We start from the raw sequence: 288358 nt of genomic DNA on the forward strand, positions 1-288358 counted from the left end.
AGCAGAAACTCTGCAAGCCAGAAGGGACTGACAGGACATATTTAAAATGATGAAGGAGAAAAACCTACAACCAAGATTACCCTACCCAGCAAGGATCTCATTCAGATTTGATGGAGAAATTAAAATCTTCAGACAAGCAAAAGCTGAGAGAGTTCAGCACCACCAAACCAGCTTTACGACAAATGCTAAAGGATCTTCTCTAGGCAAGAAACACAAGAGAAGGAAAACACCTATAATAACAAACCCAAAATAATTAAGAAAATGGGAATAGGAACATACATATCGATAATTACCTTAAATGTAAATGGATTAAATGCTCCCATCAAAAGACACAGACTGGCTGAATGGATACAAAAACAAGACCCATATATATGCTGTCTACAAGAGACCCACTTCAGACCTAGAGACACATACAGACTGAAAGTGCGGAGATGGAAAAAAATATTCCATGCAAATGGAAACCAAAAGAGAGCTGGGGTAGCAATTCTCATATCAGACAAAATAGACTTTAAAATAAAGAATGTTACAAGAGACAAAGAAGGACACTACATAATGATCAAGGGATCAATCCAAGAAGAAGATAAAACAATTGTAAATATTTATGAACCCAACATAGGAGCACCTCAATACATAAGGCAAATACTAACAGCCATAAAAGGGGAAATCGACAGTAACACATTCATAGTACGGGACTTTAACACCCCACTTTCACCAATGGACAGATCACCCAAAATGAAAATAAATAAGGAAACACAAGCTTTAAATGATACATTAAACAAGATGGACTTAATTGATATTTATAGGACATTCCATTCAAAAACAACAGAATACACATTTTTCTCAAGTGCTCATGGAACATTCTCCAGGATAGATCATACCTTGGGTCACAAATCAAGCCTTGGTAAATTTAAGAAAATTGAAATTGTATCAAGTATCTTTCCCGACCAGAATGCTATAAGACTAGATGTCAATTACAGGAAAAGATCTATAAAAAATACCAACACATGGAGGCTAAACAATACACTACTTAATAACGAAGTGATCACTAAAGAAATCAAAGAGGAAATCAAAAAATACCTAGAAACAAATGACAATGGAGACACAACAATCCAAAACCTATGGATGCAGCAAAAGCAGTTCTAAGAGGGAAGTTTATAGCAATACAATCCTACCTTAAGAAACAGGAAACATCTCGAATAAACAACCTAACCTTGCACCTAAAGCAATTAGAGAAAGAAGAACAAAAAAACCCCAAAGTTAGCAGAAGGAAAGAAATCATAAAGATCACATCAGAAATAAATGAAAAAGAAATGAAGGAAACGATAGCAAAGATCAATAAAACTAAAAGCTGGTTCTTTGAAAAGATAAACAAAATTGATAAACCATTAGCCAGACTTACGAAGAAAAAGAGGGAGAAGACTCAAATCAATAGAATTAGAAATGAAAAAGGAGAAGTAACAACAGACACTGCAGAAATACAAAAGATCATGAAAGATTACTACAAGTAACTCTATGCCAATAAAATGGACAACCTGGAAGAAATGGACAAATTCTTAAAAATGCACAACCTGCCAAGACTGAATCAGGAAAAAATAGAAAATATGAACAGACCAATCATAAGCACTGAAATTGAAACTGTGATTAAAAATCTTCCAACAAACAAAAGCCCAGGACCAGATGGCTTCACAGGCCAATTCTTTCAGACATTTAGAGAAGAGCTAACACCTATCCTTTTCAAGCTCTTCCAAAATATAGCAGAGGGAGGAACACTCCCAAACTCATTCTACAAGACCACCATCACCCTGATACCAAAACCAGACAAGGATGTCACAAAGAAAGAAAACTACAGGCCAATATCACTGATGAACATAGATGCAAAAATCCTCAACAAAATACTAGCAAACAGAATCCAACAGCACATTAAAAGGATCATACACCATGATCAAGTGGGGTTTAATCCAGGAATGCAAGGATTCTTCAATATAGGCAAATCAATCAATGTGATACACCATATTAACAAGTTGAAGGAGAAAAACCGTATGGTCATCTCAATAGATGCAGAGAAAGCTTTTGACAATATTCAACACCAATTTATGATAAAAACCCTGCAGAAAGTAGGCATAGAGGGAACTTTCCTCAACATAAGAGGAAACATTGAGAACAAAAAATGGAGCTGGAGGAATACAAAGCTACAGTACAAAGCTACAGTAATCAAGACAGTGTGGTACTGGCACAAAAACAGAAATATAGATCAATGGAACAGAATAGAAAGTCCAGAGATAAACCCACGCACATACGGTCACCTTATCTTTGATAAAGGAGGCAGGAATATACAGTGGAGAAAGGACAGCCTCTTCAGTAAGTGGTGCTGGGAAAACTGGACAGGTACATGTAAAAGTATGAGATTAGAACACTCCCTAACACCATACACAAAAATAAGCTCAAAATGGATTAAAGATCTAAATGTAAGGCCAGAAACTATCAAACTCTTAGAGGAAAACATAGGCAGAACACTCTATGACATAAATCACAACAAGATCCTTTTTGACCCACCTTCTAGAGAAATGGAAATAAAAACAAAAATAAACAAATTGTACCTAATGAAACTTCAAAGCTTTTGCACAGCAAAGGAAACCATAAAAAAGACCAAATGACAACCCTCAGAATGGGAGAAAATATTTGCAAATGAAGCAACTGACAAAGGATTAATCTCCAAAATTTACAAGCAGCTCATGCAGCTCAATAACAAAAAAACAAACAACCCAATCCAAAAATGGGCAGAAGACCTAAATAGACATTTCTCCAAAGAGGATATATAGATTGCCAACAAACACATGAAAGAATGCTCAACATCATTAATCATTAGAGAAATGCAAATCAAAACTACAATGAGATATCATCTCATACCAGTCATAATAGCCATCATCAAAAAATCTAGAAACAATAAATGCTGGAAAGAGTGTGGAGAAAAGGGAACACTCTTGCACTGCTGGTGGGAATGTGAATTGGTACAGCCACTATTGAGAACAGTATGGAGGTTCCTTAAAAAACTGCAAATAGAACTATCATATGACCCAGCAATCCCATTAATGGGCATATACCCTGAGAAAACCATAATTCAAGAAGAGTCATGTAACAAAATGTTCATTTCAGCTCTATTTACAATAGCCAGGAGATGGAAACAACCTAAGTTGTCCATCATCAGATGAATGGATAAAGATGTTGCACATATATACAATGGAATATTACTCAGCCATAAAAAGAAACAAAATTGAGTTATTTGTAATGAGGTGGATGGACCTAGAGTATGTCATACAGAGTGAAGTAAGTCAGAAAGAGAAAGACAAATACCATATGCTAACACATATATATGGAATTTAAGAAAAAAAAATGTCATGAAGAACCTAGAGGTAAGAAAGGAATAAAGACACAGACCTACTAGAGAATGGACTTGAGCATATGGGGAGGGGGAAGGGTAAGTTGTTAGAAAGTGAGAGAGTGGCATGGATATATATACACTACCAAACGTAAAATAGATAGTTAGTGGGAAGCAGCCACATAGCACAGGGAGATCATTTCAGTGCTTTGTGACCACCTAGAGGGGTGGGATAGGGAGGGTGGGAGGCAGGGAGACGCAAGAGGGAAGAGATATGGGAACATATGTATATGTATAACTGATTCACTTTGTTATAAAGCAGAAACTAACACACCATTGTAAAGCAATTATACTCCAATAAAGATGTAAAAAAAATTAAAAATAAATAAATAAAAATAAATAAAAGAGAAAAAATATATTTTTTTCTAAAATCCAAAAAAAAAAAAAAAACCTATTGAGAGTTGTCCTCTCATGGTAGTACACATGAAAGATTTAGTGTTGGGTTAAGTCAACTCCTGGGGGACTAAGGGAGCTAACCCGTTGCAAAGAATGATAGCCCAAGCCAAGGGCACCAGAGAGCCACCTATACTGATACGGAAGAGAAACAGAATTAGAAAGGGAAGAATATTGAACTTTAACTTTGTTGAACTTAAGTTTACCAACTGAAGGAGACTTTAACTTTGGATTTTAATTTCTTTCTGAGAATTTAATAATGGAAGCAGTACTTTCGTTTTCAAAATTGGAGCTGAGGATATTCTAGTTCATAATGAATCTCTGGTATTTGAAGACTAGTGGTTGAGCATATTTTGACCTAGGAAATAGAAAAGAAAATGAAATTTTTGCTTAGGGTATACTATGCTTGTAGAGTTAAATAATTAATATTTCATTCTGACCAATTTCAGAGATCACTGGGGCCCATTGCTGAATTCCCCAGTTCACTGGTCCAGGGAGACACAAAGGAAAGTTTTTGGAGAAGTTTTATCCTCTCTTATCTCATTGGGCAAAAGCTTTTTTCCTCCACTTGAGGGAGAGTTGAAAATAAGGAACACTTCCAGACCTTCTTTCCAACCCATTTCTTATTCCTTCCTGTGTTAGTTTGTTAATGCTGCCATACAAAGTACCACACACTGAGTGGCTTACAGCAATAGGAAGTTTTTCTCTCTCAGTTCTGGAGGCTAGAATTCTGAAATCAAGGAGTTGGTAGGGTCATGCTCCCTTCTGAAGTCTGTAGAGAAACATCCTTTCATTCTTCTTCCTAGCTTCTGGTGGCTGCTGGCAAACCTTGCTCTCTTGACTTGCAGCTGCACAGCTCTAGTCTCGACCTCCGCCTCCATCTTCACATGACCTTCTCTCTATGTATGCGTGTGTGTGTGTGTGTGTGTGTGTGTGTGTGTCTGTGACCAAATTTCCCTCTTCTTATAAGGACACTAGTCATTGGATTAGGGCATACCCTAAACCAGTATGACTTCATCTTAAATTGATCACATCTGCAAAACCCCTATTTCCAAATAAGATCACATTCACAGGAACTGGGGAGTGGTGGGAGGGTTAAGAACTGAACGTATCTTTTTCTTGGGGGGGAGGCACAATTCAACCCACAACACTTCCAAAGCAAGGAGATGGTAATTGTGCTTCCTTAGATCTTGCCATTCGTTGATGAACATTTAATAGTGGACAGGTTCTTTTTGCCTTAAGGTTGGGGCTTAAAAATATACCATGCTCATTTATTTTCTGCATCCAGGCGTATATGGCTTTGTTTGGCTGAGGGATATTTATACCTAATAGGCCTACCCACACAAGAGGCGGAATCTCTCTTCTCTGACTCAGTTACAACTTTTCCTGCAACTGGGTAGGTTATTCAGGTGGGGCCGACACTGTAGAATCAGCTGCCTTCGATTCCGAGGGAAGAGAATAGAAAGCGTCACTTTAGCTTCAGATCTAAACTGCATTGTCCAACACAGGTTACCAGAAACACCAAATTTAGAGGGATTAAAGCATGCACATCCAGTTTAATCAAGTTATACTTCATTCCCCGTTTAGGCTGTGATCCTGTGTATATTCCAGTACTCAATATGTAGTTGGTTTCTGTCTTATTTCTCTGGCATCTCTTCTCTAGAAACTCTAAGATAACAGGATAGCCACCTGAAAATCTATTTCATGGTGTACTTGATCAGCCCTACATACGCAGGGATTAAGACTTCTAGAGAGGAAAGACAAGAGTTATGTTTGGAGAGTGTCTCATGTGGGTAGAGAGCTCACTTGAGTAAAGAGAACAAAATGAAACCCACGTATGTAAAATTAGATATAATATATATAATACACAGGTCTATTGTTTATTATATACACAATACATATATATTACAAATACATTTATGTATACACATGACTAGGTAACACCAGGTAGTGATAAATGCTATGAAGAACAATAAATCAGAGAAAGACTATAGAGAATGCTTAAGGAGTACCATTCAGAAAAAGTGAATAAGGAATGATTCATGGAGAAAGCGACATTTGAGAAGAGAGCTGAATACAATGAATTAACAGCCATGGTAAGATATTGAGGAAGACCATTCCAAACAGAGGGAATAACAAGCAAAAATGGCTGCAAGTGAGAACATACACAGATGCCCTATATGAAGGTCAGAGCAACCTGAGAGACATGAACAACGGGAAGAAGGGTTAGAAATGAGACCAGAGAGGGAATCAGGGTCTGGAGCATTTGGCCTTGTACAATCTGATGAGGACTTTCTACTCCATTCTAAATGTGATGATTCCTGACATAGTTTGAAGAAAGAGGTGATATTTCATGATTGAGGTTTTGAAGGCTTACCCTGGCACGATGTGGAGAAGAAAATGTAGGGAGGCAAGGGCAGAAGCAGGAAACCAAGTAGGTGACTACTGCAATAGTCCAGATGGAGAGATGATCCTGAGAAGTCAGATTTAGAAGATATTTAAATAGGCTTGCTGATGATCACATGTGGGATGAGAGACAGAGACAAGTCTCAGTTGACTCCAAGTACTAGATGTACCATTAGGTAAAAATCCTTGTGCATTATACTGGGTTGAATAGTGTCCCCCAACACTTCATGCCATCTGGAACTTCAGAATGTGCCCTTATTTGGAAATAGGGTCTTTGTAGATGCAACCAAGGTATGATGAGGTCACACTGGATTAGGATGGGCCCTAATCCAATGACATGTCCTTATAGAAGAGGGAATTTGGACACAGAGACATATACACAGAGGGGAGAAGGCAATGTGGAGCTGAAGGCAGAGATTAGAGTGATGCAGCTGCAAGTCAAGAATTGCTGGCTACCATCAGAAGCTAGGAAGAGGCAAGGGAGGAGACTTCAGAGAGAGCATGACTCTGTTGACACCTTAATTTCATATTTCTAGCCTCCAGAACTGAGAGAGAATAACTTTCTGTTGTTTTAAACTATTCAGTTTATGGTAATTTGTTAAGGCAGTCCTAGAAAACTAGTATACTAATTAAGGTGAATACTGGTATTTTGTTTTAATTTGCATTCTTTGAGTGCTAAGAACATATTCCCATAAGACTGCTGAGCAGTAGTTCCTCTGTTTAGTTTTCTTTTCATATCCTTAGCCTTCTTACTGTTGGGTGTCTTTGTGTTTTCTTATTGATTTGTCTTAGATCTTTTATAAGATTTTTAACTCATTTACGTTTTCTACTAATAAGGTAGAGTAGGTATGGTAATCTTTTGCAATCTTTTCAGACATTCCCTTCTTTATTTAAGCACAGATTTACAAAAGAAAAAAAAAAAGTGTGGCTATTTTGAAAAGGAATTTTTAAGAAATTTTTTCCAAAACCAGAATTGCTCATTTTACCTGCATGTTATTACAGTATTGGAATGTATATTTGCAAAGGTATTTCTTTCAGTAGAATAAACAAAAAATAAAAGATTACTATGAAATATGTATTCTTTAATACACTATACTTGCATATGAATTTTACCTCTTCATAGGAAAGCCAGGCTTTTCTGGTGCTTTTGTTCTATAGGAGGAAGAGACAGAAAAGAAGAGGGAATGTAAAAATTACTGGCTTAGTATAATTACTGAATTTAAATTGAGAAAAATTTTTGAATAAACTCTGAATTTAATAAAATAAATATGAAGTTTTTAATATGTAGTACATGGTATGCATTTTGAAGCTATCTCTTTTAAAAGTTGGTGTTTAATGTTTTAAGTGTAAAGATCATATTTCTTGGTTTTTTTCTGATTACCTACATTAAACTAGAACTGATTCTAACTACTTATTCATTCATCAAGTTTAACTTTTAAATATGTCTTTGTAAATATCCTTTGGTTTTTTTCTACGTGTATACTGTTTTTTCCAAATTAAGTATAATTTATACATGGATTGTTATAAAAGGCTACTTAAAAATGCATAATGTTGAGAAAGATTATCCAAAACTTAAAAATAAGGCATAAGTGTGCTTTCACCGTCATACCGAAGTATTGTCTAATCAGCCTGCTTAAGGGCATTTTAGAGATTGCAGTTGTTTGTCTTACTTTTTACTGTTAATTGGACCCAGACTTTGCAAAGTTAGATGTTATTTTGTCAAAGACTGTTAAGTTGCAATTTATTTTTGTCTGGCAGTGAATCAAATGATGTCTTTCTAGTAGAAAAGATAACCTTAAAGGTTATGGTTTTATTATCCTGAGGAGTATTAATCAGTGTCTTAGTCCTTTGGGGCTCCTATAACAAAATACCACATCTGGGTACCTTATAAAGCAACAGAATTTATTTCTCGCAGTTCTGGAGGCTGAAATTCTGAGATCATGGTTGGGTGAGGATTCTCTTCTAGGTCATATGGCAGAAGGAGCTAGGGATCCGTCAGAAGTCCCTTTTTATAAAGCACTAATCCTACACATGAGGGTTCCACCTTCATGATCTAAGCACAGCCAAAAGCCACATACCATCACCTTTGGGAGTTGAGATTTCAACGTACAAATTTTGGGGGGACACAAACATTCAGACGATAGCATTTAGTATTTAAAAATCTAACCTCGCAATCTTTTTTTTTCTCCAGTATTCTTTCTTCCATTGACCATATCTACTAGTCACTCCTTCCCTCTTTGGAACCAGCTTTACCATTCTACTTGTTCCCTGATTAAGTAGTTAAATATCTTTAATATATGCTCACTCTTTATTTTTATGAGAGTTTTGTTTTTAACTCTTTGAGATTAATACTTTGACAAAAATGAGAACCCATAATAGTATATACTGTGATTAAGCCCCAACTGCCCCCTCCATATAAATTTAGTACATACATGATGTATCTGGTATAATATATAATTAAATTTTAGAAAATTAAACTGTTGTAATTTGAAAATATTATTAAAGAATTTTTATCTTAATTGACTCTTTGAAGACAGGTAGGGTAATTAGAGAATGAGAATAAAGTAGATAGCAAGGGGGAGGCATTTAGACTTATCTATTCTTATAGGCCATTTTACATGTTCTCAATACTTGTAGGGGAGAAAAACTTGCCACCCCAAAATGACTCTTTGGCATGCAGATTATTTTGAGCTGAAAACAATCAAGGCTCAAAGGACTCAGAAAAAACTTTGATCTTCTCCCTAATGGCCTAAAAGAATGTCAACAGAGGACATATTCCAGGAAGGGAGCTATCACCGTAGATAACTATAGTATGAACTAAGTGTGTAGACAGGAAGGAACCTAACAAAGTTTGCTTGTTAAAACTCTTTTCTGTGCCCAATTGTCTCTTTGTAACCCAACAAACATTTGTTTAACAAACATTTGCTTACCAAACATTTGCTTTTCCATTTTCACGTGAATTTCCCTCCTCCCCTTTGAAGTCCAAACCACTACCCCCAACATCTTCTTTTGTCTTTAGCTGAAGATGGTATTTAAGGTGAAGGTTTCAGTCATTTTGGTGAGTTACACAGTTTTCCCGGGTCTCTCCTATGTATACATGTTATGAAAATTTTGTTTGATTTTCTCCTATTAATCTGTCTCATGTCAATTTAATTATTAGACCAGCTAGAAGAACCAGAAGGGTAGAGGAAAATTTCCCCTTCCCCAACAGTTGGCGATGAGGATGGGCTGCAGCTTTACTGACTGAATACTACTCTTGCCAAGACTGCTGACGTTAAGAGCTTAGGGGAGTTTGTCATATGGGTAAGAGGGTCGTAAAAAATATTTAAAAAGGGACTTCCCTGGCAGTCCGGTCCAGTGGTTGGGACTCTGCTGTAGGGAGCTTGGGTTCAATCCCTGGTCAGGGAACTAAGATCCCACATGCCACAGTGTGGCCAAATAAAAAAGGTAAGTGATCTTGGTCCATAAGGGGTTTTTGTTTTCCCAAACGCTATTGTTTTACTAGTGATGTAACAAAAAGTTTTTACCCTCTTTGACAATTTTGGAGAGTAAACTTTCTGAATCTTGTGAAGGCTGTACCCTTTGCACTCTCCTGTGGGGACACCTTTTTTGTCTTACTGGTTTCAGTCACTGTTAAGACTCTATTCATCAATGGCCAGACAATGGATCCTTCAAATTGGAAAATCTTCTTAATTGGTAAATTTTCTAGAGAGCTCTCATCATAAACAGCTATTTTATTGGTACGTACAGAAGGATCAAATTATAAGGTGGATACAAAGAAATATAACCTGTGGTGCTCCAAGGACAAAGGTGCTTCAAGGACAAATGACGACGCTGCCTGAAAAAGTTTCAGCGTTACACCCCCTACCAGACTCTTAGTCGCCCTCCCCACCATGTTGCAATGTTTACGAAATTCCTGAGCCCACCTGGACGACGCCCACCTGGGTGACGGGATCTGTCCCAAATACGGAAAGGCATATGCCCTGTCCCACTCCCACCCTATAGAAGGAAGGTATATGTGCTTCAACAAATCAGTAAACAAAATTTTCACCTCGGACCATTCCTTTGTTTTCTGGCTATAAAAACTGATCAATAGCACATGTTCGGGCTCGACTTTCCCAGACTACTAGGAAGTCGGCCAGCTGTTCGGGCAGCGACCTTTCCCTCTAATAAATTCTATCTTCTTTACATTCTGCCTTGTGTCTGGAAATTCTTTTCCAACCTGCGTTCGGACCACAGCATAACCCTTAACCTTAAACCCTTAGTTAAAAAAAAAAAGGTTTGGGAAACTTTATTAAATTTGTGACCTCAGCTTCCCCTTATGCTAATAAAAACAGATGCTAATAGAAAACATTGTGTTAATTAACAAAAGAATGGAAAGAAGCCAAGGGAAAAGTCGAGGGACTGTTCCAAACAAGGTAAAACTTTTTAAAGTGTTAATAAGAAATAAGGTAAATAAAACAAATATTGAGAGTGTTGCAGGAAGGGGAACCCCTTCCAGGGCCCAAGAATGGGCTCCTGTCTAATCTCAGAAATGAATTGTGCAAGGAGATACATATGCTGAAAAAGCAAGAGACTTTATTGAGAAGGGGTGCCGGGGTGGAGAGCAGTAGGGTAAGGGAACCCAGGAGAACTGCAATGCCACATGGCTTGCAGTCTTAGATTCTATGGTAACGAGATTAGTTTCTGGGTTGTCTCTGGCCAGTCATTCTGACTCAGGGTCCTTCCTGGTGGTTCACGCATCGCTCAGCCAAGATAGATTCTGGCAAGAAGGAGTCAGGGAGGTTGGTAGGATGTATGGACTGGCGTCTCCTCTCTCCTTTTGACCTTTCCCAAATTCTTCTGTTTGGTAGTAAGCTTGTCAGTTCTGAGTTCCTTACTGGGACCTTCTGTTGTAAGATAACTCAAGCAAGTGGTTTCTATCATGCCTGGCTGGGGCAGGTGGTTTCAGTCAGTGGTTCCCCTAACAAAAATGGTGAAGTAAAGAGAAATCAGATAGGGAAGAATCATGGGACTCAACCCAGCAGGATGGAAATCTTTAGATGTTTATTAAGAAATGGGATAAATAAAATAGAAAGTGATGTGATTAAAACAAAGATTTTAATTCAGCACTACCTAAGGTTGGATGGGCCAAAGGGACCCGTTATAGGTCCCCCCCAGTATTAAAGGGCTCCAAATAAGTCTGTTTTCTTTATCCCAGTTTGGAGAAATTTAAAAGACTGGAAGAAAAAAAATCACACTGAGAAACCTGACCAGCAATTTCCCCAAATCTTTTTGGTAACTTGAAATTTAGAGTTTTGCTAAGTTAATTTAAATGATGAGAATTTATTAAATGTCTAGATTATTTCCAAATAAGATAAAATACTAAAACATTAATTGCTAAACAATTCTAAGTTCACCTATTTTTGTCTTATTACAGAAAAACTAAAGATATGTAGGTTTATTAGTAAATGTGTCTTGTACCACATTGAAAAAACATAGTTATACTATGAGAAAATGTACACGTCTAGAAATTATGAAATGTATTCATGTTTGCCAGTCATAAAAAATACTGGTATAACAAACAGTTAACAATTGCAAAGTTTTAGATTTCACTAAAAACTAAGGTTTCTAAAGGTTAAAAATTCTAATTAATACAAGTCATTGAAACTACTAAAACTAACAAGGAAATGTCTTTCTATGCAAGGAAATTTTTTAAACTGTATAAGGAATTAAAATGCATTTTGTTAAGGAAAAGAAAGTAAGTTTGTTCTAAAGAGAGAGAGAGAAAGGGAAAGCATAGGATAAAATCTGAATGTAAAAAGGAAGTCATAGAAGGTTTGTGGAAAATAAACCCTGAGAAAAAAAGTTTTGTGCATGGTCAGGACTGGCTAAGATTAGAATAAATTTAATTGAGTAAATGAATTTTAATGTTGAAAGTATACTGGTGCAAAACTAGAATTTTATTTTCTCTATCTGTCAAGAGGACAAAGTTTTCTTGGAATATTGATTTGCTTTTGATAACAGATTGTAAAACTTTCTTTACCTTTTAAGTAATCTGCTGTATAATAACTTTCTGCATTTGCCTTTGAAATCTTTTATTGTCACTTTGGTTAAGTGAATAAGTATTGTTTCACAGTGAACTGTGGTTCTATTTGACAAAGTATTTTAAAACCTTTTGATATCACTGACAAACCCCTAAATCAAATTCTAAATGAAGTGTTTTTTAGCTCTTGCTAACTTTGGGATGTTCAAAGGGCCCCTTAAACATCTCAAACATCTTAAACATCTCAAAGCCTAAACTAATTAGGCTTATTTGGTATGTAAAATTACACGGGAAACATTGTCAAATGAGAGATGATAAAACTTCTTAGGTTTTATTGGGTGTGTAAATATTATTTATATCAATGTTCTAGAAATTATATGAAATTCCTAAAATCTGGATATGTTCCTGGTATAATTTTATCAGTCATAAATCTAGTTATTATCTTAAAGTGTTGTGTGTCACAGAATTAACCAAATTTTTTGTCAATTTAATTGTAATCAGAACTTTAACCATGCCATTTTAAGTCTTTTGTCATTTTAGACAGTTATTCTTTGACTCTTTGGAAAAAATGCTTCTTCTTGAAGAAGATTTATAGAAAGGACTTTATGACATCAAGCTTTCTGATAACATTTAGTTTATACTACTGAACTGGGTTAGAAATTACAGAACTCAAATGGAAAACCTGATGGTTTCATAAAACTCCTGACAGAAGATCAAGCTCAACAACAATTAATTACATACTGAATGAACTGATAAATACGATTATATTTTTTACAACTTTTTGTCTGAAATGTTACCAGCTTTTTATTTTGTTTTCCAGATATAAGGAAACTTTTCCTCTTATGCCAACTGTGACTTCAGTCATTTGGTAAATTTTATCTTTGTAAGAAGAATTGAAATATTTATCTTTTTCTCCCTACCTGATTCCTCCAGGATTTGGAAACTTGATGAGTATTCTTATTTTCATGGCAATATCATTATTTACATAAGTTCACTAAGAATCTGTTCTCCTTATAACAGGACATACTTGGAAATATTGATTATATTACCATGGCTTTGACTGGCATGCCATATTTGAGAATATGCATAGAATCAGATATGACCGGACAACTTTAAGAAACTAATATTGACTGTATGGAGCCATAAAGCCCTTTGAGAAAGCGGCCTGGTGGTATCTTGCTTACAGATTACTCAGAAACCTTACCAGGTGAATAAGGGAGGTAACTTCCTGGCAAATGCAGGGACTTCAGCATATTTCGGGGACCCCAAGAAGAGGAATTTACCCAAATCTATAGGAATTACAAATGAGTCTGATGGCAAGTTATTGGTGTGGCTTCCTGGCCTCAAGAGGCGTTTAAAAGTTCAATTTGAGATTATTTATGAAAAGTACCCACAAAGCAGATTTAAGAAAATGTATGGTCAATTGCTATTCTTGCTGAACTAATGGAAATAGACCACGTTTAATGAAACTAAACTTATTTTGGAAATAAATTAGTCTTAATTTGGCTATCTTTGATAACATTGATAGTCAAATTGAAGGTGATTTTTAAAAAGAAGGAATATTTTTTTGCTTCAGCAGAAACTATAGTACACAGTTGTGGATACTAGGTTCTTGTTCTGTTAATCATCTTTGAAGTTTTGTTTTTCCACCTGTAAATTGGACTGGATCCTGAATTCTTCTAGTTTCCTCAAATATTTGGCTACAGCTCTCCAAACTAATGTTTCCAATTTTCTCTCACTTTTCACTTGGAATTACTGAGGATCAAAGCTGCTGTTTTCCTGAAGATCTGCAAAATTAAGCTGAACACCTTCATATAAACTTAAGAGACATCACCAAAATAGCCCATGTTTAGACAATTCTCATGCCTGTTGCTATGTTAGTCACTCAGAAAGTTTGACTGAATAGTCAATGACGTCATCAGAGACATTTTGTTGCCGAGATATCGGCTTTCCTGTGCACCGACGCCAAACAAATATGGAGACAGAGGTTTTGGAGGAAGAGAGAGATGGCTTTATTTTTCTTCCAGGCAGAAGGGAAGACACAGCAGGCTAGCGCCTCAAGAACTCTGTCCCCCACCTCCTTCGGGAATCGGAGAAGATTTTATATGTGGGGTTCACAGTCCGGGGTATATGATAAGAATCAAAGTAGTGAAGGTCTTGCATTCTTCTTCTTCCTGCATTATTTCAAAATAGTCACAGCTGGCGTCAGGCAGCCCAGCAATTGGGTCCTTTTGTCTCTGGGTATCGGCCTGGGACCTTTTTTCTGAAATGCAAATGTTACGGGGGTGATTTGCTACCGGGAGTGCAGGATGTAATTCACATAGTTTTAAAGAGTAATAGGTTAGCTTTGTGAAGTACAAATCTAGTTACAGACACTATAGATTAGTAACAGTTAAAAAAAGAAACTAGGAGTGATTAACTCTTTCAGGCCAGCCAGGTTATGTTTCTTCTCTAGCCTGTTTGTTCACTGTTCCTTTTATTTTCCTTGTTCTCAGGAGAGGGAAGACTTTATTTCTATTTTTGCTGCAACAATTCCAAAGTGCAAAAGATGCTTTGACCTTGACATCTAGAAATCTTCTTGACTGACTGGCCCCTAGGCTCAGAAACTGGTTCGTAGTTTCCTCCAATCACTAACCTTTGTTTTTCTTTTGTATCCATTAGAAATGTCTCTTACAAAATACATAACTGCTTGCACTTTATAGGCCTAACTTTGAGAGCCCACCTGCATCACCACCTACTGAAATAAGTAACTGAACTGATCTATTGTTAGTACTAAGAGACTGGTTTAATGAGATGGAACAGTCTATCAACTCATCTTCTGGACTGTGAAACTTCTTAAAAGAAGTTTCAAAGGCAAGACTGTAGGGAAACAAACCTTGACCTCCCAAAATGTCTCTTTGGCATGCAGATTATTTTGAGCCAAAAACAATCAAAGTCCCAAACCTCAGGAAGATACTTTTACCTTCCCTGTAACTGCCTAAAAGAATATAAATAGAGGACCTATTCCAGGAAGGAAGCCATTACCATAATAGTATGAACTAGGTATGTAGGTGGAAGAACCTAGCAAAGTCTGTTAAAATTCCACTGTGTCCCACTGTCTCTGCATAACAAAGCAAACATCTGTTTATCAAACATTTGTTTTTCCATTTCCATGTGAATTGCCCTCCTGCAATTTGAGGTCCAAATCACTAACCCCAACATCCCTTTTTTGTCCTTAGCTGAAGATGGTATTGAAGGTGAAGGTTTCTGCCATTTTGGTAAGTTACTTAGATTTCCTGGGTCACTCCTAAGTATACATGTTATTATATTTTTGTTTGATTTTCTCCTGTTGGTCTATCTCATGTCATTTAATTCTTAGACCATCCAGACGAACCTAGAAGGGTAGAGAGAAATTTCTTCCTCCCTGACTATACTTTCAGAGATTTGATCCCACTAGCTCTTTTCTCTACATAGTTATCTCAGAGCTTCTGGTGTTTGTTTCCTTGATGGGAATGTATTCCAAGCATAACTCTTACCTTTTTTGCTCATAGACACTATCGATGGTTACAAATATTAACTCCAAATTATGAGGTAAGTACTCTTTTTAACATACTTGTTTTACAAATAGGTGTGAAAAGTTAAGTAACTCACTGCAGCCATCAAACTAGTAATTGAGAAGCAGAGATTTGAATGCAGGCTGGTTGAGGCCAGAATTTCACCTACTCAATCTCACTCAAGCCTAGCTGACTCTCCATTGTGGTTTTGGAAATAGCACTTACTCGCTTGGCTGCCAGGAGGGACAATTGAGGTCCAGGAGGTTCAAGCACTTTGCCCAAAGGTAACTAGCCAACTAGTAGTAATTGGGATTATTTTGCTACTTCACAATAAAAAAAAAAGTCAAGGAAAAAAGAAAAGCTAGGATATACAAAGGGAGTGAGGTATTGTTGTGAAAACTGAGCAAAAACAGGAAGAGAGGAAATTAGAGGGAAAATGTTAAAGGTGAGTTTGCATATTGCAACTTGCCTGAGGTAGAATTGACTGAATTGTGCATAAATAAAGGTAGAGGAAAAGACTAAATACAGAGATAAGGCTGAGGGGAAAAAACAAAATTGTGAAAGCACCTTTCTCTTAGTTCTCTGGGGTGGATGGATATTGTGTGACAAACTTAACCCAGCACAGCTGAGTTATTGTCTACAGAAGCTGCAGAGCAAAGACTAGAGAAAAGTCAGCAGTGAGTGTCAGTGATAAAATGTTGCCTGCTATATCAGTAGACAGAGGATGTTGCAGCCATCAAGCCATCACATTGTAGTGCTGCCCACCCCACACATGGTGAGCCCTGAGGAAACTCAGGATGGGAACAGGATGCCTGCCATCAAGTAGTCAGGCACTGCATCCACCCCCAAAGATGCACCCTGAGGAGACTTAGGATGGGAGAACACAGGATACTGACCCCAGATAGCTGAGGTGTATATCAAAGGAATGATTTCAGTGAGCCCAAACTCTTGCATCTTCCCATATATATAAAAGTGCTTGATTCCTTAACTTGAGATGTCTGGTTTTCTTTAATTAACAGTAATCTTTTGATGTTCTGACTACCTGGTCTTCGTTACAAAAACTCCTAAGTACCCTGACTCCCACCTTACCTCTTCAGAACAGTCTCTCAGAGGTAAGAGAGAGCTTAAAAAAAAAAGCCTTTCTTTTTACCTCTCCCTTAGCTGCCTGAAGAATTTAGATAAAGGTCCTGTTCCCAGAATAGAGATAGCACCAGAGATATCTGCAATTAATATGGGCTAAGTGTGGTGGGAGGGAAACTTCACAGGGTCTAGAGCTTTATCACAGTGCACTCTGAATCCCATTATCTCTGGATGATCCAGTAAACATTTGTTTACCAAACATTTGTTTTTCTATCTTCTTGTAAATTGCCTTCCTCCCCTTTGAGGTCCAAACCACTATCCCCAACACCCTCTTTTTTCTTTAGCTGAAGATGGTATTCAAGGTGAGGATTTCGGCCATTTTCGCAAGTTTCTCAGTTTTCCTGGGTCTCTCCAATGTATACATGTTATTAAACTTCTGTTTGATATTCTCCTGTTAATCTGTCTCAAGTCAATTTAATTCTTAGACCAGTCAGAAGAACCTAGAAGGATAGAGGAAAATTTCTTCCCCTGCAACAGTTGAAACTAGGTAAAGGGTATGCAGGCATTCAATATATTATTCTTCAACTTTTCTGTAAGCTTGACTTTTTTTTATACAAATAGAAAAATAAAAAACAGTATATTGAGTAGGAAATACTACTTTAAGTTCTGCATTATGCTCTATATCCAGAATTATAGTATTGAATGTTATTGTTTTTAGATCAGTGATTATTCCATAATATTATCTTATTTGTAAACAGTTCCTCATGTTGAAATATTCTTTATAATTTTGATAATAGCTATTTTTAAATGTAACATATATATTATATGTTAGGAATTTTACATTTATTATCATTATCCCCATAACAATCCTGAAAGGTAAATGTTATTTTTTCAATTTTTCAGATAAGAAAAGAAAGGCTCAAACATGTTATTATTGCCATTGTTCACATGCAACTATAAATGTTGGTGCTGTGATTTATGCCTAAGTGTGTCAGAATTCAAACTCTATGCTCTTTCATTCTATCACCTGCTTCCAATGCTAAGAGATTCATTTGTTGATGGGTGGGCAGTGGTCCTTTGGGGGAGAGCCATTTATGCCAATTAAAACTTATTAAAATGATACTCATGCAAAATGAGGAAACTAAATGAATTCTGTTGCTTTATCTGTTTCTCAAAGTTGTCAAAGTATGCATCCCTCTCCAAAAATATTCAAAATGCAGGTTCATTGTCTTATTCAGGTGGTTTATCATAAGCAAGAGTTAATCGGAACTTCCCTGGTGGTCCGGTGGTAAAGAATCCACCTTACAATGTAGGGGACTCAGGCTTGATCCCTGGTCAGGGAACTAAGATCCCACATGCCGTGGGGCAACTAAGCCCATGTACCACAACTACTGAACTCTGCGCCTCAATGAGAGAGCCTGAGTGCCACAAATTACAGAGACCACATGCCCTGGAGCCTGCACGGCACAACTAGAGATAGAAAACCTACACACCACAACTAGAGAGAAGCCTGTGCACCACGACAAAGATACCATGTGCCACAAATAAGACCCGATGCAGCCAAAAATAAATAAAATAAACAATAAACCTTAAAAATAATAAATAAATAAAAGAGCTAGTGCTTTCTAAAAAAAAAAAAAAGAGTTAATGTATCAACTGCATGTTTGACAGCACTATTTTAAAACATACTGGCATTTGGCTGTTACTTCAAGTTCCCAAATTTTTCCATTTTAAAGTATTCATATTCTTATCAATAAGTGGCACTTTCTTCCTGTAAGGCAAAGCATCAGTCATTCATGCAACAAATATTTATTGAGTACTTCATGAGTGCTTAGCATACCATGTATGCATTTTACTGGAAATCCTATTGCAAACTTAACCACATTTTGCTTCTGTTGAACATAGTAACATTACATGATTTTTTTCCCACATGATTTTAAAGTTTTTTGACATTAGCAAAACTATTATAGAATATTTGGTGGACTATATTTTTCTTTTTTAAAATTGAAGTATAGTTGATTTACAATATTATATTAGCTTCAGGTGTAAAACATAGTGATTCAATATTTTTATACAATATATTCCATTTAAAGTTATTATAAAATTTTGGTTATATTCCCTGTTCTGTGCATTACACCTTTGTATTTTATTTATTTTATATCTAATAGTTTGTACCTCTTAATCCTCTTCCCTTATATTGCCCCTCCCCCAAGCCTTCCCCCTACTGGTAACCAATAGTTTGTTCTCTGTATCTGTGAGTTTGTTTCTGTTTTGTTATACTCATTTGTTTTATTTTTTAGATTCTAAAAATTAGTGAAAATATACAGTATTTGTCTTTCTCTGTCCAACTTACTTCATTAAGCACAATACCCTCAAGTCCATCCATGTTGTTATAAATGGCAAAATTTCATTCTTTTTTTATGGCTGAGCAATACACACAGATATATATACCACCTCTTCTTTATCCATTCATCTGTTGATGGACTCTTAGGTTGGTTTCACATCTTGGCTATTGTAAATAATGCTGCTGTGAACATTAGGGTGTATATATCTTTAGGAATTAGTGAGTTTTTGTTGTTGTTGTTGTTTTTCAGACATATACCCAGTAGTAGAATTGCTGAATAATATGGTAGTTCTATTTTTAAATTTTTGAGGAAACTTTATAATGTTTTCCATAGTGGCCATACCAATTTACATTCCCACCAAGAGTGAACTAGGATTCCCTTTTCTCCAAATCCTAGTCAACATTTGTCATTGTGGTCTTTTCGATGATAGCCATTCTGACAGATATGAAGTAATATGTAATTGTAGTTTTGATTTGAAGTTCCCTGATGATTAGTGACATGGAGCATCTTCTCCTGTGCCTGTTTGCCATCTGTATGTCTTCTTTGGAAAAATGTCTATTCCCATCTTGTGCCCATTTTATAATCAGGTTGCTTGTTTTCTATATTGAGACATAATAAATCCTTTATCAGACATATCATTTGCAAATATCTTCCTCCATTCAGTAAGTTGTCTTTTTGTTTTGTTAATAGTTTCCTTTATTGTGTAAAAGCTTTTAATTTAATTAGGTCACATTTGTTTATTTTGGCTTTTGTTTCTCTTGCCTGAGGAGACACATTCCCCCAAAACTATTGCCAGGGATTATGTCAAAGAGTGTATTGCCTAGGTTTTCTTCTAGGAGTTTTATGGTTTCCAGCCTTACATTTAGGTCTTTAATTCATTTTTAGTTTTTTTATTTTAATATGGTATGAAAAAATGTTTTACTTTTTTTACATGTAGTTGTCCAGTTTTCCCAATGCCACTTACTGAAGAGACTGTCTTGCTCTCTTTATATATTTTTGCCTCCTTTTTCATAGATTAATTGACCATATGTGTTTATTTCTTGCCTCTCTATTTTGTGCCACTGATTTTTGTGTCTGTTTTGTGCCAGTACCATACTGTTTTAATTACTGTAGCTTTGTATTATGGTCTGAAGTCAGGCAGCATGATATCTCTAGCTTTCCTCTTTGTTCTCAAGATTAATTTGGCTATTTGGGGACTTTTGAAATTCCATACAAATTTTAGGATGATTTGTTCTAGTTCTGTGAAAAATATCATGGGTATTTTGATAGAGATTGCATTACATCTGTAGATTGTGTTGGGTTGTATGCATTTTTAAACAATATTAATTCTTCCAATTCAGGAACATGGGATAACTTTCCATTTATTTGTATTATCTTCAATTTCCTTCATCAGTGTCTTATAGTTTTAATATAGGTCTTTCACCTCCTTGGTTAAGTTTATTCTTATGTATCTTATTCTTTTTGATAAAATTGCATATGGGATTGTTTTCTTAATTTCCCTTTCTGATGGTTCATTGTTACTATACGAAAACACAACTGATTTCTCTATATTAATTTTGTATCCTGCAACTTCACTGAATTCACTTATTAGTTCTAATCATTTTTTTGTGGAGACTTTAGTGTTTTCTATATATAGTATTATGCCACCTGCAAATAGTGACAGTTTTATTTCTTCCCTTCCAATTTGGATGACTTTTGTTTCTTTTTCTTGTCTGATTGCTGTGGATAGGACTTCCAATACTGTGTTAGATAGAAATAGTGAGAGCAGACATCCTTGACTTGTTTCTGATTTTAGAGGAAAAGCTTTTAGTTTATCACCATTGAGTATAATATTAGCTGTGGGTTTGTCATAAATGACCTTTATTATGTTGAGATATGTTCCCTCTATACCGACTTTGTTGAGAGCTTTTACCATGAATGAGTGTTGAATTTTGTCAAACGCTTTTTCTACCTCTATTGAGGTGATCATGTGATTTTTATCCCTCTTTTTTTTTTTCTTTTTTTTTGGCGGTTCATGGGCCTCTCACTGCTGTGGCCCCTCCTATTGTGGGGCACAGGCTCCAGACGCACAGGCTCAGTGGCCATGGCTCATGGGCGCAGCCGCTCCATGGCATGTGGGATTGTCCCGGACCGGAACACGAACCCGTGTCCCCTGCATCAGCAGGCGGACTCTCAACCACTGCGCCACAAGGGAAGCCCTTATCCTTCATTTTGTTAGTGTGGTGTAACACATCGATTTGTGGATATTGAACCATCCTTGCATCCTTGGAATAAGCCAAGTTTGATTATGGTGTATGATCCTTTTAATATACTGTTGGATTCCGTCTGCTAATATTTGTTTGAAGATTTTTCTGCATCTATATTCGTGACAGATATTAGCCTGTAATTATCTTTCTTTGCAGTGTCTTTGTCTGATTTTGATATCAGGATAATGGTGGTCTTGTAGAATGAATTTGGGGATGCACCTTCCTCTTCAATTTTTGGGAATAGTTTAAGAAAGACAGATAGTAACTCTTCTTTATATGTTTGGAAGAATTCCCCTGTAAAGCCATCCAGTCCTAGGCTTTTGTTGCTGGGAGTTTTTTTTTTTTTTGAAGTTCAATTTCAGTACTACTGATCATTCTGTTCAGATTGGCTGTTTCTGCCTTGTTCACTCTTGGAAGGTATATGTTTCTAGATATTTGTCTGTTTCTTCTATATTGTCCAATTTGTTGACATATAACTGTCCATAGTATACTCTTATGATTTTTTGTATCTCTGTGAATCCGTTGTTTTTTTTCCTCCTCTTTCATTTCTTATTTTTTTTTAATTTGGGCTCTCTCTCTTTTCTTGATGAGCTTGGCTAAAGGTTTATCAATTTTGTGCATCTTTTTAAAAAAACCAGCTCTTTGTTTTATTCATTTTTTATAGTGTTTTTAGAATCTATTTTATTTATTTTCTCTCTGATCATTATTATGTTCTCCTTCTGCTGACATTGGACTTTGTTTTTTCTTCTTTTGATAATTCATTTAGATGGTATGTTAGGTTGTGTGAGATTTTCTTGTTTTTTGAGGTATGCCTGTATCACTATAAACTGCCCGCTTAGAACTGCTTTTGCTGGGTCCTAAATATTTTGGAAAGTTTTAAAAATTTTTCTGAAATTTTTATCTGAAAGTATTTTCTGATTTTCTCTTTGATTTGTTGTTGTTGTTGTTGTTGACCCATTGATTTTTAGTAACATGGTGTTTAGTATTCAGGTGTTTGTGTTTTCCCCACTTTTCTTCCTGTAATTGATTCCTCATTTCATACTGTTGTGGTGAAAAAGATACTTGGAATAATTTCAATTCCTTCAAATCTTTTGAGAAGTGTTTCATGGCCCAGAACATGGTCTATCTTGGAGAATGTCCCATGTGCACTTGAAAAGAATGTGTATTCTGCTGTTTTTGGATGCAATGTCCTGTACATACCTATTAAGTCTAACTATTCTAATGTGTCCGTTAAGGCCATTGTTTCTTTGTTGATTTTCTCTCTGGGTGATCTGTCCATTCATGGGTTAAAGTCCCCTACAATTATTGTATTATTGTCAGTTTCTCCCTTTATGTTGGTTTATGTTTGCTTTATATATTTAGGTGCTCCTAATTAAGTGCACATATGTTTACAAATGTTATATCCTCTTCTTGTATTTATCCTTTATCATTATATAATGCCCTTCTTTTTCTTTCTTTATGGGCTTTGTTTTAAAGTCTAGTTTTTCTGACATGAGTATTGTTACCCCCACTTTCTTGTCATTTCCATTTGCATGAAATATCTTTTTCCATCCCCTCAATTTCAGTCTGTGTGTGTCTTGAGCACTGAAGTGAGTCCCTTTTAGGCAGCATATTGCAGATTCTTCATTTTTTTGTTTTTGTTTTAATCCAATTAGCCACTCTTTGTCTTTGATTGGAGCATTTAGTCCTTTAACATTTAAAGAGCTTTTTGGCCCTGAACCAAGATGGTGGAGTAGAAGGACGTGCTCTCACTCCCTCTTGCGAGGACACCAGAATCACAACTAGCTGCTGGACTGTCACTGATAGGAGGACACTGGAACTCACCAAAAAAGATACCCCACATCCAAAGACAAAGGAGAAGCCACAATGAGACGGTAGGAGGGGCGCAATCACAGTAAAATCAAATCCCATAACTGCTGGGTGGATGACTCACAGACTGGAGAACACTTATACCACAGAAGTCCATCCACTAGAGTAAAGGCTCTGAGCCCCACGTCAGGCTTCCCAAACTGGGGGTCCAGCAATGGGAGGAGGAATTCCTAGAGAATCAGACTTTGAAGGCTAGTGGGATTTGATTGCAGGACTTCGACAGGACTGGGAGAAACAGAGATTCCACACGTAGAGGGCACACACAAACTAGTGTGCACATCGGGACCCAGGGGAAGGAAGAGTGATGCCAGGGGAGACAGAACCAGACCTACATGCTAGTTTTGGAGGGTCTCCTGCAGAGGTGGGGGGTGACTGTGGCTCACTGTGGGGACAAGGACACTGGCAGCAGAAGTTCTGGGAAGTACTCCTTGGCATGAGCCCTCCCAGGGTCCACCATTAGCCCCAACAAAGATCCCAGGTAGGCTCCAGTGTTGGGTTACCTCAGGTCAAACAATCACCAGGGAGGGAACCCAGCCCCACCTATGAGCAGTCAACTGGATTAAAGTTTTACTGAGCTCTGCCCACCAGAGCAACAGTCAGCTCTACCCACCACCAGTCCCTTCCATCAGGAAACTTGCACGAGCCTCTTAGATAGCCACATCCACCAGAGGGCAGAGAGCAGAAGCAAGAAGAACTACAATCCTGCAGCCTGTGGAACAAAAACCACATTCATAGAAAGATAGACAAGATGAAAAGGCAGAGGGCTATGTACCAGACAAAGGAACAAGATAAAACCCCAGAAAAACAACTAACTGAAGTGGAGATAGGCAACCTTCCAGAAAAAGAATTCAGAATAACAATAGTGAAGATGATCCAGGACCTCGGAAAAACAATGGTGGCAAAGATGGAGAAGATGCAAGAAATGTTTAACAGAGACCTAGAAGAATTAAAGAACAAACAAACAGAGATGAATAATACAATAACTGTAATGAAGACTACACTAGAAGGGATCAATAGCAGAATAACTGAGGCAGAAGAACGGATAAGTGACCTGGAAGACAGAATGGTGGAATTCACTTCTGCAGAACAGAATAAAGAAAAAAGAATTAAAAGAAATGAATAAAGCCTAAGAGACCTCTGGGAAAACATTAAATGCAACAACATTCGCATTATAGGGGTCCCAGAAGGAGAAGAGAGAGAGAAAGGACCAGAGAAAATATTGAAGAGATTATAGTCGAAAATTTCCCTAACATGGGAAAGGAAATAGCCATCCAAGTCCAGGAAGCACAGAGAGTCCTATACAGGATAAACCCAAGGAGAAACACGCTGAGACACATAGTAATCAAATTGGCAAAAATTAAAGACAAAGAAAAATTATTGAAAGCAGCAAGGGAAAAAGGACAAATAACATACAAGGGAACTCCCATAAGGTTAACAGCTGATTTCTCAGTGGAAACTCTACAAGCCAGAAGGGAGTGGCATGATATACTTAAAGTGATGAAAGGGAAGAATCTACAACCAAGATTACCCTGCAAGGATCTCATTCAGATTCAATGGAGAAATAAAAGCTTTCCAGACAAGCAAAAGCTAAGAGAATTCAGCACCACCAAACCAACTCACAACAAACACTAAAGGAACTTCTCTAAGTGTGAAACACAAGAGAAGAAAAGGGCCTACAAAAACAAACCCAAAACAATCAAGAAAATGGTCACAGGAATATACATGTCGATAATTACTTAAACGCGAATGGATTAAATGCTCCAACCAAAAGACACAGCCTTGTTGAATGGAGACAAAAACAAGACCCATATATATGCTGTCTACAAGAGACCCACTTCAGACCTCGGGACACGTACAGACTGAAAGTGAGGGGATGGAAGAAGATATTCCATGCAAATGGAAATCAAAAGAAAGCTGGAGTAGCAATACTCATATCAGATAAAATAGACTTTAAAATAAAGAATGTTACAAGAGACAAGGAAGGACACTACATAATGATCAAGGGATCAATCCAAGAAGAAGATACAACAATTATAAATATATATGCACCCAACACAGGAGCACATCAATACATAAGGCAACTGCTAACAGCTATAAAAGAGGAAATTGACAGTAACACAATAATAGTGGGGGACTTTAACACCTCACCTACACCAATGGACAGATCATCTAAAATGAAAATAAATAAGGAAACAGAAGCTTTAAATGACATAATAGACCAGATAGATTTAATTGATATTTATAGGACATTCCATCCAAAAACAGCAGATTTCCCTTTCTTCTCAAGTGAGCATGGAACATTCTCCAGGATACATCACATATTGGGTCACAAATCAAGCCTCAGTAAATTTAAGAAAATTGAAATCATATCAAGCATCTTTTCTACCACAACGCTATGAGATTAGAAATGAATTATAGGGGACAAAATGTAAAAATCACAAACACATGGAGGCTAAACAATGCATTACTAAATAACCAAGAGATCACTGAAGAAATCAAAAAGGAAATCAAAAACTACCTAGAGACAAATGACAATGAAAACACGACAATCCAAAACCTATGGGACACAGCAAAAGCATTTCTAAGAGGGAAGTTTACAGCTATACAAGCATACAACAAGAAACAAGAAAAATCTCAAATAAACAATTTAACCTTACACCTGAAGGAACTAGAGAAAGAAGAACAAACAAAACCCAAAGTTAGCAGAAGGAAAGAAATCATAAAGATCAGAGCAGAAATAAATGAAATAGAAACAAAGAAAACAACAGCAAAGATCAATAAAACTAAAAGCTTGTTCTTTGAGGAGATAAACAAAATTGATAAAACATTAGCCAGACTCATCAAGAAAAAGAGGGAGGGCTTCCCTGGTGGCGCAGTGGTTGAGAGTCTGCCTGCCGATACAGGGGACACGGGTTTGTGCCCCGGTCCAGGAAGATCCCACATGCCACGGAGCGGCTGGGCCCGTGAGCCATGGCCGCTGAGCCTGCACGTCCGGAGCCTGTGGTCCACAACGGGAGAGGCCACAAAAGTGAGAGGCCCATGTACCAGAAAAAAAAAAAAAAGAGGGAGAGGACTCAAAACAATAATATTAGAAATGAAAAAGGAGAAGTTACAACAGACACTGAAGAAATACAAAGCATCCTAAGAGACTACTACAAGCAACTCTATGCCAATAAAATGGACAACCTAGAAGAAATGGACAAATTCTTAGAAAGGTATAACCTTCGAAGACTGAACCAGGAAGAAATAGAAAATATGAACAGACCAATCACAAGTAATGAAATTGAAACTGTGATTAAAAATCTTCCAACAAACAAAAGCCCAGGATCAGATGGCTTCACAGGTGAATTTTATCAAACATTTAGAGAAGAGGTAACACCCATCCGTCTCAAACTCTTCCAAAAAATTGCAGAGGAAGGAACACTCCCACACTCATTTTATGAGGCCATCATCACTGTGATACCAAAACCAGACAAAGATACTACAAAAAAAGAAAATTACAGACCAATATCACTGATGAATATAGATGCAAAAATCCTCAACAAAATACTAGCAAACAGAATCCAACAACACATTAAAAGAATCATACACCATGACCAAGTGGAATTTACCCCAGGAATGCAAGGATTCTTCAATATATGCAAATAAATCAATGTGATACACCATATTAACAAATTGAAGAAGAAAAACCATATGATCATCTCAATAGATGCAGAAAAATCTTTGGACAAAATTCAACCCCCATTTATGATAAAAACTCTCCAGAAAGTGGGTATAGAGGGAACCTACCTCAACATAATAAAGGTCATATATGATAAACCCACAGCAAACATCATTCTCAATGGTGAAAAACTGAAAGCATTTCCTCTAAGATCAGGAGCAAGACAAGAATGTCCACTCTCACCAGTATTGTTCAACATAGTTTTGGAAGTCCTAGCCATGGCAATCAGAGAAGAAAAAGAAATAAAAGGAATACAAATTGGAAAAGAAGAAGTAACACTGTCACTGTTTGCAGATGACATGATAGTATACATAGAGAATCCTAAAGATGTCACCAGAAAACTACTAGAGCTAATCAGTGAATTTGGTAAAGTTGCAGGTTATAAAAATAATGCACAGAAATCTCTTGCATTCCTATACATTAGTAATGAAAAATCTGAAAGAGAAATTAAGGAAACACTGCCATTTACCATTACAACAACAACAAAAAATACCTAAGAATAAACCTACCTAGGGTGACAAAAGACCTGTATGCAGGTAAGTATAAGACACTGATGAAATAAATTAAAGATGATACCACCAGGTGGAGAGTTATACCATGTTCTTGGATTGGAAGAATCAATATCGTGAAAATGACTATACTATCCAAAGCAATCTACAGATTCAATACAATCCCTATCAAATTACCAATGGCATTTTTTTTACGGAACTAGAAGAAAAAATCTTAAAATTTGTATGGAAACACAAAAGACCTCGAATAGCCAAATCAGTCTTGAGGGAAAAAAACGGAGCTGGAGGAATCAGACTCCCTGACTTCAGACTATACTACAAAGCTACAGTAATCAAGACAATATGGTACTGGCACAAAAACAGAAACATAGATCAATGGAACAAGATCGAAAGCCCAGAGATAAACCCACACACCTATGGTCAACTAATCTATGACAAAGGAGGCAAGGATATACAATGGAGAAAAGACAGCCTCTTCAATAAGTGATGCTGGGAAAACTGGACAGCTACATGTAAAAGAATGAAATTAGAACACTCTCTAACACCATACACAAAAATAAACCGAAAATGAATTAGAGACCTAAATGTAAGTCCAGACACTATAAAACTCTTAGAGGAAAACATAGACAGAACACTCTATGACATAAATCACAGCAAGATCCTTTTTGACCCACCACCTAGAGAAATGGAAATAAAAACAAAAATAAACAAATGGCACCTAATGAAACTTAAAAGCTTTTGCACAACAAAGGAAACCATAAACATGACGAAAAGACAACCCTCAGAATGGGAGAAAATATTTGCAAACAAATCAACGGACAACGGATTAATCTTTAAAATATATAAACAGCTCATGCAGCTCAATATTAAAGAAACAAACAACCCAATCCAAAAATGGGCAAAAGACCTAAATAGACATTTCTTCAAAGAAGACATACAGATGGCCAAGAAGCAAATGAAAAGCTGCTCAACATCACTAATTATTAGAGAAATGCAAATCAAAAGTACAGTGAGGTATCACCTCACACCTGTTAGAATGGGTGTCATCAGAAAATCTACAAACAACAAATGCTGGAGAGGGTGTGGAGGAAAGGGAACCCTCTTGCACTGTTGTTGGGAATGTAAATTGATACAGCCACTATGGAGAACAGTATGCAGGTTCCTTAAAAAATTAAAAATAAAATTATCATAGGATGCAGCAATCCCATTACTCAACATACACGCAGAGAAAACCATAATTCAAAAAGACACATGCACCCCAATGTTCATTGCAGCACTATTTACAATAACCAGGTTATGGAAGCAACCTAAATGCCCATCGACAGATCAATGGATAAAGAAGTAGTGGTACTATATACAATGGAATATTACTCAGCCATAAATAGGAATGAAATTGGGCCATTTGTTGAGACGTGGATGGATCTAGAGACTGTCATACAAAGTGAAGTAAGTCAGAAAGAGAAAAACAAATATCGTATATTGACGCATATATGTGGAACCTAGAAAAATGGTACAGATGAACCGGTTTGCAGGGCAGAAACTGAGACACCAATATAGAGAACAAACATATGGATACCAAGGGGGGAATGCAGCAGGGGGGTGGGGGTGGGGGTGTGATGAATTTGGCGATTGGGATTGACATGTATACACTGATGTGTGTAAAATTGATGACTAATAAGAACCTGCTGTATAAAAAAATAAATAAAATAAAATTTAAAAATTAAAAAAACATTTAAAGTGTTTACTGATAGGTATGTATTTTTTACCATTTTGTTTCTTGTTTTCTGGTTGTTTTTGTAGTTCTCTTTTCTTCTTCTATTAGTTTCTTGTCTTGTGGTTTGATGATTTTCTTTAGTGGTATGCTTGTGTTCCTTTCTTTAGTGGTATGCTTGTGTATCTATTGGAAGCTTTGGACTTGTGATTAACATAGAATTTATATATGTTGACTTACAACTATATCTACTTGTTTTAAACTGGTAGGCACTTAACTTCATTTAAACACATTCTAAATGAGCTACATTTTTTACTCCTCTCCCGCATGTTTTGTGTTTTCAATGTCATATTTTACATCTTTATGTTTATCCTCTTGTATTTATAGGTGATTTTACAATTTTTGTCTTTTAATCTTTTAACTAGCTTACTTAAGTGGTAGATGCACTGCCTTTACTATATATTTGCCTTTACTAGTGGGATTTTTCCTTTCATATAAATTCTTTTCATAGCCTTTTCTTTTCTACTTAAAAAAGATCTTTAACACTTCTTGTAAGGTAAGTTTAGTACTAATGTACACTTTCAGTTTTTCCTTGTCTGAGAAGTTTTTTATTTTTTCTTCAATTTTGAATGATTACCTTGCTGTGTAGAGTATCCTAGATTGCAGAGTTTTGTTTTTTTTTTTTTCCTTTCAACACTTTAAATATATCATGCTACTCCCTTATGGCCTACAGAGCTGTTGCTGAAAAATTAACTGATAGACTTATAGGGGTTCCTTTGTATGTGACTCTTTGTTTTTCTCTTGCTGACTTTAGAATTCTCTCTTTATATTTAACTCTTGCCATTTTAATCATGTTATGTATTGGTGTGGGACTCATTGGATTCCTCTTGTTTGGGAATCTTTGTGCTTCTTATACCTGGATATATATTTCCTTCTCCAGGTTCGGGAAGTTTTCAGCCATAATTTCATCAAATACATTTTCTACCTCTTTCTCTTTCTCTTCTCCTTCTGGAACCCCTATTTGCAAATGTTAAGATGCTTGATGTTGTCTCTGAGGTTCCTTAAGCTATTCCCATTTTTAAAAATTTATTTTTCTTTTTGCTGTTTTGAATGGGTGATTTCCATTGTTCTATCTTCCAGATCACTTATGTGTTCTTTTGTATCACCTGGTCTGCTGTTAATTCCCTCTAGAGTTGTTTTCATTTCAGTGATTCACTTCAGCTCTGACTGGTTCTTTTCTATATTTTCTAGTTCTTTGTTAAAATTCTCACTGTGTTCATCTATTCTTTTCCTGAGTTCAGTTAGCTTTATTATTATTATTGTTTTGAATTCTTTATCAGATAAATTATTTCCCTCTGTTTCATTAGGGCTTTTTTTCCAGAGTTTTTTCCTTTTTCTTTAATTTGAATCATATTTTTCCATCTTCTCATTTTGTTTAACTTTCTCTGTCTCTGTAAAATTAGGAGAAATGACTACCTATCCTGGTATTGAAGGTGTGTCCTTATGCAGGAGTATCCTTATGCATTTTTCATGTACCCAACATTCTTCACCCTGCACTTAGCCTTGTTCCTTTCTGAGTGTGTGCAGGGGCAGGTGCTCTGGCGCTAGCAGTCTCTATCCTGGAGCTAGCCTCATTCCTTTCCGAGGGTGAAAATTGTTGGCCACTCTGGTGTTGGTGGTCTCTTCCCTGGACCTAGTCTTGTTCCCTCCTGAGTGTGTACATCAATGTGCATGCTGGTAATGGCTTCCTCTATGCTGATCAGAGGCAGGGCTGGGGTCAGAACTGGTTCTGTTCCCTCCACATGTGCACACTCTCATTGACAATGGCAGCCTCTGCCTTCGTGGGAAGTAGTGCAGAAGCAAGAGGGTCTGGAGTAGGATCCTGGAATGAGCTAAGGTTGGAGGGCACACTGGTGTAATCCTGGCAAGGGTCAGAGTCTCATGCAGTTTTCAATCTGCTGCCTACACATTGTGACTGGGAATAAGCAAGTCTGTGTGTGTGCTCGTTAAGAGCAGAGTCTTGGTTTCTACACCTCTACAGTAGGCCCCACTGGTTTTTAAACTAGCTATGGGGCTCATATTCCTAGTGTTAGACCTAAGAGCTGGGGTGCCTAATAAGCGACTTGAATTCCTTGATCCCCAGGGAAGATCCCCAAGCCTGTAATTTCCCCCTCCTTTTCTGTGTACTCCACTAGGGTTGCAGGTCTTGAACAGATGCTTCTTTCTCCTTCTTACCAGACTCTATGTGGATCTATCTTTACAGCCTTGGTTATAGAAAATCTCTTCTGCTAGTCCCCAGGTTGATTTCAGTGAGAGCTGGTCTATATATAGTTGTAGTTTCTATGTGTTTGTGAGGGGAGATGAGCCCAGCAACCTCCTACTCTGCCATCTTGATCTTCTTTGGTGAACTATTTTTAACATAACCATTTACTTATAAGCTGCAAACTAAACAAGTAAGAATGTTTATGTGTAAAGTTTAAGAAAATTCACAAAGTTCTTGATAAAGCCACTAGAATATTTTAAAATGTGGAATCTTCTTGACTTTGGGAAGATTTCAATATGAGAGGACAGATGAGATGAGCCCTTGGGATCACCTCCAACATGTGCGCTGAGATGAATAATGGTGAGTGTAGATATTGTCAGGGAGGAAGAAATTTTCCTTTACCCTTCTAGGTTCTTCTGGCTGGTCTAAGAATTAAACTGATGTGGGACAGATTAACAGTAGAAAATCAAACAAACTTTCGATAACATGTATACCCAGGAGACACCCAGGGAAACTGAGTAACTCACCAAAGTGGCTGAAACCCTCACCTTAAACACAGTTTTCAGCTAAAGACAAAAAGGGATGTTGGGGTAGTGATTTGGACCTCAAGAGGAAGAAGGCAATTTACATAACCATGGAAAAGCAAGTTTGGTAAACAGATGTTTGCTTGCTTATTCAGAGACAATGAGACACAGAGTGAAATTTTAACAAACAGACTTTGCTTTCTTCCTTCCTGTCTATGCACCTAGTTCATACTATAGTTATCCATGGTAATAGTTCCCATCTTGGACAAGGTCCTCTACCTATACATTCTTTTAGGCATTAAGGGGGAAGGTCCAAGTTTCTTCCTGAGTCTTTTTGGGCCTTGATTGATTTCAACTTGAAATAATTCACATACCAAAGAGACATGTTGGGGTGGCAAATTTTGCTCCCCTACAGGATCATTGTTTAATTTTTAGGTTATTAGAGCAAAAGGGTATTTGCTTGAAATTTTACTAATAATGCTTGGGTACATGACTAGTTAAGTAAGAAACTTGTTTGTAATGGTTAATTTCCTCAAGCTCTGTTTGATGAGATGACATGCTCCCAAGATTCTCTTTAACAACAGGCCCATGGCACAAGCACAAAAACAGAAATATAGATCAATAGAACAGGATAGAAAGCCCAGAGATAAACACATGCACATATGGTCACCTCAGTTTTGATAAAGGAGGCAAGAATATACAATGGAGAAAAGACAGCTTCTTCAATAAGTGGTGCTGGGAAAACTGGACAGCTACATGTAAAAGAATGAAATTAGAACACTCCCTAACACCATACACAAAAATAAACTGAAAATGGATTAAAGACCTAAATGTAAGGCCAGACACTATAAAACTCTTAGAGGAAAACATAGGCAGAACACTCTATGACATAAATCACAAGATCCTTTTTGACCCACCTCCTAGAGAAATGGAAATAAAAACAAAAATAAACAAATGGCACCTACTGAAACGTCAAAGCTTTTGCACAGCAAAGGAAACCATAAAAATGATGAAAAGACAACCCTCAGAATGGGGGAAAATATTTGCAAATGAAACAACTGACCAAGGATTAGTCTCCAAAATATACAAGCAGCTCATGCAGCTCAATATCAAAAAAACAAACAACCCAATCCAAAAATGGGCAGAAGACCTAAATAGGCATTTCTCCAAAGAAGATATACAGATTGCCAACAAACACATGAAAGAATGCTCAACATCACTAATCATTAGAGAAATGCAAAATCAAAACTACAGTGAGGCATCACCTCACACCAGTCAGAATGGCCATCATCAAAAAATCTACAAAAATGGGTTCCCTGGTGGTGCAGTGGTTGAGAGTCTGCCTGCTGATGCAGGGGCCACGGGTTCATGCCCCGGTCTGGGAAGATCCCACATGCCGCAGAGCGGCTGGGCCCATGAGCCATGGCTGCTGGGCCTGCGCATCCGGAGCCTGTGCTCCGCAATGGGAGAGGCCACAACAGTGAGAGGCCTGTGTACCGCAAAAAAAAAAAAAAAAAAAAGAATCTACAAACAATAAAAGTGCTGGAGAGTGTGTGGAGAAAAGGGAACTCTCTTGCATTGTTGGTGGGAATGTAAATTGATACAGCCACTATGGAGAACAGTATGGAAGTTCCTTAAAAAACTAAAAATTAAACTACCATACGACCCAGCAATCCCACTACTGGGCATATACCCTGAGAAAACCATAATTCAAGAAGGGTCATGTACCACAATGTTCATTGCAGCTCTATTTACAATAGCCAGGACATGGAAGCAACCTAAGTGTCCATCGACAGATGAATGGATAAAGAAGATGAGGCACATATATACAATGGAATATTACTCAGCCATAAAAAGAAATGAAATTGAGTTACTTGTAGTGAGGTGGATGGGCCTAGAGTCTGTCATACAGAGTGAAGTAAGTCAGAAAGAGAAAAACAAATACCGTATGCTAACACACATATATGGAATCTAAAAAAAAAAGGTTCTGGAGAACCTAGGGGCAGAACAGGAATAAAGACCCAGTTGTAGAGAATGGACTTGAGGACATGGGGAGGGGGAAGGGTAAGCTGGGACTAAGAGAGAGAGTGGCATGGACTAATATACACTACCAAATGTAAAATAGATAGCTAGTGGGAAGGAGCCGCATAGCCCAGGGAGATCAGCTTGGTGCTTTGTGACTACCTAGAGGGGTGGGATAGGGAGGGTGGGAGGGAGATGCAAGAGGGAAGAGATATGGGGATATATGTATATGTATAGCTGATTCACTTTGTTATAAAGCAGAAACTAACACACCATTGTGGAGCAATTATACTCCAATAAAGACGTTTAAAAAAACAAAAATTTATATTCTCAAAAAAACCAAAAACCAAAACAAAGAAACAATAGGCCCAGGGGTTGAGCTCATTTTGCTACAGATGCTTATCCCTTTAAACATACAGTTAGTCTCAATGACTGAATATGACAATATGACTCAACCTGTCTTTGCAATAACTTATCTTTTCCCCTTTGGGACATGAATCATTAACTCTACTTTTTTTTTTTTTTTGCAGTATGTGGGCCTCTCACTGTTGTGGCCTCTCCCGTTGCAGAGCACAGGCTCCGGACGCGCAGGCTCAGCGGCCATGGCTCATGGGCCCAGCCGCTCCGCGGCATGTGGGATCTTCCCGGACCGGGGAACGAACCCATGTCCCCTGCATCGGCAGGCGGACTCTCAACCACTGTGCCACCAGGGAAGCCCTTAACTCTACTTTTAAAGTGGTGAGAGTCTTGCTTCTTCTTTCCCTCTATTCTGTACACCCCAGGAGCATTTCAGGGAGTAACATTCTCAGAGGGTAAACTTGTGAAGGGAAATTTAAAGGCAAACATTCACTCTAGGAAAAGGCAGAGCAATGACAGCTTTTGCTTCCAAGGTTACAATGGCTTTGTCAAGAGTAAGAAGTGTCACAGAGACCCAGTAAAAGTTAGGAAATAGTTTGTTTCTCCTGAGGCATATCCTTGCCTACCTCTCCATGCCCTTCTTTCATGCTGTAGGAAAAAAGCTTCCAGATGAGCTTTAAAGTCTGACATAGATTCATCTTTCTTTTCCTTGCAGGTTTGAATAATAGACCAATCAGTGTGGGCAAGGAACTCTAGCAATAGCTTTTAAAATATTGTCTGCTATTTCATCATTTTTTCTGGTTCATAAGGGGACCATGTTGGAGACTGATATCAATATCACTCTTGAAGTTATGCCATTCTGCTTCCTGCACCTCTTTTTGGGCTTCACCAGGTCCTACCATCATGTGCAGAAGGTGGTAAGGATTTGCCAGTCTGGGGTCTTAGGCCCTGATGAAGATTAAATTCTTTAGAAAAGTTTTGGGGATCCTTTCTGGGTTTAGGAAATTTTTTAACTGTGGCCCTTGGTTTGGTCTTTGACCCAAAGGTGAAAGGTACCTGAAGGTGGTTACCCAAGATGTAGCTTTATTTTAAAAGATAACTGTTTTGGGACTTCCCTGGTGGCACAGCGGTTAAGAATCCACCTGCCAATTCAGGGGACATGGGTTCAAGCCCTAGTCCAAGAAGATCTCACATGCCTTGGAGCAACTAAGCCCGTGCACCACAACTGCTGAGTCTGTGCACTAGAGGAACAACTACTGAAGCCTGAGCACCCATGCCCTGCAACAAGAGAGGCCACTGCATTGAGAAGTCTGTGCACCGCAATGAAGAGTAGCCCCCACTCACCACAACTAGAGAAAGACCATGTGCAGCAACGAAGAACCAATGCAGCCAAAAATTTAAAAAAAGAAAGAAATGAAAAAGATAACTGTTTAATATTCTCTGTAGAGTAGAAAGGCAATTCAGATAGAGGATTAGTAGATGTGAGTGCTCAGGTAAAGGAAGGTAGAGGTGAGTAGTAGGAGTCATATTAGTCTTATAGCCTTTTTGGGGGATACCTCATGTGTCTTCAATTTTTTAATAGCCTTTTGCAATGAATACTTCATTGAAGCTATTTTGGAATCTTAAAGACTTTTGGGGCTTTCTGCAGGCCAATAAAAATTGGTATCCCATTCTCTTTGTTTGATTTGGGAACCGTGGCTTTCCAGTGTACACCTTTAGTAAGATTTTGCCATTATTATTGATATCTACAGCTTCCAGGACCATATTTCTTAAAAATAAGGTGTGCTGGAAGGTGGAGCACTGAATTATTTGGATCTTGAAGATCCTATTTCTCTAGATAAGCCTTGGGTGTCTCAGAAATAAATTAACCTAAGAAGGGTGTGCCCCTGGGTTGAGAGTTTTATGGTGTTTTACAGGGTACCAAATTATACTAGCATGAGAGTCTTAGATTTAGGTGGTGAGCGCTCTAACAGCTTCTACATGCTTGATCTATACCCACCAGTTTTGCAACTTTGGCTTCTGAGACTCCCATTAACAACAGATCTCGGGACTTCCCTGGTGGTCCAGTGGTTAAGACTTTGCTTTCCAATGCAGTGGGTGAGGGTTCAATCCCTGGTCAGCAAGCTAAGATCCCACATGCCTTGTGGCCAAAAACCAAAACATGAAAAAACTGAAGCAATATTGTAACAAATTCAATAAAAGACTTTTAAAATTGTCCACATCGTGCTTTCCTGGTGGCGCAGTGGTTGAGAGTCCACCTGACGATGCAGGGGACACGGGTTCGTGCCCCTGTCCGGGAGGATCCCACATACCACGGAGCAGCTGGGCCCGTGAGCCATGGCCGCTGAGCCTGCGCGTCTGGAGCCTGTGCTCCACAACGGGAGAGGCCACAATAGTGGCCCGCGAACCGCAAAAAAAAAAAAAAAAAAAAAAAAATTTGTCCACATCAAAAAACCCTTAAAAATAATAGATCTATTATTCCTTTACCTCCTGTGCACATTAACAGTAACAAACAGTAACTGAGGAAGCAGAACTATGGACACCAGCAGTAACCAACGAAACAGTACTGTGGATTGGCCAAGGGACTGGAGTTCCAGGTGGACTGGTTTGCCAGCTCAAGCTGACCTGCTAAGCCCTGGACAGCAATTGTGGACTAACGAAGCTCTAAGGACTGGTACTCTGATAGAGCCTCCTGTCAGTCTGGGCTGACCTGTTAAGCTTGGACTAGAAAGTCAGTAATAGTGAAAGGATTCATGAATTGGGCAGCATCCAATCTAGCAGATAGAAAGGAGTCTGAAGAGCTATAAAAGGCAAGAGATTTTATAGGCAGAAGGGAGCAGGAACAAGGAAGCTTTACTAGGCTAAAAAGCAGAGTGGTTATCCAAAGTTTACTTTTCTGATAGGGGATGGCAGGGGTCTATCTGGCAGATTGCCTAACCAATACTGACCAGGCGATTTCTGATTGACTGGTTTAAGATTCTATTCCTGAGAGAACCAAAACTGTGATTATGTTAAGTCTCAGTTTGGTGACACAGGCCTTCCCATAAATGACTCCATTTTGAGCCTGCAGTCTTGTTTTTAACAGGACTTAGTAGGTATCTAGGTTGTATAATTTTAGAAGGTCCAGGAGAGTGGCCCGGGCTCTCATTATCTCCCACATCAAAGAGTAATGATGTAAAACTCCTAGAAGAGAACACAGGCAAAACATTCTCTGACATAAATCGTACCAATGTTTTCTTAGGTCAGTCTACCAAGGCAATAGAAATAAAAGCAAAAAAACCCAAATGGGGCCTAATCAAACTTATAAGCCTTTGCACAGCAAAGGAAACCATAAACAAAACAAAAAGACAAGCTACACACTGGGAGAAAATATTTGCAAATAATGTGACTGAAAAGGGATTAATTTCCAAAATATACAAATAGCTTATACAACTCAATAACGAAAAAAATCCAATAAAAAAATGGGCAGAAGACCTAAATAGACATTTCTCCAAAGAAGACATACAGATGGTCAATGGGCACATGAAAAGATGCTCAACATCACTAATTATTAGAGAAATGCAAATCAAAACTACAACGAGGTATCACCTCACACTGGTCAGAATGGCTGTCATTAAAATATCTACAAATAACAAATTAGCAAACAATAAATGTTGGAGAGGGTGTGGAGAAAAGGGAACCCTTCTACAATGTTGGTGGAAATGTAAACTGGTACAGCCACTATGGAGAACAGTATGGAGATTCCTTAAAAAACTAAAAATAGAGTTGCCATGTGATCCAGCAATCCCATTGTGGGCATATATCCAGACAAAACTATAATTCAAAAAGATACATGCACCCCTATATTCATTGCAGCACTATTTACAATAGCCAAGACGTGGAAGCAACCTAAATGTCCATCAACAAATGAATGGATAAAGAAGATGTGGTGTGTAATATTACTCAGGCATAAAAAAGAATAAAATAATGCCATTTGCAGCAACATAGATGGACCCAGAGAATATCATATTAAGTGAAGTAAGCCAGAGAAAGACAAATATCATATGATATCGCTTATATGTAGAATCCTAAAAAAAAAAAATGATATGTATGAGCTTATCTACAAAACAGCAATAGACCCAGAGACATAGAAAACAAACTTATGGTTTACCAAAGGGGAAAGTGTTGGGGGAGGGATAAATTAGGATATTGGGATTAACCTATTCACACTACCATAGATAAAATGGATAATCAACAAGGACCTACTGTATAGCACAGGGAACTATACTCAATATTTTGTAATAAGCTATAAGAGTCTGATAAAGAATATATATATATATATATATATATATATAAACTGAATCACTTTGCTGTACACCTGAAACAAACACAACATTGTAAATCAGCTGTGCTTCAATTAAAATATATTTATAAAATTAAAAAAATAAATAAATCCATGGAGGAGGTAAGGCATACAGTTATTGTTCTTTTCACCTTAGAATAAATTACTTCATCTGTTTTCTAACTCAGGACTGCAAAGCAAGAATAAGTTGAACAGGCCTGAAAGGGGTTCCATTGTAGACATCACTTACCAGTCAGGGAGCAGTATGAGAACTCTAAATGGAGTCAAAGAGAGGTGGTTGGATAGAGAAATAAGGCCTAGTGCTAGCTCTGTTATTATCAGCAGGGTGTCACTTCATCTCTCAAGGTCTCAATTCCCTGATTTTTAATAAGGGGATTGGATTAGAATGACTTCTAAGTTCCTATATAGTCCTGAAGTTCTATCAAGTCTATCCCCTCCATTCTAAAACCAGTGATTGATGAAGGAGTCTCCATGTGTCCTGTATAAACCTATTATCATACTATGAACTTTGATTTCATCTTATTTCATCTTTTCAGACTAAACGGTCTTAGATATTTTCACATACAGAAGCTACTTTACCTCCTATATTACTCTAGTTATGTGTTCTCTCACTTCTCCAAATTTGTTAAGTCATCTTCAAAGTTTCTTGACCCATAACTTCTTTTCACTGTCTTAGAGACAAGATGCATATTAAAGTAACTAAACAAGGCAAGCTTCCTGTTTCATAATTTGCTTCCTTCCTAAAAGTAACTGGTGTTTTGCTTTTGACCAAAGAGCACCCTAAACTGATATTTTCAAGACCTAATGAGACTCCTATCTTTGCTAAGAGATGAGTCACATTGACATAGTTATTGTCATATTAGTAGAGTATGGATTATTTTTATCTCAATAGGTTATGTTACTTTTGTCCCTACTGAACATTATCTTTGTTTTGTTTTCCTTTGTTTTGGTCGGCCATGACTCGTGGCTTATGGGATGGGATCTCAGTTCCCCAATCAGGGACTGAAACTGGGCCAGTTGTGAAAGCCTGGAATCCTAACCACTAGGCCACCAGGGAACTCTCTGAACCTTATCTAATACTTTAATGCCTAGTTGCATTGCACAGCTCATGGATACTCTTCTTGCTATCTTTTAGGCACTGTCATATTTTCAAGCAGAAAACAAGAGGAACAGAGCTCCTTCCTCAAATTAAATAGTGTCTTTTCATCTTTCTTCTTACTTCATGCTCAAGAATATAAATCTCAGCAGAATCTATAAGAAGGTCTGGACAACAAACAGGATTATATCTCCCAATGTGAGCTCTAGTGCTTGAACATTGATATGTACAAGTGTAGTGAATGGTGTTGGTGGTTCTGGAACTGGACAAGGGACTTTATATGAGTAGCTTTGACCCTGCTACATCAAATTCATGAATCACATGTGATCCCTGCTCCTGTCCTAATGCTCTACTTCTGCAGAGGGAAAACTATCCATACTAGAGAGTAGGAGGGACATCTGTAACTTTCACCTCTGTAAGGACATTCTTGATGCCACCCTGATATGTTTTCTGTTCCAAAGCATTCTCATCATACTCTTTGTCACTGTTTACTCCTCTTTCAACATCTTTTTGTAAGGTCAGTAGAAAAATAAGATTTAGATCTGTAATCTGCATTGTATCCTTAAATATTTTTTTAAAATAAGTGGGACATGCGTCTAGAGATGGGTGTGAAAGAAATACTCAAATCAATTGGCCCATTTTTATTAAAAACAATTTAGCAGGGCACCTACATTGGTCATGAGACCTTCCTTAATTCAGTAAATATTTAGTGAGTCCTTAATATATTACAAACACTTTTCTTTTTTTTTGCAGTATGCGGGCCTCTCACTGTTGTGGCCTCTCCCGTTGCGGAGCACAGGCTCCGGACGCACCGGCTTAGCGGCCATGGCTCGCTGGCCCAGCTGCTCTGCGGCACGTGGGATCTTCCCGGACCGGGGCACGAACCCGTGTCCCCTGCATCGGCAGGCGGACTCACAACCACTGCGCCACCAGGGAAGCCCAATATATTATTATTTTTAATGATAATAATATACAAGGTGCTTTGTATGTGTTATCTCATTTGATCTCTCAAGGACTGCATGAGGTAAAAATGAAAATTAGAAGAGTTAAATAACTTGCTGGGATTTAAATTCAGGTCTGTATGATTCCAAAGCCTGTCCTGTCTCCAAGCTGTGCTCAGGTTGTTGGTGGTTTTGATAGAATGTGGGGCATGGAAGGCAGAGCACTCTGATGATACTGTTAATGGGAATTAAGGGAAGGTAGGCAGTGAAGACACCGAAGCTTAACTGTGACAAAAAATGAGAGAGATGGAACCAGAAAGGGGAAATAGAGTTCAGCTTATGCTTCATTTTGTTTATAAGATGCAGTTTTGTGTAGTGATTAAGATCCCATGCTCTTCATCCAGACTGGGCTGATTGGAATCCCAGGCTGCTCATCAGCTGAGTATTACTCAATCTCACAGGGCCTCTGCGTGCTCACCTCACAGGGCATTTGTGAGAATAAAAGGGGAGCTGATATGTGGAAAGTACTTAGGAAGTGTTATTATTTTAAAAGTTTATATGCTGAGAGAAAGGAGGAAGTGAAGAGGAAAACTCTGGTAACAATTCTGTGATTCTATGATTCTATGATTAGATACCTAAATAGATCTTACCTAGGAGAAAAGGCTAGATGTAGTCTAAAGATATAATTGATAAAGAAGCAGGGCTTCCCTGGTGGCGCACTGGTTGAGAGTCCACCTGCCGATGCAGGTGACACAGGTTCGTGCCGCGGTCTGGGAAGATCCCACATGCCGCGGAGCGGCTGGGCCCGTGAGCCATGGCCGCTGAGCCTGTGCGTCCGGAGCCTGTGCTCTGCAACGGGAGAGGCCACAACAGTGAGAGGCCCGCATACGGCAAAAAAAAAAAAAAAAAAAAAAAGAAGCAGCAATCACTCCTGTTAGCCAGTGTCTTAGTTCAGGCTGCTCTAACAGAATACCATTATTCTGAGTGGCTTAAATAACAGAAATTTACTTCTTACAGTTCTTACAGTTCTGGAGGCTGGAAGTCCAAGATTCAGTGTCTGGTGAAAGCCTGTTTCCTGGTTCTCAGACAGCATCTTCTTGCTTGTCTTCACATGGTAGAGGGAGCAAAGGAGCTCTCTGGGGTCTCTTCTGTGAGGGCACTAATCCCATTCAAGAGGGCTCCACCTTCATGACCTAATCACTTTCCAAAGGCCACACCTTCTAATACCATCACATTGGGGATTAGGTTTCAACATATGAGTTCAAACAGTGTATAGCAGCTGGGACAGGGAATGTTTCATCATTTTTGTGAATTGGACAAATTTCATATTTTGGTATGTATTCAAACATGATTGCATAGTGTTCTAGTTTTTGTCTTGATCTATCACAGTCACAGAGTGGCCTTGTCTGATGTTAATGTTCTATGAAATTTTAGGCTGCATAGAACAGCAAGGCCTAGTTGTGAGAACAGGTCAGCTCTTGGCATCACCAAGGCCTAGCTGGGTGTTATTTTTGGATTTGGCCTCTTCGCATTACGGGGTCCAAATTCTAAGTGGTTCTTGACACTCACTAATAACTTAAAGGTTGACATATTGCAGAATGTTTTAGAGGATTTAAACCTTAAAACTTTAAGACATAATTGATAGATTACTGTTTAAAAATATAAAATTTTAATCTACTAGTTAAGGTGTGCCCTCTAAAAAATTAATTTTTAACCTCTCAATGTCGGATTTCTATTTTACCTTAATAAAATTTCCCAGAAATTTTCATCTTTTACCCAGAGTAGTTACAATCAGAAAACCTTTTAGAGAAAATGTTCATCTAAAATTGAAATAGTTTGCACCAGGAACAAAATATAGTAAGACAGGCCATGATGGATATTATAGTTCAAATATGAAGTCATAATCTCTTTTACTTTAATGCTGAGTTAATATGAACTCATATAATAATGGGTAAGATGTTCAAGTTCTTTTTATATATATAAAAATTTTGCCAGAGTTAGAAATAACTACTTGATACAGTGGCTTGAGCCTTCTTTGCATATTTTTCCATAATACATCTTTAATATTGCTAAATTGCAAAGGCCACATATTTTGGATAAGTTTTTTCAGTTATATTCTACATATATATATATTTTTTGAGCACTAACCATAGGAAAAACAGTATGCTAGATGCTGATGCCCAATTTCATATTTTAAACTGATTCAAAGTGCCCTCAGTTTTGGACTCCTTGCTTCTGTTATAGAGAAAAAAATGTGTATTCTGTTTGAAAAAATGTGTATTGAAAAAAATGTGTATACTGTTGAATACACATTGAATACTTGAAAAAAATGTGTATTCTGTTGTTTTTGGATGGAATGTCCTATAAATATCAATTAAGTCCATCTTCCTTGCTTATTTTTCTACAGATATAAACCCCTGACTTCCATTTATTTTGCCTAGAGGTTCTAAAGCTTACAACTTTGTTGGAATGAAAAATTTTTTGCCCATTGCTTATTAATGTAAGAGGTCACACAGATACATTTTCCTCAAACTCTGGCTTTAAATGTATCTCACATTAAAAGAGTCACAGGGCTTCCCTGGTGGCGCAGTGGTTGAGAGTCCACCTGCCGATGCAGGGGACATGGGTTCGTGCCCCGGTCCGGGAAGATCCCACATGCCACGGAGCGGCTAGGCCCGTGAGCCCTGGCCGCTGAGCCTGCGCGTCCGGAGCTCGTGCTCCGCAACGGGAGAGGCCACAACAGTGAGAGGCCCGCGTACCACAAAAAACAAAAACAAACAAAAAAAAAACAGTCACAGTAAAGTCCGGAGTAATTGTGGATTAAAGCTCTGCTTCTCCCGTGTCACACAGCAATGCTGCATCATTAAAGGTTTAGTCTTGTCTCTTATCCTGGAAGATGACCAGAGTGTGTGATGGCTCCCACCTCACTGGTACAATTGAAATCAAAGAGTTGGTAAGTTATGTCAGTGACTCCAAGCAAACTGCAAACTTACTGGCTTTCATAGCTTAGGGATTGAAACTCATAAGGTATCTATGGCCATGCTGGCCCTTCACACAGTCTGCCTAGTTTACTCACAGAAGACCAGATTAGGTGGCAGTAGGTGTTAGACACCACTGTGTAATATCAGCCTGTGTCATGAGGACCTGGTGGACAGCACTACCAGATATTACAGAGCAGGGAAAATGTGGCATTTTACATAAACTCTGTAGCAGCCCATATCATGGGTCACAAATAGAGTTCACCCAAGCTGATAAAGTTCAACTATAACAAAGTAGTAGACAAATTATCATGCTAAGTGGGCTCAAAATCATATCACCTTATAAACTAATTTTACTCTTTAGTTGACTATGAGATTATTGTGTAGGTTGACTTTTTTCCAATTTGCTTTCCACTCAGGAGTACAAAAAACAGTTTGAGATATTTTTTTGGATCCATTGTCTGCTCTCAAATGTTTGTAACTTTCATTAAATTTTAAGCTACAACTCCGTTACACATAAACTCAGCTGAATAACAATGGTTTGTTCATCCAACTGCCTTGAACAGGTAGAGCATCCACTAGAATCTTTCTAGGCTTTGGAAAATAAAAAAATTAGCTATCTTTAAGGCAACACTCCTTGCATTTGAACCAGTAACTACAAAGTTAATGTTTAAGGTGTTTTAAATTTTCCAAATGCTGATGACATAGTTGAAAGAAGATTTTAAAAAATATAATCATATCAAATTTTCACTTTAGGAGGGCTCAGATTACCCTACCCTTGAGCAAACCACCCATCAGTGTCTAGCTCCACATTGCCTGGGCCTGTGTAGTTCTGAGTGAGTTGTAAGACTTCTGTCTAATCTGGTAAATCAGTTAATCTGGTTAGTTTTTGAAGGTAGGCTCATTTTCAGAACTGAAATATTAAACCTAAAATGAAAATGGAACCAAATTTCCCCTTCCTTATTTTAAACAGAAGTGGACCTGAGCTGCCACAATCATGGGGGTGTTTGATATTGCAACAAAGGAAGTGAAACAGAGATAAAAGGGTCCTGTGCAAGGAGGGGCCATCTTCAGGTAATAGCCAGATTGGAAATGGCCTTTTTCTGGTTACAAACATTTGCAACTCAGAACTTCTCTTATTGCCTATTGCATGGCACAGCTCTTAACACAAATGGAAATACTAACAACAAATTTACACATCAGAGATGCTATTCCTGCTGAACCAGCAGTTGTAGCCAGTGTATATGCAAAGGCAATGGGAGAAAGAAAACTTTAGAAACCTGATGAAGATTTGTAGATATGAAAAGCTGGAGCAATCAATTAAACACCCAAGTCCTTTAACACTGTTTTCAGTTACTTGAACCTTGGTGGCCTCTATGGACTCATTCATTCTCGCCACTCCCCACCTTAAACTCCATGTTTATCTCACTTTCATCAGTACTCAGTGTACTCTCTCCTCTCCAGGTCTGTTGCTGGAGGAACATTCTCTTGTCTGACTCCCTAAGTTTGAGTTAAGTGGTCTCCTATATCTCTCCTATTTATCTTACCTTATCATTATTCTTAGCATACAGTATTTAATTCCACTTACTAGTTTACCCTGCTGCTAGACTGCAAACGTTGGCTTATCTGTCTTGTTCACCATTTTATCCCAAATCCCTGGCACTTAGAAGTCCTTCAATAAGTGTTTGTTGAATGAATGAGTTCATTTCTTTGGTGCAGAAGCACCAAAGAAATTTTACATTTAAAATTTAAAAAGTTTTAATAGTAGGATCAAATCTCAGATGGCACACACAATTGTGCAAATATTATCATTATCTTCATTTTCTTTAAATTAGCTGAATTCTAACCCCAAGCTGCTGTTTGTCTGGATGGTAGGACATTTGATGTCTGTCATTTAGGGTCTGGATCCTTCCTTGAAGTTGCACAGAATCAGAGAGTTTTATATGTGATCCAGGAAATGGATGAATGGGCTCCAGGGTCCTTCTGGTCCTGCTCCTAGTGCAAGGCTGCAGAAGTCTCACCCATATCTGCTTTTGGTCTACACAGGGGTTCGTAGATCTGAGCTGCTTCTGGGAAGCCCCTGACCAGAGCCCAGCCTTCTGAGTACCTGGAAGGAATTTGCTTTAAAGCCTGATCACTGTCCTGTCTCCCCAGCTCTCCCACCCCTCAATTTGGACATTTATTTTGGATCTTAGGGAAATCTTACCTCCCCTGCTCCTTTTCCTTTTATCCTCCAAATAACACCTTCTCACTTTTCATTGGCACTTAATCTCTTAAAAAAGAGTAGGCCTTAGGATAATAAAAAGGAGGGAAGGAATCTTCTCTCTGAGTCCCATAAATCTTGGACAAGAAACACAAAAGGCATGAATAACCAGTTAGAAATTGGAAGTGGAAGGAAAGATACTGAGAGTAAAAATCCAAAATAATTTCAAACAATGATGATAATAACAAAAGTCTGCTACCTCTTGACTCACGTAGGTGATGGTCTGCGCTATATGGTCCACGATATAAATAATGTTAGATACAGAATTAGAGATAATGCAGGTGGACAAAGAAGATCAGAACCATTTCCCTCAGGTACAAGCTAAGGTGGGCAACAATTTCTAGAAAGCAACATGTGGAAATTAAAACCCAAACACACTGTGTTTTATTTAAAGTTATTTCCTTTCTCTTTCCCTTTCATATATTATGATAAGTTTATATATATGTTTATGTGTACACATGCATACATAATAAATTTTATATAACTATAATAATATATATATATGATATAATAATTATATAATGTAAACATATATCAATATAATATGTACATTTTATGGCATATAATATGTACTATATATGATATATGTACACAATTATATATTATAATTATATATTATATAATAAACATGCAATTTGTACTATATATGTTATATGCTATATACATATGTGTATATATGCATACATATGCATCTATTTATATGATAAGCTTATATATAATAGACAAATGTATAATAAGCTTAGGGATGAGTATTCTAAGAGGACAATGGAACTAGGGAGACAAGGTTATTTCGAAAACAATGGAATAAAATTCCCCATTGGGTGAGGTATTTTTGAGAACAGCATAGTATTTGTTATGTAGATTGTCCTCTAGACCGAGGCATAGAATGAGAGGACTACAGAAATCAGGTAAATAAAATCACTATCATTAATAACATTTGTGGGGCATTCATTGCACATGGAGGGCATCAGCAGCTTTGGTTTCAGTAGAATCTGGCTACAATAGAAGGACATGGCTGCTATTTTCAGGGGACTGGAGATAGTCTCCCAGGCTCAGGCAGCAGAGGTCCATGCGCCCTCAGCATGTGGTTAGCAGTAGTCATCTTGCTTTTGCTGAGGTAGAAACAGGGGCAATCCCCCATTCACTCAATATTTATCAACTATATCCCTGAATTAAAAAAAAATGGCTAAGGGTTTTATAGCATCTAGTCTTACATTTAGGTCTTTAATCCATTTTGAGTTTATTTTTGTGTATGGTATTAAAGAATGTTCTAATTTTATTTTTTTACATGTAGCTGTCCAGTTTTCTCAACACCATTTATTGAAGAGACTGTCCTTCCTTCATTTTATAGTCTTTTCTCCTTTGTTGTAGATTAATTGGCCATAGGTGTGTGGGTTTATTTCTGAGCTTTCTATCCTGTTCCATGGTTCTCTATTTCTGTTTTTGTGCCAGTACCATACTGGTTTGATGTCTTGTAGCTTTGTAATATAGTCTGAGGTCAGGCAGCCTGATTTCTCCAGCTCCATTCTTCTTTCTCAAGATTGCTTTGGAAAACATAGGCGGAACACTCTCTGACACGAATCACAGCAATATCTTTTTCAATCCATCTCCCAGAGTAATGGAAATAAAAACAAAATTAACAAATGGGACCTAATTAAACTTAAAATGTTTTGCACAGCAAAGGAAACCATAAACAAAATGAAAAGACAACCCACAGAATGGGAGAAAATATTTGCAAGTGATGAGACCAACAAGGGATTAGTCTCCAAAATTTACAAACAGCTCCTGCAGCTCAATATCAAAAAAACAAACAACCCAATTAAAGAATGGGCAGAAGACGTAAAGAGACATTTCTCCAAAGAAGATATACAGATGGCCAAGAGACACATGAAAAGATGCTCAACATTACTAATTATTAGAGAAATGCAAAATCAAAACTACAGTGAGATATCACCTCACACGAGCCAGAAAGGCCATCATCAAAAAATTTGCAAACAATAAATGTTGGAGAGGGTGTGGAGAAAAGGGAGCCCTCCTACAATGTTGGTGGGAATGTAAATTGGTATAGCCACTATGGAGAACAGTATGGAAGTTCCTTAAAAAGCTAAAAATAGAGCTACCATATGATCCAGGAATCCCACTTTTGGGCATATATCTGGAGAAAAACTTGATTCAAAAGTATACATGCACCCCAATGTTCATTGAAGCACTGTTTACAGTAGCCAAGACATGGAAGCAACCTAAATATCCATTGAGAGATGAATGGATAAAGAAGCTGTGGTACATATGTACAGTGGAATATAGCTCAGCCATTAAAAGGGCTAGATTGGGAGTTTGGGATTAACATGTACACACTGCTAAATTCAAAATAAAATGCCTTTCCATGAAAAAAAAATTCCTTTATTGGAAAAAAAAATGGCTAAACTCTGGGGGCACAGGAGTGAGAAAAACTCATGGAGTTTATAATCTAATCGAGGAAGAGAAGAAAAAAATTAAGTTAGTTCCTACTTGGTAGTCAAAAGAATACTTTGGGGGCACATGTGATATACATCCTGGGGACTCCAGGCATATTTGGAAGATCATGAAGGACCTGATGTTGGCCCAGAGCAGGGGGTGACAGCTCCACAGAACTGCTGTTTGTCTGCTGTGACTCTCTGTGGATCCCTAGTCTCATTTGGCCAATAAAATATAGGTTTCATTTTATGATGTGTAAATTAAGTGTGTAGGAACCCAAATTTAGTTCTCAATTTTTGAAAAAGTCTTCTCATTTTGTGGACTCTAAATCGTGAGTCAAAGTCAAAGAGACTTATCTGAGGTTTTAATATGCTTTCAGCCAAAGCAAACCCTACCAACCATTGCAATGATGATCTGGGCCATGGGGGGTTTCTCCCTTTCTGTCTCTACATAGTGATGACTTTTCACAGCCCATTTCTTCCTGGTGAGAATCGTCTCCAGTTACACAGTTATGTGTTTGAATCCCAGCTCCATGTCTTACTTAGGCAGTTTATAACTTCTCTAAAACTATTTCTTGAAAAATAGGAGTAATAGCTGCGTCTTAGGATTGCTGAGCTTAAACACATTACATATGCAAAATGTCCTGAATAAAGTAGGATTTATAGGTGCTCAGGAAATTTTGTGTCCCTTTATTTCCAGTGACCCATCCACCCTTTTATTTCGTATGTAGCCATCTGGGACAAGAAATTTTTTCTGCCCTACATAAGCATTACTCAACGCCAAGGAAAATGGCTTTAAACTTTGCCCAGGATGTTTTCATAATATTTTTGAGCCATAAGTATGAAGAAATACCCCACACGGGAGGAGCACAGTCACTCTCTCATGGCTAGTTCTACATCTACCAGCTGTAGTTTCTCTTTCTCTTTCTTCTCTCTGCTGTTGCAAGTGCTCTGGGCATTAAGATCTTAGCTTTCTAAAGATTTTTTACTCCTCTTTGGGATCGTTTACAGACAGACTGTGTATGTGTGTGTATGTGTGAATGCATAACAATAAAAAACCTGATTTAGCTTTTGCAGCCAGTAGAACTTCTGTTACCACTTTCACCTTCTCTATTTCTCTTTTTAAATTTTTTTAATTGAAGTATAGTTGATTTACAACGTTGTGTTAATTTCAGGTGTACAGCAAATTGATTCAGTTTTTCCCTTATAGCTTATTACAAAATATTGAGTGTAGTTCCCTGTGCTATACAGTAGGTCCTTGTTGGTTATCTATTTTATATATAGTAGTGTGTATATGTCAATCTCAAACTCCTAATTTATCCTCCCATCCCTGCCCCCCACCTTTCCCCTTTGGTAACTCTAAGTTTGTTTTCTATGTCTGTGGGTCTATTTCTGTTTTGTACATACGTTCATCTGTATCATTTTTTTTAAGATTCCACATATAGGCAATGTCATATATTTGTCTTTCTCTGTCTTACTTCACTTAGTGTGATAAACTCTAGCTCCATCCATGTTGCTGCAAGTGGCATTATTTCATTCTTTTTTATGGCTGAGTAATATTCCAACTTCTCTATGTCTCTTACCCTTGCCAGGTCACTATTACAGAATATGATGAAATGTGTATTCTGTATTGTATGGATCCCCTGTGATTTGCTTTTTTAGTATTCTAAAAACCTTGTGTCTAAAGACCTTGCTATATTCCTAAAGGACATAATACCTTTTGATGATAAAATCCTACTCTGGATGTTTATATTAACTTATTATTTTTTATTTTTTATCATTGAGACATCTTTCAGTTGCAATATTTGTACTAGTTGAATAGAAATGTCCTCTATCATTCTCTTCTGTTTATTCTTCAAATCAGAAAAATAAAGGTGATAATTCCTTGATGTCTTCTCTGATTTTCTTTTCAAGCAACAGTATATACATTTTAAAAGATTTTTTTAGTACCTTAATACTATTTTCTACGGTAAATATAGCACAAGAGTTTTTGGTTAATCTTTGTCAATTGTTCAACAATTGGATTGTGTTGTAGAAGAAATTTGTCACAAGAGACTGACATAGCTACGTATACTTTCTATTCTGTTCTATTCTATTATTCCCTCTGCAAACTCTTCATCTTGGCAGCATTTGGCAGTAGACACTGTAGGGAAAGGAGCTAATCTCACTTGTTCATAACCATCTTCCTAGTAGGTAGTGGGTGATCAATACTTATATACTGAATGAGTAAATGAAGGAATGAATTGATGTGCCTTTAGAGAAGAAGATGACTGTCAATACATCAGAAGTTTTATTCTACTTTTTGTCAAAATTTTCCCTTTCTGATTCTTTTGGAATTGCCTTAAACTGTTTTCTGTATCTTGTTGTGATACTTCCAACTCTATTTTTCCTATTTAGCTCTGGCTTTGGATGTGTCCCATAATTAATACTGGAAAGTTTTAAAAGAATATATGAAATTCAAGACAGGAAAACAGGAACAGTCTGGTTGGCTGTCCTCCAAGAGGCCTTTTCCCAGAGTGCATGGCAAACCTGGCATGGTCCCCTGTGCCCCTGGACTTGATGACCCAGATACCTGGCCTATATAGACAATACATTCACAATGAACTTGTTCAAGGGCATTCACACAAACCAAACTTACCCTTCCAAGTAGTATAAAGCAAAAATGTCAATGTACTGATTACAATAAGAAATATAACTGTCATGAGGACCAGAATACACATATCATCCTGCATAGTACATTTCTTCCCTGTAATCATAACAACAACCATAGTAATGACTAAAAATTTTTGAGAAAACTACAGGGAAGTCAACTTATAAACACTAGTTGTTTGCTGAGCATGAAATCAGAAAAGTGACTAGATGATTTAAATGTTTAGAAGCAACAGGCTACCTAGTTAAGGTATTCTTCCATCCAATATAAATTGAAAACTTTCTTTCTTCTAATCCCCAACTCCAACATGTTCCCATCCTTCATCCTCACAGATGACCTCACACACAGCCCACCAATACAATGGGAACTCTTCTTATTTCCTGTTATTCCACCTACAAACTTACCTGTCTCCACAGTGCCCCTTCCTCCCTCCTTTAGGTTACTCTAAAACCTCCCTGAGGTTAATTCCAGCCCTGTTATTTATACTCCAGATCTTATGTGCACAGGGCTTCCTGGAGTTCATTCTATAAATTATCTCCTCCTGGCCTTTCCTTTTATGTTTCTATATCATAAGACAATACAGAATGCCCCACTCTTGATGCCACCCCAACACCACCTCCAGGATATATGGTTTCTTTGCTAGACTCCTGCCCCCTGTGGTCTGGCTTCCACCCACACTACTCTCCTGGTATGGCTCTTGGCAAGGGAACCCCCAGTCTCTCTGCCGGGAATGTTGAGACATGGTGGCACCCTTGCCCCTTGAGCTCATTGTCTCCTTGATCTCTTACTGATCATTCTCAATGAGTTTTCCTCCTACATCTTTGGCTGTTCTTTCTTAATCACCTTTTTTGGACTCCTCCTTTCCAGTCCCAAGCGTTTTTTTTGTCCTATAGGAGATTTCATTTTTCCTTCTGGATGATTTATTATTTTTAAGTTGGAGGCAAACCTAAAAATTGTGGAGGCCCACATTTTCCTCTTACCTTTTGACCTATAGATATGACCCCTTACCAATTGAATGTACCACAGACGTAATATCTATGATTCCAAAACTGAGCTTGCCACTGGGCCCTGCTCCATCTCTGCTGGTTCTTGGCTTGATGAATGGTACTGCCATCACTTAATAGTTAAGTTTCATACTTCTTCCTTTGCACCTTCACATCAAACCAATAACCAAGTTCAGTTCATTCTGCGACTGAAATTTCTTTCAAATCCATTGCTGTTTTCCATCTTTACTGCTATGGCCTCGTCATTCAGGTCACCACCATCTCTCTCTTGGATTCCTTCAAGAGCATCCAAACACAATCTTATTTTCCTCCAATTTTGTCCTTTCAATTTCTTTTCCCACCCTAAAGAATACCCCTTCCATAGTGATCACTTGGAAGCACAAATCTTCACATGTCACTATTTTAAGCAAAACTCTGCAGTGGCCACCCTGTTTTCCTTATGTAAAAGCCAAAGCCCCTAACATGACTTACAATGCCCTTCATGATGTGATTTTGGCTTACCGTCCCTGCTTTATCTCTCACCTGTCTTGCAGTCATGCTGTAATGCAGCTACCAGATCTGCCTCGAGGACTGAAGCTTTATTCTGCTAGCTCCTGGGACTACTGTTGGCAGACAGCCCTCAGCTGCCATCCCTTTTCAGAACTGCCTTAGCTAAATAGAATTCTCTCACACAAGGTCATGCCACTCCCCATTCCCAGAAATACCTCTATCCATTGACTGGTCCACATGGAGGAATAAAGACCTGGTCCCATTATCTCAACTTGGAATCACTCTGAGGGCCATCTCAGCTCCAGAGTCCCTGGTAGGTTTGGCTGAGCCCTCTGCTGACACTGTATCACAGCCCAACTTCTCTCTCTGCTCAACCTTATTTCCTTCCCTCCTTTCCATACTCCATAGTAAAGAGTGCTCTCTAAAAATCCCCCCCACCCCCAACCCTAACCTCTGTCTCAGAATCTGCTTCCTGAAAAATCCAACCTGCATCAACTCTGTTTTGCATCCCTGGCTCTATTCATACTGAATATTGTTGAATTTCTAGAATGCTTGTCTTGTTCTCTGTCACCTCCAGGCCTGTGCTTTCCAGATTAGAAGAAAGTCTTCTCTCATTTTATTTTCCTATTCCAAAAATTCCTTTTTCAATGTACTCTCGTTGTAACCTACACGTACCTCATTATAGCACTTATCACTCAACACTAGTAAACTCTGTGTTTACTTTCATATCCCCACATAACATATCCCCTCTGGCACATAACAGAGGCTCAATAAACAATTAAGTTCATTCATTCATTCATTCATAATAGGGTAGCTTCATCAGAAGGTCCAAAATCCAATGGTCAAGATGCACTCTCCAACAGTGCAGTCTATTTTTTTTTTGATATGGACCATTTTTTAAAGTCTTTATTGAATTTGTTGCAACTTTACTTCTGTTTTATGTCTTGGTTTTTTTGGCCACGAGGCAAGTGGGATCTGAGCTCCCCCACCAGGGATTGAACCTTCACCCCCTGCATTGGAAAGCAAAGTCTTGACCACTGGACCACCAGGGAAGTCCCATTGTGCAGTCTGCTTTTGCTCCACTTCACTACTAAAGGTTGTCTTAATAAGAACCTCTCCTGGTTGGGCATTACTCAAGTTTACCTATTATGTTCTTTATCTGTGTTTTCATGGTGGACCACCAATCCCCTTCACATAAATATGTTTGTTCTTTAGATATGTTAACATATTTAACCAGTTAAGTATAGTGTTGCCAGCCTGGGTGCAGTTGTGTCACTTCGAAGCGATTTTAATATATTATTTTTGGCCTCATCTGCTTTTGTTGATTTTATGCTTCATTTTTTCCCCAAGTTCTTGTGGAGGTTGCTAACTCTCCCCCATAGTTCCCATGTTCTGGCGGCCAATAACAGCAAGGCCATTTATTAACATTTTTCTCTCTTGGCTTTTTCTGTTTGCAATAAAACAAATATGTTTTCCAACTGTTGGTAGCAACTTATGTTTTTTAGCAGGATTCTTGCTTGTCCATGGGAATAAACACTAATTTTGGGGAAAATGTGACACTAATGGAGAGATAATAATAGGCAAGAAGTAGATTCAGAATGCTCTTTCAGATACTTGAAATATGAAAAGTAACACCTCATTAATATATGAAAAATACCTGTAGACTAACTGCACATGTAAAGCACTCATTCCCCTTAGCATTCCTGTTCAGTGAGCACGGCACTCAGGCTTCAGGGCTTGTCCTGCACAGAACACTTGTCAGTAGGGTCTCTCAGTTACCCACACCAGAGTGCACTTCTCAGTCCTTTCTGCTCTTACCTCAATGGTAACCACTTCCCCTTTTACACACTTGCCTGCATTCTTCCCTTTCCTCCTCTCACCCCCCTTGGTTCCTGCTGGGCCTCTTCTTCCACTTTCACTGTGTTGTTTTGCTTCATAATTTTTCGAATATCTGTCTCACTAGACTATGAACTACTTCAGGGTAGAGATTGTGTCTTCTGGGTCCCTAACACACAAGCAGAGCTCAAACACAGTAGGTGCACAATAGTTATTGACTTAATAACTGAATACCCTAGAATATGTTTATTTTTATAGTCCAAATTTGCCTTCTTATTAATCTCAAAAATCACTCTAAACTAATTAAACAATCAAATTTTTAAATAGTCTAGAAAGATATATGCTTCTTATGATAGATTTAAGTAAAATCATTCACTTATAATAGTCATCTAAATTTTTTGGAAACTCTAGTACTAGTGGTGAAAGATATGATTGATATATATCTCTTCATTTGGAACTTAAGCTTGCATGTGCTTTTATTTTATAACTACCCTTGGCAGGGATATGAAACTATGTTCTAAAGATACCATTTAATTATTGAGTTGTAAAAATAATGTTTCTCCTAAAAAGAAATTTCGTTATTTTTTTCCTATGAAGAAATGTGATAAAAAAGATGCATCATTTAATTTTCTTGTTCTTAATATTATTTTATCAGTAGAGATTAAGTACTATGAATAATAATTTATATTTTTCAATTCAAGAAATATTTTTGACCACCTATAATATGCCCAGCAACATAAAGGCAATGATCTATTTTTGGTGAAAGAGACATTGAATTGGTTTTCTATGGCACTGCTTTTATTTTTCTATAATACTCTTAATATATATACATACTTCTAAATATTTTAAACTAGAATATAATATTAGCATAAATTTGGAGACTGATTTCCTGAGCAAACCAAGCATGAAGACTGTGGATGCTCTGCTGTTCTAATCTCAGAGTAACTTGGATTTGATTTAATGAGAGATTATTTCAGCTGATAGGGGAAGAATATCACATCACAAGCACAGCTGTAATTTTTATCTCTAGTTCAGAAACCAGAAACAAAAAGTTGCTTTCTGTATATATAAGGCATAGATGATAAAAGGTAAGTGCAGTTTCAGTGATTAGGCAGCCTTGCTCTGGTTTAATGAAACTCACATGGAACAACAAAATGATGGAAAAAGTTTAGACTGAGAGTCTGAGACTGTCATACAGTTCAGTTCTGCCTTTTAGTGATGACTTGGGAAGATTATTTTACTCCTCTGGTCTTCCATTTACATTCATTCAGTTATTCATCCAAGTGACAGATATTCATGGAATGGCTACGTTGTGCCAGAAACTGTTTTGTAGTGTGGGTATAGAACAATACTCAAGATGCTCTCATGGAATTTGTAGCCATCAATGTAGTATTTCTGAGAACAGGCTTACATTACTTGGATTATTGTTTTTGGGCTATGTAGACTTTTGAATTATAGCATATATCCAGGGAGTCTGCTACAATTCAGTTTGAATTTTCCTGTTTGGCTTGTGCCATGTAAAATATTTTATATTTATTAGTGTGGTAAGTTATATTCTCCAAATACGTTTTCTACTTATAAACTTTGTATTTTATAAATTTCTTTGCCTTATTTCTTATTATAATACATTATTTGCTGTGAAAAATTTGAAAAATACATGAAGCATAAAAATCACTTATAATTCTATGACCTCACAAGAACCCCTGTTACATATGTGTTTATCTTATCTACTTTCAGTAGTTTATTAGGCATGTACTTTTTTGGTTATTTTTGCAAAACTTGGATCAAAATTCTGTAATTTTGTGTCCAACTTTTATATATTATTAATAATTTATTATTTCTTCATATACTAACTTCCAAACAAATTTCAAGGAGTTCTTTGCCAATTTGATGAATAAAAGGAATTCATCTATTTTTTATTTATTACTTTGAGCACCAGTGAAGTTGAAAATACATTTAATTATTTTTATTATGAAATAAGTTAGGAATACAAAGCATAGATAACAATGTAATGAACATCCATGTATCCAATAATAAGTTTAAGAAAAAAAATTACAGATACAATTCTAGCCTTCAGTGTATTCTTCCTGGATGCATTTCTACTTTCCTCTCCCCAGAGGTTAACCACTAGCTAGAATTTATTAGTCCCATGCATAATTTTTATACTTTTACTATGGAAATTTGTATGTTTAGTATTAGAGTATTGATATCCCAGTAGGATATATATACTACTGGAACTTTTAAAAAGGTATTATATTTTTTTGCTGTTTAGTCATGTTGATACATGAAGCTCTAGTTCAATAATTTTCACAGGTTTATATGTCTATTATATGAATATATGAAATGTAAGTGTTGATGGATATTCAAGTGGTTTTCATTTTCATTACAAGCAAAAAATGCCAAACTGAACATTTTAATATGAATTTTCTATGTATATGTGAGACTGGCTCTAAGGAATATCCTTGGAGAGAAAGTGCTGGGTCACAGAATACTTACATCTTCAACTCTACTAGATACTTCCATATTGCTTTCCAAAGTGATTTTTCTGATTTATACTCTCACCAGTAGTGTATAAGTGTTCTAGTTCCTCCATATCCCAGCCAATCACTGGCATTATCAAACTTTACATTTTTGGTTAATCTGCGGGGTGTGAAATCATATCTCATTATGGCTTTAATTTGCACTTCTATTTTTAGTGGGGTTGGGCATCAGGTTTAAATGGCATTTTCTCTTCTGTAAATGCCTTTTGTTATATAAAAACTAGCCTATCTTTTATGATTTATGATAGTTCTTTTTACCTTTTCTTATTAATATTTTCTTGGTTATATGCATTGCAAAAATTTTTCAGCCTGTGTTCATCTTTTAACTTTGTTGATGGAGTCTTTGTATGAAGTTTTAAATTTTAATATACTTTAACAATCTTTTCCTTTATAGACTGTGATGATTATATCTTGTCTTTCTGTACCTTAAGGTCTTCAAAAGGTCATTTCCCCCTCAAAACATTTAGTTACATTTTTCATATAAAATTGTTCAAACCAACATGGAATTTATTTTTTAATATGGCATGAGGTAAGGGTATGATTTGCGGCTTTTTCTACAACCAGTGGTCTCAGATTCATTTATCAAATAATCTATTCTTTTCCCACTGGTACACAATGCAACATCTCTCATATAATTTCCATATATATAAGGGTATGTTTCTGGGTTCTAACTCTTTCATTGATTTTTTTTGCACAGTACCAGAAACATGCCTGTTATTATAGCATCATAATAAGACTGAACACACTGCTTCATATTTTGTAGAGGTTACGCCCTGCATTAGGACACCAGGCTGAAAGGATGGGTGGAGTCTGAAATCCAAATCTTGCTTTGTGCACCCTGGCACAGGGCTGTGTCTGCCTGGAAGGAGGTGCACATTTTTCTAATTCATAGGAAGACATTGTTAGGCACTTTTTCCTCCTCTGGAAAATTGATAAAGGCTATCAGAAGCCCTGAATCAATGTCTGATTGGGCAATTCTCCTGCTTTGTCCTTCTTCGAAGGTGTCTTGGCTCTTCTAGGCCCTTCACTCTTGCTGAAAAAAAAAATTTTTTTTTGCTTAGATTTTCATTAGCCTTGCACGGTTTCTTTATTACTTTGTGGGGACATTGGCATCTTTTTGATATTTAATCTTTTCATTAATTGATATGGCCTATTCACTCATCTATATGTTATTAATAATGCCTTTTAATACAGTTTAATAATTTCTTCATAAAGGTTTTAAAAATACTTTGTTAGATCTACTCCCAAGTTCTCTCTCTCTTTCTCATTGTTATTATGCACTGATACACACAGAAAATTGAATTTTAAAACTATGTTATTGATATTTAGGAACACAATTTTTGTATAGTTATGAATATACTTTCCTTATAGTTATTGTCCATTCACAGTGAATTTCCAGTTTAAAACTTTAATCCATTTTTCTTCTGGGGTACCTGTGGCTTGTCATTTCCCATCTAGTGATTTGTAAGAACTTTTAAAAGATTAAGCCTAATTGTTTTTGTCATATGTATTGCAACTTTTCTTTTTACAGTATGCCATTTGCCTTTTAGTTTTATTTATGTTGTTTTCCTTGACTGCAGAAAATTAGAATTTTTATGGAGTTACATACACCAATCTTCTGTAGTTTTTATGTTTCCTCATACCAAGACTAAATAACTGTTAATTTATATTTTCTTTTTGTTATTTTCATTTAACTTTTTAACTCATCTGGAATTTGTTTTGGTAATTTACTTCAATTAGCAATGTCCGGTTTTTTTTGTTTTTTTTTTTTTTTGCGGTACGCGGGCCTCTCACTGTTGTGGCCTCTCCCGTTGCGGAGCACAGGCTCTGGATGCGCAGGCTCAGCGGCCATGGCTCACGGGCCCAGCCGCTCCGCAGCATGTGGGATCTTCCCAGACCGGGGCACGAACCCGTGTTCCCTGCATCGGCAAGCGGACTCTCAACCACTGCGCCACCAGGGAAGCCCAAGCCTAGCTCATTTTGATTAAAGTGGTAGATTGTAAACAACCTTCAATTTAGGGTTAGGAGATCTACCTGCATTTAAGTCCTGACTCTCAAGTTCTCATCTGTGTGACACCAACAATGCTCTTCTCTTATCGACTCTAAATTCCATTTCCTCATCAGTAAAAGAAGGATAAGTAGCTGTCTTATCCATTTCAGAAGTGTCGTCAGAATTGGGTAACAGAAGTGAAATAAAAGGATCTAACTTCCAGTCAAATCTTCTCCGTTGTGAATGATCCCCCCACCCCACCCCGCCCCCATCCCAGAAGAGATCTTCTGAAGGCAATAGATTATCTTTGTCCAGCCTTGTCTTTAACTTTTCTTGCTCGGGTTTCTCTTCCTGAAAAAACACATTACTGCGGTACCTTTTTTTTTTTTTTCCTAACACTTTAGTAATTTTGAATACCAAGAGAACAATGTTTAGGTTTGTATCTCTCACCTCTTCATTTCATTTATCCTGTGTTTTTCTGCAGTTTTTTTTTTTTTTTTTTGCGGTATGCGGGCCTCTCACTGTTGTGGCCTCTCCCGTTGAGGAGCACAGGCTCCGGATGCGCAAGCTCAGAGGCCATGGCTCACGGGCCCAGCCGCTCCGTGGCATGTGGGATCTTCCCGGACCGGGGCACGAACCCGTGTCCCCTGCATCGGCAGGCGGACTCTCAACCACTGCATCACCAGGGAAGCCCCTGTAGTTTTTTTAAAAAAAATTAATTAATTTATTTTTGGCTACATTGGGTCCTCCTTGCTGCGAGGGCTTTCTCCAGTTGTGGTGAGTGGGGGCCACTATACGCCGCGGTGCGCGGGCTTCTCATTGCTGTGGCTTCTCTTGTTGCAGAGCACGGGCCGTCTAGGGCAGGGGGCTTCAGTAGTTGTGGCTCATGGTTTCTAGAGTTCAGGCTCAGTAGTTGTGGCCGCTCGGGCTTAGTTGCTCCGCAGCATGTGGGATCTTCCTGGACCAGGGCTCCTTTGCCTTGGCAGGCGGATTCCTAACCACTGTACCACCAGGGAAGCCCTCTCTTTAGTTTTAATTGCACTGAACTGAAACTCAAATTTTCAAAAGCTAATTTTAGTTGGTTTTTGGCCAGCAGAGCTTCCAGATAACTAACAGGAAAAATGTTTTTGTTTCCTTCCCTACAGCCACAGCAACCATAGAAAAGCATTTAACTGGGTACATTTTGGCTGCTTAAATCTTCGTCCATCCTTGGGGGGAAATTACTCATCTCCCTATAGTGGTGACTATAAAGAGAATGTTTTCCTAAAAGGGGCCAACTGGGCGGCTCCCTCTTTTCCCAACGCCCCGATTTCTATTCTTAGATCTGGAGATCCGCGGCAGCTTTTATTTTTCTTCTTCCTAGTTCCCAGACCTTCCGCGGGGCTGCAGGAGTCAAGGCTGGTGGGTCGGGGCGCGTGGGCCGCGGTGCCCACCGCGCGCCTCGCCGGCCGCTGCAGGACCCGGGGACTGGGCACTTGGCGGAGTCCGCTGAGTCGGTTTCTTCCTGCGCTACTCCCGGACGCGCCGCTGCGGAGAGCCGGATCCGGTCTCGGGAGGCTGCGCCTGCCCGGGGTCCAGTCTCGGCCGGCGCGGGGGCCACGGCCACTGTCACCCGGGCCGGGCGGGCTCTTGCTGCGTCCTGCCTGCCTGCCACGGTTCTGCGGGCACAGCACCTCAGCTGAACCTCTCGCAGGCCCCAGAGCTGTGTTTTGGCCCTGGGTGGGGGAGGGGGAAGCAGAGGAGGAAAGGGAGCGGGCGGGGGAGGGCGGTGCCGGACGCGGAGCCGCCGCCTTCGCATAAATGGGCGGGCGTGGGTGCAGATGGGGTCAGCCGGGAGCGCTGGCTGCGGGCGGTGAGCTGGGCTCGTCGTCTGACCGGAGCGGCCGGCCTTGGTGCGGGAGGGGCGGCCGGTTTGAAGCAGGGTCGGTCATGGCCAGTGGCAGCTACCAGGACTGCGAGGAGGAGGATGAGGAAACTCTGAAGAAGTTGATAGTCAGGCTGAACAATGTCCAGGAAGGAAAACAGATAGAGACGCTGGTCCAAATCCTGGAGGATATGCTCGTGTTCACTTACGCCGACCACGGTAATCGTTTGCCAGGGAACTGTCCCTTTGCCGTCCCCCGCCCCGGCCCTCCTTCTCCCCCGGCCTTTTTTTACAAACTTTCTCCCCCCGAACTTTGTGGCCGCACAAACCTGGATTCTTGAGAAGCCGCAAACTCTCTACTCCTTAGGGAAGAAAAGAGCTGACAATTCTAGGAAGGTCTTGAGCTCACTTCTTTTGTTTTCTCCCTCCTTTTCAGACTTAAAAGGGGTGCCATGAATCGTGACTTTGCTACTTTTCCCTAACCCCCTTCTTTTCCAGCCTCCAAGTTATTTCAAGACAAAAATGTCCACGTGCCTCTGTTGATCGTCTTGGACTCATATATGAGAGTCGCTAGTGTGCAGCAGGTAAAGGAGTTGTTTTCATTTCTCCCATTTCCCCTTCTCATTGGAAATAGGTGTTTTTCTATTAATATTCTATACCCAGAGTTCTGGGTTATTTCTGAGATTTGTCCTGACAAACCGCTGACTGTGGTTTTAAAATGGAAGCATTTTCAAATCATTATCAAATGTTAACGGTGTAAGAGGGCCAACTGTGTGCTCCCTAGTTGTATTTAAGAAGTAACTTTATACAGTCGGCTGACAGAATATGAATGGTGGTGGGAGGGGAATAATAATGGATTGAGGTTTCGTTCTGACATTGGCTAGATGGCTAGTTCATCAGTGCTTAAATAAAATTATTCTAAGAATCTTCCCAATGTACAGCATGTCCTGCAGATGACACAATTGTGAATAGTTTGGGAAGGAGGAATAATGAACAGTAATAGGACTAATAATAATTAAATTAATAAAATGAAGTTACTGGCAAACTCTCATAGGTTTAAGGTTTTCTTTTTTTTAAAACTTGAAGACAGATTTCTAACCTTCTTTAGTTGTAGTACACAATGTATTATCTAAAGAGTGATGTTTTAGGATTCCCCTATAAGTTTAAATCTATACTTCTCAACCGTTTTCATATAAAATGAATGTAAAAGTGAATCTTAGAATCTGCACTGTAGGAAACCCAGAAATTTGTTACATATCTTAGATATATTTAAAAAGGAGCCTTAAGATGATAATTAAGGATGATTTACAGTCAAAACAAAATTACTGCCTAAGGTTAACTTCCTTTGTAGATATTGAGATTTGGGGAACTGAAATTACTTTTTTCATTTGCATGTTAGATCCTGAAGGGAAAGAGAATTGAACTTTGAACTCTATCGAGGTGCAGTGTATCTTAATACCTACTTGAGAGGCTAGACAGATGTAAGAATTATCTGGATCTCTTAAGTCTGTATCTGTCTATCTTATGCTAATCTCTGTGTCTAGCTATGTCTAGTTTGGGTGAAACATATATCTAGCTTCTTTTATATGAAGATGTTTATATCTCAGATAAATGGTTACTTTTATTTTTCTTCAACTGAAATATTTCCCATCTGACTATTGATTTTCAGGCTGTTAGCAAATAAGATCATGAAAAAATGGAGACATGATAAAGACACTGTTCTTTTTAACACCCAATGTCTGAATTTTGCCCATGAAACATGAGTCACTCCCTGGCACTGGCCTATTGTGCTTGCTACTCTCCACCCACATCATCCTTCTTACTTGCCTCTGCTTTGGTGTTCCAAAGTGCCTTGTCTGGCAGCCTCCATTCCTTGGATTCTGTTCTTGGTAGTCTCCTCTGCCAGGTACAACTCAGAACAATTGGGCCCTGGGTGGCCTTTGGTCTGCAGGGTCCAGAGGAGGCAGTGCTAGACTTGAGAATCCAGGGAAGCCTGCAACATTCCCACCACCTAATTCTTCTTCATTTTAGAAACTGCCTGAGCCTGGACATGTTTGTTTGGAGTAGTTATGAATGTCACTCAATATCCTTGCCCAGTAGGTACCAGAGATAAATGAAAATAAGGAATTGTCTTTTGATTTGGTAATTTAATGGAATAGAATTATTAGTTTCAGCACAATATATTACTCTACAAAGGGCATTATGTATATTATATCATTTGATTCTTGCTGGACTCTCACTATCCTCTCAGAAATCACACTGAATGTTTTTTCCTCAGAATAAGTAGCTCATTTAGGATCGCAGAGCTAGTGACAGGGTCAGGACTCAAGCTTCACACACCTTCAGAATCTTTTTCCATCATATAGTAGGTGCTGATGTCATAAGATTTTTACGTAAGTAAAAAGTACAATGGTATGATACAAATACTGTGGCCGTGCTACACACAATGACATTATTGATTTAGATTATCATTGATCTTATCAAAGGGATGTGGAGTGGGGTAGCTCTACTGATATTTTAATACTCCACTTAAAAGAAAAAACAATTTTTCCTTCAGCTTTCTTCATATTACTGGTGAAATTAGTCTAGATATTCTTTAAAGCTTTATATCTTGAATCAGCTGGAGGTGCTGAATTAAAATCACTTGATGAATTTAAGGAGTTAAGGTAAAGTACCCTTCAAAAGTAAATAGTAAGGTTTGTTTTCAGAATTCATTTAACATGACATTCCAGACTCTGAATTTTTATTTTCAATGCCTTTTCATATTTTATTAGTTCTCCTTAATAAATGACAATCTTTAGAGAATTGGTAGTTAGGCTGCTGTCTTATAAATTTCTTTTCCTGTCAGTCATCTGATCATTTCTCTGTGTTCTTCAGTTTACATTACTTCTCTTTATCCACACAGTTTCCACCTTTGATGTAAATGAGTGAAATATATGAAAGTGACTGAAATTTTCTTTAACCCCTAGACTCTTTCCCATTGTGCATTACTTAGATACTTGAGTTTACAGAATAATTATAATAAAGTGAAACTACTAATTTAATTGTATTATAACTGTGCAGGATGGGAGCCTTCTCTTTTTGAAAGATAAGCTTTTAATTGAATACATTAATGGATCAATTGTTACCTCTGCTTTGCTGTTAGCAATTCTATTTAATCTTGGAAGCTCAGTTGCCTCAGTCTTTTTGCAAAGCAATTACTGATGCTGCTGTTTCATCAAGCAAAACAAAACAGGTTTTCTCCTTGAGTTAGCCATGCAGGTGCAGAGATGAGTATAGCATCCTGTGTGATTTATGATTTTATATTTCCCACCAGAAACTGTTCCAAATGTTAATTTTTGAAATACTTGGGGAAAAAAGTCTTGATGATTTTATGAAAGCACAAAAATAGCCAGTTTCTATGGCATCCGGATTGTCAATATCTGTTCGGCTTACGTGGAGGAGGTTGTCTACTTAAATATAGGTAAAAATAGCTGTCAGAAATTGCTTCCTTTTCAAGGAATTTGAAATCGTGTAAGAGGAAGTGATGACAGAGTAAAGCAATTCATGCTTAATCCAGAAAAGATCTGGAAATAATATTGTAACGAGATCTTATGTAATCACTTTTATCTTATTAAATACCCCTTGTTTATTCCTGTAAACAAGTAGGAAACGTGGCATTATTCCTTTTTGGTTGCATAGAGATTTCTCCCCTTGTCACTCAACCGTCTACCACTCAGCTCCAACTCACGTATCGAGTCTCATTTAGCAATGGGCCCCTCTTTGGCAGCCTCCTCACCATTTAGCATCTTACTTTCCTTCCTCACAACTCATCAGTATTAGAAGTTTCCATTTCCCTATTTTGAGTGACCAAATTTATAATTCTTTTGAAATCTGACTCAAATTCTACCTTTTCTGTATTATATTCTTCCCTGAGTAATTCTAGCGAATCCTGCTTTCAGGATTCATATTATATTGGTATTTATCACACATCGTGCTTAGGCACTTTTTCATTAATCTCTAGATCTGCATGTATATGCATTTTCTGTTTTCTTTTTCTGACCATATCAAGTTTAGTTCTGTAATATAGTAGAAAGAATTGAAGAGTCCTTAAATTTGGGGAGGAAACTATAACAGGAAAAGTGAGTTAAATTTAATCTCCAGTTTGGAATTAAAATATCGTATGTAAAAAAATGTATTTTTTTCAGAAGTAAAGAGCAGCTTATTCAAGTTGGCATCATGTATAAATGAGCTGAACGAAGGTATATTTAAAATGCATCAGTAAGATCATACTTAATTTGGGAATGTGAGAGAGTTTAGGGACACTTGTGATGTCTGAATCTCATCAGCTCATAGTTAGGTGTATGGAAGAAATCTAGAGGGGTCCACTGAGAAATTCTACCTCCTCTCTATCTCATAATGCCTGTCTCTTTTACCTGTGAAAGATGTTACATTGTCATCAGACGATACTACTTCTTTTGCTATTTTTTCTAGCTCCATTGTCTGGGGAGCAGTCTTTCCTGAAAGCTTACACTTTGCCATCAAAATCTCCAACTTCCCCTAATCCTCCATTCCAAACTACTTCATTTCTTCTTATAATTAAAGTACTAAATATTTAGAAGAAAATCTGTCAGGTAGATATGCCTTAAAAAGTACGAAGGCCTGAGAATAGCCTTTCCTGTACTTCATAATTTTGGTGTGTCCTCTAAAACTATTTTTTTTGTGTGTTTTATTTCCTTTTATGTAGACAATAGGCAGTCTATTGCCTTCATCATTCAGAAATGTTATAATATTTTTGTATGCCTTTTCAGTAGATTTTTGAAGAAAGATGTATTCTAAGTATATGAGTTGCTTTTCTCAGTAAGCATTTTGAGAGTATCATTTTGTTTTAAAATAATTATTTTAAAATAATGTAGCCACCTATTCTATTAAGAATGAAGAGATTCTTTGACTGAATATATTCTATTTGTGTGGTTTTTAAAAAAATGTGAATATTTGTCTTTCTTGTTTTTAGGTGGGTTGGTCACTTTTATGCAAATTAATAGAAATCTGTCCAAATACAATGCAAAGCTTAATGGGTCCCCAGGATATTGGACATGATTGGGAAGTCCTAGGGGTTCACCAGTAAGTATGTAAAAACAAACTGCATTGAATATTTATCTGTACATATGACAACCCTTCCCTTGATACATTATATTTGCAATCCAAGCCAATCTAGTAAAAATCCTTTAAAATACATATAGTTTTCCCTGAATCAATGATTTACATTTATAGAGAGCTTTTGACTCAGAAGTCTATAATCTATTTGAATTAGAAAACTAACATTTGAGGTAAGAAGTCAGGTGTTGTTATGATTTTAGTAATATAATAATAGTTATACAATTGATTAAGTTGTAGATTGTTGATGACTGTTTATGAATTCAAACCAAGGAAAGATTTTTTCTTTTTTTTTTTTGGGGGGATATGCGGGCCTCTCACTGTTGTGGCCTCTCCCGTTGCGGAACACAGGCTCCGGATGCGCAGGCTCAGCGGCCATGGCTCACGGGCCCAGCCGCTCTGCGGCATGTGGGATCTTCCCGGACCGGGACACGAACCCGTGTCCCCTGCATCAGCAGGCGGACTCTCAACCACTGCGCCACCAGGGAAGCCCCTCTTTTTTTACTTTTTAATAGTAGAACTGACACAAACCACTACTTCTTCAAAACAAAAATATGGGAACTAAAATGTTAGTTCTATAAATAGTAATTTAGAAGTTTATGCTTTACTGTCTTTAAAAAGTACATTTATGTATATTCATACATATATATTTAATGAGCTTAAACTACAGCTTTCAAAATGAAGAAAAAAGAGGAAATTATCTTTCAGCACATCTGCAGCCAAATCTTGATAGCTATTTACCAGCTATATTATTGCAGTTTGCAACATAATGACTTCTTAAATGAGACTACTTCTTTAGCCATAATTAGTTAAGAAAAACTTTTCTGAAAAAAAAATGTGTTTCCAGGAAAATCCTTTTTGGATAACTTTGTTTCTTGACATTTAAGAAAATATCTTCTGTCATCAACTTTAGGTGTTCTTTATACCTAATGTGACTCTTCTTTACCACAAAGAAGTGAATACTAATTGCTTCCAAAGGCATATTTCTTGTGGAAAACGTAATTAATGCAAAACTAAATTTTACATCTTTGCATTATTTATTAGTATTAACTGTGGCTGCAGATTTTGACAAATCAGAGCTGTTTGTTCATAGGCGAGCATGCCCGTGCTTATACATTTTTCCATCTTTGATAAACATGTGTTGCTGTTCTTTGGTTTCTAGCATCTAAAGACTGTGCTCTGAAAAGAGACTAATTACAGTTAATAGGTGTTCTCTGAACACCAAACTAATCTCTGAAATTCTATGAGTCAGTAGTAAAGAATACTGCATTTAATGAGGAATTAGACAAAATATGCCTGCAATTAGTAGTTGTAATGTTATGTGTCCCTTGGTTTGGATGAGAATTTCCAAGATCCCCAAAGATTAGCCATCTATAACTTTAGGGAGCAATGGAAAACTCATCTAGTCATATTCTGGTATAAACCAAATGTTCAAATTAACTTACATAAACATTTCTACAGGGAGTTTCATTCACTCATTTATTTGGTCACTCACTCATCATTCATTCCTCTTCTGTTCATCAGGTATTACACTCCTTTAGGCCAGAAGTAGTGTGAACAGTGTAGACACACTCTCTACAGTGGAGCATATTAGATCATTACCAGCAAATATTTATTGTAAAACATATCTCCTTATATTCAAGGACTTTTATCCCCCCAAAGGCTTACAGTACTAAAGGAGAAATCTCTTGTGTGGTGTTGAAGTCAGGAATAGTGGGAGTGGTGCAGGGAGAGGTAGGGGCAGCATAGGTAGGAGGAGAATTGACAGAGTCGAAGGACAGGGTCTCTCAGTTCCTCACCTCACCACCTGGAGACCACGTGCCAAGTTTCTTGGATCTAGGTGAAGCCATGGAGGCTCTCTCTTCTTCTAACAATAGAAAGCCAAACAGCACTGGGGTAGGAATAGACTAAAGATTGTATATTTTAGAATTGATAACTCAGGGGCTCAAATTTAATGCATTTGAACTAATTGAATACTATTGATAGACTAGGTTCACTTTCTGTTATAAAATACCAATTTCTCTTTCAAAAATAGTAAAAATCAATAATTTAAATATTCAAATGGTTCTTAATTTTTATATACAAGCTAACATTTTAATTACATCTCTCTATAATAATATCAATGTGTATAACATAATTTACAAGTTTGTATCACATATAAAATGATTGATCCCTTGGTGCATATAGCCCAATATTATTTTGGATATAGAATTGGGTGAAATAGTTAATAGTTGAATTTGAATATTTAGAAGAAAAAGTTATAACTTTTCTATTGAGACTCATAATAATTCCCTGTTAGTCATCATAAACCTGGCTCAGGTTTACAGGGAGAAAAAATACACTAGCTTCAATATAGGGAATGAAATACAATGAGATGAATAAAAATGTAGGTGAGTAAAAAACAATATCTAAAAGAGCAAACATCTAGGTATGATCTTGATTTTTGTTTTTAATTACAGACTGATTCTTAAAATGCTAACAGTTCATAATGCCAGTGTCAACCTGTCAACAGTTGGATTGAAGGCCTTAGATCTTCTCCTAACTTCAGGTAGTATATACACACATTTTTAATGTTGACTGAAAAAAACATTTTAAACCATTTGCTAAATGTGTTTTGATGTTATTTTTTAAAAGTATAATCACATAATATAACCTCAATATTGGTGATTTCCAAAATTCTGTTTCCATTTTCCATTTTTTAAAAATAAATTTATTTATTTATTTTTGGCTGCATTGGGTCTTGGTTGTTTCGTGCAGCCTTTCTCTAGTTGCGGGGAGCAGGGGCTACTTTTCATTGTATGTGCGGGCTTCTCACTGGGTGGCTTCCCTTTATTGTGGAGCATGGGCTCTAGGCGCGTGGGCTTCAGTAGTTGTGGCATGTGGGCTCAGTAGTTGTGGCTCGCGGGCTCTAGAGCACAGGCTCAGTAGTTGCGGCGCACGAGCTTTGTTGCTTTGTGACATGTGGGATCTTCCTGGACCACGGCCCAAACCCGTGTCCCCTGCATTGGCAGGCAGATTCTTAACCATTGTGCCACCAGGGAAGCCCCTCCATTTTCTTTCCTTATCTCTTTTCTCTACACTTTTTCTCTCAAAAATACCACCCAACATCTTGGCCTTAAACATCACCTTATATATTACTCCCAAATCTAATGTCTGTCCCCAGCTTTGCTCCTCAGATCTGGTCCCACATCTCACATTCTCATTAGTTTGTTAGCCATACATGTCCTTGTCATGACTGTATTGTACTTCATTATATCTCTAATATGTTTTCTATAATATATGCTCTAGAGTATGACATAATAGTAATATGTCATAATAAAAATATATAGCATTTCTTCTTGAGTGCTTGCTAAATGCTAGGCTTAACATGTAAAATACTTAATATGCTTTTAAAAGCATAATCCTCAAAACATCCCTCGAGTTTATTATTTTATCTCAGTTTTCTAGAGAACACTGAAGCATAGAGAGATTGCCTCAGCCAAAAAGTAGTAGAACCAGGGTCTGATTTCACATGTCAGGTTCTTTCCCTGAGTAAACTTATACTTGGAGGATAATGGACCTGAAAACAAAGAATGTTGCTGTGGTGCAATAGTTGTGATCATTGCTGTGACAGACACTTGCTATGATGTAAGGTTCTGAGAAGAAAGGCTCCTTTCAGGGAAGCTAAGCATGAAGGATAGGGTGGATTTCCTTCAAAGTGTGAAGGGTGCTTTAGGTCAAGAAAACAGCATGTGCAGCGTTGCAGAGGCCTGGGAGGGGCTGGATGTGTGGGTGGTAAGATTTTTAAAGGCCCTCATTGGCCATGCTAAGTGATGAAGGTCCAATAGGACAAAGAGAAAGGAAGAAAGAGGGTGAAGATCAGAGAATGAACTGAAGAGGGATAGGAAAGGCCAGAAGGTACTCACCACTTCACCAGAGCCTTTTATTAAAATATATAATGGGATGTACTAACTAGTCTTAACCATGATTTATTTAAACTCATCCTTGGGATCTTGTTTTTTGGTGGGGGTGGGGAGGTAAAGATTTATTCTCCATTTGGCAATGGACAGGAGGTTTATGAATTTGAGAAATCTCCCAACATGAATATATCAAGGTTAGCAGCATGTAGACAAATAGTAAATTTGACATGTGTTTTAAAAAGACTAGTTAATTTCTTCCACGTAACATTAAGGATTTTGAGCTTTTAGGAAAATTTGTAATGTGTTTTAGGGTTCATTTCAGGTACTTATTAGAGGCTAATTTATGAATCATTTTTTTGTTTGGCTTATTTGTTAACTGAGGTAATAGTTATTGGGCACTTACTGCTGTGCTGGCTGCTAGAGAACTCTCAGACAGGTGAGGCAAAGTTCCTACAATGTAGAAGTTCACAGTCCAGCACCACTGTCCAATATAACTTTTTGCAATGAAGGAAGTGTTGTATATGTTCAAAATCATGGCGAGTAGCCACGTGTGGTGGTTGAACATTGGAAATGTGAGAAACTGAATTTTAATTTTATTTAATTTTAATTGATTTAAATTTGAGTTTAAGTAGCCTCATGTGATTGGTGGCTACAGAATTGGATAGCACTGACAAAGAGATAAAAAGCATTTAAAGAAATGATTTCAATGTAATGAGGAAAGTACTCTAACAGAGATATGAAGAAAACCACCATAGGAACAAAGAGAAGAGAGCAGCTAAGCTCATTTGTAGGAGTTAAGAGCATGGTCATGACCTGCTTTAATTTTTTTTTTTTTTTTTTGACCTGCTTTAATTTTAATCCAGCTCTGCCTCTTATTTGTTCTACTTTGGGCAAAGTCACTGCATCACTTCTGTGCCTCAGTTTCCTTATCTCTATCTAACATGAGGATTGCACCTACCTCACGCGGTTGTGGTGGTTTACACGTGTTAGAGTGAACTATCAATACTTCAACCTATGTCTGACATGTTATGTGCTGTAGAAGTGTTTGCTACGACTACCACTCCTACAGTTTTTATTGACAGAATAGGTACTGTTTGTCTTATTTCTTGATTTAAGGTAGGATCATATTTGGTGCAGAAAATGGCAAGGGCCTTCCATGCAGCTAGTGCAAGTGCAAAAAGATATCAAAAGAAATGTGTTCATGATGAGCAAGGGGTTTAGCATGTTTGGAGTCAGTAGTGCAGGGAGGGACGTGAGACTGATGAGATACATGTAGTCTGTGAAAAGTCTTGTCAGACTGAGGAGTGCGAGAAGGCCTTAGAAGACTTCAGCAAGGGATTTACAGATCACATTTGTGTTTTAGAAATATAATGCCGCAGGTAAACTAGTTAGGTAGGGATTTGGACCTACCAGAGCAATTATGCAATTGTGTTTGCATTCTAGGTGAGAAGTGTTGGGGTCCTGAACAAGACAGAAATGGAGGGGCCTAGTTCAAAAGGAGTTTTTGAGATATTTAGAAGTTAGACTTGAAGGACTTGGTAATGAGTTGATTCTTTGGCTAGTCAGAGAATGAGAAGAGAGAGGGAGGATGAAAGAAGGAAGATGACTGTAGTTTCTCTGGTAACTATTGGATGGTGGTTATTGATGAAGAGATGGAACTGGAGTAGGCTAGGTTTGGGTGGCCATGGAGTATTCAGATGGTGTTGTCTAAGAGGCAGGTAGAAATGTTTCAGGAATTTGGGGCAAGAGGTCTTGGCTATGGGTATTGATTGGGAATCACAGAGTTATAGTAAAGTGTACTGGGAGTTTATCTCATTTAGAAAGACCGTAAAGCTTGATAGGTCTAACATCTGGGGCAATTAAGTGGTTCATCAAAAAGAGAAGTCCACAAACCATTCATAACCCTCATGTAAAAATGAAGACATTAAATGTTAAACCAGCTATTTACTTGGAGCATATTCTCTTTGAAATAGGTAAAATCACTTTGCTGATACTGGATGAAGAAAATGATATTTTCTTGTTAATTTTTGATGCCATGCGCACATTTTCAGCCAATGACGAAGTCCAGAAACTTGGATGCAAAGCTTTACATGTGCTGTTTGAGAGAGGTATTTAAAATGTCAAATTCTTTATTTTGATATTTATATAAGAAGAAATGGTTTATAGTGGGATAAGTAGGATATAATTATGATAATAAGAAAATATCTGAAATTGTACTATTTATTAAAAGTTGGATTGTCAGTCAAGTATAAGTAATGGGGTTAATTCAGAAATATTGCTTGTTTTTGCAGAATGAATTTCATTCATGGATTATCAATTATGCAATTGTAGTAAACTTTCTTTCATTGCTTAGCAAGGCATAGGTTCACTTTGCAAACTGTATGTGTAGGAGTTAAGGAAGAAAAAGTAATACTGTGAAGCCAAGCATAGGTTAAGTTTGGGTTTATGATGTTAAGTCATCACCAGAGGTTTTAGAAATTGCTAAAGGCTCTGGATAAAGAGCTAAGAGGTTTACAAAGTGTCCCTTAGGAAAAAGACTAATATGTATTTTATCACATGGCACTGAGAATGATGACAGAGATAGCCATGTAATTTTATAGTTGGTTGGAACCTTTAGTCCTTCCACTGGCTTGGTGAGGAAATGGATCAGAGAAGTGAAATGAGCAACCTGCCTGAGAGTACACAGCTAGTTATCTTCATTACAATTCAATTTACCACAGTTTTTGAGAGCACCTTCTTTGTCATTATGAGAGCCAACAGTGCTAGGAGTTTAGGATAAGAATAACGTATGTGGGCCCTGTGTTCATATCAGTTTACCTACTCTAGTTTCTGGAAGCTCCAGGAATGGAAATTCTACTGTTTAATTCCCTGTCTTATTCCAGAAGGACTTCAAATAGCTTATAGATATTTATAATACATTAGAGGAAAAGAAAAATGAATGAGGAAATGGGTGAAGGGAAAATGATATGAAGCTAGGTTAAATTTACTGCTTACTTCAGATCCTGTATCTTTGCAAAGGGATGGACCAGAAATTTGGTTCTTTGCTTCCTATCAGGCAAAGAGGTAAACATCATTGGTTACAAAGTTACTTGAGATAAAAGTAAACTCATTAATCAGAAGACGCAATCAGTCTCATGGGAGACTTGAGAAAATACTCCCTTGGGCTTCCCTGGATAAGTTGATAAAATACATACAGTTTGCAAGGAACACAAAGTGTATTTCAGTGAAAGAGATTCTATCAAGAGTTAGAACAGCATGGACATGGGGCTCAGCTCTCTGATGGTGGAAGAGAGGAATGGAGGAACTGCATGTCTTTCAGGCTGTCATCTCTAAATGTCGTATCTTGAAACTAAGCTTTTCATGAGAATTGGACAGAATAGAGTTTGAGGAATTACTGTCTTGAGGGCTTATAATCTTCTGTGCTGCAGTTTAAGGGGCACATTCTTATTCATGAAAGAAGGGTTAGCATCACTCACCAGCATTGTGGGATCCATCTAGGACATATGGAGAAGCGCCAGGGAATATTAAAAAGACGATCTTATTTGATAGATCAGTGCTGACAGTGTTGTGATTGTATATGTAGAGTAGAAACATTTCTGAAGTTTTCAAGAATATGAAGTTCCCCATTACTTAGTGGCACGTGTAAAGTTAATTTTCAAAATTTGAAACTATGCTCTGGAAACTGTTTCATAAAATGAGAAGGTTTGGTGATACTTCTCATTTATTAGAAGAACCCAGTCAATTTCACATTATATTATATGGACTATTGGTGTAAAGTTGAACAGCAAAAAGTAATGTTGATTATGAAGAGTGACACTAACATTTATGTCAGTGTCCTTCTCAGGCTAGATAAACCAGATTTTTATACATGTTTTTGAGGTTCCCACCCAATAAAATGACTCCAAATGAAACTCATTGGCTTGATCCCAAGACTTTAATTATGAAAATTAATGATGACAATTTTTCATCTCTGATGAAGTCAGACCATTAAGATAAAGTATTTCAAAGTCTAATTACTTGTTACTTGCTAAAGTTTATTCCTCTTGAACTCATCCACTTAGCTGAGCTGCCCTTCAACAATGTACCATTAACCACTCCTTTTTTTTTTTTTTTTTTTTTTTTTTGCGATACGTGGGCCTCTCACTGCTGTGGCCTCTCCCGTTGCGGAGCACAGGCTCCAGACGCACAGGCTCAGTGGCCATGGCTCATGGGCCCGGCCACTCCACGACATGTGGGATCTTCCCGGACCAGGGCACGAACCCGTGTCCCCTGCATCAGCAGGCGGACTCTCAACCACTGCGCCACCAGGGAAGCCCAACCACTCCTTTTTAAGCATTGTGATATGTTCACTTCAGTAGGCCATCTTTATTATTCATTGATTAGTTTTCTCTAGAATCTTTCAAATGAAATTGTAAATAATTTTATTTTTCTGAGAACTGTTTGGTCACTACATGGTCACTACATTTCAAAACATGGAATAACTAATATGGGTCAAAACAATTATTTTAACCTCAATAGCTATTTTCCCCGTTATAAAATTCCTAAGAAGTGCTCTTTGCTAAAATATAATATTTAATTTGTTGTATCTACTGTCTTATCCAATCATCATGAATATTATATTTTTGAGTAATTAAACTTTTATATCATGTTTGAGCTCTTTCGGTATTTTGTCTTTCATTTTTTAGTTTCAGAGGAACAACTGACTGAATTTGTTGAGAATAAAGATTATATGATATTGCTAAGTACATTAAAACATTTTAAAGATGAAGAGGAAATTGTGTTTCATGTACTGCACTGTTTATATTCTCTAGCAATTCCTTGTAAGTAGCCTGCATACATGGTTTCATTTTTGAATCTGAAAAATTACAATATATCTTCTTTCTGAGTGTGTTTCAAAAATATTTTTATTATTTAGAAACTTGTAGATGCTAAACTCATTCATTTATTCATTTAATAAATTTTTATTTATTGATGCTGTACTGCTACCGGCTCTGGGCTTGGTGCTGGAGAAACAGTAGCAGAAAATATAAACATGTTTCTTTCCTTTTCTGACCCCATAGCACCCCACAAGATACAGATAAGCATGGAAGTGATTACGAAGTATTATAGGGCAAGTGTTGGCAGAAGTACCTAGGGTTTTGAGAACAAACAGGGAGTGAGGCAAGATCTCTCAGCGGAGTCTTGAATGATGAGGAGAGCTTTGTGTGCGGAGAGGTGTGAGGTGAAGTAGAAGTGCAGGCAGTATCCCAGGCAGTGGGCATCCTAAGTGTAAAGATCCTGGAGCAAAAGATAGCATAGAGGAATCAAGAGGATAAAAGTAGCTCAGTAAACTGTATTTATAAGTGTGTGCACGCATGCGTGTGTGTAATACACATGCAGAGCCCTGAGCATCTGCTCCTGTGCCATTTCATGGAGGTAGGGGAAGGGCTTGATGAGAGTCAGTGGATGAGGCTGGAGACATAACCAGATCCTAGGGCCTGAAAAGCCACAGGAAGGAGTTGGAACTTTATTGTGATTCTTGTTTAGCATTTGGGTGATGCTATGAAATCTAGCCACTTTTATAACAAAAAAAGTACAAATAAGAAGAAATTAATTTGCTGTGTATGCTACCAGTGAATACTAATGGACAAAAATAATACATCAGATTTCTATTACTTTTGTAAGTGCACATGAGCATTTTGTATTTCATGTATTACGTGTTTGGGCTTGTACAGGATTTACACATGCATTTATCTGGTAATAATTTCATCTTCACACATGTGAAGTTGTGAGGATTAAATCAGTTAAATAATGTGAAAAATGTAGAATAGTACCTGGTAATGTAATGTAGTAAGTGTGGTTAAAACACTGACAGTATTACTACCTGCTTTGTATTTCATACATATGTAGCTTATTATATATAATATGCATATATGGTTTCAGACATAGAAATCTCACAGATGTGAGACTAATCGCCTTCTGAAAGAATGCCCGTTCTTAATAATGGTTATAAAATCCATCATTTTCTTATCCATGGAAAGTTAAACTCTTAGAAGTAGATGGGGCAGAACAATAATAGGAAATGGAATTTAAACTTCTCTGAGTCATCTACTGCCAACAAACTGAATATATTCTTCATTTTACCTTTCCTTGGCTATACATTTATTTATTTATTTTGTGCTGGTTGTTTTGAAATTCATTCTTTTCCACCCACATCACCATAACTCCAGTGTAAATGTGCTGATTCATAAAGAAAAGGTCAAAGAAAGCAGCAACTAAAACTTAAAAAAAAGCAAGTGTCTTAAACTTTACCTTGAATCTAGAGCAGGTTGTATCTTTGATTCTGAATAAAAGGAGGTAATTGCGTTGAGGCCATTTCCTTTCATTTCATTTCCTTCTTTTTCCATATTTAGTGTTTTTTTAAATACAAATTAAACATTAAAAATGTAGTTTTTGGAAAACAGTTGGTTAGTTTGATTGTGCCAGAAAAGAAAGAAAAATGTTTTGCAAACACCTTTTTTCTGTCTGTTTTAAGAATAGTCAACATTTCATTCAGACATATAAATTAGTTTTCTCCACATAGGTTCACATACTCTATTGATTAATTGCCTTTCCCAGTGGATTCTTTCCTTCCTTTGTGGTTCACCTATGTTTATCCCTTAGTTATACATTTTAATATTATGTCCCTCCTCTCCCCTTCATCCATTCTTTTCCCTGTCTATCTCAGAGCCTTCAGGAAGCTCGGTTTTGCTGCCTTTTACACTGGCTGCTCTTCTGCTGCCCTTCTGGAATGGACAGGAAATAGATGATAGCTGATTCTACCTCTTCTATTATGTGATATAATCTTGATTTTCTTTCTGTTGGTTTGAGGAAAGGAGCAATTAAAATCCGTTATCCAGTGGAATAGTGCCTCATTCGGAAACAGGCCCCAAATCCATTTATTTGAAAACTTACAGCCAAAACTTTACGTATTTTGACTTATATAAAAAGCACTCTCAGTTTTCCCTTTATTTTCTTTAAGTTTTTAAGCCAAAAATACAGGAATAAAGCAACTTTCCCTTAATGCTAGAGATGAGTCCTAAATTGTATTATATTAACATCGAACAACAGTGTTTTTATAGCTATTTGACAGAACAGTATATTTAAATTTGGAAATGTAGCCATTATACTGCCATATATTTCAAATCTCTGTAAGGTGTCTTTGTATGCATATTTCAAAGGGGAAATTATTACCTTATTGAAAATTATGATTTCTTTAAATTTAGGCAGTAATGTTGAAGTCCTTATGAGTGGCAATGTCAGGTGTTACAATATTGTGGTAGAAGCCATGATAGCATTCCCTATCAGTGAAAAAATCCAAGAAGTGAGTTGCTGCTTGCTCCATAGGCTTACATTAGGTAAGTTATAATTCTTGGTTAATTTATCGCAGTCTATATGATGTAAGTATATATAGCATACATATCCTTATGTTTATGGGTAAGTAAATATTGTCATACACTGGATGGAAATATTGTAAATTAGCAAACTGTTCTGCCATTCTTAGGTGGAATTTTAATAGGAGTGGCAAAAATAAAAGTGTGCAATATGAGAAGTCTTATCACTGTTATGCTATATTTAAAGTATTATTGTGTAAATAGTTGATACATACAAAAAAATAAGCATAACATATAGAAAATGTGAAGCACAGTGCAAAAGAACTCCTCACCCAACTTAAGTATTAGTACATTACCAGTGCTGGTAAAGCTACTCTGGGCTCTGCCCTTCTTCCACTTTCTCTACAGAGGTTAACACTCTCCAGAATTTTGTGTTAATAAACCTTTTGCTTTCTAAATTAAATTTTACTACATTCATTTGTCTCTGTAAACAAAATTGTTAACGTTTGCTTGTTTTTGCTTGATAAAAATGGCGTCATGCTGAATGTTGTCTTCTGCACGTTTTTAAAGACTATTTTGTTTATAAGACTCATGAATATTTTTGCATATAGTTGTATGTAGTATTCTATGATGTGAGTATACCACAATTTATTTATCCATTTTCCTATCCACGGACATTGGTTTATGTCTTGTTTTATGCTACTACCATCTTTCTTGCTATGAAAGTGTAAAGGAAGGTGAATATCTTTTCAAATATTTTTTTGCTATTGGTGCTTCCTCTTTTTGTGGAGTACCTGATTTGCCTTTTTCTTTTTTTTCATGGTATAGTCTGTCTTCTTAAAAATTGATTCTTAGTTCTGGCTAATAATGTTTTGGTTGTCAGTTATATGTATCGAAAATATTTTGTCTTGATTGGTGAGCTGTCTTTTTATCTTCTTTAAGTGGCTTTTGTGGTATAGTTTAATTTCATGATTAGTTGCTTTGTGATTTAACCTTTTTAATGTATTTTAAGAAATCCTTCCTTTGCCTAAGATAATAAATGTATTCCACATTTTATCCAAAATCTTCCTAATTTAAGCATTAAAGTGTTAAAATCTGTTTGGAATTATTTTATACAGTAGGAATTCAATTAACCCCCCCCATTTATAATATGGAGAGCACAATTTATTATATGGTTCAGCCATTTCCCAGTAGTATCATATATTGAGTATATGTATATAATATGTATGTATTATTTGTAGGTTTATAACATGTAATATATGTATATTTCTGTTTTTGCTGTTCTGTTGTGTTTGTTGATTTGATTTGCCTGGCTCCATATCAAACTGTTTAAATTATTAGAGCTCTGTAAGTCCTGATATCTCAAAAGCTAATAGGTAAAGTCATTATATATTCTTCTTCTTTGGTTACAGCTTGGCTTTTTTCATGGGCCTTTACAATGCCATATACATTTTAGAATTAACTTGTCCAGTTCCTTGGAAAACTCTATTTGGATTTTGATTAAAATCATACAGAATATATGGATCAATTTAAGAACTGACAACTTTACATTATAATTTTTTCCATACAAGTCTTGCACATCTTATTAGTTATTTCTAGGTACCCTATTTTTGTTATTATAAACGGTGTCTTTTTTAAAATTGTATTTTTGAACTGTGTATGTGTAAAGAAATGCAAATGATTTTTTGCATATTAATCTTATCTAAACTCTTATTAATTCTAAAATTTTATTTATAAATGCTCTTAAGTTTTCTGTGTAGCAGTTATTTAATTTGATTTCCTTGTCTTCTTGCATGGCCCACAATTACTAGTACAGTGTTGACTAGAAGCCATGATAGTAGGCATCCTTGTCGTTTTCTTGATTTTAAAGGGAATGCTTTATATTCTTCTATCCAGAATAATGCTTATTATATGGGGTTTTGTTGTTGTTATTGTTGTTGTTAATCTTGGTTTTTTTATAATTATTATTATTTTTTTGCGGTACATGGGCCTCTCACAGTTGTGGCCTCTCCCGTTGCGGAGCACAGGCTCCGGACATGCAGGCTAAGTGGCCATGGCTCAGGGCCCAGCCGCTCTGCGGCACGTGAGATCTTACCGGACCGGGGCACGAACCCATGTCCCCTGCATCGGCAGGCGGACTCTCAACCACTGCACCACCAGGGAAGCCCCAATCTTGTTTGTTTTGTGACAGGTAGCTTTTATCAAGTTAAGAAGTTTCCTTCTGTTTCTTGTTTGCTTTTATTTTAATATGTGGGCATTTTAAAAAGAATTATGAATATTGAATTTTATCAAATATTAAAAAAATTTTAAGATCATTTGTTTTCCTCTTGATAATATGGAGAATTAGAATTGCATGTACAGGTTTTCTAATAGTAAGTCACTTTGTACTCCTATGATAAATTCAACTTGGTCATTTTATTAGATTTTTTATATATTTATAAAAAAATCTAAAATATAAAAAATATAAAAAAATTTATATATTTATTTTCAGATCTGCCAGGTAACTTTTGACTGACTTATTCACTCTTCCCTTCCCCTTTCTCTTTTCTTTTATTCTAATTTTATTTCTTTAATCATTAATACATAGCTATCTTGTGTTCTGTATCTGATAATTCCAATATATGAAGTTCTTGAGAGTTTAAACCTACTGCTCCTGTGCTGACTGCCTGTCTGTCATGGAGTCTTGTTTTCCTGTATGTTTGTGAGTTTTTCTTTGATTGAGTTTAATCTCTGAGAATCCTGAGGACCTAAACATCTCATCCAGAGATGTTTGCCAGAAGCTAGGGCACAGGACTGACCTGGGACCACTTTAGAATCTTTTTAAGATTCAAACTTGAAGTGGGAGACTCTGATTGAGCTACCCTCCTTTGGAGAGAGTACAAGGATAGTCTGATCAAGGCTAGTTGATCACAGTGACTCATACTTTCCCACATGGCTACTCTGGCTTGACCATTTGCTTTCAGCTCACAGTTCTTGTTTCAGCTCCTTGTTGAGCCTTCCCCAACTCCCTCAATACACACCCTGGAGATTTCCTTGATGTTTTTGTGAGGAGAACAACGCATTAAAAAGTAAATGGTTGGTGAATAGTAAGGCAGGATCCCTAACTGTTGGAAATTGGTTCCGACAACCTTTTCTAAAAAGGATCACCAGAAATGTTTTGTGCAAAATCAGGATTATTATAATAGACATTTGACTTTTCATCACTATAACTTTGGGAAAAAACATCATCATTCATTTAAAAAAACTCATTTTTATGTTTTTATTGTAGCAACTTATATTTTTACTTACATAAATATGGCTATATCCCCTGTATTCAGAATTTGTATAATTCTGCAGTTGATTTTAGCCTTGGGAATATTCCTAGGTAGTTTCAGTTAAAATGGAATTTTTATAAATTGAATTCTAATTTGCATACACAACTTCAGTTTGTTTCTTTCCTTGATAAGCATTTATTGAATGCTTATCATTTGACCAAAACTGTGGAGATATGAAAATAATGTCTTATTTGCACATTTCTTTCATATTTTCTAAAGTAGTTTCATATACAATATATAATTTTTTGATCCTTGAAACAATCCTGGGAGATGTGATATTTTTATTATCTCCATATTTACAGATGAGGACCTATTTTAGCAAGTCTGTGTGTCTTATTCAAGATCATGTAGTCAGTAAGTGGTAAAATACAGAATTTCTGCATTCATAAGCAAAACAAAGCATTTCTTCTAAAATGTTGTAGCCATTTACTAGTTTATTTCTTTTATCAGGTGAGAATTTTACTCATATTTTCATGAAGTAGCACACAGTTGTACAAGCTAGCTGATATCTGGGAGAGTTGTAAAGTAATTCAAAAGTTGATTTCTTAAATCTAGGTAATATAGTAGCACACTAATACAGAATTCTCTATTTCGTGTTCTACGATTTACCACTCAAGTTAAAACTTGCAGGACATACTAAGAATGTGAGTTTACCTTAATCCCTTAAATGAGCCAGACGAGGAAGTGGTTTTATTGTCATGAGGAAATGGTACTTGAATTTCAAATAGGTCTACAATAGCACATTAAGGGTGGTTGACATTATACTGTTGAAATTAAATAAACCATATAAAATATTATAAGTTTCATATTGTTCTGTGACATTTTTTGAAAGTAAAAAGTCATCAAATTGATCTTTTTTTTGGCCGCACCTCAAGGCTTGTGGGATCTTAATTCCTTGACCAGGGATTAAACCCAGGCCCTTGGCAGTGACAGTGCAGAGTCTTAACCACTGGACCACCAGCGAATTTCCTCAAATTGATCTTTAAAGGTGCTTTCTTAGTGACTAGAGAATTTATTGTCCCTGTTACAGTTTCAAAGAAGCTGAATAAAACTTACTTCTTCCTCATAATTAAAATAAAAACCCAAAGTCAGTAAATAAATACTAAGCATTTTGTCAAATTATGAAATTCAATTATGAGGTTAATGCATTTAAAGGCCTTATATAATTTACTATATATTTTCACATAAATTAAATATAAATGAAAATAAGATAAGGCCAGTCTCACTGATGTTTGCTCAGAGTCACACAGTTTTCAGTGGTAGAGCAGCTGTTGGCAGTGGCATGGGAATAATACTAGGGAAAAGGAGGTGAGACAGCCCAAGTTTAGACAAGCTGGTAAAAGTGCAAAAGAACCCTTTTTGAAATGACCCTCCAAGACAAGAGACCACTAAGGGCTGGGGAGTATGTCAGCCTAATGGGTGAATACGGAAGAGGCATGAACATAAAAAGATGTTGATAAAGAAGAGCTACCCCTAGTTAATCTGCCTTTTGATTTTGAAGCCTTGATTAATATTTAGTGTGGGCTTTAGGCTTTTCATGGTATAGAATCTTTTCCAATTCTGGCTGTGTGTCTCAGGGATCATCTAATTACACATATAGCTAACTAGGAGTTTCATTCTTACTCCTAGAAGGAAACTTGGTGACTGTTAATGAGTTACAGATAAGCTAAGTGGAAGGAGGCACATATTTTTGGACTGTCATTTACAAGTGTTTTCCTTATAAGGATTTAGATTTCTATATGATTATGAGAAGAATGAGTATAAAAATGTAAGGGATGTCTTCCTGGGTTGGGTTAGAGGTAGTAAAATATTCTCATATTTTTCTTCTAAGATTATCATAGACAAGATCAGGTAATGATAAGTGTGCCAATGGGTTTTCTGAGCACTATTCTTTAAGTGAAAGAAGGCTGTTTCAGCAAAAGCATTTAATGACAAGGAAGGTTTTTTCCCCCGTCTTTTAGAAGGCAGGAAAATTAAGCTGTTTTGTACACTCAATATTGTAGTGTCATGAATAACAGATACCTCATTGTTTTACTATGATGATGACATGAGAGGGAGTCAATGAACACAAGTTAATATAACTCAAACATTTAATTTTTTTTTTGCCCAGTCAGTTCCGTTGTTAAGCAAGATAATTGAATGAGTGCATAAAATAAATTTTCAATACTTTATGCAATCCTCTTAAGCTATTTTAATTAAAGTAAATATATGTTTTAATGTCATTAAGAATAGTCATCACTACTCAAATTTGTTGATTTAAATACTGTTATGTGATTAAAGGTAATTTAAGTTCCATGGATGAGAATTTCCACTAATATCTCACTTAACTTTCAGGTAATTTTTTTAATATCCTGGTATTAAACGAGGTGCATGAGTTTGTGGTGAAAGCTGTGCAGCAGTATTCAGAGAATGCAGCATTACAGATTGCAGCACTCAGCTGTTTAGCTCTCCTCAGTAAGTAACTTAACTAACAAGGAAATTCTTACAGGTGCATTTGATCTTGAATATTAACATTATAACAAGACAGTCATATGTGGAGAAGGAACCCTTAAATGCCTTTTCTGTCTTAATGTAACTCATTGTCCAATAGACGGTACTTTCAAGGGAACTAACAGTTGTGGTAAGTACATCCTTCCCAGTTCAGATATCAGTAAATACATCCTTGATTTAGCTTTATTATTAGCAGTTAACTTCCTTAATTAATCTTCCTCTAGCCTATTAGTTTTGTTTGGTACCCTCTTGCTCATTTGGTAATTTATCTAGATGGGATAGCAGTATGATGAAGTGTGTAATATATTAAAAAGGTCTTTTAAATAACCAGGGCCACTACTAAAGAATACCTCACTCTGTTGATAATGTTTCAATATACGGACTTAGAGTTGGTCATTCAAGCTGTAAGTAAGTTACATGTTTACATTTTTTCCAAGCTGAGACCATTTTCTTAAATCAAGACTTAGAGGAAAAGAATGAGAATCAGGAGAATGATGATGAAGAAGAAGATAAATTGTTTTGGCTGGAAGCCTGCTACAAAGCATTAACGTGGCATAGAAAGAACAAGCATGTGCAGGTTAGACTCTTTCATAAATTTTATAGTCTTTCAAAATTGTTTGTTCAATAATTTATTTTTTGACAGTTTTCTTTTTTTCCTTCCCTAATCCAGGAGGCTGCATGTTGGGCCCTGAATAATCTCCTTATGTACCAAAACAGTTTACATGAGAAGATTGGAGATGAAGATGGCCAGTCAGTAGTTTTGATTCTATTTGATAGAAAATTTCAGTCATATTTTTAATCAATCCACATGAAATACCATAACTGAAATTTTTATTGTTTGAAATATTTTTGATGTAGGCATTTATGTTTTAAGTGTTGCCACAAAATACTTGTGGATATATATTTTGATCCCATTGCCTTGGATAGTTAGTAAAAGGTGGTTTGTTTGAGAGTTATTACTGAGAGATTTAGAATCGAGTCATTCAGTAAATTATGAATCATCAAGAAAGAACCTTTCAATTTTCTGGCTAATCATTTAAAATGCCATATTAATTAATCTCAAGTGATAGAAATCGGAGAGCAATCTGTGACCTTTTCTGTTGTGGTTACTAGCCAGCAGGTTGTCAATATCAGGAATTAGATGTGCTTAGAAGCCTCCTATAGTGATTCTCCACTTGGTGTAGCAGTGTTGAACTCTCTTCTCTTGAGAGGGTTATTTGTAGCTGTCAGCTCTTGAGGATGCTTTCTATGGGAGCACCATTTAAACCTCGTAAGACCAGTCATCTCTCCCACAGATACACGAGTTCTGAGTATATCAGATTTGTTTCATGTCCATGAGCAACTGCTTAGATTTTTACTGTTGGCTCTGCATATCCTCTGGATTTTAAATTTTGAATGACTTACCTTGGAAATTTAAATAGTAATATTCTGCATCTCAAATCGTGACAGCCTGTCAGCAGAGTGATCTACTGCCAATCAGAAGGGAATTAATGACACAGATGCTATTTATTTAAACATCTATTTTGAATGGAAACAGTAAATTTTGAAAAATATATGTTAAACCAGCCTTCTAATCTGCTTTGAGCAATCTTTTAAAGAAATTAGGATAAGGTTGGTTCATGTTGCAGTTTATAAACTTCAGTTCATAGACACTAATTCCTCAAAATCCATAGGAGATCATTAAAATAAATACATCATTAAAACATATTTATGCTCTACATTAAAAATTTCACTTTGCTTCATTATGACTTTTAATTTTTCATTTCTTGCTTACATCATCTTCTTTTTCTCACTTAATCTTTTTACCCTTAGCACCTCTTTATATATCTGCTGAGTCTTTTATTTTCTCTGTCTACTGCTTATCTACTTTGAAGAAACAGAAATACTACTTTACTAGTAGTTCACGGATTTGAATATAACTTTTAAATACAAAACTGTTTAAGTGTAATTCACTCCTGTGAGTAGAGGTGGCATAAAATATTGTTTATCTGCCCTTATTTGTTGTTAGAGAGATTAGATAACAGTAAGTGAATATTTGAGCTAATTATTAAAGAGATTACTATTCATATTGTGGTTGAATTTGTGAAAGGTTCCCAGCTCACAGGGAAGTGATGCTCTCGATGCTGATGCATTCTTCATCAAAAGAAGTCTTCCAGGCATCTGCAAATGCATTGTCGACTCTGTTAGAACAAAATGGTAAGAGATACACCATATTTTTTAATAAAAAGAAACACGTTTTGTGGTATTTTTTAAATTATAAAAGCAATATATTGTAAAAACTTCAAATATGTAAATTATACATCTAATATATAGATATATTGATATATAGGTAAAAGGATAAAGAAGAAAATAACATTTTGATGTTCTTCTGGACTTCTATGTATGTACTTACACATGGCATATACAATATGCTTTATATTTTTTGGAGAAATGGGATCATATAATTTTTTATAAACAAATTTTACATTTCTTTTTTTGTGTTGATAAATGTAAATTCTCACATTATTGTTTTTAATGGTTGTGTAGTTTCCCAATGTATGCCTATTTCCTATTTTATAGTCCACTTTCTTCTTGATGGACTTTTAGCTTGTGTCCAGTGGTATTTTTTTTGGATACCTATAATAATCGCCAAACGGTCACTTTTTTCCCCCAGTTTCTTTTATACACTCTTCTTGTTATTTTATTAGGAATGCAATGGGTGGAGAGATATTCACCATTATAAAATCTGCTAAAATTGTCCATTATAAAAATTAAAAAAAATAGTCCTTTACATGTAAATCTTATAGCTTTGCATTATTAAGGAGAGAAAAATGGCTGTTATACCTTTGGAAGAACACTTGAGGTTTAAAACTGAGTCTCAGGCTGCTCTGATTCCTGCCCTTATAAACAGGAAATACTGCCAGAAAATCTTGGGAGAAAATTCATCATAAAGGCATTGGGACTTGGCAGCTCTTGAAGGATATTTTTGGAGGGAGAAAAATAGAGAAAAACACTGAAAGCTTGAAAATAAGACCAGTGTTAGCATCAGCTTTTAGTAGAGAACCTGGTTAGAGTGAAAAGAATAAAGAAACCTCCTCGTGCATGTTTCCTTACACTATTATTTAAGTCAAATCAAGAGAAAAATCACTTCTTTGTTTTCCTCCTTTCTCGCTCTACCTCTCTGATGGCACTGAAAAGGCCATCATAAGAGGCTTGGGCTGGCAAGAGCCCTGAGAGATAGCCAGGGGTTGTCTTCAAGGGATAATGAGTCAGAGCAGGAGTGGCAGAAAAGGAAACTGCTCTTCTTGAGTCACCCATCCTCTACTGTGCAGAGATCTGTATGGGGATCTCACTCTTGAAAATGAGCACTGGCCTTGGCTGTTTTTTGTGTGAGGCCCCTTAGAGAGGAGACAAACCCTTACCATGTACAAACCACATTGTGTTGGTGCTGTAGTTCTTAACTCCCTGGACATCTTTGATATGTCAACAAAACAACCATGATTTTGTGAGATTTAAACTGCTTCTTTTTTTTGTTGTTGTTTTTTTAAGAAAAGGATTACTTTATACATATTGACACATACATGTAAGAATCCTGGAGACATTAGCTAAAGCTACCATAGTAGTACTCATTTCTGTAATTGGTCACCAGGTCGTAGTTGGTGTGTGTGTATGTGTATATGTATATATATTTAGTTAGTTTCTGTTTTCATCTCCTCATTCCATATTTCCCATGTCCTCCGCCAGAACTTCAGTTGCTCCTGGTTCTGGAGTGACCCAAACCTTCATCCATGAAAGGTCAAAGTCCTCAGTCATACTGCTTTTTTTTGGTTGCTGTAGTTTTCTTTCTTTCTTTCTTTTGAATTTTTTAAAAATTTTTTTATTTTTATTGAAGTATAGTTGATTTACAATGTTGTGTTAGTTTCAGGTGTACAGCACAGTGATTCAGTTATACATACATATATTCTTTTTCAGATTATTTTCCCTTATAGGTGATTACAAAATATTGAGTATAGTCCCCTGTGCTATACAGTAGGTACTTGTTGGTTACTTATTTTATATATTATAGTAGTGTGTTGGTTGCTGTAGTTTTCAATTCACTTTTACTGTTGGGGATGCAGGTATCAAGAGGCTGCTAGAGATTACCTTGTATCTCAGACAGTCTTCCTCACCACCGTTGTGTAGCAGTAACCTGTCTCCCCTCGGTAATTGGATCAGTAACATCAGCCAGGAGAGTAGCTCCTTTTTTAAACTGGTGGTTCAGTTCATAAGTAGCTTAAAGTGGCCAGGTAGATGTCACATGCTCTGATTAGGTGGAACCATTGTTGTTTCCCCTGATGAAAGCTTATCCTGCTCCATGCAAGACAGTAGTATTTAGGTTAGAAGATGTACCATTTTTACTTTTTAAAATATTTTTTCTTGTGCTTTTTTCTTCATTTTTATTGAGATATAATTGACATAAAGCATTGTATAAGTTTAAGGTGTACAGCATTATGAAATTATTAGTACAATAAGTTCAGTGAACTTCCATCATCTCATATGGATACAAAATAAAAGAAGAAAGAAATGTTTTCCTTGTGATGAGAACTCTTAGGATTAACTCTCTTAACAACTTTCATATATAACACACAGCAGTGTTACTTATATTAATCATGTTGTACATTATAGCCCTAGTATTTATTTATCTTATAAATGGGAGTTTGTACCTTTTCACCACTTTCATCCAATCCCCCCTTCCACCCCTCCCCCAGCTTTTGGTAACCACAAATTCCTCTTTTTCTATGATTCTGTTTTTGAAATATAATTGACCTGCAACACTCTGTTAGTTCCAGGTGCACAACATAGCGATTTTATATTTCTATACACTACAAAATGAGCAGCATGGTCAGCCTAGTTATCATCTGTCATTATACAAAGATATTACGTTATTATAGACTATATTTCCCATGCTATACATTCCATCCCTATGACTCCTTTATTGTGTAACAGGAAGTTTGTACCTCTTAAGTTCCCTCCCCCTCTTTCACTTATCCCCCACTGTTCTCTGCTCTGGCAACCACCATTTTGTTTGCTGTATCTATGAGTCTGTTTGTTTCATCGTTTGTTCACTTCTTTTCCTTTTAACATTCCACATATAAGTGAAATCATAGGATATTTGTCTTTCTCCTACTTATTTCACTTAGTCTAACCCCCTAGGTCCATCATGTTGCTGCAAGTGGCAAGATTTTACTTTTTTTCATGGCTCAGTAATATTCACATCTTCCATTAATGTATCTATGGGCACTTAGGTTGCTTCCATATTTTGGCTATTGTGAATAATGCTACAATGAACATAGGGGTGCATATATATATTTTCTTTTTAAAAAATTTATTGGAATATAGTTGATTTACAATGTTGTGTTAGCTTCAGGTGTACAGCAAAGTGATTCACTTTGTAATATGTAAATATTTGTATTCTTTTTTTACATTCTCCTCTGTTATAGGTTATTACAAGATACTGAGTATAGTTCCCTGTGCTATATAGTAGGTCCTTGTTGGTTATCTATTTTATATATAGTAGTGTGTATATTTTAATCCCAAACTCCCAATTTATCCCTTCCCCCCATTTGGTAACTATAAGTTTGTTTTCTGTGTCTGTGAATCTATTTCTTTTTTGTAAATAAGTTCATTTGTATAATTTTTTTTAGATTCCTCATATATAAGTGATATCATATGATATTTATCTTTCTCTGTCTGGCTTACTTCACTTAGTATGAGCATATATCTTTTCGAATTAGCGTTTTTGTTTTCTTTGGATAAATATCCAGGAGTGGAATTGCTGGATCATATGGTAGTTCTACTTTTAATTTTTTGAGGTATCTCCATACTGTTTTCCATAGTGCCTGCACCAGTTTGCATTCTACCAACAGTTCATGAGGGTTCGCTTCTCTGCACATCCTCGCCAACATTTGTTATTTGTGGTCTTTTTGATGATAGCCATTCTGATAGTTGTGAGGTGATACATCATTATGGTTTTGATTTGCATTTCCCTGATGATTAGTAATGTTGAGCATCTTTTCCTGTGTGTGTTGGCCATCCCTAAGTCTTCTTTGAAAAATGTTTATTAGGGTCATCTGCCCATATTTTAGTCTTGTTATTTGTTTTTCTGATGTTGGGCTGTATAAGTTCTTTGTATATTTTGAACATGAACCCCTTATTAGATATATCATTTGCAAATATCTTCTCCCATTCAGTAGGTGGCCATTTCGTTTTGTTGATAGTTTCCTTTACTGGGCAAAAGCTTTTTAGTTTGATGCAGTCCCATTTGTTCATTTTTACTTTTGATTCCCTTGCCTGAGGAGAGAGATCGAAAAACATTCGATCATTGACAAAGATCATTGTCAAAGAGCATACTGCTTATGTTTTCTTTTAGGAGTTTTATGGTTTCAGGTCTTCCATTTAATTCTTTAATCCATTTTGAGTTTATTTTTGTATATCCTGTGAAAAGGAAGTCCAGCTTGATTCTTTTGTATGTAGTTGTCCAGTTTTCCTAACACCATTTATGGAAGAGGCTGTGTTTACCCCATTGTATATTCCTGCATCCTTTGTTGGAGAGTAAGTGAACATATAAGTGTGGGTACATTTCTGGACTCTTTAGTCTGTTCCGTTGAGCTACGTGTTTGTTTGTTTGTTTGTTTTGCCAGTATCATACTGTTTTGTTTACTATTAGTTTGAAATCAGGGAGCGTGATGCCTCCAGTTTTGTTCTTCTTTTTAAGATTGTTTTGGATATTTGGTGTATTTTGTGTTTCCATAAAAATCTTAGAATGGTTTGTTCTAGTTCTGTGAAAAATGCCATTGGTATTTTGATAGGGATTGCTTTGAACCTGTAGATTGCCTGGGGTAGTTTGGTCATTTTAACAGTATTAATTCTTCCAATCTATGAGCACAGAATAGCTTTTCATTTGTTTGTGTCATCTTCATTTTCTTTCATTAGTGTCTATAGTTTTCTGAGTATAGGTCTTTTACATCTGTAGTTAGATTTATTTCTGATGCAATTGTATATGGGATTGTTTGCTTAATTTCCCTTTCTGATAGTTTGTTCTCATTGTGTGTATAGGAACACAATATATTTCTGTATTTTAATTTTGTACCTGCAACTTTACTAAGTTCATTTATTAGTTCTAATACTTTTTTGGTCGCATCTTTAGGATTTTCTTTATATATATCATGTCATCTGCAAACAGTGATGGTTTTACATTTTCCTCTCCAATTTGGATTCCCTATATTTCTTTGTCTTGTGTGGCTAGGACTTCAAATACTATATTGAATAAAATGACAAAAGTGGGCATCCTTGTCTTGTTCCTGATCTTAGAGGAAATGCTTCAGCTTTTCCCCATTGAGTATGATATTGGCTATAGGTTTTTCATGTAAGGCCATTATTATGTTGAGATATGTTCCCTCTAAACTCACTTTGTTCAGAGTTTTTATCATAAATTGATATTAAATTTTGTCAAAAGCTTTTTCTGCATCTGTTGAGGTTATCATATGCTGTTTTTGTTCTTCAGTTTGTTAGTGTGGTATATCACATTGACTGATTGGTGAATACTGAGTCATCTTTGCATCCCTGGGATAAACCGTGGTGTATGATTCCTTAAATGTACTGTTGAATTCAGTTTGCTAATATTTTGTTGAGGATTTCTGCATTTATGTTCATCAGTTATATTGGCCTGTAATTTTCTTTTGTGGTATCTTTGGTTTTTGTATCAGGGTGGTGCTGGCCTTGTAGAACAGGTTCAGAAGCATTCTTTTCCCTTCAGTTTTTTAGAATAGTTTGAGAAGTAGGGGCATTTACTCTTCTTTAAGTGTTTGGTAGAATTCATCTCTGAAGCTGTCTGGTCCTGGACTTTTGTTTGTTGGGAGTTTTTTGTTTTTATTTATTTATTTTTTTACTGATTCAATTTCATTACTGGTAATCAGTCTGTTTGTATTTTCTGTTTCTTCCTGGTTCAGTCTTGGGAGATTGTACATTTCTAGGAATTTGTCCTTTTCTTCTAGGTTGTCCTTTTTATAGCCATATAATTGCAGTAATCTCTTATGATTCTTTATATTTCTTTGGTTTCGATTGTAACTTCTTTTTTATTTATGATTTTATTGATTTGGGCCAGGTTCTCTCTCTCTGTCTCTTTTTTTATTCTTGATGAGTCTGGCTAACAGTTTATCAATTATGTTTATCTTTTCAGAGTACCAGCTCTAAGTTTTATTGATCTTCTCTATTGAATTTTTAGTCTCTGTTTCATTTATTTCTTCTCTGATCTTTATGATTTCTTTCCTTCTACTAATTTTGGGTTTTGTTTGTTCTTCTTTTTGTGGTCCTTTAGATATAAGGTTAGGTTGTTTATTTGAGATTTTTCTTGTTTTGTGAGGTATGCTTGTATTGCTATATAATTCCCTTTTAGAACTACTTCTGCTTGCATCCGATAGAATTTGGGTTCTTTTCTTTGTGTTTTCATTTATTTCCAGGTATTTTTAAAATTTCTGCTTTGATTTCTTCAGTGACCCATTGGTTGTTTAGTACATATTGTTTAGCCTGCACATATTTGTGTTTTTTTGCAGTTTTTTTCTTCAAGTTTATTTCTAGTCCTATAGCATTACGGTAGGAAAAGATGCTTGATATGATATCAGTCTTTTTAAATTTATTGAGACTTGTTTTGTGGCCTAGCCTGTGATCTGTCCTGGAAAATGTTCCATGTGCACTTGAAAGAAATATGTATTTTGCTGCTTTTGGATAGAGAGTGATATACACACACACACACACACACACACACACACACACACACACACACACATATCTATTAAGTCCATCAGATTCATTGTGTCTTTTAAGGCCAGTGTTTTCATATTGATTTTCTGTCTGAATGATCTGTCCATTGATGTAAATTGAGTGTTAAAGTTCCCTAGTATTATTGTGTTGCTGTCAATTTCTTTCTGTATGTTTGTTAATATTTGCTTTATGTATTCAGGTGTTCCTATGTTGTGTGCATATGTATTTATAATTGTTATATCTTCTTGCTGGATTGATCCCTTTATCACTATGTAATGTCCTTTCTTGTCATTTGTTACAGTCTTTGTTTAAAGTCTATTTTGTCTGATATAAGTATTGCTACCCCAGCTTTCTTTTCTTTTCCATTTGCATGGAATACCTGTTTTCATCCCCTCACTTTCAGTCTGTTTGTGTCTTTAGATCTGAAGTGAGTCTCTTGTAGGTAGCATATAGGTAGATTTTGTTTTATTATCCGTTCAGATACTCTATGTCTTTTGGTTGGAACATTTAGTCCCTTTACATTTTAAGTAATTACTTATGGTGTGTGCTTATTGCTGTTTGTTTATGGGTGCTTTTTTTTGTAGTTCTTTTTTGTTCCTTTTTCTTTTGTTCCTTTCTCTTATGATTTGATGACTATCCTTTAGTTTTATGTTTGGATTATTTTCTTTTTTTCAGTATGTATCTATTATAGATTTTTGGTTCGTGGTTACTGTGAGGGGTGTGTGTGTGTGTATAAAATTATTTTAAGTTGATCTCTTAACTTTTAATTTCTAATTTATTGATCAAATATGGATTTATTTTGTTATTATGAGTATATATTCCTATATATATTATAGATATATATACAGATACACACATATACACATATAAAACATTAATCTGTTGTATTTTTCTTTTTTCCAATGTTACTTTCTTGAGAAGATGATCTCTTAACTTTGAAAGCATTTTAATATCCCTGCATTTTTACTACTCTCTCCACATTCAGTGTTTTTTACATAATATTTGGCATCTTTTTGTTTTGTAAGAATCCCTTACCTACTTACTGTGGGCATAGATGATTTTACTACTTTTTTCTTTTAACCTTCCTACTAGTTTTATAAGTGGTTGATCTACTACCTTTACTTTATTTGCCTTTACCAATGAGATTTGTCCTTTCATAAATTTTATTTTTCTAGTTGTGGTCTTCTTTTTTCCGCTAGAGACATCTCTTTAACATTTCTTGTACAGCATAGTGGTGCTGAACTCTTAGCTTTTGCTAGTCTGTAAAACTCTATCTCTCCTTCAAATGAATGATAGCCTTGCTGGGTAGAGTATTTTTTCCTTTTATCATTTTGAATATATCCTGCTACTCCCTTCTGTTCTGCAGAATTTAAGCTGACAGTCTTATGGGAGTTCCTTTGTATATAACTAGTTGCTTCTCTTTTGCTTTAATATTCTCTCCTTATCTTCAATTTTTTCCATTTTAATTACAATATGTCTTTTTATGGACCTCGATCTGTTGATCTCGTTTGGGACTGTCTGTGCTTTCTGGACCTGGATATCTATTCCTTTCCCAGTTTAGGGAAGTTTTCAGCTATTGTCACTTCAAATAATTTCTCTGCCATTTTCTCTCTCTCTTCTCCTTCTGGGGTCTCTATATGAGAATGTTAGTGTGCTTGATGTTGTCTCAGAGTTCTCTTAAATTGAACTCATATTTTACAGGGGTTTTTTTCCTTTTTTTTTTTTTTTTTTTTTTGTTCAGCTTGTGTTATTTTTCACTACACTGTTTTCCAGTTCACTGATCTATTCCTCTGTATCATCTAATCTACTGTTGAATCCTTGTAGTGTAATTTTCATTTCAATTTTTGTATTCTTCATCTCTTTAATTCTTTATATTTTCTAACTCTTTGTTAAACTCACTGTGCTCATCCTTCTCCTGAGTTTGTTGAGCATCTTTTTTTTTTGCGGTACGCGGGCCTCTCACTGTTGTAGCCTCTCCTGTTGTGGAGCACAGGCTCCAGATGCACAGGCTCAGCGGCCATGGCTCACGGGCCCAGCCACTCCGCGGCATGTGGGATCTTCCCGGACCGGGGCACGAACCCGTGTCCCTTGCATTGGCAGGCAGACTCTCAACCACTGTGCCACCAGGGAAGCCCTGTTGAGCATCTTTTTGATCATTACCTTGAATGCTTTATCCGGTAGATTGCATATCTCCACTTGGCTTAATTCTTCTGAGATTTTATCTTGTTCCTTCATTTGGAACACATTCCTTTGTTGTCTCATTTTGCCTAATTTTTTGTTTTTATTTGTATGTTTAGGTGGGTTGATTGTTTCCTGATCTTGGAGAAGTGCCCTTATGTAGGAACATATTATTAGATCTAGGAGTACACTCCCCTCTGGTTAACAGAGTATATCTTCTAGGGGTGCCCCCTGTGTGTTCTGAGTGGGCTCTTCTGTTGTGGTGAGTCCAACTACTATGGGTGCTCAGGTAGGCGGGGCCAGTTTCTGGCTGGTTGGCCGCCTGAACCTCCTATGCAGAGGCTGCAGGTCCCTGGTGGCCAAGGCTGGGTCATGGCATGGCTGATTGCACAGTCTGGGGATTTCTGGGACTGGTTCTAGCCCACTGGTGGGGAGTCCTGGGTCCTGTCAGGCTGACTTCAGGCCTGGGAGGTCTTGGGGCAGTTGACTGCAGAGCTTAGGGTTTTGGAGCTGGTGCCGACCTGCTGGTTGGCAGTGCCAGGTCCCTGGGTGGCTGGCTGTGCACCTGAGAATCCCGTGGCAGCTGACTATGGGCCTGAGGGGTTCCCAGGACTAGTGCAAACCTGCTGATAGGTGCAGCTGAATCCTAGTGCTAATTGGCTAGATGGAGAACTCCAAAATGGTACTTGTCAGCACCAATGTCCTCGTGGTAGAATATGCTACCCAAAATGGCTGTCAGCAGCATCTTTGTGCCCAGGGGGAGTCGCAGTTACCTTCTGCCTCTCTGGGAGACTCTCCAAGATGAGCAAGTGGGTCTGATCCAGGCTCTTTTCAACTTACTGTGTGCTGGGTCTCCAAGTGTGTGAGACTTCGCATGCACTCTTTAAGGGTGGAATCTGTGTTTCCTACAGCCCTCTTACTCTCCCACTATACAAGCCCCAGTGGCTTTCAAAGCCTGATGTTCTGGGGGCTCATCTTCCCAGTGCAGTACCCCCAGGCTGGAGAGACCAATGAGGGGCTTGGACCTCTTGCTCCATGAGGAGAACCTCTGCAATTGTGATTATCCTCCTGTTTGTTGGTCCCTTATCCGGGAGTGTGGGTCTTGACTACATCACATTCTACACCCCTCCTGTCATCTCATTGTGGTTCTTCTTTTATGTCTTTAGTTGTGGAATATCTTTTCTGCTAGTCTTCAGATCATTCTCATAGATAGTTGCTCTGTAAATAGTTGTAATTTTGGTATGCCCATGTGAGGAGGTGAGCTCAGGGTCTTCCCTGGGAAGAATCTTGATCTCTGCAATTTTTTTTTTTTTTTTTTTGCGATACATGGGCCTCTCACTGCCATGGCCTTTCCTGTTGCAGAGCACAGGCTCCGGACACGCAGGCCCAGCCGCTCCGTGGCATATGGGATCTTCCCAGACCGGGGCACGAACCCATGTCCTCTGCGTCGGCAGGCGGACACCCAACCACTGCACCACCAGGGAAGCCCTGATCTCTGCAATTTTGATCAGTCCTTGGGCTGATTCTTATTATGGTGTCTCAGGATTAGTTACATTTGGAGTTAACCTTGGTTTCTTTGTTCAGAATCAGTCCTCTGCTCTTTCTGCTTTCTTACTTCTTTGTTCTTGGTCACTTGCCATGTTAACTTTCCTCAGATCCCTTTGTATAGTCCTTGGAGTTCTGCCTTATGAGAGTATTAAGAACTTAAGTAGCTTGTTCACCAATCTCCATGGGCAACTTGTCATTGAAACACGCTTGGGAACATTGCATGTGTAGGGCTGGGTATAGTTTTCTAGAAAAAATGACTGGATTCTTGGCCAGAAAAACTGGGTTTTGTGATGGTGCTAACCAGGTGAAGGTTCAAGCATCTTGTGTAACATTTTCTTCATTTAATTAATTAATCAAATTAATATTTATTGAACCTTAGGCACTTGAGACACAGCAGATAAATAGAAATCCCAGGCTCATGAAGCTTACACTCTAGTGGGGAAGATAAATAAAAAGGCTAATTGGCATATATGATATGTGAGGTAACTAAGAAAAAAATACGAAGCAAAGAAGGAGTATACATATTCGGGTTCAGAGGTGATGAAATTGTGACTTTCCTCACTTTCCTCACTGCCTAGTGAGGAAAGAAGGTGACTATTGAAGTGAAGGCCTGGAGGGAGTTTTGCATATTGTTATTGGTCTTGTAAAGCAGATAATTTTTTGCTAAAATGGAGTGGAAGAAGTCATGAGTATTGTGTAGATAGCTGGTAGATGAGATAAGGTGTGTAAAGTCTTCTATAAACTCTAAAGTGACTCCATGCTATAATTTTTTCTCCAACGTGTACTGTATGATGGAATTTCTACTCTTAATTTTCAAGTCTCAAATTGAGTTAATGTCCAAGACAGTGATCATTATAGTGTGGTCTCTGGACCAGAAACATCATTTGGGAACTTGTTAAAAATGTAATTTCTAGGGTGCCATAAGACCCAATGAATCATAAACTCTGTAGGTGGAACCCAGCAATCTGTTTTAACAAGTCACCCAGGGGATTCTCATGTACTCTGAAGTGTGGGAACTGCTGGTCTAGAATAAGTTCTATAATTTAAAGTATTTCCTTGGTTGGAATTTAGTCATTTTAGGAGGGGCTATTAAAACTTCTGATCTGACTGAGCAAAACAACCAAATTCTTTTTTAAATTAATTAATTAAAATCATTAAAAATTTTTTATTGGGCTAAGATTAGTTTATAACATTATAAGTTTCATGTATGCAACATTATCTTTCTACTTCTGTGTATACTACAGTGTGCTCACCACCAAAAATGTAGTTTCTATCCATCATCCCCTTTATACATTTCACACTCCCTGGCCCCTCTCCCCTCTGGTAACCACTAGTACTCTGTTTTTGTTTCGTTTGTTCATTTATTTATTTTTTTATATTCCACGTGTGAGTGAAATCATACAGTATTTGTCTTTCTCCATCTGACTTATTTCACTTAGCATAATACCTCCAAGGTCCATCCATGTTGGTGCAAATGACAAGATTTCATCTTTTTTTATGACTGAGTAGTATTCCACCATATATGTATGTCATATCTTCTTTATGCATTCATTGGTTGATGGGCACTTAGGTTGTTTCCATATCTTGGATATTATAAATAATGCTGTGAAGAACGTAGGGGTGCATATATCTTTTCAAATTAGTGGACTTTCACATTTTTTGGATAAATATCCAGAAGTGGGATACCTGGATCATATGATAGTTCTATTCTTAATTTTTTTGAGGAATCTCCATACTTTTTTCCATAGTGGCTCTACCATTTTACATTCTCTTTTATCCACATCCTCACCAACACTTGAATAACCAACTTCTTATTATATTTTAATGTGTGCTATTCAGGATTTCTTTAAAAGGTGTTAGTTTTCAGATTTTTGCCAGTAATTTAGAATGCATATATCACTTCCACTTATTTCTGAGTTTTGTCTGATCTTTTCTTTTTTTCTCAATTTGAGATGCATATCTTATTTTTTCAAAATAGTACTTAAAGCTTTAAAAGTTTCGTTTCCTGCCACCTTCAAAGTGTTGAAATATAGTGTATAACGTTGGAATTGATATTTATATAGAGGTTTCAAGGTAAGTGATATTTATATAGAAACTTTAAGACAATGTGGAAACTTTAAGACACTGGATTTGCATTTGGTGAAGCAAGTTTATTATGAAGAGGAAAATTAATTTGTAATAATTATTGCTGGGATATAATTACTTTTCGACATATAATATGCAATCAGTTTTAAAGCAATCTATGTGTTTCTTAAGCTTTGGCATTATTCTGTGAAAGTATGTAATTATTTTTGTTCTCTATCAGTGTTTTTCATCACTTTGCATATCATGGCACACATAGAAATGATAATGTTTGTACAGTCCACTGGGGTAAATGGAGAAGGTAGCTCAAGGCTGAGGGCAACCCAGCCTGGTTTCAGCCCCACTTCCCGCATCCCCGAAGAGCCAATAGAATGCTCAGTATCTTCACACATCTATAACTTATTCCCAACTCACTAGTGAGCCTTAGCTCTATATAAGTATGGTTATTTTAGGAAGTTGTTTTAAATATTAGAATGAAATTTAACTTTCATTCTTATTTTGGAGGACATTATTTTAAAATGCATTTCTGCAAAAAATACTCTTTTCATGTGGATGATGGTTACATTCCACTAGTTTACTCTGTGAATGAGACTTTAATACTAAAACCTCAAATGGTTAATAAATGTGTAAAAATTGGAAATGGTATATATTTCAAATTAAAAAAATTAATGACCTTTAAGTTGCCAATGAAATATAAATTAAATATGTATTTTTAATACCTTCCTATGAATTTGGATTATTTTAATAGTATGTGTCTTTTTGCAAGATTATGAGAATGTGCTTTCATTTATACAAGTAACATTTAAAAAATCTTGTAGTTAATTTTAGAAAGATCCTGTTATCAAAAGGAATATATCTGAATGTATTGGAGTTAATGCAGAAGCATATACATTCTCCTGAAGTGGCTGAAAGTGGCTGTAAAATGCTAAATCATCTTTTTGAAGGAAGGTAATACATATTTCTGAATTTATGTAGACTATATTAATTGGACCAGGTAGACTATCAATATTTTGAGCATAATTTTAAGAATAAAAGGAAAAACAAGGCATTTGAAGAGTGAAACATTTTGCAATATAATTTCATGTCAGTGATACATAGACTTATTTTACCTACATATTGAAAGGGATGATAAAGTAGAAATACGTTGAAGGTTTGCTTTTGTGCTTAATGCTTGGTGTTGACTATGTTTTGAAAAATGGCAGTTATATAGAACATAACCTTAAACAGTTTTTCAGATTATTGTGTTATGTGAAAGGTATAAAAGATAAAATCAGGATATGGCTTCTAATTGTTATTTTTAAGTTTACCTTAAATTGTGATTTTTATGGTCCTGGCAGTGTGTGAACCTTTATATATGAGGCAAAAATGCAGTGGAATAACTGACAGTTTAAGATTTTGTACATTCTGGGCAATTAATGTTTCTGGCTGTTTTCTCATATATTAAATGTGTAAATTTCCAGTCCTGGGGATTCAAAGTTAACTATGACAATGTGCCTGCCCTTAAAAATCTCCCTGTCTAGTTGGGGAGACTAATTTATAAACAGATAATTACAATACAGTGTGATAATTCAATGGCAGGATGTGTAAAATCATAGGGTCTTGGTGAACCAAGCTAGGGCGACAAAAGGAGAGAGGCTACAAAGAGGGGATGTGTTTAACCTGGGACTTTAAAGTGGAAAAAAGGGACTATATGTCAGTAACCACAGACCCACGAGAAGTGAGGACACAGTTATGATATGCGGAAGTTTTAGTCAGTAGGGCACTGTGTAAAGCAAGGGCTGCCTCTATTACAGTTTGTAGGACCTACTGAAATCTACATTTATTTATATGTAAAAGAAAGTATAGCCAAAATACCTTAGACACACCAAGACTTAATGCAAAAAATAATTAAGAATACCATATAAGAAGTCTAGTGGTGTTAATCTGGAAGAGGCAGGTAGTTATACAATAAACAGCTCTCTGGACTTGGCAGTCAGAGTTTGCATTCCAGCTCTGGCTCTGTCACATTCCAGTGATAGGACCTTGATGTTTAACCTCTGTCAGCCTAAATTCTGTACCAGGAAAATGCAAATAATAACACCTACTTTCCAGCTTGCTGCCAGTGACCCATGTATAGATCAGAAGGAAGTTGTTCTGGGAAACTAAATAAAAGAATTCCCAGTTTACTGTAAATTTAACTTCTTGATGTCAAAGTTTAACTAAATTAGAATTTAAATTGTGTATGCTCATACTGCCGAATTCACATCAGCCTTTTCTGATAAAATAGTTCTGTTTTCTCGTACTTGTTTCAGATTGGTGTTTGTATTGGAATCAGGTTGTACTCTTAATAAGCATTTCAATATTTTATCTCTAGTAACACTTCCCTGGATACAATGGTAGCAGTGGCCCGCAAAATAATAACAGTTATGAGAAGTCATGAGACGTCAGTATCAGTGCAGCTGGAGGCACTTCGAGCTATTTTACATTTTATAGTTCCAGGTAAGTTACATAATTGATTGTGGGAAGAGATGTCATTTTAAGTGGATTTTTTGACTTTTCATGAAATATCAACTTTCTAGGCAAAAATTAAAGGACCAGTTTCTGCCAACCAAATGTAATCTTTTCACTAGCCCAAAAATTAAAATAGAGGGAAAATGATGATGTGGAAGAGTCAGATAAATTTAGATTAAAATTTAATAAGAAACATCAATAATTTATTTCCAGAAAAAATAACTGCAACATAGTGTGGAGCTTTACCTCCAAGGAGAGTGTCATCTCTGCTATTTCTTTTCTATTTCTGTTGACCTTACCAAGTCCAAGTTTTTTTTTTGTTTTTTTCCTGTCTGAATTATAATAATACCCAACTAATTTTCACACTTCCTCTTTTGCCTCTTTCCAGTCCTTCTTTTACTCTGCGGTTGAATTAATCTTTCTCAAATATAACCATGTAGCTTTTACTCATGAGCCACAATAGTGTCAATCCTCCCCACATTTACTTCCTGCTTACATCTGTTATGACCTTATTTGTCCTCCAAAGCCCATTTAAAACAACTGCTCCCCCATTCATTCAGCACATAGTTATTAAGTGCCTCTTATGTTCTATATATTGTGATGACTGCAAAAGTCTGAAAGACAAGTAAAACAAGACATGACTGTACTATTTATAGGAGCCTAGAGGTAGACAGATAGTTAATTACCAGACAGTTGCGAGGAGCTATTATAGATATATGTATTATAAAAGGCTATAAGAGTATTGATAGAGGCACAGATAATTTATTCAAAAGAGTAGGCCAGAGATTGTGATATTTGAACCTGACGGGTGAATAAGGCTGACCTGGTAAAAAAGCCAGGAAGGACATTTCAAGCAGAAAGAGAAAGTGCTCATGGTGTGGGGTGAGTGGAGCATGGTATGTGAGGAAAGCAGTCCTGGGGATAAATGTGGAAGGACAGGAAGAGGCTGAGAGGGAAGGGCCTTGAACACAACACTGAGCAATTTGTGCTTTTTTTTAGCACATGTCAATTCAAATTTATTTAAGGTGTTGCAAAATTGCAGTGTCATAACCAAATCTGCAATTTATAACAGTAGCACAGTGGTGTGGATAATGATTGACGGGAGGGGAACCTCCTGCAGGGAGATTAGGCTGGAGGCTGTGATAGGTGAGACATGGTGGGGGCCCAGCAAAGAAAACAGAGGAGAGGATGGATGTGGGAGATGTTTAGGAGGTACATTTGGCGTGATTTTCTGACTACTGATTATCAGGGATGTTATTATTATTTTGCTCTGTAAAAGTCCCAATTCTTTTGAAGCCCATTTTTTTTGGTCCTTTTTAAATGAAATCTTCCTAAATCTACCATTATCTGTAGTCATATTGGTATTTTATGTTTCTGAGTATAAGAGTATTCTCTGTATAAGAGTATAGATTTTTTCAAGGAGAGGGCTTTCTTTAGTCATGCCTTTTTTTTTTTTTAACCCCCTGGTAACTTGAACAAATATAGCTATTCAATAAATTTTGAATTGAATCATGATGTCCCATTCATAGTTGTCACACAACTTTAGAGATATAATTTAACAGACATAGTGTTGCTTGAAAATATTATTGTGAATTTTTTTAAACTTTGTAGATTGTAAAAAACAAAACAAAATCCTTTTGATTACCCTTAAAGGTGTCAACCTTCTTCTTTTGAGAGTGGATTTGAGTTTTAAAGATAACCAAAAGACATTATGAATCATCTGTTAGTTAATAACATTCTTTTAGTTCAAAAATAAGTTTTGAATGTAGAATTTCTTTTCTTTTATTGTTCTGAGATTGAGCCTGAAGCGACATTGATAGTCAGTAATAATTTAGATGTATGAAATGATGTATTTAAATGTTTTTTTTTATAATAATGTTTAGGTGTATTAAACAGGTGCCCTTGAAAATAATTTTATAACTTTATGGTGGTACTTTATGTATGGAAACATATTAATAGACATATTTTATAAGCATATCAACATATAAATACATTTCTTTATTAGGTAAAGGCTTAACCATCTACTTCACTCTATGCTAACCTACTATATTACCATACCATACCACACAATACCATACTCTACCATGCTGTAACTGTACCATACTATACTTTATCATTCTATATTATATCATTCTGTATGTCAGTGAGTAACTATAATATCAGTATGCCAGTAGTTTTGAGGTTTAATATGATTCTCAGGTTTTGACATGCTGAAGTAGGTACTTATGTTTAGATGTACATGTATTAATTTTATTAACTAGACCACATTCAGATTATTAATTGTAACAAAGATGTGCATTATAGCAAATATGTATAATTTAATTCAGGGCCACATATTGCAGCTAGTATTATGTCTCTTAAGTTTCTTTCAATCTGGTACTGTTCACTTCCTCCTCTTTTTTATAACAATAACTTATTGAAGTGATTGAGCCTGTTGCTTTAAAAAATAATAATAAAGACCTATTTATTTTAATAAAATATCATTTGACTTGTTCTTTCTTGATTTAGTGTCAGTTCTAGAGGAAAAAATTATTTAGGAAAGGACATATGCATATTGGGAAGTGTATAGAGGAAAGTGATTATGAATATAAAACCACATCCTTAAGAACAGTAAGAGAAGCTGAATTTGTTTAATTTGGAGAGGAGATAATGCAGGAGGTTATGAAAGCTATTAAAATTCACTCATTTATAGTTAGTAACAAATGTGTAAGGCATTATGCAAAGTACTTTATGTATATAAACTTTAAAAATTCTTGTAGCAACCCATAAGGCAGATTCTACTTTTCCACCCCATATCACAGATGATGAAACTGAGGCATAAGATATAGAGATTTTAAGGTCACAGCTTATGTAACGGAGCCAGGTTTTCACCCTGTGCAGCCTGAATCAGAGTGGGTGCTTTTTAAAGACACATTTGTGCAATAAGTGTATGTGGAACAACTGTTACACCTAAAGTACTCTGCTTGGAACTCTTGGTAACCTGGAGATGATTAGGTTATGGATCCTGCCTTCAAAAAGTTTGCAGTTCAAACAATTTAAAGGACTATTATGTGGAAAGGAAATTATATCCGTTCTGGATAGTAGAACCTCAAGTGATATAACAAAGACCAGAGATGAACTTTTGGGAATATTCATTTGGTCTTAACATAAGAAAGACATTTAGTAAGTCTCCTTACATATGGCATGAAGATTTTACTTCTCAACAGGACTGCTTTTAATGGTCACATCTGCTTGTGATGTAATGGGTAGCTTCAGCAATTAATGTGATCTTGGTCACTGAAAATGAGACACTGAGAGTTTAAGTAACTTATCGAAGGTCATACAGCTGTAGTGAATGTCAGGACCTGTTTGAATAAATTTTAAAATGAAGACTGAAAGTTCTAGGAGGGTGAAAATCATGCCTGTCATATTCACTGTGGTATTCTCAGCATGTAGCAAAATCCCTTGCATGTAGTTGGCATTCAAATGTTTGTTAAGTAAATGAAAAGTTATATGCAGTCAACTTATAGTTTGTGTTAATACAAATTATTGAAGTGAAAGGTTCGAAGGATTGTTTATTAATAATTATTTCTATAGTCATAGGTTTTAGAAACGTTATTTATTCATAATAATTTTACTTATATGTTCTATTGTATAACCAATATTTTTTGACTTCCTGTTTTTCCAGCAGTTTTGGGTTAGTTCAGCTACACTGTAGCTGAATAAGGAATATGTTTTCTTTAAGTTACTTAATACTTTTATACAGCCTTAGAGGATTTTTAATAAAACTATATGCTCTTTACCATTATAATGCTGAAACTAAAAACTTTTCTTTTCCCACTGTTATTCCAGCTGCTCTTTTATGTCTACATTTCATATCTGACCTTTTTATGTTGTAGTCCAAGTAACTTTGATCTTTTCTCAAGTTGTCCATTGTTGCATAAAAATCTTCTAGCTTCTTGTAATGAGTACAGCCTATTCATACAAAAAAGAGATTGTTTGTTCCAGAAAATTCCTCCACCATAGTAACTTCTTGCTACTTTAAATTCAATGAACATCCGCACACACTGTATTTATTTTACATTCAGTGATGAACTGTTTTTAGAAATTTCTTAAAGCTAAGAGTTATTTCTTTGGTAAGGAACCATGGATTAGAAAAAGGTATAAAATATATATGTATTGTTGGGTTAATTATAATCATTCCTAATAAGTGACAATCTATTCAGCCCAAATCTTTATGAGAAAAACATTTGTTTATTTGTTTATTTTTGCATTTAGGCATCCCAGAAGAATCCAGGGAAGATACTGAATATCAGCATAAGCTAAATATGGTTAAAAAACAGTGTTTCAGGAATGATATTCACAAATTGGTCCTAGCGGCTTTGAACAGGGTATGTATAATATAGGTTTTCTGCCTTTATACTCTTAACTACAATATGAAATTGGGGAAGTAGGGGGGCTTTTATTAGCTTAAGTTTTCCATGTTCCGTTTACTATGATAGTAGGAAGTTATATGTTTAGAGACATAAGATGACAGTAGGGATGTAGGGGGTGAAGAGATGTGCCATTCCAGCTAAGAGAAGTGCACCATCAACTACAGACTTTGACAGGCTCTTTTGATAAATCCACTCGAGTCTGTTCAATCAGAAACAGAACTCTAGATGTGCAGCTAAGCCTCACGAGCTCTGTCAGGAGCCATGACTGCTATTTTCTCTTTCTCTCCTCCTGGCTGCTTGTCTTTATTTTCTGGTCCCAGGCTGAAAGGTTCAGTCCATGAAGACACACAGGGCACACATTAAAGTCTTTTTTGATTCCCTGTGCTTGTTTTCATTTTACTCCTTAGGAATAACCTCTGAAATGGCTCAGTGTGTATTGTTTTCTCCCAGTGTTAGGTATTTACAGATCTATGTACATTTGCAATAATATAATTAATAAATTAATAATCATACTACAGCTGAAAAAGGAGAAGAGGAGCATTATGTTTATATTGTGCAGTGCAAAAGGTATTGATGGAATTAAGATGGTTTTGAAATTTAACATAAGATGAATTGGTTCTTTATAAAAGATACCAGAGTAAAGATGTAAAGATGTGAAGATTAGGTTAATGTTTTCATGAAAGGAAGAGAGTAGTCAAAGCAATTAATGGAAATAATTCCTGTGATTTAGTATACTTTGAAAAATGTCATGAATTAATTAGAAAAGCCTGCAGAGAGATCTTCAAAAATGCGATTTAACCTGAGCTTTATAATGTAATTGTTTATGATATATTTGAGTCATTTGTACTCAGACCTTAATATGATTCTTGAGTATAGCCATGCGTTGAATTTAATTCCAGAAATATTTGGTGAAAATAAGTATATGGAAGGAACTGTGTTAGACACTGGGCAGACAAAAATGAATATGCTTTGTATCCTTCTGTAATGGATCTCATAATCTGGCTGGGCCATGCATAAAACATAAAACACATATTAGATTGTTCTGTATTAGCACTTATGAGCTGCACTAGCTTTATGAACAGTACTTTAGGAACATAGAGGAGAGAGTAGTTAATTTTGTTCATGGTATGTGTTGGTGAGAAGCAAGAGGTACCAGAAAAGCCTTTTGGTAACTCTGATTCTGGTTATCCCATCTTTCCTAACATTACTGAATACGGGTGTGATAGAGTGGAAGGAGTGGGCAGTCAAGGGAGAAGTACTGTGCTTACTGCCATCAGTACTGTGATGCCAAGAAGATCACTCTGCTCCCAGGTCTTACTTTCTTTTGCTATATAATCCCAGGAGAAGTGGTTGAGAACCTCCCTACCCCTTCCTTTATTTTCCATGCCACACTTGAGTAATGACACACAGCATCTCACTAAACAGTGACTGCCATTTGTGGGCAGGGAATTAAGGTCACGGGGAAACAGAAGTGACACTATTTATTTAAAAAAATCTCCCCTGTGTAATTCCCCTAATTCTTCACCAAGGTTGAGAAAAAATGCTCTAAAAAATGAATGTATCTTTTTTTTAGTTCTAAAATTCTGTGATTGCATGTTTCACTCTGAATAAATGTTACAAGGAATCAGAAGTTTTAGGTCCAAATACTACTGATGTAATAAAATGGATTACCATTAAAAATAGGTCTATTCTTGGAGAGCAGACTTCCAAATAAGGTAGAATTTGAGATTCAACTAAGATTTACAATGTGAAGACTATTAAAAGTATTTATTAAAGTGAATCAGTGTTTGGAGATATATATGTGTGTATGTAAATATATACACATACTATATATATATACATATGTATGTATAAATCCAGTAACATTCAGGGTGAAGTTAAATGTCTGAAATATTGACATTCCATTTATGCTTGATCCTTTTAGCTTTTTCTGCACATGAAACATTCAGTCACCTATTCTAGAGAGATCGATTTGCCCAGTATCGTCTCTGGAGAACACAGTAGAAAATAGGACTCTCAGCATTTTGGTCACATCTGTGCTTTGTCTGCAGTGACAATGCTGCTGTCTTCAGCCAGGGAACTTACAAAGTCAAACCAATCTTCTGATTAAATGGACACAAATCAAAGAGCTTGTGTGCTTCTCAAAAACCTTAAAGCAAAATGTACCCAGTTTAAATACTGAAGATATTTATTTCAACTGTAAATAATATGTAGTGAAAGAAAGAGCTTTTTTGCAAAAGTAACAATAATAACAACAGCAAAAAGAAATTACATAGGAGTAAAGTAATAAAAGTGTATAAAACTACTCTAAAGAAAACTGAAACAACTGAGAGTAAGTACAAAAGAAGAGTTGAACATAGGAAAACGTATATACTCTCTGTTTTGATAAAATTACTAATTTTTTAAAAATGAAAATTGATTTGGATTTATGAACCCTTAGTAAAAATAACAATAGTATTTTATGGAACTAGATAAGCTAGTATAAAATTTTGAGAAAATTAATTAAATAATATACGTGAATAACCAGTCAAATTTTGAAAAAGAGGATAATTAATATGGCCTAACTCTAGTAGATTATAAAATGTATTATAAAATTTTAGTAATTAAAATGGTGTGACATTGACACTGGAGATGGATCAATGTCACATAATGGTGATTTAGGAAATAGACTCAAATGCAAATGTTCAATTCATATATGATATTTCCCAACCACTGGAGAGGGAAATAGATTGCTTGTGTTGGAAGAACTAATTCTCTGGCCATTTGGAGAAAGCAAAGGAAGCTGCATATTTACCTTACTCATTTAAAGATTAAATCTCATGTAGATGAGATTTAAAGGTAAAAATGAATTTGGCATATAAACACATGAAAAGGTTCTCAAGTACGTACAGTCATTATTAAAGAAATGTAAATTTTAAAAAAGAAAAACCTTTTGGGGGAAATTTAGTAATATCTATCTAAATTAAAATGGACATGTTCTCTGACCAGCGGTTCCACTCTAAGAAGTTATAATATAGATATACCTGTACATGTACACAAAGTTTTTTTAAACAAGAATGTTTATTGTGGCGTTATCTGTAGTAAGAAAAATGTGGTAACAAGCTAAATGTTTATGTGGTAATCATTAGTGTTGTTTGCCAAATGTTTTCAGTTCTCCACCTTCTGGTGATTCTGGGATAGTATTTATTGGCCCTTTTGTTGTTAGATTGGATCATGTGTCTGGTTTTGACCAAGCAGTTGTAAGTAGAGGTTACATCTGTCATTTCTGGACCAAACATTTAATTACTGGTGAGGCATCTTACAGAACAGGGGTTCCCAATCCACAGGAATGGAGCAGTACTGGTTCGTGGCCTGTTAGGAACCGGGCCACACAGCAGCAGGTGAGTGGCAGGCGAGCGAGCGAAGCTTCATCTGTATTTACAGCCGCTCCCCATCGCTCACATTGCCGCCTGAACTCCGTCTCCTCTCAGATAAGTGGCGGCATTAGATTCTCATAGGAGCGCGAACCCTACTATGAACTGTGCATGAGAGGGATCTAGGTTGCATGCTCCTTATGAGAATCTAATGCCTGATGATCTGAGGTGGAGCTGAGGCAGTGATGCTAGCGCTGGGGAGTGGCTGCAAATACAGATTATCATTAGCAGAGAGGTTTGACTGCACAGAGACCATAATAAATCAATTGCTTGCAGACTCATACAAAAACCCTGTCAGTTTTTCTCTTTCTGACTAGCTGATCCACTTTGTTATAAAGCAGAATCTAACACACCATTGTAAACCAATTATACTCCAAGAAAGATGTTAAAAAAAAAAATAAATAAAACCCTATCAGTGAGTGGCAAGTGACAAGCTGCATCTGGTGCAGGCTTTAAGTCAGAATCTGACACTTAGTTTAGTCCACACATGGCCCTCCCATTATTTTATTTACCACTTCCGTCCGTGCCTCTTTCCTTCACTGCACACTAGTCTCAGTCAGCTTTGGTAAGCCCCCCACAAGCTAACCCTAGCCAAAATGAGTAAAAAACAAACATCGCTGGAGAGCTTCTTTGAAAAGGGAGAAAGACCCAATGATGAGACAGTAGAAGACTCTAAGACTGCTGACAAAAAGCTGCATATGAAAGAAAATACTGAGTCCTTAAATTAAGCGTTCATTGCAACAGGTGATTCACATTTTCCAAGCCTGCTTTGTATAATATGTGGCGACCGGCTATCCAGCGAAGCCATGAAACCTTCAAAACTGTTTTGCCACATGGAGACCAAGCACCCTGCATTAAAAGACAAGCCTTTGGAGTTTTTCAAAAGAAAAAAATGTGAACATGAAGAACAGAAGCAATTATTGAAGGCCACCACTTCATCAAATGTGTCTGCACTAAGAGCATCATTCTTAGTGGCTAACCACATTGCTAAAGCTCAGAAGCCCTTTACTATTGGTGGAGAGTTGATCCTGCCTGCTGCTAAGGGCATTTGTCGTGAACTTTTAGGAGAGGCTACAGTTCAAAAAGTGGCATGTGTTCCTCTTTCAGCTAGCACCATAACTAGACGAATTGATGAAATAGCAGAGGATATTGAGGGACAATCGTTAGAGAGGATTAATGAGTCACCGTGGTACGCAATGCAGGTTGATGAGTCTACCGATGTTGACAACAAGGCAGCAAAGCTTGTTTCTGTGTGATATATATTTTCAGGAGGATGTGCATGAGGATATGTTATGTGCACTTTTGTTGCCAGCCAACACCACAGCTACAGAACTATTCAAGTCTTTGAATGATTACATATCAGGAAAACTGAATTGGTCATTTTGTGACGGTATATGCACGGACAGAATGGCTGCCATGACTGGACGGCTTTCTGGTTTTACTACTCAGGTCAAAGAGGTCACTTCTGAATGTGAGTCTACACACTGTGTCATCCATAGAGAAATGCTGGCTAGCTGAAAAATGTCACCTGAACTTAACAGCATTTTGCAGGATGTGATTAAAATTATCAACCACATTAAAGTACATGCCCTTAACTCATGTCTGTTCTCACAGCTTTGTGAGGAGATGGACGCAGAGCACACACGTCTTCCCTCATACACAGAAGTGAGATGGCTTTCTAAAGGTAGGTCACTGGCCAGCATTTTTGAGTTACGAGAGCTGCTCCAGAGATTTCTTTTAGAAAAGGTCACCACTGACAGCACATTTCAGTGACACAGAATGGTTTGAAAAACTTGCTTACTTGTGTGACATATTCAACCTGCTCAATGAACTCAATCTGTCACTTCAGGTGAGAATGACAGCTGTGTTCAAGTCAGCAGATAAAGTGGCTGCATTCAAAGCCAAACTGGAATTATAGGGGTGACGAGTGAACACTGGGATTTTTGACATGTTTCAAACATTAGCAGAGGTTTTGAAAGAGACTGAGCCAGGGTCTTCTTTCTCCCAGCTGGTGCATGATCACCTATCTCAGCTTTCAAAAGAGTTTGAGCATTACTTCCCAAGCACAAAAGACCCGCAAACTGGGAAGGAGTGGATGCGCGACCCATTTGTGAATAAGCCAGGTGAATTGACTTTGTCCGTGCTAGAAGAGGATCAGTTGCTTGAGATTGCAAATGGCCTTAAACATATGTTTGAGACAACTTCAAATCTCCATACGTTCTGGATTAAAGTCAAGGCGGAATATCCTGAGATTGCCACAAAAGCACTGAAAAGCCTGCTTCCAGTTCCAACGTCCTGTCTTTGTGAAGCAGGGTTTTCTGCAGTGACAGCAACCAAAGCGAGATTATGGAGTAGATTGGACATAAGCAACACACTTGGGTGTCACTGTCTCCCGTCACCCCCAGATGGGACCATCTAGTTGCAGGAAAACAGGTTCAGGGCTCCCCATGATTCTGCATGATGGTGAGTTGTATAATTATTTCATTATATATTACCATGTAATAATAATAGAAATAAAGTGCACAGTAAATGTAATGTGCTTGAATCATCCCGAAACCATCCCCTCCTGCCCTGGTCCATGGAAAAATTGTCTTCCACGAAACCAGTCCCTGGTGCCAAAAAGGCTGGGGACTGCGGCTACAGAACACTGTCTCAGGCACTGTGACCTGTAATGTCTGAGATGGTGATTGCTCCATTAGCAGGGCTCCCAGAGGGATTGTGCTGGACAGAGACCCCTCCTGACCGGTAACACAAATGAAGCATGAATAAGAATTGAACCTTTTCTTTTTCCAGCCTGTGAAATTTTGAGGTTGTTACTACAGCTTAATTTAGTCTGTCCTGACAATACAATTCTTATCAATAGGTCCTAATTAAATAAATTATATTATTTCCAAGTTATGTAGTTCTACATAGAGATTAAAAACAACTAGATGAGATTCCCAATGTGTTGCCATGGAATTATCTACAGTTTTCCATGAATACGAATGTATCACCCAGGTACTCATTTTTTTTTTCCTTCATATATGTTAGCACATTATGCACACTTTTGATGAAATTAGCATGTTTTCACATCTTTATGTCTTCCTCCCCTCTATCACTCAATTAAAGCAGATTATACGGTGTTTACTTTTATAGCTTTAACTCTATAACATATTCTAATAGTTAAGTGTGTGGGTCCTGGAATCAGGATATCTGGGTTTGAATCTGGCTTTACCACCTACAGACAAATGTATTCTGGACAAGTTATTGACAGTCTCAGTTTCATTATCTATAAAATGGCTTTTCACTTGGGGTTATTATGAAGAATTTTATGAGATAATTCATGCCATGTACTTGGTACAATGCCTGGCACATAGTATTCGGTCAATAAATGTTAATGTTATTACTATTAGAGTTAAAAGTATCTTTTGACCATTGGCTATAAAAGATGAGAAAATTGAAGTATTCACACTATCTTCCACTATTTCTACCTATCTTATCACCAGCTTTTGTTAAATAAATTAATTCTACATTTGACGAGGTTTAAAATATTTACATTCAGCTCTATAACCATACTTAATAACTTTGTTTTCATCTTGTGCCTACAGTCATGTGGATTCAGTGTTCACTGCAAGTTCTTTTGTTATAGTTTTTCCATTTATCATTTAATGGTCTTTTTTTTTAAAGTTCCATTTCCTGAACATTTTGTTGTTGTTTCTATATTTGGACTCTTGAAAAAACAGTTTGGTTAGTTGCAAAGTATTGGGGTTTTATTTTCTTTCTTTGAAAACTCTGTAGGCATTTCACTGTCTTCTAGTACTGAATGTTTTAGTGGAGAAGTCTGAGACCAACTTGATTCTTTTCTCATTTTTAAAGGATTTGATATTTTTATCTGGGACCCCAAAGGATTCTTTTTCTTGAAATCTACTTTATTAGGATATGTCTTAGTGTTAGTCATGTACTATGGTGTCTTCTTTCTAGCTGTACATTCAATTAATTTTTTTTCTGGAAAGTTTTTCTGAGTTGCAATTGACTTAGCTGACAGGAAAGAGAATGGCGTGGGCATTTTCCCCTTGAGCTGGCTAGCTCACTCATTAGCGAAACCATTTGTATTCTTTGAAAAACTTTGGAAAATTGTGAAGCATAGGTAATAGGATGTTTCTAATCAACGTTTGTAGCTTTCCACCATTGGTACTTTCAAAAATTTCATGTGGACAACACTTGCTAGTAAATTAATTTCAATACCCATTTGAACAACAATGCAATAAATCATTATTTTCAAGATAGACCATTTGATAAGTGAAAGAAAGTCCATTGTAAGCTTGTAAATAACATATATGTGTATATATATATATTTTTCTAATTTATGAAACTGTCAAAAATCAGACACCACTATTTAAAATCATCAAATAGTTTATTTGAGCTCCATCACATGTAATAATGTGATACTCTGCATTCTCTTTCTGCATAGACAAATCACAGATTTCCTGTTGCTAGTCATTTGTCATCATCTAACTGCACCTGAAATAGAGATTAGGGGAGCTCAGGGTAGCAGAACCAATAGTTGAGTAGAAACTTGTTAGAGGTGATGGTATTAAGACAAGAACAGGTACTTTATAAATATCAATTTGACTTAACTTTAGCATAAAAATAAGCCTATGGATACATTTTGAGCTTAAGAGCAGGACCAGCTACATAACTTGTGGGGTAACAGATGAAAATGCAGGACCTCTCGTTTAAAAATTATTAAGTATTATTAAGTATTATTAAGTATTATTAAGTATTTCAGGCTTCCCTGGTGGCGCAGTGGTTGAGAGTCCGCCTGCAGATGCACGGGTTGCGGGTTCGTGCCCCGGTCCGGGAAGATCCCACATGCCGCGAAGTGGCTAGGCCCGTGAGCCATGGCCGCTGGCCTGCGCGTCCGGAGCCTGTGCTCCGCAACGGGAGAGGCCAGCGTATCGCAAAAAAAAAAAAAAAAAAAAAATTATTAAGTATTTCAAGGTGGTAGCTGCAGAGCATTAAACCAGGTGTGGGGCCCTTCTGAGCACAGAGACTGTGCTACTGCACATGTGTGCACCCCGGAAGCTGGCCCTGCCTAGGAGGCAGAAATGATGGTACTATTAATTAAAACAGAAAGTTCAGAATGACAGTGTGAGTTTTCTTTTTTCTTTTTCTTTGAGAAGATGATAAACTTTTAACTTTGAACATCTGAGTTAAAGATACTGGTGTCAAGCAAAGAGAAACATGGGCTTAGAGCTTAAGAGAGTTCAAACTTGTGCTTTGAGTTATCTGCTCAAAGGTTTCTGTGTCTCAGGTTTTTTTTCATCAGTAACATAGGGAGAATAATTGTGTGTCTACATCATAGGGTTGTTGTGAGGATTAAATGAGTTAATATATATGAAGTGCTTAAAAGAAAGTCTGGCACATAGCAAACGCTGCTTAGGTTTTGGCATTATCCTTATGGTTGTTGCTATTGTTGTTATGGTGACTTGAAGCCATGATAGTGTATGAAATTCCATCCATGAATAGAAGAGTTTTAAGAAAAGTTCTTTGGATAAATCCTGGAGTTGAAAGAAGTGATTGTGAAGGAGATGGGTAAATGAATGGTTTTAAAGTTTGAGAATAATTGCCGGGGGGCGGGTGGGGGAGTGGATTACTGTGTCATGGAAATCAAGGGAGGAAAAAGCAGCAATTCAGTTGTTAAAGGACTTGTTTCTTTGAATGGTTTTAATTTGGAGTGGATAGGACAGAAGTCTGGTTATGTGAAATTAAGAGGTGGGAAGAATGTGGGGGTCGTGGGTGTAGACTTTTCTATTAATAAGTTTAGAAATGAAGGAAAAGTGATAGCTCGATGGAATGGAAGACCAAGTTAGGGATACTCTCTCCCAGTGAGAAGGCTTTCACTTTTGAGAAGAGTGTTCAGCCCAAGGCCTGAACTGTGCCATCACTCAATGTTTATTGCATGGATGATGAGTTATCTCATTTCACACTCCTAACAACACTGCATTATTAGGATCATTTCAGAGGTGAAGAAGTCGAGACAGACACTGAGCCATCCCTCCAGCTTCACTTTGCACCACTTTGAATTTCTTTATATTTCTTGAATAATACCTTCTGAGTAAATACCACTTCTCAGGAAATGTTATTTCATTCATTTTTAATGGTCCTCAGATTCATGGAACTATTGAGTGATGAGACAATTTAAACTCAAATTTAATTGGCTCCAAAGCTGATATATTTTTACTGCTCAAGGAGTTGGTAAGACGGAAATAATGATGGGAAAAAATGCCAAGGGAGGCAAGAATATGAGTGTCTTGTTGAAATGATAGATGAAATGATGTCCAAGGTGAGCAGTTATGGGGTGGAGGAGAAGGACACAGGATGAGAAAATGATGCTTCTCCCCATAACCAATACAAAGAAAGATGCTGAGTAAGGACACTTGAGAGGTATTGAGGGACTAGATTGGGAAATGAATGAAAATCTGTTCATTGACAGTATGGAAATGAGACAGGCTGGAAGGTAGGAGGTTTTGGTTGAAGAGACTACATCAGAATTTGAGGTCTGGCTGGAAGCTATTTCAGCTCCATAGTTGAACATGTGGTGGGGTCAATCAGAGATTTGGAGTGAAGATAACCATGAAACTAGTGTCTATGAAAGCAGAAGTCCTCAGAAAGATAGCATTGTAATTTTTGAAAGGAAAACTGTTAGGTGGGCATTCATATCATAGTTGAAGTTTAAAGAGCACCATGGAAAAGCAGACTGTAAGAGTTAGGTATATGTCACAGACATCAAAAGAGGGGAAGTGTGATTGTGATTGTCACATGGTTGGAAAGTGTGTTGTTGCCTGTTTTCTTCTCAGTCAATGAGAAGGATGGCCTGGGAAAAGAAGTGGCCTCTATTAGAATACCTGTCAAATAATGTCAAATTCTGGAGGAATTGAGATGAAAAGTTTGGAAGAGATAGTGATTAAGATTCTGTACTTTTAAGGCAGACACACTTATATTCAAGTACTAGGCCTGACACGTGTTAGCTGTGTGACTTGAGCTCTTGTCCCAGCATTTTTTTTCTTTTTACATCTTTATTGGAGTATAATTGCTTTACAATGGTGTGTTAGTTTCTGCTTTATAACAAAGTGAATCAGTTATACATATACTTATGTTCCCATATCTCTTCCCTCTTGAGTCTCTCTCCCTCCCACCCTCCCTATCCCACCCCTCCAGGCGGTCACAAAGCATCGAGCTGATCTCCCTGTGCTATGCGGCTGCTTCCCACTAGCTATCTACCTTACGTTTGGTAGTGTATATATGTCCATGCCTCTCTCTCGCTTTGTCACAGCTTACCCTTCCTCCTCCCCATATCCTCAAGTCCATTCTCTAGTAGGTCTGTGTCTTTGTTCCTGTCTTACCCCTAGGTTCTTCATGACATTTTTTTTTGTTTTCTTAAATTCCATATATATGTGTTAGCATACGGTATTTGTCTTTCTCTTTCTGACTTACTTCACTCTGTATGACAGACTCTAGGTCTATCCACCTCATTACAAACAGCTCAATTTCATTTCTTTTTATGGCTGAGTAATATTCCATTGTATATATTTGCCACATCTTTATCCATTCATCCGATGATGGACACTTAGGTTGTTTCTATCTCCGGGCTATTGTAAATAGAGCTGCAATGAACATTTTGGTACATGACTCTTTTTGAATTCTGGTTTTCTCAGGGTATATGCCCAGTAGTGGGATTGCTGGGTCGTATGGTAGTTCTATTTGTAGTTTTTTAAGGAACCTCCATACTGTTCTCCATAGTGGCTGTACCAATTCACATTCCCACCAGCAGTGCAAGATTGTTCCCTTTTCTCCACACCCTCTCCAGCATTTATTGTTTCTAGATTTTTTGAAACTACCACTGGCATTTTTCACAGAACTAGAACAAAAAATTTCACAATTTGTATAGAAACACAAAAGACCCCAAATAGCCAAAGCAATCTTGAGAATGAAAAACGGAGCTGGAGGAATCAGGCTCCCTGACTTCAGACTATACTACAAAGCTACAGTAATCAAGACAGTATGGTACTGGCACAAAAACAGAAAAATAGATCAATGGAACAGGATAGAAAGCCCAGAGATAAACCCACACACATATGGTCACTTTGTCCCTGCATCTTTAAAGTCTGGTGAACCTACTGGATGAGGCTGTTGAGGAGGAACAGATGAGATATGGCATATAAAGCACGTAAAGAGTAAATTTTCAATTAGTATTTTCTATGGTGAGAGACAGCACTGATTTTTCTGGTTAAGAATTTAGGCTGTGGGAGCAAATGTCCTTGATTTGGTATCTTCCCAGTAGTGTACACTCTGTGAGAATTTAGGAATAGCTACTCCACCCTGCTAACCCTCAGTAAGCTCATCTTTTAATGGGAATCGTATTAGTGTGTGTTTAATAAGAATGCCCTGCAAAGAAGAGCATGTAAAAGTATTTAGTGTAGTGCCTGGCACAGAACAGGTACTTAATAAGCATTAAAATGTTAGCTCTTATTCTTAATAATAAATAAAAGTAATTCATGATATAAGGCAGAATCAAGGATAGTAATTTTATTTAGACTACTTAGTTTATATTTTATCAGTGTATAGCTGGCTTTAACTAAGGTAAGTATTAGAATTCATTTTTTAACAGCAAATATTCTTAATTTTCTTTCTGACTTTAGTTCATTGGAAATCCTGGGATTCAGAAATGTGGATTAAAAGTAATTTCTTCTATAGCACATTTTCCTGATGCATTAGAGGTGTTATCCCTGGAAGATGCTATTGATTCGGTGCTTCACACACTGCAGATGTATCCAGATGACCAAGGTTGGTACAATTGAACTCAGGATTTAGATTTTTATAGGCCTTTAGCTGTTGGTTGGACATGTTTAAATTTTTTCTTCAGTTTTGAGATTTAAAACAATAAATTTTGTTTCTTTTTTTTTTTTAGAAATTCAGTGTCTGGGTTTAAGTCTTATAGGATGTTTGATTACAAAGAAGAATTTATGCATAGCCACTGGGCATCTGCTGGCAAAAGTTCTGATTTCCAGCCTACAACGATTTAAGGATATTGGTGAAATACAGATGAAAGTATGTGCATTATCTTGAAGGGAATTGCGATCTTGCACAGATTTCTCTTTCAGACCAGCTGGTGTAACTCCCGCTTTGCGTTAATGGGTATATTCTAGTTAACTGAAAACCTTTTTTATCATTTTGTAGTATTTTAATTATAGTAGATGAAGATAATTGGATTGAATCTCAAAATATCCTGTTTCATAGCTAAATCTCTAAAATTAATATATTTATTTGTCATTTATCTTTTCCATGAAAGAGCACAGAATGTGCTAAAGAAATTTCAGCCAGCTGAGCTTTATTTGCTTAGATTTTAGATAAGTAAAAGTTATAATTATTCTGAAGTTTGTCATTCTCTGTGTTTTATTGTTAGCTGCTTACCTAGTAATTTTGCCCCTTGATTTTTTTTCTTGCAGTGAAACAATATTTTAAACATTTTTCATCAAGCAAAATTTAAAATGGGATCTATATTAACTGTCTATAAGGAATCCAAGATACTGGTTTAAGATTAATTTAGGGGAGATTAAGAAGTAAATTGTTTCAGAGTGTTTTTCTTTTAATGTTAGCAAAACAAATAGTTTCCTTAAGAGTTTCTGCCTTGGTTGTGGTTTTTTAGTAATGGAGTTTACAACTTTCATAAACCAAATATTTTCATAAATGGCAGCCTTCACCAGGAGTGAAAATGTCTAAGCTCTAATCTTTGCACAGACATTATTAGTAAATGTGATAATGCATGTAAGATTTTAAATTTTAAAGTGCTGAACACACAAGCAAAAATGTGTTTTAGAACCAAAATGTCTTTTATAAATCTGCTTTTTTAATGTGCCTCAACCTAGGCTGATTAAAGCCAAGGCAGAATTGATTATAAGTAATCCTAGGGAAAGGAAATTATTTTGTGCAGGTATGAAGGTGTCAGTCAGTATTTATTCATCTAAGCATAAATTTTAGGATTTTTATAGTAGAGGTTGTAAACTATTGACCAGTGGGCTAAATTTGGCTTGTCAACATATTTTATTTGGCCAGTTCAGTGTTTATAAGTTTTTAACTTGAATTATATGCCTTCTGTGCATTTGCATTACCTGCTTTGCTATTGCATTCATTTGAGTTTGCAAGGGCCTCTCCTCTAGAGGTTAGTGGACCACATGCTGCTCAGACCTGCATAGATTAATACTATTTCTCCTGTCAAATGTTAGGAAGCGTTTGTAGAAACTCAGCATCTTAAGAGCTCAAAATAATAATTTTAACATTTAGATGATTTCATTAATATATACTAGAAAGATAAAAACTTTAAAAGTTAAGTGGATCTTTGGTGAGTTTACCCAAGCTATATAATAGTCAAGTCAGAAGTTCACAACTCTTGGGGTGGTTCTAAAAAGTAATGGTGTACTGATCAGTTCTTTATAAATGATTTGCTATAAGGATGTAAATCTCAGAGTGTCTTTAGAGCTTCTCTCAGATGCACTCAATGTGAATAAAATCTAGGAACTCGCATTTGTCTGAGGTTAAAATTTAAGAAGATAGCACAAAAATTTTGGGGGAAATGCTCAGCTATCTAGAGAACCTGATCTGCAATCTTGTAATAAACAATTCACATCACTGGTCTATTTGGATTTGTGACACTGCTGACTCTGCTGTTCTAATCCTGATTAGTATCTGGCTTTCAACCTGTAGGTATGGCTTCAGGCAGGGAATCTTTAAAAGGCAAATTTTGGTGTATTAGGTATTTTTCCTGCTTTGCTAGATGATAGTTTGTTAACTAGCATCTTATTCTCTGTGCACCTGCTTATTTCTTAGTAATGAGAGAGCAAGGTGTATTTGTTTCATTGTCTCAAGGTTTATAGCTTTAAAGTACAAACCTAATAAATACATCTACTTAGCTAAGTGAACATCCAAGGTTTTAAGTACCATATACAGTCTCTCTTTTACATTATTTATTTATTTTTTGTCCACAATTGCTTTGTTATTATTATTTTTGATCACACTTTCAGGGATTTCAGACAATCTTGACAGTACTGGAATTGTCAGTGTCTTTTTCCAAGCTGCTGGTGCATCATTCCTTTGATTCAGTAATATTCCATCAGTTGTCCTCCAACATCATGGAGCAAAAGGATCAACAGGTACAATGTTTTTCACCTGTATTCTAACTGTTACACATTTAGCTGACTCTAATTCTCACTTCCATTCTTTTTAGTTTCTAAATCTTTGTTGCAAGTGCTTTGCAAAATTGGCTATGGATGATGAGTTAAAAAGTGTGATGCTAGAGAGAGCATGTGATCAGAATAACAGCATCATGGTTGAATGCTTGCTTCTGTTGGGAGCGGATGCCAATCGAGCAAAAGAAGCAGCTTCTTTAATTTGTCAGGTAAATATTCAAGGACTTACTTTTGTTTTTTTCTGTTATTTGACTCTACCATTGTATAGCTCTTATCTACATCCTATTATTCTACACTACAGAATTTATCAGTTTATTGAACAAATGCTTGTGACTTGTAGGAGTTTAGATTCAGAGAATTTCAGAGGTAATAGGTCCCTTAGGTGTTATTATCTAATCATTCATTTTATTTTTCTACCTAGCTTGTTAAGTTGATAAGTAACTTTTCAAATGTGTCTCCTACTATGCATCTCTGTGCAAATCGTTCTCCAGCCACACACCATACAACACATGGCTTTATCTTGTTTTGATCATCTTTCAGCTATTTTCTCTCTGTTTTCAGTTTCTCTCTCTAGAAAATTCTCCCCTCAGGGCTACCACGTGTGGCCCTGTAGGCTGTGTACTGCACACTTCGTGGTGCTGTACACATTGACAACCCTGCTGTGGGCCACCCTGCAGTTGTGTGGCACTGGGCCTGCTTCCCTTCTCTCCCTTCCCTCATGCACTGTGCAAACACTAAATCTGCTTTGCCTTCAAAATCTAACCTAAATTCCTTGTCCTCAATAAAGCCCTCCCCACACTCCCAGACCTCCATACAAAGTAAAGATTTACTTCTTGTGTAAGTCCATGACAGTTTATGTACACTCTTTATATTTTGTGAGTTATGTGAAAGTAGAGATGTACAAGGTTCATCTATGTATCATTCAGAATATCTAACTCACTGCTTTACATACAGTATGAATTCGGTATGTATTTATCAGAGTGCATTACATGTTATTTCAAGTTTGTCTTCATTCTATAAATTTTAGCGTTTATAATAGCATTCGGGAAGCACTACATATATTTTCTGGTTACTTAATATTTCCAACAAAGCAATTATGTAGTGATTTAATATACATTATTAAATAACCAGCAGAGTGCTATGTTTTCTAATAATTTACTTTTAAAGCCTTACTTTATTTAATTTCCCAGTCACCTATGGATTCAAATCAGTTTGTCAACTGTAAGATTAAGTTAGCACCTATTAGCAATCTACCTAAAAAGAAACTGAACCTGTAACTCATTTTCATGCACAATTAATTTATGCCAAATACATAATCAAATTATTTAAATTAGTCATATTTCATTTAAACAAGCAACATTAAAAATAGTCGCTTCTCTGTTATTAAAGATAATTAAATTATTTTCCTCAATAATTTAATATGTTTTTGTTGTGTATCTTTTGTGTGATCTTGAGATCATTGAGTTAATGTTACTTGGATTGAAAAGAAACTTCCCCTTCAGATTTTTCCTAGGGAAACATAGCTAAAATCACTTGAGTGCAATTACTCTACATTCCCCACAGGGAGTGCTTTCTACTTTTCTCTCAATTTATCCAAATATTTCTATACAAAAGAATTTTTACCTTATTCTTCTTCCCAAGTTCTTTTGGACTTAATGTACTTATTTATATCTTTTCTTCTTAAAATCAGATCTTTACATCCATGGGTGTATTAAATGTAAAGAATTTATCCTAGTTGTCAGAGATTATTTGTATCTAACATGATAAATGTTGATTAAATATTGTGGGTAGATTGATTGAACATACTTTATTTTGTACCACTGCAAAGTAACATAATCAAGACTATTCATGCACCAAAGCTGCATATTAACAACTATTCAGAGCAAGGGCAGATTTAATCTTGTTAGGTTTTCTGAGGTGAATATAATAATAATGTAATGTACATGACTGGTAGAGAAGAATATGGAGGATTAATATCGGGTGTGAAAATGCATGAATAGAGACCTGAAGATGACTCATCAAGTCATGGTGGGAAGAGCAAGTATAATGAATTGTGAATAAATATAATAGCAGACACTTCTGTGGTGTTCATTATCACCTGGGCCCTGCTCTGAGCCCTTTACTTAATAAACTCCTCACAACAACCTTAGGAATAAGTCCTAGTATTATCCTATTATGCAGGAGAGGAATTGAGGCACAGAAAGGTTAAGTAACTTGCCTGAGGACACTCTACAGGTAAGTAGTGGAAAATCTGCCTGCTTTAATCTTTTGTTTACATAACAGATTCATGATAGTGGTGGTGGGGGGAGGGGGTTGTACATTCATTACTGAATGCTGGTTTGAAATATTAGGATTTGATTGTGGGCTGAATTATTTATAAATTAGAATATGAGAGACAAGATGGCAAAGGATAGTAAATTACAGTTTGATTATATTTGAATTATCCTCATTATTAAAATACAAAGCTGTGTATCTGAGCAGTACTTTTTTTCCTCCTCATGAAGTTGGAATTACTTTCATAATTTTATTTCTTTTGTCTGATACTGTTTCTTATATATTTATCTGTTCATGGCACCATATCCCTGAAATCAGCTTGGATAGCTTGGGTCCCCTGAGGAAAATTCTGCTATAAAATGTATTGAGCATCTTCTCTGTGGAAAGCACAGTGCTAGATATTCAGTAAAGAATAGAAAAGGAGTTTCCTGTTTCAAGATGGTTTCAAAGTGTCTGTTGGGAGATGGGGGGAGGATAAAACATAAATCACCTTAATACAAGGTAGGCAGTAAATGCCATAATTTAGAGATAAAAGATTTCTGGGCTCCAAGAGAAGAAATGAGTTTTTTTGGCCCCTCCCTTCCTCCCTTCCTCCTTCCCTCCCTCCCTCCTTCCCTCCCTCCCTCCCTCCCTCCCTCCCTTCCTTCCTTCCTTCCTTCCTTCCTTCCTTTAAAATTTCCTGTGGGCCCTTAAACGATTTTAATAATTTGCTAAATTAAATATATTCCTTAGGCATTGTGCTAGGGTACAGAGGTACAAATTGAATTGCAGTAGCATCCATGCCTTTCATTCTAGTTATAAAACAGATAAGCATATCTAGTTCAGTGTGCTAAGTGCTATGTTAAACAAAATGGGATGGGCATCGGAGGGAGAAGGGTGTGTGTAGCCTGGAAAGTTGATAGCAAGGACTTAATGTGCAAGAGAGTTTAAAACTATTCCTTCAAGAATGAACATCTTTTTACTGGCTGAAGAACAGAATTAGATATTTGAGGCAAGAGAAATAGCATAAATGAAGGTAATAAGGTTTGAAAAATTGCATGTCGTATTTGGGGGAATGTCCTGGAGCAGAAAGGTTTTAGAAGATTTTAAAATAGGTTAATGACCTGATCATATCCAGACTAGAAAAGTACTATAGTGGCTCTGGGGAGAATGGGTTGAAGGTGGGTGATCCTGGAGACCGATGGGCACTAAGTTGGTGCCATCACGCCACAAGACTGTCCCCTCAAACCTCTTGGACACACTTTAATTCTGAAGAATTCAGGAATTTTCCCCAACCATCTTGTTCCACTGACCTGGTACCCTGAATCTTAGGGTCTTCTTTCCTTTTATTTTTTAATCCTTAATATTGGGTCATGAAAGGAGCACAGGCTTTGGAGCCAGCAGATTTGATTTCAAATCCAAGTCTCTTATTGACTAGCTCTAAGGGTTTGGACAAATCACATATTTTTCCTAAATATTCATCTATAAAATGGGGGTAATAATTTTTACGGCATAGGTTTTTTAAAAATAAGGATTGGAGGTAATGTGTTTATAGAAGTTAGCACAGTACCTGGCATATAATATTTATATCATCTATGACTTTGTTCTTCTAGTTGGTAACACCACATTCCATCGCCTTTCAGAAGCTGTTGCTGGGTTGGGCCAGTGTGCTATGCTGCAGGTTGCTAAGGCTTCTCTCTGCTTACTATGGTCACTCTAGTTTTTGTAGCAGCTAGCATGCTAACCCACCTTGAGGACCTGCTCTGAAAACGTAACATTCAGGGAAAGGTAGAAAACTGAGAGACAAGATACGTTTTTGTGGAAATTAAAATTCTTGTCCTGGAAAACCAGAAGTAAATGATGACTGTCCTTTGCATATGGCATTAGCAAATTTTATGATATTTATACTCACACTTAGTTATTCTGTGTCACGAATGAAGGCAGGGCAGTAGCATTTACTGTGTTAAGGTACTAGTTTCCCAGATGTCTTCCAATGAGCAAACAGAAGTCCAGAAAGTATGAGAAACGTGTAAATTGTTGGAGCCTCAGGTATTCTGACTTCAAGCCTATGAGTTTTATTTCATACCATGTTGTCTTTTTCATGGTAACTGACTCTCATGTGGCAGATTTATTTGATTTATGCTGCTCTGATATTTGTGGTGCTAATCTTATTTTATTTTCCTAATCTATTTCAAGGATGAGTTTTGCCTTATTTTGTTTCATTCTGAATTTACGGATGTAGGGAAAAATCACACCAAGTTTGATTATCAGTCTCTTAAAAGGAAAAATGACAGGTTGTTAATGTGCTTACCCACTCTTTTTCTTTAATAGGTATGTGAGAAAGCGAGCAGTCCCAAAGTGGTAGAACTGTTACTGAATAGTGGATCCCGTGAGCAGGATGTACGGAAAGCTCTAACAATCAGCATTGGGAAAGGCGACAGCCAAATCATCAGCTTACTCTTAAAGAGGCTTGCCCTGGATCTGGCCAATAATAGCATCTGCCTTGGAGGATTTTGTATGGGAAAAATTGAACCTTCTTGGCTTGGTCCTCTATTTCCAGATAAGACATCTAATTTAAGAAAAGAGACAAGTAAGTATTAACAGGAAAAGTCTGTACAAGTCTTAATTTTAGTAGTAGTTTTAAAAATCACTAATCTTTTAGTTAGTTTTCATTCCAGTTTGGTTCAACTTAAGCCAAAAATATTGTAAAGGCTTGGATATCTTTTTTTTTTGTCAAGAAATGCTTGAAACTGACATTATATTTAAGTTCTTTATGAGCCAGCAAATACATATTTTATAAAGATAGAGCAAAACAGTGGGATCTTTCTGTCAGGTTTCTTTTCTTTGTTACATATTTTATTTTTTATTATACAAATAATCTATGTGCATTTACAAATAGAAAAACATAAGAATCCTAAGGAAGAAAACAACAACTTATTTTTTCACTTATAGGTAATCAATGTAGATTTTTTCCCTAGACTTTTTGTATGCTTACATATGAATTAAAATATGTGCATGGAAATATAAACACATATATACTTTGCATTTTCAAGTTAGTATACTTCACATTTCACTTAAGGATGTAATTTCAAGTTAATATAGATCTTGTATACATTAAGTACATTGATGACAGTTACCACTAGCATCTATACTAGTGCTTTTCACATAGTAAGTGCTCATTAAATATAGTATAGGCAAATATAAAATTCGGTAAGAAATTATGTTGATAAGCATATGTGGAAACAGGCACTTCACACATTATAGATATGAATTCAAATCTTCCTCTTTTGAGGAAAATTTGGCAATATCCATTAATACTTTAAATGTACACCCATACTTTTTTGACCCAGGAATATGCTGATAGGGGTCCATGATACAGGCATTCTGTTTTTTTTTTCATTTTATTTATTTATTCATTTATTTATTTTTTTGGCTGTGTTGGGTCTTCATTTCTGTGCGCAGGCTTTCTCTAGTTGCGGCGAGCGGGGGCCATTCTTCATCGTGGTGCGCGGGCCTCTCACTGTCGCAGCCTCTCTTGGTGTGGAGCACAAGCTCCAGACGCGCAGGCTCAGTAGTTGTGGCTCACGGGCGTAGTTGCTCCACAGCATGTGGGATCTTCCCAGACCAGGGCTCAAACCCGTGTCCCCTGCATTGGCAGGCGGATTCTCAACCACTGTGCCACCAGGGCAGCCCCAGGCATTCTTAATGTGCACAAAAATTATGTTCAAGGATGCATATTAAAATATTATTCATAGGGCTTCCCGGGTGGCGCAGTGGTTGAGGATCTGCCTGCTAATGCAGGGGACACGGGTTTGAGCCCTTGTCTGGGAGGATCCCACATGCCACAGGGCAACTAGGCCTGTGAGCCACAGCTCCTGAGCCTGTGCATCTGGAGCCTGTGCTCCGCAACAACAGAGGCCGCAATAGTGAGAAGCCCGTGCACCGCGATGAAGAGTGGCCTCCGCTCGCCACAACTAGAGAAAGCCCTCGCACAGAAACGAAGACCCAACACAGCCATAAATAAATAAATAAATAAAAAAATAAAAAAATAAATAAATAAATAAATAAATAAATTAGAAAAAAAAATATTATTCATAATAACAAAAAATTAGGGAAAAACCTAAGTATTCCCCGAAAGGAACTATTCAAATTAATTATGGTATGTTCATGCAGTGGCATGCTTTGCATTCATTGGGAGAAAAACATCTAGCAAATCCAAATGTCCAGACATAGAATGCATTCTTTTTTTTTTTTTTTTAATAAATTTATTTATTTTTGGCTGTGTTGGGTCTTCGTTGCTGTGCACGGGCTTTCTCTAGTTGTAGCGAGTGGAGGCTACTCTTCGTTGAGGTGCGCGGGCTTCGCACTGCGGTGGCTTCTCCTGTTGTGGAGCACAGGCTCTAGATGTGCAGGCTTCAGTAGTTGTGGCACGTGGGCTCAGCAGTTGTGGCTCCTGGGCTCTAGAGCACAGGCTCAGTAGTTGTGGCACACGGGCTTAGTTGTTCCGCGACATGTGGGATCTTCCCGGAACAGGGCTCGAACCCGTGTCCCCTGCATTGGCAGGCGGATTCTTAACCACTGCGCCACCAGGGAAGTCCCTAGAATGCATTCTTTTTTTTTTTTTTGCGGTACACGGGCCTCTCACTGTTGTGGCCTCTCCCGTTGTGGAGCACAGGCTCCGGATGCACAGGCTCAGCGGCCATGGCTCATGGGCCTAGCCACTCCGCGGCGTGTGGGATCTTCCCGGACTGGGGCACGAACCTGTGTCCCCTGCATTGGCAGGTGGACTCTCAACCACTGCGCCACCAGGGAAGCCCTTAGAATGCATTCTTAAGGGAAAAAACAGTTAGAGAACAGTGTTTTTAGTATACTAATATTGGTGAAAAGACAATTGGGATATGGTAGTCATAAGTGTTCGAATGTGAAAAGACCATGTTGAGAAAATAATCCAGAAATGGGTGCCCTGGTTGCCTTTGGGGACCTTGGAAACTAATGAAATATGATTAGAGTCTATGTTTTATCACTTCAATTGGTCTCATGCCAACAACCTGCTTACTTTAATCTTTGATCTCTGATGGAGAGGAATTGTGGGGCTTTGGAGAGGTATGAAGGGAGATATACATTCAGGGTATTCTTTTGTTTCTGTATGAAGTTTTTTACAAGTATTGACAAGTCTTACCTAATTTAAAAAATATAATGTCATTTGAGAGATTGGAGGGCATAGCCATAATTTTTTTGACAACTGGTCTGAGTAAAGAACATTTTGAATTCAAAGCTTTAAAACATTTTCCAGGTACTATTTGAGTCACGCACACATGTTGTAATGTGAGTTATGAGAGTAATATTTGAAGAAATTTTCCAGGATATATGTAGGACAGTGAGAACTCTGCCACTTATTTCGTCAAAATAGAGCATAATATAAAATGCAGTAAAATAGCAAGAAGAATGTTAAGAAGAATTTTGAAATTTCATCACATTTCCTAATAGAATGAATCACTCAGCAAATAGTTTATAAAAATAAGAATATCATTTATTATCTTCTGTGTTCTAAGTGTTCTGCTAAAAACTTCACATGCCTCATATTCTTTAATTTTTTCCATAATCCTGTGCTGTGTATATTGTTGTCTTCACTTCCCAAGTGAGGACACTGACACTCAGGGAGCTTGTATAACTTGCAAGTAACTTGAGCACAGGCCTGTCTGGCTTCAAGGCCCAGACCTTTTCCTGGATCAAGTTAGTTTCATAAAGGTTCAGTTTTGTCACCAACACCAAAACTTTGTGTAAATTTTTAAAAAATTTAAGTTCATTGCCTGCTACTTTATACAGTATCATGATTGTAAAGTGACTTTGAAGTAAGAATAAAAAATCTTAGAAGTAGGAGACTATATAAGGAACTTTGGTATGATATATGTTTATGCTTGTATAATTATTGATTTCTAAAAATAGAACTACCATACGACCCAGCAGTCCCACTACTGGGCATATACCCAGAGAGAACCATAATTCAGAAAGAGTCATGTACCACAATGTTTATTGCAGCTCTATTTACAATAGCCAGGATATGGAAGCAACCGAAGTGTCCATTGACAGGTGAATGGATAAAGAAGATGTGGCACATATATGCAATGGAATATTACCCAGCCATAAAAAGAAACGAAATTGAGTTATTTGTAGTGAGGTGGATGGACCTAGATCTGTCATACAGTGTGAAATAAGTCAGAAAGAGAAAAACAAATACCATATGCTAACACATATATATGGAATCTAAAAAAAAAAAAGGTTCTGAAGAACCTAGGGGCAGGACAGGAATAAAGATGGAGACATAGAGAATGGACTTGAGGACATGGGGAGGGGGAAGGGTAAGCTGGGAGGAAGTGAGAGAATGGCATGGACATATATACACTACCCAATGTAGAATGGATGGCTTGTGGGAAGCAGCCGCATAGCACAGGGAGATCAGCTCAGTGCTTTGTGACCACTTAGAAGGGTGGGATAGGGAGGGTGGGAGGGAAACGCAAGAGGGAGGAGATATGGGGATGTATGTATATGTATAGCAGATTCACTTTGTTATAAAGCAGAGACTAACACAACATTGTAGAGCAATTATACTCCAATAAAGATGTTGAAAAATAAAAAGTTGTTGCTGGTATATCTTTTTATTTTTAGATATAGGATCCACCCTAGCGAGAATGGTGCTCAGATATCAGATGAAAAGTGCTGTGGAAGAAGGAACAGGCTCAGGCAGCAGTGGGACTTTTTCTGAAGAAATACTTGATAAATTTGATGAATGGACCTTCATTCCTGAGTCTTATGTTGACAGTGTATTTGCTCAAAGTGATGACCTGGATAGTGAAGGTAATTATTACTAAACAATAGAGTTAGTTATGTTTTAAAACACTTACCCTCTGGCATTGAACAGTAGAAACTGAGACAAAGATCTGATTTACTTCATTTGGAAAATCTTGAGGAAAACTGTATTCATTAGTGGAAATAGTTAATGCTTACTATTACTTTACTACTACTTAAGGCAATGAAGAAAATGTATGTCTACACTTTTAAGTGTTATCATACTGCCCATAATCAGTGAGTGGTGGCTATTGCAGTGAAAACACTGACTCAGACTGGAATTGGATTCCATATTCCATCATCGACTAGATACTTCTGTGGTTTGTGTAAGCCCCTTATCCTTATTAAAAGCAGTGTTGCTAAACTTCCAGGATTATTTATAGGAATTTGGAAAAATGTATGTAAAGTGTCTGGGAGAGTGTTTGCAAATAGAAAGTGCTTAATAAAAAATATTTTTGTCTTTATTAGAGTTAAAAATAATATTTTAATAACTCCTGAAATAACAAAAATTTAACATGGCAAGATATTAATGGCAGTGATTAAGACTGACATTTAACATAATACAGTTTGGTAAAAATAGGGTGAGGTGCTTTTTTATTAAAATAATATGATTGAAACCTTTGGGTGATAGAATAAAGACATTTGAGAGGGCAAAAATAAGAGTTATTCCAAAATCTCATGTCTCAAGTCCAAACATTCTTTAAAACCAACTTTATTGGGACTTCCCTGGTGGTGCAGTGGTTAAGAATCTGCCTGCCAATGCAGGGGACATGGGTTCGAGCCCTGGTCCAGGAAGATCCCACATGCCGCAGAGCAGCCAAGCCTGCACGCCACAACTACTGAGCCTGCGCTCTAGAGCCCGCGAGCCATAACTACTGGTCCCATGTGCTACAACTACTGAAGCCCACGCACCTAGAGCCTGTGCTCTGCAATAATAGAAGCCACCGCAATGAGAAGCCTGCGCACCGCAACCAAGAGTAGCCCCCGTTTGCCGCAACTAGAGAAAGCCCACACCCAGCAACGAAGACCCAATGCAGCCAAAAATAAATAAATAAACAAACCCCCCTGCAACTTTATTGAGATATACTAATTTACCCATTTTAAGTATATGTTTTCATTTATACATCCATGTAATCATCATCACTATTAAGTTATGCAACGTTTCTATCATCCAAAAAAGTCCCTTTATATGTCTCTTTACAAAAAACGTCCCCCCCTACCTTGTCCCTTGGCAACCGCTGATTTGCTTTCTGTCACAATAGATTAAATTAGTATTTTCTCAAGTTTCATATAAATAGGATACAGTATGTCCTTTTTTATGTCTGGCTGTTTTCTGAAGTGGTTATACCATATTATACTCCCACCAGCAATGTATGAAAATTCTAGTTGCTCTGAATCCTCATTACACTATAACACTTAGTATCGTAAGTGAGTTTAATTTTAGCTATTCTAGTGAGGCTGTAGTCCTAGCTTATTTGGGTTTAATTTTCATTTCCCTGAAAACTATTGATATTGAGAATATTTTCATGTTCTTATTGTCCATTCATATATTGATATTTTCTTTGCAAAGTGCCTGTTCAAATCTTTGCTAACTTTTAATTGTCTTGTTGTCTTATGTTATTTTAAGAGTTCTTTTTATATTCTAAGTAGAAGTCATTTGACAGATACATGAATTACAAATATTTTCTTTCATTTATAGCTTGTTTTTTCATTTATTAATGTTATTTTTCAAAGAGCAGAGGTCTTAAATTTTGAAAAGTGCAGTGTTTCTGTTTTTTCTTTTCTAGTTTGTGCTTTTTCTATCCCATTTAAGAAATCTTTTCCTATCTCAAATTTGTGAATATTTTCTCTTATGTTTTCTCATAGAAGTGTTAAATTCTTAGCTTTTACATTTAGGTCTATAATCCATTTTAATTTTGGTATATAGTGTCAGTGAAGAATTGACATTTATTTTTTTCCACATAGATATCCAGTTGTTTTAACATCACTTGTTGAATATACTATATTTCCTCATTGAATTAATGGCATGTTTGTCCAATTTAACTGACCATATAGGTGTGGTTCTATTTCTGCATTCTTTTTTAAAAAAAGTAAAAAAAAAATTTATTGGAGTATAGTTGACTTACAATGTTGTGTTAGTTTCACGTGTACAGCAAGGTGAATCAGTTATACATATACATATATCCACTCTTTTTAGAGGTTCTTTTCCCATATAGGCCATTACAGAGTATGAAGTAGACATACCTGTGCTATACAGTAGATTCTTATTAGCTGTCTATTTTATATATAGTATTGTGTATATGTCAATCCCAGTCTCCCAATTTATCCTTCCCCTCCTTATCCCCTGGTAACCATAAGTTTGTTTTCTACATCTGTGACTCTACTTCTGTTTTGTAAATAAGTTCATTTGTACCCTTTTTTTAGATTCCACATATAAGTGATATCATCATATGATATTTGTCTTTCTGTGTCTGACTTATTTTACTCAGTACAGCAATCTCTAGGTTCATCCATGTTGCTGCAAATGGCATTATTTTGTTCTTTTTTTTAAGCCTGAGTAATATTCTACTGTATATGTGTACCACATCTTCTTTATCCATTCCTCTGTTGATGGACATTTAGGTTGCTTCCATGTCCTGGCTATTGTAAATAGTGCTGCAGTGAACATTGGGGTGCATGTATCTTTTCAAATTATGGTTTTCTCCAGGTATATGCCTCGGAGTGGGATTTTATTCTGTGCCATTGATTTAAATCTTTATCCTTATGCCAATGCCATACTGTCTTGATTACTTTAGCTTAATGAAATCTGGTAGTATAAGTTCTCTGGTGGTGTTCTTTTTCAAAATTTTTCTTCTTATACTAGATTGTTTGCATTTCCATATACATTTTGAATCAACTAATTAATTTTATGCTGGGATTTTTTATTAGAATTAAATCTATATATACATTTAATATAGAATTAATGTATAAAATATTATTGTTATATAATATAGAATTAACATATAAATAAAAATTTCTTTAGATTAAACCTAGAAATAAATTTGAGGGAACTGGTGTCTTAATAATGAGTCTTCTGACATATAAATATAGTATTTATTTCCGTTTATTTGTCATTTAAATTTCTCCCACCAATGTTTTATATTGCATGTTTTTTGATGCTATTGTAAATAGTATTGTTTTTGAATTCCAATTTCCAGTAGTTCATTCACTGCTGGTTTATAGAAATGCAGTTGATTTCTTTGTATGTTAATGTATCCTGTGGGCTTGCAAAACTCATGAGTTCTGACAGCTTTTTGTTGACTCCACACATTTTTCTATGTTCACAATAATGCCATTTGCTAATACATACAGATTTACTTCTTCCTTTTAACCTGTATATCTTTTTTTCTTCTTCTTTTTCATGTCTTATTACACTGGCTAGGACCTCCAGTACTATGCTGAATAGAAGTGGTAAGAGTAGGCATTGTTCCCTGGCTTCCAAACTTAGGGGGAAAGCATTCAGTCTCTCATCATTAAGTATGATGTTATATGTAGTTTTTTTTTTTTTTAATAGCTATCCTTCATCAGGTTTAGGAAACTTGTTTCTCGTAATTATTTGCTGCGACTTTTTATCATAATGGGTGTTGGAAAATGCTTTTCTGCATCTGTTGAAATGGGCATATTTTCTCCCTTTATTCTGTTATTTAGTTAATTACATTGATTGATTTCCTAATGTTAAACCAAACTTGCTTTTCTGGGCTAAATCTTACTGGGTTATGGTGTATTATCCTTTTAATATATTATTTGATTTGATTTTCTAAAATTTTGTTAAGGATATTGCATCTATGAGGGATATTGGTCTGTAGTTTTGTTTTGTTGTAACTATGAGAGTATGCTAGCCTCTTGAAATGAATTGGAAAGTGCTCCTGACTCCACTGTTTTCTGAAAGAATTTGTGTAGGAGAGGTCTTAAATCTTTAATAGGATTCATGAGTAAAGCCTTGTAGGTTAGGAATACTTTTTGGTGGTGGGGGGGAGGCTTTTTAATTATAAATATAATAACTTTAATAAATTTTTGGTTCTTTTGATTTTTCTGTTACTTCTTTTGTCAGTTTTTGTAATTTGAAATGTTCAAGGAATTTGTCCACTTTACATAAGTTGCCAAATTTATTTATTGTTATTTATAATCTCTTATTGTCCTGTTAATAAGATCATTAGTGATATCTGATCTTTAATTCTTGACATTGATATTTTTTGTCTTTCCTTTTTTTCCTTCTTCAGTCTAGCTCAAGATTTATCAATTTTATCGATCTTTTCAAAGAATCAGGTTTTTGTTTCATTGACTTTCTGTATTGATTGTCCATTTTTTTTTTTTTTTTTTTCGGTACGCTGGCCTCTCACTGTTGTGGTCTCTCCTGTTGCGGAGCACAGGCTCCGGACGCGCAGGCTCAGCGGCCATGGCTCGCGGGCCCAGTCGCTCCGCGGCATGTGGGATCCTCCCGGACCGGGGCATGAACCCACATCTCCTGCATCGGCAGGCGGACTCTCAACCACTGCGCCACCAGGGAAGCCCTGATTGTCCATTTTATTTTTCATTGATTTTTGCTTTTTCTTTTCTTTCTTTTTCTTTTTTTTTACTTATTTAGATTTTATTTGACTCTTATTTTATAGATTCTTAACATGGAAGCTTAGAACACTGATTTTTAGAGCTTTCTAATTTTATAATATAAACATTTAAGACCATGCAGATCCTTCTGAACACCATTTTAGCTGCATCCCACAACTTTTATATATTCTGTTTACATTCACTTTTGAAATTTTCTAATTTCCTTTGTGATTTTTTGACTCATGATTTATTTAGAAGAGTGTTGTTTATTTTCCAAATACTTGGACATTTTTCCACATAGCTTTCTCTTATTGGTTTCAAATTTCATTTTGTTGTGGTTAAAGAACCTACTCTGATGATTTCTGTCCTTTACATTTATTGAGACATGCTTTGTGGACTACTGTGTGGTCTATCTTGGTGAATGTTTCATGTGCAATTAAAAAAATGTGTATTTGGTTGTTGTTGGGTGAAATTGGGTCAACTTGTTTGATAGTGTTTTTCAGGTCCTCTATATCTTTACTGATTTTTTCTCTACTTGTTATATTTAAGAACAAAGTGTTGAGATTGTAATTGTCAATTTGTTAATTTTCCTTTTCATTTTATCAGTTTATGCTTTGTGTATTTTGAAGCTCTGTTACTGGGTGAACATACATTAAATACTATAATTTTTTTGATGACTTAACCTCCTTATATTGATCCAAGTTTGCATCTAGTATCATTTCCTTCCTCCTGAAGAACTCCCTTTTACATTTCTTCTAGTGCACAGCTATAGGAAATCCCTATGCAGATTACTGGAGCTCTTTTTCCATGACTCTCTCCTGGAACTCCCAGCTAAGTTAGTCTCCATGAACACTGATCTCCATTTCCTCATCTCAAGAAAGCCATTGGGCTTTGTTTAAATTCCTTCTCATTGTGCCAATGGCCCTTAAATTGCCTCCAGGCAGAAAGCCAGGGTGATCATAAGGTTCACATAGTTTGTTTCCCTTCTTTCAGGGATTACACAGTCCTGTACTCTCTGCAGCCCAATGTCTGAAACCAGTTGTTTAAAAAAATTTGTCCAATTTTCTAGTTGTTTGTTGTGGGGAGGTTAAGTTCAGTGTTTGTTACACCATCATAGATGAAAGAAGAATTCTCTTTAAATATTTTTAAATAAAGGAAAACATCAGAAATGCTAATGTAAAAATAATTGATTTTTGGATTTGTAAATTTTATAATGTTTTGACACAATTAATTCTTTATGCTTCTAAGATAAAAAGTGATAGAATTTAAAATCTCATGAGTTCTTAAAAATGGCTCTACATTATTTATCCTTAAAATATGACTAATATTGATCCTTATTTTCTTGAAAATCCATAATTTTAAAAGTAATTCTTTTCTCTCTCAAAACAATATTGCCAACTAAACTCATTGTGTTTATTTTAATGTCATTTCATAAATGAAACTATAAAATATGTAATTCAAACAGAGATGTACTCAAAATTACTGAATGTTAAATAGTTTAGTGTGATTCCAATATTTAAAACAAGATTCGAAAATTTACTAAGCAAAATTCAGAGAAACAGAAAGGAATAACATTGATCAGATTTATGTATAAACTTTCTCTGCTTCCTGAACATGCATGTATTTATTGTAGCACTTGTAACTATTTTTTTACTTGGCTCTTTCCTGCTGTACTATGAGCTCATATGAGGCCTGGATTATTTTTCCTGCTTATCTTTATCCAGCACTTACTCAGTGTCTAGTCTGTGACAGCCATTCAATAAATATTTGTGGATGAAGAATAATGTAGTTGAATTTGAAAATGAAAAGCTGACCTAATCATAAGATGTTAGCATAGTAGTTCAATCACAAAACATTAAACACATTTTCATGAATGGAAATTGCCCAATTCCTTTTGTAACATCTTTAAAATAGAAATGATAAACTATGTCAGCTTTTCTTACTTGCCTTTATGTTATTGTTTAAAAATAGGAAGTGAAGGCTCATTTCTTGTGAAAAAGAAATCAAATTCAATCAGCGTAGGAGAATTTTACCGAGATCCTGCCTTGCAGCGTTGCTCACCAAATTTGCAAAGACATTCCAATTCATTGGTAAGTTATACTGTAAAAACTGCAGTTAAATATTGTATATTTTTTGACATTCTTTCAATAACTGAAATTGTGTGCCAAAGCTAGGAGCTATTGGTGCATAAATTCCCTAATGTGAGAAAACTGTCTCTCTATATATACACGTGTGTGTGTGTGTGCACGTATGCTATTTTAAATTTACATTTGTAGACTTTTGAGCATGTTTGGGGCATATAGGTGTTCTGTACACTTTAAAATGGTTTTACTCTTTTTTCTTTTTAGAGCTTCATGTCTATGGAGCCCAGACTAGGTCTGTGTCTTATGGTATGGCTTGGTCCCATGAATATTTTAGCTAGTAATCTTATAGTGACTCCTAAAGAAACCAGATAGGAAAATGTTCTCTTTGCTCCAAAAAATGATGGTAATTTTATTATAAATATTTAATAGGGACCCATGTTTGATCATGAAGATTTACTGAAGAGAAAAAGAAAAATATTGACTTCAGATGATTCACTCAGTAAGTATTTGAAAGTAATCACAAGTAAATAGATATTTTGAGCAGAATATAGCACTTTGATAAATTTCCTCTGATTATGCAAATTTTCTTGATGCCAATTTCACATAACCTTCAAATTATATTTACCTAATGATTCCATAGACTGTAGAAAAATGAAATACAATTATAGATTTAAAAATTTAGCCTTTATGATGTTATACATCATACACTTTTTATCCTTTCTACTGTATTCCTGAAATGTAAATAATACCCTCACCAATGCCACTCTTGATGTTCTTCTTCTTCAGGTCTGTTGTTTTTTTACACTACTTATACCACCTGATTAAATATTTATTATTTACTGTTTATCTCTGCCATTGTAATGTAAGTTCCATAGTTTGGTTTTCTGTTGAATTTCCAGTGCCTTGAAGAGAGCCTGACAGTAGTAGGTGATCCATAAACGTTTACCATATGAACTTAAATTACTTGCTTATATTTCCATTGTTTGTTTGTTTTTGACAAAAGGAGCATCAAAATTCCAATCACATATGAGGCATTCAGAAAGCATTTCTTCCCTGTCTTCTGAGAGAGAATATATTACATCTTTAGACCTTTCAGCAAATGAACTAAGAGATATTGATGCCCTGAGCCAGAAATCCTGTGTAAGTGGTCATTTGGAGCATCTTGAAAAGCTGGAACTTAACCAGAATGCACTCACGAGCTTTCCACAACAACTATGTGAAGTAAGTTTAATTTATCCTTATAATTCTCAGGATATTTGAAGAGCTTTTACATTTATATCTAACTTGCATGCTTAAATCTTTAAAAGGAACGTTCTGTTTTTGTGTCATTGGACAATAATTCCCCCATTCTTCTGGTTGTCATACAAGTATCTTAGTCTGTGTGGTATTCCAGAAGCATCTTTGGGGGCAGGTAATGGAAATGGAAATGTGATTAAAAAGGAATTCGAGGTTCTGTCCTGATGCTACATGGTAAGTATTAAACTCTAGCAAGGCTATGTGTTGATTATGCCTTCAATTATTTAATTCTAGTAGGACAACTTAAACTGTTTAAATTAGGTTAGACCTAGTTTGGTGGTCCTGGCTCTGCTCAGCTACCAACTGTGTGACAATAAGAACATATTACTCTGACTGCTGTAGACCCTAATTTTCTTATCTGCAAAATACAGAGGCTCAACTAAACTATCCATAAGGCATTAATTGAGTTTTGAAATTATATGCAGCTTAAAAATTGATTTTTATGCTCAAAGTTCCCATTTCATAAAAATTAAAGTATAAAATAGTCTGCTGATAGGGTAGTCCTCTGACTATTGACTTTGTTCATCCTTTTTTTATGTACTTAGATCAGAAGTCAAAGAAAATATACGGACAAAATGATCTTAATACAAATGTTTAAATTTTTAAACAAATTCTTGAACTGAACTGCAAAGTTTGAAAAAGAATTATACCTGTTTTTATAAACTAGTGTTGCTGCCAGTACATTTCCCTTTTTCTAATTTTTAAAATTTACCATAATTTTGAAATATTTTAAGAGCAACATTGCATGATTTTTAAATATATTTAAGTGGTATCTTTCCCATAAAGTTTGTATATCTGGGGAGAGAGAAGAAAAAAAGGTGATCCCTAATGCTACCCCAATGTCTAAAATATATCCCCACTCTATTCTCCTCTTTATGCAGGCCCAAGTTACAAGGGCCTCATTTTTTTTTTAACATCTTTATTGGAGTATAATGGCTTTAAAATGGTGTGTTAGTTTCTGCTTTATAACAAAGTGAATCAGCTATACATATACATATATCCCCATATCTCCTCCCTCTTGTGTCTCCCTCCCAAACTCCCTACCCCACCCCTCTAGGTGGTCACAAAGCTCCAAGCTGATCTCCCTCTGCTATGCGGCTGCTTCCCACTTGCTATCTGTTTTACATTTGATAGTGTATATATGTCCATGCCACTATCTCACTTCGTCCCAGCTTACCCTTCCCCCTCCCCATGTCCTCAAGTCCATTCTCTATGTCTGTGTCTTTATTCCTGTCCTGCCCCTAGGTTCTTCAGAAACATGTTCTTTTCTCTTTCCTTTTTAGATTCCGTATATATGTGTTAGAATACGGTATTTGTTTTTCTCTTTCTGACTTACTTCACTCTGCATGACAGACTCTAAGTCCATCCACCTCACTACAAATAACTCAATTTTGTTTCTTTTTATGGCTGAGTAATATTCCATTGTATATATGTGCCACATCTACTTTATACATTTATCTTCTTTATCAGTGGACACTTAGGTTGGTTCCATGTCCTGGCTATTGTAAGTAGAGCTGCAGTGAACATTGTGGTACATGACTCTTTTTGAATTATGGTTTTCTCAGGGTATATGCCCGGTAATGGGATTGCTGGGTCGTATGGTAGTTCTATTTTCATTTTTTTAAGGAACCTCCATACTGTTCTCCATAGTGGTTGTATCAATTAACATTCCCACCAACAGTGCAAGAGGGTTCCCTTCTCTCCACACCCTCTCCAGCATTTATTGTTTGTAGATTTTTAGATGATGGCCATTCTGACTGGTGTGAGGTGATACCTCATTGTAGTTTTGATTTGCATTTCTCTAATGATTAGTGATGTTGAGCATCCTTTCATGTATTTGTTGGCAATATGTATATCTTCTTTGGAGAAATGTCTATACTTATTCAGTCCATTTTTGGATTGGGCTGTTTCTTTTTTTGATATTGAGCTACATGAGCTGCTTGTATATTTTGGAGATTAATGCCTTGTCAGTTGCTTCATTTGCAAATATTTTCTCCCATCCTGAGGGTTGTCTTTTCTTTTGGTTTATGGTTTCCTTTGCTGTGCAAAAGCTTTTAAGTTTCATTATGTGCCATTTGTTTATTTTGTTTTTATTTCCATTTCTTTAGGAGATCGGTCAAAAAGGATCCTGCTGTGATTTATGTCATAGAGTGTTCTGCCTATGTTTTCCTCTCAGAGTTTGATAGTTTCTGGCCTTACATTTCGGTCTTTAATCCATTTTGAGCTTATTTTTGTATATGGTGTTAAGGAGTGTTCTAATTTCATTCTTTTACATGTAGCAGTCCAGTTTTCCCAACACCACTTATTGAAGAGGCTGTCTTTTCTCCATTGTATATTCTTGCCTTCTTTATAAAAAATAAGGTGACCATATTGCATGGGTTTACCTCTGGTATTTCTGTCCTATTCCATTGATCTATATTTCTGTCTTTATGCCAGTACCATACTGTCTTGATTACTGTAGCTTTGTAGTATAGTCTGAAGTAAGGGAGCCTGATTCCTCCAGCTCGTTTTTCTTTCTCAAGATTGCTTTGGCTATTTGGGGTCTTTTGTGTTTCCATACAAATTGTGAAATTTTTTGTTTTAGTTCTGTGAAAAATACCATTGCTAGTTTGATAGGGATTGCATTGAATCTGTAGGTTTTTTTGGGTAGTATAGTCATTTTCACAATGTTGATTCTTCCAATCCAAGAACATGGTATATCTCTCCATCTGTTTGTATCATCTTTACTTTCTTTCATCCGTGTCTTATAGTTTCTGCATACAGGTCTTTTGTCTCCTTAGGTAGGTTTATTCCTAGGTATTTTATTCTTTTTGTTTCAGTGGTAAATGGGAGTGTTTCCTTAATTTCTGTTTCAGAGTTTTCATCATTAGTGTATAGGAATGCAAGAGATTTCTGTGCATTAATATTGTATCCTGCTACTTTACCAAATCCACTGATTAGCTCTAGTAGTTTTCTGGTAGCATCTTTAGGATTCTCTATGTATAGTATCATGTCATCTGCAAAGAGTGACAGTGTTACTTCTTCTTTTCCGATTTGGATTCCCTTTATTTCTTTTTCTTTTCTGATTGCTGTGGCTAAAACTTCCAAAACTATGTTGAATAATAGTGGTGAGAGTGGACAACCTTGTGTTGTTCTGATCTGAGGGGAAATGGTTTCAGTTTTTCACCATTGAGAACAATGTTGGCTGTGAGTTTGTCATATATGGCCTTTACTATGTTGAGGAAAGTTTCCTCTATGCCTACTTTCTGGAGGGTTTTTATCATAAATGGGTGTTGAATTTTGTCAAAAGCTTTTTCTGCATCTTTTGAGATGATCATATGGTTTTTATTCTTCAATTTGTTAATATTGTGTATCACATTGATTGATTTGCAGATATTGAAGAATCCTTGCATTCCTGGGGTAAACCCCACTTGATCATGGTGTATGATCCTTTAAATGTGCTGTTGGGTTTTGTTTGCTAATATTTTGTTGAGGATTTTTGCATCTATGTTCAACAGTGATATTGGCCTGTAGTTTTCTTTCTTTGTGACATCTTTTTCTGGTTTTGGTATTAGGGTGATGGTGACCTTGTAGAATGAGTTTGGGAGTGTTCCTCCCTCTGCTATATTTTGGAAGAGTTTGAGAAGGCTAGGTGTTAGCTCTTCTCTAAATGTTTGATAGAATTCGCCTGTGAAGCCAACTGGTCCTGGATTTTTGTTTGTTGGAAGATTTTTAATCACAGTCTCAATTTCAGAGCTTGTGGTTGGGCTGTTTATATTTTCTATTTCCTCCTGCTTCAGTCTCGGTAGGTTTTGCTTTTCTAAGAATTTGTCCATTTCTTCCAGGTTGTCCATTTTATTGGCATAGAGTTGCTTGTAGTAATCTCTCCTGATCCTTTGTATTTCTGCAGTGTCAGTTGTTACTTCTCCTTTTTCCTTTCTCATTCTATTGATTTGAGTCTTCTCCCTTTTTTTCTCGATGAGTCTGGCTAATGGTTTTTCAATTTTGTTTATCTTCTCAAAGAACCAGCTTTTAGTTTTATTGATCTTTGCTATCATTTCCTTCATTTCTTTTTCATTTATTTGTGATCTGATCTTTATGATTTCTTTCCTTCTGCTAACTTTGGGTTTTTTTTGTTCTTCTTTCTCTAATTGCTTTAGGTGTAAGGTTAGGTTGTTTATTTGAGATGTTTCTTGTTTCTTGAGGTAGGATTGTGTTGCTGTAAACTTCCCTCTTAGAACTGCTTTTGCTGCATCACATAGGTTTTGGGTCGTCATGTTTTCATTGTCATTTGTTTCTAGGTATTTTTTGATTTCCTCTTTGATTTCTTCAGTGATCTCTTGGCTATTAAGTGGTGTATTGTTTAGCCTCCATGTTTTTGCATTTTTTACAGATTTTTTCCTGTAAGTGAAATCTAGTCTCATAGTGTTGTGGTCGGAGAAGATACTTGATACGATTTCAGAGTTCTTAAATTTACCATGGCTTGATTTGTCAGCCAAGATATGATCTCTTCTGGAGAATGTTCCATGAGCAGTTGAGAAGAAAGTGTATTCTGTTGTTTTTGGATGGAATGTCCTATAAATATCAATTAAGTCCATCTCTTTTAATGTGTCATTTAAAGCTTGTGTTTCCTTATTTATTTTCATTTTGGATGGTCTGTCCATTGGTGAAAGTGGGGTGTTACAGTTCCCTACTATGGTTGTGTTACTGTTGATTTCCCCTTTTATGGCTGTTAGCCTTTGCCTTATGTATTGAGGTGCTCCTATGTTGGGTACATAAATATTTACAATTGTTATATCTTCTTCTTGGATTGACCCCTTGATCATTATGTAGTGTCCTTCTTTGTCTCTTGTAATAGTCTTTATTTTAAAGTCTATTTTGTCTGATATGAGAATTGCTACTCCAGCTTTCTTTTGGTTTCCATTTGCATGGAATATCTTTTTCCATCCCCTCACTTCCAGTCTGTATGTGTTCCTAGGTCTGAAGTGGGTCTCTTGTAGACAGCATATATAGGGGTCTTGTTTTTGTATCCATTCAGTGGATACAGACATCCAGTCTGTGTCTTTTGGTTGGAGCATTCAGTCCATGTACATTTAAGTGTGAATATCGATATATATGTTCCTATTCCCATTTTCTTAATTGTTTTGTGTTTTTTATTGTAGGTCTTTTCCTCCTCTTGTGTTTCCTGCCTAGGGAACTTCCTTTAGCATTTGTTGTAAAGCTGGTTTGGTAGTGCTGAATTCTCTTAGCTTTTGCTTGTCTGTAAAGGTTTTAATTTCTCCATCAAATCTGAATGAGATCCTTGCTGGGTAGAGTAATCTTGGTTGTAGATTTTCCCCTTTCATCACTTTAAATATGTCCTGCCATTCCCTTCTGGCTTGCAGAGTTTCTGCTGAAAGATCAGCTGTTAACCTTATGAGGATTTCCTTGTATGTTATTGGTATTTCTCCCTTGCTGCTTTTAATATTTTTTCTTTGTATTTAATTTTTGATAGTTTGATTAATCTGTGTCTTGGTGTGCTTCTTCTTGGATTTATCCTGTATGGGACTCTCTGTGCTTCCTGCACTTGATTGACTATTTCCTTTCCCATATTAGGGAAGTTTTCAAAGGACCTCATTTTAAATGTCACTTCCTTACCATCTTCTTCCTTTCTTCTCTTGTCTTCCCTTCAGGCTGGGTTGGCTACCATCTGGTTTACCTTTCCCCGGCACCCACTCTTTTTCTTCCAGTGCTCATTACTATAAATTTTGATCTAAAGTATATTGTCCTCACAAAATTGTAAACTCCTTTAGAACAGGAACTGTTTTAGACTTGTTCACATGTATCCCCAATGCCTACTAAGGTATGACATATAGTAGACGTTTTATAGATGATTACTGAACTAATTTGTGAAGGAATTAATGACTGACCCTTGGTAGACCGTCAATATTTGCTAAAGATTAAGTAAAAGAAAACTAGAATTTAGCTTAGTGGAAACAAGAGAATGAAGAGAGCATGGCAAGGTGAGATACATTAGGGCATTCAAAGACTGGGCCCGCTCATAACTTTCTCTAAGGAAATTTCAAGTCAGCACCACTAGATGGGACTTTTTGTTACTGCTTGTAGCTGTCTCTTTACAAGAAAATTTGGTGATTAAACCTTGGGAATAAATAATGTAAAAATCTTTCCTTCTGAATAATCTTGTAGTATCTGAAACAATGATAGAAATTTTGAAACCGATTTTTTGGGCAGTGATCCATTAATAAGCCTTTATAATCATGTTAAACTGTTTAGAATTCCATATGAGAATAAGTACATATATTGATTTGTAAGGAGGAGAATAACAAAGTGATTGTTTTTTGGTAGTTTAGCCCTTTGACAATAATTCATACGAAACATTTTAAAAATTGATATGATACATAAATGGAAGTTTTGCTATTATCATAGTAAAATTAGAAATTGATTAAAAATAGAAAATAGAGATTTGAAACAAAACGTTTCATTTAAAAAAAAGAGGTTAGGGCTTCCCTGGTGGCACAGTGGTTAAGAATCTGCCTGCCAATGCAGGGGACACAGGTTTGAGCCCTGGTCTGGGAAGATCTCACATGCCGTGGAGCAACTAAGCCTGTGCACCACAACTACTGAGCCTGTGCTCTAGAGCCCATGAGCCACAACTACTGAGCCTGCGTGCCACAACTACTGAAGCCTTTGTGCCTAGAGCCTGTGCTCCGCAACAAGAGAAGCCACCGCAATGAGAAGCCCGCAAGCTGCAACAAAGAGTAGCTCCTGCTTACAGCAACTAGAGAAAGTCTGTGCAGAGCAACAAAGACCCAATGAAGCCAAAAATAAATAAATAAAATAAATTAAAAAAAAAAATAAAAAGGAGGTTATAAAATAAAATGTGTATTATATACATGACTACTTTATGGTAAATCTTATTTATATTAAAATGTGTAACAATTTCTAAAAGCTAGTGTTAAAAACTATATTCCCAGGATTATGTTATACTGCTTATTCATTAAGTCATTAGTTCAAAAGTATCCTTCCATTTTACTCATTGCAGGAATAGTTTACAAGAAAAGCTGAATTAGACTCTAAACCTTATTTCTATGAGTGTGCTTTTGACCTTCTACCTGTTATATTTTTCCCGGCTTTACCCATTTTATTAGCAGAGCAGGTAGTACCAGTCAGTATACTGAAGTTCTCTTGTAGATTGTGTTTTCAATTTTTTGGAAAATTCTTAATGGTTCTAGTTACCAGAAGTATGGAAGGCAGAAATATTAGCTAAACTTAAGTTGTTCAGGTGGTTCATTAAAAAATTTTAAAATATTGTCTTTCCAGACTCTGAAGTGTTTGACACATTTGGACTTGCAAAGTAATAAATTTACATCATTTCCCCCTTACTTGTTGAAAATGAATTGTATTGCCAACCTTGACGTCTCTCGAAATGACATTGGACCCTCAGTAGTTTTGGATCGGGCTGTGAGGTGCTCAACCTTGAAACAGTTTAACCTGTCCTACAATCAGCTATCTTTTCTTCCTGAGAATCTCGGTGATGTGGTAGAGAAACTTGAACAGCTCATTTTAGAAGGGTAAGAAAGGGGTTCATTGAAGAAAAAAGGGTCACCTCACATTGAAGTTTCATAAGGTTGACATACAATGACATTATTTCCATAGTAATGACTTTTACATGGTAATGTGATAAAAGACTGAGGAAATTCATAATACAGCTTCTTTCAATTGTCTTAAATTTTTAAAACTAATTTTAAAATTAATAAATGTGCTTTAATGCTATTTTTGAAGATATTTTGACTATTTTTCTTCAAAGCATGTGAATTTATGCAATTTAATCCTCATTTTGTTTCTTACGACTAGAAATAAAATATCAGGAATATGTTCCCCTTTGAGCCTGAAGGAACTGAAGATTTTAAACCTTAGTAAAAACCACATTTCATCTCTATCAGAGGACTTTCTTGAGACTTGTCCTAAAGTGGAGAGTTTAAGTGCCAGAATGAATTTTCTTGGTAAGTGTTTTATATGAGTCTTCTCCTTCCAGTCCTTTTGAGTGTTGTATGGGTCGAATGCAACAAATAAATGTAATTGCATGAGCCATATATGGACATTTTAGGTGGGGATTTAAAGGTGGCATTTCAGTTAAATATTATGCTGGAGTTTTAAATATCAAGTTAGCAGGTTGGTGATAAAAAGAAATGAGCTGTCAAGCCGTGAAATGTGGAGGGAACTTAAATGCATATTGCTAAGTGAAAGAAGCCAATCTGACAAGGCTACACACTGTATAATTTCAACTATATGACATTTTGGGAAAGGCAAAACTAAGGGGTTAGTAAAATAATCAGTGATTTCCAAGATTTTGGAGGGAGGGAGTGATGACTAGGTGGAGAAGAGGGGATTTTTAGGGCAGTGGAATTAGTTTGTGTGATACTGTAATGTGGATACACGTCATTATACATTTGTCAAGACCCACAGAATATAGTACACAAAGAGTGAACTCTATTGTAAACTGTGGACTTCAGTTAATAATAATTTATTAATATAGGCTCGTCAGTTATACATACAAGTATACCAAACTATTCTAGCTGTTCATAATGGGGAAAAGATGCATGTGTCTGGGGTGGTGATGGTGAGGGGAAAAGGTAGATGTGGGAGCTCTCTGTATTTTCTGCTCAATTTTTCTATAAACCTAAAGCTGCTCTAAAAAAAGTCTAATTTTTAATATTTAAAAATTTTAATATTAAAAATTGTATTACAGTATTTAACATGTTGTTATTGTCATAGGCTAAAATGTCAATATCTTGGACTGCAGATAGTCATTAAACTGTGGTTCCTTTTACACGATTATACTAAAAATGCTTATAAGTTGCCTGAGCTGCTTGAAGCAGAAATACTGAGTTTCCTACTGAAGTTTCTTCAGCAGATTTTTGGAGTATAAGTACTATTATCATTATTATTATTATTATTTGCGGTACGTGGGCCTCTCACTGCTGTGGCCTCTCCCGTTGCGGAGCACAGGCTCCGGACGCGCAGGCTCAGTGGCCATGGCTCACGGGCCCAGCTGCTCCGCGGCATGTGGGATCCTCCCGGACCGGGGCAAGAACCCGTGTCCCTTACATCGGCAGGCGGACTCTCAACCACTGCGCCACCAGGGAAGCCCACTATTATTATTTTTTAGAAATAAAATTAATTATTTAAAAGTTTTTAAATTAGTTAGGTTAATGTGTATTCATTGAGCTCTTGCTCTGTGCAAAATATTATAATAATACACAATATGATCATCACTTTTGTTAAAAATCCTGGAATACTCTATGTTCTCGTAGCATGTGAGACAACAGGGAATTATGTTCATTTGTAGCCTGTCTGAAAGTTCTAATATTGAGGAACAGAATACTTCTATGGAAATAAGTGGGAACTTTCCCTATTTTATCTTCCTTAATGGAGGCCATGCATACCTTGCCACCCACATACCTATACCTGACTTGGTAAAATAATTTTTAATACTGTTTAATAGCAGAATATAGTTTGACAACTTACTTTAAAATATTTTATTTTCCCAGAACTTTGAGAAACTACTAACAATAAAATCCATATTAATTTGCATAGAATTATTTTCCTTCTTTTTCCCTTCCTTCCACCCTCTTTGGATATTGACCATGTTCTTACCATGAGAGTGAAACTGGGGAATAGAGTGATTCACTCACTAGTGAGTAAAGCAACCCAGTCTCTGTCCTTAAGGAACGTGTAGTTAAGTTCAGAAGACTGACATTGAATAATGATGGAATAAATAAATGTAATTGTATATCATACTAAGTGCTGTGAGGAGAAGTTTCAAGATGCTATGAGGGTACCTCAAGGGGATCTGATCCAGACTATGGAGGCAGGGAAGTGTGTCTGTGTCTGTGACGTTTAATTAAGTTAAGTCTGGAAAGAACAGCATCTGAGGGACCCTAAGGCTAGCTTATGGTCAATATGTTATCTCAGCTGAATCTCACAAAAATCCTATAGGGTAGGACAGGTATGATCTCTGCTTGACTAATTGAGGAAATTGAAGCACTGAGATTTTTGTGTGACATGTTCAGGGGCATAGAATTAATTAATTAGTTGTGAAAGCTTGAACATACCTATGTTCAAAAAATGTTTGCACTGCACAACTTTGTAATAATTTTAGAAGTGGTTTTATATTTGGAAAGACACATTATGGAGGTCATACCTGAGTGGGACCACAACCATTAAAAATTCCCATGTGGGGGCTTCCCTGGTTGCGCAGTGGTTGAGAGCCCGCCTGCCGATACAGGGGACACGGGTTCGTGCCCCGGTCCGGGAAGATCCCACGTGCCGCGGGGCGGCTGGGCCCGTGAACCATGGCCGCTGGGCCTGCGCGTCCGGAGCCTGTGCTCCGCAGCGGGAGAGCCCACAACAGTGAGAGGCCCGCGTACCACACAAAAAAATAAATTCCCATGTGAAATGAAGTTTTAGTTCTTTGATTTTATCAGTCTTCCATATAGAATATTAACCTTAAGACTTTTAATTCCTAAGTGGAGAATCATTTCTACTAATTTATTTTGCTACAAATACTTTTTGGAAATGGGTGAAGTATAGCATGTACCTTTCTGCTTCTCAGGAAAATAGCTTCTAGTAATGTCCTGGAACATTTTGACCCTTGAAGATTTTCTGGATAAAACATAACCCATATTTTTAACCTTGAAAATGCTAAGAAATAATTTCTCAAGCCACTTTCATAGAACCACAGATTTTCAGATCTCTAAAGAACCTCAGAGTTCATCTGATTTAGCTTCACTATTTTACAGATGAGAAAACAGTCTGTATGATTTGCTCAGTTTCCAAAATTATGTTCCATAGAATTTTATTCCTTGGAGGTACCTTGTACTGTATTTCCCTTTTGGAAATTCATAAAATATACCAGAATATTGACAGCTCTGAAATATTTCATTTTATTTTGCATAATGTTTCCCTAATCCCTTTTTTTTTTTTGTAAAGTATATATTTTTAGTCTCAAAAGATATAAAATACCTTAGGAATAACTGACAAAATTGGCATATCTGTCTTAAAGGGAAATTTGGCATTTCTAATGAAATTGTAGATGCCCTACTGTTCAGGAATTCTACTAGTGGTTATATACAATAGAGGCATCCTCTCACTGTTCACAGAAGACCCTTTTGCTTTTTGGTTTTTTTTGACAATTTGCTAAACATTGTCATAGGCACTGAGTATTCAGCAAGTAAGCATAAGCATAGGAATATTTATTATGGCATTTTTCATAGTAGGAAATAGGAAAGAATGTAAATAGTAGGAAATGTAAGAATGTAAATGTCTATCAACAGGAGAGTGAATAAATTGGCTATATTCATACAATGGAAATGCTATGTAGCAGTTAAAATAAATGAATAAGATGTATTTATCAACATGAAAAATAAATCTAAAAAAAATTGTTACATGAAAAAGCAAATTGAATATAGACATGTACGATATGATAATATTTATGTAATGCAAAACAGTAATATGTATTACCTGTGCATGCATACATCATAAAAGTACAAAAACATGTATCGAAATAACACCAAATTCAAGGTAGAAATCTCTGTGGAGAGGTCCCTAATCTCTTAAGATCATATGATCAAAGAATACTTTTATTAAGTAACATCCATAGTTATTCCATAGAATACTCTTTACAAGATGGTGTTATAGAGAATTTTTATTTTTATATTATATTGTGGATTAGTAAAATATTCCAAAATGTTTTGTTAGACTTACATCAGAGTAATTTGAATTAATCTATAATGTATGTCCCATAATATCACACATAATTTGAAATGAATATTCTAATGATTTCTACTTTGTACAGTTGTTGGACAGATGAATTTATACTTAGACACTTTTGTGGCTTTCAGGTTAAGAGAGTCTTATAATTATGGTGTATTGTTTTAATGTTTTGTGGTAGTATTAATTTATTTTAAAAGTAGAATTATTTTATTGTCAGTGTGAGAATGGAAATTAAATTATGTGACAGATCATTGGTAGCTGCTCTTATTGTAGAATCTAATGGAAATGTAGTTAAAGTTATTAAAATGTCCATTATCTCACTTTCATTTTCTCTTAGCTGCTATGCCTTTTTTGCCTTCTTCCATGACAAGCCTAAAATTATCTCAAAACAGATTTACATGTGTTCCGGAAGCAATTTTAAATCTTCCACAGTAAGTTTATTATTTTAACTTTAAAAACCGCACGAGGTGGAACAGAACCTTCATAAACATGGTTTTAACTTAGACATATAAATGTAATTGATTTCTAAACCTACTAAATTTAATGTTTTTAAATCTATGAATGTTTGACTTTTAATATTAGATGAAAGATGTGAATTGTTATTTGGACTTTTTAACTTTTATATTAATTTAATGTGCTGTTGTGTAGAAACAATTTAAGAGTAATTAATTGTTGCATTATTATAATCAAATGAGATTGTACTGGCTATCACTTTAACTTTTAAAATTTCACGTGATTTGGGGATTATGTTGCTAAAACACTATTAACTTTGAAATTATACTTGTTATGTTTGAGTGACATTTTTGGTGAAGAATAGGATAATTTATGTCGTTCCAAGTATTTGGGGATATTTTTGGTTAATTTCATTAAAAATAAAAGCTTCCTATTACCTACAAATCCAGGCAATAATTAGATTTCAAATGTGTTGTAATCTTAAATAACTATTCTAGTAGTGTTATTTATTATAAATAAAATCCATCAAGGTACATGTGCAAATATATACATATACAGGCAAATAATACTTAGTTATAATTTAGCCATGGAAGGTGTGAGACAGATGAATAATAGTTAATTTAAGTCTAGGTTTAGAATGTGTCAGACACTGTAGTTTACTGCTTAACAGTGGATCATCTTTTTAATCTTCCTAATAATCCTATGAAATACTTACTGTTATCATCTCCACTTTATAATGAGAACACTATTTCATAAGAGAGAGAAAGTAACTTGCCCGAAGTCACAGTTCTTAAACACTGGTGGTTTGATTTCAGACTCTTAATTCTGACATACAGGCATCTATAGAATACAGGTGGGCGGTCCTATATTTTAAACATAATTTATTCTTGAAAATGTGTTTGGAAGCCACCTATTTGTAAAAGCTCATTAGAGGGCTTCCCTGGTGGCGCAGTGGTTGAGAGTCCACCTGCCGATGCAGGGGACGCGGGTTCGTGCCCCGGTCCGGGAAGATCCCACATGTCGTGGAGCCTGCGCGTCTGGAGCCTGTGCTCCGCAACGGAAGAGGCCACAACAGTGAGAGGCCCGCGTACCGCAAAAAAAAAAAGCTTATTAGAAGATGCATGTCATAAGAAAGCTTTCTTCCCAGAGAACTAAAAATATTATGCAGTCCCTAATTACACTATACCTTTAGACACCATCTTCAGGTATACATTTTAGTGTTTTATATGTATTTTTTAAATTTATTCTTTTGTTTCACAAATGAGCGTGTGGTTGGCCAGCTTCAGTCTCCAAGCTTAGTCTAAAAGCTAAGAGACACTGCCTTTGAACAACCTGACGATTCTCAACTTTGTCTCAGTTGCATTGTTTGTTAGACATACATGTCTTATCTTAAATATAGTCAAATTAATTTTCTTGTTTTCAACATTTTTATAAGGTAACTAGGGCAAAATCTAGATCATTTAAAAATTAGAGCAATAATGTTGCTCTGCAGATCTGAATCTTGGTCTAGCAGGCAGTACAGCTATTTGAGCTTAGAATTAATTCATAATACTTCAAATATGCTGGATGAAAGGGATCAGTATACAGTAGTAAAAGTCCAGGCAACCTTTTACATAGTCAAATATACCACAATTGTTGACTATCTTTATTCTTCCTACACATGTACATTTACATGTGACATGTGTTTTTCTGCTATTTCCTGCAAATTTTGGGTAGCTATTCCTGCCTGAAAGCAACAAATTTACATTGAGGGCCTACTGTATACAAGACATCATGCTCAATGTTATGATACTTTTCACACTGAGGCTGGCTGCTAAAAATGATAGTAAACTTAAGGACCCAACCTCTGAAGAATCCCTCCAGGTATGAGTGAAATTGAACAGAGAAATGGAGGCTACATATTTGTAAATCTTGTATAGAAGGCAGGAATCTTAATGACTGTTTTTGCCTTTGTTAATTATGATTTCTCATGCATCATAAGTGTTTGTAAAACACTTGGTCTTTCCTTATGGTTGACATTTTTATGTTTCTGAAGTAGGAAAATTAGGCCTCAATTTTGTTTTTATTGGTTCTTTTTAAAAATGTTCCTGTTGAGACATGCCTTTTTTTTCTAGCCTGTATATACCTTTATGTACACAAAAAAACACGTATGTACTCATATATAAATAATGTTAGTTTTAAAGTTATACCTTATTCTCACTCTGGTGAAAATTACTTGTGATGTTATTTCATGTATTTCGGAAACACTCATTTGATTTTTATCTGGACATTGTATTGTTTCAGCCTGCGGTCCTTAGATATGAGCAACAATGATATTCAATATCTACCAGGTCCTGTGCACTGGAGATCTTTGAACTTAAGGGAACTCTTGTTTAGTCATAATCAGATCAGTATCTTGGACTTGAGTGAAAAAGCCTGTGCATGGTCTAGAGTAGAGAAACTACATCTTTCTCATAATAAACTGAAAGAGGTAAGAGGTCATCTTTATTTGTTTAGAATTATTTCCAGTTTGAAAATATGCTTTTATAATTTGCATTATCACAAATGATCATTTCAAAATCTGTTATTTGATATTGCTTACTTTTTGAATAAGATCTAATCCTACCCTGAGGTAAATGGGTATATTAACAATGCTTAATTTCCTTAAAAAATCACTTTTTGTGCTCTATTTTATTTTGAATATTTATATATATATTTAATTATGAATGTGTGTAATGCTTTAAGTGTGACAATTTATCACAAAATCGCTAATCTGTTAACAGACTCTCAGACACGCTGTATTTCTCAAGTTGTCTCCGGGCCATATGCAGCCTGTGTTTTTCAGCTGACATTCTTTTCCACATTCTTAAATTTCTGCATTCACCCAAATGGACAGTCTCTGTTATAAATCTGAAATTGATTATCCATTCGTCCCAGAAAAAATTTTTTTTTTTTGGCCAGGTTCAAGTCTGTTGCCTATAAAAGCCAAAAAAACAGTAAAGTGCCTGAAACCATGAGGTTCAGAATAACTCTGAATATTTTGGAATACCTGACTTTTTTTGCAGAAAATTAATGTTTGCTATTATAGAAGTAATGAATATTGCTTAAAAATTTGGAACAGAAAGAAATTCCAATATTTATGCCACTTAAGGTATAAACATTTAGTTGTATTTTAAGAACAGTAAGTTGTACATAAGTCTGTGATGATTAGATCTTTAGTTTTACTGAAGAACACAGTGTGAGGGAATAGACTGAAGCCACAGATGATTGGTTTTGGATACATAAAAAGAACTTCTTTACTTTCAGTGTTGTGAGGTGATGAAATATGTGAAGGAGGCAGAATGGGTTTTTAAAGATTATAAATAAATGACATAGATTGGGGTAAGTCCTTTATATGTATGTTTTCAAACATTTATAATGAAAACTATGACAAACCTTTGGAAAGTTTTAGAACTCTGTTGAGAGGCTGTGCAAGGTGCTGATGGGATCTCTGAGCCTCTCTTGTTTCATATTAGCATCTTGTGTTTTGGCAGCACACATTTCTTTCTTCCCACCAACAAGATTTGCCCTTTTTTATTTCATTAAGATTCCTCCTGAGATTGGCTGTCTTGAAAATCTGACATCTCTTGATGTTAGTTACAACTTGGAGCTGAGATCCTTTCCCAATGAAATGGGGAAATTAAGCAAAATATGGGATCTTCCTTTGGATGAACTGCATCTTAATTTTGATTTTAAACACATAGGATGTAAAGCCAAAGACATCATAAGGTTAGATAATTTTATTTTCATTTGTTTTTATTAAATTTGTTTCAGATATCCTTTCTTTGTGACTTTGATGGATATATAGTTACAATTTAAGAAAAAAATATATAGTACCATCCAACGTTTATTTGTCATTTGCCCTTTATTTAATAAATGGGTTTGTTTGGTGCCACTGCAGAGTTTTTCATTTCCTCCTAGCCAAGTTAAGGTTGACAGAATGGCTTCTCCTTATCATGCTTTTCAGTAGAAAGGGACTCTAAAAGGAAATTATTACTATTTGGTCTCTTGTTACCAGTTATACAATCTAAAGAAATAAAGCATAGTATTATAACTTCTCAAGCTGCATTTCATATAGCAAATAGTTATCGTATGTCTATTATATCTTAAAGCATTATAGTTACTTAAATGATATAAAATTACATCAATTTTGCTTAGGAAGCTGATAACCTACTCTACTTGATCATTTTTGAAACCACCAAAACTTCCACGTATCACTGTTTCTGGTTTTATTTTTATGAACTTCAAATATCTTTAATAATGAACTTTATTCCACTCTTTGTTACTGTTTGAGCACATTAGTCTATTGTTACTGTTTGAGCACATTACTCTTATTGTTACCTACCTGTAAAATCATTTATTTTTATTTCCACAAAACGCTGTCCATATTTATCTTACAGGTTTCAGCTCAGTTATCACCTCTTAATGTATCCTTGACTTGCCTATAATGTCCACTAAGTCAAGGACCATGGCTACATTTACTTACTATTTCATTCTTGGCACCAAACACGGAGTCTGGCATACAATTAATAATTGTTGCATTACGAGTGAACTACAGTTACCTAAATCTCTTCTTTAAAGTTTCTTAATTTATATTTAGCTTTTTGTCTCTTTTTATGAACAAAGATTTGTTTTTTTTGTTCTCCTGAGTGTGATTTAATTTGAAAAAACAAAAAAGATCTTTTCACCAACTATGCTAAATAAACGTGACTAGCCCGCACCCTACACAATTATTTCCCATGATTTTCCTTCCTGAAACTGGAAAAGATGTTCATATAAAAATGTATTCAATTCTTACTGAACATTTAGTAGAACTGGTTTTCGATGTGTTATGCTATATTATCAAGCTACTATATAACTAAATATTTTTAAACATATTTAACATTTTTAGAGAGAACATAGACCTGGAGTAGTTTAGAAATTGTAGTCCTCATTTGCTTTTTTAAAGAATGACAAAGAATGAATTCCTAATAAATAGACATTTGGACCATTGATTTTCTTGTTTATTGGTGATGAAAACAGAAAATAAGCTGTATGTGAGAAAATGACTGATTTCAATAACAGCAGGTACAAGATTTGATCTGCCAGATCTTGTTTTCTAGAGCATCAAATAATTCAAGAAAATAATGATGCTTTTTGCTCAGATCATCAGGAATGTTGGACAGATTCCTATTAGTTATGAGAACTAATCAGTCAATATTCCCTAAGATTCACTTATGATTTAGTTTATTTTTCTAATTTTAAACTGTGGCAACATTTTAACATAGTTAAAATATATCTTTCTATATCCATTTTATTTTTGAGAACATTTAAATGTACTATTAATTTAAAGGTGGTATTGCTAGCCACCTGCAGCACTTCTAGTTAGTTTCAATTATTTTCACATTAAGACTTAGGAACAGCAGCATATTATCTGCTGATAGTATAATCATTTATATGTATCAATTTATAATTTAACCAATATGTTCTCCCTTTCCATTTACATTATGTATATGCATTATGATATATATGAATATATACATTATGTATACCATACATGAATATATGTACGCATACAATGTATAATGTACCAAATACGACCTCACTATCAAAGTTTAGTATAGCAGTATGCTTATATACTCTACCTTGATTGTTTATCCTATGAGCTTTGTAAAATTTTATACTTTGGGCTTCCCTGGTGGCGCAGTGGTTGAGAGTCCGCCTGCCGATGCAGGGGACACGGGTTCGTGCCCCGGTCCGGGAGGGTCCCATGTGCCGCGGAGTGGCTGGGCCTGTGAGCCATGGCCGCTGAGCCTGTGCGTCTGGAGCCTGTGCTCCGCAACAGGAGAGGCCACAACAGTGAGGCCTGCATACTGAAAAAAAAAAAATTATACTTTATAATTTTTAGGGTTTTATTTGTGTTATTTAAAGAAATTATGTGTGTGTATAAAATTCTAATGAGTATTACAAACATATTTTGAAATTTTGATTATTTCTGGTGATAGAATGTCATTATATTTGATAATGCTGCCGATCATTATCAACTACACCAACATCGCTAACAAAATATATGCATTAATAGTGCATTGAAAGACACATGCATTATTAGTTACATGAGCTATGCACTCTTTTGCATACTGTATTTTAGAACAGTTTGATATTTGAAAGAATTCAGTGCATAAGAATTCACCTATATCATAAGTACACTGCTAAGCAGTTTATTTTATTTTTGTTTTTCAAATACCAGGTTTCTTCAACAGCGGTTAAAAAAAGCTGTGCCCTATAACCGAATGAAACTTATGATTGTGGGAAATACTGGGAGTGGTAAGACCACCTTGTTGCAGCAATTAATGAAAATCAAGAAATCAGATCTTGGGATGCAAGGTGCCACAGTTGGCATAGACGTGAAAGACTGGCCCATCCAAATAAGAGGCAAAGGGAAGAAAGACCTCATTCTAAATGTGTGGGATTTTGCAGGTATTTATTTTGCTAGAATTTTTTATTCACACATCTTTTTAAAACAGGGACTTAAAAACTGAATTTTCTGTTCCAATACTGCAAAGAGACCTGGTGGATCCTATGGAATTATTCCAAAGACACTTATTTCTCGTAATTCTACCCTCGCCACCAGAATGGAGAAGCCATGGAAGGAAATGTTAGGAACCAGTACATGCCAGCTGCAACTAAGTAGCTGACACATGTGAAAAGTTGTCAGTCCCTAGTAAAAAGCCAGTGTAGCCATGTAACCATCATCTTTTTATAGTTTTTCTCTTTCTTTGTGTGATAAATAGTGGATAGTATCACTTAATTTTATTTTTGAATAAGATGAAGAATTCTTGCCTATTTTCTGGAAGGCTAAAAAATTCTCTAATCTTTATTTAGGTTGTGAGGAATTCTACAGCACTCACCCCCATTTTATGACCCAACGAGCCCTGTATCTTGCTGTCTATGACCTCAGCAAAGGGCAAGCTGAAGTTGATGCCATGAAGCCTTGGCTCTTCAATATAAAGGTGATCTGTTCTAATCATTTGAAAATAGAAAATAATTCTTGGGTTTTTTTTTGATATGTAAGGTAATTTATTTTGGGCAAACAGGTGCTTCAAATAGTCTCTTCAAATAATTTTTTAAAAGAAAGAAGCACTAAAATTTTGAGTTGGGAAAGTAATTAAGTTGTGACATGAAAATAGTGTTTTCTATATTAGTGAGAGTTATAGAAACTGGAAACCATTTTAAGCTATAAAAATTGAGAGTTTATAAGTTAAACTATTTTTGATATTATTTTGATATTATTTGATATTATTTCTGTTTTTTTTTTCGGCTGTGCCACGTAGCTGGCAGGATCTCAGTTCCCCGACCAGGGATTGAACCTGGGCCACATCAGTGAAAGCCTGAATCCTAACCACTAGGTGACCAGGGAATTCCCTGATATTATTTCTTAAGGGTAATATGAACTTCCCTAATTTAAAATAAACCATAGTGAAAAAAAGCAATCTGTGCATCACCAACTCTGTCCTCAGAGGCAATTTAGTGTGAAGCCCTTCAGATCTTAAAGTTTTAAATGGTCCCAGATTAATAGTATATTTGGAATTTTGCAATTTTTCCAATTTGTCCCTTGCTGTCATATTGTCAGCTATTACTTTATGTATATATGGTTTTAAATATATATGACTTTTTAGAATTGAGACCAAAGTAAGAGTGAATGGTCTTTGAATGATGCTCCAGTGGGCTCTTCTGTGAGGCAAGCCCTTAAAAAGATTTGTCAGGAAATTTCGGCTCCATCAAGCTTGTTTTGTCATTTTGGTAATTTTTTAAACTTCCTTTTTTTGACTTTATTATAGCTAGCCAAAGTGAGAAAATACTATAGTCACAGTAATATTTGCTTTAGTGACTTTTTTCATTGTAGACTCCACACTGAATGACTTTAATATGAATTAAGGAGATTGAATTTACAGGTAAGGAAGAGAAAATATAAAACAAATTATATTACTCTGAAATAATTTGGGGGTTATTAAATACTATTTTATTTAGAAGACCAAAGCACACTTAGAGAATAACCCATTTTAAGGCATGGAAAAAGCAAAAGAAAAATATACTATTACTGTTACATAGGCCACCTGAAAGAAAAGTGGTAATAATTGGATAAGAAGGGGCATAAAATTGACTTTTAAAATTTTGTAAGGGTAAGTTTTTTCTTAGGTTTAAGGAAGCAAAGGAAGTTGTTATTTTCTTCTTAGAAGTCTTGATTTCTCATTTCCACTCAAGTGAATTTCATAGAAAGTGAATGTCAGTGGAAATGTAAGCAGTCTTGATTTAAAAAAAAAAACACAAAAATATTTTGTATCTTTCCCCATAGGCTCGTGCTTCTTCGTCCCCTGTGATTCTTGTTGGGACACATTTGGATGTCTCTGATGAGAAGCAGCGCAAAGCCTGTATCAGTAAAATCACCAAGGAACTCTTGAACAAACGAGGGTTTCCTGCAATACGGGATTACCACTTTGTAAATGCCACTGAGGAATCCGATGCTTTGGCAAAACTTCGGAAAACCATCATAAATGAGAGCCTCAATTTCAAGGTAACATGGTTCATTGCCGACTTTAGGTAGTAGATAAATATAATTTATTAATTCTCATGTTGTGCAACTGCTAAGAAATGTCAAAAGTCTTGAGAAGAGAGCAGCTATCTTAAAATTGTGGGTGTTTTTCAGAGCTGTTAACATTATTAAAGTACTTTCAATTTTAAAATTATTTATGCTATACTTTATTTCAAACTCATAGAAGTGGGAATAAAAATAATTTGAGGATACTGAGAGAAACTAAGAGGATATCTGAGAAGCTGAGAGAATATTCCTGAGAGAATCTGGGGACATGTTTCTGATGCCCTTTCTCTCCCAACTTCCTGTAGTGGTGATTCAATCCAAAGGATAAAGATGAATGTTGGGGTCTTGGGGTTATCTTTCTTATATTTTCCATCTGCTTTCTTTTTGAGTTCTTATTTTATGCTCTCCTTGATTTTCTTTGTTGTTCCTTCATGTCTCTTGTCACTGTGATCTCCCTTCCAAATATTTTTTTCTCAATATTGGGAGAAGTTTCTTTCGTCTGATAATCAGGGTCACTAATTTGGTTTTCATCAATGTCTAAGCAATTTTTAGTTCATACAAACTGGGTTTTTTCATTTTGGGAATTATGTTTTTGATTTCAAAGTTTTCTTCTGGTAAGACAAATGTAATTCATAGAGTTCATAAAACGCAAATAAATTGATTAACAGTGAGAACACTTGTTTTTAATACTTGCAAGAGAAAGAAATTTTACCTGGGTTCTACAGACAGCATGGTATGAACTGTACTGAAAAACACCCTGAATAGTTCAATATAACAACACAATGGTGGATTTCACTGTTAGTCTCTGTTCGTTTAGCTCATTAGCACTAATGATCAAGGCCATGGCTTATAACAAGGGTCCTGTTTTGCCTGGACAGTCCCAGCATAATTATTAATTGTGTCCCACTATATTCTCAGAAGCATTCCAGTTTGGATGATAAATTATATGGTCACCTTGGTTATAATGTGTTGGCTAGTTAGCTTAGTTCTTTTCCATTTCCACAGATTATGTTCCTATCCAAAACCTAATGAGCCATTTATAAACTGGTCTTTGTGGTGCCCAGGGAGAGAATTTGCACATTTGTATCTTTCAGCACATTTATCCCAGTCACTAAAAGCTTTTACAAATGGTGGATCAGTGACATTTTATATAAGAAGAATGAAATATCATTTATTTGTAGATTTTCTTACTTTTTTTGTGGGATATATGACTAAAGAGTAATATGACTTTTAAGAAACAAATATACAAAATTAATATATTCAATTAAATATTCTCCTTACCCAGGGAGTTTTCTTTTGAGATTATACCTGTGCTTACAGAACTTTGTTATTTATAATATTTTAATAGCTTCTCTTTTTATCATTGGTATCAGAGCATTTATCATATTTTACAAAAGACTTCTTGGAGGATGAGTTTGTTTTGAGAAAGCCTGAATTTAGTTGAAGCAAAGTCTGGGTAAGGTGGTTCATCAAGCTGGACTGGTATTGCTTTAGGCTAATAGCAATTTATCACTATCAATCAATGAGACCAATTTTCTTTCTGCACTTGTACATGAACTCTGAAGGCAATACCAGATAAGGAAGTAAAACAAATGCTTTGAGAAATGGCAGTATTATTTGAAGAAAGGTATCTATTACTAATGGATACATCATTCTGGCATATTGGTTTGAAAATCTGATTGCTTTGCAGAATAGTGACTCAGATGACCCCAAAACAATAAACCTGCCAGAACTTGAATATTCTTTCCTTCCTGAGTTGCTTCAACCTGTATTCAAACAACAGCTTTTAATCTACTAGAAATCTTTTTTTGTTTGCCCTTTCATTTGTTTTTCATCTTTTCCTTTTATCTTGGCTCTTTTCTAATCTTTCCCTGTCTCACCCTTATTAACATGTGTCTGTGCAGACTTCAGAATAAAAGTTTTTTGTTTTTGGCTGTTGGTGACCTGATAATAAAGCTTAAAACAAGGAGGACAAAACAGAATTCAGTGCCAACCATATCCCTCTCAATCTTGTCCAGCCCCTTAGCAGAGTGGGATCCTTTGCTGGCCCTGTAATCCAGCCCTGTAAAGTTCATCCTTTTGTTACTTGATTGCTTTCTGTGAGAACTCTTGTTTACTTTTATATGTAGGTTTCCCTTCTTGGGTTAAAACATATATTTCAGTCTGAATTTATTTTTTATCTTAATTTATAAATGATGAAGAGAGAGAATATGAAAAGTGCAGGTTAGTGAAATTATATTTAATTTTCTGGTTCAAAGCATACATTGAAACAATCTTGAATGTTTGGAGGTAAATATGAAAGCAATGGTTACAGTTGCTGTAAATCAATTTCCTTAAGATTCTAGTTAAAAGTAGAAAGAGCAAGTTAAAGTGTGTGTGTGCATGTGTGTAATAAAACCCAATTTCTATTTGTAATAAGTTGAAGAATTCAAGTAGAAATTATGTTAGTTATTGTCAGGTAAAAAGAATATGCAAGAATATATTCATGGGTTGAGAAATGGGGAGAGTGTGCCACCTGGTGGTTCTCAAAGGTATTTTAGTTACTATTGTTAGGGTTGCATTTCTATTTAAAATTAGATTTTTAAGAAAAAAGTTTGGAAAAGATTTTAATTATAGAAACTATCACTTTAAGGTCATTCTTTTAAAATTTTATTTTATGTATCTCTTGATTAGTAGACAGTTGTTAGATTCTAAGTGTAACAGACCCCAGATCATCCTCTCATATCAGAATCATTGGGCTTTAGATGATTTCTTATTTTTCCAAGTTCAAGTTTCCACGAAAAAGCATAGCTTGGGTGAGGAAATTTTTTGTCTGTCTCCAGATTTCACTGTTGATACGTACATTCCACTAATACAACATTTTGCAAATAACAAGAACAAAATTTAGTTTTACCTTGGGTTGTGGATCACATTTTCATCTAATAAATAAGGTTCAAACGCTCTTACAATACTTGCTGACTTCTTATGCTAGCATATCTATTGCATGTAAGTTTAATGTCTTAGAAAACAGAAAGTCCTTTATTTACAGTCAATGATTTATCTTGGATTTTGCCATGGATTTTCTGAATAGCTAGATAAATATTTCCATGTAATATTATTTGATAGTTCTTTCCAAATTGGCTTCTGTGTTCATATTTTTTCTTATTTTAAGATCATCTTATTTATTCCTGACAATTTAATTGGTTTTACATTACATTTTGATTTTATTAAAAAATACAGTTCTGAATGATTAGCATAGAATTTACCACCCACCTGACAAATCGATGAATAAAATGGATTTTTACAGCTTGTCATTTGTAATTTCGTAGATCCGAGATCAGCCTGTTGTTGGGCAGCTGATTCCAGACTGCTATGTAGAACTTGAGAAAATCATTTTATCAGAGCGTAAAAATGTGCCAGTTGAATTTCCTGTAATTGACCAGAAACGATTATTACAACTTGTGAAAGAACATCAGCTGCAGTTAGATGAAAATGAGCTTCCTCATGCAGTTCACTTCCTAAATGAATCAGGTTTGTTTATTGCATATTCTTTGAAAGCTCTGCTGTAGTAATTTGTGAAAATGCACCTGAACCTTGTATAGAACTTACATTTAAAATTTAACAGAATATTGACAAAATTCTTTAATAGGTAACTGATTTTTTTTTCTTTTTGAAAGATCATCATGAGCATTGATGTTGAATCATGTATTATGTCATAAGAGAAAAATTTAGAAATTATCTAAGGGCAGTAGTGGAAAAGGTCTCTGAGCAGGAGTTAAAACATGGGTTGTAGAACTTGACTGTACTATTCAGGACCTGTGAGACCCTATGTGGAGGCTATTTGTACACTGAAAAGAAGAATTATTATTGGGATGGTTTAACTTGGCACTTGGAGAATCAGTGGTTGCCTGAGATGATGCAGCTGCTGAGTGGCAGATCTTGCTCTGTTGCATAACATGTTGTCAGCATGACCTCACAGATGAAAACTCTTGAACAGACTTTGGTGCTAATTGTGTACTTGATCAATATAACCTTGCTAGAAATGTGTGAGTTGATTTGTAGTGCTCGGATAAGTGGTTGGGAAGTTGCTTTTGATCTCCAGATTCTGCTGTATGAAAAATAATCTTCATGTGGATTGAATCTGATCCATTCATCTCCTCATTGTTCTTAAACCAGTAGCTTCCTTTGATATTTTGTGTTTCTTACCTGTATTCGAAAATAAGATGTGTCTTTGTAATATGTAATTAGAAAGCCAAAAATATTTATGAATTTCTATTTATTTCTAAATACATGCTCTTCAATGTATGGCTTTGTCTTAAATATGCTTAAATATGATCATTTTATGTAGTTCAAAAGATAACTTTTTAAAATAATATTTGGATTTCAGGGCTTGGGAGCTATGTTGCCTGGGTTCGGGTCTCAGCCCTGCCACTGAAGTTTACTCATCTGTAAAATGAGGAGGTTGGACTAGATTCTCTCTAAAGCCCCTTGATATTTGCATATTCTAAATTCTATGTTTCACTCTTGATTTTTACTCCAGGGGTCCTCCTTCATTTTCAAGACCCAGCCTTGCAGTTAAGTGACTTATATTTTGTGGAACCCAAGTGGCTTTGTAAAGTCATGGCCCAGGTTGGTATATTATATTTTTGTGGCATGGGAGTAATGATTGAAGAAAACTACAAGTGACACCTAGAGCACTGAGTTTTATAGAGTTTGTATTCAGTTAAGGTAGAAACTACTGTGAATATAGAAAACTGTAGAACAATTTGTGTAGAAGACTGCATAAAGAAGAACTTCATGAAAGAAGAGAAGACATCTTAGAATTAACTTTAATGTCTTTGTTTTCAAGTCACAGACAGGTGCTTGTACTGCTCTGTTCCGTAGTACTTTTCTAGATCCTGATGATAGCTTTGGTTTGGTTATTGATATAGTCAATTGAATGAAAGCTTTGTGAAAATCTTTGGGATAAGTACATATACGAAAATTGGGTTGATGAGCCTCTGAAACCTCAGCCTAGACAACATGGAGGAAAATTTTGACTCTTCAGTGGAATGTAAGTTCTAAATGCTTACAATTTTAAAAATTTTGAATAGTGGTGGTTATGGCTGTCTTTTCTCTATTTATATTTCATATGGAAAATTATTTCTTCTCCCAATAACAGTTACCAATGAGTTTATATTAATTAGCTATCATAATCCACCTCTATAGATTTGCCACAGAAAACCATTCAAACAGAACACACTAGCTCAGGGTTCCTCAATGTCAGCACTATTGACATTTTGGGCCAGATAATTCTTTGTTGTACATTGTAGGATGATAGCAGCATCTTTGGCCTCTACCCTCTAGATGCCAGTAGTACCTTCCCAGTATGACAAGCAAAAATGTGCCCAGACATTGCCAAATATTTTAGGATGCACAAAATCACCCTGGGTGAGAACAACTGCATCTGGATGAATCATGAATTAAAGTGAGCCTGGGGAGGGCGTCTCCAGCATGTGCACTCACTGGTGGCTATTTTGTTTATGAGTATAATTTTTTGAGTCACTAAAATGATTGTATTTTTTTATGTTAGAAATCTCTCTTCTTTTTTTTTTTTTGCGGTACGCGGGCCTCTCACTGCTGTGGCCTCTCCCGTTGTGGAGCACAGGCTCCGGAAGCGCAGGCTCAGCGGCCATGGCTCACGGGCCCAGCCGCTCCACGGCATGTGGGATCTTCCCGGACCAGGGCACGAACCCGCGTCCCCTGCATCGGTAGGCAGACTCTCAACCACTGCGCCACCAGGGAAGCCCCAGAAAGCTCTCTTCTAATCAACTATAATGGTAATTAAATTCCCTCAGGTAATCTTGAATAATAGTTCCTAAATTTCATCTAAGGAAGAATAAGAAAGATATTTTAAAGAGGGAATTAATTTGTGGCTAAATCCTATACCACAGAACTTGAGAATGTATTGAAACGTTGCAATTGGCAGTTAATTGTAATGGGACAGTTATTACTATTCTGGCAGTTTTTTTTTTTTTTTTTTTTGTGGTACGCGGGCCTCTCACTGTTGTGGCCTATCCCGTTGCGGAGCACAGGCTCCGGACACACAGGCTCAGTGGCCATGGCTCACGGGCCCAGCCCCTCCGCGGCATGTGGGATCCTCCCGGACCGGGGCACGAACCCGCGTCCCCTGCATCGGCAGGCGGACTCTCAACCACTGCACCACCAGGGAAGCCCGTCTGGCAGATATTTTTAAAGTAGATTTTCATCCTTCTGCACATATGCCATGGAAAGTGTGATTCTACTCATCTACCTAATGAGAATGGAGCCAGGAAGGTATAGTGGTCAAGAGCACAAGCTCTAGAGTCAGCATGACCTGCGTTCAGATCTCTCCTAAATCCTTACTCACTTTGACATTTCTTAATGTTTTAACCTTTTGTTTCTTCACTTGTAAAATAAGGATAATAACAATATTATCTTCTACATCGCCTCCCTAGTTCAGTATAAGTGAATAGTAAGTTTTAGCAAAAGTTTATATTTGACCTATTTGGTAATTAAAGACTTATGATTTCAGGAAATGAAAAAAATCTTCAAAACTGTAAAGATGTATTCATGTAGTTTTGGAAAGTGTGCCAGGTATGGAGCTAAATGAAACAGTATGTGTAGTTATATGCACTCTGTGTAGAAAAGGGAGTTTTAATTATACCCTAAAGATTTGTTGTTAGGTGGCACCTGTATCAGAAAATAACTGAACTCTGTATAGTCAAGAAAAGGCTAAAGTTGCACCAAAAAGTGATGTGTTTCCATGTGAATTGGGACTATTTAAAGTTGCACACATGTGGATAATATGAGAGTGGGTACATCTTATTCAATAGAATAACAAAGTGGTTTCCATCAGAATCACTATCTTTTAACAGAAGCAAATTTCCATCATGATGCAATAAAATCCCTGAAGATACTATGGAGTAATTAAGTTGAAACTCTCATTAGCATAGTTATACTATTAGTTATACTATAAACATGTTAATTTAATTGAAAATTAAGTCAAGAATTTGAACAGCTCAGGTTATTTTGAAAGATAGATCTAAAGGGTCAGTAAAATTTCTTAATGTAAAAGATAAATGCCATCATTTTTATTTATGTGATATACTGAAATATGTCATTTTTATTAAGGTTTAAAGAGAATGAAAGCCATAAGTAATCACGTGAAGACAGAATGATCTGCCTGACACCAAACCAGCAAAAATAAATAGGGTTATTCACCTCCAAGTGAGTCATCAAGACAAGGGAAGAAATAATTTCATGGTGTAGAAGCTCTAATGAGCCCAGCCACCCTCTTTGTGCCCAGAGCTCTTAGGTCACTAAACTTATTAAGGTTTCCATCAACACACAGAGAAATTTGCAAAACTCATTTAACTATATGATAAAAGAGATATGAAATGGACTTACTGGTAGAGTATTATAAAACTTGCATGGCAATTTAATCTTGATAAAAAGTTGTGTGAGAAATTTGGAAAATTTTCTTTCCTTGCACAAGGGCATAAGTTAGCCTTAGAAGTTACCAGGCTGAAGGAATAATAAGAGGTCTCTCAAAGGTGATAAAATTAAGATAAGGTTTCAGTTTTTTATTGCTATATAACAAAATACCCCAAAACCTAGCGTACACAAGTAAACTTGGAGTAAAACATCAACAGCTTATTGTTTCTCACTGTTCTGTGGGTTGACTGGGTTCAGCCAAGCGGTTCTGCTCCACATGGCATTGACAGGGGTCGTTCGCTTGGCTTCCTCATTGAGCTGGGCTGGAGAGTCCAAGAAGGCTACACTCACATTTTTGGTGTGTTGGTGCTCCTCCATGTGGTCTCTCATATATGCCTAGACCTCTTAAAGGCCAGGCCCAGAACTGGTAAAATGTCAGCTCTGCCACATTCTAGTGAGCAGAGCAACCACAATTCAGGGAAATGGATGGATTCTATATCTTGAAGGATTAAGCAGCCCACATGTAGAGAGAGAAAAAATTAATGTGTCCATCTTTGGAAACTATCTGCTACAGATAGTGGTAGCGCAGCATAGATCTACTAAAAAAATCAAGCACAAACTTCTATTTTAAAATCAGTTTGTCGGAGGCCGTGCTACGCCGAGCCCTGCGCGTGAACAGCTGCGGCAGGGGCAGCATCCAGCGGCGGTGCCAGCAGTTCCAGCCCGTTGCTTTACTTTTTAGCTGCACCAACGTAGTCATTATGCCGAAGAGAAAGTCTCCAGAGAATCCAGAGGGCAAGGATGGATCCAAAGTAACTAAACAGGAGCCCACCAGATGGTCTGCCAGGTTGTCAGCGAAAGCTGCTCCCCCAAAACCTGAACCTAAACCAAGAAAAACATCTGCTAAGGCCCTTATCCTATGCATAGATCCTCACATTAGCCCTACTGAGAAAGAACTGGCAACAAAGGTTAAAAAAGGTGCTAAAGGGAAGAAGGAGGAAAAGCAAGAAGCTGGAAAGGAAGGCACAGAGAACTGAATCTGTAAACGAAAGAGAATGATTTGTCATGAAAATTAGGGTTGATTTTATGTACCTCTTGGGACAACTTTTAAAAGCTATTTTTACCGAGTATTTTGTAAATGCTAATTTTTTAGGACTCTACTAGTTGGCATACAAAAATATATAAGGATGGACGTTTTACCTTCTCATAGTCATGATTTTTTGAGATTCCCATCATCCTTGAGTAAAATAAATACCAATTTAGTATAGGAAGCTGTCTGTAAAATTGATTCACCATTCCATGCACTTGCTTTAAAAATTTAGTCCTGTGCATACTGTGGTGTTTTTACTGTGTGTATTTGAATTTTTTCATGCAGTTTTTCTAGAACAATAATCAGTGGTGCTTTTGTACCTAGGTTTTATGTGATTTTAATGAAACATGGATAGTTGTGGCCACCTGCTGACTATTTGTGGTTTAAAATAAAAGGTTTTCCTGCCTGCAAAAAAAAAGTAAATAAAATAAAATAAAATCAGTTTGTCTAAGTAAAATAAATTAGAATAAGTATACAATAATGGCTGACATATGAGAGGTTACTTATATGCTTTTCAAAGATTATCTCATTTAATTCTCAGAACAACTCTTTTAAATGGTACTTTATTAGTGCCCATTCTTGAAGATGAAGAAATTGATGGACAGAGAGGTTAAATAATTTATCCAAAGTTACATATTCAGGGAGAATTAGAGTTACGATTTCAAACCAAGTGGTTTGACTCCATATTCAGGGAGAATTAGAGTTATGATTTCAAACCAAGTGGTTTGACTCCAGTGCCTATGAACCTAACCCTAGGATAAAATGCTCCAAACTTTATTTTCCCCCAGTTCACGAATTCAACAGTATTTATTCAGCACCTAATGATGTTCCAGATATTGTTCTGGTGCTGGGGCGACAGCAGTAGACAAAACAAGTTTCCTGCATTCATGGAGTTGACGTTCAAATGGGAGGAAATAACCAAAACATGGATCCTTAACATGTTAGGTGGTACAGAATGCTACAAAGAAAATATAAAGTATGGCTGGGGGTAGAGAGTGAGTTTGTCAGACAGGTCTTAGCAACTTTAAAAACACTAAAACAGCAGTTTTCTTCACTATCTAAAGTGTAAGAGCAGTTTGGGCTATAAACTATACAATATGGAAGAAGTCCCAAATTATAGTTTTTATTATTTAATGACCCATTATACATTGCATTAGATATCATTATGTTCAGTCAGTCATGCATTCATTGATTTAATGACGGTATATGTACAAAATAGAAATATGGTGTTGAGTGAGACAAGTCCTCGGGCCTACGGATTTTACAGTCCAGTATTTTACCCAGCTACATGATAATGTAAATAATGTTTGTTCCTATTTAAGTATCCCTTAAATATTATAGATCTACTAAAGAAAATTAAGCACAAATCTCTTTTGAAAATTAATTTGGCCAAGTAAAATGAATAGGAATATGTAGATAATGGCTAACATTTGAGGGCTTGCTATTTGCTAAAAATTGTTGTATGTATTTTGCATGTTTTGTGTGTATATTATTTTGTTCTCATGCAATCTAAGAGACAGCCACTTTTATTATCTTATGTTACAGAGAAGGAAACTGTGGGTAAAGAAATTAAATATCTTTCCCAAGGTCACACAATTGGCAGTAGAGCCTGGATTTGAACCTGAGTTCTCCTGAACTTATATTTTTAATTGTTATGTTGATGATCAAAGCTCAAAGTATGGTCTCCACATTAGAATCATCAGCGTTTCTTGTTAAAAAAGCAGATTCTCAAGCCTCATCTCAGACCTACTGATCCAGACTGAGTGGAGTCCAGTGAAATTCAGGGGTTACTTACTTTGTTTGAGAATCACTGAAATGTGCTAAGCTACCTCTCTTCTCGCTGATGCAAACCATCTCCTATTATATAAATGTAAAGTAACATTTCTATTGCAAACCTGTAGTGATAACACAGTCTGGAAGATAATTTCCCTAGGAATATACTATTGATGAGACTGTAACAAGGATGTGGGGTACTGGATTGATGTGTTAATTAGAGTTGGGGAAGGCTTGTGGTTCATTGGTTTCAGAGGATCTCCAGAATTTCTGATCTGAATTAACTCCCTTAATTTAATAAAAATTATTTTTTGTGTGTAGGGAGTACATGCCCCACTGGGCTTCTAGGCTACCTGGCTGCTAGCTAGAGAAATTAGGTCCTGTGTTGTACTTGACAACATTAAAATTGTTTTAATCATTTTTACTGAGCACAGGAAATGTTTTAAATTCAAAACTTTCCAGAAAATAAATTTTAGTGATTATGTATAAGTTTAAATCTTTCAGATTTTGACAGTGAAAGTGGAGGGCTGTCCAAAACATCCTAAGGGAATTATTTCACGTAGAGATGTGGAAAAATTTCTTTCAAAGAAAAAGAGATTTCCAAAGAACTACATGTCACAGTACTTTAAACTCTTAGAAAAATTCCAGATTGCCTTGCCAACAGGAGAAGAATATTTGCTGGTTCCAAGCAGGTAAGCCAAAACTTAAAATTTTATTACCCTATGGAAATTCACCATATATTATATTGTTTTAGTAGTCAAAGTAACTTTGGTCTGTGATAAATGTAGTAACTTTTTTCTTCTTGTGTAAACTTTGTACTGAAGTATAACATTTTCTTTTAATGAAAACACTAAATTTGACATTTAAAGATACAGTAAATGACTGATTTTATGTATATAATTACTATTTGATTTAGCACTGCCTAATTTAATAAAGGTTAATAGTGGAGATAAGTCTCTGTGTGTGTGTGTGTGCATGCGTGTGTGTGTGTGTGTGTGTGTGTGTCCTTACATGGTACTGGAAGAGTTATTAGGCAGATTCTGGGGATATAGTGAGTTTTCAACATAGTCTTAAAATAATTTATGGCTGTGAATTTTCAGAGGTATGGGCAACACAATGGAGGCCTAAGTTATAGCCCTGTACTGTAGAAATTCTTACTGCTTTATAAGCACCTGGGAAATGTTATAAAGTAATATGACATTGAAAAGTGCAAATTGCATTGGTTGATGGATGGTAACTAATTCTAAAAATAGATATAACTCTTTTCTAGGACATGAATTTTTTTCAAGTTTTACATAATCCCTTTACCTGTCTATGCATAACGAACTGTAATAATTTATTTATAGTATAAATAAGATTATTGAAAAAATTTCATGCATCTACATCTGATCATGCATTTGAATTAATTAAATAACCATTAAATTTTGAGTAGGAAGAGCATGTAGCGAAAGAACATTATAAAAAGTGCAATTGCTTAGAATATTTATCTTCAATTCATTGATTTCAAGTAGTAAAGCACTTTGGTCAACATGATTGGGTATTTTATGAAGCTGTATAATGACAGTGTCCTTTTATCTTTAGTTTGTCGGACCACAGACCTGTAATAGAGCTTCCCCATTGTGAGAACTCTGAAATTATCATTCGACTGTATGAAATGCCTTATTTTCCAATGGGCTTTTGGTCAAGATTAATCAATCGATTACTTGAAATTTCACCTTACATGCTTTCAGGAAGAGGTATGTATTTAATGAAGAATTAATATTTAGAGAAGTTAGGAGGAAAGCATATTAAAATTAATGTCATTTTCCCAGAGTTTACTTGTTTGAAAGGCAGCTGAAAATCAGAAAATAAGCTCAAAAGACCTCAGAGTGGCCAATATAAAGACATACACTCAAATAAATTCATGCAATTTGTTAAGAAGAAAATTCCTCAAAGCCCATGTGTGCTTATTTTAGACACATTTACAATGCCTATGACTATCTCGCTTTGCAAGCCAAAGCAGACTAGAAGTAGCAATTTTAAAAGGTGAAATTAGTAAGCATCATTTGTTTAAACACACCCACCCAACCTACACATACACACAAACATACACACACACACACACGCACGTGCGCGCAAAGAAAAACTAGGAATGGCCACCACTGCAGTCAGGGAGTTTTATTTAACAGTGTAACAGTTCCTGACCATTCAGACCATTCTGTGTAGGGACTATAATAGCTCTATTCTGCTGCACAATCCCTGAGGGGTTTACAAAAAAGAATAAAAAATGGGTGTTTATAATGCTAGCTCTTCCTCCTGGAAGAAGGAGAGATCTTAGTGCTCCAAAGGGAAAATATAATTTTTTATGTGCTTAAAAATCAGCTTTATTGAGGTGGTACTGTATTCTGAAGTAAACCTTATGTTGCTTGCAGTTAATCGACATATAGAAAGTTACATCACATCAAAGTGTTGGTTTTAGCATGACCGCCAACCTCTTTTTAAAAGTTATGGGAACTTATTTATGATTCTCTTTCTTCATCTATTACACATACTAAACTACTTAACACCATGAACCTGAAATCTATCTTAGGTTGTATACTGGGCATTTTATTTACTTCCTTCCAAAATTGAGGATAAAATATTTAATATTATATTTAATAGATATGGATGGGGACTCATATCTTTAACGATTCCAGTACTTTCCTTCAAAACAAATATATCTCTCTTACTGTCATTTGTGGTGTGTGCAGTGAATTTTTCCCCTTTAATTTATGGAGCCGCTAATAATTAATGGTTATATGTGGGTTCATTTAAACTTCTTTCAGAACGAGCACTTCGCCCAAACAGAATGTATTGGCGACAAGGCATCTACTTGAATTGGTCTCCTGAAGCTTATTGCTTGGTAGGATCTGAAGTCTTAGATAATCACCCAGAGAGTTTCTTAAAAATTACAGTTCCTTCTTGTAGAAAAGGTAAGGAAATTAATTAAAAACTTTGAATTGTACCACTAAAGAAATCTAAACTTTTAAAAAAAACTTTATAGTTTTGTGACAGAATAAGGTTCTTTCCAGTTTTGTGACAGAATAAGGTTCAGCTAGGGTGTTGATGAAGTCTTCTTTGGATTATGTAGGCTGTATTCTTTTGGGCCAAGTTGTGGACCACATTGACTCTCTCATGGAAGAGTGGTTTCCAGGGTTATTGGAGATTGATATTTGTGGTGAAGGAGAAACTCTGTTGAAGAAGTGGGCATTATATAGTTTTAATGATGGTGAAGAACATCAGAAAATCTTACTTGACAACTTGATGAAGAAAGTAGAAGAAGGTATGTGTTGATACAACATACAAATGTTTTTAAGTGATCCTTTCAATATTTGTGAAGTGAGGTTTGAAATAAATGTAAAAATTATTCTTATCCATAAGGGATGAGTTAGAGGATACTAAATTCAATTGTAGTGACAGTTCAGAAAAATATATTTATTACCCAGTAAGATCTTATACTCTAGATTCAGAAAAAATGTTGGTTTGAGAGTTTGAATACTGGCTATTGAGCAACATAACCTCATCTGTGAAATAAGAGTACTGACCAAAACTACCTCTTAGAATTGTTATGAGGATTAAAATAGATGATATATGGAAGTAACTTAGCAATGATAACCATAGGCTAAGTGCTCCAAGAATGTTGTAAAAGTAAAGAATATATAATTTCCTACTCATGAATCAATAGTCTAAGGCAGTTCTGAATTCTACTTTCTAGTGAGTGAACCTAGGAATGAGTATTTAAAATTCCTAGTAGATAGGTATTAATTCAACTTTTAAAACTTTCTCAGAGTTTCTAGAGAAAAATAAGATTGGTAAGAAAACCTTAAAGAGTGATTAGAAATCATAGAAAATATGTGATTATTTCTGTAAATCAAAAGGACAAACTTATGTACAACCTTAATAGTTTACCTTTTAAAAAAAAATGTTTTATGTACTTCTCAGGAGACCTCCTAGTGAATCCAGACCAACCAAGGCTCACTGTTCCAATATCTCAGATTGCTCCTGACTTGATTTTGGCTGACCTGCCTAGAAATATTATGTTGAATAATGATGAATTGGAATTTGAACAAGCTCCAGAGTTTCTTTTAGGTAACTATTTTTGTTGATTTGAGAATAAAAATTAGAGTGCAGCTTTTATTTATAATCTAGGAAATATTTACATATAATTATATTGTCATAGTTTTTAGTGTCTTCATATATTTTTTGTAATGTTTTTCCTTTGGGGTAATATATTTTAAAGTAATATCATGTTGGGACTTCCCTGGTGGTCCAGTGGTTAAGTTTCTGCACTTCCACTGCAGGGGGCGCAGATTTGATTCCCTGGCCAGGGAGCTAAGATCCTGTATGTGGCACGACACGGCCAAAAAAACCCCCCAACACTTTTGTAGGCTGGGTTTGAGTTGAGGATGGGACCACCATGGAAGCACACATATTTATGAAATATGTCCTTGCATTTGCTTTAATTTTCAGTGATAGGGAAGGCATTTAGGAAGTTTTCAGTTGAGTAATGCAGCCATTTTTCAGTCACAAAAAGAATAAGTAAAGGAAGAATACCTCTAAGTAGTCATTGTAGCAATTTTGTTGCTAAGTATGACAATCATAAATTTTCATTAAAATATTCATAAAAAGCCAATTTGAGATTAAAAATTCAGAAGCATTAAATTGGGGATGTACTCAAGTTCTAAACATTCCTGAGAATACTTGGGAGCTATGGAGAGTATTGAGTTGATTTAATGTAAAGTATTTGAAGACAATTCTGACTTTACTTTGTGGAGTATTTGTTGTTGTTATGTGTGTATACATTTTATTTTAATTAAATTTCCACAGAGAGAATGACTAGACGATGTGTCAGGATATTAATATTATTAACAAACAATGTCCAAAATTTGGGATATGACGTGTAGGGGTAAATAAACTCCTTTGTATCTTTATTCTTTACATTGATTGGGAAATTTTGAATGATTTTAAATGCCTTTGCACTCTGAGAGTGAATATATTAGTAATAGTAGGCTAATGCAAAATGCTGAATTGTTAACACTGAATCTTAGATCTTAACCAACACCAAACTTGACTTGTGATTTGAAAGATACAGACAAGTACCAGACATACTATTTTCTTTCTCTGAAAGAGTCTCAAGCCATCAGATACAGCTCCCCCAAATATACCCTTTTAGTGCACTAAGTTGTGTTTCAGATTAATGGACATGTTTTGAGCAATGTTATGTAGAAATGTTCAAAAAGTTCACTTTTGAAGCACCTGTGTTTTTCCACCAGTTTTACTGAGGTGTAATTGACATATAGCACTGTATAAGTTCAAGGTGTACAGCATAATGACTTGACTTACATGTACGGTGAAACGATTACCACAGTAGCTTTAGCTGACATCCGTAATTGCATAAATATAAAAAATAAAGGAAAAAGAAAGAAGTATTTTTATTCTTGTGATGAGAACTCTCAGGATTTACTCTCTTAACCACTTTCATACATAACCTACAGCAGTGTTAACTGTAGTTATCATGTTGTACAGTACATCCCTAGTATTTATTTACCTTATAACTGGAAGTTTGTACCTTTTGACCACCTTCAAAAGCACCTGTGTTTTATATTCTTTAATTATGCAGATAGGAAAATATTTATAAGAGTACTCCCCATTCTCTGGCCCCATTTCCCATAAACTCATAAATTCCATGTTTATTTATTATACAAAAAGCAATCTAGGTCAGGGTTTCTCAACCTCTGCACTGATGCTGTTTGGGACTTGATAATTCTTTGTTATGAGGGGTGTCCTGTGCATTGCAGGGTGTTTAGCAGCGTCCTTGGCCACTACCCACTAGATGTCAGTAGTATCTCCTCACCCCGTCTCAGATTTGACAATCAAAAATGTCTCCAAACACTGTCAAAGGTGGGGCTGGGGATAGGGAGCAACGTCACCCTAGCTGAGAACCACTGATCTGAACAAATCAGATAAATCCTTCTAAAAACATTTTACAATCAGAAACACCCTGGTATCTTTATGCTGGGATGATCTGGGGGAGGTCATTCATCTCCTCCCTTCTGCATTTTCTTTGTGGGACAGGAGTGAATTTTAGGGCTTCAGTTAACCCTTTCCTTCCCAGATAGCAGTTACTATTAGGCAGTGACTAATATGACACATATTAATAGATTTGTGAATATTAGTAGACTTGTTTTTGTAAATACAGTTGACCCTTGAACAACACAGATTAGAACAGTATGGGTCCACTTATCTGCAATTTTTTTTCAATAAATACAGTACCTGTATTTTTATTTTACAGATCTTTAACTAAATGTAGGGAAAAGTTTGTGTTCAATTAGGGATTATAGTGTGTGAAATCAAAAGAACTAGGGTTTGAGTCCTGATTGTATCTAAACTGTTTTCAGCTTCCTTTCCTTGAGTGAGACATTTTTCAGTTCCTTTGTTTTTGAGGCAGAGACAGCAATGTGCAGATTTTCCACTGCACTCGGGGCTTCTGCATTCCTAACCCCATGTTGTGTGTTGTGCAAGGGTCAACTGAATATTTTAAAATACACATATATGGGGTTTTGTTTGTCTATCTGAAGAGTTATGGGAGGGGGTACATTTCCTCTTTAAGGGACTATTTTTCCAGAGAGCCACAATAGAAGATACTTCAGTGGTATTATTTGTCAATTTTTTCACACCTTTGTGTCACAAGTACCCAACAGCAGTCCTTAACCTTATTTTTCCTCTTAGTTACCTGAAGGGTACGACAGCCCATACTCCAATTTAATATGGCAGTGATTATGAAATAGGGAAGGGCTTTAAAAAATTAGAAATCTCTACTACTCCCATGTGAAAATTTTATGTTTCCCTAGAGTGTATTTCTTTTCTCTGCTCATTAAATTTTTTCTTTGTTGTCAGTATTTGTTCAGATTGAAGGGAATCAGAGCAGGATATATCTATTATTTAAGTCTCCATCTCTTCTTGTCTCTCTTCCCCCTCCACTTGCTTTCCTTCTCTTTTCCTTCTTCTATTTGCCCAATCCTGTTTTGAATCCAATACTTAACTGTTACTATAGCCTTCGTTTCCCCCTGAAACTCCATCTTAGTTCAGGGAGTAGAAGAAGGAAGAGAAAGCATTAAAGGATACTTGATTCAGTGAAACTAGTGGGTCATATTTCTCTTTGAAACAGATGTAATTACAAAAGATACAATTTATTGAGTTTTTCTGCTTGCACAGATTAACCTAAGTGCTTTGTACTTTCTTTTCAAAAGGTGACGGCAGTTTTGGATCTGTTTATCGAGCGTCCTATGAAGGAGAAGAAGTGGCTGTGAAGATTTTTAATAAACATACATCACTTAGACTGTTAAGACAAGTAAGAAATGCAACAGTATTATTACATTAAATCATACATTGTTAATCTCCTGGAACTCTTGTTTTGCATGCATTTGTAATTACCGTATTTTCCCTCAAAGTTTACTTGAGTTTAGTTATGAAATCCTACTTTTGTCCTTTCTTTATGGAGTGAAATAGGTTACTCCTGTTGAAAAACAAAGACAGTATTCTGAGAATTTTTGTTCCAGGCTTTACAAGCACAGAAGAAAAGAGGGTACCTTTTTTGCATTTTTGTAATTCAAAGGAACCAAAATCCATACAACAGTAGTCCATTTAAAAACTTCTCTTGGCCTCAGTTAAGTCACACATTCTTTTCTCTGCAAGCACCAATGTTCAGGGCAGTACTGTTGCTGATTGGCTTAGGCCTGTGTTACTGAACCAATCACTGAGATAATGAGCAGGGTATTATTTAAAATATCCCCACCTTTCCCTGAAGCTGAGATTGGGGTCAGTTCCCCTTAAAGTTCATGGGCTGCTTGGCTGAGGGTTGGATACCTCAGCAAAAGTCAGGGTACTGTTAGGAAGAGTGAAAGTTGATTGAATGCATAACCAAGAGTGGTCACTCCAGTACCCTCTCTTGTTTTGAATACTGGTGGGGATTTATTTCTTTTTTTCTGAGTCCTAACAGTAGGGATGAGTGAGAGAGACAGGGTGAGAGGAGAGATAAAATCCATGTGAATTCTGCAGTCTTATACCAGAACTCAACCATATTTTTGATTCTATTCTTTCTTATTTTTTTCTTGATTTATTAAAAAAAAATTGTGCCTGAATCTGAATCTAAATAACTTATATAAACAAAAAAAATACAGTTGCAATATATTAGTTACTCTGAATAATGAAAATAATTTCATGTCTGTGTAAAATATCCTGCAGTAATTTTGATTATTAGTACCAAAAATTACACTGTAGCTCTAGGAATAAGCTAATAAATATTTTGTGTATGATATTTTGTAAGTCAGTGAACCAAATCTGAGCACAATCTCTTTCTATCTGTAGGCAGTTTGTCGTATTAATTGTAATTTTTCAGTCTTCATCATTAGTCTTCAATATGTTTCAGTTTTATGTAATGTGCTCAGGGAACCTTGTTGGAAATCAGAACACTAGAAAGGTTTATGGGACTGATTAGTGTATGGGCAGCTAGGTGAACCAAGGAAATAGTAGAAGAAATAGAAACAATGGAGTGTGTGTAATATGCCTCTTTAGAAAAAAAGAAAAGGAAAGGAAAACACTTGTATTCAGTGCTGCATTTTAAGGGTCATTCTACCTGTGGTCATGAATCGGGGCTGATCTGTTACACTCTTTTTGTTCCTTTCTCTTTGCAATCAGTGAGCTGTTTTTCTAGGATAGGAAATTTGGATTAGGCTCCAGTCTGTGCTTATGAAAGAAAACAAAGCTAACTTGACTTGTTCTCATCAGTTCTAGCCAACTGAGCTAATCAGACATAGAAGAAAAAAAGATTTTTATCTACTAAGGAAGTATGACTGCAGTCTGAAGTCCGTGTTCTTGAAAAATCCCCTCTCAGGGCGTTGAGCCTTTATTCTTCAGCTTGCAGAATTCTTCACACATCAGTTTCCTGATAAATGCAGTTGGCACTGATACTCGTCTTTGAAGCTGGTTGTTAAGAAGCAGAGCTTCTGCAGAAATCATAATTTAAAACATGAATCAGGGCTTCCCTGGTGGCTCAGTGGTTGGGAGTCCGCCTGCCGATTCGGGGGACGTGGGTTCGTGCCACGGAGCGGCTGGGCCCGTGAGCCATGGCCTCTGGGCCTGCGGGTCCGGAGCCTGTGCTCCGCGGCGGGAGGGGCCACAGTGGTGAGAGGCCCGCGTGCCGCAAAATAATAAAAAACAAAAACAAAAAAACATGAATCAGTTTAATACCACATAAGCTATAAATTTCAACTAAATACAGTTTCAGAGTAGAGTGAAATATACAGAATAACATGTATGGAATTCATAACAACAGTATCATGAAGCAGGTTGTAAAGTCTCACAAAATGTGGCCTAGGAATCAGATTGGAGACCTCTCTGTTCCAGCGAACTTCTTGGATTAGAGAGAGATTGTTGCACATGGTGATTGCTTTCTTTAGTAAGGGTGGTCCAAGGCAGGTCACTCTGAGGAAGTAAGAGTTTTGAGCTAAGATCTGAATGGCAAGAAGCCTTTAGCTGTGTGAAGGGTGAAGGGATTTCTAGGCAGAGGGATCAGCAAGGGCAAAGACTCTGTGGCTGGAAGGCAGGAGCTGGGTGTGTGCGGTGCTGGGGATTTAATGAACACCAGTGTGGCAGAAGGGTGGTGAATAAGGAAGAGAGAGAAAGGAGATGAGGTTTGAAAGATGGGCTAAGGCAGATCGGGCCAGGCCGCAATGGCTGTTTAAGTTCATGGGATCTTAAACTATTGGGTTGGCCAAAAAGTTTGTTTGGGTTTTTCTGTAATACCTTGTGGAAAAACCCAGACGAACTTTTTGGCCAACCCAATTAAAGTAACAGGAAGTCATTAGAGAGTTTCAGGCAGGGGCAATGCCATACATTTCTTTAGACTTAGACATTTCTCTCCAGAAAACTCTCTAGTCATTAAACCAGAGATAATAGGCAGGTTGTACCTCACATGCCTCAAAGTGCAGTTGATTAGTAGTGGCTGCTCAGGATGTTGGGCTGAGAAGGATTCTGTGGCTAAGGAGGATTCAGTAGGTAAGACTGACATGACCTATTAGTGTGCCACAATAGGACAGTGTCCTGTCCTAGCATTAAATGTTCTGATAAAGCAGAGCAAACGGAAAAAGAGAACTTAAAATTTTAATTCAGAATATGGTTGCAAACCCAGTGGTTTAATTCTGAAAATGTGGAAAATGTAAAAAAGCTCAAAGAAGAAATGGAAAGTTTGCTATAATCCAGTCACTCAGGGAAAACTGTGCTCCAAGTGTTGATGGGCTTAAGGAAGGAGACACTTGGGTAAAAGCTGATTGTCTGACTCTGAAATGATTCTTGACTTTGCAGGAGCTGGTGGTGCTTTGCCACCTCCACCATCCCAGCTTAATATCTTTGCTGGCAGCTGGGGTTCGTCCTCGAATGTTGGTGATGGAGTTAGCCTCCAAGGGTTCCCTGGATCGCCTGCTTCAACAAGACAAAGCCAGTCTCACCAGAACACTGCAGCACAGGATCGCACTACATGTGGCTGATGGTCTGAGGTAATAGATTAAGTCATGCTGTTTTCTATTCAGGGCATGATGAGTGTGAGCCCAAAATTACTCTCAGACTTTGAGAAGAGTGCTTCCCTGTAACAATGTGTCCTGGTAATATTTCACAAACTATTTGGGTGTAAAACTACCATTTCCCTGATCAGATTTTACAATTTCGTAAAATAAGAGTAGGAAGAGCGTGCAGATCTCATAGCTAGCAGAATTACAGTTGGAACCCAGGAGGCCTTCTCCAGAGCCCATGATCTTAACCCTGTATTGACCTACCTTCCCTAAAAAAATATAGGTAAGGCTTCAAAGTATCAAGGAAAGTGTCAGTTATCATGGGTAATTCTAATGAGGAAAGATGAGGCCATATTTATGAAGGGGACTGGAGTGATTTGAGTTGGGTTGTCCTGTAAGACCATAGTGTGTCTCAGAGGTGCACTCAGCCCCGCGGCCAGATGGCATCCGGACAGAGCCTTGGAGGGTGGAAAGGCCATGGCCCTTGGAGACAGAGGGACTGTCCATACACTTGCTTTGATTTTATATCTCTGATTCTCTCTTTTTTGTAGTCTCTAAACTGTGCCTAATACTTAGTGAATAGTGTTTCGAGTTCTTCTGTAATAATTGAAGACATCCCAAGTCAAACTCTTGATTTCCCCCTTTTCCACTGCTCTCCATCTCCGGTCACCCAGTTGTGTCACCTTGGAATCATCCTTTAGTCCTTCCTTTCTCTCACAACCCACACCTCATCCTTCAGCAAATGTCTTTAGCAAACATATCTCAATGCAGCTCCTTCTCCTAACTTCTCTCCCTCCCAGCAGTGTCTAAGCAGCTGTCATCTCTTCTCGCCCAGCTGGTCTCCCTGCTTTCACCTTTGCCCCCCAGGTAACCTGCTTTTCACACAGTAGCCAGAGTGATCATTCTAACATGGAAGTTGGATCACATCTTTCTCCTGTTATCAACCCTCTCCCACCTCACTCTGGTCACTGTGCTCAGCCACTCGCCTCCCCGAGGCTTCTGGAATATGCCAGAGACTTTATACCAGCTATTCTCTTGGCCAGAATGTCGAACCTCCAGATATCCTCTTGGCTCACTTCTCATTTCATTCAGGTTTCTCCTCAGAGAGGGTGTCCCTGACTACCTTGTGTCTCTTTGGCACCTGTAGCACTTATCACTGCCGGGTATTCTTTATGTTTTTATTTTAAAGGTTTGTTTATTGTCTGTCTTTGCCACCAGAATCTAAGTGCTACGATAGCAAGGATTTTTCCTCTTGTTCACCGTTGTACCTCAGCACCTAGAACGGTGTGTTCTCATTACACATGTTGCCACTGGGGAGAGAGGGAGGAAGGAAGGAAGACAGTGCCTGGTGCATGGTAGCCACAAAGTGGATGCAAATTTCCTTCTCTTCCTTTCCTTCTTAAATAGTGTCTATTCCTTTTGAGCAGTATCCAAAAATGTAAATGGAATGGATGGTAAGGAGAACAAACACTGATCACAAACAAATAAAACTAAACTATTGATATATACGATATAACTATTAATACTGTATAGGGAATATAATAGGAGAATAAAATGAGTAGATTTCCTTTCCTGAAAGAGTCCAGAAGCTATTGAAAAACACAGATTATTATATGAAACAGGAATGCAAAGATTTGGATCTGGGTTGCTACATCTACTTTTGAACACCAGGGGGAACCTTGTACTAAATTAATCTAGATAAAGGGCAACTATGCCTTATGTATTTCAAAAGTTGTATTGGTCATTTTCCTTGATTAAACCTACTCCAGGTCCTGGTTTTTCCCTAAATCTTCCACATAATTCCCAAAGTGCTTATTTATAAAATGAATAATTGATTTTTTAAAAAATTCATCACTGTTTGAAAGACCTCATCTCTTGAAGACCTTACTTAAAATAACAAATCCAGCAGTTTCTGTTAAAGTAAATGAAATCTCATCATATTTTCCTATCATTTGCCTGATTTGTTCTCAGCATAATGCCAAGGGAGCTTTCTGGGTCTTGTGCTACAAGAGGCTAGTAGATTTCAGTAGCAATCGATCTTCTCCCAGCACTAAGTATATTTAAAAATCTCAGCATTAGGGTTTGTCTTCCCAAATATATTTTAGCACAGAGCTATAACTATGGAGGTAGAAAGAGACAATAAAGTCGCACGCCTCTGCAGTCCCTTAAATGATGGCACTGTTTAGAGTGACATACAGGAACTTTCTTCATGTTACATATTTTCTCTTTTGCAGTCTGGCCTTCAGCTATTAGTTTACAGCTCTAACTGTCTGCTGCTTTGAGTTCTTTATTATAATTCTCAACTACCTTTGAAGATATGGTCACCTATATTTCCCATAAGCTTCTGTGTTTCAGTATGTTCAAAACTGAATTTGCTTTCTCTTTTTCCTTCCACCATGAATCTGTTCTTTATCTTGTATCTCCCATTTGCCAACAAAGGTCTTCGTAGTCACATCCAGAGCAACCCCCTCTTCCACAAAAGTAAGTACTCATTTGTCCGCCAGGTCCTTGACTATTTTACATCATCTTTTTAATTGATTAATTTATTTTTATGCCACTACTGCTGACTTGGTCCGGTACCTCTGGGGAACTATCAGAACATTTCTGATATTATATTCTTCTAAAATAAAAATCTAATTATCCTTGAAATTTCCTGGCATTCCAAGTTATCTGCAGAATACATCTAAACTCCTTGGCCATAGCATCAAAACTCTTTATGTATCCTCTAGCCTGCCTCTCCAGCCTCCTCCCATTCCACTGCCCTCGTTCTAACCATGCTGAAGGGCTTGACTTCTCACTGACATCCATGTCTGTCTTTGCATTTGTCATTCCTGTCTTTTCAAAAAATTGTCTGCCTAGAGAACTCATTTTCCTCTAGAATTTGCTCACATACCATCTCCACAATGATGTCTGACTGCATCATGAAGAGTTGGTTTGGCTAACACGTGTTTCTTGAGTCTCCATGCAGGACTTTGTGCTGGCTGCTGAAGAAGGAAAGATAGGGATTATATTGCTCTTATCAAGGTTTAAAACTTATAGTCTAGTGGGAGAGTCTGCTTTGCTATCTGTACCTTTGTGCTTTTCTTCCTCTGGCTTCCCTAGCATTTGGTGCTCATCACATTTCTGCAACCTTGTTTGAGCACCTGTCTCTCCTAGATTGTGGCCCCTCAAGAGCAGGGAGACAAAGATGACATTATATCCCCCGTGACTGTCCCTCATAGATGCCCAATATATATTTGTTAAATGAATGAAGGCATTCTGTTTTTAGAGTAATTCTCTTTAGGATGAGATAAAGTTTACTTTAAGTTATACGAGTTTCTTAGCAACATTGAAGATAATCACAATTTAAAAATGACTAGTTGAGTTTAGACCAGTTTGTTTTAATAAAATATTTGACAATGCTTGCTGTCATGTAATACATAAATTATGGCTGAATTATTCTTAGTAAGACAAGATCTGTACTTGTTAATATTTCGAAAGCTATTCTGCTATTCTATTAAAAGCTATTAAAACTGCAGTTTTAAGATTAAATTCTATAACTGAACATTTTAACTAATCCAGATAATCTTTCTCTCCCACTGACATAATTTCAAATTAAGTTTAACTAATATTTTTTAACCTTTGGAAAGTATTCCGAGAGAGTCTGTATTCTATAAATATTCTGAAAGAGGCATGCATTATGAAGGATTTGGATGCCATTCAATTATGTATGACTTGGCTTTAACTTTTTTGTTCTTAATCTCCCAGCTTTTCTCTTCAGCAGGGCAAAGTAGCTAATGGCTTTTCAGTAAGCCCTTAGTAAATTTTTCTTTTAAGCCCATAACTTATTATTAAGGTCAACTTCATTAGTACATCTATCTTACTTTTCAACCAAAAATATGTTTACTGAAAGGAATAGGCCTAATGTCAAATGTCTTAACTACATCCTGGAAGAGAAAGAATCTTCTCCTGCATTAGTTGATGCCGTTAAATGATACATACACTCCCATCAATCAGTGGAAAGTTCAGGGTATTGCTGCCACTCTGCTCCTAATGCCCCTAGCAGTGATTGGTATTAGGTAATGGAGTAAATATTTATTGATATAATGTGAACCTAAACCAAAAGCCACAAACAATGGATTTAAATTTACCTCTATTAAGTTCTATGAAAAATTCTTTTCTCAAGGTAGGACATAATGTAGTTGTGAGATCATGTGCAGAGCTATGGCAAATTTAATGTCACAGGGCAGGGTAAACAGAGTGGGGGAAATCTGAATTTTGCGAGTGTGTAAGGAAAGGTAATAGAGTTACTTTAGTAGTTGGGGCAAAGTAATGGCTCTTCGGCCATGTTTCCAGAATGGACAAGACCTGGTTGAGATGAAAACTTTTTATTTTTTATATTAACTAGTTTTTATTCTTCACCTACAGTGAGTGTCCAGCTCTAGTTGCTGATGGTTGAATCGATCTGTTTCTAAAAGGAAAGACTTTAAAATTCCCCCATATCACCTTTCCCAAGACAATGTTTTACTCATTCCAACTCTTGGTCTAAAATGTTCTTTGATAATTTATAACAGAATTGGGTTTTAAAGTAAATTACATCTTCAAACGGTACAGTATTGATAGCTAGAAAAGTCTTTTATTTTGATTTATTACTATTGAAAAAGTAGAAAATATTTTCCAAAAACTTAGGAAATAGTTTAGTCAGAAAAAAATAAATATCAAAGGAGAGATGGAATAGAGAGAATTTTAAAAGCTAAGAAAAACTTCTCTGTGGTTTTAAGAAAATTAAAACTTAAATAAATGGGAGTTATAACAAAATACTATCAATTCTTATTTAACATATTTACATTTTAAACTAATTAAAATAGTCACATGGTATTGAGGGAATTCAGAATTCCTTTTAAGTAGTTTTTAAAGTATACAAAAGATAAGTCTTCAAAAATTGGTACTTTGCTTAAAGTGGTTGTGCCTTAAAGTTTAAGTCGCTTATCAGGATTGACATGTCTTTTTGTTTGTTTGTTTTAAAAGCATAAGCTTGCTCTGTAATATTGGACTTGTAGGTTTTGATTTCCTTCTGCAATATCTCTTAACTTTGAAGGTGAAACTTAGCACAGAATTTTTGATGCTTTGCGTAATAAACATATATATTTTTAAAAATAATGACAAAATTTATTATGGTATAATCACATTTTAATAAGGTTTCCTGTGCATTTCACGGCAGATACCTCCACTCAGCCATGATTATATACCGTGACTTGAAGCCCCACAACGTGTTGCTTTTCACCCTGTATCCCAATGCCGCCATCATTGCCAAGATTGCGGACTATGGGATTGCTCAGTACTGCTGTAGAATGGGGATAAAAACGTCAGAGGGCACACCAGGTGGGTGACAAGGTTTGTGTGATAATTCCCTCTTCAGAATGGATAACCACTGACTTCAGTTGTGAGTTCAGGAGAATCAAGAGAACACTGTAGCCTATCACACTGTGAACGATATTTGTTGTGACCAGTATGTGAATAATTGTGACCAGTACATTTGTGATTTTGATTATTATATCCTGTAGGGCAAAAAAATCAACTGATGTAATTTTCCAGTGTAAAAAACAAATTAAATAAATAGAGTATGTTTTATGTCAAGTTATATTTTTAAAAGTTGGACTTCTTAAAAATGTTTAAATACTCCAGAGGTGGTGAAAAGGAACCTCAAAGTTTTAATCTAGCTACTGATAACACTTACCTAAAAATGAGGCAAACCAAATTCAGGTTCACAAACCCTTTTTTGTAACTCTGAAACCCAAATAACTTTGAAGATCCAAAGTTTTTTTTTTATAACTGATTCGGTGGCAAAATCTGACCCGATTGAATTGATCCTTTAGGATCTTTATTTCTCATATTCACTGTGAATGTGTGTATGTTTCACAGCAGAAATATAAACATGTTTGTTTGAGTACAGGTTGTTGGCTCTGATCCCACTGAATTTTATGTAATTTGTTATATGCATTATTACTTTCTTAAATATGAAAAAGTATAAATTCCTAAATACTTCTAGCTCCAAGAGTTTCAGGTAGGGACTTTGGGACTGGAGTTCTTAGTTGCACTGTTCTTGATACAAGCATACTTTCTTATTCTTTTTAAAAAATTTTTTTAATTAAAAAAAATTTTTAATTTAATTTTATTGGAGTATAGTTGATTTACAGTGTTGTATTTCAGGTGTACAACCAAGTGATTCAGTTTTACATATACATAATTCATTCTTTTTTAGATTGTTTTCTCATAGAGTTTATCACAGAATATTGAGTAGAGTTCCCTCTGCTATACAGTAGGTCCTTGTTGGTTACCTTTCTTATATATAGTAGTGTGTGTATGTTCATTCCAAGTTCCTGATTTATCCCTCCCCACCACTTTCGCCTTTGGTAACCATAAGTTTGTTTTTGATATCTCTAAGTTTGTTTCTGTTTTGTAAATAAGTTCATTTGTATCATTTTTCTAAAAATTAGATCCCACATATGAGTGATATCATCTGAGATTTGTCTTTCTCTGTCTGACTTACTTCACTTAGTATGATAATCTCTAGGTCCACCGTGTTGCTGCAAATGGCATTATTTCATTTTTTATGGCTGAGTAATAGTCCATTGTATATACATACCACATCTTCTTTATCCATTCCTCTGTCGATGGACATTTAGGTTGATTCCATGTCTTGGCTATTGTAAACAGCGCTGCAGTGAACATTGGGGTGCACGTATCTTTTCAGATTATGGTTTTCTCAGGGTATATGCCCAGTAGTGAGACTTCTGGGTCATATGGTAGTTCTATTTTTAGTTTTTTAAGGAACCTCCATACTGTTCTCCATAGTGGCTGTACCAATTTACATCCCCACCAACAGTGTAGGAGGGTTCTGACTGGTACAGTAATTTAAACCTTCAAACATTGAACTTTGTTTTTCTTTCTTCATAATTTATAGGTTGTTAATGCTTCAATACTTAAAAGTACTGTAGAATCATGTTACTATGTAAAATGAGACATACCCATTTTGCGTACTGTTATATTTATGGTCTCCAGAAATCACAGGCATCATTTTCTTACCTTAGATTTTAATATTGCTTTTAAGTGTCATACCCAACTCTTTTTTTTTCATGCCTGCTGTAATACTCCTATTACTTTAACTGTAAACTGACTTTCTACCAGTGAAAATTCTATTTCCTTTGTTCTTGGGTTTTCATGATCTTATACTCAGACATGTTCTTTCCACATGGAGTTCTCCCTCCCTTTCTCAGCTCTCTTTCCTCTTCTAATAATAGATTCATCAGAATCTCAGCTTCCGATTAGTAAGAAACAGTCATAGGGCAAGTAATCTGTACAGACATCTTGTCTTTCAGATTTCAGTTTGCGTGGGAATAGAAAATTGAAGGGTTGACATCTGTTTAGTGGGGGGCAGCTCTAGCTCTGGAGAAATCTTACATGGTTAGTTATTTGTAAATAAAATTACAGGTGGCTTTACATCATCTTGATGATTGCAGCTCAGTTAAAACACATTCTTAAGACAGAAGAAAGTACTTTAGAGGATATCTGACTAGGCAAAATTGTCCCCTACCCTCTTCCCCTTTCCCCATTTTTGTCCTTAGATAAGCAAATGGCCCCAGCTTCCAATGCCTGGTTTTATTTTTGCTCCAAATACATATCATCTCTTTCATTTTACATGGCTATCTGTTGGAAGTAGAGTGTACATTCTCATAAACATTTCAAAGTATATTTTCTGGCTCAAGTGTCTCTGGGTTGTTCAATAATAATAAAATAATTATCTTTTCAGCACCTGCTGTGTCCCAGGCTCAGGGCCAGATACATTAGACACATGGTATCCTATCCTCATGCCAGGGCTGAAAGTTAGCTTTTATCTTCTCATCTATAAAATGAGGAAGCTGAGGCTCAGTGAGATTGTGTAACTTGCACAAAGTCATGCAGTAAGTGGCCAAGATAAAGCTCAGTCTAAATGACATTTGAATCCAGAGCTATTTGGCTTTAAGTCCTATACAGGCATACTTTATTTTATTGTACTTTGCTTTATTATGCTTCGCAGATGTTGTGTTTCTTACAAATTGCAGGTTTGTGGCAACCGTGCATGAAGCCAGTCTGTCAGAGCTGTTTTCTTCAACAGCCTTTGCTAACTTTGGGTCTCTGTGTCACATTTTGATTATTCTCACGATATTTCAAACTTCTTCATTATTATTATGTTTGTTATGGTGATCTGTGATCAGTGACATTACTATTGCAAAAAGATTGTGACTTGCTAACAGCTCAGATGATCGTTAGCAGTTTTTAACAATAAAGTATTTTTAAATGATTGTACATTATTTTTAGACATAGTGCTGTTGCACATTAATAGACTGCAGTATTGTAAACATAACTTTTATATGCACTGGGAAACCAAAAAATTTGTATGACTCACTTTATTGCAATACTTGCTTTATTGAGGTGATCTGGCACCAAACCTGCAATATCTCCAAGGTATGCCTGTAGTCGCTCTCCTGGATCACATGCAACTATGACATATACTTAAAGAGGTTTACTTAACCTTAGCTATTAAAAATCCAAATAAACAAAGCAAAATGACAGGGCCAGAAACCACAAATATTGTCACGTACAGGTTTGGAAGAATAATCTTAGAAGATGGGATTCCACCAGGCCTCTTAAACCCACCTAGAAATGGGCACATGACGGCATTCTTCTCTTGGAAGATCTGCTCATTACTGTCATGTCTCATGAAGGTGGGCCAGGCCACTCATCTGGGGCCTGCAATTCGTTCCCCCTCCCCCCAGCCACGTCACTGTGTTCGTGGAGAGGAAATCCTGCTGTTGAAGCCTTAACCCCCTACTTGGCAGTGGACTTCTCTGATCCTTGTAGATTGTGCTCCCTCAGTGGGCTGGGCCAGCCAGCAGTCAGCTCATTTCAACTCTGTTCAAACTCATGGCCCTTCATTTTATGTGTCTTCCTGGTTTGGGTCAAAACCTGTCTATAGTTCAATATCCAACTGATTTTTCATACCAAGCCAGATACTTGTTCCTGACCCCTTTTAATCTGCTGTATCAATGTGCAGTAACACAAGTATGGAGAAAGATCATGACAGGGAAACCCAGAGCCCGATTCTTTCTGTTCTGCCCACTTTTCCCCCAGGCTGCTTAATACATGGTAAGCATTTTTCCTTGCTATATCTTGGACCTTCTCTTTATCTCTACTGTATTTATTATTGTTAAGAGCACTTCTAATCACCTCAGCCCTAAACTCAAATTAAAAATTTTAAATAACAGTAATTGTCACCACTGCTGCCACCATCACCAAACTTTTCCTTCCCCAGAGCAATTATGTTTGAGAAGAAAATCATTCCCTCTCATATGATTTTAGTTCTCTCCTTGTCTTTTCCTTTTTAATGGATCTTCCTGTTAATGTTATACTTAGAAACTTTATGAGAAACAAAATATAAGGTTTAACTTGGAAATTTTAGAGAAACAAAAGACCATGTGTTTGTTATTGTTAAACTTTTGTGAATTTTTATACTAACTCTTACTGTGGTGCATTAACACCATGTGTGCATGTGAGTGTGGGTTCATTACTGTTGTCTCAGGGAATATGGCAATGGGAGCAAACCTTTCGTGGCACGAACAGAGTGCTTGTCTCATGCTTAGCCCTTTGCATAGGTTGATTATCTCATTTAACCCTCATGACCCTCTGACATGAGTCCTATTATTATTCCTGGTTTACAGATAGGGAAACTAAATAAAGCTTAGGGACCATTAAAAATGTCTATAGGGTCACATAAGACACAAACCCAACCTTCCTGAGAACACAACCCCTGGCCAGGTACCATCATAGCTGGAGCGCAAAGGTAGAAACAATTTGGTTATTGGCAAGTACCACAGCACCGTGTCTGTCTACGTTTTCAAAGGTAAATATGGGATGGAAACTTTCAACTTCAAATAATTTGGAGAGATTCAACTTTAACTCAGTCAAATGGGTATGTATGTATTATATCCTGTTAGTAGCAACGGTTAATTCTGGGTCTTATGACAGTTACACTGTTGACTGAGATGGATGCTGACTGAAAGCTTTCACCCCGCCAACATCCACAGAAATACAACAGTCTTTGGGTAAACAAAAATGTTATTCTCTGGTTATACCTATCATCTGATAGAAATTATGAGACATGCTCTACTCAGACTTTTTGGAAAGTAAAAAAGAAAGTATATGTTTCTGTGTACTTTGTGATATATAGTCAGACCTAATTTATAAATTTCTCATGTTTTTGATCTATGGATCTTTTAAATGCAGACTTCTCTGGAAAAGTATCTCTTAATATAGTTTTTAGACAAATGCATCATATTTTCCCAATTATTTTAACATTGTGACTTGTAATAATTCTCTAAGGGAAAGGTATTCTTATTTTTTATTCATTTATTCATGCATCTGGCAATAATTTATTGAATGTTTACCAAATATCAAACTGGTGTCACTACTTAATAGCTGTGTGGTGCTCAAGATTCACTTTCTGGGGCTCACTTTTCATTTCTGTAAATTGTGACGAGAAAAATAATGCCTACCTCAAAGAGTTGTTTAAAGGTAAAATGAGGTAACCCATGTAAGTAACATAGAGAAGAGCTGGCATGTTGCAGTTGTGCCAAGTATGTTAGCTGTTTTAGTGGTGAACTTGGAGAATGGGCATTAATAAATGTAAATTTTCGTCTCCAGAAGCACACATTTTGCCAGGAGAAACAGGGCTGTAAACAATAATCATAAAGCATTGTATTAGTTTCAACAGGAGATCTAGTTCAAGGTACAGTGATAGTGCAAGGCGCAAGTGGTTAACTGAGCTATGGGTCGTCAGGACTTCCTTCATAGAGGAGGTGACTCTGGAATGACATCTTAAAGGAGAAGTTTGAGGTTTGAGTAAATAAATAAGTGGGAGGAGACATTTCAGGCAAAACGCACTAAGGTAGAAAATGACTTGTCTCATTCCGATAACTGCAAGAAGTTCCATGCGGTCTAAGTGACAGATGGAGGATGGAGGATTCTTTGGTTATGTTTTTCAATTCTGGCTGTATATTAGATAACATGTAGGGCTTAAGGGATATATCCCCTAGGGTTGCGTCCTTTACAGTTGTATTTTAGTAGGTGTGGAGCAGGGGCTCTCAATGTGGCCACATGTTTGAAGCTACTGGAGGACTTTCAAATGTACAGGTAGTAGGACCCCATGCCCAGGATTCTGATTTAAATAGTTTGGGTGGAGCCCAGACATTGAGGTTATTTAAATGATCCCCAGGTGATTCCCATCTCTTCATCATATAAATAGTGTCATTGCCTCTATAAATCAGTTATAAGATGGGCAGCTCAAATTGTGGTATTGTCTCACATTGGGGAAAATGTTATTTGCAGAAAAACTTTTAACAAGATGATTAGCATTTACTCTAGATTTTGAGAGTATTAGCCTGTGATATAAGCAAAAAGTTATGGGAGTAAATATGAATAGCATTTAGACTTATGTTCAGATAAAAAGAGCAAATGTCTGTTTTAAATTAATCTTTCTCAATGGTGCACATTCTAGGCACCGCAGTGGATTCTGGAGATAGATATATATGACCTAATGATTATTGGCTGTCTAGATTCTGTTAAACTTGGGCTATGAAGTCAGAGTGTCTTAGTTTGAATCCTTGCTCTACCACTTACTAGCCAGGGCTGGAGAAATTACCTAATTCCTTTCCTTGGTTAAACAGTAGTACCTAATAATAGTATCTGTTGTAGGGGATTGTTGTGAAAATCAGATGAAAAATTCATGTAAAGTGTTTAGCACAATGCCTGGCACATTCCTTAGCTGTCTTTTCTTTCCTGGACTCTCTGCTCTGTCTTCTTTTTTTTTTGCGGTATGCGGGCCTCTCACTGTTGTGGCCTCTCCCGTTGCGGAGCACAGGCTCTGGACGCACAGGCCCAGCGGCCATGGCTCACGGGCCCAGCCGCCCCGCGGCATGTGGGATCTTCCCGGACCGGGGCACGAACCCGTGTCCCCTGCATCGGCAGGTGGACTCTCAACCACTGCGCCACCAGGGAAGCCCTCTGCTCTGTCTTCTTAACACAGGGGGCCCCCTTCTTAACACAGAAGGCTCTGTTTTCCTTCCCTTTCCCTGTCCTCTGAAGGGCACTCAGAAAACTCATCTTGTTTGTTTGCTCTCTCTGAGATCACTGTCTTGTGTTCCTGGTGTCCAGAGTTTCATACATGTTGTCTAGTTATTTCATTGTTTTATGCAGAATGGTAAGTCTAGTCCCTGTTATTCTATCTTACCTAGAAGTAGAAGTGATACATGTTTAAATAAATGACTTATTTGAACAGCCTAATACAACAACGTACGTTTAGGATTTTAGTTAGTACTTAACATTTGTAGTCTTTGAGGGGCATCAGTGCTAAAGAGGGTATCCGTGTAGTACAGTAGCATGGTCCATAACCACCATAGATCATTCACAGTATTAGATCAGGTGACAACACTGTCCTTTTGTAAACAGGCTGGAAATGTTTCTATTTCTAGCCTTCCAGTGACAAGTAACATTAAAAGTGTTCATTTTCATCCCAAATTAAATTCAGTGGTGAATACATTGAGTAGCTTGAAATGTTATTCTTCCTGTTACTACTATGGTGACCAGTATACTGAAAAATAAGGCAAAAATTTTTGAAGAAATTGCAGTTACTTTTCCAGGGAAGTCCTCAGTGATAAGGATACATGTAGAGTAGCTTGGAGGATCTTATGGTTTAGATTGATTTAACATTTAACATTGATTTAACATTTAACTAAATGTTATGTTGGTAGCTTAGGTCTTGATGCCCTCAGTCCCCCTCCCCTCCCCATTTTGGTTGAAATACTCCATGATGTTTTAAATTAAGATTTGATTTGCAAAACATAAGGTTGTGAGTTGAAAGCAGCAAATGCTATTGAGCAGGTCAAAAGATGTGTTTCTAATAAATTAGTGGAAATAACACTCCGGCAACAAAGAGATATATCTAGATTTAATGTGCTTGAGTGTTTTATATACATACTGTATTGTAAATTCTGCGTCTTTGTTTTCTTTTTCTACTTAATATTTCAGGGACATCTTTCTGTGTCATATATCAGTTTTAACAGTTACATAATATTTCAGTAATTTACTTAACCACATCTTGATATATATTTAATTTTTTCGAACTTTTTGATACATTGAAAGGCTTTAATTAATAGACTTGTAAATTAAAAATTTCCCATTTATGAAACTAATTTTTAAACATTAAATTTCTAAAAATCATATTGCTGGGTAGGCATATTTTGAATTTTGAAATACTAATTACCTTCTAGAAAGGTTTATCAATTAAAATTCCCTCAAAACTTGAATTAGAGCACCTATTTCCCATTCTGGGTTTGTTATTGTTTTTAATCTTCATGAAGTTAATAGTCAAAAAGTGATAATTTAATGTGTTTATTTTTCAAATATTTATATATAGAACATAGTTGGTTTTCCTTAGATTGTTGACTATTACAGGTAATGTTGAAATTACTTTTTTTTCCCTGAAGTGATTAAAAATGATTTATCTCTATTGCAAAATGAAAGGTTTTATTTTTATTTCAGAGAATTTCAGGCATGAACTTACACCTGAGAGAGAGGGCTTTTATTCATTTTATTCGAGGTTTTCTTTTTAGTGTTCAGTTGGGTTCAAGGAGCAGAGTCACAATTCTTGGAATGATAAGGCCATTAGCATTGCAGCCAGGTTAAAGTGACTTGGAGTGAAGTCTACAAATCTCCCTCATGTCTCCTCCTCTGTTTGAAACACTGCTCTGGGAATAGTTATTATTAAGAATGATGTAGACTTTCCCCCCCTCTTAGGCTTTATTTATTTAAGTATGAAATATCACTTAATAATTTATTATTGAATGTTTATCCTTATTATTCTTGAAGATGGACCTTGGGGTGAAATGTCCTGGGACAGGGCTGTTAATTGACTTGATTAAGATGTCTTCTTATAGAGATGATGTGGCCTGTTTAGAACTCATCTTCCTGTCTCTTCATCAGCACATATGCCTAAGTATATACCTCCCTGGATGTATAAGTTCTGGGGTTGGGCATATTTATTAATATGTCTGTTTACTTTCAGGGTTTCGTGCACCTGAAGTTGCCAGAGGAAATGTTATTTATAACCAACAGGCTGATGTTTATTCATTTGGTTTGCTACTCTATGATATTTTGACAACTGGAGGTAGAATAGCAGAGGGTTTGAAGTTCCCAAACGAGTTTGATGAATTGGCAATACAAGGAAAATTACCTGGTAAGTTTTATTTTATCTACAATAAAGATTATTATTATTTTTTAATAGTAGCAGCTTCATTTCCAAGTTATTTAATTGTAGTTGTATAGTAATTCATTTCACAGCTGAAAACTTTTTTAGTGCATGAATATTCTTAAATTCTGTGACATATTAATAAAATCATATGAGAAAGATAGAAGTTATAGGGCTTCTTTTTAATATTCCAAATATTGATATATTTGGTATTATATTTAGAAGAATACTCAGAGAAGGAAATACTATTAGAATTCCAGGTTTAGTGACTTTTCTTCTTGTAAGGAGTTACTAAGTGTCCATTAGCTTGGGGTATTTTCATTTTCTTGGAGTGAAGTAATTTCTCTGCAGGAATGGAAGCTTGAATTATTTACAATAATAATTTTTAGTAGTAAATATTAGTAAGAATTAGTAAATGAGTATTTAATGAGATCAAATCTCATTTTGAATGGTTGCCTCATGCTTTAAAGAAATTCTAGGGCTTTGTCATTCATTCCTTAACTCTTCAGTTCTCATTCTAAAGTATTCTTTTAAATATATTTAGTTGTTTCTCATATTTTCTGCTTTTCTTTTCATTTAAGAAAAGTTTTGAGTGTATACTATGTTCCATCTGCAGGGAATACAGCTTTAACTATCTCCTTCTGGGGGACCTTTAAAGATTCCCAACAGAAGGAAATCTATTATTACTCGACTAAACTTTGTGCACAATCTAGGTCGTCTCCCTCATTTTATCAGTTAGCTTTCCAGTGAAAGTTTTCAGGTCTGTATTCTATACCAATCAGAAAAATGGCATACCTCTTATAAGAAAAACAAATGTGCACAAAGTGACTGTGGGGGTAACATTGGATTAAATGGATTAAATGCCTGTCTACATTGAATATTAAAATAAAAAGAATTTGCAAAGAAGTCTATTATATGAACAAAAGTGTTTTCAAAGTCTATTTGAAATGAAGGTATGAAAGGAAAATCTATTTTTATTCAATTGGTATTTGTGTCTCTTTATACTGTAAAAATTAAGAACTCATTCTTGATGTCTCTAGTGGAGACAGTTAACAAAATTAGCTTTAAGAGTGATAAGTAGATTCATGCTATATATGGGATTATAGAGATCAATGGTTCCTTTGCAATGTCTGGACCTCTCATACACATTGAGAAGAAATAAAATAATTGTTCTGATTTGTCCAGTGTTTAAGCGTGATATGTTTTTTAATGTTTTAGATCCAGTTAAAGAATATGGTTGTGCCCCATGGCCTATGGTTGAGAAGTTAATCAAAAAATGTTTGAAAGAAAATCCTCAGGAAAGACCTACTTCTGCCCAGGTATTTGTGTAGTCAAAATTTATCAGTATTTTGTTCAGAACATCAAAAAATATATATGTAATATTCAAATATATATACTCAAACATATAAACACACAATTTAAAACAGTTATAAAGCAAAACTCCTCTATCCCGTCACTACCCCAGGCACAAAATAAAGGGCCAACACCCCAGAAACGCACATATGCCTCTTTCTGATTGCATCACCCTCTTTTCCCTATATGTAGCCAGTCTCCTGACTTTCATGATAATCATTGTTTATTTTTCTTTTTATGATTTTACTACCCAGTTTATAATTTATTTAAAATGGAATCATAGTCACGTGCTGTTCTGAGTTTTTTCAGTTGTTCTCCCAACATTATTTTGTAAGCTTCATTCATGTTGTTGAACATAGCTATTGATTACTTTCCCTACTATTCCATTCCATTGTTTGAATGCACAACAATGTATTTACCCGTGATCATATCAGTGGGTATTGGTATTGTTTCTAGTTTTTTGCTATTATAAATAGTGCTGTTATGAGTGTGGTCATACATGTCGCCTAGTGCAAATTGTATCAGAATTGCTTTGTGGTATCTAACCAGGAGTTGAATTGCAGAATCATGGGATATGGGAATATCTAAATCATTTCTTGAAGAAGTTGTACCAGCTTAACAGTTCCATCACCTGTATATTAGGGTAGCTGTTTTTTTTAATATATTCTCCCTAAACGTTGGAGTATCTGACTTCTTAATTTTTTCCAAATAGATTCAGTCTTGTGTATTGATTTACATTTTCCTAATTACTAATAAAGATGAGCATCTCTTTATATATTCATTGGTCACATATATGTTTCCTCTTCTGGAAAATGCCTGTTCATTATTTAGCCATTTTTCTATTGAGTTGTTTTCGTAAAAATAAAATTTAAAAAGCGCTTCTTTATACATTGTATACTAAAACTTTGTTGGTTATATATGTTGCAAATTTCTTTTCCCAATTCATGGTTTGCATTTTTATTTCCTAAAGGGTGCCTTTTGATTAACAGATTTTCTTAATTTTAATAGAGATAAATTTAACAATACTTCTTTTTATCGTTATTAATTTTAGGGTCCTGTTTTAAAAGGTCCTTATCTCTCTCAGAGTCACAAAAATATTTACCTATGGTTTCTTCAAAATGTTTAAAAGTTTTGTTCTTAATAGTTAAGTTCTGAATCCATCAGGAAATGACATTTTTATCTAGATCCAATTTCCTTTTTTCCATACGGGTAACCAATTTTTCCAGCTTCATCTATGAAATTGTTTCTTCCTTTGTCTTCTACTGATCTTTTTATTTTCCATTTCCATTCTGTAATATACACTCAAAGATAAACACACACACATTCTCTTCCATTGGTCAATTTACCTGTTCTTCCTCCGGTACAATCCTGTCTTAATTCCTGAAGCTTTATAATAGTCTCTTTCCCCCCTTATTTTTATCCTTCAGGAATGCTTTAGCTGTTCTTCAGTCTAGTTTTTCCATATAAAATTTTAAATCACTTTGTCAACTTTTATGAAAAATTCTATTGTGCTTTGGATTAGACTTGCATTGAATCTGTAGACAATATCCTTATGATATATTGTCTCTCTATTCTTGAATATGGGTTATCTCTGTATTTAGGTCTTCTTAAGTGTCTTTCAATAAAGTTTTATAATTTTGCATATAGGTCTTGCACATCTTTTTCTGGATTATCTTGCTATAAATTGCTTTACACTCAATTCCTGGCTTGAGATGTTTTTGAATCACCCAGGTGATGAGAATCTGGTCTACAAATCTTGAGAGCAAGCTTATTAATTAATAAACAGTTTCTCAGGGTTCTTTTGCTCTCTCCCCCTGTGTCTGTAAAGTCCCAACGCAACTTTTCTTATAAACCAGTGAGAGTGGGAGTGTGGAGTGGCTTTATATCTGGTTCTCATTTATTCTAAATATGCAGTCCTTTTGGGATCCCAGTTTTATGGGAACAAGACCATTAACTACATTCTCCACTTTGGACAGGCCATAGGTTTAACTCTTTCCCACTGGCCTCACAAGGCACTAAAAACCGCACATCAATTTTGCTTCAATAGACAAATGCCTAAAGGGAAAATTGGGCTTCAGGGTTCATCTGACCTCTCTGGATTCTGTCTTTCATTAATATTTTGGCCTGAAAATTCTATATGGTGTTGTCAGATCTTTAATGTTTTTAAGAGATTAAAAAATAATTTCTTCTGCATTTTAAGTTGTATTCAGCTGGAAGTTTTGTCCAAATAACCTCTTCCACCATATTATTGGAAACAGAACTCTTACTATGTTTTAAATGAAACAGATTTTAATAGATCAAAATAAGAGCTGTTTTTATGTTGTGGACTCTCAATTTTGTATAATAATTCAGTGAAAAATTTTTGTTCAATTTTAAATTTCCTACTCAGAAATAGCTGAGGACATGTATACACTGCCTTTATCAAACATCATATAATCATCTTGACTAGTTGCCTTACTGGCTTTTTAATTTTGGTTGCCACCAGTGTTAATTACACAGACTTTAAAAAAAAAATTATCAAAGCAAAATTTTCCAGAGCTTAATTATTATTTTACTTTTTCTTCTTTTAATTTTCAATTATACTTCACCTGTATTTTACAGATTACATAACAATCTTGAGGGTTTTTTTTTAGCACATGACAGTTTTCAGAAACTTTCACATACCTGTTTAGTCTTTAAAATACAGTGTGTACTAGGCAAGGTGGGTAAACTCATCACCTTTATCAGATGAGTCACTGGGAGAAATGGAGCTGTCTTGGAGCCTCGTGAGTGGCAGGTAAGTGGCTGTGACACGGGGCTCTAATTCCATTTTCCTGACCCCTGGTTCTGTTTCCTTACACTGGCTCTCTGCCGTCTCTTTAGTTCGTTAGTGCTTGAAGGAAAAATATAAAAACAGAATCTAGAGGTGATTTGTGAGTTTTGTTACCAAAATCAAAATGTCTTTTCCCTTCAACTGGTAGAAGGTGTATTCTATTGTGGGCCCTTCAACATGATGCGTCTCTGCGGTATGAAACTGAATGAAGAATAGTTCCTGACTCTGCTAAATTTCTGTTCATTTGGCACTTTTGAGATTTTCTTTTCAAGTTACAAAACATACCATATGTACAAAAGTGCATATATCATGCATAGTTTAAAAATAAGTATTATCTTAATATCTATAGTTTGATTGTTAATCTTATTGCTCTGAATGTGTCACAGTTTAAATAACAGATTTAGGTTTAGTGCTGTAACATTTAATACTACATTATGCATAATGATATGATCTTTCAAGAGGGCATGTGTTAACCTGATGTGTGTTATTTTGTTAATTTTTAAACTTTCTCAGGTCTTTGACATTTTGAATTCAGCTGAGTTAATCTGTCTGATGAGGCGTATATCAATACCTAAAAACTTTACTGTTGAATGCATGGTTGCTATGAATCATAACAGCAAGAATGCAAGCATTTGGCTGGGCTGTGGGCACACTGACAAAGGACAGCTCTCCTTTCTTGACTTAAATACAGAAAGATACACTTCTGCGGTAAGTCCAAATACCATTTAAATTAGTGAAACTCCAGAGAACTCACTTTGCAAATTATTTTAAAGCATGAACCAATTGAAAATTACTTAGGGGTACTCAGTGTGCAGGTGCGAAGCGTCCAGCTGGGGCCGGGGGAGGACTTGAAGAACCGGCATTTGGTTTTGGACACAGCTATCTGGGTTCAACCACTGGGCAGAACCTTTTGTCAGGGGCCCAGCCAAGTACCAGGCCCGTGAGATTCCTGAGGGTGTCCATGACTTTCAAGTGGACTGCAGTGACTGGTTCTTTAAAAAAAAAAAAAAAAAAAAGTTACTTGCGAGGAAATAAAATAAGAGGTAATATAGGAGTGTTATTAAATTAGCTTCCTGTTAAAACAAGTGTATTCACATGAAATGAAGTAGTGTATGTTTTATTTTAAAATCACAGTATATGTGTGTCTTAGGTCAGGAATGCTAGAAACACAGCCTGAAACAGAGAATCTTATATGAGTGATTCAAGGAGAGAGAAACTTTTAAGGAGGTATGGGAAGCCACATAGATCAGGGGAAGAAGCTTAGCAAAAATGTAGTGTCTGAGGAAGTCTAGCCTCAGTCTTTACCCACAAGAAACTCTGGAATGTGAATAACGGCACAGATTTATCCCTTCACCAGGCAAGGGGTCCAGTATTTCATTCCCACTTATCAGTCAGTCATCAGCTGCAATTTGCCCAAGGGTGGGGGTGGCATAAGCTCCCAACCATTTCTTAACAAGCCAGCTCCCATGGGCTGAAGGTAGTGAAGGGTGCAGCTCTGAGCTCTTAGTAGCCAACACTCAGAGCAGCCGGGGGTGGGTGATAGAGGAGATCTGTGCATGGCTTCCGCAAGATGGATCAATAAATTATATTGGGAAATATAAGGTAAATTTCTAGACTTAAAAAAACCTTATATTTTGACTGTTGCCTTGAAAGAAATGTTGTACCTAAACATTATTCTTAAGGTTGAACAATCCTCTTATATTACTTTGATGGAGTGGGAAATGACACTAAGAAATAATTTTCAATTTTTAAATTTTAGTTTCAGGTGCATTCTAGGCAGGGTTTTTTTTTTTTTTTTTCTGCCAGTTAACTCATTTATTGTTGAAAGTTAAATAAAATTGACATTGTTTTAAAAATGAAAACCAAGAAAGTAAAAAGAGTTAAGTATGTGGATTACATAATATTTTCATTCTATGTAAGTTCTAGTCGCTTAAGCTAGAACCAAGTCCTTTAGAGCATGTTTTCTTTTCTTAACAGGAAGTTACTGATAGTAGAATATTGTGCCTAGCCTTGGTGCATCTTCCTGTTGAAAAGGAAAGCTGGATTGTATCTGGAACACAGTCTGGCATGCTCCTCGTCATCAATACTGAAGATGAGAGAAAGAGGCACACTCTTGAAAAGATGACTGATTCTGTTACTTGCTTGTATTGCAATTCCTTTTCCAAGCAAAGGTAAGGTAGTGATTTTGACCATTGGGGGAAAATTACATATCTTTTAGATGACTTAATTGTGTGCAAAATTGTTACAGTATCAAGAAAGGTTGCTCATTTTTAACATTTTTCCATTGGTTGCATATATTAAAGGGAACTATAGGAGGCCACGAAGATATTTGCATTTTTCTGTATACAGATCAAGCTGAGACAGTTAAAAAATAGGTCAGTCATTTCTTCAGGCTTCCAGCCTTGCTCCTGGTTTTATCTCAACTATGGCTCTAACTCTTCACCACTCAGCACATCAGTTCATTTTTGTAGGGCCTCTTCAAAAATGAGCTCTCATTCATTCTTACTTTGAATACATGTATATCAATAAACTGTTAATGCCAGTCTAAAGCATATCATTTAACTAACTACCAAATTGGAAAAAAACTTCAGTAGATGAATTCAGAAGTTGTCAATAGTGAAATGGCTTAACCATTATCAGTCGAAAGGATTTTATCTCAGGAATTTATCGAAATGGCAGAATTTCAGGTGTAACAGGTTAGTTGCTGTAATATTTGGGGCAGTATGATTTCCAGGAGCCATTTAGATTATGCACCATATACTTCTCTGGTTTAAGTCAGTACTGGAAAATAAAAAGTATTAGAAAAATGTGAAGTCCAAGTTTTTGGTGGCTAAAATATAAACTCCACTGGCAATTTTGGAGTTGAAATTATTTGGATACTGTCAAATAAAAATTTCATCAGATGAAGTCAAATAGGCAAGGAAGACTTTATATTTAAGATTATTGCAATAGAGGAGAGGGATTGGACTCAGCTCTGCTGAAATAAAAGGTGGGAGTTTTTTTAAACCCTGTAGTGAGCTAGTGGAAAAGTACTGGAGGACATTGGGGGAGGGGGAGGGTCAGTGTGATTAGGTTATCTGTGTTTGCTGATCGTTGCTTATTGAAGTAGGCTCCTACCCTCCCACAAAGAATGGGAGAAGGGGTACCATCCTTCCTGATGACATTTCAGAGAGGGCACCCAGATCCTTGAGAAAAGACATTCTTGAGTTGTAAAACTTGAAGAAGCTCTACATCTTAAATGGGCAGAGAAAGAAGTTGCAATGTAAGTTTTCTCAAGTAAATGCTCTAAGGAAAAGGAGGTAGAGGCCAATAATCAGGAAGAAACCTATCTAAAGTTTAGTTAAGGTAAGTGGGATGTTAAGACCACCTTGGTCAATATAAGCATTATTTTTGTAACAATTTTGACATTTTTTCTTTTAGCAAGCAAAAGAATTTCCTTTTAGTGGGAACTGCTGATGGCAACTTAGCAATTTTTGAAGATAAAACAGTTAAGGTAAATGTTGAATGCATTCTGCATCAAAATTTAAGTTCTTTGTTTTATGTTTACTCATCACCACCTTCCTTCTAACTGATTATAAACTCCCTGAGATTCTGGATCATATATTCTGCTTTTTACCTTTCTATTGCTTCAGGAAGTGTTGAACACAGTACATTCTCTATAAGTACTTACTGATTAACTGTATATTTTATATGAATGAACCGAGGATGAATTGATAAATGAGATCTGCTTTATAAGGTTAGGGATGGAAATAATTCCATTTTTATATAAGTGAATTAGATAATTTCTTAATTGTGGAAAAAACAGGGGAAACAAGTTTTAAGTCTGGCTTGCTACCAACCTGTTCTTTCTTTTTTTTAACATATTTATTGGAGTATAATTGCTTTACAGTGGTGTGTTAGTTTCTGCTGTATAACAAAGTGAGTCAGCTATATGTATACATACATCCCCATATCTCCTCCCTCTTGCGGCTCCCTCCCTCCCACCCTCCCTATCCCACCCCTCTAGGTGGACACAAAGCACTGAGCTGATCTCCCTGTGCTATGCAGCTGCTTCCCACTAGCTATCTGTTTTACATTTGGTAGTGTATATATGTCAGTGCCACTCTCTCACTTCGTCCCAGCTTACCCTTCTCCCTCCCCGTGTCCTCAAGTCCATTCTCTATGTCTGTGTCTTTATTCCTGTCCTGCCCCTAGGTTCTTCAGAACCATTTTTTTTTTTTAGACTCCATATATATGTGTTAGCATACAGTATTTATTTTTTTCTTTCTGACTTACTTCACTCTGTATGACAGACTCTAGGTCTATCCACCTCATTACAAACAGCTCAATTTCATTTCTTTTTATGGCTGAGTAATATTCCATTGTATATATTTGCCACATCTTTATCCATTCATCCGATGATGGACACTTAGGTTGTTTCTATCTCCGGGCTATTGTAAATAGAGCTGCAATGAACATTTTGGTACATGACTCTTTTTGAATTCTGGTTTTCTCAGGGTATATGCCCAGTAGTGGGATTGCTGGGTCGTATGGTAGTTCTATTTTTAGTTTTTTAAGGAACCTCCATACTGTTCTCCATAGTGGCTGTATCAATTTACATTCCCACCAACAGTGCAGAAGGGTTCCCTTTTCTCCACACCCTCTCCAGCATTTACTGTTTGTAGATTTTTTTGACGATGGCTATTCTGACCAGTGTGAGGTGATATCTTATTGTAGTTTTGATTTGCATTTCTCTAATGATTAGTAATGTTCAGCGTCCTTTCATGTGTTTGTTGGCAATCTTCTTTGGAGAAATGTCCATTTAGGTCTTCTGCCCATTTTTGGATTGGGTTGTTTGTTTTTTTGATACTGAGCTGCATGAGCTGCTTGTATATTTTGAAGATTAATCCTTTGTCAGTTGCTTCATTTGCAAATATTTTCTCCCATTCTAAGGGTTGTCTTTTCATTCTTGTTTATGGTTTCCTTTGCTGTGCAAAAGCCTTTAAGTTTCATTAGGTCCCATTTGTTTACTTTTGTTTTTATTTCCATTTCTCTAGGTGGTTAACCTGTTCTTTAACCTTGAAGAAATCATGTGACTTTCTGTTATTAAGATTCACATTTATCATTAAAGAATTAATTTCTCCATCCATCATTCATCTGTGGTTCTATCTAGTCATTCAACATCCTACCCATTCATACTCTTTGCTATCAAAAAAGCTTATTATCTAATGAGAGACAAAGACGTAATTATAGTATAATCCCTAGGTTACTTCCTGTACAATTTTTGCATGGAGAAGTGAAGAGATTGGTTATAAGAATAACACATTGAATACCATTTGAATTAAATCCTGTTTTTATAAGTCCTTTGAAAAATGTATCCTGAATTTTTATTTTAATACCTCTAACCATTTAAGATGGGAAAGTAGTTTTTAGAAAGCTGAAATTTTACACTGTTTCATTCTGTGGCTACTCAATTTACTGAATGTGTTTTCTCTTTTTGGCAAAGTGTAAAGGAGCTGCTCCTTTGAAGACACTCAATATAGGAAATGTCAGCACTCCACTGATGTGTTTGAGTGAATCCATGAATTCAACCGAGAAAAACATTACGTGGGGAGGATGTGGTACAAAAGTTTTCTCATTTTCTGATGATTTCACCATTCAGAAACTGATTGAGACCAGGACAAATCAGCTGTAAGTTATTCTTATCTGTGCAACTCATTTACCATATGTTTCATTTTTATTCTTTATAATCAAGTCAGTAATGCTATTGATAATCCCAAAGATCTTTCAAAATGCGTACTTTATTTTTCTATTGTAAATTTAAATATTCATTATAGAACTTAGAAAGCAGAGGAACATTAAAAAATCACTGAGTCTAATCACATTTGGGATAAAATATGAAAACTCATAGTAATTTTAGTAGTATCTATCAATCTAATTTTTTTTATTTTCATTATCTCTGTATCAAATTAAACATGGAATTTGAGAGGCAGCAACTCATTATTTTACTAAAGATATGGATTTAACACATGTATTTTGTATAATTTTCTTTGTTCTTCCTTTTTTATTGAGGTATAGTTGATTTACAATATTATGTAAGTTCCAGGGGTACAACATAGTGATTCACAATTTTTAAAGTTTATATTCCATTTATAGTTATAAACTATTGGCTATATTCCCTGTGTTGTACTATATATCGTTATAGCTTATTTATTTTATACATAATAGTTTGTACCTCTTAATCCCCTAACATTATCTTGGCCCTCCCCCCCTTCCCTATCCCAACTGGTAAACACTAGTTTGTTCTCTGTACCTGTGAGTCTGTTTCTATTTTGTTATATTCACTAGTTTGTTTTATTTTTTAGATTCTATGTAGAAGTGATATCAAACAGTATTTGTTTTTCTTTTACTTATTTCACTTATCATAATAACCTCTAAGTCCATCCATGTTGTTGCAAATGGCAAAATTTCATTCTTTTTTATAGCTGGGTATTATTCTATTTTATATGTATATATACCACATCTCCTTTATCCATTCATCTGTTGATGGACACTTAGGTTGCTTCCATATCTTGGCTATTGTAAATAATGCTACTATGAATATTAGGGTGTGTGTATCTTTTCAAATTAGTGTTTTCATTTTTTTGGATAAATACCCAGGAGTGGAATTGCTGGGGCATATGGTAGTTCTATTTTTAGTTTTTTGAGAAACCTCCATACTGTTTCCCACAGTGGCTGCACCAATTTACATTCTCACCAACAGTGTATGAGGTTTCCCTTTTCTCCACATTCTTGCCAATATTTATTATTTGTGGTCTTTTTGATGAGAGCCATTCTGACAGGTGTGAGGTGATATCTCACTGTGGTTTTAATTTGTATTTCTCTGATGATTAATGATGTTGAGCATCTTTTCATGTGCCTGCAGACCATCTGTATGCCTTCTTTGGAAAAACGTCTGTTCAGGTCTTCTGCCCATTTTTTAATTGGGTTTTTTGTTTTTTCTGATGTTGAGTTATAGGAGCTGTCTATATATTATGGATATTAACCCCTTATCAATCGTATCATTTGCAAATATCTTCTTCCATTCAGTAGGTTTTCTTTTCATTTTGTTGATGGTTTCCTTTGCTGTGCAAAAGCTATTAAGTTTGCTTAGGTCCCATTGTTTATTTTTGCTGTTATTTTCTTTGCTTTAGGAGACAGATCCCCCCCAAAAATTTTGTTACAATTTAAACCAAAGAGTGCTCAGCCTATGTTTTCTTCTAAGAGTTTCATGGTACCTAATCTTACATTTAAGTCTTTAATCCACTTTGAGTTTATTTTTGTATATGCTGTTAGAGAATCTTCTATATTTCATTCTTTTCCATGTAGCTGTTTTTCCTGTTTTTCCAGCACCACTTATTGAAGACACTGTCTTTTCTCCATTGTGCATTCTTGCCTTCTTTGTTGTAGATTAATTGAACATAAGTGGGTGGGTTTATTTCTGGTCTCTTATATTCCATTGATGTATGTGTTTGTTTTTGTGCCAGTACCATACTGTTTTGATTACTGTAGCTTGTAATATAGTCCGAAGTCAGGGAGTGTGATTCCTTAAGTTATGTTCTTTCTCAAGATTGTTTTGGCTATTCAGGTCTTTTGTATTTCCATACAAATTTTTAAAATTATTTGTTCTTGTTCTGTGAAAAATGCCATTGGTATTTTAATAGGGATTGCATTGAATATGTAGATTGCCTTGGGTAGTATGGTCGTTTTAACAATATTCTTCCAATCCATGAACACGGTGTAGCTTTCCATCAGTTTGTGTCATCTTCAATTTCTTTCATCAGAGTCTTACAGTTTTCTGAGTACAGCTCTTTTATCTGCTGTAGTAGGTTTATTCCTTGTTATTTTATTCTTTTTGATGCAGTTGTTAATGGGATTGTTTCCTTAATTTCTCTTTCTGATTGTTTGTTGTTAGTGTATAGAAATGCAACAGATTTCTGTATCCTGCAACTCTAGTGAATTCATTGATGAGCTCTAGTAGTTTTCTGGTAGCAACTTTAGGATTTTCTATGTATAGTATCATGTCATCTGCAAACAGTGACAGTTTTACTTCTTCCTTTCCAGTTTGGATTCCTTTTATTTCTTTTTCTTGTCTGATACCTGTGTCTACTTCCAGTATTATGTTGAATAAAAGTAACGAGAGTGGGCATCCTTGTCTTGTTCCTGATCTTAGAGGGAACGCTTTCAGGTTTTTGCCATTGAGAATGATGTTAGCTATGTGCTTGTCATATATGGCCTGTATTATGTTGAGATATGTTCCCTCTATGACTACTTTCTGTCAAGTTTTTATCATAAATGGATGTTGAATTTTGTCAAAAGCCTTTTCTGCCTCTATTGAGATGATCATATGATTTTTATTCTTCAGTTTGTTAATGTGGTGTATCACACTGATTGATTTGTGGATATTGAAAAATCCTTGCATTGCTGGGTTAAATCCTACTTGATAATGGTATATGATCATTTTAATGTATTGTTGGATTTGGTTTGCTAATATTTTGTTGGGGATTTTTGCATCTATGTTTATCAGTGATACTGGCCTGTAATTTTCTTTTTTATGTGTTTTCTTTGTCTGGTTTTTAGTATTGAGGTGATGCTGGCCTCATAGAATGAATTCAGGAGCATTCCTTCCTCTAATATTCTGAAATATTTTGAGAAGGATAGATGTTAAAACTCTTCTCTAAATGATTGGTAGAATTCATTTGTGGAGCTCTCTGGTCCTGGACTTTTGTTCACAAAGTATTCTATTCAGAATGGTTAGGGGATAATATGAAATAATTGCCAAACACTCTAGCCTGTTTCTTTTTCAAAATAGTGTTAATCCTTTATATGCATTAAGAGCTAACATAATAAGGTTGTATTATATTTTGAAATACTAGAAAAATGAAATGACATTCTTTTCTTTCCCCCTAGGTTTTCTTATGCATCTTTCAGTGATTCCAACATCATAGCAGTGGTGGTAGACACGGCTCTTTATGTTGCTAAGAAAAATAGCCCATTTGTGGAAGTATGGGACAAGAAGACTGAAAAACTCTGTGAACTGATAGACTGTGTGCACTTTTTAAAGTAAATTTTTTTTTTTTTTAATTTTATTGTGAAAAGAATACTACATGAGACCTACCCAATCAACAAATTTTTAAGTGTACAATATGTTGTTGACTGTAGGTACAGTGTCACTGGTTCTTTATTTTATGCCTATAAGAGCTGTCCTTAGACTTCATATTTCACAGAGAGAGGAAGTATGGCTTATTTTTCTTCCTTTCTACTTCTAAATGGAAAAATGTTAAAAAAAAAACAAAAAACAACCCTCAGAAACAAAATTGTTAATGCTTCTCAGCACCATCTGTTGGTATCCAACAAATTTCATTTTTGAAAAAAAAATAGGCACATAATAGATATGGTTTCCTCAAGGTATTACAAAGAAAAAGTCACAAAACAATATAAAATATGGGTGAAAAAATGTACTGGATTGACCAGTGCACTAAGGAGGGAAGATCAAGATGCCAGACTGAGGCCGCAGTGCTCAGTCTGATACAGTGTGTCGGAGACTTCCCATCAAGCACATCCCTTGTTTGCTGCTGCTGGCACACAGGACCATTGCCAGCCTTCTTTGCTAGCTACTTCATAGTTTTGTTCTGGTTTTATAGTATAGATTTTTTTATCTGCTGGAGAACATTTAGATTATATACCGTATCCATAAAATGAGATTTCAGAGTTTACTTTCCTAACACCTTCTTAGTTTTTCTCTGGATGGTGAGGAAATTTATGTTCAGAAGTTCTGCCTGGTAAAGGGTCCCTTACTTCATGAAATTCTAAAATTATTACGATTCTTTTACTTCTGGATACCTCATTTTTGTCATGAATTACTCATTAGCTCAGCGAAAAATTCAGTCGTTTGTATTCATATCTTTTACATGTAGATGATTATAATTTTATTTTCCTCTATAACTTTTAGACTTCATAAAAACCTTTTGAAACTAACTTTTTTTTCTTCATATTGGGCAAATTGGTTCTTTTTTTTTTTGCTGGATTACATAGGCTTATTAATAAAAATTGTATCTATCTTATTTATTTCAGAATTTCTTGAAGTTAGGAGACAGTTGTGTTATCTTTGATCATTTATGCTTTATGTAGTGAAACGTGGCTCTTTGACATACTATTTAGCAAAGTTAGTTCTGTACAATTTTAATAGTATGTAATGTATGCTGTCATGTATTCATAATTTAAAATGTTATATATGTGTGTGTGTCTGTGTATACAGAGAGAGACACACATTTATTTTATCTCTTTATTTCTGAAAAAAGTATTAATGCACACTTTCCTTACGGTTTTTAGGGAGGAGCTGGTCAAAGCAAACAAGGAAGCGAAACACCAAATGTCTTATTCTGGGAGAGTGAAAACTCTCTGCCTCCAGAAGAACACTGCCCTCTGGATAGGGACTGGCGGGGGCCATATCTTACTCCTTGATCTTTCAGCTCGTCGAATCATCTGTATAATTCACAGCTTTTGTGATTCTGTTAGGGCCATGATGACTGCACAGTTAGGCAAGTTTCTTTCCTTTAGATCTTTTTTTTCATATTCTCTAAGACTATAAAAATATGTTTTTATTTTAAATTTGTTTTCTCTTCACTTTCCAGCGTCATGTGAAGTGTCTCAGAAGTTCACAGTGAAATTTTGCAGGATGTATTTTGAATAGGGCCCTTAAAAACACGGAGGGAATAGATGTTTTTAGCCCCATAAGAGAAGCAGATTATTCTGACACTAAATTTGGGTCTTACTTTCTCTCTGTTCTTTATAATTAAGACAAAAACATATAATGTTGAGTATTTTTAAGTTTTTGACCAAAGAAATTAAAACAGATGTTTATTTTGATCATAGTTTAAGCTTCCTACTAGTTTTTCATTCTATAAATAAATTTATATTCTTGTAGCAATATATGCCGAACTTCACAATTTACAAATATTGACAAATCATAATGTTTTACTCAAGCTTTTATGTTTTTTCTTGTTACTCCTTTTCTACTTAAGTATGAAAAAATCATGATATCACATGATACTCACACTTAACTATCTTCTTTTGACTAATTATTTGCTTTAGGGAATAGACTTAGTATATATAGAGTTGATCACAAAAATGGGGTTAAGTTCTGCAAAACTAGAGTTAATGTAGCTTTAGCAAATGAGAAATAAAATGTTTAACGGGTAAAGAGAATAGTAAATTCCTTTTACAGGAATATATTAAGGGCTGAGATAAATGTTTCTCCTCAGCCTCACCCATTGTCCATGAATGGGTGTCAGAGTTGCACAGGAGTTAGAATGAGGTGCTCCTAGTGACTGGTGACTACCAGGACACACGTCCACACCAGCAAAGTAGTAGGTGTGCAGGGGGTCGTCCCTCTAGTCTTACTCACCAAGGTTGTTTTATCCTTTAATTTAATTTGTATGTATTGAGTTGGCCAAAAAGTTCATTCGGGTTTTTCTGTACGAACTTTTTGGCCAGCCCAATACTTTGGCATCCAAATGGTTGTTCATTACTGACATTATAGTGAGATTTCAATGGGTTTTATTGATTTTTTAAATAATTTAAACTTAATGTACAATGTATGGCATGATCTGGCTTCACTCTAGCTCTCTAGCCCTTATCATTTGCCATATTCCTCTCTGCTCTTTCTGGTCTAGAAGAACATTCAGTCCCTCTTAAATACTATGCTTCGCCCTACCTCAAGGTTTTATGTGTGTGGTTTCATCTTTTGCCTAGTTAACTTAGTTACTGAGTAGTAACTAATCTCCTCACTTGACCGTAAACTCCATGTGGGTTGGCTCCGCTTGTGTTTGTTCCCTTTTATTCCCATGGCCTAGCCTAGGGCCTAGTACATAGAGGCTTTTGATAAATATTTGCTGAATAAATTATTGAGTGACTTGAGAATAAAGTATGGTTATGTGACAGGGTATCAGTATATTATCTGTTCATGCAGCTCTCTATCCAGATGCTTCACATTTGACCAGTGCCTTATAGTATCCAAAGCACTTTCGCACACACTGTCTCTTCGACGTATAACTTTGGCTGGAGAGGTACTGTATAAATATTGAACCCATTTTGCAGAAAGGTTAAGCTATTTTCTCAGATTCACACAATTAATAAGAATGATAATAAGGAGTAGATCACAAATTTTCTAACTTTAAAAAATTTCTGGTCATCTTGGAGAGTTTTTTTATTCAGTATAGTTGAGGGATCTCATAAATAATGGAATTGTAAGTTAAGTCCCAAGGTTTTTGTGTCTTAAATATGAACAGTTGTAAGCTTTGAAGTCCAACTTATTATATTGTTTTAACAGAAAACTTTTATTTTTTGATAAAGGAAGCCTTAAAAATGTCATGCTCGTTTTGGGGTATAACCGGAAGAGTATTGAAGGTATGCAACATCAAAAAGGTAATGTTTAATAGGATATACTATATTCCAAGCAGAGTGCAATGATGTGAATGCTTATAACATATTATGTGTTTATACATTTACAGTAAATATTACATATGCTATAAAACTTTAGGCATTTTTAATTGGTACCTTCTTTATAGTGCAAATAATTTAGATATAAATCTTTAAAATTAAGTTTTAGTTATTTAGCAGTGTTAAGTATTTATTTTTCAGGTGAAATAGAGATATCAACCACTATAAAATGAGAACTAGCTCAAACCTAAACTAAATGTGGATATTTTTCCTTACATATTACCTATATCCATATTATGTCTGATTTTGAACAGTGTTTGAAAAATCTTTATTTCTTTCAGAAAATGAAGTGTTATAGGTTATTAAAGGTCCACACTTATTAAAGTTTAATAGTTATAGAACAAAATACATTATAGAATGTATTTTAAACATTTTCCAAATGTAATTTCTTATAAATGGCAGTAATTTAGTACATTATTTACATACACACACACACACACACACACACACACATACACATTTGTCCAAGGCAACTAAATATAAATTAACAAAAAGTAAAATAAAAATGTCTCATGGAAGATCTTTGAAACATGATTTGTTTTTTAATTTTCTAGAGATACAGTCCTGCTTGTCTGTTTGGGACATCAATCTTCCACATGAAGTGAAAAATTTAGAAAAACATATTGGAGTGAGAAAAGAATTAGCTGAAAAAATGAGAAGAATATCTGTTGAATAAAAGAGATCTTGGAAATCTTTGTCTTTGGATGGGAAAATTATTATCTTGTAAATATTCTTTTAAAAATGTTTACATATAAAAAGGGTATTTCAGAGCTTCCCTGGTGGCGCAGTGGTTGAGAGTCTGCCTGCTGATGCAGGGGACGTGGGTTCGTGACCCGGTCCGGGAGGATCCCACATGCCGCGGAACGGCTGGGCCCGTGAGCCATGGCCACTGAGCCTGCGCGTCCGGAGCCTGTGCTCCGCAACGGGAGAGGCCACAACAGTGAGAGGCCCGCGTACCGCAAAAAAAAAAAAAAAAAAAAAAAAAGGGTATTTCCACTACTTGCTGTTTGCTACTGTGTATATGAAGGAATGTTTATAGGTTTTATTTTGTAAAAATGTATAAACTTAATGTTTCTTATATATCCTAATTAATCTTGTGGATTAAGTAATGAAAGGAAATCGAAAAAGTACTTAATTGCAGTACTCCTAGTGAAATTTACAAAGTGGATAATTTTTTGTTTTGTTACTCATAATGAAGATAAACTTTATTTTACATTCTGTGATTGACAGGTCTATTGCTGGACTACTTTCTAGATATTCTATAAAATAGAATAAAAATGTTAGAACAGTTTTACATGTAATACATTCCTTCTTAGATTGCTTTTAAATGAAGTTATCATATATGCTTGTAAATAGTGAATTTGCACTAATAAAGCCCTTTGTTGGGATGTGAGTTCTTTTTGTTCCTGATGCAAGCAGTGCATCTCATACAACTTCACTTTATCTAAAAGAAAATGCCATGAAATGTGCTGATAAGAAACCAACATATTGTCAAAATCCTCCTCTCCAAGAAAGACATAGCCACTCTCTTTTCCTATATTACAACTCTGCCTTTGAATATGGAGCCCTGAAGTTTTATAATTGGTGTAAATAAAATGTTCAGTCCTTCAAGTGATATTTTTATGTTTTAATTTTGATTCTAAGTGCTAAGCCAGACCACTGGCTACTTGTTCCTAATTTTCTTCACTCCAAATATTTCTACTCTTCTTCTTCCTAAATTTGTGACCCTGCAAATTCTACATCATTCAGGTAGAAACTATTTTCAGAATTATAGAATTCTACAACTCCCACTAAGACCATTGGGACAAGAATGTAACATACCAGTTTGCTGAAGAAGAAAGGAGCTTTAGCTATAATGGTACCTGTTAACCTAGTCTTCTAAATTATACTTAAATTGTTTAAATAAATTCCCATGGTAGGAGTATCAGGGCTGAGTACCTAGGTAACCATTTAAGTGTCATTTCTGCTTAAAAAAAATACATTTTTGGTAAATCTGTTGACCCTGGCCAATATTTATAATTTCAAACAATTCTCTATGAGAGGATAACTAACCCATTTAATAATCTCAAAACTGAGAATTTTATTATATGAAGACTAAATTTCTTTATATTAAGGGTAATTAATAAATTCTTAACCCTGAAAGATTCTCCATTTTTCAGAGGACCTATATTTTAATTTGTTGTGTAGTTCAAAAAAAAGTCAGAAATGATGGAGCTATTTGTTCCTGTGATATTTCTCATTGTTACTTTGTATTCATATGCCAAAGACAGTTATGGAGAAATAGGTAAACGAACATTGTATTTAAATGAAGCAATAAACATTTTTTAAAGCATGTTTGTGAATTTTAAAACTTTGTGATAATGTTTTATTTTTCACATATAAGTCTGTAATCCATCTAAACTTTGTATTCATCTGTGTATGTAACATTCCACTATAGGAGTTGCTAACTGAAGTATTCTCCTGGAGCTTTATTCAATTTTCTATAGTACAACCAGTTGTCAGGATCTCGGGATAAAACCCAATGGGCATAATGTATTCTATTTTCAAATTCTCATAAAAATTTTCTTAAGAAGAATGGTTCACTCTTGAGTACTGTTCAAAAAATAAGACTTTAGAACAACCGATTTATTAAAAAAATAGTCATTTAATTTTTTTTTCTGATTTGAACCCTAGTGTAAACTGCTAATCATTATCAAAACGTAAGCATTTATCTTAACAGAAAATATACTTTGGGGGAAGTTTAGATATAAAGAAAAGGGAGCTTCTCTGAATCTAATTCTGGCAGGCATTATTGATTATGTGTGAACTATTTATTTTTCATCTGGATGGTAAGACATATTGATGAAACAGAACAGAAGTAGCAAAAAAGATTGCCTGCTTGTCAGTTCTATTGCTGCTTACTGATTTACTTTTCTATCCTACATTGGTCTAAATTCCATGTCAGCCTATTACAGCAAGGGGATTTCCTCGTGTCGAAATGAAAGTGGTACTTGCAAAGAGTTAACAGGATTTTTTTCTGCATTTACTGAAATAAGCATATTAAGTGCAACTCTATCAATGGTATTAACTATGGACATACTTAATTTTTTAATATGAAGATCAGTGTACTTGATAGGGTTTATGATTTTCTCTCCTCCAGTGAATTGCCTGTGGCTGCTGATTTCCAGATGGTACATCCCTATTCTGAGCTGGGTAATGTTTTGTGTACAGAGTGGGGTGAGATTGCTCTGATTTTTTGTTGTTGGGGGGTGGGGTAGGAGTGGGAGTAGAGAGAGCGGTGTGGTTGAAGATCATCCAATGAAAACTCTTCTGCCTTAGCACAGAATTATTTTTTCTATGTAACTTCCATGTATTACACTCAACATCTCTTTGCTCCCTTCCCCTCCTACAATATGGGTTTTTAAAAAATTTATCTGTTTCATATCCACTATGTTTGAGCTACATTACTGGCTAGCACAATGCTCCTGGCACATAATTATATATGGGAAATTTAATTTGGCATTCAACACCTTCTATGAATTTCTGATAATTTCTGGACAGTTCTTTCTTCTTGCAGTAGGAGATTATAAAATAAATGAGATCATTTCAGTTTTATGTGACTAGAATTCTTGAATAAAGGTGGGAGTATCTTTGTTTAGCAAGAGAGGTTTTATTTCAAAGATGAACATAAGTTCAGCCACATACAATAGAATGTCTTCACTGATATATATTTATTTCAAAAGTAAACACAAGTAGTAACAATATGTAGCAATACCCTTAGTGAAATGTTAGTCTTTTAAGTCAACTCAATCCCATTTTCATAAAATGCCCTCAATTATTTTGTACATTTTGGTGTTCCATAAAGATAATTAGTATGTGTAAATTACAGATAAATAAGTTGTCCTTCATCCATAACTATTGACATTTTACTCTTTACCTCCACTTTTTGGTTTATTGACTTTATATTAAAGAATATGGTTCTCCAGGTGTTGACTTACTTTCTAAATGTCATGATATAAATTGGTCTATAAATTATTTAATTGTTCCTTCAAGTAATTTTTACATTTTCAAGGTAATGTAAATAGGAAGAGAGAAAACTGACATAACTTGAAACAGTGACTGAAGGAGATTTTTATAGCAGAATTGCACATAATGGAAAAAGTAAAGAAATAATCAACCTGTCTTCAATCCCTAGTTAAAAGCCTACCTGTCAAAAACATGTAGAAAAATCTCCCTTGAAAGTTTACACACACAGAAGAATTAATCTTTTAAAATTTATTTTTTTATTCTATGTGTCAGATTCAAAAAATTTGTAGAAGTTAGGAGATGTGCTCTGGGCTCCTGAGCCTGACCCCATCTCCTTGTGCCAGCCATGTTGCTTAATCTGTCTTCATGTTAATGTCCTCAGATGTCAAAAGGGACAAAAATACTATCACATACAGTTGTTGTGAGAAGCATATTCTTATCACTTTTATCCCCAAACCTAAAAGAACTGTTAGCTGCTTTATATTTGTTGATGAGAGAAAGGTGAATTTTGACGTCTGAAGCTGGTAGACGGAGCCAATATTCTGCTGATTATTCATTCTGCTGTGTTACTTGAGTGACAGACTAAGGCCTCTGGATTATATATCATGGGTATCAGAGATCGAGAAAGCTAGTAACTTGGCAACCTGTCAAACTAATACTTTGAATATTTGCTTAGCATTTATTTAGTGGAAGCTGGGAGAAACTGACTTTGTGTTAATAAAAGTAGTACGAAAACAAATTGGCTTTGGTTTTGTTTCCAGTTGGCAATGATTTGGAGAAGTCCATCTGCTGAAAACTAAAAAGCCTAGGTAAACAGAAGGAAAAGATCTGGTAAGATGGCATAGAAGTATCAAGCTGAAATTAAAGTGAGGGTGAAGACAAAGACTTAAGCAGAACACCAAAGCTGTTTTTCCTGTGAGCATTTGCTGATCCTAGTGAACATAGCGACAGTTTTCTCAGCTTCAAAAGGATTGAAGGACAAAGGACAAATCCCAACACACTCCAAGGTCAGGAATCAAATATAGACAGGTATTCCCACTGGGCTGGAACATGAAGGGATACGTCTCCGTAAGCGAGAAGCAGAACTGTCCCATCCTCTCCCTACTGGGGACAGCAAGCTTCTGGGAAGGCCCATAAGTCATCCTTCCTGGTGTTACAACCCAAATTCGCATCATCTATATTATTTTTAAAAAATCACCCAAGCTATTAATTAAATGAAAAGTGTTTTAAAGTCCTTGAATTAGCTAGGGAGAAAGCAAAGTCTTTAGATTTTGTTAGATATATATGTATATATTGACAATGTATATAGTGTCAATTCTTGAGTACCCACTAAAAGAATAAGTACAGAGTATATAATTCCCAAACTAGTTGAGGGGGAAAAAATAAATTACAAAATATTTTTCAATCCAAATGAAAGTAAGAAATGACTAAATAGAAACAAATAAAGGGGACTGATAAAAAATAGTTCATAGGTATAAAACCTAATGTATCAGTGCTTAAATAAAATGTAAATGAATTAAATGATCCAGTTGATAAGATTTTGAGACTTAATAAAAATCCATGTGTGCATTATATGATATGTCTAAAATTTAAGTATATTTAAGTGTTGAAATGCGTATATACAATTAATAACCAAAATGAAGCCAAGGCAGCAATATTAATGTCAGACAAAAAAACTTTAAGGCAAACATCATACCAGAAATAAAGAGGATTATTTCATAATGGCAAAATGTTTAATCCACCGTAAAGACATAAATTTTAAATTTATGCATTAAAATTTATATAATCACATATTCTCAAATATTGGGTTGGCCAAAAAGTTCATTTGGGTTTTTCCGTAAGATGGTATGCATAAATTAGCAAAACTACAAGGAGTGAAAGATTTTAACATACCTCTCTCAATAATGGAGCAACTAGACAGAAGAACAAATGAGTGAGGGCAGAGGTTTGAACAGCACAGTGAATAACTGACATGATGGACATATGAAGAACATGGCAACCAATATCTTTACCATATGTGTTTTTTTCACTCTAGATATTTTATTTAAGTATCTTGAATTAACAAACTTATACATAAGCTCTCAAAGTTACAAGTTTATTTTGTAATAAACGTTGATTTAAAATGTCTTAGTTTCAGGTGTATAGCAAAGTGATTCAGCTATATATATATGTGTATATATACACACACACACATATATATTCTTTTTTAGATTCTTTTCCATTATAGGTTGTTAAAAGATATTGAGTATAGTTCCCTGTGCTATAAAGTAGGTCTTTGTTGGTTACCTATTTCATATATAGTAGTGTGTATATGTTAATCCCAAACCCCTAATTTATCCCTCCCCCCCTTTTTTTCAAATGCAAAGAACATTTACAAAACTGACCATAAAAGGGCCCATACATCATTAAGGTCATCATTTAATTTTAAAGGGCTGAAATCATACAAGTTTATTCTCTCACAAGAATTGAATTAACATAAACTCAGTTGCAAAAAGATGTCACAAGCGAGATTCCCTGGCAAGCAGACTCTGAGATAGAAATTATTGTGCAGGAAGTTAATCAGTTTGTGCTCCCTGAATCCACACGTGGTCGGGGGGAGCAGGGGGGAAGCAAGCACAATGGGTAAAAGGAGAAATTGGGTGTTGTCACAAACATAACAGGGCCTCAGTTAACCTCATGGAGACCTGTGAAGCTTCTACATTAGGGTTGTCCTAGGTTGGGGTGAGAGCCCCAGGCCAGTTATTAGATGTGGGATACCTGAAGAAGGCAGAGTAACCTTGGGCATTTCAACGCTTTCAGCAGAGGCATCTCTAGGAGCAGGCTGTCAGATAAGTTTACAACCTTCCCAGCAACTGGGGGAGTGGATCCTGGGTGGCAATGAACAACATCTATGGTTGATAACTAAAATTCTGATATGTTTTTAAAGTAATAAATACATGTGTAAACAACCAATTGCTTCAGTGAATTTGTTAATTCTGGTGAAATTGGGGTGAGGTTTTGAAGGATTTATAGGGACAGAAGACATAAATGAAGTCCTACCCAACATGGGGAGTCTAGTTGTAGATTCACTCCTCAAATAAAGCTGTAACCCCAAAGAAGTATACTCTTCGAATAAAGGTAAACCAGACTTCACTCACCCCACAATTTGCAGCCTCTCCCTCCAGGTAAAATTGTGTTGGTGCTGAGCATAGCAAGGTGGTTATAAAAGAATCTGAGACATTGTAACTGAATTCGTAATAGATTTACAGACCAAATTTACATGACATGTGTTTCCAAAAAACATCAAGAGACTATTGAAAGCTGTTCCACTGGTATTGATTAGGTGCCTGGAAAAAGAAAACTTACATATCCTCTGGAGGAATAGATATTTATCCTTTCTCTTAAATAACATAAATAACTTTTTCAAGATAATAAGCAGTGTACAGTTTAATAAACAAAGCCTACAAGAAAAGAAGAAAACATGAGAGAGAAGCTTCAGGATCAACTCAGAGGCTGTCTAAGAGTCCAAATATTATTGTAGAATTGTGAAACAGAATCTGAAACAAAGATAAACTTGACAATTTCTTCAAGGGTCAGGAAACCATAATTATGACTAAGGAGATTTGTAAAAGAATCTAGTGGAACTTCTAAAAAGGAAAAATATAATAGTTATAGGTAAAAGTGTCATAGATGAGTTTAATAGCATTTTAGACAGGTGAACAAAAAGTTAATAAACTTGAAGATAAATCCAAAGAGATTTTCTGTAATGCAGCAGGGATAACAAAATAGATCAAACATATATACTGAGTAGTCAAGAATCTTGTAGGATGGAGTAAGAATTTCTCACATTTGTCTGATTGGACTATCAGAAGAGGAATAGGGGAGAGGTGTGTTTGAGGAGAAAATGGCAAAGAAATGGCTAGAACTGATGAAAGATACCAATCTTTATACAAGAAACCTTGAGAATCTAAATTAAGATAAATTAAAAGATATCTCCACATAGACAGAATGTCAAATAAGAAGACCTGAGTGATTCTCACAAACATTACACTGAGTGAGAGAAGCAAAACACAAAGAATATACACAGTAAGCTCCCATTCATACAAAAATGAAAAGAAAAACTGAACTCTTGTTTAAGGATGCATAGATAGATGGCAAAACTATAAGCAAGTAAAGAAATGGTGATTACAAATGTCAAGAGAGTGGTCATCTCTATAAAGGAGGAAAGGAATTATGATTGAGAAGCAGGCAGGTGGGGGATTCTAGGATGCTGGCAAATGTTCTATCTCTAGACTTAGTTGTTGATTAGATGGGGTTTTGTTGTATAACAATTTCTTAAATAACACATTTATATTTTATTTACTTACTCATGCATGTTATCTCTCAATTTAAAAAGAGGTCACACTAATTACTTGGCACTTAATGAGGTAACATTGTCCTGAAAACATATGCTAAAAATTTTCATAAATTTCTGGAGTTCTTCTTATCTCTTTGGGTTTAATTTTTTTTTCCCCAGCCTGTCAAGTGTCAGTAGGGCATATGGTTTGATAAGGAGTAAATGATTCATAGATAATGAAATGTATCACTCATTTCTAGTTAACATCACCACATACTGCCTTACTCAGTTTTAACATTACAATTAAGACTATACATGTAAAATAATTCTGAACTTTTAAGCTTAGAGTGTTGAGTATTAAGACATACTGGAAAGTGGAAAAGCGTAGCAGGTATGGGGCAGATGATTATTTCATTTTTGACATTTATTTCAGCTTCTTGTAAAACACAGATGGGAATGTTCAGTAGGCAGTTGTGAGTGCTGATCCAAGACTCAGAAGAAATTATGGGTCAAAGGCAGATCTGGAAGTGATCTGTTGAGAGGTCATCTGTATTGGTTTGCTAGGGGTGCTATAACAAAGTACCAAAGAGTGGGTGGTTAAACAACAGAGATCTATTTTCCCACAGTTCTGGAGGCTAGAAGTCTAAGATCAAGGTGTTGACAGGGTTGTTTCCTTCTGAGGGCTGTGGGGAAAGGAACTGCTCTAGTCCTCTCTCCTTGGCTTATAGATGGCTATCTTCTCCCTGTGTCTTCAGATTGTCTTACACATGTCTGTTCAAATTTTCTCTTCTTATAAGAACACGAGTTGTATTGGATTGAGGCCCACATTAATGACATTTTAATTTAATTACCTTTTTAAAGACCCTATCTCCAAATATGGTTATGTTCTGAGGTACTAAGGGTTAGGACTTCAACATATGAATTTTTGAGGGATCACAATTCATTCTATAGCACCATCATTTAAAAATGTGAAAGTGTGAGATGGCCAATGAAGAGGGTCACATTGGAGAAAGAAGGCTCTAGAACACATCTGTATTCAGAACAGATAGAATGGGACAGCCCAAGGAGGAGACAGTTTAAAGAAGGAGATGATCAGTGGAATCAAGAGACAGAACATTCAATAAGGATCTATCAGGACTGAATACAGCAAATAAATGTGGTGTTGAAGCCGTCCATGGTGACCATTTAGAGGACAGGGTTTATAGGGTGGAAAGCTGATGGAAGTGGGTTGAGAAGTATGCCTAACTAAGAAGTGCAACAAGAATGAAAAGACAGCAGTGCATGTTAAGAAGCAGAAGAAAGCTAGAAAGAGGGAATTGATACAATAAGTGGGGTGAGGGGGTAATTTTAAAGGACAAATGGTAGCGGGATCTTTAAAAATATGCTTTAGATTGAGCACAAGAAACCATTTCAATGATACAAATGCAGAAAGAAGACATAAAGCTATAGTCAGGGATATGGTTTACTATAAACCTCTTTATCAAGAGAAGGTCGGTGTTCAAATTCCTTTTAAAATTTTATTCAAAGAAGTTGACATAATAGCTGTAAGTATCAAGGTCACTATAATAGCCTGCTCAGAACCCTGCAAAATTTCTCATTTACTCTAAATCACTATCTGAAAGTCTGTTCCAACATTACCAGTTTCTTCTGCTTACTAAGTATTACTCTAAGAAAATTTGGGGAAGTTAAATTGGAGGTGGCAATTTACTGTAGAAAATTATTTATTGTCTATATCTAATGTTAAATATTAGTTTAATTATTTATATAACTTTGAATAATATTTATTTAAAAATTCAATTGTATTATTTTTTTGGTATGAGTCTTCCCATATAGTAAAAGTTTTCTAATTTTCAGACACTCAACTTTTGAATATAATTTCAGGTAATAATATATGAAAGTAGGGAACTCGTTCCACAATCCAAAGAGACACTGTTTAACATTTTCTGTGTTTGCTCCTGGAATAAACGTTATTGATAAAACAAACTATCTTGCCCACCCTGATGCTATTGTTCTTTCAACTGTTGACTTTTCCTCTGGCAGTATATCATTATGTGTACAGACATTTAAGCCACATCCTTTAAAATCAAGAAGGAAACATTTGACTATTGTTCTTTTTGTTGGATGTGCTTTTAAGCTATGTACCGTAGTTATGCAGTGTATGTTTTAGCATTATTACGTGGTTTTATCCAAACGATATACTATTACAAAAGAGTTAAAGTGCTTAATTTCTTTGTAAAAAGGAGCTACATAATGAGATGCTCCAGAACAAAAATGGGTCTACCTCCTAGAAAAATTATTTTAAGAACACTATTTAACATTTGCTAAGTGGATAGTTTTAATTCCTTTAAAAATACTTTTCCTCTTATAATATCAATAACGGATACTTTGAAACTTTAGAAGGTAAAAAAGAATAACCTGAAGTGAAATCCTAAAAGGAGTGGTCTGAGGAGGAGAGAGGCACTAGGGTCAAATAAATGTGGTTTGTAGCTTACATGCTTTCATGCATAAGCATTGAATTATCTGGTTCTCAATGAAAATTGAAAAAAAAACTCATACCAAGACCACATATATAAATATACTTTACTGGCATTTTATTGTTATCTTGACTTTTAGCGCCACTGTAAACCAAATTTTATCTATAGTTATGAACCTTATAGTGAAAAAATTCTAGGACACATCTTAAAACTTTGTAACAATTTTTCACTACTAGGCAAATTTGAGTTGGTGAAATCAAACAAAACTATAATACTGTTAGTATAGCATTTTCCCTGTGTCATTAACTGAGAATAAATCTGGACTAGAAGGTTCAAATGGTGGGAACTTTTTCTTAACCATCAATATTTTCTTTGTTTCAGTACAATGTGTCTAACTGAATGCCTGCTATATTATGTTGAAGTGAATCTCAATATAAATAGCTTCAGTACTAACACCTAATTATGATTATTATTGACATTATTATTTAATGTAATGTAATGTTTATTTTTGAGCCCCCCCCCAAATTATTCATTAAATCATTCATTCAGTATTTATTGAGCACCGAGTATGTGCCAGGTTCTTTTCTAGGCACTGGGACTCAGCAGTGAACAAACGACATGAAGATACCTGTCCTAATTGAATTTACATTCTAGAACTAACAACAGACAATAGTCAAATGTATTAAACAGATTAAATCAAAATGGATACATTAGATGGTGGTGAAAACTATGGAGAAAAAATCAAGCAGAAAGAGGGGAGAAGGAAGAAGTGCCATGGGGTGAGGTTTGTAATTTAAAGTATTCAGGGAAGGTGTTCATGAGAAGATAGTATTTGAGCAAAGATTTATGAGGTGAGGGGGTGGTATTTAGGGGAAGAATTAGCAATTGCTTAAAAGTAAAAATAACTTAGAAGAAATTTAAAAGTGCTTTTAATTTACTTTGAAATTAGAATATTAATTTTAATTAATATTAAATTTAATAGTGTAAAAATAGTAATAGCGACAAATAATTATGTTATCTAACCATCTTTCTGGACATCTGTTTAAAATATATGCAAATTATCCATAACTTAAATGTTTTACATATAGAGAGGCTTTAATTCTTAAGGCTAAAGTTTAATTATAACCCTGAAAAGAGTTATTCTGGAGGAAAATAATTATAACATATAGAAGTGGATGCTAGCTATTTGCAAAGTATGTCATTAAAACTCCAGTTTTAATAAGGTGAGCGAGCACAGTCTGTGGATAGCCGAAGAGAGAGTATTCCAGGGAGAGAAACAGCAAATGCAATGGCTCTGACATGGGATTCTGTCTGGTGAGCTTCACCAAAGACAGCAGAGAGGCCTCTGAGGCTGGAGGAAAGAGGGTAAGAGCGAGTTGGTAGGAGGTGAGATCAGAGTTGGGGCTGATGGAGTGGGCCTTGTAAATCCATAGAACTTGGGTACAGTCACCAAGGAAGTAAAGTGGCTAGAAAAAAAGAAGAGATTCAAATTTGAGCCTCCAGACCCTCGTGTTAAGAGGTCTTGTAGATGAGAAGGAATCAGCAGAAGAGGGAGTAACAAATGAAGCAGGAAAAAACTGGGAGTCACAGAAGTCAGGTGTACTGGGAAGGAAGAATTGATTAACTGTGTTAAATGAGGTTGACAGGTCAATAAAATAAGGACTGAAAACTGACCATTGGATTCACAAAATAATCCAGTGTCCTTGACAAGAGCACATTGTGTGCAGTGCTGGAGCGAAAACAATGGGAGTTAGTCTATTCTGAGAGAATGTCAGGAGCCAGAGTCAATGTGCACAGGTAGTTCCTTTGTGAAGTTTAACCATTAAGGGCAGTGGAGGAGTGGGAATAGAACTGGAGGAAGTGAGTTCAATAGCTAAAAATGCAGATTTATTGAGATATAATTCAGATACCATAAAATTGTTTGTTTTATTATATTTATTCATTTTTTTAAGTAAAGACAAATAACAGCATATATTTATATGGTTGGGAGTAAGCCAAAAGAGGAGGGAAACCTTGATGATGCGGATAGAAATGAGCAAAGTCCTGGCATGATGCTCCTGGATGGAATCCAGTACAGAAATGGGAGGTCAAGCTTAGGTGGCAGCACATAGTGTTCATCTGTATTAATAAGAAGGTCGGCAGAGTTCAGGGTACAAATACCAGTAGGTGTGCTTGCATGGGGATGTAGAGTTTCTCTTTTGATGGCTTTTATTTTCTTAGGAAATTTAGAAGTAAGGTCATTGACAAGAGGGAGGATGGGAAGGAGATATTGACTATTGGGGAAGAGAAAAAATATGAAGCAGAAGAGCATAAAAGCAAAGGGACTACAAAGTATAACTGACTGTCTTAAGGATCCACCTGGGGTAATGAATTTAAGTGAGACAAGATAGCATGACGATGTGTTTTTACCCTATCATGTTCATCTGCCTGGTATAGGTAGGGAAAAGGAAAGAGTCTAATTTAAGCCATGGTTGTGGTTTTGCCAAGCAAGTATAGAGAGGGTCAAGGGAACTGAGGGTTCATGCAAGGGAATGATAATGATTGACCACAGACTTTAAACCAAGGAAGAAAGTACTTGAATTGTTGAGGGAAGTGAGGGTGAATGAAAGGTAAATAGGCTCAATGCATTATCGTTCTGAGTGGGAACCAGTAGATCGTTATAATCACACTACTAGAAGAAGTGATCTGGAAAGAGAGAGGACATTGAAATATTTGAAATTGCATTTGACCTTATTCATAATGCATTTTCCACTTGGAATCCTTCCCTGATTCTGCAAGTCCAAGCCTTGGTCCAGCCCTTAGACTATGAAACCATGAAATTTTCCCTGATTCTCCCAAGCTAAAAGAAATCCTGCCTTTCTTGGTACGTCTATAGGATTGCCTACTAAACCCGACTTATAGAAAATTTCTATCTTCTGTGTATTCTTAGTTTCCCCAAAAGCCTCTAGGTAACTTAATGTTTCATTCTGGTCTCCTTCATACCTAAGCTCACAGTCAAGCACATAAAAGAATAATTATGTCATAATGATCACCTGATAAATGGCTGCTCTGGGACCAAATCTCCTTCACGATGAAGTCATGTATGATAAAGAAAAGTATGTCTTAAATGGCAGCAGTAATGGTGGCAATGTTCCCTCTTAGCTATACTTTTAATTTCTGTGTTGGAGAAAAGTCCTCAATGTACAGTCTTTATTTGTGAATTATTGAGACAATCAGAGCTGGGTTTTGGAAAAATTATGGTCTGTGAAGTCAGTCCTTTGTTACCTCTCTCTCTGTTCGTGGCATGAACAGCCCTCTCCTCAGTGCTCCTGTGTCTCCTGTTTGTCCACTCTCCAGGTCTCTGCCCCACATGGAAAAATCTGATACTTTCACTGATGTCAGATTAAAAAATGCCTGGCCTTCAGTAAATGTGTTACCTTAAACAGGAAAATGAATTTTAAATATTTAAATCTGTGGAATTCTTCCCACTTTCAAAATGATTTAAGAATTCAGTAAGTAGACTAAGGAGGTCTTCTGGAGCAGGGAGCATGGAGTACAAGCATTCAGTATTTACTGAGGAGGCCCTCGAAGAAGGCAGGCATCGCTTTTTCCTTTAGATTAGCAGAGGCGTGAGTGAATAAAGAAGAAAGGGATGTTTGGCTACTTTTCCCCTTTCTTGGGATTATTCTGCTTTTCTGGAGGGAATAAAGACTGTTTTCCCTCTAGCTACTGAAGTCTTTGCTTGGTAGTGACTGGGAGCAGATGAGAAGCAGATGGCATCATCAAAACCATGGAGTCGGCCCTTCTAGTTTTCAGGTCCAGCTGACCAGTATCAGGGATTCCTCTAATTGTCAATCCCCTCTACCTTGCTCAGCACAGACTAGATCTTCTCTTCTTAAATCCTAATTTGAACTTGCTCCCTGTATCCCAGAACATCTACATATATAATTTATGGATGGCATTTTTCTATTCAATTTAATTTTTGTCCTAAAACATTTTTTCAGATGTTCTCATTTTCATACATCTTCTACTTACATATCTGATTATAAAGTTCGTGGTAAAATGTATATTACTGGAGAATTATGTATCCTTGTGAGTAAAAAAGCAATTACTGTAAACATATTGCACTTAAATATGTCTTAGTATGTCTATACCTATGCATATACCCTATGTGATAGCTACATATTTCTCTAAGGAAATACCTAATAATATATCGATAAGTAAAGAGTTCTTTGTTTCAAGGTAGGTTAATGTTTAAAATTCATTTTCTTGTTAAGGGAGAGACAATTACAATATTTAATCACAGTATTTGAGTTTCTTGAGGTGTTAAGACTTTTGCAATGATCAGTAGAGTACAGATAAATATATATCACTGGCGTATTGGTTTTTAATCCTGGGGCTTTTAGTTCCTGCCTCTGCTGTTTGCCTAGGGTGGCAAGAAGGCATGGTCTGTGTTTGGTGTGAGCTGGACTTGATTCAAGATAGAAGATATCACAGAAATAAGACACTAAACTAACTTGAGATGGATTTCATCTGGGGCATGCTATGATATTTACTTTTGCCCTGTCATCACTAACTTTACCATACCTAGCCCATGATGAAAGACGGCGCTATGTGTGGGTATAAAAACTCCAGTTACAGGAGCCCTTGCAGATCTGATTCTCCACCATGACTGTTCTTCTTTTCTAGGTCCCAAATCACCACCATGAAGTTGATATTTTTGTATTTGGTTGTGGTACTTTGCATCTTCTGCAAAGGTAAGGGACTAATTTAAAGAATCCTTCCATATCTTGATAGATCCATGCATATATTTGTTTAAATGTTTAGTGTTCTGTATTTCAAATATTTTTCCTCCTGGGAAATCTTTCTTACACCAAGAGTAGGATAATAAGTAAGAAAATTGGATTTGCATTTTATTAGGTATTATTTCAGATTTTACAAGCCTGTCTTAAGGCAATATGTATATCTGTATCTATATGCTTAGAAATATTAGTGAACAGGTTTTTGATGACTCTGTCTTGATCTTGCATCTACCTTAAGACTAAAGACCCACACTGGTAATTTCAGTTTTCACAAATCATAAAGTTTCATCAATTAAAAGACTGGTTCATCATCAAAAGAAAATTTTGTAGGAAGAATATTTCTTAAACAACTTTCATGGACATTTTAGAAAGTCAATTAATTAATTTCTAGAATTAATTGAAAGATAAGATCATTAATGAATTTTAATTAAAAATTGAGCAAAATGAAAAAAAAATCTTTAGAAACAAATGTATTTCTTGCCCTTTAGGTTTGTTTCTGAAAAGGATAGGAAAACAATAATATCCAAACATAAGGAGAAAGGTGTGCAAAAGAGGAAATTCATACTATATCTAAACTTAAAATCTATTTTCTAAATTTGGGAGTAGGAAACATTTTGCTTCTCTGTGAGAAACCAGAATAAAGAGGACTACAATTATTTGTTTTGATTAAGAGAAAACATTCCTATCCTTAATCCAGCTACCTGAGAAATTGATAGGCCCTTAGAAAATGATTATTTCAAGTAATGGTGACTTTTGTAATCTTATACAGCACTTTGCTGTAATCTTTGCTTCTATTTTATATAAATATTCTTTGCCTATACTTTGCATAAATGTATTTCTTATGTCTTAAGTAACAGTTCACAAAACTCATTTCAAAGCATTTATTAAATGATATATCACAACAAAATGTGTTTGTATTTGCTAAAGTATGCTAAATTCACCAGAGGACTGGAGAATACTTCTAAAGTAAATTCCTAGATATCCCTGATAATTCTGGTAAATTATTATAAATATTTCAATAGGATTTCCATAGGCTGGTTATTTACTAACAAAATTCAGGTATTTATAAGTTCATAGTCAGAAGTAAGGAATATACCTGAAAAACTGCTCTTTGCAGAAATTCCAAGTGCCTTAGTTGAAATGAATTTTTATTGCTCTTAGTCAATAAGATTTATGATCCAAACAGATTCCCTTCATTTTCAGTAGGTTACAGGATGATAAAGAATTGATGACTGGAAGTTACAGAAGACAGATATTTAAAGGGCATACATAGAATCAGTCAGAAGAAATATTTGTATTGTTTCATCAACCGTAAATGTATAGAAAGAAAGAAACCTAATAAATAGTTCCCTGGCTAAGTGGAAAAAAGCTTCAGTGATACAAGAGGTAGATTTGGCACAAAATGGATATGCAAAATCAGTTCTTATTTTATTCCCAGGCTATTTTATCCTCTCAGTAGAGTAAAATCTATACAATTGTCTTTTTTCCCTTTTTTGCCTAATTCCTTGCTTATGAACACATTAGCCAGAAAATGTTTAGGGAAAATAAAGTAAAATATAGATCAGAAAATAAACTTCACATTGGCAGCTGTAAAAGGTTTGAAAAAGGTATAAGTATAAATAGTATGAAAAAGGTATGAAGTATTTGTTGATATTAATTTGTGAGTCTAATTTATTTGGCTACATATATTCCCAAGAGAGCATTGATGTTAAAAACTTTAAGTATGTTGATAGGTAAATGTATTACTTATATATATATAAATGAGATTTATTAAATAAGAAAGCTCCAAAATAATAAATTAACATTGAAATAACATAATGATTAGATACAAAAAGTAGATTGCTTATAATGAATTTAAAAGAAGAATGGAAACAACAGAATTAATCTCATTCTCTTAAAAAATATGCTATAGAGAAGTATAAAATGATCTAATTGTTTTCACTTTTTTTTCATTTTTGTAGATGGGGAAGCCCTATTTTATAGGCTAAACTCAGGTCAGTATCTTTCAGAAATTAATCTTCACTTTGATATAGCAAGGTGTATTCTGAGCCCACTTTTGAAACACAGAAATTTTTTCCACCTATATTGAGATATAATTGACATAAGTTTAAAATATACAATGTGATGGATGATTCAGTATGTGTATATATTTAAAATGACTACCACAGTAAAGTTAGTTGACACCTCAATCACCTCACACAATTATTTTGTGTGTGTGTCTGTGTGTGTGTGGTGAGAACAATGTAAGGTCTACTCTCATAGCAACGTTTACGTACCTGATACAAAATGGTTAACTGTAGTCACCTTGCTGTACATTAGATCCCCGAACTTATTCATCTTATAATTGGAAGTTTGTACTTTTGATCAAGCTCTTCCCATTTCTCCCATCTTCAATCTCCTGGACACCACCATTCTACTCTCTGTTTCTATGAGTTAGATGTTTTTAGATTCCACATAAAAGGGAAATCGTATAGTATTTGTCTTTTTCTGACTTACTTCACTTAGCATAATTGTTACCAAGTCCAAGCTCGTACTGCTTGCTGCACAACAGGCCAGAAATTGAGAGACGAGTTGTTGGGGTAAGGAATAGAGACTTTATTCAGAAAGCCAGAAGACCAAGATGGTGGACTGATGCCCCAGAATACCATCTTGCCTGAGTTAGACTTCAGGCTTCTTTTATACTAAAAGGGGAAGGAGTAAAGTCAAACATTTCCTGGTTCCCATCAGCCTCCGGAGGGGATGTGTTAATTTCTTCCTCCCTGAAGTCATTCGCAGGTGGGCCTGTTCAGGATGTTTCTGGCGAGCTAAACAAGGGAAACAAGGGTATTTTAACTTAGTGCTCATTACCTGGGAGGCAGGGTCCCCAGAGACAAGCCATTATGTATAATTTAAATTTATAGGCAACATCCCTTTAGTGATTAATTTGTAATAGAATACAAAATGTTCTTCCCTATTACATAATGCCCTTAAGATCCATCCATGTTGCCACAAATAGTAGGATTTTCTTTTTATGGCTGAATAGTATTCCACTGTGCATGAGATATAGATATATACATATATCTATATCTCACACTTTCTTTAGCCATTCGTCTGTTGATGGCCACTTAGGTAGTTTCCATGTCTTGGCTATTGTGAATAGTGCTGCAATGAATATGGGAGTGAAGATATCTCTTTGAGATAGTGATTTTATTTCCTTTGGGTCTATACTCGAGTGGAATTGGTAGGTCATATGGTAGTTCTATTTTTAATCTTTTGAGGAACCTCCATACTGTTTTTCAAAATAGCTGTACCAATTTACATTCCCACCAATATGGAATGCAGAAAATTGATGTATTCTGTTTTTATACATACTTGATTTTGTGAATGAACTACCAGGACTCCTCACTCATTTATCTCACATGATTGTAAACTACCCAAGGGTAGGATTTTTGATCTATGGCTGCAATGACACTCAGTATATGTTTGTTTTGAATTAATAAAATAATTCAGGATGATTGATAAATGATTTGTTCTACATACAAAAATTTTCTGTATGAAGGTAACCAAACCCTCTGCAAGGTAAACTTTCTAAAATGAACCACAGAAGGCCTATCTTCAGACCCAGGGAGACATGGGACTTCTGAACACAGTTTAACCTTATTTTGAGGGCATAAAAATAAATGCCAATTATATTATATACCATTCAATGATGCTCTTGGCATTTGCTGATATGCGTGTGACAGTTGGACCCTACTTTAGAGATAGTTTCTATGTTTCTTCTTAATTTGCCTTTCTTTCTCCTCACTTATGTTGAATATCTAGCTTTATATCTTTATAGGGTCATTATGTCTGCTTTTAGCACTCAGTTCCAATTCTTACTGTCTTCAGTCTAGTGTGATGAGAACACCTTTGATCCCAGTTCATTAACCTCGTATATGCTGTAAGGGTAGGCACTCTCTGTGAGACACCAAGGAATTTTTCCTGGAGGGAAAAGTTCATGCATGGGTTTTGTGACATCTCTGTTTATTGCAAGGGGGTTTGGGGATGACTCCTGATTGCAACCTACATTTCAGACAGCTAGAATTTTCCAGGTATTTAACCTATATGGGGAATGTTATTGTATAATTTTTCTTTAGAGACAATATTAAGTGTCCCCAAACCCTGTCTGTAAACCATTTCCTCTTATCTTTTGGCTAAATGTGTATGTGTGTGTGTGTGTGTGTGTGTGTGTGTGTGTGTGTGTGTGTGTATAACTATGCACAATTTAGTTTTGGCAATGATTTATCAGAACACATAGGAAGACCTTTGTCTTTTAACCAGCTCTATTTACTGTTTGTTTTAATTTGCACCTATATCTCTCAGATAGATTTGCTGACCATAAGTCTTGGATTTCCCAGAAGAGCTCCAATTTCTAAAATTTTATCTTAGTATCAGACCATATGCTTTAACTTTTTATTTGAATGATATAGTCAGTTTGTATTTAGGAAATTTGTGAATTTTAGAGCATAGAGAAGCACTAAAAAAGAAAAGAAACCTGCAATCCACTAAGTCCCAAAATAAAAATATTACTCAAAATGGTTTTTTTGAGGTTTCTTGAATATGTAATTGACTGGTAACCTTATACAAAATTCTATTGCCATTGTTAAGTATTTTATTTCACATAGTTATTGAGAAAATTCTTTTGGAGACCAATGCTTTGATGTATTTGATAAAAATATTTTGATGACTCTAAATCTTTCTTAATATGTGTGCTTGCATGTAAATCATGCCATTTGTTGTAAAGTACTCATTCTTATTGTGTGTTTTTGACTCTGCTATGCTTACTATAGCTTGACAATCTTGCAAATTTACATGCTATTTATTTAAATATGAAGAAAATTCACCTTAATTCATAATAATAACAATCCTGGAATCATCTGTAAGTTGTGTGTACATGAATTTTGGTATCCAGCTGTAAAATAGAAATTGTAGCCATTTAACTCACATTAATTAATTTTAGTTTATACAGTACTTTTGTCACATGAAAAACTTTTAACTAACTCTTCTACATTTCACCAACAGATTTCACCAACAGAATAATAATTTATGCTTTGAGGCACTTTTTCAAGTCATCTAAGAATTATATTTTGCTGTGTTCTAATTCATGCAGCTAGACTGACTCTATAAATTGTCTGGAGCATTAGTGCAGCCATTCTCCTTTATGGGTCTGGTCTGGAGGGGTATTAAGATACCATGGTCAATGGATAATTACTATATTCATGCCTGAGTATTGACTCAGTTAGCAGATGTATATGGGAACACCTCTCAGGACAAGAACTGTCTGCAATCAAGATTCACTTTCTATTGGCAAATCTATTTAAAAATCTATCACTGACAGCAGTTCTCCCTTTTTTTATTCAGATGATAAAATAGCTCAAAGCAAATCAGGTAAATTACCTTGTTTTCTTTTCTTATGCTATTTATGCTAAATAACGATAGAGTGGCAGTGCTTTTCTTTGGAGACAGGACATTTCTTCCATGGAAAATCATTAAAACACCTAAAATGAAATATTCCTTATTAATACAAAGGAACATACCATAGTGTGTTTTAACATAATCTGGGCCAGCCATTTAATATTTAATCAGTATTTATGAAGGTGGTGACCTTTGAAATAGGAAACTACTCTGGTTATGTGCTTTTTAAAAATTTCTTAAACCTATGAGAAAAATGTGAATGTAGATTTAAAGTTTTAGTTTCCTATATTTTTATTGACAGAACATGCTTTTATTTTGTATTCTGCGATTAATTCCTTACTGATTTATTTTAATTAAAATCGATCTTAGTTCCAATAGTTTTACTACAGATTTCTTTGAGCAACTGAATAGCTATGTTTATTACTCATCATTTTGGTACAGTTGGAAACTAGGCCGCTATTACCCATTATTTGTTTTCTTCCTCCACCAAATGAAAAATAAGCCACAGAAAATGAACACTACTTTTATGGAATTTTTTGTAAACCTAATGATAGGATTTTTGTCAATATCAATATAGATTCAATTTGATTCTGGTGTAATGTACACAGCAATCAAATAGCCCAAGATTACTTTTATATATTTTTTCGATCTCTCTTTCTACAACCTTAATACAATAAAATGTAATTGGCACATATTTCCTTTGAGGTAAAACACAAACTGAAAATAAGCAGCAGGTCCACTGTCTCATGAAGAAGTCACCTCATCATAACTACAAACAGGACTCATTAGGTTCTGTCACAATGGCATAGCAAGAGCTTCTCTACTTCCTCATTCAGGGAGTTAGAATGAGGCAAGGGAACACTTGGAATTCCATAGCTCTCTGAAAATCCTCTGAAATTATGAGCAATTGGATTTATTCCTTTGTCGCTCAGGGAACCTTCCAGGTCTCATTGAGGAGGGACCTGAGGGTCTCTAAAACTAGAGCTGCATTGGATGAATAAAAATGCCAAGCAAGAAAGCCCCAACCAACCACACAACCAGCCAGCGTAAAATTGGACAAACTCGGGCTTCCCTGGTGGCGCAGTGGTTGAGAGTCCGCCTGCTGATGCAGGGGACACGGGTTCATGCCCCGGTCCGGGAGGGTCCCACATGCCGCGGAGCGGCTGGGCCTGTGAGCCATGGCTGCTGAGCCTGTGCGTCCGGAGCCTGTGCTCCGCAACGGGAGAGGCCACAGCAGTGAGAGGCCCGCGTACCGCAAAAAAAAAAAAAAAAAAAAAAACTGGACAAGCTCCAGAGCTATGTTAATCCCACAACCTTCATTCCTAAAAGGGACAAAGTCTCACGTATCTGAGAAAAGGATCCATAGGCCGCTGTAGTACTTTATACTTTTGATATTCATTAATTTTAGACAACATAACTCGTTTATCACCATTCCTTTTTTTTTTTTTTTTTCCGGTACGCTGGCCTCTCACTGTTGTGGCCTCTCCCGCTGCGGAGCACAGGCTCCGGACGCGCAGGCTCAGCGGCCATGGCTCACAGGCCCATCCGCTCCGCGGCATGTGGGATCTTCCCGGACCGGGGCGCAAACCCGTATCCCCTGCATCGGCAGGCGGACTCTCAATCACTGCGCCACCAGGGAAGCCCTAGCACCATTAATTTTAAAACCCCCCCCTTCCACACAGCTCACTCATATTCTCCTCTCTGATCTGGCAATTTTTCTCCATAGGGTGGGGGTGGAGGAGCAGAATTATGTCTATTTCTTTATTCTATTCCATTCTAAGATCCAAAGTATAAGATAACTCTTCCAAAAATTTATGCAAAATGTATGCAAAATATAGTATGACTTTACTCTGAAATAAGTAAATGTATTTTACCTACCTTTGAGCTATGAAGTATATGAACATATTTTATTTATCTCTAAGAATTGTATAAGCAATCTGTCTTTAAGCAAGGTGAAAGCAGTGTACCTCTTGCTTAAGAGAAAAGAGTTTCTTAGCAGATTTTACCACCTGATCTTAGGCAAGTTATTCAACCTTTTTAAAGTATCAGTTTTCTCATTTACAAGTGAGGATTAATAATAGTACCTACCTAATAGGAGAACCGTTAAAGGGATAAGGCAAGAGTTAAAGAGTAAGAGTAAGAGAGTTAAAAGAGATAAGGCAAGTAAGATACTTTTACACATCTAAGATGTGGTACATACAACTGACCATTACTACTGGTAACCCCAATGGCAATATTTATATATTGAATAAGTTTTATATAGTAAAATATGAGAAGGATAAAATAGTTAGTAGAAACGAATATGGCACACTGGCTAAGATACCAGGCTATTCATTTCAACAACAGAATGAGGAAATAAATTCAGAAGAAATGTTGGTCTAACAAAATGAAGGATCTAATATATCTGTGAGGTTAAACTCAGGAGAGGTATGATGGATATAGTGAATACTTATCATGAATTAAATAAGTGAAATAAAATGAATCTGCATGAGTTTGATGTGACAAGTTTGGTGAAGAAAATGAAATATATTAAAAGATATGTGGCTTTTGACTGTTGACTATGTGCCAGACACTGTGAGAGGTGCTTTCATCTCATTTAATTCTTTTACTTAATTAATAAATATATTATGAAGTAGATATTGTTTTATCCTCATTTATTATGTACTCTCAGTTTAATAGATAAGGAAACTTTGTTTCAGAAGTATTAAATAATTTATCCAAGGACAGGTCAAGGGCACAGCCAGGGGCAAGAATAAAAATGAATGTCTACATAGCATATGCATAAATAAAAAGAAAAACATCTAATTAAAATGTGTTTTTTCTTCCACCTTGACAAAAATATATTTGTGACAACCTGGAAGGCCTGATACCGATGCAGAATTTTCAGATCACTGGAATTCAACCCAAGAATGGGATGGGCAGTACCCTTGCCAATGTTCCTGTCCCATTGCCCTTTCCATTCCTTGCTTTGTCACACACATAGAGGGATACCCTAACCTGCATGTCTCAGTTCCATCTACTTTTCCTATAAATAGCCACCTCCTGGCCATCCCCCCAGGCCTAGGGGTTCTCATTCCTGTGATGTGGTCTAACCTTGGAAAGACCGTCTTGAGAAAGACGGTAACATGCTTGAGACTACAGGGCCCTAGGGCCTTAGTATGATCTACAGTGGAGGAGGGAAGATGGTCCTAGCTCTGGGTTAGCATATCCACCTGACCCTATGTCTGTATTCTTTGCCCTCTAAGGAGGACCATGACTCAAGGAAGGTCAGAGTGAAACTTGTGTGGCTTAAAGTAGGAACCCCTCTTGTCTGAGTTTAAGGGAGGTCCTATCAAAGTCCATTCTGATTGCAAGTTTGGAAGTCCAGATGAGTTTGACTCAAAAGCTCATATATTTCCCACTACTGAATATGGCCTTATTTCTTTCTGCTTTTCCATCAAACTGAGATATTTAGATTTCGAGATGCAGTTATAAAAGTACATGGCAGTGAAGAAAGACAGTGAGAGAGAGAGGATAAAAGAGGAAAGGAGAAGAGTGTGTAGTGAAGTAAGGCAGGTAGAGGGAAAGCTCAGAAAAAGAAAAAAGCTCTATATGGAGAAGAGTTGTAAATGTAATAGTGGTTTGAGGATTACTTAATAACATAATAATACAAATTGGCTGTAATTTAAGCAGCACTTGAATTCCTCCTAAACCAAACACTAATAAGTAAATATTATAATTTCATGATGTTTTAAATGTTGGGGGCCTCTTCATCCAACTACATAGTAGACTAACTCATTACTATTCTCAAAATCATTAATATTTTATTCCTGTATATTGTTTGCTGTAGAAAAATAATTTTGCTGTAAACATGGAAAATGGCTAAGAAGTGCAAGAGTTGTTGAGGAAAGATAATTTAAAACAAAATCTCCTGTCACCCCAGAAAACCTCTCCACAAAAGTAGAAGAGAAGGAAAACAGTTTTATTACTGAATAAGCATTAAACCGGAATGTGATACACGTCACAGGCAATCTGATGGAGAGATTGCCAGGACAGAAAGAAATCTCACCCTTTTATACAGCCAGGCAGATACAACTCACTACATACCTGTCCTCAAGATGAACAATAACTAGTCCTCAAGTAAGAGCACTTGACATCACCAATAGTCACACATGGTTTGTCCTAAATTTGCTTGGTAGTTGGGGTAGCCACCTGTGTTTGCTAATTGCCTTTATAAGAAAAAAAGTACTTTCTTGTATCTTTAAAATCATAAAAGAGGTAGGTTTGTGCTTGGAGCCAGACACCAGCTGAAGTTATGTTCATATCACCTAGGACATAGGGGAGCTTTCTCCCTTGATGACAGCATTTCAAAAAGATGGTCACCAATCCCTCGAAGAAACATTCTTGGGTTACTTATATAACCTTTAAAAAGATTTACAAACATTTTAAAGATGTAGACAAAGAACTCACAATTTTCTAAAGTAAATGATCTAAAAACGAGGAGAGTCTCTCTTCCCTTATTGTCAACAGAGAGAATTGTCTCTTATTTTTATTTGTATTTGCTCTTACATAGTCTTCAAGTTTTGCTTACAAATCACACATTTTATTTTATTGTCTACTTAGTGACCAAAATGCATGTCTTCCACAAATTTACAAGAATATCATAGTTATTAAGGCCTAATTCTAAAGTACTTTAATTTTATCATAGAGATTAAAAAAACATAAATGGTATGACAGAAAGACAAAATAACTCATGTAATTCAGTGTATATTACCTTAATAAAAGGTCTTTGTTGATGAATGCATTTATTAAATAAACATTAATTGAGTGTTCTTTATGGTTCAGGCACATTTCAAGACATCTGGAATACCCCAGTGAATAAAACAGGCAAAAATCTTGAGTTTATAGAGCTTAAAATCTGGAAGGAGGAGACAGTTCATAAACAATAAACATTATAAGTAGTAAACATGATATACTACAGGGTGACAATTTCTATGGAATAAATTAGAGTAATATAATGATAATTGGGAGGATTAAAATGGGGGTTGCAAATTTACACTGTCAGAGTATGTCTCACTGAGATGACATTTAAGCTAAGACTTGGAGGTGAGTAAATGTTAATTTATGAGTAAATGTTTTCATCGTTTTTTCTTTGTAGAAATATGGAAAAGAGAATCAGGTATGTTATTTTAAATTTATCAGCTGTTACTAAGCCAAGGACAGTGTGGATCCAACATGGTAGAATATTTTGATGACAGGAAGTTGAACAATGGAACTTGGAGCTTAGCGGTAGACAATGAAGCAGATGGGGAGGTTTCTGCCCTGTCCATGAGAGGAAGAATTTCTACTACACATCAATTAAATCTTCACAACTCTATTCATCTCTTTCTTGAAGTCTTAGAACTATGACAAAAAGATATGGGCATAGTGATTAAGTCAATAAGGGGTGTATGTTGTTCCAAGTGCCACCAGAGTAAAGGCACTTACACAAAATAAAATATGGCTTTTTATAGTGTCACAATCCAATAACCCTTTATAGTGCTAGCAATACTGTTTTCAAATACAATCTTCTGTTATTCGCATTAGGTCCTTTTTTGCTCAGTAGCTTATCCTTCTGTGACTCAAACAGGAGAAAGAAATCTCTTGTTGGTTCACTCCTTAACAGTGGATTTAGTGCTCAAGGAGAAGCTGAAGACAGGTCGAGAGAACCTCAGGATGTCAACAGTTTAGAGTTAAAAGACACCCCAGCAGGTACTGTTGGAGAAAAATACTGACCTAGAAGTGCTTTTTTCATTTGGGATAATCTAATCATCTTTGTTTTATTAGCAGCACATGGCCTTAATAGTAACAGTGAAAAGCTAAAGGCACTAATTCCAGTGCCAATGAGAGTGATGAATTCTGTTTTAAGAGAATTTTGGCAAAGCAGTTTACATTAAATTAAATTCTTCCTGATAATTTTTATTTTCTTATGCTATCTTTCTTACTATTATTGTGAAGATCAATCATTTTTATGATTATAAACTAATAATTTAAAATGCTTCCTGGACCCAGTTTTAGTGCAGAATCTCTCATGTTTCTGTCGGCAACCACAATCCATTTTCTATACCAAGATTCTCTCTTGAAATTGCATACTCAGTTTGCCAAGCAATATTATAAAGTACGGTTTTTAGACAGTTTGTTTGTGGCCTTTAATTTTGTTTTGTTTGGAAAATAATTTTAATTTTCATTTGGTGAGGCATGTCCTCTCTGATTCAATATGCTTCTACCTATTGGCTGATTCAAACTTTTCCTTTACTTGCCTGGTCCCTGAAGTTTCTGTATTTTGTACCTCTGCAAAAGTCGGAAAGAAGGAGATACAGTGAAGAAGATAACTTCAATATTTTATATTAAAATTTAATATTTGAGTCCAGGTGGTGATAACTGAAAAGAGAGAAGCAGTTTTAGGTGTAGGGATACGGTTGAAATCTCTTCAGGAAAGACACAAAGGTTTCCTATCTGTTCAGTCATCTGTTTTGGGATTGACAAGCTCAGTATGACTAATAAGTTAACACAGATATTTGCTCTTGTTTACAACACTGAGGTGTGAATGGTTTGCTCATATTCTATAGGATATATTGAAACTTTATCTTAAATGAACCTAGTGCTTCACTTTTCTTATGGAATTCTCTCAAACTTCATGGTAAATTGGTTGCCATGCACACCCCTAGTTACACTGTGTGGAATCATATATGGAAAGATATGTGGAAGGGAGGGAATGATACATTCAAAACTATAATGAAGGCCTAGTTCAAGCAATGTGTATAGATTAATTTCTTGTATAATATGAATGAATGCAACTGTTCTCTGATAATAATTATTTTTTGTATGGTAGAGAAAACCAATTTAGCAAGTGGTCTTGCCAACAGTGTCTCTGGTGGTACAGAATTTGCAGCACTGCTTCAAATAAAAATAAAATTGGTTGGGGTCCGTCTGGCCAAATGGATTTGGTGTGAATTCAGTAAATGGATTAGCCAGCTGTAATTCCGCTGCCAGTGAAACAAATATTCTAAGTTGTTTCTTAGTTTCTGCTTTTGACAGAAAAAGCAATCAATTAGCAAAGGAGGAACTGATGGTTATTTTTTGACCAATACAGATTTAGTGTTGGAGGGACTCATGGGAAAGATTTTTAAACTATGTTTGATTCTTAAAGGATCTGTGTTATCTTCAACAGAAATCAATTTAAACATTTTAGTGAAGAGGCAAGTAGATTGAATGCTTTTAGAAGGGACAATAGATTGAATGCTTTTATGAAGGGACTTGGACCTGGAATGAAGAGATCTGGTTTCTATCCAGTCTTTTCTACTAACCTTCTGTGGACTTTGGTAAAGCCACCTAAACTCTCTTGTTCCCAAGTTTTGTCATAAGAAACAGAAACTTTTTGGTCTCATGTTTCTGTATGAATTTGACTTTTTAAGTTCTATTACTCATATTTGAACTAGTTGTCTTGAAAAGGAATGCAAGAATGTTTGAAACTGTCAAATGTGTATATCTACGGTCAAGAATTAGGAGGTGATAAGCAAAACAAAAGTGTTAAAATTTGTTATAGTGATTTTTATTTCAAAATGGTTTTCAATATTGTTTTATATTATATTTTCAATAAACAAAATGGTGTGGATAAATAACTTTTTATATTTGGAAATTAAAGTCAGTGACAGAAGTGAGGGTCAATAAAGTACAGTAAATATAGGTATTTCTGGTGTCAGAGCAACTTATCTTAAAAGACGTGGAAATTGGTGGAAACAGGAAGAAGAGCAAGGGGTTTGTTCTCGCTGGGCTTTGGCTTTGGCTCTCACTTCAGAGGCTCAGGAATTCTGATCTAGACTCTATTAAGAAAAAACACAAATGATTTACATGCTTTGTTTATTGCTCCTGATTACAGTTTAAGTTTCCATTTGTCTTTTGATTTTGGACTTGATGGTAAAAAGGCAGGTTAATTTGGATTCGGTCTTGGTAATTCTGGCTCACGCAGAGTTGGTGTCAGTGATCTTGAAAATAAAAAGCTATGGTAAAAATAAAACAGGGAGCTTTGGAAAATCAAGTTCCAGTGATCTAAGTACTACTCTTTAGGTTTTGTGCATAAAAAGTATTGACTCATAAGTTGTACCTAAATATTCCCTGGTGACAATCTTTTTTAATTTCAGCAGACAGCTGAACATAGGCACCAACATAGGCAGAGGGGCTGGATTTAGTAGCAGTGCCTCTGGAAATTTAGCATTTGGTTTGGGGACATCTGGTCAAAAGGGATTGGAAGTCAGTAGAGTTGATTGGAGTGAAATTAGCAGTAGAGGATCTGTTGGGGGTGAATCCATAGGTTTTAGATGCCTGTAGCTTAGGTATTCCAACTAAGACTCATTCCAGAAAAAATTTAAATTAATTAAATTAATTAGTTAACATACTTCTCTTTACATTTAACAACAAATTAATTAGTTAAAAAAGATTAATTTTTAATAACATCTTGATTTTTTCATCAGTTGGAACAGGGTGTTTTGGCTGGGAACTTGGAGCTAGAAGGGGTGATGCTGCATTTGGTTTTAGAGCTTCTGGTTTGAGTTCATTTGGTGACAGCAGCTTTAGTACCAGAACAGTTGAAGGAAATTGAGTGATTAGATCTGAAGGATCCATTTCCAATGATTTAGGTATTGATATCTCATTTTTGTGTATACAAACTTCTGAATCATAGAATGTTTTCAGTAGGCTCTGTGATGATCATTTTATATTCTTCAGGTGACACCAGTCTGAGAATTGGGAATACCTTTGTTGGTGATAGCTCTGGAAATTTGGAATCCAATTTAGGGGCTTTTGGTCAACAGGGATTTGGAATCAATGAACTTGGAGGGGATAGAATGAGTGGCAGTACATCTGTTGGGGGTAGACATAAAGACTTTGGCTCTGATGCCAGTAGTTCAGATATCCTCTCAGTCTCTGTTCCTAAGGGACAGAGACATTAATGTCTCTTGATATCAGACATCTTGAGATTGAACATCTCAGTTCATCTAGATTAATAGTTTTAATACTTCCAGTTTCTGTGAATGCAGAATCCTTTATTCCGTTGACATCTTGAAATGGTACCTAGGTTTCCCAAGTGTAAAACAATTCAAAGTGGGAGTAAGTTTGGTTGAAACTGAAATATCAGACTTGGAGCCCTGTCTACACAACCCTTTTCTCTTTCCCTGAACAAGTTTTAAGGCAATTTATCTGGAATAAAGTAATTTGGTGTCAGTTCATTTAATAGTGAGGCTTATAATTTTGTTACTCCAGCAGGTTGTTGCGTTGATAATATTTTTTTCTTATATAGCTTCACGTGGTTTTAAGTCTGCTAGCATACCATTGCTGAACTTGGATCTATGGTTTATACATCAAATCTAAAAATATTTTTTTCATATTTTACCAGATAAAATTATACACATAAACAGCCTAATCATTTTCTATTAAATAGGTGTCACAAGCTCATCTGACTACAGTACTTCTGGACTACTCAGCACTCCAGGTAGTTTGATTTTTAATGTTCAGTGTTTATAATGTATATGTAAGATGTTCTGTTGATTATTGATTTGCTAGGGCTTGATATTATTATGTGTTTCTCATGTAGCATTGAACATCTAAGTGCTTCTCCTCTTCCAGTACTAAAATTTAGATGACCAAATGGATATTTGAAACAATTTTTTGAATTAGAAAGATTAAATTATATCTTAATAGAACCTAAATAAAACAATACAACTTCCCCTTTATATTTTAGATATAGTATTTAAAGAATGATTTTATAAATAAATTAAGAATTTAATCTATTATCACTCAACCTGGGCAAAGAGAAGTGGCTTAAGATATACATAAATGGCATTGTGAAAAATATTTTAAAATTCTATCAAAATGTTCACTTTTTAAAATTGTTGTTACTATTCTATTCTGCTTGTTTTTAAACCTTGCTCTAAGACTTCATGTGTTTACTTGGTTGCATAAAAGGGTCCATGCATTGGAAATAAATGATAATGGGAAACAAAGTTTCAAGGTTATGAATTTTTCCCTTTGATCAGGAGAATTGATTATTTTTGTATATAGATGATTGAGTTATTAGTATTATACAGTAGGCTGATTTAATAAAATCTATCTTGGGCCTGTTTGGGTAGCATTTTCCAATAAAAATAGACTACAAATATTCTATTTTTGAAGTTGAAAATATAGTTCTGTAAGGAATGCAGCATATGTTATTAATTGTACATGACCCAAAATGAATAAACTGTTAATGATTTCTGAACATATTGTGGCTGATTGCTACTAGAAAAAATATGGGCTTCAAAGATAATCATACATATGACTTTGACAAATCATAGCTGTCACAAAATCAAATTATATATTTAGGATTAAAAAAAACCCACTGATGGCCTTCAATACCAACTTTTAAATTCCCATGTAGAAGACCAAATATCCTGTATATTTAAAGTCAATTTTGTAATTTAAGTAATCTATGCATTGTGTTGAATAGGAAAAGGAACCCATATTCCAGAAGCAACCCCCAAATACTCAGAAACAAACACAACTATTGGTAAGTAAAAATGACTCTGATTTATATCCATATTTATATGACCAAGACAACCAGTACCTAATGAGGTTTCAAAGTATCGAAAATTTGAAACTGGTTTAAAAAATTTTTCCATCATCTATCTGTTTTATACACACACACAGACACAGACACCCACCACACATACACATAACGTATATACACACACATACATATGTACATACACATATATGTATAGAGAGAAATAATATAATTCTTTATACTTATTTAATATTAATGATAACCCACTCAGACAACATTAGAAAAACTAGCTCTACAAAAAGCAAAACAAACGAGCAAACAGACCACAGCTTCCCTCCATATATCCCTTCCCGTAGTTGAGACAATTTCCCTTTTCCACTGGGAAACAAGATGTTTTACTTTTTTTGTTTTAGCCAACTTTGGGCATTTGCAAGTACTCAGGTATTACTTTTAGCACATTTTGCAGTATATAAGAAAGAAAAATACAAACTTAAGGTGGATGTGAGAATAGTACTTTTCAGTGATTTTTTTTCTTGGTACATAAACACTTAAAAAACCAAAACTAGAAGCTACATTAATTGTTCTAAATAATAATGAATATTCTACCCTAAATATTTTGTAGGTGAAGTTTCTACTTGGGGCAAAGGAGCATATAAAGCTTTCAACGGCCGTGTCTTTTCCTTTGAGTCTTCATGCACGTATAGTTTCTGCCGTCACTGTGTTGAATCTGGAGGAGATTTCAATATTGAGATCAAACGAAACAATGACAGTGAGATTGAAAAAATAACAGTTATAGTAGACAGTAATGTCATCTCTATTGCTGGCAATATCATTTTAGTTAATGGAGAAAGGTAAATGTCACAGTGTTTTGAATAAAGGCTATAGAATCACTTGAAGTAACCTGAGCAAAAAGAAAATAAAAGGTTTATTAGGGGAGAGATAGTACTCTTTTCCTATTTTGGTGCTCATATTGATATTTATAATAAGTTCTTGTAAAATGTATAAGACTTTGCTATATGTGGGATTATAAGATATTATATTTATTCCTATCACAAGGTGGGAAAAAAAGAGTAGTTCTGTTGTTTGACTATTTTGAGTATCTAGATTTGGGGCAACATGCATATTCAACAAAACTGTTAATAGAATATTTCAATTTTCATTTGCATGTTTAATGCTAAATAAAAATTTGAGCTTTTACAATACATTGAAACTTAGGCCATTGTTTTTAGAAGTAGCAATTTATATTTGGAAGGGCTGACATATTTGAATATTTTTCAGGATAAGAAAGTGAGGCATGATATTCTGCTTGTGAACATTTCAAATTATTTAATCATTTTATTCTTATAATGGACCAGTTTCTTCTTGTTCATTTCTCCAAAGCCTCAAAGATTTATTCATTGTTCCTTGCAAGTCTTTCCAAAATCAGATGAAAGCCATTGTGTCTCTTCTTCTGAAATGATCAGAAAAAAAAAACTTTACTATTCATTAGCAGTATTATATTTATGATACTAAATATAGAAACATGAATTACCAGAAAAAAACATGATGTAATAATACTGTTCTTACACCTTTTATATGTACTTGTATTTTATACTTTTCAGTGTACAGATACCATATGACAATAAGATGATTCACATTAAGAAATATGGAGAACATAATGTTCTGAATAGCCGTAGAGGAATCCTGTCTTTAATGTGGGATGAAAATAATAAACTCTCAGTAAGTCCATCTATGATCTTCTTATAGTTTGTGCTTTTTGTTCTTTACTTTCAGTTATAAAATAATACAATATAAGGAAAATAAGAGCTAAGATTTATTGAGAAATCTCTATGTATCAGGCACTGACTAAGGATTATCTAATATTTAAAATATGGTTATTAATCTTATTTTACAGATGATGGAACTCAGGAAATTCAGGCTAATAAAAGTTAAATAATCCACCCAAAGACACAGTTAGTAAAAGTGAAGTCAGGATCTTGCCAAATTCTAAATCTAAATCCTTTAGAAAAGGCCCTGTAATACATTCCTAAGTAACCAGCTTAGGTAAAATTGAACATGAAGAGGGCCTGTCTTTTGGTTTGGTTAAACTTTGTCTTGAGATATTTTCAATATTTTATAAACATACACGTAATCTTTTTTTAAAGCTCACTCTTCACAAGCAGTATCCAACTTGTGGTCTTTGTGGTGACTTCAACAGCATTCCAGGTAAGATTTCAATGCATTTTGTCTAAGGAAATTGCCTCCCGAAAGGAAATTATAAAGTAATTTTTCATATTTGGATGAATCTAACAATTAACAATTTGCATTTGTCTATAGAATGAGAAATTGTTAAAATAAAAAATATATTTATATTGTCAAGTCCATATTTATCTTAAAAATAATGTGTATATATATATATATAAAATGAATATCTTGAAGTTAACATTGCTTTCTTTTCAAGGAGAAGATATTAATGAGCACATTGACAATAGTAAAATTCCTGGTAATTGTCCCAAAGCTGTTACCAAAAGCTATCAAGTTTGTGAAGATGGAGTGCATGTAAGAAATATATATTTCATTTAATAGCAGATTTCAACAATATCCCCTTTGGTTTCAATTTGGATAGCCAACATCCTTTTCTAACACTCAGACCTTATTAGAATTTTGCCATTGCTTCCTTTCCAATGTCCCTGTGGTCTGTTCCTCTGCTTTAGTTTAGCTGTAGATACTAAAATAAGTGTTTTTTTAAAATAATATTTGCTATATATGAGTGTAACAATTCTAATTTCCTTTGAACAGTGTTTTAGTTGGTCTGTAAACTGACATGCTTCACCCCTCCATGATTATTTCTTAATAAGGACTGACTTGACTCTTACAGTTTAGAAATCCCTGTAGTGCATTCCTAAGAGCTACTTTCTGCTCTCACTCCCTTACTTTCTCCCCAGATAGCCAGTCTGAATTGTCATCTCCAGTGTACTTTACCTTCTTTCTGAAAAAGTTACAGATAATATTTTTGACTACACCACTTGAAGATAGTCATCATTTATTCTGAATTTTCTGCACTTGCAGAAACTCTTAATGTTGAATTTGGTAGATTGCACTCATTTGATGACTGAAGGAATTTTCACATATTCTTATTTCAATCTAGAACAAAATTCTCAAGACCAAGATATGTATGAATAGTATAGGTAGAAGAGACTTGTGTTTTAATTGACAATGGGTATTGTATTTATAACCACCTTGTCATCTTTTAGCAAAGCAAACTAAGGTCATCTGCTATCTTCCTTGTGAAATGCTCCTTGAGTTTTGCAGTTAGAGTTGCTTTCTCTTTCCTCTGTTACCCTATGTCACTCATTGGTACTTATGATCTATAAAAATTCCTCATGTTTTTCTCACATGTTTCCTAAGAGATTATGAGCTCTGTGTTGACAGAGATTAGGTTTTACTGTTGTGGTAGTTGCACAGTGTGTGAGAACTTATGCCTGGTTGCTCAAAAATGTTAGTTGAATGAGTATACAAATTTATATTAAAGCCAATGTGTATTTAGTAAGAACTTACTATGTACAAGACATTGTGTTAAGCCTAGAGATTATAAAGTTCTATTTCTTGCTCCAAAGAAACCTGTAATCTAGTGAGAAATATACACAAAGTATAGTACATTAAAAAAAAACAATCTTTGAAGATTTCATTTCACTTAATTTTATACCTCACTTGGAGAATGTTATCAGTTGTCCTGGGGCTTAATTGGTGCAAACTGTGTTATTTGCTTGCTAGTAGCTTTTATATTTCTCTGAAAACAAACATAGTTAAGATAGCAAAAAGCTATGTGGTAATTAAAATATTTTGAAATTTGAACTTTTTGTGCTTGATAATATGTCTTTACTTCCTTAAACAACATGAGAACAGATATGTTGTTTCCAGAGCAGACTCACATGGCCCCCACCAAGAAAGCACAGAATCAGTCCATTTTATTTTTTTGCTCATCAAATATAAGCAGACTGACAGTTAAAGGGTCAATATCCCTCTCTGTATTGTGGTGTCAATCATTCACCATCCCAATCTCTGACATTGACAACCTTTCCTTTTCTCACCCCTTTCATTTTCTCAAGTTCTAAACTTCATGTCACTTTTAGAGAAATTTTGGATGAGTTTAGGTACAACAAATTTTGAAGTCCTTATATAGCAATCAAAAGTATCAGAGGTGAAGTTTTCTTTTAGGAGTCACTGTACCAAATGTAATGATTCAAAACTCCCCATTTCAACCAGTGTTCAAGAATTTTCCTGTCAAATCTACAGGGTATTATGCAAAATAAATTTCTGAATTTATCTTTCCCAAAATACTCATTTGATTCTTCATTTTTCCTATGTTTTCTTAAAACTTCATGCTTTATTTCCTAGCACTGTAACAAAATTATTGGAACCTACTTTGAGAAATGTGGAAAGGTTGGCACTTTATCCAACAACTACAAAATGATCTGCATTGATGAGTACTGCCAGAGTAGAGACAAAAAATCCACCTGTGACACTTATGCAGAATTGTCCCGCCTCTGTTCATCAGATGGTCCCGGCACCTATGTATCCTGGAGAGACGATCCCGACGTGGTTTGTGGTAGGTTTCAAATATATTGTAGATTCCAAATCAGGAAGCTTCTATAGCACTTAAAGTTGGGATGTGTTTCAAAGTAATCTTGTCAAATGCCTAAGCCCTGGAAGAAACCTCAGAGACCATAATCTTGTCTCTGACACGTACCTGTGAGGAAGCTGAGGTCCATTTTGTGGGGTTACTTGCTACAAGTGCTTTGTGTTAAGATCTTAATTTGGAACTTTATAATTAGTAAAAGTCACTGGGAAAAATGAATAATTCTGTGAAATTCTGTAAAAACTCTGTAAAAAATAACTGAAAAAGTTATCAAAAGTATGTTGATGAGTAATTATTTTTTTCAGAAAATTAGAAAATCTAAATGAGTTTCATACAAATATGAATATACTTTTCATTTATACTTAGTTCAGTCTTTATAAGTTAAAATACAAATAGAATATCAATTTCAAAGTAAGGTAAAATGATACTATATAATATACATTTCCTCCAAATTAAATATTGTATCATAAAATAATGCATAGGAAATTGGCATAATTTAGTACTGAATATCTTTAAAAACTGACATATCTTGAAAAGTAGACTCAAAGAATCCCATTTGAAAAGATCCACATTAGAATATTATGTATTTGTCACATTTATTTTCCATGTATACATATTTCTATATTTCTCCAGAAAAACCTAGATGCCCAGAAAAACATATCTACAAAGAATGTGGTCCCTCAAATCCTGCAACTTGTTCTAATGTGGCTCCTTTTCAAGGCATTGAATGTGTGAGTGGCTGCACCTGCCCAGAAGGTAATACTATTTACACTAAAACAATTGAAAATGAAGTGACTCAGTTATAGTGGGATCTTGTTTCTAACAAGATATTTAATGAATAAATTATTACCTATTTATAATCCATCCTTCTAGCATACTGCAGGGGAGGGGTAGAGAGACTTTTAAAGTTAATGTGCATTTCTGTCTCTACAATACCTGAGGGCCATGGTACTACACGGATGATTCGCTAGCTCTGTATTAGGCTCAAAAGGACTGCTCTGTGGCTCCGAAAATTGTCTATACTCTTGCCAGTTCTCAAATTTCTTAAATAGAAATTATCATTTTAAGTGCATGTTTACACTTGAAAGAACAAGCTCAAAAGTGATTTTGCAACACACTGCTTGAGAATTTACTGATGTTTATATAGTTTCAAGGTTAACTTTATATAATGTACTATAGGTTATCTATTGGATGATATTGGAGAGAAAGGGAGATGCGTGTTGAAGGCTGACTGTCCCTGTGAATCTAATGGAAAGGTGTATCAGTCAGGAGAAATCCGTGAAGATTCTTGTGGTTCTCAGTGGTATGTGTGTGTGCTTTTGGTCTACATTTTATTGATAGTGACATAATACTAATATTTTAATGTAATTTGAAGTAATTCCCTAAATCCACATGTAAAATAAACTTTTCAGAAAAAAAAAACAAACTTCTGGCATTTTCTGTGTTGATATTCTGTCTTTCAATTTTTGAGGAAAGCTTTGTGTTTTATGTAAAATATATGAGCTTTCTTTGTATCTTTAAAAGACAATGTTTTTTTACTAACTAAAATAGTGTTTTGAATAGTAAACCGATTGGTGGTTGCAAAACAGAGCAAAGCATAATACAAAAGTATGGTTACAATAATGAAACAATATGCTAATTTCCAAGAATATTTAAAAATATACAATTAGAAACAACCCAACACTTTTCAAATAATTTTTATATGAGGCTACATTGGTGAAGATACATTTAATCCAGATAGGATTTTTTTTTTAGATTCTATACTTTTGACATTTTATTGGTACTTTCTGTCACCTTGGCCACAAGAAGTATCGGTGTAAAGCTTATCCACATTACTACGTTACATAAGGAAAATAAAGTTGCTTTGCAGATTTGGGGGAAGGCTGGAAAGGAATGGGGTGAAGGGGAGAAAGGGAAGAAGAGGCAACAGCAATAACAAAAATATAAACTTTGCTAATTGTATCCCATTAAACCAGTGCTCTCCAAACCTCCAGATAGGATTTTAATGTGCCAAACGTTAGTGTAGATTATTTCTCTTTTAGTTGAATAGCTTGATTCTTCCTTTCGCGTTCAGGAACAATATTCTGACCAGACAGATTTCCCTGTTCCTCATTATGCCTTTTCTCTGAAACTCCACATATCTGCTGGACTTCAGAGGACTTTCTAGAATGTACTGTGTCCTTGTGAGGAAATAAACTGACTAAATGAAAACTAATATATTATTAATACTGTAATATTTTCTCAATAAATAGGCAATGTTCTGTTAGTCTGGTAATAATATATTAATAATAATTATGAATAACAAGAGCTATGATTTATTGAATGTGTAGAGTTGTGCTGTCCAAGAGAAATATAATGTGAGCCACAAATATGACCTACATATATAATTTAACACTTTTAGTTGATGCATTTTAAAAAGGAAAAAGAAACAAACAAGTGGAATTAATTATAATCATGTACTTTACATATCCAAAATATTATCATTTCGACATGAAATTAGTATAAAATGTTGAGAGATTTTACAATCTTTTTTCATATTAAGTCTTAGAAGTCTGTGTGTATTTTACATTTACAGCAGATTTCAATCTGGACTGACAAGCCGCATTTCACATAATCAGTAGCTATGTCTCTATACTATATTGGACAGTGCAGGTCTATAATGTGGCATGTAACAGGTGTTTTAATACTAATAGTGAAATGTGTTCCATTTAAACAAACTCCTGAAATCCAGTTTACAAGTTTTTATATGTTTAATGCAGGCAGAAGTTATTATTTTGGTCAATGGAATTAGAGTCTTTTAAAATACCAGGATACCATGGTCAATGAGACATTTTATCAAAACTGAGATGTTGGGTGGGGAATGAAAATGGTGTAAGAAAACTTAACTAGATGTCGTAGTTTAAGTTATGATTTTTTAATGTTGTGTTATTTATTTTCACCATAGAGAAAACATAATTGATGACCTTTAACATAACCATTGCACTTTAACAGCATATGCCAAGAAGCAAAGTGGTCTTGCACTAAAATGTTATGTCCTGGAAGATGTAAGGTGGAAGGAAGTTTGATTACCACCTTTGATGGTGTTAAATACAATCATCATGGAAACTGTCACTTTTTGGCCATCCATGTACGTAACAGTCTACAATACTTGAGAAAACTAATACATCAAACTATTTCTCAGCCATTTAAAAACACAATCTTCATCTTTATTTACTATTAAAAATAACAAACATCCCTTCAATCATTGGTTATGTATTTCAGTATCTGCTTTCGGTCACATATTGACATTACAATGATTATTACCTGTGCTCCTTAGAAATTCTTGATAAACAAAAACAATCAAAATCTCCTTCATTGCTAATAATTTTCTAAATACACCGGGAAAAGTTTTCCTTTTTCTACTTTTCTTTGCATGTGTTCATTAGTGCCTCAAATGAAACTATCTTTTACATTCCATAAAGGATCTTCTTCTTTCATCATTATTCTTTAACATTTATTTTTAGTTTTTATAATATAACAGTATGATAGAGGTTATCCTTACATTTAAACCCTTTTCAATATTAAAATTTTAAGTAATCTGAAGTTCAATAAAAGGGGGATTCTATTTCGTAGCTTGTACCTTTAGCTAGCATGAGAACAGGAAATTTTACTGAATCTTCCTGGTCAGAAACAAAGATGAGCAGAATTTGTGACTCCTGAAGTGAGAGATGTGGGTCAATGACCAGTAATCTGAAAAATGTAGTTGCTGCTATCAAAAGTCAGTTTTCCAAATCTTCTTTCCTTTTTTGTAATACTCCTCACATAATCCATGAGAATAGGGGATGGGCAAAGTGAGAGGAAAATATGTCAAAATATATAGAATATTTGCTCCTTATAGATTAGAGATTCCTAGATCTTGAAATGAAAACTGGAAGTCAATGTTTGGCATGACTTTTATTATGGGTTGACAAATTAAATACCTCTCTCATTGGATTTAAGTTGACATCATGGATTTTTCCAGAGAATAAACAAGCTATGTTCCCTCTAAGTCCTATTAGTCTCAATAATGCAGCACAATTCCTGTGGAGAAGACGAAAAATAAAGCTAAAAGAAAAAAAAATAATGTTATGAAAATCCACCAGTTATAGACTACTTAGATAGTCTTAGATGCAAGAAACTTGAACCATCTGTAAAGCTCTTGGCCAATCCTAGACTGTGCCATTAACTGAACTAGGTTTCTAGTTTCAGAGCAGAATGATAAGATGTAAACCTTTTGCATATTTGAAATGCAAACATGCATTGTGAATGAATCACATAGTAATAGCATATATTCAATGACATTTTAATAAACATTTACATGAAATGCATTTTTTAACAGGATAAAGATTGGTCTATTAGTGTTGAGCTTCGTCCATGTCCAAGTGGTCAGTCAGGAACGTGCTTAAATAGTGTTACACTCCTCTTGAATTCGGTAAGTAATCAGATTCCTAAAGCAAAATCGAATCAGTTACTCCACAAATTCAGAATTTTCAGGTTGTAAAAGAGAGGTTTTACTGTATAAATTAAAAGCATAAATAAGATTGGTAAAGTCTCTGGAAGAGCTGGATAGTTCCAAGGATCCTTAAGTATATCAAAATTAACGTAGACACATAACTAATGTGCTAATTACAGGTCAGCCTTATGTGCTTATTCGATTATTAAAATCTATGGCCCATTTAAGAAGACATTTATATTTGTTTAGAAGTTCATGTATTTGGAATTATCATTTTAAGTGGAGATGACCTATATGGTGGGGAGGTCACCTAGCTTGATCTTTGGTACTTACAAGTGGTTTGACCTTTGGAAATCCAAGTTACCTTCTTGGGTCTTGGTTTCCTCATCTACAAATCAGGGATGAAAAGTCCTTTATAATCCTCCTCAAAGAATTGATATAAGAAATGCTTTAAAAATGATCTATATTTTAGATATTTATAAATTAATCCATTACAATTAAACTTTTATGGAAAAAAATTTCAGGTTCATATATTACACTAAAATGAATTAATATTGTAAATTAATATGAACTAACAATGTGTTTTAAATATTAGTCTGTTCCAGTTGAAAAATACATATTCAATAGAGATGGAACAGTCACAAATGACAAGATTAGAAATCAAGGTTATTATTATTCAGGTAAGTTTAATAATACCAATTTAAAATAAATATAAAATGCATTAATTTATTCAATCTTTAAGGATATTAAATGCTTCTGCTTTTTAAAATCTATTAAAGTATAAAAGCATTTTAAGAAATCAAAAACTGTTTAATATGTCAATTGTTGCTATTAATATAAATTATTACTTTAACAGAAAAAATACAGATCTCCAATGCATCTTCCTCATACCTTCAAGCAGAAACATACTTTCATGGAAAACTGCAAATACAAATTGTTCCTGTGATGCAATTATATGTTTCCATGCCACCCAACCAATTCACAGACACCGTAGGTAAGTCGTCTAGATATGTTTTTATTTCCAAGGCGCTCTTGTAAACATCTAGTGTAATTTTAAGTTGTCTCAATTAATGACATTAGACCATAAGGCATTTTAACTTAATCTTTCCTTCCATATTGCAGTAAAATAATTCTAACATACAGTGAGGACAGCTTTATTTATTACAAAATCTATTTCCTAATGGTTTTCAACAATTTAAAATTTTTAAGGTTTTTAAATTAAGGATTTATTAAGTGAGATTTGATAATTTTTGTTATTTCGTTTTGCTAATATATGTTACTAAAGCTTTGACTTGTAGAAGAATAAATGAAAATATTATACATATAAATCTTTGAAAATCAAGTTTCAAATACAAGCTATTATAACTTGTCTTTCTGCTCGTAGATTACATTTCTTTTACTGAGTTTTTCTGTTATAGAAATCAGCTCTTACATACTGTCCAAATATCAAACAAAACAAAGAAACGATGGCAAATCCTACAGTTACTCATTTAAAACCATCTAAATTTTTGCAATATGCTTTTGCTTAAGAAGGTGACATTTATACACAGAAAAAAAATGTAACTCATGGGTCAGAAGGGTCCAGATAAGAAAGACAATACTCTCATGTGGCTTATACATGTTTTGATTTGAGTAAAGAACTGAATATGAATCCAAAAAGAAGATGAGAAAATGCTAAAATTTGTTCTGTGCTTTATACAGGACTCTGTGGTTCCTACAACAACAGAGCAGAGGATGATTTCATGTCAAGTCAGAATATATTAGAGAAGACATCTCAGGCATTTGCTAATTCTTGGGAAATGATGCCTTGTCCTAAAGGAAACACTGCTTCATGCGTCAGTATAGAAAAAGGTAATGTCAATTGAACATCAAACTCTGTAATTAGATATTTGGTACTGGAATTATAAACTTATTCTGGTAATAATATGAGACTACCAGATAATCCTGGTTTCAGCTAGCATTTGTTGTACTGTCCCAGTTTTAGAGGGAACAGTGGAGAAACAATCGGGCTGGTTGATGACACTCTTAGAAAACATGTCTCATTGGGCAATGGAGGGAGGAAAAGACACAGCTGTCTTTTTCTGTACGTACTCTTTTCCTCCTTATACAGTTTTCTCCATGGTTATAGAATAATAGGGTTAGAGGAGACTTTACCTATCACTTAGTTTATTAGTATTCCTATTTTATTTAGTTGTAGAAGTCATCATTTCTTTGAATAGTGAGACTCACCATAACTGCTGAGACACTTAATGATGCAGCTATAGTTAGATCCAGGTCTCCTAACCATTGCCATAATGTATACCAAACCCCAAATATAGATCTTAATGGGAAAACTGTACACTTGTATGATTCAGCTCATGTTTTAGCTTACCAAATACTTTCATACCTATTAGTTCAATTTATTTCCACAAATATTCATGAAGGACATAGATGAGGTTATTATCTCCATTAATGTAGATGGTGATAATGGAGTTTAGATAGGGTGTTCTTAATAAGGTGTAATCCAAGTGTTTTGAGTCCAAGTCTTTCTCTGATTGTTCCCCTAGTATTGCTGATTTTAATACATACTTCACTTTATGTTGCTTCTTTCATAAGTAATGGGATGCAACGGAAGGTAAGTTAAGATGTATTAGGATGATATGTTAATTAGTTATTTCTAAATTAATCTGCATATTTGAAACAAACGTCTGATCAGTTTTTAATAATATTTAAAAGTTACTAAAGCGATTCCTTTTGAAAGTTTCATCTATTTGTTTTGATTTAAAAGATGAGCTGGTAAATGCATTAACATCAACATGGTAATACATATTTCACGGTTTTAATTGTTGTTATTTTGTTTTGTGGGTGTTGCAATGAAAAAAATGAGCATAGGTAAAAAACATATATATCTCATAGAAACCAAGCCAATTTATATTAAGCAGACTCTATGTTAACAATTTTGAGAGATATGTAAATGACTCAATTTTCAGTGTTTTATATATAACTTAATAAAATAAAATACAGAAAATTAAACTATACTTTAATAAGATGTTAATAATGTTTACAAAAAAACAGTGAAACCTGGTTGCAAGTTTGGCCTCATAACTGGCCTCAATGTCCTTTAAATAGGTTCAGTCATCTTCCTTTATTGCTTCCTGGTGACAGTAACTTTTAAAGGCCAATCAACAAATAGTTAAAAAAAATTTTAGTAATGTTTGTCCTAGTCATGGTCATCATCCTTAAGAATCTGCAAATCACTGAGCAAAACATTTTCTACTCAGATGCTATTTTTGTGAATTTTCTCTTCTGTTAATTTAATCTGAGACTAGTTATTTATAAACCAACCAAATATCAATTAAGCAGTTAAAAATAAAATTAGCATATCTGAATTATTGATATTGGTTGTCCTAATGTATGACCTTCAGAAACACTGATCTGACCTACTTGGGTGACAGTACTAACATTTCATAATTTGACATAAATATGTATTTTAAATTAAAAGGTACGTAAATAAATACTCTGGTTCCCTTATTCATATTTTTATATAGAAACTGCCCTTCAGAAAATGTTAACTGATTTAATATAAAAGTCCAAAGCTAATAAAGATTTGCCTCTAAGTTTAAATAGTTTCTGATTCTATCATGCTATTTTTGTATATAGTGATAACAAATTATAGCAAAACACTTTAAAAACACAATTGTTTTAATAAAGACAAAAGTTAAAAATTTACACTTTCTCTTTTAATCAAAAAATTATGACATTTTTGATCTAATATGTGGTTCATTAATTTTCTTCCAGAAAGGTTTGCTGAAAGGCACTGTGGAATTCTTCTTGATTTGAGTGGGCCTTTTGCTTCCTGCCATTCAGTTGTGGACCCTAAACCATATCAAGAGGTATGTGAGGGTCTGATATTAACAGCTTTTTTTGAGAAATATTTTGATAATATTAAAAGCAGCATGAGATATTAAAAATGTTCAAATAGAAGCCATTGTCAGTAGATTAAGATATATATTTAAATTTAACATTGGATTATACTAATTTATTCAATTGTTAGATATACCAACTCAAAACAAAAAGAGGTACTGGAAAATAACCCCAAATGAGAAAAGTCTTGAATAAGTTTCTTTTTCTGTCTTTTCTAAGTTCTTGGAAAACTCATTTAATAATTGATTTGCTATTTTGTATATTTTTGAAAAGAAGTAATTCCAAAAGTTTCAAGGACATATGTTTTTCAGGGAAGAGGAGTGGTTATGAACTGATTTGTTATACACAGTTTTCCTGTTCTGAATATTTTCATAATGTAATATAAATTTGTTTCTTATTTTAAAGGAATGCAAAAAATATACTTGTACTTGTGAAAATAGTCAAGACTGCCTGTGCACGATTTTAGGCAACTATGTGAAAGCATGTGCTGAGAAGGAAACTTACATGATAGGATGGAGGGCTGGGCTTTGTGGTAAGCAGAGGCTTTAGATAACTCTACTTTCCTCTCAATTTTACAACAGTTGTGTGTGAGTGTGTGTGTCTAGGTGTACTTTAAGCATGTGTATTTACAAGTCTGTACTTTGTTCTTTCAAAGATGATTTTATGTTTTTTCAAAAAATATGTTTTTTGCAATCCTTGCATATTTACTTCTTGGTTTATTTCTTCTATCTTGATTAAATACATTCATATTTTAACAAGAACAGAATATATATGCATTTATATATAAATATATGTTTCTGTTCAACTTTTGTATGCTGAAATATAAATAATGTTCTGACATGCATTTTTAACTCATAGTCAAATATTAATAACTTATTTTGAAAAAATAAATTAGTAAGCTAAGGGCTCAACTACTATGTTTACAAAATCTTACTTTGGGGACTTCCCTGGCAGTCCGGTGGTTAAGACTCTGCACTTCCATTGCAGGAGGCACAGACTGGATCCTTGGTCAGGGAACAAAGATTCCTCTTGCCACGTGGCCAGAAAAAAAATCTTATTTTGTTTTAAAATATTTATTACACTAAAGTCAGAAAGAGAAGGAAAAATACTGTATGTTATCACTTTTTTTTTTTTTTTTGCGGTACGTGGGCCTCTCACTGTTGTGGCCTCTCCCGTTGCGGAGCACAGGCTCTGGACGCGCAGGCTCAGCGGCCATGGCCCACGGGCCCAGCCGCTCCGTGGCATGTGGGATCTTCCCGGACCAGGGCACGAGCCCGTGTACCCTGAATCGGCAGGCGGACTCTCAACCACTGCGCCACCAGGGCAGCCCTGTATGTTATCACTTTTATGTGGAATCTGAAAAATAAAACAAACTAGTGAATATAACAAAAAAGAAATAGACTCACAGATATAGAGAACAAACTAGTGGTTACCAGTGGAGAAAGGGGAGGGAAAATATAGGGGTAGAGGATTAAGAGGTACAAATTTACTATGTATAAAATAAATAAGCTACAGGTATATATTGTATAGCACAGGAAATGCATCAAATATTTTGTGATAAATATAAAGTAGAGTATAATCTATAAAAATTTTGAAGCACTGTGTTGTACACTGAAACTAATACAATATTGTAAATCAACTGTACTCAGTAAAGAAAAAGTGAAAAAATTCTTATTAGAAAGCTGATAAATCCTTCATTTAATGGAAAAAATGTTTATTGCACTATTCAAAAACGACTTCAGAGAAGTACTTGGTTTACAAAAAAGAAAAACTTTTGTAGAAACACATCTCTATAGATAAATCTTAATACTGCATAGCCAATATCCAGTTAACCAGTAAGGTCTGCCAAGTTCACCTCCAAAATTTCTTTCAAATATATTCATATCTTTCCATCTCTTTTGCCACCAACCTAGTTCAAAAGCCGTCACTTTTACTTCTGGGTGATTGCAATAACCTCCTTTAATATCCAGTCTTGGTTCCCTCTAATCCAATTTCTGCAGAGAAATCAGTATAATCTTTAAAGTAAAACCAAATAAAACTAACCTGATCATGTGACATTCCAGTCTAAAACAAGTCAATGGCAATTCATTGCTTTTAGGCTAAAGACCAAGCTGCTTACAAGGGTCGTGCAAGTTCTAAAGGCTACTTGTCTCTGGGCTTATAGTTTCTATTCTTCTACTTGCTTTTTGAAAGAATTTCCCTCTCTTGTAATTTAGACATAGAATTACCAGACATAGAATTACCTTTCTCCAGGCTGTCTTCATGCTGTCCATCTACCCCCTCCTTTTCACTAAGTGCAGGTTCCCAGCTGTACACACTTAGAGCTTCCTATCTTGCTTTTTTAGCATGCAGCACAATTGTCCTTTCCCCAGGAATATAAGCTACAGGAGAGCAGTGTACTGCCTATCTTGTTTATGGGCTTTATTCTCAGCAGAATGTGTAAACATTATAGTAGTGTCTCAGTAATGACAGAAAAAAAGAATGAAAAAAGGACAGGTACCTTTTCCTCTATTTTTCATAATCTCAATTATGATTAATTCACTATAATACCTATAAACATCAACTTGAGGTAAGATTATTAATTTTCCTGGTTATTTACATGTTGATTATTTTTCCCTATACCAACAGATCAATCTTGTCCAAGTGGCCTAGTTTTCAGGTACAATGTTAAAACCTGCAATAGTTCCTGCCGATCATTGTCAGAGAGAGATAGGAGCTGCGATATGGAAGATGTTCTAGTTGATGGATGCACTTGCCCTGATGGAATGTACCAGACTAATGAAGGAAATTGTGTTCCAAAATCTCAGTGTGACTGCTACATAAATGACGAGGTCATACAACCAGGCAAACTCATCCATATTGATGACAATAAATGGTATGGAAATTACAAATATACTTGTTATGACTTTGAAATCAAGGGACTGTGCTTTTCAGAGAAATAGTCTTTTGCTAGTATGAAGTCTTCTTTAGACCTATCATATTTAAAATTTTGTATTTCTTATTAAAGTTTGATATTACCTCTTTTACCTGGAGTGTTCACTACACTGTAATGGCCATCGCTGATTTATCCCACTCTTGTTTGGTTTTAAATGACAGTAGAAAAAATATTCTAGAAGCTACTACATACAGACAATGCAAAATGATTTTATATTCAATGTTCCCTAGTTGACTCTCAGCATTTGTCATTCAACAAAGAGTTATTCAATAAATATCTACTGTGTGCCATGCTTTGTGCTGAGCCCTGGAGTTACAAAGATGAGTGAGCATTGTCTTGGACTCAGATATTGCAAGGAGGTTTGTATACTATCATATGGTACCAAAAAGGGCCAGTTGCTACTGCAGGAGATAAAAAACTTCTCAGAGGAGACCAGCATTTCAGTTTTCCTAAGGGATGAATCTTCCAGACAAAATTGGGTTGTGAAGAGTGACTTCTAGTGGAGTAAACAGAATGAACTGATGTAGGAAATGTTTGAAAAAGTATTACACATGCAGGTTGTTGCTGCACAGGATTACGCTGGAAAGGAAGGCAGTGACCAAGGCACACTCAAGAGTTTGAACTTTGTTCCTGGGAAGTAGGAGGTGCTGAAGAATTGTAACTTTTTGTAATGGATAAGAAGGTTGTGATTTCTGCAGTCTGGGCAAAGTAGTCTATCCACATTTCTAATTCAATACACATAAATAGCAATTCTTAAAAACATAACTGCAAAATTGAAGCAGTTGTTTCAAAAAAACTTTGGATGCACCTTCTCTCTTTTCTTTAGTTCCATAAAGATATCACTTAGCAATGCATAATTTTTCTTGGTCATTTTAAAGGAAAGGATGTGTATCAACTCTTTTCCATCAAATATGTAAAACATTTGGTTGGGGTTTGGTAATGATACATTCCCTGTAGATGTTGGGGAATCCGTACATTACCTTTTTAATAAAACTTAGGCCAGCACCTCCAAATTATGGTTGCCTTCATCATTATCCTGTTTCAGACCTCTAAGACCTCTTATTGGCACTACTGTGAGAGCTAACTTGGCTGTTCTTTGCCCTGTCTCTCTCTGTCTCTGTCTCAAGTTTCTTGTACTACCAATAGAATATCAAATCTATAGCACTATTCTGACTGTGTCACTTAGCTGCTCAAACACTTTTGTTATGGTGACAGTTGCTTAAAGAATAGAAACAGGGCTTCCCTGGTGGTGCAGTGGTTGAGAGTCCACCTGCCGATGCAGGGGACACGGGTTCGTGCCCCGGTCCAGGAAGATCCCACATGCCGCGGAGTGGCTGGGCCCGTGAGCCATGGCCGCTGAGCCTGCGTGTCCGGAGCCTGTGCTCCGCAACGGGAGAGGCCACAACAGTTAGAGGCCCGCATACCGCGAAAAAAAAAAAAAAGAATAGAAACAAACTTGCATGTGAGACTAACTGAAACCTGGCCGTAACTTACTTCCAGTACTTCTCTCTGTAATGTATCCTGCCTTCTATCAAACAAGTCATTGGAACGTACCTTGTTCTTTCCTTTGTCACATTTTACATCTTATCAGCAATATCTGTTGAATCTTACTCATCCATCAAGATCAAGCCACCTTTTCCATGAAGTTTTCTGTATGTCCATAAGAACCTTGCTTGTACATTTCTATAATACATACAGGATTATATCTTATAATTTGGTACATTTTATGCATCTTCTGGGGGACTGTGTCTCATTGGTCTTATTATTTGTGATAAAACAGGTGGTTTATGAATGAGAGGTTAAAGTTGCTGTAACAGTGTATTAAGAAGCTGTCATTGGAATTTTATTTAAACGCATCATTTCCAGGACTTCCTTGGTGGTCCAGTGTTTAAGACTCTGTTCTCTCAGTGCAGGGGGCACAGGTTCGATCCCTGGTTGGGGAAATAAGATTCCTCATGCTGCACGGCACAGCCTAAAAAAAAAAAAAGTATCATTTTCTTTTATTTCCAGCATATGTCGAGATGGAATTCTTCTTTGCCAGACTCCCATTGATTTAACACTACGTAAGTTTTGAAATCATGATGCTTAAGATATCTACTTTGGTTAAAATAAGCAGACCAAGGGGCCCTTGATTAACAGCTTCCCTTGTTCCACAGAGAATTGTTCTAGAGGGGCTGAATATGTTGACTGTAGGAATCCTAAGGCACAGAGAAGAGTTGACAGTACCTGTAGCACTTGGAACATACCTAATTTTGAAGTAAGTAACATGGCATTAGAGTTTAGTTTTTTAAAACTTTTGTTTCAGTGAAGAAGGAAATTAAAACATCAATGAAAAGTAATTAGAAGGTCATATTATTCTCTGTGTGTCATTTTGATTTGTCAAATGTTGACTCTAAATGTATATTTGGTATATTTCTGCATTGTCAATTAAAACTGATAATGTGATGTATTTAGACTAGTGCCTCATGGTGTATATTTTATATTTATTTCTGTAGGAGAACTTGCCTTGCAAGCGTGGATGCTACTGTCCCGTAGGAATGGTTCGAAATTCTAAAGGGAACTGTGTCTTCCCTGATGACTGCCCATGTTCTTTTGGTGGACAAGAGTATGACCAAGGGAGTGTCACCTCGGTTGGCTGCAACAAATGGTGCATAATAAAAGATTACTACTTTATTTGTTTTGGATATTTGAAAGTGGACAATCTGCTCTGATTTTTATGTGAAAGAAGTCATACTCTGGGATATTTTGAAAAATAATGGTCAAATGTAGTTAGAAAAAAAGCTATCTTTAAAATAGAAATTTTACATAGCATTATGTACGATGAACATCAGATAATGAAGAAACTGCAAAATTTAAACCAATATGAAATATTGTTTTGTGCTTCTTTACAAAAACCATATGAGTATATGAATCTTGACGTAATATAATTACCACACTGTATCATTGCTCTCTTTTAGTACTTGCATAAAAGGATCTTGGAACTGTACACAAAATGAATGTCAAACCACCTGCCATATCTATGGGGAAGGTCATGTTAGATCTTTTGATGGAAAAAGTTACAGCTTTGATGGTCTCTGCCAGTATTCATTTATCGAGGTAATTGCAAGTGTATTTTATCACAATTTTTCTTTACTTATTATTTATTTGTAGATGAACTCTGGAATATTTTATTCTCAAAATGTGAAATTAAAAAAAAATGGCCCCTTATATGTTTCTCAAAGGCAGTAAAATGTAACGTTATGTAAAAATGAGTCTGGAGGCAGTAGACCTAGATTTTGCTCCTGGCTCTGCCATTTCTCAGATGTATGACTTACTTTGGGCACATTCCTTAATCTCTCTGTGTCTCAGTTTCCTCAGCTATAAAATGGGGATGGAAATAACCCCTACTTGAAACCAAAGTAGAGAAAATATTGGCGCACATACTAAATGCTCAATAAATGTTAGGTGTCATTATTTTAACAGCAGCACTATCAGCAATAACAGTTACATTTTCTTGAGTGCTTTTTGCAAAGCGAATTTATATATTTTATTACATTCAATCATTTAAAATATAAAAGGCTTATATTATTATTCCTATGATGGAGATGAAGAAATTGAGGGTTAGAGAGGTTAAGCAACATGAATTACTAAGCAGAAAATGCTATATTCAACCTAGATCTGTCTGATTCTGGAGTTCATGCTTGTTCCATACACCTAAACTGCTTCCTAAGTAACATGTAATGGGTGAAGTTTGGATTGTTTTGCATTAGTTTTGATTGAATATCAAATTTCATATAAATCACTGAGGAAAAAGCCCCCACATCTTATCTAGCTATTTGCAGAGCCTAGAAATAAATCTAAGACTTACACAATTTAAATATATATACATCTATGGTATAATTCTAAACTTGTATAGAGGTAATGGGAAAAGGACTCAGTCAAAACAAGTTAACTAGTTTGGACTCAGCAAAGGCTACAGACCCATAACACAGTTACACCACTGTCTTTTGGAAATTCCATAACAAAACATATGGTAATTTATTGATTATAAGGGGTCACTGTCTAAGAAATGTTTGTCTGATACAAACATTGTAATTGAGTTCCATGTCCCTGATATAAATAAACTATTATTAACATTTAATTTTTAAAGGATTATTGTGGTCGTGAAAATGGCACATTCCGTATTTTAACTGAAAGCATCCCGTGTTGTGAAGATGGGCTTACATGCTCAAGAAAAATTATAGTTGCTTTTCAGGTACAGTACTGTTTCTCTTTACTTTCTTTTTCTCTCAGATTATGCACCGCCAAATAAAACTAAGTCTATCATTTCATTTATAGGATCAGAATATTGTCTTGCAAGATGGTAAAGTCACAGCAGTCAAAACTACAGAAAGTAAGGAATGTGAACTCAGTGGAAATTCATACTCTGTTCATACTGTTGGCCTGTACTTGATTTTGAAAATTTTAAGTGGAATAACCATAATTTGGGACAAAAATACAAGAATTTCTGTGTTATTGGATCCACGCTGGAATGTATGTATATCACGTTCATATATATAATAATATAACAGAAGCAAATAACAATAGAAGCAAAATCATTTTTGCTGCTGAAGATTAGAGACATATTCAAATGTGGAAAGTGGGAGAATGGTAATCTTTGTTATAGAACAAGGTTCCACATCTATTCAACCTTATGTGAAGTATTAAATGTAATCAAAGATGATAGAAGTTGGTGAAAAATAAATGCAATAAACCTGAAGCATTCTAGTTTAGCCATATGTGGTTGCTTGGTGTATAGATAGAATTAATGTAATCCTTGGAACAAATATTCTAAGAACCTAAGAGTATACTCCTGTATGATTTGAAGCTACTGAATATAATTATTTTTAAATTCTTAAGGCATTTATCTTGGTCAATACTGAAATATAGGATATTTGGATTAAATGAGAGCAGAATCTTATCCACAGATTCTGGTTTCCATTCAAAATTTGGAATTTAAAATAGATTTATAATATACACAATCTTAATATCTCTATCATATGTCTATCCATACCTATCTATCTCTCTATATATCTCTAGCATAACTCACTTTTAAAGTTCCCTTTCTGATCTATCTAGGGCAAAGTGTGTGGTCTTTGTGGAAATAACAATGGCGATCTTAAGGATGATTTCACAACGAGGTACTCATCAGTAGCTGCTGGAGCACTGGAATTTGGAAATAGTTGGAAAACAAGTCAAGAATGTTCAGACACAGTAGCTCAAACCTTCCCATGTGACTCAAACCCATACTGTAAAGCTTGGGCTGTGCGGAAATGTGAGATCATCCGGGACAGCACCTTCAGAGACTGCCACAATAAGGTAGTGGGGCTCTGAGAGCAATGACAGGCACGGGTTTTGCTCTCAGGTACTCAGGTGCTGTGCTTGATGCCAAAAATCTTGGCTTTCTGTGCACGGAGGGTGAAAAGAAATACAGAGACAGAGTTTTGGAGCAATGAGAAAAATGGCTTTAATCTTTGCCTGGCAAAGGGGAAAACACAGCAGGCTAGTGCCTCAAGAACTGTGCTCCCCTTCCCTGGGGAACAGGGAAAGATTATATAGCCTGGGGCTCATGGTCTGGGGTAGGTGATAAGGCTCAAAGTAATTAAGGTCTTGCATGTCTTTTTTTCTGCAAATTCATGGCCAAAGCTGGTGTCAGGTGGCTCAGCAGCCCGGTCTGGTGTCCCTGAAGTTATTGCCTGTGACCTTCTTTCTGAAATGAATAGTGCTACAAGGGAGTGCAGGGGAGAAGAAATGCCAGGTGCAAAGGGTAGTTCATATGGAGTCAGAGAGTAACTAGCCTTGTGAAGGACAAGGCTACAAGTGTTTGTTAGTAGTAACAGCTAAAGAATAACCAAGATTGCTTAACTCTTTCAGGTGTGGTTATATTGTTTCCCCAGTCTGTTCATTGTTTTCTTATTTTCCTTGTTTATCAGAAAAGAAAATCTCATTTCTATTTTTGCTTTAACATGGTCTTCCTAGGTGGACCCCAGTACGTACTATGATGCATGTGTTGAAGAAGCTTGTGCATGTGACATGGAGGGGAAGTACCTGGGATTCTGCACAGCTGTGGCGATGTACGCAGAAGCATGCAGTGCGGTTGGAGTCTGTGTTACATGGAGGAAACCAGATCTCTGTCGTAAGTCCATATGTTGTTGTTCTTTAAAACGTAATCAGACAGAATTGTTTTGTTAGACAACCATTCTTCTCCTCATATTTTCTATAAAGTACATATTCTTGGGCATAGACAGGTTTAAACACATGTTAATGTTTGTTTATGATTGGAAAAAAATACCTATTTAAAAAAGTGTAGCACCTGGCACAGTACATCAAATTCAACTTTTTTAGTTTCAAAAGTTCTTCTGTTCACAGGGGAAAATTGAATATTGATGGAAAATATTTCTTATTCATACTTAAATGAACAATGAACTGTTTACCTATCTTGGTATAGTTATATATTCTTAAATATTTACCTCATATATCACTTTTGGGTGAAGTCCTCACACATCATCTTGAAAAGTTCTACAGAGTTCAAGTCAAGATAATCTGTTAAATGAATATAAACTGAATTTTGTTATGTGTGGAATGTGGTAACTTTAGTAGAAATTAGTCAACACATTTCCTTCCAAAGGAAGGTATGATAAGAGAAAATGTGCCAAATGAGAAATGTTGAAATTGAATCCTCATTTTATTTAGTTTATTATGTACAGCTTTATATATTATATTGAAACCTTTAGTTGCCTCATTTGGGAACTGTTATTTACATATTAAAGAAGCTTAATTTCCCTGGAGATTTATTTTTCTCATTTAAGCTTAGACATTAAAACCATGAATATAGACTATGACCTAAAATAGCTAAAAAATGGGAAAATTAATATTTACCCTTCCACCTCAAACCAATCTTATTGTGAGATGTCAAAGAAAAGTGCTATTTTGATTCTATATGATTTCCCTCCTTTTTTTGTAAGCTGTTTTTGCTCATATGGCAATTTAGATAAAGCCAAAGGGACTTGATAAGACAGAATGATATACTTTAGTTCTGTTTATTGTTAGTTTCATTCAAAAACTCTTATAAAAATGCTTTGGAAAATGGAAGGTGAAAATTGTCATGTAATGAATGCAAGTAATTTGATATAATTCAATCATAGCTGTCTACTGTGATTATTATAATGCACCTGGGGAATGCAGCTGGCATTATGAACCTTGTGGTACATTGACTGCAAAAACATGCAAAGATAGAGTAATTGGCCAGAAGTTTTCTGCAGTTTTAGAAGGTAAGACATATTTTAATAATTTCCATGAAGAAGCGCAAATTATACTGATACCTTAAAACGAAAATATTTTAGGATACTGACAATTCAGTATCTTACATTTTGTAATTTAATGAATAGTTGTTTATCTTTATTATGATATTAATATTTCTACATTAGAAATATTTTGTCTAGACATAAATTATCTATTCAACAGGAGAGAGAGAGAGAGAGAGAGAGAGAGAGATAGGGAGAACATAGCGATCTGATCGCATTGGCAATCTTTATACATTTCATTAAACAAGGTAGTTTGTTGAGAATGTAGTTTCAGAATGCAACATATAATATAATCTCACTTGAATGGAGGTCAATTAACTATATATCACAGTTAAAAATTACCTTATTCCTAGCATTACATATCTTAGAGAAAAAGAATGAAGTGACAAGAAAACAAGATGATACAGAAACTTTCCAAAAGTCACATCTGTGTTAAATCCCAGGCTTTGGGATATTTTCAGCCCATTTTATTATGATTTCTGTTATCTTCGTCTACCCTTGTGAAAGTAGATATTTAGAATTGACATTCACATTTCAAGACCCATATTTATCCAAGTCTTGCATTATGTTCAACAGCGTGGCTGTCATTAAAGTAGTAAATCATTTAAAATATTTTAGGAAACATATTAGAAAAAAATTAAATCAGCCAAAATTTCTAAGTTCTCAGGTTTATATTCATTGCAAGAGGGTCTGAATCCTGTTCAATTTTTTTTTCTTAACAAAACATCTTTATTTATTTATTTAACATCTTTATTGGAATATAATTGCTTTACAATGGTGTGTTAGTTTCTGCTGTATAACAAAGTGAATCAGCTCTACATATACCCCCATATCTCCTCCCTCTTGTGTCTCCCTCCCATCCTCCCTATCCCACCCCTATAGGTGATCACATAGCACCTCGCTTATCTCCCTGTGCTATGCAGCTGCTTCCCACTAGCTATCTATGTTACAACTGGTACTGTATATATGTCCATGCCACTCTCTCACTTTGTCCCAGCTTACCCTTCACCCTCCACGTGTCCTCAAGTGCATTCTCTCCATCTGCGTCTTTGTTCCTGTCCTGCCCCTAGGTTCTTCAGAACCATTTTTTTTTTTTTTAGATTCCATATATATGTGTTAGCTTATGGTATTTGTTTTTCTCTTTCTGACTTACTTCACTGTATGACAGACTCTATGTCCATCCACCTCACTAAAAATAACTCAATTTCATTTCTTTATATGGCTGAGTAATATTCCATTATATATATGTGTCACTCTTCTCTATCCATTCATCAGTCAATGGATACTTAGGTTGCTTCCATGTCCTGGCTATTGTAAATAGAGCTGCAATGAACTTTGTGGTACATGACTCTTTTTGAATTATGGTTTTCTCAGGGTATATGCCCAGTAGTGGGATTGCTGGGTCGTATGGTAGTTCTATTCTTAGTTTTTTAAGGAACTTCCATACTGTTCTCCATAGTGGCTGTTTCAATTTTATATATTTTTCACTAAGAGTATGCTGTTGTTTTGCTATTATCTACTTCAGTTCATGGAACCATTGAAGTGAGTTTACAAAGGTACAATGTAGTTTCAGCAAATAGAGATGAACTGCGGGTCATTTTTACACACAGGCTGTTATGCTAAGTGCCCAGACAGTGCTCCCTTCCTGGATGAGAACACCATGAAATGCGTCAGTTTGTCTGAGTGCAGCTGCTTCTATAATGACATCATACCTGCTGGTGGAGTGATCCAAGATAACTGTGGGAGAATATGGTAAATTATCTAACTGTCCAGTATTTCTGTTTCTTCCATTTTTATTTAGAAAACAATTAAGAAAAAAATCAGTGAATATATTTTTTAACTGTTATTTCTAAATGGGAAGGTCAGCTTTAGGTTCAGTTTTATATCACTTATGTTGGTTATTTTGTGTTTTCAGTAAATCCACATATCAACAAATGGTTTGTTAAATCTTATACTTAGTGCATAAGACAGAACAGAAAATGTCACTATGTACTTTTGGGTAAAAAGAAAGTTTTCATTCCATAAATGTAAGATCATGTTTATAGGCTTTCAGACAATGACATGGAAGTAAAGAAGGGAGGTCTGTACTAGAGCGGCATGGCCATCAAAAAAAAGTCATGTTTGAAACTTAAAATCTAAGAACTAAATTTACAGCTTGACTCCAAACATTCCTTTAGGTCCCAAGAACTCCTCAGTGAAAAGATTAGGAAACAGTACATGAAAAATACAAAAAAACAAAAAACCAGTTTGAATCCACAGCATGCTCTTGCGGAAACAGTTATTTACTGTTCTCTTATTTGGTTCTGTTTTGATTTTCATGGTTAGACAATTTGTTATTTTAAATTTGGGAGATGTATGTAATTAGGAGCTAAAAATTTCAACCTAATTCTTGTTTTTTATTTTGATTGTTTATTTTTTGTTTATAATTTAACTTTCAGCTATTGCATCGCAGGAGAGTTGGAGTGCAGTGGTGAGTCACTATGTTTTACTCTAATCAATTTAGGAAAGATGAGGTAAAGGGTTTGGAATCTTTTCATATCATCAACAGCAGAGGAGTAAGTACGTAATGCTTTAGACTGCTCCTCAGTGGATTGAGACTATTCCATTTCAGGGTATTTGTTCATATTGTGTCAGTTCAAAACCAATGCTGTCAAGGCACTTCGAACCACTGGTAGATGGGGCAATTCTCCTGCCACACTCCTGCCTGTCTGTAGGTTCTGGGAATTAAGGGAGTGAGACATCAACTAAAATAATTTAATAAAGGGATGGAGTGGAAGGTGAGGATTATATAGATAGAATTCAATACTTGAAGGATTACTCATGTGCAACATATATCTTAAAAAGAAATTTCAATAAGCTTCCAAAGAATATATAAACGACTCCTGTTTTGCATTCGAAATTGCAAGAAGTGAAATAAAAAAGGCCAGATAATTCATAGGCAACTTGAGTTTTAGATTTTTTTTTCACAATTTTTCATTCCTGTCAATAATAGTAATTTATGATTATTTCAGAAACTGCTCCTACAAATTCAACATTTACAGGTAAAATCATCATTATGGTTTAAATGTGTATTTCTGATGTCTTTTTATGGATAATCATTTATAGTTTCACATGAATCTGTGCCAGCAAAAGATATGCTGGTAAATATGCTGATATAAAATTTCAAATTAAAATTAACAGTTACTGGGCTTCCCTGGTGGTGTAGTGGTTGAGAGTCCGCCTGCCGATGCAGGGGACACGGGTTCGTGCCCCAGTCCGGGAAGATCCCACATGCCGCAGAGCGGCTGGGCCCGTGAGCCGTGGCTGCTGAGCCTGCGTGTCCGGAGCCTGTGCTCCGCAACGGGAGAGGCCACAACAGTGAGAGGCCCGCGTACCTCAAAGAAAACAAACAAACAAATAAAATTAACAGTTACTAGAAAATATGTAAAATTTTATTTCATTATACTCCTGTGATTCAAGTTAGAAATATGATTAGAACGTACAATAGGTATTGTATGCTTATTAGTTAAATATAATCATCCAAAGCTTGATATTTTTAGATGATAATTGGAACAAGTGGAATGAAAAAGAAGTAAATGTGATCTCCTGTGAAGTAAATATTTTGAAATCATGATTATACTGGGAGGTGACTTGAAAACATAGAAATAAAAGTTAATTTATTTTTCTTAACTCATGTATTTGTTGCAAGCTATAATTTGTTGCAAGTATTTCAGTTATGTCCATTCAAGAGAGTATTGGGCAAAATGCAGTTTAACTTTGGGTTTGGAACTTGTAATACATTGGTGATATAAGTGTACTTAGAGTTGCTACAGTACACTTACACATTCCTGTCTTGTATGATTCAGGGATAGAATGTATTTCCTGTTGATCATTATTTGGAGGTGGTGTCAATTAAGAGATAGTATAGTAAATTGGAAACCTTAGGTTTTGGTAATGTATTTAGTATGTGGTCATCAGTGAAGTGTTATTTATTTTAGTTATCATTGGTTACTTTCCTAAAGCTAAGGTATCACATGTCAGGGTTTGTCTTGGCCCTGTCTTATAAAGTTCCTGTGAGATTTTGGTTAAGTGGTAATAACAGAAAATAGTTATTTTTGTCGGGCATACAGTAAGTATACAGTGGTATTCATATTGATTTAATGAAAGATTGTTTTGTTAATTAACCTCTGCATACAACTTCAGAAACTTTTATTAAGTTTATGGCAACTGGTTTCTTGAACTAAATTTTCCAGCAAAATTATTTAAGTAATTTATTTTCATAAATATTTTCTTCCCTAAACAGTTTCTACTACAACAGCTACCTCCATACTAAGCGCTGAAGCAGGTAAAAAAAATGCTTATTTGCTTTTTAGCTTCTAAATAAGCATCAAAGTGAATTTGCAACTCAGGCATTTGGCCCTTTTCTCAAATTTGTCATTCTCTATTTATTTATTTTCTAAATGCCAAATAGCAGGGTCTACATCCCAACTCTGATATTGGTGAAGAACCTCTTCCCTATTCAGAGATCATGTGTCCTAAAAATAACGTTCTACATATTACTAATTTGGAAGAAAGTGGCTACAGAAGAAAATTCTATGCTAAATTCTTTGAAAATAATTTATATTTTCTTTTCAACTGACACCAAGGAATTTTAACTTTAATTGAATCATTTGTAATTAAAGCAGTGATCAGAGAAATACAGGAGTACTTCTGGTAAATGAATTTAACTGACATTTCATTATTTATTTGAATTATAGAGATATCTAACCCATGTCTAAATAAATACTTTGTAATCTTGCCTTTCAACACCATTTTAACATACATTTCCAAATATTTGTCTCCTCCTTTGTACAGCAATTACACTGGTGACCAGTAGCTCAGGCACAGGCAAGCCATAATCATCAACCACAACTTAATCAATTTAATCAACTTAATCATTAAAAAAAAATTCCAAAACTTCCTTTTTCAGTATTATACCTTTGCAGTTACACTTTTCAGGGAAGATTTTTGTTTTTTTTTTAACGTCTTTATTGGAGTATTATTGCCTTACAATGGTGTGTTAGTTTCTGCTTCATAACAAAGTGAATCAGTTATACATATACATATATCCCCATATCTATTCCCTCTTGTGTCTCCCTCCCTCCCACCTTCCCTATCCCAACCCCTCTAGGTGGTCACAAAGCACAGAGCTGATCTCCCTGTGCTATGTGGCTGCTTCCCACTAGCTATAAGTTTTACATTTGGTAGTGTATATATGTCCATGCCACTCTCTCACTGTGTCCCAGCTTACCCTTCCCCCTCCCCGTATCCTCAATTCCATTCTCTAGTAGGTCTGCATCTTTATTCCCGTCTTGCCCCTAGGTTCTTCATGACCTTTTTTTTTTTTTTTATTCCATATATATGTGTTAGCATACGGTATTTGTTTTTCCTTTCTGAGTTACTTCACTCTGTATGACAGACACAAGGTCCATCCACCTCACTACAAATAACTCAATTTCATTTCTTTTTATGGCTGAGTAATATTCCATTGTATATATGTGCCACATCTTCTTTATTCATTCATCTGTTGATGGACACTTCAGTTGCTTCCATGTTTTGGCTATTGTAAATAGATCTGCAATGAACATTGTGGTACATGACCCTTTTTGAATTATGGTTTTCTCAGGATATATGCCCAGTAGTGGGATTGCTGGGTCATAAGGTAGTTCTATTTTTAGTGTTTTGAGGAACCTCCGTACTGTTCTCCATAGTGGCTGTATCAATTTACATTCCCACCAACAGTGCAAGAGGGTTCCCTTTTCTTCACACCCTCTCCAGCATTTATTGTTTGTAGATTTTTGATGATGGCCATTCTGACCGGTGTGAGGTGATACTTCATTGTAGTTTTGATTTGCATTTCTCTAATGATTAGTGATTTTGAGCATCCTTTCATGTGTTTGTTGGCAGTCTGTATATCTTCTTTGGAGAAATGTCTATTTAGGTCTTCTGCCCATTTTTGAATTGGGTTGTTTGTTTTTTGATATTGAGCTTCATGAGCTGCTTGTATATTTTGGAGATTAATCCTTTGTCAGTTGCTTCATTTGCAAATATTTTCTCCCATTCTGAGGGTTGTCTTTTGGTCTTGTTTATGGTTTCCTTTGCTGTGCAAAACTTTTAAGTTTCATTAGTTCCCATTTGTTTATTTTTGTTTTTATTTCCATTTCTCTAAGATGTGGGTCAAAAAGAACCTTGCTGTGATTTATGTCATAGAGTGTTTTGCCTATGTTTTCCTCTAAGAGTTTGATAGTGTCTGACCTTACATTTAGGTCTTTAATCCATTTTGAGCATGTTTCACAGAACTGGAACAAAAAATTTCACAATTTGTATGGAAACACAAAAGACCCTGAATAGTCAAAGCAATCTTGAATAAGAAAAACAAAGCTGGATGAATCAGGCTCCTGGACTTCAGACTATACTACAAAGCTACAGTAATCAAGACAGTATGATACTGGCACAAAAACAGAAATATAGATCAATGGAACAGGATAGAAAGCCCAGAGATAAACCCATGCACATATGGTCACCTTATCTTTGATAAAGGAGGCAAGAATATACAATGGAGAAAAGACAGCCTCTTCAATAAGTGGTGCTGGGAAAACTGAACAGCTACATGTAAAAGAATGAAATTAAAACACTCCCTAACACCATACACAAAAATAAACTCAGGGAAGATTTTGTTTTCTGTTTTTGTTTTGTTTATTTTTAACATTTTAGAAGAAAACTTTGGAAAAAAATGTTATACAAACTGATAAGAGTCTTTGACTTTTACTTGTGGTCTATAGATTTTAAACTTTAAATTTTGACATCTATGTACTATTTAATCAAATTTCTCTGAAACATTAATTTCAAGTTAATCCATCTTATATATTGCCATAGATGTTATCAGTAACACAATTTTCCTTTCACATGAAACATTTTTTTCCATTATGTTCTCCAATTCAGCAGCTTCCATTCCAGAGATTACTACATCAAGCAGTGAAATAATCCGTAGGTGAATCAACAAGCCTATAAACTGACAAATATAGGCTTTTACATATATTAAAATTGTGTTTTACATATTAGAATCAACAGACCCACTCTCCTATACTTAATACCTTTTTATTCCCCTCAATTAACATTATTTTTCTTTCTCCTCTTATTTATTACTTTCTCCAATCTGTCTGTCTCTGTATATACATATATATTTTAAAACATAATATTTTATTGAGGTATAATTGGCATGTTAACATTTTATTAGTTTCAGGTGTTCAACATAATGATTTGATATTTATATATATTGCAAAATGATCAGCACAAGAAGTCTAGGTAACATCCTTGAAGTCACAGATAATGGTTTGCCATCCTTGTATTCCCAATTGCACTTAGTCCCAAGCTATATAATAGTTAGTATTCAATAAATATTTGTAGAATGAATGGATGATTCTTCTTTTCCCTGTCCCAAATTTTAATTCAGGTTTTTTCTTTTGGCACAGAATTTCTAGTGAAGATTATACTATTGATTAGATATTATTTATACTGATGAATCTTATAGTTCATACATTTCATTCATTGGAGCTAATATTTCTTCTCTAGAATACAAAGAGATAGTGTAAAATCAAGACTACTTTTTGATTATGATTTTATATCATGATATAGAATTATGACTAATTTGCAGTACTTTTGTAATTTTTAGTGTTGTCTGATTTATTTGGTACTTAATACATGTTGCTTATATTCAAAGGGCAAACATGTAATTTTATCACCATCATAGTGTGGAATATCATTAAAATGCCCAACTGACATGTTTAATTTCTATCAAACTTTCTCTTATGTTGAATATCATTAGCAGGTCTGGCTCTTTCAATGTAATTTTAGAAGAACTGACACGTTTCAGAAATATTTTTCTTTATTCTATAATTGTAAATTTATTTCTGAAGGCTTAGTAACAATTTCATCCCAGTAGTTGTTTAATATACACTGCATAATGATATTCTATCTTTGTATTATCTCAGCCATAAACAATGGACTGAATTCCTAATTCTCAGCCTTGTTCTGTGTCTAAGATAAGTAATTTGGTTCAGTTATATAGGTCTCTTTCAGTTAAAATAAAATCATTCACTCAGCTACTAAAACTTTTGAATCTTGAGGCCATTTAATGTATTCTTGACTGTTGATTTGATGAATTGTGTAGTCATGCATGAGTCATAAGCAATTTGGATAACTATTTCAATATGATGCTGATATCTGCATCTTGCATTAAAAGTAGGCAATCAGAACTAAGAAGACTGGTGTGATTTTTTCCAGTTTATACATATATTTTCTTTTATTGCCTTTTCTTCCCCAAGCATTCAGTTTTGAACATAATATTCTGGCAATTTAATTTTGTCAACATTCTGTATTGTAGCAAGCAAACTTTTCACATAAAACAGAAGGCCATGAGTAGATTACCTAGAGCTTTCGTTACTTCATCATTAGCCACTGATAAGGTTTTAGATGTAAAATTAACCTTAAAACACTACAAAAATCTCATCAATTGCTTCCACCATAGCATTTGAAAAATTATAAATCTAATGTAGAGTTTAATTATAGGGAAGATTAGCTAGGTGATGTTTTCCTGAATTCATTTGGTATTATTTATGACTTTTAATGCTTAACCTTACCAAATCCTAATGTTTTATTTAATTTCACTGAAATTCCAGCAGACATTTCATGCTATTTGTATAATATTATTTTACTAAAACATCATCTTAGTACTGTATTACAATATATAGCAAATAATAACTGTTAATGAGTGATTACTATATTTTAGTCATTATATCAAGAACTTTTTATTCAATTTCTCATTAAATCTCAACAATCCCCTGATTCCACAATCCTCCACAACACAGGTGCCCTCATATTTTAAAGGGGAGGAGATAAAAAGAGCTTAAATATTTTTTCCAGCATTACAAATATCAGAAGAAAAAGGGATTTTCTGGTATGATGTAGAGAGAAAAAAGACTTGTCTTTTCCTTTTTATTTGTGAAAGCAAGAAATTATAAAATCAGAAATTATAATTTCACAGATGTGAATCACTAAGGCTTGCCCCAACGTTAATCTGAAATCAGGAGAAAAAAGTAGTTTTTAGAAGTTTATGTTTTTCATGTTAAAATTCTGTAAATGTGCCACAAATCAAATAAATTTTAAGTAGATTTAGTCAAATAATCCTAATATAGAGAAAACATTGATTATCAAGTTATAGAATCATTAGTAACTTTCCAGAATTTTTGGATAATGTAGATGTAGCTTTATATTGATACTGGAATAAATTAGTAATTGCTTATTTCCCAGATGAACTGAGGCACATAAAATTTTGTATATTAATTAAATTTCAATTCTAAAATAATTATTAGTGATTTAATGTTTAGCTCCTCATCGACTATTCCACAACATCTTTTCTGAGAATATGCCCATATCATACATAACAGGTAGGAACTTAGAAATTATTCAAATAATCATTGATTTAGTTTCATCAAAAATCTGTAACTTGGGGACTCAGATAGTACCACTTGGTTATCTTTGTTCAATTAACTGCATAACCATAAATTCTATTTTATTTAATTTATTTTTTAAACATCTTTATTGGAGTATAATTGCCTTACAATGTCGTGTTACTTTCTGCTGCATAACAAAGTGAATCAGCTATATGTATACATATATCCCCATAGCCCCTCCCTCTTGCATCTTCCTCCCACCCTCCCTATCCCACCCCACTAAGTGGTCACAAAGAACTGAGCTGATCTCCCTGTTCTATATGGCTGCTTCCCACTAGCTATATATTTTGCATCTGGTAGTATATATATGTCAGTGCTACTCTCTCACTTCTTTCCAGCTTAACCTTCCCTCTCCCTATGTCCTCAAGTTTATTCTCTATGTCTGCATCTTTATTCCTGCCCTGCCCCTAGGTTCATCAAAACATTTTTTTTTTATTCCATATATTGTGTTAGCATATGGTATTTGTTTTTTTCTTTCTGACTTACTTCACTCTGTATGACAGACCCTAGGTACATCCACCTCAATACAAATAACTCAATTTCATTTCTTTTTATGGCTGAGTAATATTCCATTGTATATATGTGCCTCATCATCTTTATCCATTCATCTGTTGATAGACACTTAGGTTGCTTCCGTGTCCTGGCTATTGTAACTAGTGTTGCAATGAACATTGTGGTACATGACTCTTTTTGAATTATGGTTTTCTCAGGATATATGCCCAGTAGTGGGAATGCTGGGTCATATGTAGTTCTATTTTTAGCTTTCTAAGCAACCTCCATACTGTTCTCCATAGTGTCTGTATCAATTTACATTCCCACCAACAGTGCAAGAGGGTTCCCATTTCTCCACACCCTCTCCAGCATTTATTGTTTGTAGAGTTTTTGATGGTGGCCATTATGACCAGTGTGAGGTGATATCTCATTATAGTTTTGATTTGCATTTCTCTAATGACTAGTGATGTTGAGCATCCTTTCATGTGTTTGTTGCCAATCTGTGTATCTTCTTTGGAGAAATGTCTATTAAGTCTTCTGTCCATTTTGGATTGGGTTGTTCGTTTTTTTTTGTTGTTGTTTTTTTGATATTGAGCTGAATGAGCTGCTTGTATATTTTGGAGATTAATCCTTCGTCAGTTGCTTCATTTTCAAAGATTTCTCCCGTTCTGAAGGTTGTCTTTTTGTCCTGTTTATGGTTTCCTTTGCTGTGCAAAAGCTTTTAAGTTTCATTAGGTCCCATTTGTTTATTATTGTTTTTATTTCCGTTTCTCTAGGAGGTGGGTCAAAAACGATCTTGCTGCAATTGATGTCAGAAAGTGTACTGCCTGTTGTTTCCTCTAAGAATTTTACAGTATCTTGCCTTACATTTATGTCTTTAATCCATTTTGAGTTTAATTTTGTGTATGGTGTTAGGAAATGTTCTAATTTCACTCTTTTACATGTAGCTGTCCAGTTCTCCCAGCACCACTTATTGAAGAGGCTGTCTTTTCTCCATTGTATATTCTTGCCTCCTTTATCAAAGATAAGGTGACCATATGGGCGTTGGTTTAGCTCTGGGCTTTCTATTCTGTTCCATTTATCTTTATTTCTGTTTTTGTGCCAGTACCATACTGTCTTGATTACTGTAGCTTTGTAGTATAGTCTAAAGTCAGGGAACCTGATTCATCCAGATTTGTTTTTCTTATTCAAGATTGCTTTGGCTATTCAGGGTCTTTTGTGTTTCCATACAAATAGTGAAATTTTTTGTTCTAGTTCTGTGAAAAATGTCACTGGTAGTTTGATAGGCATTGCATTGAATCTGTACATTGCTTTGGGTTGTATAGTCTTTTTCAGAATATTGATTCTTTCAATCCAAGAACATGGTATATCTCTCTATCTGTTTGTATTGCCTTTAATTTCTTTCATCACTGTCTTATAGTTTTCTGCACATAGATGTTTTCTCTCCTTAGGTACGTTTTTTCCTAGGTATTTTATTCTTTTTGTTGCAATGGTAAATGGGAGTGTTTCCTTAATTTCACTATCAGATTTTTCTTTGTTAGTGTACAGGAATGCAAGAGATTTCTGTGCATTAATTTTGTATCCTGCTACTTTACCAAATTCATTGATTAGCTCTAGTAGTTTTCTGGTAGCATCTTTAGGATTCTCTATGTATTGTATCACATCATCTGCAAACAGTGACAGTGTTACTTCTTCTTTTCTGATTTGGATTTCTTTTTCTTCTCTGATTGCTGTGCCTAAAACTTCCCGAAATATGTTGAACAATAATGGTGAGAGTGGACAACCTTGTCTTGTTCCTGATATTAGAGGAAAAGTTTTCAGTTTTTCACCATTGAGAATGATGTTGGCTGTGGGTTTGTCATATATGACCTTTATTATGTTGAGGTAAGTTCACTCTTTGCCTACTTTCTGTAGGATTTTTTTTATCCTAAATGGGTGTTGAATTTTGTCGAAAGCTTTTTCTGCATCTATTGAGATGATCATATGGTTTTTATCCTCCAATTTGTTAATATGATGTATCACATTGATTGATTTGCATATATTGAAGAATCCTTGCATTCCTGGTATAAAACCCACTTGATCATGGTGTATGATCCTTTTAATATACTGTTGGATTCTATTTGCTAGTATTTTGTTGAGGATTTTTTCATCTATGTTCATCAGTGATATTGACTCGTAGTGTTTTTTTGTGAAACCTTTGTCTGGTTTTGGTATCAGGGTGATTGTGGCCTTGTAGAATGAGTTTGGGAGTGTTCCTCCCTCTGCTATATTTTGGAAGACTTTGAGGAGGATAGATGTTAGCTCTTCTCTAAATGTTTGGTAGAATTCGCCTGTGAAGCCATCTGGTGTTGGGCTTTTGTTTGTTGGAAGATTTTTAATCACAGTTTAAATTTCAGTTCTTGTGACTGGTCTGTTTATATTTTCTATTTCTTCCTGGTTCAGTCTTGGAAGGTTGTGCTTTTCTAAGAATTTGTCCATTTCTTCCAGGTTGTCCATTTTATTGGCATATAGTTGATTGTAGTAATGTCTCATGATCCTTTTTATTTCTGCAGTGTCAGTTGTTACTTCTCTTTCATTTCTAATTCTGTTGATTTGAGACTTCTCCGTTTTTTTCTTGATGGGTCTGGCTAATGGTTTATCAATTTTGTTTATCTTTTCAAAGAATCAGCTTTTAGTTTTATTGATCTTTGTTATCATATCAATCATTTCTTTTTCATTTATTTCTCATATGATCTTTATGATTTCTTTCTTTCTGCTAAATTTGTTTTTTTTGTTGTTGTTGTTGCTCTTCTTTAATTGTTTTAGGTGTAAGGTTAGGTTGTTTATTTGAGATTTTTCTTGTTTCTTGAGGTAGGATTGTATTGCTATAAACTTCCCTGTTAGAACTGCTTTTGCTGTATCCGATAGGTTTTGGGTCGTCATGTTTTCATCGTCATTTATTTCTAGGTATTTTTTGATTTCCTCTTTGATTTCTTCAGTGATCTCTTGGTTATTTAGTAGTATATTGTTTAGCCTCCATATATTTGTATTTTTTACAGTTATTTTCCTGTAATTGATATCTAGTCTCATAGTGTTGTGGTCAGAAAAGATACTTGATACGATTTCAATTTTCTTAAATTTACCAAGGCTTGATTTGTGACCCAAGTTATGATCTATCCTGGAGAATGTTCCATGAGCAGTTGAGAAGAAAGTGTATACTGTTGTTTTGGGATGGAATGTCCTATAAATATTAATTAACTCCATCTTGTCTAATGTGTCATTTAAAGCTTATGTTTTCTTATTTATTTTCAATTTGGATGAGCTGTCCCTTGATGAAAGTGGGGTGTTAAAGTTCCCTACTGTGATTGTTTTACTGTTGATTTCCCCTTTCATGGTAGTTAGCATTTGCCTTATGTATTGAGGTGCTCCTATGTTGGGTGCATAAATATTTACAATTGTTATATCTTCTTCTTGGACTGATCCCTGATCAATAGATATGTCCTTCTTTGTCTTTTGTAATAGACTTTATTTTAAAGTCTATTTTGTCTGATATGAGAATTGCTACTGCAGCTTTCTAGTGATTTCCATTTACATGGAATATGTTTTTCCATCCCCTCAGTTTCAGTCTATATGTGTCCCTAGGTCTGAGTGGGTCTCTTGTAGACGGCATATATGTGGGTGTTGTTTTTTCATCCATTCAGCCAGTCTATGTTTTTTGGTTGGAGCATTTAATCTATTTACATTTAAGGTAATTATCGATATTTATGTTCCTGTTACCATTTTCTGAATTGTTTTGGGTTTGTTTTTGTAGGTTTTTTTCTTTCTCTTGTATTTCCTACCTAGAGAAGTTCCTTTAGCATTTGTAAAGTTGGTTTGGTGGTGCTGAATTCTCTTAACTTTTTCTTGTCTGTAAACTTTTTAATTTCTCTGTCAAATCTGAATGAGATCCTTGCTCAGTAGAGTAATCTTGGTTGTAGGTTTTCCCCTTTCATCCCTTTAAATATGTCCTGCTGCTCCCTTCTGGCTTGCAGAGATTCTGCTGAAAGATCAGCTGTTAACCTAATGGGGACTCCCTTGTATGTTATTTGTTGCTTTTCCCTTGCTGCTTTTAACATTTTTTCTTTGTATTTAATTTTTGATAGTTTGTTTAATATGTGTCTTGATGTGTTTCTCCTTGGATTTATCCTGTATGGGACTCTCTGTTCTTCCTGGACTTGATTGACTATTTCCTTTCCCATGTTAAGGAAGTTTTCAACTATAATTTTTTCAAATATTTTCTCATCTCTTTCTTTTTCTCTTCTTCTTCTGGGACCCCTATAATTCGAATGTTGGTGTGTTTAATGTTATCCCAGAGGTCTCTGAGACTGTCCTCCATTCTTTTCATTCTTTTTTCTTTATTTTTCTTTGGGATAGTTATTTCCACTATTTTATCTTCCAGGTCATTTATCCGTTCTTCTTCCTCCGTTATTCTGCTATTGATTCCTTCTAGAGAATTTTTATTTTCCTTTATTTTGTTGTTCATCATTGTTTGTTTACTCTTTAGTTCTTCTAGGTCCTTGTTAAACATTTCTTGTTTTTTCTGCATTCTATTTCCAAGATTTTGGATGATCTTTACTATCATTATTCTGAATTCTTTTTCAGGTAGACTGCCTATTTCCCCTTCATGTTTTTGGTCTGGTGTGTTTTTCCCTTGTTCCTTCATCTGCTGTGTGTTTCTCTGTCTTCTCATTTTGCTTAACTTACTGTGTTTGGGGTCCTTTTGCAGGTTGCAGGCTCATAGTTCCCGTTATTTTTGGTGTCTGCCCCAGTGAGTGAGGTTTGTTCAGTGTCTTGTGTAGGCTTCCTTGTGGAGGGGATTGGTGCCTGTGTTCTGGTGGGTGGGGCTGGATCTTGTCTTTCTGGAGAGCAGGGCCACATCTGGTGATATGTTTTTTGGTGTCTGTGAACTTAGTATGAATTTAGGCAACCTCTCTGCTAATGGGTGGGGTTGTGCTCCTTTCTTGCTAATTGTTTTGCATGGGGCATCCAGCACTGGACGTTGCTTGCCATTGGGTGGAGCTGGGTCTTAGTGTTGAGAGGGAGATCTCTGGGAGAGCTCTCACCAACTGATATTACATGGGGCCGGGAGGTCTCTGGTGGTCCAATGTCCTGAACTCGTGTCTCCCACCTCAGAGGCTCAGGCCTGACACCAGGCCAGAGCACCAAGACCCTGTAAGCCCCCAGGCTCAAGAGAAAAGGGAGAAAAAAGAAAGAAAAAAAATTTTTAATTATTAAAATAATAAATAGAAAAAAAAAGAATAGAGCAACCAAACCAATAAACGAATCCACTAATGATAACAAGTGCTAAAAACTAACTAAGATAAACATAAAAATCAGAAACAAATCAGTCACAGACAGCAAACCCCAAGTCTACAATTGCTCCCAAAGTCCACTGCCTCAATTTTGGGATGATTCGTTGTCTATTTAGGTATTCCACAGATGCCGGGTAAATCAATTTGATTGTGGGGATTTAATCCGCTGCTCCTGAGGCTGCACAGAGAAATTTCCCTTTCTCTTCTTTTTTCACACAGCTCCTGGGGTTCAGCTTTGGTTTTGGCCCCACCTCTGCAAGTAGTTCACCCTCAGGCATCTGTTCCCCGCCCAGACAAGAGGGGGTTAAACAGTGGCTGATTAGGGGGCTCTTCCTCACTCAGGCCAGGGGGAGTGAGGGGTACAGTAGTCATAACTAGAATGTGGGGTGAGCCTGCAGTGGCAGAGACTGATGTTATGTTGTAACAGCCTGAGGGATGCCATGTGTTCTCCTGAGGAAGTTGTCCCTGGGTCATGGGACCCTGGCAGTAGCAGGTTGCATGGGCTCCCAGCGGGGCGGTGGGTGGTGTGGATAGTGACCTGTGCTTGCACACAGGATTCTTGGTGGCTATAGCAGCAGCCTTAGTGTTTCCTGACTGTCTCTGGGGTCTGAGCTTATAGACACAGCTCATACCCTTCTCTGGAGTTCATTTAGGCGGTGCTCTACCTTCTGTGGGCAGATGGGGAAGGAGTCGCCTCTCCTGTGCACCCCAAAACAATGGTCTCTTGCCTCTTAGGCAGGTCCAGATTTTTTTCCGGACTCCCTCCCAGCTAGCTGTGGTGCACTAGCCCCCTCAGGCTGTCTTCACGCAGCCAACCCCAGTCCTGTCCCTGGGATCTGACCTCTGAAGCCCAAGCCTCAGCTCCCAGTGCCCACCCACCCTGGCGGGTGAGCAGGCAAGGCTCTCAGTCTGGTGAGTGCTAGTCAGCACTGATCCTCTGTGAGGGAATCTCTCCTCTTTGCCCTCTGCACCCCTGTTGCTGTACTCTCCTCCATGGCTCCAAAGCTTTCCCCCTGCCCAGCCCCCATTTCCACCAGTGAAGGGACTTCCTAGTGTGTGGAAACTTTTCCTTCTTCACAGCTCCTTCCCTGAGGTACAGGTCCTGTCCCTATTCTATTGTCTCTGTTTTTTTCTTTTGCCCTACCCCGGTATGTGGGGATTTTCTTGCCTTTTGGGAAGTCTGAGGTCTTCTGCCAGCATTCAGTAGGTGTTCTGTAGGAGTTGTTCCACATGTAGATGTATTTCTGATGTATTTGTGGGGAAGAAGGTGATATCCACGTCTTACTCTTCTGCCGTCTTGAATGTCCCCCCCTCTGGAACCACACCAACCATAAATTTTATACTTCAACATGTGCTATAGATTCCTGGACTGGGTATAAAATGTTGAGAATTAAATGTGACATTTTTGAATTTTAACAATCATAAGAGATAACATGTCCATTTGCTGGTGACTGAAGTATCATAAGGATCTACTTAAAGTGAGGGTGGCAATCAGTAGACTCTCAGAAGGATGAGTATGTTTATTGATAGTCTTATTTTGAAGCTCTTAAAAAAGCCAAGTTTAATGTTCTATTGATCTTCATTTTTCATGTAAGAATAAAGCATTTCATTTTAAGGCACATCAACATAATTAAAAAAAAACTTGTTTTATAAATTCATCCAATAAGCATCACGCCATAGTAAAAATAAAACAGTTTAAAGTGTTTGACAACACTGTGTTAGTTTCTACTGTATAGCAAAATGAATCAGCTATATATATATATATATATATATATATATATATATATATCCCCTCGTCTTTGGATTTCCTTCCCATTTAGGTCACCACAGTGCATTGAGTAGAGTTCCCTGTGCTATACAGTATGTTCTCATTAGTTGTCTATTTTATACATAGCATCAATTGTGTATATGTGTCAATCCCAATCTCCCAATTCCTCCCACCCTACCCTTTCCCCCTTGGTATCCATAAGTTTGTTCTCTGTCTCTATTTCTGCTTTGCAAATCAGATTATCTATAACATTTTTTAAAGGATCCTTTTTTTGGAGAAATTGCCTTGCACAAAGTGAAGGCTTGAATATCATATCCCATCTCTTTTACTGACATCAGTGATTTAAAAGTTGAACAGCATTTGACAAGTTGTGTTGAATTCATAACTACATAATGATTTTTGGTTTTTAGCTTTCTAGTGGCGAAGCTCTCTTGATCAGTGATGAGAAAAATGGATCCCAAGATAAGAGTTTAGTCATCATCACTAGCAAGTTTCTTGTTTCTTTCTAAATATAGTATGCCTCAACTAAGAATATTTAAATAGACACTGAAAAATGAAATGTAATATTTCCAGATATAATATAGCTAGGAAGATACATCATTTTGAACATGTGTTGCCTCTCCATGAACTGTCTACGATAGATGGAAGGATTTCTTTCTTAGACATGAGAACCCATTTTACCCAGAAATTTGGTTTATAGTCTCAATGTTCTAAATGTACTTTCATTTTGGATAATATATTTGTCCTTTTGAATTGAACCAATATGATTAATGGGTTAATTTAATTTAGCCAAAACTCTTCTATTTTTATTTTCTGCATTGTCTTAAGATATCAATGTGCTATTTAAAAAAAACCCTATGATTCTTGAATAGGTAAGATTTATTTCAAAAAGAGACTGTGCAGAAGGGCACCTTTTTTCCCTTATCTTGTTTCTTGGGTGAAGTACTTTTGATCAAGTAATAGATCAAATACTTCCCTGTATCAAGTACTTTTCACTGGCCATTAGCTATTTTTTGTTTTTGTTTCTCACCTATAACTTGAAAATGACTTGTACAATAACTTGTACAAGTTATTTTAAAGTTTCTTCCATAAATTTAAATGACCTTCTCGGATGGATCAAAGGCATTCTTGCCAGATAGAAGGAGAAAGACCTGGGTGCTCAGAAGAGGATTTATGATGTATTTGACTTTAAAACTTTAAAGGAAGTTAAAGGAAGCAATATGCAAAGCTTAAGCTTTTTTCCATGCCTTATATATCTATTTTATTTTCTATACAGTAAAGACTTTCAAAGGGTTAAAATGCCCTGAGAGATGCTTAGCCAACCATTACAATAAGTATGTTATTTTTAGAAGAAAAATTATTCAATTATGCTTTTTTCCTGTTTAGCTTGACAAATCTTGACACAGAGCTAATATTTACTGAGCACTATTATAATTATTTGACACATATTATCTCATTTAGTTTTAGTCTGTCAAACACTCTGAAGATTAGTTTTCTCATTCTTTAAGTAGGAAAAATATAATATCTACATTACAGGACTTGAGTAAATGTGATAGTGCAGCTTTGTGTAATACATAATAAATACTCAATAAAGTCAAATTTATTACTACTTACAATTTTTTAAAGAATAATTCATTATGTAAATAAACTTAAATTTTAGCAGAGGAGTTTAGTATTTTTAATAATTAATCACAAACATACTCCTTCCTTAATTAAAACCAATTTTATGTATTTTTAACTTTTTTCAGGAATAAGATATTTTGCAAAAAATAAACTTTGCAGTACTGAATGTGTTGTTTATTATGGTAAATGTTATAGATACTCCTTAAGATTATCTTTCAAATTTATATTAAGTAAAATAGAATTCATTGAAGAAAAAAGGCAAATTAATCATTTATAAAAGATTTTATAAAAATTTAAATGGTTCTTAGAAGTAAACAAAAAACTTATCAGTAGCTGGAAAATTAATTGCAAAATTTTATTTTAATTATTAAGTTTATTGAGAGGTGAAAAATAAATGAGGTTAAAATAATAAAATACATTATTAATTTTATCATGAGGTAAAAATAAATGGACACAGTCACTTTGAAAATTGTTTGGGTGGATTACTACTTTGTAATACACAGAGCTATCAATATTTTGGTAAAGACAGCTCTTTCTATTATCATTTATGTCTTGGCAACAAAGAATCTGATACACAGTAATTCATAACATCAAGTACTTTAGTGTGTATGTTCATCTGCAAGTAATGGAAAAATCAACTGAAATTGTAATGGTTATGGATGTCAAAATTAATGAGAACAGAAATGCTTTATCTATCAGTTTTGGTAATTAAACCATGAAGACAAGTGGATGTGGATTCTCATATATTCCTGTTAGTAGAGGTTTATCCATACTTTTTATTGCTATATCAACAATTTCAGACCTACCTCTTCCCAAGTTCTTTTGTGGGAAAAGATAACATGACTTTATTAAAAAAAAATATGGCAAGAACTAAACCAAAATCTTAGTAGGAAAGTAATAACGGAACAAAAATCTTAAAGGCTCTTTGAAGAAAGTCACTGGATTCATGATTCTCTTTTCTATAGTAGGAATTGACTGAACAGTTAAATCACCCATTGGTATTAAAGGCCAAGTAAACTTGAGACGAGAAGTTCACTTTATATTTTTCTCAGGTATTACTAGAACTCCAGTGCCTATCACCTCCACAGCTGAAAGTGTGGGCACCACAGGAGCAGTGGGCCCCACCTTCACCAGTCCTGGGCTCATATCAGGTAAATTAAGTTCAGAACAAATATACCAGCCACTCCTAAGCAGCTGGTTTCAGGCAATACTGCTCAGTGCAATATTTTACAAAATAAATGTATCTGACTTATATATAATCAGATTTGGATGTTCTTTATATGTAATTAAAATGTAGACTCCATAGTTTTTGCACAAGTTACTTTATTATTGAATATCATGTTATAATCATATACACCCCGTTACCTTGAGAGTTGACAGCACGCACTTTTTTAACAGAAAAAAACTTTTTTTCTTTACCTTCATCAGGGTCAACTGGAGGATCAGTAAGTGCAACCACAGGCGCTGAAGATGGAAGCACAAGTGACATAGGCTTCAGAGCAGGTGAGACAAAGAAATGAGTCCATAGCTTCTTTCCACAAGCAGTCCTCCTTTTCAAGTCAAGAACAACTGTACTCTGAGTTCATTAGATAACAGGGGTCTGGTGTCAGCACTATGTTATCTGAATGACTTTGGGAAAAATTCAAAAATTAATATTTATATGTTAACAAAATATTAGTGACATTTCTATGGCACACTGAAATTTCTGAATTATGCTGAAATATGTGTCTTTTTTCCCAGGTGGAAGAAAATAATAAAAGTTCTCAAAACTGGCAGAGGCAGGATTAGAACCCAGACCCTTAGCCTCCTCTGTCATAGCTCCACAATTCTGCGATCTGTGCCTAAGAGCAAACATCCAAGAGAAGTCAGTGAGAGTATGCTTGCCCTTGTGCATCACTGACTAAATTTCAACTACTGTTGGTTTCATGAATAAAATATTATTGACTTCTTTAAGTGTAGATGATTTTGATTAAAAACAAACAAGCCTGAGTTCATCCTGTCCCTTATGCTGCAAGTTAGTGACTTTAAATATTGAATAACTCTTAAATTTCCTCTGTGCATCACATTTGCCTCTGCTTTTGATCAGATGTTAAACATTTTCCACCTAGTCTTTACATGCACCCACCTCGCTCACTTTCCTCTGTTACAGTGATGCTCAAAGTGCAGTTCCCAGACCAACAGCATCCACAGCTCCTGCAAACTTTTTAGAAGCACAGAATTTTGGGGCCTACCTGCCTAGCATCAGAAGCTCTTAGTGTGGAGCCAGGCAAACAGTGTATTAACAAGCCCTTTAGGCAATGGATGCTTGTCAATGTTGAGAACTTTCCCACCCTTCCCCACTTCCCTCCCAATTTACACTTTAGTTGATACCACACCAGAATGAACTTACAAAACCTCAACTGTCATCATACCACTCCACTACTTAAAATCTTTCAACTTTTCAGATTGCTTTTAGGATAAATCAAAACTCCTTTATATACCATTAAAAGCCATTTCTATAGTGTTTGCATGGAATTTCTCTTTATGAATTTATTAACTAATCGATGGCCTGACTTTATTTTTCCTACATTTATTTTCCCTTAGTAAATTTCTCAATTTAAAATCTTTGTCAAAAACTTTTTGGAATAAGATATTGTTTGCATAAAAAATAATGTGTTGAAAGATATAAGCTACGGTAGCACAAATTAAGAAACTATTTAATTCCAACTAGATCAGTGAATTGACTGAAATTTGAGGGTGATGACTATTTAGTATATATTTTCTAGAATTTGAATGGGAATTATTTGGGTGATAATGACAAGTCAGTCCAGGGCTTCTCAAAGTTTGCTCTGACAATGAGTGCAATTCAGAACTGTTTGTTACTGGTCCATGAAGTGATAAGAACAGAAACACAAAACAAGTATTTAGAAACATGGCAATTTGACACAGCAATTTTTATATTTGTTGAATAAAAGCTTATGTTGTGTATGGATTTATTTTTTTTAATTTTATTTCTCTCCTTTCATGGCATTTTTCCAAAGCATCAATATGGAAGACTGAAAATTTTACAGAATTGATCTTTTACTACAGATCTTCTGAGAAGCACGTGTTAGAGTATGAACTTAGGTCTAGATTGCCTGGGTGACCTGGAGCAAGTCACTTAACCATGTCTGTTAAGTGAGAATAGTAATATTACCTGCCTCAGAGGATTTTTATAGGATTACATGAGTTGATTTATGTCTAGGTTATTTTTCAAACTGCTATTCTTTATGAGCAGGAACAGGGGTCCTACTGCACCAACAACAGGAGATGAGGAAGACGGCACACCCAGCAAACCAAGCACAGGAGCAATAAGCCCAGGGAAATTAGGCAGTTCAGGATGTGCTCCTTAACCCCTGTTAAATGGCACTGAACATATTGCAGGTTGAACTAAAGATTAAGCTCTATGTGGTATAAGACCATCTAGTCACAGAAATCATAGGGATCATTTAAAGTTGTCTTTTATGTGAGAAACCTCAATTCTGTCACATTAGAGAAGAGTGGTATGTAGAATCCAGCAACAGTGGAAGTAATACTCATTCCCTGCTGTTGTGTCAGGGACCCCAGAAGTATCAGAGGGTTTCACAACCACGCATGGAAGCAAGAACACAAGTGGAGACTCACCTACCCCAGGCACAACCCCGGGAGGCCAAGCAGGTATCGAAATGGGAAGTCTGAGGCATCTTCTTACTGACCTTAGGGAAGTAGCCAGCACTTCTGAGTTATTAGTTACTAGTAAATGCACATATTCGTGACCTCACTATCCCTGCATTTATAGGATTAATGGCAGTGTTTCTCTAACATTAGCTCAGAGGTGATTTATAGCAAAGCGTGTTATGTTTCAGATTCTAAGACTCTTGCCTTTGGACTTCTGAGGCTGTGAATGTGAAGTGGGGCTAAAGTCATGGTTTGCAATCTTGGCTACAAATAAGAATTGACTAGAAAGATTTTTGAAAATACATATTGAAGAGGCTTTTACAGAGTAATTGAATCAGAACTCCTGGAAGAAAGACCCAGGCATAAGTAATTTTTAAAAGCCTTACAGTTGGTTCCAATGTATAGGCTGGAGCTGAGAATCACTGGGCTAGTGTATCTGTATATTTAATAAGAAACCCAGATGGTTCTTATGATCAATTTTTGGAAAGAGTGAACTGGGAATGTATAAGTGTGACAAGTCTTTTGAAAGCAGAGAACAGCATATTCTGTTCGCTTAACTAAAGATCTTTATATATATATACATATATATATATATGTATATATATGTAATTTGATATATATTGTTTATTTTGAAAGAGACTACCAGATCATCAGCTGGTGAAACAACTAGAGCACCAAGCAGTGAAGTGACACAATCTGAAGGTAAGTTAGGTGAGTAGAGGATCTCACTGAGGCCATGACTTTTGTCAAAAAGGACAGTCTTTCATCAGAATACCATTCATTGCACTTAGTATTAGTTGATAACATACCATCCAACAAAAGATGTAGGATGTAGAATAGTATAAACATGATTAACATTTTCAAGAAGTCTTTTTTCTGGTTTCTCCAAATCTTCCCTTCAAAAGTACTATAGTACTGGATTGTCATAATAATATACTCTCCCAATACTGTTTATCAGGTGTAACAGGAGAATTTGTTGGAACTACCACTGGAACTGGCAGTGGCATCACAGCTAGACCACCTTTCCATGGTTCCAGCCCAACTGGTAGCTCAGAGTCAAGGTGCAGGTCACCTGGACACTTTGGTGGTGCTCCATCAGGATCTGAGACTCCAAGTTCTCATGAGGAATTTAGGTGAATTGAGCAATGGCTATGGATTTAACAGTTATAATTTTAGGACAAATGAATATGGGTAGTTTGAGCATTTTCATTACAACCATCTACGTAGAGTAGAGTTGCCAGATAAAACACAGGATGCCATTTAAATTTAAATTTCACATAAATAAGAAATTTTTTTGGTATAAGTATGCCCCATGCAATAATTGGGATGTGATTGTTGTTTATCTAGAATTCAAGTGTAAATGGGTGTCATCTATTTTGATATGCTATATCTGGCAATCCCAATGTCCACTGAGAACCATTGTTCTTTTCAATTAGGAACAACTGGAGGGGAAAATGCTGCCATCACTGGAGCTGCTGGTGAAAACACTTCTGGAGCAGCAGGTACTGAATGAACATAATCAGAATAAAACCAGACAATGGAAATGTGAGGTCTTTACTTAAAATTTTGTCAGAGGCAAGGTTTTCTGGAAAATTTAATTATTATTATTTGTGTGATGTCAAAACTGATGAAGATCAGAAATAAATCAAGAGTTATTTACTGATGTGTGCCCACATCACATTGGGTGCCCTAGAGAAAGTAGGAGAGGAGAAGAGTAAGATCCTTATTCTCTTAGAACTTGATTTTTGAGCAGGAAAAATGAATATTTATATACACACAAAGGCAAAAACCATGTCCAATAGAAGATAATCTAAATCGAGGAATTGTTCAGTGACAATTGTTGAAGTGGGAACTCAAGAGGACCTTCTAGTAAGAGAACTGATTTGTTGGGGTTAAAGGCAACAGAATTATTCTATTTTGAAAAGAATATGACATTATGATCAGTACACTATGACTGTGTTGACTGAAGAAAAGCACACAACCTAAAAGTTGTGAGTTATGTTTTATTTAGGGACCTTATTGAGGACTATAGCCCATGAGACAGCCTCTCAGATAGCTCTGAGGAACTGTTCTGAAGAGGTAAGGGAGGAGCCAAGATATATAGGATTTTTGCTGAAAACAATACATGTAGTCTTACATCAAAAGATTACAGCTAATCATAAAAAAATCAGACAA

General features: G+C 35.6%; 1 protein-coding gene and 1 pseudogene across 4 annotated transcripts; both read left to right on the top strand.

Moving 5' to 3' along the window:
• Positions 1 to 60850: 60850 nt before the first annotated feature.
• Positions 60851 to 211474, top strand: LRRK2 (leucine rich repeat kinase 2). 3 transcript variants are annotated; one of them, XM_029204420.1, is made up of 51 exons: positions 60851 to 61105; positions 61385 to 61470; positions 65880 to 65989; positions 68482 to 68570; positions 71895 to 72029; positions 74607 to 74741; positions 77166 to 77297; positions 82922 to 83041; positions 83515 to 83654; positions 83748 to 83827; positions 85167 to 85273; positions 98482 to 98611; positions 100017 to 100141; positions 104411 to 104523; positions 116663 to 116807; positions 116932 to 117071; positions 119042 to 119170; positions 119245 to 119415; positions 123791 to 124049; positions 128126 to 128314; positions 134861 to 134979; positions 135403 to 135472; positions 135977 to 136194; positions 143569 to 143819; positions 144103 to 144251; positions 148361 to 148454; positions 150760 to 150946; positions 152042 to 152223; positions 154721 to 154950; positions 155356 to 155483; positions 156827 to 157045; positions 160378 to 160579; positions 161589 to 161677; positions 167871 to 168058; positions 168948 to 169102; positions 170171 to 170317; positions 170476 to 170667; positions 171327 to 171473; positions 174635 to 174735; positions 177747 to 177937; positions 183150 to 183310; positions 192087 to 192257; positions 193488 to 193588; positions 196948 to 197142; positions 198412 to 198605; positions 199855 to 199927; positions 201920 to 202104; positions 205363 to 205515; positions 206785 to 206993; positions 208807 to 208878; positions 209508 to 209656. In XM_029204420.1, the coding sequence occupies exons 1-51, from the start codon at positions 60952 to 60954 to the stop codon at positions 209627 to 209629; spliced, it is 7584 nt and encodes a 2527-aa protein (XP_029060253.1). In that variant the 5' UTR covers positions 60851 to 60951; the 3' UTR covers positions 209630 to 209656. The 3 variants fall into 3 exon arrangements, with proteins under 3 accessions (XP_029060253.1, XP_029060254.1, XP_029060255.1); XM_029204421.1 differs by having other exon boundaries at positions 60952 to 61105; positions 208807 to 208860; positions 209508 to 211474; XM_029204422.1 differs by lacking the exons at positions 60851 to 61105; positions 65880 to 65989 and having other exon boundaries at positions 61410 to 61470.
• On the top strand, positions 163134 to 166044 carry LOC114885085 (annotated as a pseudogene). The gene has a single exon (XR_003791018.1). The product of XR_003791018.1 is annotated as a high mobility group nucleosome-binding domain-containing protein 3 pseudogene (transcript).
• Positions 211475 to 288358: the final 76884 nt, after the last annotated feature.

Source organism: Monodon monoceros, unplaced genomic scaffold (genome assembly GCF_005190385.1).
Source record: "Monodon monoceros isolate NGI ecotype Baffin Bay Population unplaced genomic scaffold, NGI_Narwhal_1 Super_Scaffold_6, whole genome shotgun sequence".
Lineage (NCBI taxonomy): Eukaryota > Metazoa > Chordata > Mammalia > Artiodactyla > Monodontidae > Monodon > Monodon monoceros.

Bases quoted from the DNA above. Each gene is read 5' to 3' on its own strand.
- LRRK2 (XM_029204420.1), top strand. From the start codon at position 60,952: ATGGCCAGTGGCAGCTACCAGGACTGCGAGGAGGAGGATGAGGAAACT. The intron at 135,473-135,976 runs GTAAGTATTTGA...TTTTGACAAAAG, and splicing joins GACTTCAGATGATTCACTCA to GAGCATCAAAATTCCAATCA. The intron at 154,951-155,355 runs GTATTTATTTTG...ATCTTTATTTAG, and splicing joins AAATGTGTGGGATTTTGCAG to GTTGTGAGGAATTCTACAGC.